Raw genomic sequence first — 251,537 nt, forward strand, 5'->3', positions numbered from 1 at the left:
TATTTGAAAATGGCTATTTTTATAACAACAGATGCTCTTAATTTTCTGGTTCTGTCAGAATTCACAAGTACTGTCACATCAGCAAATCTGGGAGAATGCCAATTTACTTGTTGGTAATTCTGTTTTTTAATATTAATTGGTTTAGTTGGAGGAAAGATTCATAGGTTATGGGCAAACTTCATAAAATAAAAAGCAATATTTTGAATGAATGGCTGATAGTACCTGTCAGTATAACCTTTGCTTTCTTATGGGTTCCCCCTTTCTTTGTAATCAGTTTAATGAAGTCCTTTAGCCCCTTGATTATTAAGTTAACATGCCTGTTATTTTAGACTCAAAATATATTTATAACAGTAATTTTGTGCATATTATATAATAGCTATTTGCCAGAGGTAGCAATGTATTTTTTACTGGAGAGAAATCCCTAATATTTTATTGTCCTAATAAATTGTAGTTACTTATAGCAGTTGTGTTCTTCCAAAAGTGTAATTCCCCTGAGGGCAAGATATCTTTGTATTCTTGTTAACCATAAGAGTATGTTGTTTGTAGCTCCTGTTAAGTAAATGAGTTGGCTGAATGAGTGAATTCAACCATGCTGATAAGAATGAATAGCTACTAATGTCATTTTTCATTTCTGTTTATAGGTATTACCATTTAATGAAACCTTCTTGCCAGCAAATCTATGATAAAAATTATAAGAGGACACTATAACTGTTACTTGTCAAGTGACAAACTTTTAATGTCAGAATGACTCAACTAAAGCGACTAGTGAAATTCCATCTTAAAAGACATTACCATAAAAAGTTCTGGAAATTTGGTGCAGTAATTTTTTTCTTTGTAATATTTTTGATTTTAATGCAAAGAGAAGTAAATGTTCAATATTCCAAAGATGAATCAAGGATGGAAAAGAACATGAAAAACAAACACAAGATGCTTGATTTAATGCTTGAAGCTGTACACAATATTAAAGATGCAATGCCAAAAATGCAAATAGGAGCACCTGTCAGGCAAAACATTGATGCTGGTGAGAGGCCCTGTTTGCAAGGATATTACACAGCAGCAGAACTAAAACCCCTTCTTGACCGCCCACCTCAGGATTCTAATGCACCTGGTGCTTCTGGTAAAGCATTCAAGACGATCAACCTAAGTACTGAGGAGCAGAAGGAAAAGGAACGTGGGGAAGCAAAACACTGTTTTAATGCTTTTGCAAGTGACAGGATTTCTTTACACCGAGATCTTGGACCAGACACTCGACCCCCTGAGTATGTTGAAGAATATTCATTGTCTCCTGTTTATCAGCAGGGTTTGCAGGGAAGGGCCTTTAACTAAGGAAGTTGCTTGTTCTTTAGCCACTCCGAAGGGAATAAATAAAAGCACCAATTACCATTTATTTAATCAGTTTTAATTATTTTCCGCTTATTGTTTTTGAGGCCAGATATTCAGATCTATTCCTGGTGAGGCATTGCAGATGTGAAAAGTTATTGTCTTAGAAATTAGAAAATTGAATTCTAGATCTGACATCTATAGAACCACAAATAAATCTTTATTCTGAAATGCTTTAGTTTTCTCATCTATTAAGGAAGAAATATGGGTCAGTTTTTATGGGAAATGTGGAAGTTGTCTCCATTTCTCTGTGTATTACAGTATAATAGAAGGGATTAAAAAATATGCCAAGACTTTGGAGCTGTTAGATAACAATATTTTATGAATTAAGTCACAGACTTTGTGGTTACTCTCCATGCTATAATTATAGTTCAGAATGCCCTGTGTTTCACAACCTTCCTTTTAAGGGGTAATATTGTTATAGTTACTAATTCAACTATGATTCTTTCTCTAGAGTTTTGTTGAATAAGTCCTGGTCTTATAGACTTGTTTCCCTTTAGCTTCTGAGAGATTGAGATTGCTTCTTATTGTCGCTTTGTTTACATTTTTATTTCAAGTATATAGTATTTTGATTAAGATTTCCTCCAGCCTCTACTGTGCTGTTCCCCCTTAGTTAATTAACCATTTTGTTATCTTTGAGGAAGTGTTCAGATGCTCTGTTTGAACTGAAATAGCTAAAATGAATTTCCAGCACTTTCAAACCATATGTGGATTTGTTAAAAGTTAAAGACAGACAAACTGTAAGCAAATAATGCCTACATATTTTTCTTTCTGGTTATAATAAAATTACATTTGGGAAGGGAACCGGAAGAAAAAAACTTTGGTAGACTTAGGTCTATTGCTTCATTCATATTTTTCTAGATTTATGATCTGATTATAAATACCTGCTCCAACCGAGTCCCTCAATGTTGAAGCTGTGTAGATTAAATTTCTGTCGCTATATTATTTAAAAAAAATTTTTTTCTTCCTCACCGGAGGATATGTTTTTATTGGTTTGAGAGAGAAGGGAGGAAGAGAGGGAGGGAGGGAGAGACAGAGAGAGAGAGAGAGAGAGAGAGAAAGAGAGAGAGAAAGAAAGAGAGAAACATTGATGTGAGAGAGAAACATCAGCTGGTTGCCTCCCGAACTTGCCCTGACTTGGATTGAACACACAACCTGGGTATGTGCCCTGACCAGGAATCGAAGTCGCCACCTTTTGATGCACATGACGATGCCCAACCAACTGAGCCACACCGGCCAGGGGTGTTGCTATATTGTAATTGGTGTGATTCAAGGTTGAGTTGCTCATCATTTTTAAATGAATGTGTAAAGAAACAAATGAATGTCTATCAAATATGTTAGCTGTTATAACAGGGCACAGTTTTTTTATGTTAATAGGTTAAAACGCAATATTGCACTTATTTGGGGAGAGGTCTTGACTGAAAATCAATTCAGATCACAAAGGAAGAAGCATGATTTTCATTCTTTAACATGACGATCAATGTCAGCTCAAGATAAGCTTTTTTCTCCCAACATAACATTTAAAAACTACAATAATATTCAATAATGTTAATCATTAAGTATGTGAGAAATAACTAAGCACCTAAAGAACCTTTTTTTTTGGATAGGCATAGATACCTATAACCGTGAAGTGTTGGTGAATATTTAATACTTTGTTACTTTAAATTTAACCTATATCTGCAAGGAACACATTTTCTGAAGAATTCCTAGTCTTTTCCTTGCTCATTAGAAATATAGATCCAGTTTCTCCCAAAGCCTTATGGTCATGGGATTGATTAAGCACTATTCTATACGCCAAATTTTTAAAATGGTTTGACTGGGAATATGCAGTCACTTTGGCAAGTTATTTTAATTTCACTACTTTAAATGACATGTGAAACAGGTTTTAAAGCATAAGTTTAACAGGGCTAATTGTTTTGAAATAAATGAGGTTTATAAAGTCATATTGTGAAATTTTATTACCACTTGCATGAATGATATAACATGATGCTTTTATTTTATATTAGTGGTTATCATTTAAGCAAATACAACCTAGCTTAAACTGAGAGAAAGTGTTGTAAGATTCAAATAACATGTTATTAGTGTTTCTGTAAAGTTTTATACTTTAAATCTTTAAAACCTTTTTGTAATTCTTGATTAATATTATATTAGTCACATGGCAAATGTAGGAAAATAATTTTTAAATCCTGAGAATCCCCGAAATGCTTATAAGACAAGAAATCATAGGGTTATTTTTTTTTCCTTAAAAAAAAGAAAATATTATAATATGGAGTTTTTCATAATTTTTGCTTATAGTTTATGTTGGTTTATAAACCTTTATGTCTGAAAATATGAGCTTATAATTTAGTCATCGGTTTCTGTGTAATTAAGAGTACATATGAAGAGGTAGTTTATGTTTGGACATTATTTTTAATTGGTAGTTTCTCCAAAATTCAGTTTAGAATAAATCCTTTGCTTTCATCTACCAGTGAGGACGAATGTGCTTTTTTGCTTCTGACTATGTATGTATGTTATGCTTTGCCAAAACAAAGGCACTAGAAAGCAAAATCACGTTCACTCAGCCAGTTCCTCTATTTTTTCTATTCAGTTGTGTTGACACCCTCTCAATACTTTATTCCCAGCCTAATTTCTTTTTTATCACTACAAATATTCCACCTTAAAGACCTCCTCTCAAGAAGTAATCTAAGACATACGTGTTGAGGCCTGGATATAAAAGTAGTTAACCAGAGTTAGTAGGATATCTTTTTCTGGGGTGGCAGTCCCGGGCCTGTAGTAGCATACCGCAGGCTCTGGTTTCCCCATTGGCCCTGGCCAAGCAACTGAAGTGTTCTGGGCTCTTATCTCCATGAGTGAATGATTTACTCCCTTCTCTTTGTGTTTGACCAGCACTTGTTCACACACTGTACTTATAGTGCCTTTGGACTGTATGGGAGAATTTTGTAATCTGTTGTCTAAAATTATACAACCATTTATGGTTTTTGAGTGAACTTAAACTTATTTTATGCATTTATCTTTATGTTAGACCGCACAACTTTTATGTTCCGGGTTCACTTTGTTTGCTTTTACAGTGTTTTGAAGCCCTCTCCTATATGTTGTTTCATTTGACCTTCACCTCAGTGCAGTAGGCTGGGGGCTGGAGGCTATACAGGTCCACCCACACCCCAATGCCTCATTATTTTCACTGAGGAAGGCATTGTTATAAAAATGAATTCAAGATAAATGTATAACTAATGTTTATAGCTAAGATAGCTATAAACATTAATCAGTCAAAAACTACTAAGGTCCCTCTCCTTGTGCCTATCAATATTTCATGTGGCAACAGGAGCACAGGACTTTTAACATGGATTTAGGACTTTTATTTTGAATTTCTAATTTTTTCTCTTAAATATTTAAAATGCCCAGGCTCATTTAATTAAACAATAGATTGGCTTATTGGAGCAAAATCTTTAACAGCAGGGATATGGCATATGGTAGGAACTTAAGTTTTGCTGAATGATGAAAATTATAAAAAAACAGGTTTATAGTAAGCTATTTTTTCTCTTTTGGTTCAAATATAGATTGATTAAATTCATTAAATAAGCTTGGAAAATATTAACATGCTTATGAAAATACCTAATTTAAGATAATCTGCACAAAGATGACTATTTAATAAAATTGCAGTTAAAAAAATTACAAATAAGAAATATGTATGATTTCTACAAGGAAAGAGAAAAGCTTGGTTTTTATTTGACCAGTTACAAGTATTTGCCGTTTTTACAGGGTCGTCTCACTTGTAGGTTATTTTCCTTATTTAAAATGTTATTTGTATTTAAAATTATATTGTTGAGAAAGTTTACAGTCGCATGTTCTCATCCTTGACACGTAAGCCTTATCAGTGGACGTGATCTCTGGGTGAGTGGTCTGCTTGTGAAAAATTTTGTTTTGATCTACTTATGTTTACGTAGCATTAAGATCATCTTACATAGTAAAAAACAACAAAACAAAACACAACAAAACTATTCACTATCATTTCTATAATGATAAAAGTTAAATAATTTTGGTAATAGTATAGCTGTGAAATAAAGTAATAAAATTCATAATTTTTCTTCTACTTTGACTTTTTCTAGATGTATTGAACAAAAATTTAAGCGCTGTCCTCCCCTGCCTACCACCAGTGTCATAATAGTTTTTCATAATGAAGCGTGGTCCACGCTACTTAGAACTGTCCACAGTGTGCTCTATTCTACACCTGCCATACTGCTGAAGGAAATCATTTTGGTGGATGATGCTAGTGTAGATGGTAAGAAAGCACTTGCAAATTAGATTGTTTCCCAAGTAAATCCATGTGGTGTTTTCCAAAGTCTACTGAGTTATATTGTACTCTCTGTATGCCATTTGAGAGCTTGAATAGAATAGCTTGGATGGTATATATAGTGGGTGAAAGTAGAATCCAAGGGTCTTCATATTTAAATATTTTACAGCTCAGGAATGTATAAAACACCATTATTCATAACTTTGTAGTCCCAATGTAACACCTTTACTGTAAGGCATAGTTGTTAAGCACACAGATTTGAGCCTGGAGTCAGGTTGCCTTGTTGTGAATCCCAGTTCTCGTCCTAACCAGCAATGTAACTTGGGTAAGTTATTTAACCTCCCTATGCCTCAGTTTCACTATCTGTAAAATGGAAAAAAATGCTATATTTCATCAAATTTATTGTACGGTACATAATTAGTTTATATACCTCTAGTATACCCCCTCACAGCCAGTTAAACTTAGATGCCATTGATTATAAGAAGTATTCAATTGTGCAGTTTAGAATTGAGGAAATACATAAATAGTACATAATTCTTAGGGTTGTTTTGAAAATTAGATGAGTTAATATAAAAATATGTAATTAATAACTAGTTAAAAATCACTGAATCACCACATCCTGTTTTATTTTGGCTCTTAAATTTTCCAATATTGTTTGCAGTTAGCCAATTTCTTTAATACATAGCTACTTAAAATTACAAGTCAAGAAGCACTTACTAAATTACACATTTTAAATTGGAATCACAACGCTAATTTGACAAATACTCTAATGTGCTAAATTTTCAAACATTACAAGCATTTTAAATACCAAACAGATATAGATTGTTTCAGTGATTACAAAATGTATTCCTGAATGAGCCATAGTTTGGAGCCAGATTCCTTGAGGACAGATTTCAGCTCCAAGACTAATTAGCTGCTTACTCATCTGTAAAATGGGGTAGATATTCTTTCACAAATTCAAAGCAACATCTGTGATAAGATAAACCATTACTTTATGTACCATGAGAAAAAAAAAAAAAAAAGGTATTGTGGATTAAGTGACACGTCATCAATTGCAAGATGTGTTGAGACCTCAGAAATGGTAATAAGTGAATAAAGCATAAAATTATTAACCTGTTTATTTTTAATATACAATTATTTAATTATTTCTATATATAATTCTAAACACTCCTACGGTTTCAAAATAAAATCTCAGTGAATTGAGGTTATGTTCTCAAGTTACATTAACATCTAGGTGGAATAAGATTGCTTATCACCAGGAGGTTTTTGACTTGGATGTGAGACGTGTTTACCAAGTGGGAAAGGTTTATACTTCAAGTCCTCTACATACAGTCACACACTTTATGCAGATCTCTGAGTGGAGTCTTGAACCCTGTCACCTGGGCTAATTTACCACTCAGTTGAAACCAACTACTTTACTTACTGCCTCATCTATTCTGAACTTTTTCTTCTTCTTTCTGTTTGGACCGCAGCCCATAGCGTGTAAAGTGCCATCTGATTAACTTCTGCATACATCTCATATATTTTACCTTTAAAAAAACCACAACCACTTTATCTTGGAGATCGTTCCCTCTTTGGTTTCTCTAAGGTCATTCTCAGATGATTTTATTTTGCTTGACTTTTCAAGTAGTGAGACAACAAGAACACAGCAAGGCTACTTCTAAGCCTTCAGTTGAAGGTAACGTTATTCTTCAATTGCACCAGAAAAGGAAGTGAGTTAAAGAAAGCCAAAATGAAAAGTGACATTCCTTCACAATCCTTCCGTTTCAATCATTTTAAACTTTTCCTTTTAAAATCACTGTCTAAGTAAGTACAGAATGTTTATCTAATTAGACCCATGTCAGAAATCCAGTTTTGAAATCTGGCATGTCACATAACATTGTTATTAGCTCATTTATTTTACCTTCAAAACTTTATTTTATCTTTTTAAAATATATCTTTATTGATTTCAGAGAGAGGAAAGGAGAGGGAGAGAGATAGAAACATCAATGATGAGAGAGTCATTGATCGAGCCCGCAACCCGGGCATGTGCCCTGACCGGGAATCGAACCCCGATTGCCTGGATCCTAGGTCGACACTCAACCGCTGAACCACGCCTGGCCAGGCCAAAACTTTATTTTAATGACAGTTGTGGACTAGATGCGTTTTATGTAACCATTCACCTTTATTCACCTTACATTGTTACTCTACATTACATGCAATGAATATCCTTATGCTTCTGTTATTTTTCTTCTTTTGTATTATATATTTGGATAAGTTAGAAGTAGGACTGCTTGCTCAAAACAATCTGAATATTTTTATTATTCTTTATAGCAATTAACAATAGATTTGGAACAGTTTTCTTGGTGAGGGCTACCTTTGCATACTAGCGTAATGTGTATAACTGAATCAAATAGCTGTCTAGTGAATAATATCCGCTGTGGGAAATGTGTCCCTACTTGCTTTAAGTAGCTTATGAAGTAGAAACCACAGTCCCTGATTTCAACTGGCTTAGGGAAAAGCAGCATAAATATGTGGATAATTAAGTAACAGTTCAGACGTAGTTAAATACCAACGATAGCAAAACAAAAGATAACCAGCAGTTACAGAGCACAGGCCAGGTGTAGACCCTGTCTTAAGTGCATTAGTTGTATAATAACCTCTCATTTTACCCTCCCAACAATCTGTGAGGGTAAATCCTATCATCCCCATCTTATAGGTAAAGAAACTGAGTAACAAAACGGTGAAATAACTTGACCTTAGTCACACAGCTAAAAGTAGTGGTGCTATAAATTGAACCCAGGAGGTCTGACTTCATATCTTTGTGCTCTTAACCTCACAAAAATTGGGCTGTAGATGGGGGCTAAATTTAGGGGGCAGATAAGAACTTATAGGAAGTTTGGAAAGTGTAGGTAAATAAAAACATTTTTAAATTCAAACAATATATTGGGACTTTTTTATTTTGTGAAATCTGTAGTGACTCTGATTTTTAAAAATCCACATTAATACCTTTGAAATGTTTTTATTTTATGTTTCTATTTTACAAGTCTATGATTAAAGCAGAAATATCCATAATTATATTTTTAAGACAGATTACAGTCCTGCTTGTCTTCCAGAAAATTCACTCTGAGGTACTTAGAAGGTGTTTAAAAAGTTAATCTTATTACTCTGAGACAATAATGTTTAGATTTGTATTCCACTAAAATTGTTCCTAGACTCTCATTTCCTTTATGAATGTTTAAGTTTTAAATAAGCAGCTCTCGTATCTGCACCACTGGAGGACAGAAAAGACATACATAATCACAGATGAAGCCATCTACATTTATTTCTGAAATCTGACAGAAGCAAACATCTACCATAGGACATTATTTACATTCTCAATATTCCCTAATATTTTTGAGGTTACCCTAGGGGCCCAAGAAGCCCACTGGAAGAATTGCATTATATACTCAACAAGAAATCAAAATTTTGGAAAGCGGGCTTAAGAAATTGTTTAAAAATATGAACAACGACTGACCTGATGAATGTGTTTTCTTTTACCTACTGTCTTGACTCCTGCTTATAATGTGTCTCATTCTCATCCACATTGGAATACTGAATATCTTAAATTATGCATCTATTACTAAAATTTTGCCTGTTTTTAGCTTCATTCCTGATTCACATGCTCCCTTATTCTTTCGTATTTTTACTGGAAAAAATTCTGTGTCAGGAGACTCGAAAGCTTTAGAAAATGTTCTGCTGACTGTAGAAATATTCCCAAACTGCTGTTGTTCTGGACTTCCTTCCTCGCTTTTGCCCAACATTTTGGTCTTAAATCATTTTGGTCACTGCCTAAGTATCAGAGAATCCTTTTGATACTTGGCATTTTTCCTCAAATTTCCAAATTTAATAATAATTTTTAAAAGTGTCCAATATCTTTTTGGCCAAACTTAGTTTCTTTACTCCCTTAGTTAACTTTCTCAGACCTCTAAATGAGTTTTCCTAACTCCTGGGGTCCACTCCATTTGAAGTCTCTCATTTTGCCCCAAAGTATTGATATGGCATATACAGAATATGTGTTAAAATGTTATATGTTACAGTAGTTCAGAAGTTAAGGTTTGCATATATAGCTTTTTTTTTTTTTCCATTAAGAGTTAAAGATATAATTTTCATCTTAACGGAAGAATGTGTGTGTAACTGTTAAGGTTATGAATGTGGAGGTCTGATTGCCCTGCGGTTTCTTTATTAGCTTTCATATGTCATGTGTGAAAATAAACTTAAGAAGAGTTAATCCTGATTTGTTTTTCTTACAGAGCACTTACATGACAAACTAGAGGAATACGTAAAACAATTTTCTATAGTAAAAATAGTCAGACAAAGAGAGAGAAAAGGCCTGATCACTGCGCGGTTGCTAGGAGCAACGGTAGCAACAGCTGAAACGCTCACATTTTTAGATGCTCACTGTAAGTATATATGTGTAGACATAGTTGTAACATTTTTCCTTCCCCTAACCCCTAATTTAAAAGGTAAGGAAGCCTTTTCTTTAAACACCTAATTGCGTTTTCTTTAACATCATTTTCAACTGGTGATTATAGCAATGACAGCCCAAGCCGATTACAGCTCTGCATGGGAACTTCCTTTCACTTACGCAGATTTCTTACCTTGGCGATTAAGGCTCCTCAACTTGAATGCCTTCCATTGACCAGCTTCCCCAGCAAGTTATCCTTGCTTGGGATTTTTTTCTGTTACAAAAAAACAAAAAAGTGTGGTGTGTGTTTTCTTATTATTCTTGATTCCTACAATTTAAAATGAGTGAATGTTTTATTTGCTTAAATGTAGTCAACCCTCTCATTAAACTTTGTCCCTGTACTAGCACTTTTAAGTTGTGTGTTTCAGTTTTGTTTTTTCCCCACCAAAGATTCACACACTCCTTCTTGTGCCGAGTTAGGGGTTCCCCCTCCCAACTTCTGGTATCTCTCCCATGAACGTTGTCAGGTTTTGTTGCTGCTGGGTCTTTTTCCTATGTCTTTTAATGTTGTTGTTGTTTTCAGTGTCAATGATTTTAAATAAAGTATTTGAAAGGTATTTTTAGAGTCGATATTTAATGTACACATTAGGTATTACTAAAATGTCCCTTCGTCCCTTCAGCTCTAAGTTTAGTGGGTGTTACTTTTTGTATGAGTGTGTAGTTTTGAATTTGCCAGCCCTTGGTTGTGTTTGACCCAGCAAATGGTATCAAGCTTACGCTAATTTTCACAGGCGTTCTTGTGGATTTGCTGGAGTCTCTTTAGAACTAACACATCCTGTATTCTCTCAACACCAGCTACTTAAACAATGAAGAGAGATGTAAGGTAATCTAAGAGAGGTGATTTTAAAAGGAAAGGGTCCATTCTCCAATCTTCCCTCTCTTGGTCCAAAATTACTATAATGTCAGACTGGGCATTCTTCACCTCCAGGCGAATGTGTTTGGTGTCCTCCTGGACCATGACTGCGGAACTGCCCTGGATGGGAGCCCCGAGGAGGACTGCACAGGCTGGCATCTCCTGAACTCTGTGTGTTTTGTGAGACAGCCTGGCCTGTGACCGGGGCCCCCAACTTTCAGAGCATTCCTTTGCCCCACCTTCCATTAAGGCTGGGAGAGGTTTGAATGTGCCGTCTTCTCCAACTGCTAAAAGGAGACTATTCTGACTTCTTGACTTACTTTCTCCTAAGATCCAGTCAGAGAAATGAAAGTTTTGATGACTGTGTTTTACTCAGGGAGACAAGTTTAAGTAAATCAGAAGCCATCTGGGCCTAGGTGGTATGAATCAGCAAAAAGTTATCTTAGGTTCATGGCCCATTAGAAAGAGAAAGACCTCATCTGGAACTTAAGTACACCAGTATCATTTTGCTCCCTTTCTAAGGTGAAAAACAGATCATCGCCTGTAGGAAAGTTTCCCTAACAATGCTGAATCTTGCTTCACTTTTTAAATCCCACCCTAATCTCTTTTTCACAAGAGACCTTGAGAAATGCCCCCCCCCGTGTAAATGTTCAAAACACAAATGACGTTGTCCTCATTTCTCTGTAAACCCACTTCCCCAAAACAAAAGAAAAAGTTCTGTTTTCATTGAATTAATTAAAATCGTGTTCCTTCCAGGTGAGTGTTTTTATGGTTGGTTAGAACCTTTGTTGGCCAGAATAGCTGAGAACTACACTGCCGTTGTGAGTCCAGACATCGCATCCATAGATATGAACACATTTGAATTCAACAAACCTTCTCCTTACGGAGGTAACCATAACCGCGGAAATTTTGACTGGAGCCTTTCGTTCGGCTGGGAAGCACTCCCTGATCATGAGAAGCAAAGAAGGAAAGATGAAACCTACCCAATTAAGTAAGATGATTGCTCACAAAGTCATATATGTATATGTATATATAGAGATATATTTCAATTATTTGAAGATGTATACAGGCCTTGCTTTTTACAGTAATTGCCTCCAAGGTAATTCACCCTAACAAAATAAAGAATACACACATACTAGATGTAGCGAATAGAGAATTCATTTATTTATGTACTTACACATGATGCTACTAAGTAAGAGCTAGAATTAAGTGAGCTATTACGCCTTCTTCATAATTATTACTTAAGAATCTTTAAGCTCGGTTAGAAGATACTTAATAATTTTACTCTGTTGAGGAAGGTTACTTAAAGTACCCCCTCCCCAACTTGACTTTGAAGGTAGAATTTTTAGTTTTTACTAATCTATGTAAGAGCTTTGAAATTCAAAATCTCTCTTTAATATGCTTGCGAATTTGATTCAGTTCTTTAAATATGTTCTTTTTTCTTACTTGGGTTTTATTATATATAATAAAGTGTGACAATGGATTATTTTTCAGAACACCCACTTTTGCAGGAGGTCTTTTTTCCATATCAAAAGAATACTTTGAATATATTGGAACTTATGATGAAGAAATGGAAATCTGGGGAGGTGAAAACATAGAAATGTCTTTCAGAGTAAGTTAAGTTTATAAACATAGCATATATATAAAACAATGAAATATATATTTAGTTCTAATGGGGTGATATAGATTACCATGGATGTGTGCAGTCTTTACTTTTTGTGCTTTCTAAAATTTAATTGCTAGAAATTTTAGAATGGGATATTTCCCTTTAAAATGTAACTTAATGTATTTATTCGTTGCTGCCAATGTAACAAGAGGAATCAGTTAAATGCCTGTGTCCAGGCAATAACACCAATTAATGCACTTGTAGCTACTGAATTCCAGCCAAGATAAATATAATTAAATCTAGTGCTTCAGGAAATAAGTTGATTATCAAGGGAGTCAGAATGGAAAAACATTTATGTATAATTTTAAAGGACATTGAACTTAACTCTTTGGATTAAATGAGGTTCCCCCTGCTCCCATACATATGAAAAGTTAATATGAGAAACAAAGGCTTTGAATGGTCTCCACATGTACTTATTTGATTTCATGAATTCATTTTCTGCAATGACTTTGTCATTCATTTTTATCCCCTAGGCTGGAATATAGTGGAAAAATAACTGAACTAGGAGTTAGAAGATTTAAGTTTTGGCTCTGACTCCATCACATAATGGCAGTGACGATCTTAGCCAAGTTTGAACTGCTTAAGGGCAGGGGTCTTGTTTTGTTCATTTCAGTATTCCCAACCCCAAACACATGTTAGATCTCAAGCACAGTTTGTGGAATTGAACATATCTCTGAGTTTTCTCACTTGTTTTAAAGAGGGAAAAAAAATAAAAGAGAATTTGATCACTTGCCCTAATACTAGCACATACTATTAAACTTTATTTTAGATTTTTTGCTTAGTGATTAATTATTGCAGAACTGATTGTCAAGATAGTGATATAATGATTTGCCATTTTATTTAGAATTAATGCAAGGAAGTTGTTTGTTTGTTTTTACTACCTCTAAATAAGTATGAGTTTTTTATAATGATCAATTACTTTATAAGTTTAGTAGATTTTACTCTGGTAAAAATGACTATCCGGAATTGTTGTCTTCACCAAAAATTGAATATGCAGGGAATTATACAGTGTGGGTTCATTTATCCGAGACTGCTAGTTCATGCCACAGAAGAGAGACTATTCAGGAGAAGTAACCATATAAGTTATATAAGAAGACAGAGTGAAATGCAGAAGAGCCTTTGGTCTTCTGTGTATTTTAGAGAGCTTGCATAATTGTTTGCAAAAAAGAAGTTTGAGGATTCATTTTTATGAATTTCTAAGATCATTATTTTGTTAAATTTCTGAAAATATGCTTTTATTGACTTTAGTATACCATTTAATAAAATTGTTCTTTATATGTAAGAACTTAAGCTGAGAGGACAGGGGCAGAGAGTATCTGTGAAGTTGTGCTAAACCTCTTTTCTATATTTTGCTTTTATTACTATCTTAAAGGTGAACTTAAAAGCAACACTTTGATTTTCCTAAAATACTGTAAATTTAAACAAATATCATTAATTATCAGGTATGGCAATGTGGTGGGCAGTTGGAGATTATGCCTTGCTCTGTTGTTGGACATGTTTTTCGCAGCAAAAGCCCTCATAGCTTTCCAAAAGGCACTCAGGTGATTGCTCGCAACCAAGTTCGCCTTGCAGAAGTCTGGATGGATGACTACAAGGAAATATTTTATAGGAGAAACACAGATGCAGCAAAAATCGTCAAAGAAGTAAGTTAGAGCTAAGTAATTAAATTACAATAAAAATCCACTCCCAAGTTCTCATGTTCTTTTACTTATTTGAGTCAACTCAAGTAGGAAATATTTTAAAAAGCTGTTTTCGAAGCTTGCTTTTTTAACTCTTAAAATATATACGATGCCAGTTTAATCTTTTTAAAGTAAAATTCAGTAAACTGCTTTTTAAAGATTTAAGCATTCTCCTTGATGGTATTCTTTTTAGTTTTGGAAGCCATTTAGTTTTGTAACTGCCTTGGTTCAATATTTTTCTCAAACAAAATAAGGTTAAGTGGAACTGTTTTTAACTGGTCTTAGGTGATATGATTAACATTTAAATCAAGGTGTGCTAAGTGACTTTTGGAACTAGAGATAGAGACGTGCCAGAATGTGGCTGGAGAATAAACCAGGAATATCAAGGCTTTTTTTTTTTTTTTTTTTCAAGTTCTGGTTCCACTACACACTGGAGGGGCCACCTTGGCAAAGCCCCTTTGAGACTGTTCATTAGGGACGGCACTTCCTTCATAAGGCGGTTGAGAGTTTGGCTGGATGTGGGGTGTAGTAATTCTCTTCTCTGTCCTTCCCCTTCTTAAGAGAGGAAATACTTGCTTATCTCCCAGAGTGGCCGTGAAATAAGGAAATACGTGCTAACAAATGTGTGGTGGTTCTGTTGTTATTGACCTGCCATAGATAAAAGCTCTGCAGAATCATGGTGCCTAATACATGAGAACTGAGTTCCAATCGTTTTCATATTGGATGTGGTAAATGAACCTGACCATTTAAGAACATGCTTTAGTGAATGGCACCTAACCCTCCAGAAGAAACAGTGCCGATTTGTGGGGAGGGGGTAGTATATTGGGTTTAAAGGGCATCAACATATTGACTATCATAAGATCTAGTTACCTCTTTTTTTCAACTTTTTTTTGGCCTCCAGTGTCTCCATGTAACGTGTCAGAAGGATGCAAAGTCAGAGCACTGCTGGGTTAGATTGCTGTCTTTTTACCCAAGGCCACCAAGACAAATTGGGCAGACTGTATACAGTACAAGGGTGCTTGGCTAAGATGCAAGTAGGTGCTACATACGGCTTATGCTCTCTTGTCATCCACAAAGAGGAGAGTCAGCAAGCAAACCCCTGTTTTTACCACAGGACAAACAGATCTACATTGTAAAATGCGTTAGCTAGCAAAAAGTCCTTTATAAAGCTTTACACTTTTTGCTAAAACACCTGGGTTCAAGACTTTGAAGTTGGCAGGGAAAATACTTTCTGTAGTTGAATTGAAAAGCTCGAGAACTTACCTTTTCATATATTTAGGTACCAAATATAATTTTCTTTAAAATTTTTCCTACAGACTAAATTCCTTTACAGTTTAATAGTGCTTTTTAAAAAAAAGTTGTTTGCTTAGTCCCTTAACATAAAGGAAAATAAAATGCAGTTGATTAAAAACTTGCCTTTTTCTACCAATACGTTGTTATTGCTAGGATATTACTAGGGATTTTGTTAGGAATAAGCTACACCCATAAAGTTAGAAAAAATTATTACCAACTATGTTGTTTTTTGTGACCTTGACTGGAGGAAAGGTATAAATTATGTAACGTGGGGGCACTTTCTCTGTACCTGCTTTCTCACACCTCACTTTACAGATCATTTTTGGGGTCAGTTTTGAATGCTCCCACTACCATTTCTTTGCTCATAGCATTTTGCTAGAGATCTTTGTCCCATGGGGGAGGTTGTGGTCATAGGAAGAATAAAACAGAACTTTGTCAGCACTGTGGTTGTACCTGATTCTCTTTGAAGCCAGAAATAAGCAGGCCGGCATACTTGCCTGAATGAATGGTGAGTAACAGTTAAATGTCATCTTGCATTTAGCCCAGAAATTTTTCTAAGACCTAAAGATAAATACTAATAGTAGCATTTGAAGCTCTTTACCAGTGCTGATTTGGTTAAGCCTTCCCTTCACTTGTCAATTTTCTCCAGAAATCATTTGGCGATCTTTCAAAAAGATTGGAAATAAAGCACCGTCTTCAATGTAAAAATTTTACATGGTATCTGCACAATATTTATCCAGAAGTATATGTGCCAGACCTTAATCCTGTTATATCTGGATATGTGAGTATTTTCCTGTTCCTTTTTACTTGGTATACTCCTTGCCACCAACATTTATGTGGTTCAGGGGAAATTGCTGAAATACTTTCTAGTTGTTTGCTTTTGAGATTTTTACACTATTATTGTTTACACTACTTCTTGAAATCAATTGAAGAAATATAGAAACCACATGGAGTTAAAAGAAATTTATAACTCGAAAATTTTCCTTTAGATTAAAAGTGTTGGTCGGCCTTTATGTCTGGATGTTGGAGAAAATAACCAAGGAGGCAAGCCATTAATTTTGTATACGTGTCATGGACTTGGGGGAAACCAGGTGAGTCCTGCATTACAAATCCTCCTTTCTCATTAGTCCTTACAAACACAAGGAAGTTGTTGCATATTTTTCAGAAGTCCTAAATCATTTTTATATTTATGTAACTGGTGTGTGAAATGTTTTTAGATTAAGTTTGGCAATTTATATTGAAGTTGTATAGTGCTTTATTTTGATTTTCACTCTGGCTCTGAAAATAATTAGAAGTTGCTTACCTATTCAGTAGAAAGGCAAATGAGAAAATAATGGAATAATGCCTTTTGAAATAAAGAATGAGATCTTTTATGTGGAATTTTGATACTGTGTGACGATTGGCATGGTGATTTTGCAAAATTGTACATAAAGGCTATATTTAACTGGATTCAATAGTGAACTGCATCATGTTAATCCCCAAAGAGCAGCATTTTAAGTTATTTTGGTGGGCCATAATGAAAGTTCTAAAAAAAAAAGATATGTTCTTGATTCTTTTTGATTGATGACATCTCTGCGTGTTACCACTTTTTGACTGTTTTTACCAATTTAGGCTCAGGTCAAATGTCACGATTTGGCCTACTATGGGTAGAGAACATACTAAAATATAATTTCCAGTTTTCACTTTTCTTTCCTTGCCTTTTACAAATGAACTCCTGGAATGATTAGACTCTCTCTTCCATTTATTAATCTAACAAATTCATGAAGTGACCCCTCCTTCAGGAAATCTATATTTCAAAACCAGCGGTTGCAGTCAGGATGACGAGGTCTGGGATAAAGTGTTCAGAGTGCTCGGGGGGTGTGGAGAAGGGCATCTGTATGACTAGGTGTCTGTACATTTTTTGGGGAAAGATGACATTTGGAAACATGTTTTGAAAGATACATAGGAGTTAGTGAGTTGGCTATTGGGAATGAGAATAGAACAAGAAGTCTGTGAAGAAAGGGATACTAAGGACAGGAGCTGGTATTTCTTTTTTCTGGGAATTGTAGGTATTTTGGTGTAGAGTTGAAGATGTTTATGGAGGATTTTCATAGTATTAAATACGATGTCCTGTTTTAACAGGATGGGACCTTGATGATGTCAGTTTTAAGAAGAAAGAGTCTGTGTTCTTCCATGTTTTCCCCTACTCATTAGCCTCATCTAATTTATTTCCAATTGTTACTCATCTGAACCAATCAATCCACTGAGAGCAGATGATTCAGTTGCCCGGAAGCCATAGCTAGTGAACAGGGTTTATGGCTGGATGGTTAATATGTAATTCTGAAATGGGATGGAGATACACACAAACACACGTATATGTGTATATGTGTATACATATATATGCATATTTTTCTGTCTATTAGAAGAAAAATAATTGTATAATAATTCCATTCTTTTGGCAATAACACTGGATTATGCTAGTAAAAATTAAGGGCAATGAATATTTCCTCATTTGTAAAAATCTTATCACTAAATGTAAACACTTAATAAATTTCCCTTATGCTTTCTCTAGCATTACATTTATTTTTATCATAAGACTTGAAGATATATTTTATACATTGTTTTATCAGTTTTTCTCATCATTACCATAAAGATGTTTTTATAGTTTGTCTCTGGAGAAATAATTCACATATTCTTCCAATGAATATTTGTTTAGAGACTATAATGTAACTTGCAGTTATAATAGTGAAAAAGACAAAGTCCCTGATCTGGTGGAGCTAGTGTTCTAGAAGGAAAGGAAAATAAGAAATATGTGATTTTGTGTATGAAGGAAAATAAAGCAGGGTAAGGGGAAAAGCATGCGTGTGTGTGTGTTGGGGGGTGATTTTCAAGATTCAGGAAGACCTGTTTGAGAAGGTGAACTAGAGTGGAGGCCTGAAGGAGTTAAGAGAGGAACCATTTTCCAGGGGAAGAGCATCCTGTCAAAGGGAGTGCAAGGTCAAAGGCCCAGTGGCAGGTAGATGGAGCACCCAGAATGCCGTGCGACTGGAGCAGAGTGGTCCCAAAAGAGAAGTGTGGAAAATGAGGGCAGAGGCATCATTGAGGGTCCTGGTCATGCAGGCTTCACAGGCCTTCTTAACTGGACTTAATTCTGACTGTGGTAGAAGCCATCTGAGGGTTTTGAGCAAGAGGATATTATTTTCTGGTTTATGTTTAAGAAGAAAACTCTGGTTTCTATCACCATAACCTAGCCATTGATTTTATTTTGGTTTGTTTCCTTTAAATTTATTTTCAATCAAGCCTCCCATTTAAACTACTTTGCAGATTTTAGTTTCAAGGGCTAAACATTTCTGAGATATTATCTAACCATTTCTTCATGCTCTTTCCTACTGTTTTGACCATATAATATTTTAATAACATAAAAGTTCATTGTAACAGTATTTGTATACGCCAAGTAAAAATATTTTGATAATGTGACTAAATTGACAAATAAACTGTGCAGTGCAGTCTAGGCCATTATGGCTTTTGAACACAATGTTTTGCTTCTTCCACTTTCTTTTCCAGGGTATTTCATCCTGGTCCTAAGTTACAAGTTTAGCCAATATTCTCAGCTAGCTAATTATGTACTCTTTATTGCCTAAGTATCTTCAACTATTATCCATTCCTTATAACATGCCTTTTAATGATTAAAAAAATATATATATGAGTGAAGTGAAATACTCTACAGCCTTTCTTACCATCTTTGAAATCCTAAGATTTATTTTTCATAAAGATGTATAGCCAGAGTGCTGTTTTCTTGATCTAAACCTATTTTCTTTCAATGTCTCCTTCTGAAGAACTCAGTTATAAAAATGACTGACATTATATTTGTGGAAGGAGGTAATTTAAGCATGAGACTAAAACCAAGGGAACTCAAGATTAATTCAACTAATGTTTGTAGAGTGTCTGCAGCAATACACATAAAGGGTTTAGAATAGTCTCTGCCTAGAACATAATAAGGGCTCAATAAATATTCGTGCTAAGATGAATTATTTCATTACTGAAAATCAATTGTATTCAGTTATTTTATCTTTGGTATGTCAACATTATGAAATCTTTGATTTGTAATGAATGTTATTACTAGTTACACTGCCTGACTTTGGTCTGTGGGGAAGCCAGCTAGCTACACACACAATTCCAATAGAGTGCAATAAAAGTTATCTCTGATAGACTACGGGAACACTGAAAAGGGTGTAATTTTGTGCAGGAGGACAATATCATGGACACATAAAAATGGAATGTAATATTTGAATTGGCCTTTTGAAGAATAAAAAGAAGTTAGCTAGGCATGGAAGGATCCAGAAGGATATTCTAGGCAAAGCACAATAGAGCAAAGTCTTAGAGTTATGGATCCACATGTTCTGCATTGGTAGAACTGTGTGAAGGGAGCATAGGATATAATTGGGGCAGTGGCTGATAAAAGATTGAAAATGGAAGTTTCATGTACCAATTAAGGGGTGTGGACTTTATCTTAGCAACAGCAGTGACTCACTTTAGCAAGGGAGGTAGCAAATCAAATATATATTATAAAAGGCTAACAGTGAATTGAAGCTGTGTGAGTTTCCATTTACTCAGGCCGCAGAGTGAGTTGAAGTTTAGGAGCAGAAATTGGACATAACTGGAGGTGTTGCAGCAGAGGCTTTGAGTGCCTGAACAAGAGAAGTGAGGATATGGAAGTCAGGATGGGTGAGATGATAACATCTGAGAGAAAAGTGCAGTGGGACGGAGGGACGAATTAATTAGACGTAGGGGGAGAAAGAAGCATCCATATAGTACGTAACAATAGCTAAAGTGTATTGAATGCTTACCATAAGCCAGTCATTGTTGTGGCTTGCATGTATTATCCCATTTCTCTTTATAACCCTAAGGGGTAGGAGCTATTATATTACCCATCTTATAGACAAGGAAAGGAGATTTGCCCCTTTTAAATGTTCCTAGTTTAAGTAAAAATGCCAGAGATTGAGGTGACTCAGAGAGAAGGATCATTTGTAGAGAGGAAAAGGCAGTTAAGGTGCTTGTTCTTGCTCTGTAGGCCCTTTTCTATGGAGTACCTGCCCTAGCTTCCATCCTGCTTGATAACTTCCAATTTCTGATATAGGGAGGAAGACAATAACTTCTTAATTAAGTAACCACCTGTTGGTAATAGGCTGGAGAAGGGTTATAGTATCTTCTAGCATAAAAACTCAGCTTATGTTTCTGATATCAATTTTACTGTATTATTTTGTTGATGTGGACATGACTTCATTATTCAGTAAGTTGCTGATTTTTTTTTTTATTGGACTATTATTTTGCAACAGAGCATATAGGGTGCTTTTGTCAGTAACAGCAGTTTTTCTTTCACAGTATTTTGAATACTCTACTCGACAAGAAATTCGGCATAACATCCAGAAGGAATTATGTCTCCACGCTGATTCAGGCCCTGTTCAGCTGAAGGAATGTACCTACAAAGGACACAAGACAGTTGTCACTGGAGAACAGATATGGGAGATTCAAAAGGTACCTCAGTGCAGTTAACTCACCCCTTTATGCAATTCCTGTTTTGAATAGCTCTAATTGCTTATCTGGGAAAATACATAAAACATATTATATTAATGTTATTCATCAGAATTTCTCAGCTTTTCTTAATTTTGTTATTGTCTGTCTACCCATGTGATAAAAGAGACTATATCTATGAGTTAAATGCTCTTAGGAGCAAAATAATTGGAAAGTTGCTTAGTTAACGCATGGTTTATGCAGATCAACACTCCTGTGAATTATTAATAATGGTTGCCGATATTTGTCTTTTTAAAGTTTCTTATAATGCGTCTTGTAATAGGTATACCTTTTTTCTTGGCAGAGAGAAAAGAAAATCATTATTTGTTCTTACCTAAAGTGCTTGATTCTTTCCTTCCCTGTTTGAGTACTTTTTGTGAATCTAGAACTGAGAGAATACATAAAAGATTGTTTCTGTTTTTAAAAACGTATTTTAGGCCTTAGCTGGAACCTGGTAATTCTTACCTGAAAGTTGTTTTGTGCAATACAAGAACATTATAAGACTGACTATTATGACATATATTTTTTAAAGAGCTTGTCACTTATGGATATGTATAAATGGAATGTTTCTTGTTTGAAAACTTGATCAAGACCTTGCTCTGTGTACCTCTCTTCATTTATGCAATACCTTCTGTAATGGCTTCACTGGTGTTGTTTACCCCAGAAACCAACAAGATTTTATCAGACATAGTTGATCTTAGAAAGATAACAAGTTGAGAATGGTGTGTATTTGGTGGGCAGGTACAGGTATCCCTTTAGCTTCGAAGAGAACATAAAGTAGTTTTTGTGTTCATCAGTTAACTAAGAGTCTTGAAACTTAATGTCTCTTGTGTTTCCTTTTATTCTAGGACCTACTTCTATATAATCCATTCTTAAAGATGTGCCTTTCAGCAAATGGAGAGCATCCAAGCTTAGTGTCATGCGATCCATCAGATCTACTCCAAAAATGGATTTTTAGCAAAAATGATTAAGTGTTCCTTAAAATTAAGGAGTTGAAAAAGGAGATATTTTTTCTCATAAAACTGTGACTAGGCATACACTGTAGTTTTTGAAAATTATGCAAAAGCAGCTAATTGTAACTTATTCCAAGTGCATTTTTCTTATTTATATCTTACAATGCCTCTGTAGCATTGCTACAGAAATCCCTTGTTTCCATTTGAAAGCACAATAATTAATAATACCAAAGACTCTTTTGCAATGTCCAGACGTAGGGGAAGCGATGTTTACATTATGATGAAGATAATTTCCTCAGTGAAGGGATGTTTGTGTGTTTTGTACACTCGAGGATATGCACAGCGACATTCACACGCTCACAACTTAAAATATTTCCTCTGGTTTTTTGGGGGAAGGGAGAAAGATTTGATACTGTATTTTTTTAACTACATACAAATGGATCAACGAAGGTCAAAAATTGACCTTTGTATACAATGCAGGAAATTTTTATAGATCTAGAATTTATTACATGAAAATGCCAGTAAACTTTTTTTTTTTTTCCTTTTGTTTACTTATATGTCAAATGTTTCCTTAAACATGGAATTCAATGAATAAGCAGAAAACTATTTTTAACACTTTAATTTCTCGGTAAATTTTAAAATATTTTCTAGTCTGAAGCCCACTTGACTTGAAGCACTTAGGTCTTTCTGAAAAGGCTTTTCTTAAGTAACAATACTGTGTTTTCCCAACGCAATTTTAAGAAACTTCATAACTTACTATCTGTTGAAAAGATGTCTTTTTCCTTTGTTCTAGTCTTTTTTTCTTACCAAAATTCACTAATCTTGAGTGTTTGTGAAAATGAATTTTAAATGCAGAATACTTGACTCATTTAAAGCTAAATTTTATTGTCACTGATTTAGTTCAATTTGTTACTGTTCAATTAACAGATTGTCCTTGTCATGAATATTTTTTCACCAAAACCCCTTATTTCTCTTTATGTGGAAAACACAATAAAACAAATCCTTACTATTATAACATTGGATGTAAGTATTTTTCTCTTTTGGATAAAATATAGAATGGATAATAGGTGCAGAAGCATGGGTTCTGTATCCTGAATTTCTAGGCACTGATTGTAGAGCCATCAGATATTTCTTAAGGAAAACTCAAACGTTTGATACTCATGGCATAAAAAATTGGGAATAGAGAAGGTCTCATGTTAGATGTTAGAAAAATTTGTATGAAGTTCTGATAACTTTCCTTGAGCGTCTGATAGAGTCATTTTTTTTAGTGTGGTGCTTATTTAGGAGATTTAAAACTTTTTTCTTTTTGGCCATTTTATATATAGATCTCTTGTATTCTTATTTAAGAGGTAAAGTATGATTGGCTTCATATTTTAAACCCAGCAGAGCCTCAGTTGTACAAAAGGAAAATTTTAAATTATTGGTCCCATCTTCTCATTACTTATAACTTTTAAATTGCATTTTAAAAACCCTGCATTCTTTAATTTATTACAATGCCAATTTTTATTTCAATTCAAGTACCATTTATTGTGTGTCTAACTTTGTGACAAGTTATGATAGGCAGAGTAAGGCTTACATTGCCTTTGAGCTTAGGTCTTATGGAACAGAAAGACAAATAATTTTGAAACAGTATAATGAGTGACATGATGTTATATTTTATGATGCAAATGATAGCTCATTCATATTTTATTTTTTTAATAAGTAAAGATATTTCTTTATTACTATGACATACTAATATGTATCGTGAAATATACACTAGTACCCACCTAACATGTGCAACTTCTGTTTCACAGTTTGTTACTCTAGAGCAGCAATTTGCAACCAGCGTGCTGCAAGAATTTTTTAAACATGCAGTACTTGACTATTTAATCAGGGGCACTGATGCCTTTTTCCTTGGATTGTCAAATAAAAAAATAACAACAGCCAAAACAATAGCTGTCCAGTGTGAATGAATCAAAATTATACCTATTTTCTTTGGTCAGATTGGTAAAAAATAGTTTTTGGTGTGCTGCGGATTTTTAGTAATTAGTTTACATGTGCCATGAGATGAAAAATTGCTGCTCTAGAATGAACATTGAGGAGCAAATATTGCTCTTAGAATTTTTTATATCTCATAATACAAAACAAAATTAAGAAAACAAATTCTCAAAGATTTTTTATAAATGAATGTAAGTAAAGCATATTCAAAACAAAACAAATCTGAGTGCCCTCTGTGTGTTAGTCACATGTTGTCATATCAAGAGCCAACCAAAACCTGTTTAGATTAACTAGGTTGATTGTTTTATGGCTGTGTTAAATATGTTCAAAGGGAGAGTTCTTCTTACCTGATTTGGGAGCCCTAGGCTGTTGCTTAAGTGACATTTCACTAGGAATTTATCCTTCTGGGTTGGGTAGTATCTTTTAAAAGTCTGAGTTCTGAAACAATGCTAATAGGAAGTTATTTATGAAGCCCTGTTGACATCCACTTGAGATATTTGCATGTACTCAAGTGTGAAATTGTGGAACTCTTGCTCAGTTTGAAACTAATGTGGCAAATGCTGCAGAAGACCTGACATGTTGCCTTCCTTCCAGAGGACCAAGTCCCAAGAACTCTAGAGTGGGTAGCTATCCTGCCAAACCTGTTGGAGTCAACCTGATGGGTGGGATCACTGAAAACCGGGATATGACCACACAACCATAGGAGAAAATAAGCAATACACTAAAATTGCCTATAACTACAACCAATCATGGTAACTTTTAAGTTGCTGTATTACCAGACAATTGGCCTTGATATTGACAATTAGTTAAATACTATGTAAACCATAAGTATATCAGAGCAAAAGGTAGGGAGCTGCTATTTCTGAGAAAACAAAGTTGAATGCTTTGGGAGAACGAGAAAAATATCAACTTATTTTTTTAAATTTGGCTAAGTTATATGTGGATGAGAATTGTAAAATATAGGAAAAACAAAAATCTAGGAAAATTCTGTTCTCAAATTCTTCACAATAGGCTTTAAAGAAAGCAAAACAAAGTATCTTCAGATGATGCGTTTTAGTGTTGTTTGTGCAGGAAAGATGTTGCACAATTCTCATAAACTAAATCATAGTCGAATAAAAGGCCTTGGCCTTACAATGAAGCATTCATGAGGAATTAATATTCAATGTGTGCGTGTATTTTAAGTTAAAATATTTGATATGTATCTTCATTTTTTATGGCTATTTTAAATAATCTTTTTAAATCATCATGCAACTATCAGCCCAATTGTGTTGAAGAAAAGCTTTCTCCTCCACACATATACAGTCACCATTGCTCTCTAATCTTCAACAACTATAGTTTTCAACAATATTTAGGAAATATATTTTTTGTTTCTGTGATTGTAGTAGGCATCAGGAACTAATGATACACAAAACAGTCCCTATCTTCAAGAATTTTAGAGTCTAGTAATGTGATACATCAGTGAAGTATCACAATGATGCTGTTTTGGAGAGAAACAGTCCATGGTGGAGTCAACACCTTCAGCCTCTGGTGAGTCCATAGCCAGGAGCTAGAGGAGAAAGCCAAGGAGTCCCATAACTAGAGTAATGCTTCTCAAACTTTATTGTGCACACCTGGGGAATCTTATTGAAATGCAGATTCTGATTCATTAAGTCTGGAGTAGAATCTATGATTCTGTATTTCTAATAAGTTCTTAGATGATGCCAAGGCTGCTGGTCCTGGAACAACACTTTGAGTAGAGAGACTGCCCATTGAACCAATGCCTGGGGTTCTTTGAGACGACCATGACAATTCCCATAATGCTTCACATCTCTGATTACTTCAGGAATGGCCATGAGTCAATGTTCTCTCTTGCCCATTATTGCCATTATGGTTCCCTGGAAACTCCTACATCCTTTGTATATCCCTAACTTGATCAATTCCTCTACCCAACCCCCAATCACCTTTTACTCTGCCAGCTTCTACTGTACTTTGATCAGAAAATTTCCTTCTATCAGCAACCTGGTCTCTGAAAGTCCTATTCATCACAGTGTGTTAGTTGAAACTGGACATCTAAGGACACCCCTTTCTATTCCATTGAGGGTTATTGGTTTTGTCCTTTTATTCCACCCACCCGCTCCCCCCAGATCTCCAGTCCTGTGGATTTTTTGTCTTGCTCTTTTGCTCTGCTTGGTGTACTTTCTCTTTTGGAGTACACTATCCAGTAACTTTTTGGGGGAAGGGTCCAGGATTCATACATCTTTTGAGACCTTTATATCTAAAACTATCTTTCTTTTACCCTCGCAATAGGTTAGCTGAGTATAGATGTCTTGGTTGGAAATAATTTTTATCAGTATTTTGGAAGTGATTATCCATTTTCTTCTAAATTCCAGTGTTGAAAAGTCCAATGCATTTTTAAATTTTTTTTTAAAGGCAAATCTTTTTTCTTTAAATATAATTTTTATTGATTTCAGAGAGAGGAAGGGAGAGGGAGAGAGAGAGATAGAAACATCAGTGATGAGAGAGAGTCATTGATCGGCTGCCTTCTGCACGCCCCTGACTGGGGATCAAGTCGGCAACCTGGGCATGTGCCCTGACTGGGAACTGAACTGTGATCTTCTAGATCCTAGGTCAATGCTCAACTGCTGAGCCACGCCCTGCAGGGCCATTTTTTAATTCTTTGTTCTTTGTTAGTAATCATTTTTTTTTTTCTCTGAAAACATAAATATCCTGTTTGCCCTAGTGTTCTGATATTTTCTAAATATTTCTTAATTTTATTTCATATTCTCACTTTCTTCCTAGAATTGGTATTATATCAGACCTCCAATATATTGATACTCTAATATATTTGGAAGGGCACTTTTCTTACCTACATTCTACATCTTTGCCTATTCTATTTTATAGCAGCTAGTCTTCTAAGAGGAATTCAAGGATGTATTATTCTAAGCCTTCTATTGAGTTTTTATTTATTTATTTCTGTCTATAATTTCCAAGAGCACATTCTCTGAACGCTTCTTGTATGCACTTCTGTTAATTTATGAATGTGATTTTTTTTTTTAATCTTTCTAAGGATATTAATGGTAGTTTTTAAATGAGGTTTTTATCTACTTGTATAGACTCCTATTTGTTTTAGTCTGCATTTCATAATAGATTCTTTCCTCTAATGCCTGGTGATTCTTAATGCTTGTCTTCAACAGAGGAGCACTGAATGCTTATTGGAAAGCTCTGTAGTGTGGGGAAGGCTTGTTGACTGTGGTCTTTCCTGTAGGGTGACCTGATTGGGGCCCTTGTACTGGGAAACAAAATCACTGCTTAGATCCCCAGAGAAGAACCTTCCTGCCACCTTCCTTGAGGGTATGAGCCTGATTGCCATTGGGAGAAAGGGGCTAAGGATATATTTTCAGAATAAGACTCTTGTCTTCAACTATTCTTGGTGTTCCTTGTTCTGTTTCATCCTTTCCAGAGAGTGAGTCTCTAGGCATCTTGGGTGCGGTAGAGGATCTAGGGGTCAGTTGGGTAAACAGACTTTCAGCCAGTCCTCTCCCCACTCCACTTTCCCCCTCAATCCAGAGGTGCCTGGTACCACCATCTCTTGATCCTTCCAGTGCCAGGTGGATAACTACTCTGCTCTCTTCACTGTGAGTTTTGGATTAACTTTTTTCCATTCTGCTGACACTCATTACTAACTGATTTACTTTCCAAATTCCAAAATTTTGTCATTGAGTCTCTCCTACTTTTTCTCCCTGTGTATTTATGACTTTTCCTCTATACTTTTACTGTCATTTATATGGGATTTTGGAAGATACCAGAAGAAAATGAGAGTAAAATCTGGTATTCTTAGTAGAAAACCTCCATTCATTCTTCAATGACCTCCAATCTATCTTCTATCCCTAACAGCTTCCACTTTGCCAAATCCAACATCCCTTTTTCTGCCCTCTCATATCTAAGCTCTGCAGCATATGAAATAATTAACTGCAACCTCATTTAAAACTTTTTTGAAGCTTTTTCCTCTCTGGGCTTCTATGACATTACAAGTTTCTATCTCTAGTTCCACTAATCTACAAACCATCATATCTCACATGGACTAAGATGATCTCTAATTTCCCTATTTTGGGTCATTTAGCTGACTCCCCCCCCCCCCAACAACTAAAGGTAGATTTATAAATAAAAAACACATTGCTCTCTTGCTTTTGTCATCTTTCATAGGCTTCCAGTTGTTTTCAGAATAAAATCCATGCTCCTTGCTACAGCGTGGAAGACCCTAGGTGACCCAGTCTTGGTCTTTTTTCTCCTGCCTCATCTCTGACCACTTTTTTTCTAGCTCAGAGTGCTCCATACGCAGCAGTTGCCTTTTCTATTTGTCTCATGTGAAGCTTCTTCTTGCTTTAGAGCCTATGCTTTCTTTGTCTGGATGTTCTTCATAATTGAGACATGTTTCAGATCTCACCTCAGCGTTCTCAGAAGAGACCACACTTTGCAAAGTAACTCAATCCCTACTGCATCACTCTGTTTATCGCCTTTGTTACATTTACCTGAAAGTATTCTTTTTAAGTGTGAAATTGGGTTTGCCTCCACTAAAATGTCAGCTTCATAGGGTAAGGTAAGAAACAATGAAATCCATGTCACATTACAATATTGGCAATTCAGTACATCTACATAAAACAACTCTATTTTTTTGAAGAATACATATAGTAAACAGAATGGGGACAACTGGGAAGGGCAATGAGCATAGGAATGGAAGATAAAGAAGAAAACGCCACAAAAAACAAAAACAACCCCCCCACAAAAACCCAAAAAGAGGGATTTTTCTTAGACTGATGAACATAAATCCAAATTTAAAAAAAAATTTTGATCGGAAAAATTATCTAAGTCTATACATTATTTCTTCAAAATATATTTTACAGAGAGCATAGATTTATTATAAAATCCTGTAGTACAAAAATAATGGAACCAAAAAATACACACTAATTCACATACCAAAGAGCAAATCTCTGAAACTCATTACTTAAAGAATTTATGTACACGGAAATCTTGAGTATATACAAAGTAGACTCAACAAAATGGCTGGCTGATTACTTCACAGCTGATAAAGGAAAGTAGGATGTTTATCATGTCCCAAAGCTTTTCAAGGGACAGAAGATGACAGCATCTTGAGTACTACATCAATCAAGACAGAATACTTTCTTGAATGTTAGCTATGAGAGTATTCCTTTCCACAGTATATTCCATATGAAGACACACTCCCACATAATATCAATACAACCACCCCAAACCAAATAATCGATATTGACACAACACTACCATTCAATTCATTCCAAAGACCTCATTCAAATATCTCTAACTGTTCCAATATCTCTTTTTCCTTTCTGGTCCAGGACCTAATCCGGGATCATGCATCACATTTAGTTCTTGTATTTCTTTAGTTTCCTTTCATATGGAGCAGCTTCAAAGTTTTTCCCTGACTTTCATGTAGCTTACAGTTTTAGAGTATAAAGAACGTCAGTCGACATAGGGCCGTGTGATATTTCCCTATGTCCACACTAAAGCCATTTACTCTTATCAGAAACAGCACAGAAATGATATTGCACTCATAGCATTCAGCAAGAGTCCTTCAGTGTTACTCCTCCTTACCACTAGAGATGTTAACCTTGATAAACTGTTCAAGTTGGTGCCTGCCAGATTCCTGAACCATAAGGCCACCCCTTCCCCCTTTGTAGGTGGTATTTTGTTAAGAGGTACTCCAAGACTTCGCAAACATGTAATTCTTCAGCAAACTCCTACCCACTAGCTTTAGCATCCACTGATGGCTCCTACCTAATTCAACTCCCACTCTGACATACGTCATCATTCCTCCTACATTAAGTTGTTGACATTATACTACCAGTAAAAGCTTTTCTTTCTTATTTACTTATTTATGTATTTACTCATCCATTTATTCATGTATTCATTCATTTATTTATTCATGCCTGATGGATTCCTGCTTCATCTAGTGAGTTATAATCTGGTTACTATCATCATTTCTGATGCTTCAGTCATCCTAGAATTGGACATTTAAGCCTCTTAAAGTAAATTCCTTTGAGGTTGTTTTTTTGTTTGTTTGTTTGCTTAGCATGTCCCCATAATTCTTTGAACATTTCTGTACTTTCTGACTCATTTTGTACTTTTCCCACCTCAGCCTTGGAATCAAGTATTTCTTCATGAAACCTGGCTTCTTTTTTGTGGAGGGATTTAGAAATCAAGATATGGGTGCTCATGTGCTCTTTGCTGCTAGGGTATCATTGCTTCTAGACTCTCTTGGCAGACAAATATATAATATAAAATCTAATTATATATCTGTACACATCTTTATCTATTACTGGATCTATCTCTCTCAATTGCAATCCCATACGGAAACCTTCTCTATTTCTATCTCTATAAACCCCTAATTGTGAGAAACCTGGTTCCCATCATCTTCGCTCTGTTTGCTTATTTACTCAATCCCCCTATGTAAGTAACCTCCTGACTCTGGACACTTCTTGGCCTCTAGTCTCACCATCTCCTCACCCCCAGCAATGCCAGTTCCTCATTGTCTTTCTCACCTCTTCAGTCCCCACCCACCCCCAAGAGAAGGAATAGAAAAAGGAGAGGAGAGAGGAGAAAAAAAGGAAACAACTTCTTATTGTTTATAAACACTTCTTAAAACAGAAAAAAATATTTGAAACTAAGCTAGACGCTTGTGTTTTTGACCACATTGCATCTGTTTCACTGTAGTTGAGAATAGAAGAAATATAGTGAACCCATTTTTAAAAGCCCAAATCATAAGGGGAATTTTGATAACTTTGTAAAGATTCTATATATATAAAAAAAATGGAAAAACATTTGCAACATATGTATTTGTTTTTTATTGCAGCTGTAACAAATGACCACAAACTTGGTGGCTTTAAACAGCACAAATGTATTACCTTGCAGTTGTGGCGGTCAGAGGTCCTAAGTGAGTCTTTCTGGGCAAAAATCAAGCAGTTAGCAGCATGGTGTTCCTTCTGGAAACTCTGGGAGAGAATCTATTTCCTTGCCCTTTCCAGCCTCTAGAGGCACCCACATTTTTCAGTTTGTGGCTCCCTTCCTCCGTCACTAAAATCGGAAATCTAGCATCCTTAGATCTCCCTCTGACTCTGACCCCTCCTCATCTCTTTTCCATGTCTAAGAATCCTTATAATTACACTGAGTCCACTGGATAATCCAGGATCATCTCCCTATTTTAAGGTCAGTTGATTAGCTACCTTAGTTCCATCTGCAACCTTAATTTTTATTTCCATGTAACATAATAGATTCAGAGGTTCTCGGGATTAGGATGTGAACCTTTTTGAGAGGCCATTATTCTACCTACCAGGATTTACAAAAAGGATTTACCTACAAGACACACAAAAAGGTTGACATCTTTAATCATATAAATAACTCTTAGAAATCAAGATGAGTAATAACACTCGAATAAGCAAAAAGTATCCACAAGTAATTAATAACAGAAAAACTAGAAATGGCTCAAAACTTAAAAGGCTTTCTTACACTAGTAATTAAAGACTACGAATTAGAAAAAAAATAGAAGACAAGTTTTTACTAGTCAAATTGGCAGCAATTTTTGTTTTCATAATCATATTTAGCGTTGTTGAAGACTGAGAGAAAAAGACACTCCCACTTTGCTGGTGGAATAGAAATTGGCATACTCTTTCTGGATGGCAGGTCAGCAATATATATTAATGGCCTTAAAATTGTGCCAATGATTTGATTCAGCAATTCAGTTTCTAGACATTTATCCTAGAATAAAAAGAAAGGTGTTCATACCATTTTAATTATAAGAATATTCAAGTTTTGTGAAAGATTAAAAAAAATGCTTATGGAAAAAAATTGCTTTAATACATTTTGATATATCTATATTTTATGAAATAGTATAATATTTATGCATAAGCTTTTAGATATAAAATATATATGGTATAAAATAATGAAAAATATTAATGTCTTTAAAATCATGGCTAGACCCTTCACAAATCCAATTCTCCCCATAAAACACTCACTTTTAAAAATTTTGTGTTTATTTTCCTTCTTTTTTAAATTACAATTTTACTATACATGTATAGATTCATATACAGACATTAAACATTATTGCTTTAGAAGTGTATTTATTGATACAGAAAGACATCCAGCATATACTGAATGAAAAATATTTCATTAAAAATATCATATTAGGTTGATCCCATTTTTGGGGAAAACATTTATTAAATCTGAGAGGGTGTATAGCAGTGTAACATGGTTAATTCTGGATGGTAGTCTGATAATCTTGATATCTTCTTTTTTACTAATTTTTATTTTATAGCTTAATTAAAACAGTAAAGGCACTTATCTTTATAGAAATCTATAGTTAGAAAAGATTCTTTAAGAGGCGGTAGCATTCTTAATACTTGTTCACCTGCTGTTCACCTTCTAAATATAAAAGTAAAAGCAATTTCTAGTTGTGTTATAAAAAGCAGAAGGAGATGATTAAGTCATATTTTTATTTATTTAGTACAAAACACATATGTTTGGTTTTAGGAACAAATGAAGGTGGAAAATCTTTTTTGTAAAACCCTGATTTTATGTCAATCACTCTGGAACGGTCTCCTAACCCATACAAGTGACACAGTATCTGTAACATGCGCATGAGATTTAACGCCGGAAGCCAGCAGAGTGCAAGGAGAACTTGCAGAAGCACTTTATCAGAAGAGATTCTCAAAACTCCTCATTCCTAATCAGTTCAGGGTAGCAAGACCACATTTTCTACATTATGGTGTTTAAATCTTAGTTTTTAATTTTAAGAAGTTTTGTACGCACACATTTAAAAGTTCAACAAATATTGGATGACGTTAAGTGAAAAGATATGATCTATTCCCTCAAGGAGCTTCCAGTTCATTGAGGAAGTGGGACAACTGAATAGATGATTACAGTTGGGGTAAGAGAAGGGGTTAGAGGTTAGCACCGAATGCCAAGGGAGTTAAAGGGGTGACCCTGAACTCATCAGCAGGACTGTGGGTGAGTGTCAGGCAAGTTTTATTAGAAGACATGACCGTGAGCTGTACTTTGAAGGACAACTTAGCGTTAGCCAGGTTGACTGCCCTTTAGCTTCCCACCAGCAATCTGGAGTTTATTCTTTGGATGGGGTAAGAGAGGGTGACCTTTCATCTGCTCCCGAGAGCAGGAGGTGGCCATCGTGAGCTTAGAAGCAGAGGAGGCAGATCTGGCCCCTTTCCTGATCCTATCGATGCCAGACCTGCAGCTCCAGCTGCATATCTCAGATGCCCTGGCTTCTGCAGCCCCACCTTCCTGCTCTATTTCCCTCTTCTTCCCTGTTAATGACTTTTGTAAACTCCCAGGGAAACTGGAGTCATGCTCTGATGGGAAACCTGCCAGCTGATTTTATTCTGGAAAATGCCCTCTATCGCTGGAGATGTTGATCTATTTCTTACACAGACAGGCTTATGATGGCTGCTGAGCTGTAAAAAATGAAATGATGTATTATTAGAGATAAGTCAAAGGTAGTAAAAATAAAGAAGAGCAAAAATCTGGATTAACTAAAAATTCAGTTATTAACACAAAAGTTGAGATAATGGTTACCTCAGAATGTGGGAGGGCAGAAATATGACCGGAAGGGGACACATAAAGACTGTCTAAGGTACATTTTATTAAGGTCGCTGCTCAGGTGTTAATTTTATTATTCTTAAAAACAAAGATTTTCTTTTTATATAGATTTATATTTCATATACCTGTACATATGAATAATATTTTTAAAAAGAAGACATGAAGGGATGGGAGCATAAGGATATGAAATGAGGGGTGTAGAGGTGGGCATATATATCACAAAGATGGTTTGCTTTGTTTACCATTATTTTACCGTATTTTCTCTACATAGCCCTGTTGTCTCTAATTTGTATAAAGAATTAATGATAGATATTTGTTTAACCTTGTAAGAGGCTCTGCTAAGCGAAGTGCTTTGTGAATTAGGAGTGGAATTTATAATCCGTTAGAAGGACCTACAGGATATGAAAGCTGTACAGCCCAAGCTATGAGCACTGAACAAATGCAGCAGAAAAGGATTTGCATTATGTTCCAACCAGAGAGCAAGTGCGTTTAATGGAGTTATAAGGGAACCATGGGAATTCTGTGTTTCTATAGAGTTCAAAGGGAGTTGCCACTGTTTCAGTTAGGAAGGGCTTTGTGGAGGAGGCAGGATGGTTGGAGCCATTTGATAGAAGCAGGAGAGTTTGAACTGGAGGGAAGAAAATGGTTCAGGATTAGAAAGATTCACGGTTGTGTTGCTATTTTGACGACTATGGAGCAGGAGCCGCCTGCGTGGTGACCTCCCCAGGCCTGCGGTGGGTTGTTCAGGAATGCTCCACTGTGGCTTCCACCTCCTCTCTGGCAGCCCTTCTCCCAAACCACAAAACCCAAATGAATGTGTTTTTCTTCTAAATGGGCATAGCTTTAAATATGAAACCAACATTTTTAGTCTGAGAAGAGTCAAGCTTTTGATGGCATTTTTATTTCTGGCCTTTATTTTTCAAGTGTAGCGGTCAAGATACACCCGTCTCACCTCCTCCATCTGTGTTTACATCTTTCTAGGGCTAACCCGAAGGTGGACACCAGGTGCTCATCCCATTTACCACCCATTCTTGTCTGCTTGTTAAGTACTTTTAGACTTTTTCTCAACCATGGAAGTATGCCAGCCCCTTGGCATTCAGATTCACTTTGTGATGGGAGAAGAGAGAGAGTTACCAAAGGCCTATGGGTCAATGTTCTGAAAAAATAATTTCAGCATCCTCTAGCCTGGTTCCCGCTTCCTTTTTGAATGCTCTTGTTCCTTGCCATTGTCCTTCCTAACCTCTCACGTCCCAGAGTTCCTCTACCCTCACTCTAGCAAAAGGCTCCACATCTGGAAAGACTCACGAGTTCTTCCAAGAGAAGACTTGACGTGATATATCACACCCACCCTGCAGCCCATCACAGGAAACTTCGACCTGCACCATCTAGAGAGTGAAGGACATGATTATAAGGAGGAATTTAAACCATTGCTTAAATTGGCCCAAATGCAGAAGTTGGTTTGTTTATTTTTCATACAAATTTTATCCACTTGGAGTAGAGGTAAAACAGAATTCTTTTTATATTCTCTACGTAGAAAATGATATTACAAAATCATTATAGGAACAGCACATGCAGCTAAAACAAATACAGAGGAAAAGTATTACAGAGGCATGCTAGTCAATTAACAAAACTATTATGTCATTTTAGATTTTGTGACATTTGATATTTTTTAGCTTTTCAAAATGTATCTTATAAGCTTAAAATTCTCAATATAGATATTTACCTTTGTACCCTATGTTTGTAATTTTATGATTTATTTTCATCAATAAGAAACCTCCAAGCTAGAAAAGCTTCAGCCTCCACAACACTTGGATCTGCCTTTAGAGCCCAAGAAAATGAACAACTGCAAATGTGAACGATGAACCATAAATGAAAGAAGCTTATGCTCATAGCCACATAGGAAGACGAAATGTAGTTTCTCTCCCGCTCCTTTTACTATGTTTCTGCTTTTTAATCCATCTTTTTATATTTCCTGCTATCATGTAGAACCATTTTTCCAAATAGTCAAGTTCACGTTACACTTACTCTTTTCAGAGCGTTCGCCACCCTCCTAATTCAGAACTGTGCTTGCTGATCGCTGGAAACCTGCCCGGTGAGCACTGACCTTGTGCCCCATTTGATATAGAGCTGCCATGCGCTGATGTTTAATAAATATTTAATAGGATGCGTTCAGCTAAATTGGGTCAGCAGCTAAGGTGGGAGAGGAACTGTAGTTTTTTAAATACTGGAACAGCTTCGGATGTCGAAGCCCATTAGGAAGCAGAGGCCCTGACAGGGAGGACAATAGTTGCTGCCCTCTTTTGCCAGGGACTCCAGAAGCTGCTCCAGATCCCTAAGGAGATGCCCCTCAACAGCGGCCTGGGCCGAATGCCGAGCCGAGCGCCCCAGCCCATGAGCTTCGGAGGGTCTGGGGACTCGCCCGGCCAGGCCAGCGGCGCGGGTCCGAGTCACTGCGGAACACTGGAGAACGCAGTTGCAAAGGGGCGTCATTTCTGGGACTTACACTCAAATGATACAGGAGGAAAAAATGAGAGATAAGGCGAAGATGGTAAATTTAACATTTGGGGGATGCGGGGAAAAGTACATGAGCCCTGACCAGGTGGCCCGGTTGGTTGGAGCATCGTTCCAGAGGCCGGGCACAAACCTAGGTTGCAGGTTGGATGCCTGGTGGTGGAAGATAGAGGAGGCAACTGACCAATTTTTTTCTCTCTCTAAAATCAAATAAAACATATCCTCAGGTGAGGATTAAGGGAAGAAAAAGCACATGGAAATTTTCTCTACCACTCTTTTTTAATTTAAATTTTATTTTTCAATTACAGTTTACATTCAATATTATTTTGTATTAGTTTCAGGTGTACAGCCTAGTGGTTAGGCAATCATATGCTCTACAAAGTGACCTCCCCAATATTTCAAGTACCCACCAGGCACCGTACATAGTTACTATGATATTGTTGACTATATTCCCTATACTGTACTTTGCATTCCCATCTGAACCACTCTGCAAACTTTTTTTTGTGTGTGTGTGTGTTTATTTTTGTTTAAAATATTACGGATGTCCCTTTTTCTCCCCAATGACCCATTCCACCCTTTCCCACCTCCCTCCCCAGCCCCTCTCCACACCATTGTTCGTGTCCTTGGGTTGTGCATATATGCGTATAAATTCTTTGGTTAATCTCTGGAAACTTTTATATAAATCTGAAATGATGTAAAAATAAAAAGTTAACGGAGGACAACTACAACAAATAAACACAGAACAAAATCACAAAATAACTGTGGATCCATTTCAATCCTACTTTTTCTCTTAATATAATGAAAACGTGGACACAAAAAATTTAAAGGATTGGTTCCATCTCTCTTGACCTGCAGTATCACTGAAAGTTAGGCATTATTGGATTGTTGCGGGTGGGGTTTTTTGTAATTTACATTATTTTAAATGCTGCCCATTTAAGAGAATTGGGACTGTCTGGGAATGAAAGGAATTTGAGTCTTCTAAGACATGATAGACAATTTCACATTTCAAACAACATAGGTAATGCAAGCAGTAGTGCCCTTCAAGTTTTTTTGAAAAGTGGGCTAAAGTTAGAGGTCCTGGCATTCCTGCCAGTAACCGGATTTTATTGTTATTGCTCTTCTGTACTTTCTAAATATTGCCTAAAAACAAGGTAGGTGTGTTGAGAGGGTAAAAGGTTTATGAAGGAGGTGAAGGTGTTCCTCCTGAAAGGAGCTTTTTGCGCTGTGCTGGAGGAACGAGGCACCGGGCTGCGTGGAGGAGCTGCGAGAGGGCTGCGGCCTCTGACGGCGGCGAGGGCACTGCGGGCAGGGGGCGCGGAGAGGCAAGGAAACGGGCCAAACCATCTTCCTTACGGTAGTCCCGCCTTAGGCAGGAAGAGAAAACACGCTTTCCCTTTGTTTCCCCCCTCTCTCCTCTTGGTGCCCTGTCTCCCTTTTCCGCAGGCCCTTCTATTTCCAGAACTTAAGATAGATCTGTCTGAACTGCTCTTCTGCTGTTTAATAGGACACATACACCTAAACGCGTATTAACCGCTGACTACACTTTGTACCATATCCTAAAAGATATCTATGTAGTTCTAAGCAACTAATTCAATGGTAACTTTAGAAACAAAGACTGTAAACTAAGAAATGCATTTAGCATGTTTACTTTTGAATCAAAACAATTTTCAGTCTTGCACATACTCAATTGGGTACAGTTGTAGAGGAGGGAAACTGACCTTGGCTGGGAAATTGGGAGTCTTAATTTCATGTCCCATAAACAACAGCATCTGACTGTGTCCCCAGCAAATCTTTGCCTTCCCTGTGCTTGATACAATAGGTCTCTAGCTACCCATTCTTATAGTCCTGACAAAAGTTTCTATTAAATTATTTAGCATCATTTCTACCCCAGTAGTCAAGCCGGCTGCATTCTCATTATCTTTAATGTTTGACTTTGAGGTTTTTCAGTCTTTCTGGGAAGGAAATAAAAGCTATAGCATTGATTTTCTATACTTGGCCAATCACTAGGATCATAGAGGAGCTTGTTAAGACATAGATTCCCCAGGTTGCTACCTGGTGGTCTGAGGCAAATTCCAGAATCTGTATTCTCAAGTAATATCTCCTCATCTAGCTAAGTCTGAAACAATGCCAATGGAAAGGGGAAATTGGAAAGTTTCCCAAATGCTACTAAATATGCAAGTTACTCATGCCATGAAATGGCTTAATTAACTGGTACTCAAATAAGTGAGGAGCCTTATTTTTTTTCCCCCAATGTCCTTTCTTTGGGTAATCTTTTAACCTAATTAAGCAGTTAACATTTACTAGTCACCTACTGTAGGAAATGCAGTGCTAGATACAGTATTGTTTTGAATCCTCAAAACACTCTATAAGATCTGTATTATCCCATATTACTAATGCTGGGAGAGGGACTCGGATGAGTTCAACATCTTGGCCAAGGTTCTCCTGATGATGGTGGCAGAGCTGGAATTTGAATTCAGATGTGTGATGATTAGGTAAGTGCTGCCAAAATGCTGTTTTCTGGGGAGCAGTATACCTTCAGAGCCTATCTTTTCTGTCTGTGGTAGCAATAAGGCTAGTATGCAAAGGATAAGCTTGAGACTATGCAAGAACTGAGCATGTAATATTTACTATGGGTTATTTACTATGGCAGGAAGAAGGAAGACATCTCATATTTTGTTTTGTTTTTCTGATTGAACCTAAATTAGTTTACCACATTCATTGGATTAAATTAGTTTCTAGAGTCTAGAATTACTTCTGATAGCTACTATTGAATATGAGTATGCTTGTATTTTGCCAGATTTTCTTAAAAACACAAAACAAAAATAAATTAAAAAGCTACCCAGGGCTTTTGATACTGGAGGACCTAGCAATCCCTCTAAAACATTCTTACCTATGTGCTTACCTAGATAAAAGCTTTCCTTTTTCCTTTGACCCATGCCACTTCCTGAGGAGCAAGACCTCTGGAAATTGAACCTCAGCTGCAGCTTACTGTGTGACAGGCCCTGTGTCAGCATTTGTCATACAACCATAAAAGGCAATGTCTTGGACTAATGAAATTTACACTTCTAAAGGGAAGAAATAATCAACAAGCAAACAGAGGAGAAATATCAGATTATGAGTATCTTGGAAAATATGAAACAAATTAACAGGATAATGCGATTAGAAAGTAACTGAGTGTCACAGAATTGGATTGTCAGGCAAGGACTCTCAGAGCTCTGAGTGGCAAAAAGGAGGCAGACATTCAGCCATCTCTCTAAACTTCTTTGAAACTAGGAGGATGGTCTCTCCCCCTACTTCCTTTTGAAGTTCTAAGTTTGATTGCTGTGAGGGAAGAGATGCTATAGTGGGACTGGTGACCTGAAATACACAAATAAATCTATGAAAATCTATGAAATCTAGTACCTGGAAAGTGTGCACTAATTACTGGATTCCTACATTAATTTAAGAGGCTGTGTTCTCTATAATAAAAAGACAAATAACCCAACTAAAAAACTGGTAAAGGATTTGAATACATGGTTCTCCAAAAATGGTCAATAAAGCATAAGAAAAAATATTCAAAATCATTATTCATTAGGGAAATGCAAATCAAGACCACAACGAGATATCACTGCAGGCCTACTAGGATGGTTATAATTAAAATTAAAAAGGAAAATAACAAGTATTGGCAAGGATGTGGAGAAATTGGAATCCTTATATATTGCTGGTGGGATTGTAAAATTGTGTTATTGAAACAGTGGGAAACAGTTTGGCAGTACTTCAAAAAGTTATACATATGATCCAAAGATTCTACTCCTAAGCATAGACCAAACAGAATCAAAAACATACTTACACACACACACACACACACACACACAAATTGGTGCACAAATGTTCATAGCACCATTATTTGTATTAACTAAAAAGTGAAAACAACCCAAATAGCTATCAACTGATGAATGAATAAATAATGTGGTATATCCATACAATTATTCAACCATAAAAAGAAATAAGGTTCTGATATATTCTACAACATGGATGAACCTTGAATACATTAAGTTTAGTAAAAGAAACCAGCCACAGAAGACTAGTTATTGGATGATTTAATTTACATGAAATAGACAAATCCATAGAGAAAGAAAATTGATTACTGGTTTCCAGGGGCTGGTTTGGTGGGGGTAAGAAGGGGGAATTGGGAGTGTACTAAAGGTTAAAGAGTTTCTTTTGGGGATAAAAAAAAATGTTCTGGAATTAGATAGTGGTGATGGTGGCACAACTTTGTGAATACAATGAAAACAACCTTAAAATGGTTAATTTTATGGTGCATGAATTATATCTCAATAAGAAATATGTTGAATAAGGCTGTGTTTCTCCACTGAGATGTAAATATTGAGGTTGTCCTTCATAAATCAAGTAACTGAAAACATCTTAATTGTTGAACAAGGAAGATATCTATCTACACCAACACAACAAGTAACTAAAGTTCATATTATTTATTATTAAAAAGGTGTTGAAAAAAGTTAAAAGTAAATGATAAAGAAGTAGAATTTGAAAATCTAAGCCCTTGACTTGGATTAAAGATCTTATCCATTCCTGCCTTGGTATCACTTTACAGAATTCAACAAGCTATGGAGCTGATCAGATAATCACACAGGAATAAATAGACTTCCTGGGGATTCTTCATCCTGATCTCTAAAGAGCAGCTGGGTAGCTCAGGAAGAGTCAGGACTTGACCGTGAATGAACGTTAACATTCAAGAATGTAGGGACTTAAGGAAGAGGTAAGTGCCAAGGTAGTAAGACAGAAATGATGGGGCTTATTCAGGGGGAAAGAATGTGTGGACTAGTTTTCTGGGGAGTAAGGAAATAGGAGTAATAGGGTGATGTGGGCAGGATTGGACTAGACCGAAGAACAAAGCTTGAGTGCCGGGATAGAGAGAGAAGGAAACTACGAGAATTCCACTTTTGTCCAGTACTTTCCCTAAGTCCCTGAGTGAATTTGGATAATTTATTTTTCATTCTTTGTTCAAAGTTCCTTTTCTATAATGGGAGGTACTGAAGTTGGTTTCTACAGACAGAAAGTGTTTTATTTGTGTTAATGCTGTATTTCATGGTTCACTGTATTAGTTTCATGTCATTGCTATAACAAATTAAACCACAAACTCAGTGGCTTAAAACAACATACATTTATTATTTTACAGCTCTAGAGATCAGAAGTCTAAAATCACGATGTAGCAGAGCAGCGTTCCTTCGGGAGATTTCAGGAGACAATCTGAGAATCAGTTTCCTTGCCTTTTCCAGCGCCCAGAGGCCGGCTGTACTCCTTGGCTCAGGGCTCCTTCCTGCATCTTCCGAGCACATCGCTCCAACCACTGGACCCGTTATCACATCTGCTTTTTTTTACTTTGATCCTCTTGCCTCCCTCTTATAGGGGCCCTGTGATTATACTGGCCTACCTGCACAACCAGGAAAATCTTCCCATCTCAAGAGCCTTAACTTAATCACACTTGCCAAGTCCCTTTTGTCATTTAAGGTAATTTATTCACAGGTTCTGAGGATTACAACTGTGGACATCTTTGGGAGACCATTGTTCAGCCTATCACAATCACCTGCTGTAAATTTACTGGAATCCTTAAAATATACAGATTCAAATGGGTTCCATTCTAGACCTCCAGGCGTGGAGTCCAGGAAGATGCATTTAAATAAACTTCTCCAAGTTTGAGAATCACTGCTGTGAGAAAAAGCACATCACTCAAGATTTCTGAGGATGAGTAGAGGAGTGAAATTAGTAGAACTATTTTAACATAAACTGTGAGCTCTTTAAAATCACGTGAGAGTTAAGCTGTGTTGAGGGCTACTGAAGTTTTGGTCTATAATTGCCCTTTTTTTTTTTTTGTAAGAGAAAATTCTGCATAGAATTTGGGTCCAATAAAAAGGGCAGTTTTATAGGTGTGAGAATTTAAGCAAGCCTGCTGTTCTAGCCCAAGAATCATCCTTGTCACTAAACTCCTTTGCTCCTTGGGGGAATCCTGCTCCAGAATCCCTGCTTTCCTGTGGAATTACCTGCCAGCAGGCAAGCCCTTTAAAAACCCTGTTGCAACCTGACCTGTGGACATGCACCGCTGCGGCACCCATGCGCATGGAATGAAATTCAAAATGAGGTTGGCAAGTCCTTCCTTCTCCCGTCAGATAATTGCCTTTCCTTGTAGTTTCACATATGACAGGTTTCTGAGCCCTAAGGCTCAGAATGAAAAATTCCTCTTGCATCCTGGTGAGTCAGTCTTCAGGAGAGGATTGTTTGTGTAAGACAGCTTCCTCAGCTCAGCTTGGCAGTTTCCCTCAGCACAAAATGAAGCGCATCAGCCAAGATGCCAAAGGGTTTCTCCAGGAGGCAGCGTCGTGAAGTTCTGGCAGATGGCTCCGCAGAGCCAGGCCTCTGCAGCTTCCACATCTGGCGCATCAGTGCTCGGCCCACCTGCCCACTGGAACCAAATGAGGGGCCTGAAACAAACTGTCCCTCTGTCCTATAGAGTCTGCTGTGATTGGTTCGAGAAAGATCTCTGCCATCAGTATTTAAAAACTCTCTCCAAATAATTCCAACGTGACGCCAAGGTTGATGGCCACTGAAATCGGACATCTGAGATGGGCTGAGGGTAGCGAGTGTCTAATTACAGTCATTACCATGTTTTTAGAAATAGAGTACAGTTAAGGATTGTATTTTTGATTATATGCAAAACTCATTCAATATGTTTAAATACATGGCATTCACTTTAGTGATAATTAAGGGTTGGAAGGAATTTTAGAAACATTCTCATGAGATTTAGTAAAAGAAAAACAACCAACTTGGGCTTCGGAGAAAGGCAGACTTGGGTCTGAACGACTTTCCTCTTCCAGTTACCAGCCGGGAAACCTTGACCACGTAACCCTCCGAAGCTTCAGTTTCCTCATCTGTATAATGCGTATAATTATAATTTGTAGCTTTGTTAAAAGGAATAAATATAACATATAAAATCCCTGTCATATTAGTAAATATACAGTAAATATTATAATCCCCCTTTTCATACAGAGGAGGAAGTTTAGGTAAAAACAAAAAAAATAATTCCTGCTGAGGGCCTTCCCTAAGCAATACTGTTTACTAGCATACCACCTGAGACTAGGACTGATCATTTGTAGCGCTGGTTCCTTTGCAGAATCCCAGTAACGTGGCCAATGCATTATTTAGAAACAGCAACATGTTGCCCCTAGAAGATTATTAACTGCAATGGCCCAAGTCATCATGCCTCCTTTCCATCTTCTTTCTTTAGCTGCAAAATTAAATTCACAAGAGGCAGTTTGTCCAGGCCAAGCATACCTTATGTGGAAATAACAACAACAGGCTTTAGTGCAGATAATAATCATGCCACTGCCAATGAGAGGGAGGTGTTGAGGGTGGTCCCCCCTGGCCAGCTGACGGTGATACACTCCCTGGGCTTAAATCTGATTCTAGAGCCATGCTGTTCAATACAACAGTCCTAGCCCCGTGCAGCTATTTAAGTTAAAATCAAAATAAACTAAAATGAAATACATTTTAAAATTTAGTCACTCAGTTGTACTTGCCTCACTTCAAGTGCAGAGTAGGCACATGAGGCACGTGGCTCCTGTATTGAACAGCCAGGTAAGGGGCATGTCATCGTCGCGGATGTTCTACTGGGCAGTGCTGAGTTAGAAAATGTATTTGTTTCTTTGGATTTTTCATTATCTCTAAATTTGTGAATTGCGGTTGTTCCATTAATGACTGTTCATTATATAACTATAAGGTGGGGAAAATCACAGGGTGTTATATGAAAATTAATAGAAGAAAGAATATAGAAAGAAAGAGAAAATAGAGTTTGTCTGCCTGAACGGCCATCTGGCAACTGACACTTCAAGCAAGAATAAACTGCCTCTTAGGTTAGCAAGTAGAAACACCCTGGCTAAAGAGCTCTCTATGCTGGTATCTGAAAGGCTGGGGATGGTACATGGTCTGATACAAAGGTCTGGCAGGCAGTGTGCCTACTGGGCTCCCAGTGGGTTCCCACTGGCAGCTGTCACCATAGCAACGCTCAAGATCGAGGCTGGAGCCCTAAAAGCAGCGGCTTTCACACCATTGCCCACTCCTCACATCCACCCTGAATGGCCCTAACCACAGTCGAATCAATCAATCGCTGGGAAATCCCCAGAAAGCCCAATTTAAACACTATTTTGTTTGCAGTGAAAAGAAGACTTGGAAAGAGGTGCAGACATTAAACTGATTCAGCAAATATAATGTTAGGCCTCTTTCTGTTAAAATAATGAAATCAAAATATAAATTTCACCGTATCCTATTGCTGTATCTGATTCTCTGCTAAGAAACACTGTCCCCTTTCCCTGCGTCAATATACTTACTCATTTAGTGTGAGTGGGATTGTTATTGGTGCTGTTTTCTAATGTTTCTGTTCTCCTTCTAAGCACATAGTAGGACAGCATTAACCAACCAACCCCCCTTTTTTTCTATGAGAAATTAAAGTATCTTTGTTGAGACTCAATTAAGACAGCAGCAGTAAAATGAAATTCTATTTCTGTCCACATAATTTATTTATTTATTTCGGCCAATGCAATGGTGGTGAAAGTGAAGCGTGTCACTTCCAGCTACAACCTCTAAGAAGCAGTGACAATTAGCCCATTTCCTCCCCTGCCTGCAATGTTTCAGGTGGCAGAGGCCCCACCAGTCTCAGTACCTGAGTGAGGACCACTTAGAGCAGACTACCTCTCTCATTTGATGAACCCGAAGGGAAACGATGTTTTTTTAAACCATTGGGTTTGGAGGCTTGTGTGCTGCTAAACAGCACAATTTAGCGTCTCTTGACTGACACAGTCAAAATACTAAAATAAAAATAAAACTGAAAGATTGAAAAATCTGATGAGAACAAACAGTTTTAATGTAAACTGTTAATTTCAAGAGTATCCTGTCTATTGCAGGATCCGCTTTAATGGTGTGATTATTTTTCCATACCAATATCACTTGTCTTCCAAGCAAGATTTGTTAGTCTTGATTTAGATGAAAGCAAAAAATTAGCTTGTACTAGTGACTGAATGGCCTCCGATTTCTTGATGTCAAGTGCATATAAAAATATTTGATGACACCTCTAAATAGATATTAAAAAGCATTTCAAAATAAAATATTTCAGTTCTTATATTTAAAAAGCCACATACATGAAGCCTGTGGGAGAGGTGGGTGATATATACTTAGAACATTATTTCACATTTTAAAGATTATTTGCGAAGAATCCTAGAGAACAATTTGAAAGACATCTGTTTTACTTTTATTATTTAAATACAATTGTTTAACTTTACCATTAGTTCATTATTGTTTCAGCATAGTTGATTTTGAATGATTTATGGAGGTTACAAAATGCCAAATATTAGAGTACTACTATTTGCCACAATTAAAGGCATATTCCAAACAATAAAGCAAAAACAAAAACAAAAAACAAGAAACATTGAATATTGCTTCGAACAATAATAACCTTCTTATTGTAAGCATGTATTCTCCCCCCAAATGTAGCTCATTTAGACAATATCAATCCTGATGTGTGTGTATATATCTTATCCATCACTTCACACAGTTTTTAAAATTATATGTGATATAAAAGTTTAAAAAGTTACAAAGCTTAAAGCAGTCACATTATTTTATAATCACAAATCTTAACACCAGACTCTTCAAACATCTACTAAGGAGAAATAAATATAAAAACCAAAAAATAATTCCAGGCTGAGGTTTCCTTTCTTTTACTTTGATACGCAGAAAGTGAAATCACTTTAACAGCTTTTTTATTTTTTATTTTTTTAAAGCAGGAAACTTAGAAGTTAAGTAGAATGCCCCTGCAGTATGTCTTCCCACTTCTCTTCGGGGTCCAGGACATTCTGCCAGTTGGCCAGTAAGGGGAGCCATCACAAAGTAATTACAGACATATTTACATGACAAGTTTTCCTCATAGAAATAAAGTTTGTGAGGATTTTTCTGATGTACACCTTGCTCTTGAGTGAATTTTCTAGGTCATCACTGACCATAGTCTGCACCTGCCCAGGCTGTCACAGCCTCAGGCCACCAGCTAGTAACTGCTGTATGAGAGCTCAGCTGCTGCGCTGTTTCTTTGGAACCCCCCCCCCCCCCCATGCTGTTACGGAAAGAGCTTCTATCGCACAGGATCGGGCCAAAGGCTCGGATCTGAGTCACGCTGCTGCTTTCACGTCTACCCCGATGCCCGTCTCTCTATGAACCGCTCTCACCTCTCCAATAATAAATGTAAATTACATGTTTCTGTCAAGTCCACCTGCCCACTTCTTTCAGGAAAAGCCATTTGTTCCCATGCACCTGGAGCTAATTCTCACTGCCTGCATCCTTCCCCCGCGCCAGCTTCCTGCTTGCCACCTCCTCGCAGGCTCCCCTCGAGGCCGTTTTCCCTCCTCTGGAGGCCTGAGCTGATGTGTTTTCAGGCTGGCCCCAAATGAAAGAATTCGAGCACTGAGTTTTCCCAGGTATGGTAATTCTCGGCGCTGTTTCAGATACCTAAAGAGATGAGGGCAAGCGTTTTGAGTGTGGCGCCTAGCCAAGCATAGTTGTTTCATGAAAAATCAATAATGCATATTATAAACATGTTTTGGTGACCAAACACAGCCTCCCAACTATAGGTCTCTCCTAGAAAAGTGAGGCAATTATCTCAATCAGTCAAGTGAAAAGGTCCATTTATGCTTCAATTCTCTGGCTAATTCAGGCAAAAATAAAATTTTCATCTGAATGATCTCAGTAATTGGCTTGCTGCTTTGCTTTACCAGTGAAAAGTTGACAAAGAAGCAGAGGCTGTTCCATACTGACAGGGTCGGGGTAACCACAGGGAACTTCTGCACAGAAAACATCTATGCGAAAGCAAATTAGTGGAGACTTCGTTGAGAAATTTCAATAAAGATAGCTCCTAATCATAGATTGTTAGGTAAACATTAGAATTCAGTCTTTCTTTCCTTGCCTTTCCCTTCCCCTGCCCACCAGCTACACTTCCTTCAGTGTTTCCAATCCAGAGCCAGTGTACCACTAGATGCAAATCAAGAAGTCCATCCTCCTTGACTCTCTCGCTCTTGATCTTTCATGAACCGATTGTCCCCTCGATGTTTCCAGAGCCATTGTCTTCATTCAGGAAACCAATGGTGCTTTGCTTGAGCCTGTTCCTTGTGCAGATACAGTGCCAGGTACTACAAATGCAGTGATGAGCAGAGCAAGATAGACATGGTTCCACTGGTCATGGCTGCTCCTCCCTGGTTTCTCTGCTTCCTATCTCATGCACCATCATTAATCCATGCTATCCTGCTGTCAGACTTACCTTTTCCAAACACCACGTTTGTAGCCACTCTTCAATAGCCAGTCTTACGTAGGACATGCAAGAATCTCGATGATGTTGCTTTGAGTTTTGTTCACTCTCCCTTTTTGCCAGTCTCACGGTCTTACATTTGGCAAATCTGATCTTTACACAGTTGCCTAGGAGAGCTACTGTGATCAGAAACGCCGCCTCCTCGCTTCATCTGGCTTACATCTGCACTGATTTTTTACGTGGTTTTAATTATTGAAATGACGCTCCCAATATTATGACAACTTCTGGCTTCTTAGATTTTTGGCTATTCATTCCACAGGGAGTAATTTCAGCCTCTTTAGGTATCTGGAGAAAACCTCTATTCAGTGTAAACATTAACTATTTTAACTAGCCCTCTTCTGTTGTTGTTCATAACTCCTTTACAATTCTGATGGTTCTCCTCTGAACATACTCCAGAAAGCAGATGTTCCTCTTAAACTGCAGGAATCAGAATTAAACTCAGCACTCCATCTGGGGCCTATCATGAAGGACAAATCTTGTACTAGTGGATATATGTGTGTTTTTTTAAACCTAAGTTAAAGACTTCACATTCATCTCTTTGTGTTTACTTCTCTTTTGATGTGATGGACACAGAGATGTACTACCCAAAGTCTTCTCAGTGCTGTTCTTTCTTTCAGAGGTGACCTCAGCTTCAGAGAGAGGCCTTGCTCAAAAAAGTGACCTACATGGGGTATTTGCATCCAATGACTGATCATGGCAGGGCTACAAAGACCTGATATTTTTGCTCACTAAGGGATAACTGCAAAGGACCACATTGTCTCTGGGGCTCCCTGTGGGTTGGGCCGAGGCTTAGTCAGACCTGCATCACAGTTCAACTTATCCCTCTGTTCAATTGCCTTCTCATTGTTGTTTCCACCAGGTATTGATAACTAATAAATATCCTGTATGTCAAACTCTATTTCAGTCTGCTTCTATAAAACCCAATCTGACAATTGTTATCAAGCATGGTCCAAAAAAGCATTTAATAAGGTGAAATTTTATAGCTGCACTTGCCACTTGGCTAGTAATGTGAACCTCATCACTGATGGCATGTGGAGCACAGAATTTCCTCACCCAAGGTGGCAATCCAATGGGGATGACAGAACTCTGAAACAATAGAGGATGGGTGGTGGCACAAAACTACTAAAAGCCAAATAGATGTAATTATCATAATGAGCAGCATAGTGGCAGCCAGGCGTCCTAACCCACAGAGAGTTATGAAAATAATTAATAGAAAGGGGTATATCTAGAGACAAAATAGATGGGCAGCCAACAAGAGTATTTCCCACTTTATACCATCACAAGAAATTAGGATGGATGACCAGGCACCTGAAGGTAATCACTCCAATAAAATATCTCTTACCCACTTTCCGACTTGACTTAGTTTTCATTAACCCAAGAAGTTAGGTCCCTGGAAGGAAAGACTCAGCTACATCATACAAGTATACATGGTAGTGATTGCATAGCGCTTCCAAGAAGGGACCTACAGTCATTTATTTGGATGACTGTGCACCAGAAAAAGAGGAATGCCCAAACATTTAGAAGATGTCTTACATGGTATTAGACTTGACAATAACCTGGAAAACTGAAACCTCCCCATGAGCCCCCTGTTCAAGAACCAGGTAATAAACAGAGAGTTGGTCTGTAGACCCACCCAGCAGTCATTTCTCCTATTTCCAAGTACATAGTTGGGGTAACATATTTGGCATATATGAGTGTAATCCCCACAAGGGACCCTTGGCCTATGGGATAAAGACTATAATAATGGGGAAGGCCAATAGGAAGTCTCTGAAACTGTTCCTGCCCCGGGACCCAATCAAGGTAAAATAAAAAAAAGTTTGCGTTCAAGGGACGGTAGTTGAAATTAGTGATACCCTTAAAGACCTAAAGGATGCAGAAATGGTGGTCCCCAATATATTCCCATTTAGGCCACCTCAATGCAGTGAGTAGTCCCTGCAGAACACAGATGGATCCTGGAGAATGGGTATATTATTGCCAATTCAACCAAGTGGTAGTTTAGGGTGCAATTGCTGTGCCAGATATAGTATCTTTGCTAGAGAAGGCTAACCAACCTCAGGGACATGGATGAGGCTATTGATCTGGCAGATGTATTCTTTTCTATTCCAGTTAGAAAAAGAGATCTGGTGGTATGTGGAGCACAGAATTTCCTTGCCCAACCAAGGTGGCAATCCAGTGCATTGACATGAATCTTCGTTATAATACATTACAAAGAGATCCAGACTCTCTAGACTTCCCGCAGGATACCACTCCATTTATATTATCTAATCAGGGCAGATGAGCAATAAGTTGTCAGCATGCTGGAGCTTTGGTAAAACACATTCACTCTCGAGGGTAGGAGATAAATCCTTTGAAGATTCAGGGCCTGCTATATCAGTAGACTCTTTAGGGATCCTGTGGTCTGGGGCATTCCAGGACATCTTCACAGTAAAGATAAATTACTGCATATTGCACCTCCCACCATGAGGAAGGAAGCACAATGCCTGGTAAGCCTCTTCAAGTTCGGATTCAGCACATTCCACATCTGACTGTAAACTGGGCAATGTGAAAGCTGCCAGCTTTGAGTGTGACATAGAGCAGACAAGGTCTGTGCAGCAGGTCTTGGTTGCAGTGTTCAAAGACCTTCTGCTTGGGCCACATGACCCACAGACACTATAGCATTAAGGTGTCAGTGGTGACAAAAGATGCTGTGTGGAGCTTATGGCAAGTGTCAGTTGTAGGATCCCAGCGGAGGCCCTAAGATTGAGGCATTGCCATTTGTTTCAGTAATTTATATGTCTTTTGATTTTTATTTATTTAAGAGAGAGGAAGGGAAAGAGAAAGGGACAGAGAGAGAGAAACATAGATGTGAGGGAGAAACATCCATTGGCCACCTCACACATTCCTTGACTGGAGATTGAACCCACAACCTGGACATGTGACCCAACTGGGAATCAAACCACCTTCTGGCTATGGGAAGACACTCCAACCAAATGAACCACACCAGCCAGGGTTATATGCCTTTAGAAAAATGACTCCTCATATATTACCGAGGCCTTGTAGAGACTAAGTTTCTGACTGTGGGACACCAAGTGGCCATGCCTCTGGAAGCATATATCATGAGCTGGGTTCTAATAAAGCCACTAAATCAAAAAAGAAGACAAGGTTAGCAGATTCTGTTGTAAGACAGAAGTAGATAAACTGTGATTGAGCACAAACAGGACTGGACATCACAGGAAGCTGCCCGAATAGGTAGCCCTCTCGTCCATGTCACCCACCATCGCTGGACTAGCATCTTTCCCTCGGCTTGTCCTTCACTCCACATGAAGCATTCTTATGGCCAACTAATGGGGGAAGAAAAAGACATCAGTTTTCTTTGGTAAGTGGATGCAATGCAAGCCAAAAATCAGTGGCTGCTGCTCTGTAGCCACACTTAGGGTAGCTTTGAAAGACAGTGGCTAGGGAAAACCTTTGAAATGTGCAGAGTGTCGGCTATCCATCTAGTCTTTCTCTTTGTGTGGCTCTGTTAGAATATATCTGGACTTGTGCATGGCCTGTGCCGGTGAATGACCCGGCTGACTAGTCAGGGGCCTGAAAGGTGAGAGATTGGAAGGTTAGGGAAACGGAGGTCTGGGGTCTGATGATGTGGATGGACATGTGGGGTGGGCACGCAATGTGAAGATCTTAGGGTCACATGTTAACACCTACCAGAGAGCATCCACCACAGAAGAGAGACAGAAGAACAGTATGACCTTTGCTGTCCAATACTGTATTCACTAGCCACATGTGGCTAGTCCAAATTGAAGCATGCTGTAAGTGTGAAATACACATGGGTTTCAAAGACTTAATGGTTCAATAAATAATGGAAAATAATGATTTTTATATTGATTACATGCTAAAATAGTAATATTTTTATATTAGTTTAAACAAAAATATATTGACATTAATTTCATCTTTTATTCTTTTTTTCCTACTATTTTTAATGTGTCTACTAGAAAATGCAGCTCACCCTTGTGGCTCACACTGTATTTGGTTCGGAAAGTACTGACACAGACAGAATAACTTGGCCAGGTGACAGAAGCCAGTCCTAGCCATTGGCTACTCCAGTGCTGCCATGATAGGCACGTGGATTGGGTGGCAGTGGGAGACATGGGCATGGCCTCCCACTAACCAAGGTTAATAAAGCTACTGCTGCTGCCAAATGCACAGACTGCCAGCAACAAAGACCAATGCCGAGCCCTCAATATGGCACTGCTCTTCTGGAGTCTAACCAGACACTTACAGATTGATTACAGTATGGAAAATAATACAATAGTTTAAATAATAATACAAGAATAAACCCTGTGTTTTGCATACTCACACTGTAAATCGCCCTATCTATATATTTCCAAGTCTAATTTTGTCTTTCTTTCTTAGGTGCAGGGCTTATAGTGTATTGGACTTACCCACATGGGATCTCACATAACATCACATCGGAGCAGGTGAACTAACCTACAGGAAAAAAGGTGTGGGATTGAGCCCGTGACCATGAGAGCCACTGGTCACATCATGGACTCAGAAGCTGGTAGCTTGACAGTGTTGACTGGCCTGCTGAAAACGCAGTTAAGGTGCAAGTTTGGAGGTGGCACTCTGCAGGATGGGGTACCATGTTTCAGGATGCAGTATATATATTGGATCAAAAACCTTCATATAGTATTATGTTTCCAATAGGAACCCATGTGTTCCTTCCATGGGGTGAAAGCAGGAGTGGCTCATTTAACATCACCCCCTGGGGAAAATTGTGCTTTCTATCCCACAACAGTACAGGCTCTGCTGGATTAAACGCCCTACTTCCCAAAGCGGGGACACTGCTATCAGGGGTCTAAAGATCCCCATAGCACTTAAGGTACTACTGCTGCCTGGGCATTTTAGGCAGGGAGAAGGGTCTCCATTTGGGTAGAAAAAATTGACCTTGATCATCAGGAAGAGATGGGTCTACTGTTGGACAATGGGAACGGGAAGGGATATCCACGTAGATGCCTCTTGGGTCTGGGTCATACCCATAACATAAGCCACTGGGAAGAGCAGAAGTGGTTGCTGAAGCTAAGAATGTAGAATTTATAGTGAAAGATGGAGATGGTGAGTACCCGTTGTTCTAAGATCGGCTGGAGTGGCAGAGGCCACAGTGTGTTCTGCTAACCAAGAATCCTGGAGGGCCTGCTCCCTGAAATTTAGATGAAGCAGCGGATCTGAGGGATGGACTGTGGAAGATACAGAGCTGTGTCACCTTCAAGGAAGGATTTCTTGGCTTCCAAGAGTGCTGTCAGCAAACAGCTTTCAGCTTTTTTTTTCAGGTGTTTCCTCTACAGAGCACTGACTCACCCCAGAGCACTGCCTTCCTGGGGTGATTATGTCTAATGGCTGATTGTGGGGCAGCTATTAAGGCCCAGCCACTCTCAGCCCACCAGGCTCTGAAGAGCCCTTTCTACTCCAGAGCGCCCAGGTGGGGATGGCCTGGCATGGCTTTGTTGGGTGTCTCCCCCAGCTTCCACAGTATTGATCCCTAATAAAAATCCTGCTTGCTAAACTCCATCTCAGCATCTGCTTCTGGAGAGAACAGGTGTCAAAGATTCAGTTCTCTCCATTGTGCCCTGTCTCTATATCCTCCTCTTAAAACACTCATTCATTGCAAATCTTACATCTTCATCTAAGCTCTAGACTCACATTTCCGTCTGTCCATTATTTTGAGTATTCCAGCATCAATTCCAATGATATATCTATGATGTTAACTCCTTCCCCATACTCCTACCATATTTTAAATTCATAATCTTGTCACTCTTAATCTCTCAGGCAGAAGCAGGCCTTCAGATAACTGACCTTTTCTTTGCCATAATCACCTAAACCCCTACACTTGCTTGTCTGGAGGGACCCTGCCTGTCTTGTTCACCGCAGCCCTCTGGTTCTCTAGCACAGGGTACTAAACAGAGTAGCTTCTGGACAGTTATTTTCTTAATGAATAGTGATTGCAGCAGGAAGACTTTTACTTTGCCATTCCCATTGTCCCAAAGCCGTGTCCTGCAGCCACATTCCCTATGACTGAACATGCAGCCTTATTTGGCCAAACGTCGTCTCCTAATACCTTCAGGGTATTCATAGTTCTCTAAGGATACAGGCAGGCTCTTTGGACTGGTTCTTCAGGGCTCTGCACTATTTAAGTAGATTCTCCTCATCCGCTTGCTCATTTGTTCCCGAAGGTAAGTCACCTGCTCTTAGCAACCTCCTTGTGCCCTGCACAGAAGGGGGTCACTGAGTCGTGACTCAGCCTTTCCTCAAGACGTCCCATCACGTGGAAGATGGAATGTCCCCTCCCGGCTGAAATGCTCCCTCCGTGGGAATCTGACACCTCCTCCCTTTCGGCCGGCCACCTGCCCCTCAGCCGCACCCCTGTAAACGCACCCCTCGTTTCTGTCCTGCGCATGTATCAGGGCACAGATTTGAAACACGGGCCGTGTCCCAGGCGCTCACTGGAGGACAAGGGCCTGGGGAGTAACAGCCGCCTTTTCTGTTCTCAGGGATCCTGCAGAGGGGTAAACACATACGTAAGAGAATGCGGTGAGGCTCAGAGAGGCCTTAGAAATGTCTTCAGATCGGGCATCAACAAGCAGGTAATCAATTCTCAGGAGAATCGGAAAATAAGCAGATGGTCATCAGAACTGTGCTGTCAGAACGGAGCTGTGTGGTCTGTATTCCGGGCAGGGGGGCGGCTGGACAGAGGCAGGAAAAACGGAGCCGCAGGCAAAGGCCACGCTCTTTCCTGCGGGCACAAGAGGCCACGGGGGCAATGAGTTTGATGAGCAAAACTGGGCAGAGGCTTGCTGTACCCAGATCTCGTGGGGCATTCCAAAGGGTTTGGGTTTTATCTTGTTGGCAAGGAGGAAAGAACATCACAGAAGATTTTTTAAGTAAGTGATCAACACAACCAAATTTGGGTTTTGGGATAATCACACAGTCACATATTGCTCTTTAACTGTCAAAAATATAGATCCACTGTCCAGATGTAAGACAGCAAGTTGTTTCAGGACAGTGACTTCCATATAATAGATTAGGAAGTATCCATTTTCTTTTCTCTTCATTCTCTTTCCAATAAAAGTAAGTTTGGTGGCCTTAAGTCAGCATTATTAAACAAATAGAAACATGTGTGTCCCTGCGTCTACACATATATTCTAAACACCAATCACACAGATCCTGCTTCAAGCGAAGCAAAATACAAGTACTACTGAACAGGTGACTAACAGGATGCTACTTAAAAGAGGTTGGATTTGTCTTTGTAAAAATATCCTCCTCAATTTCATTTGAATAGGGGTTCCTCTCTGGCCCTCATATTTGTTTATCTATCATTACTTGATGAAGGAGTTGAATAGTTGAGGAAGAAAAATGTCATTAAGCATCTCCACTTCGAGATCAAACATCGTAAAGTTAACACGTCTTGGAGATGAGAATATAATGAGTCATTTCACAGGAAGTGGCTTCACACATAACTTTGCAAGAATGTCGCTGTTGCACAGGAGGAGGGAGATATTCTTGAGTGTGTTTGTGACAGCTCAGGATGTAAGAACACAGGGTTTACGCAAAAGGCAACAAAAATGCAACAGTAGATACAACTTAGAAACCAGTTTTACTCTGCTGCAAACAAATGGACAAGATATTGTACAATATATAATAAAAAGTACAGCATAGTACAAGTGCCACTAATAAAAGAAACTTAAGGATAAGACTTAAAAATGCTTATTTGTAATATATGTATATATATGTACACACTGCAATAAAAAGCCACAATAAATACACAAATTTCCATGTCATTCATAATAAATACTGGAAATATAAATACAGAAGATTACAGCTAATATGAATAAATTATCACAACATAAGGTCCAGGTTAAGTTCTGTTGAATATCATTGTAGCTTATTTTATATACCCTTTGGCATCTTTGATGTTATAACTTATACACAAGAGAAATCAGTCTAGAAACTGCGTGACATACAATAAGACATCTTAGTGTAGAGTGATTGTGTGTGTGAATTGTAGTTTATTTTCCCCCCTTCCGACTTCTCTATGTGATTAGACTACTACTGAAATTGAGTAAAAATAATAACAGAAATCAACTAAAAGATAAAACCAATCCCAATGTCAAAAAATGCTACGGGTGAGTTTAGCTCACTGAGTTTTTAAATTATCCCCTCCCAGTAAAAACAAACAAAAACGAAACATAACGAAGTACTCTCCAAAGACTTCCCTTGTGTAAAGCCCATTCCCAGTGTCCGAATGGCTCCACCTCGACGGAAGGATGACACCCGGCGCGCCGGGCCCTTGGACCCACCATCACATTCAGCTCACTGGATTTCTCCAGAATTCGCGGCGGTACCACATTTCTATGGCAGCTGGAAAGTGGAGACACAGTTGATGTCTAAGACTGTGATCGAGATAAAGACACTGCAAAAGGGGACGTCTGTCTATGCAACGGATTATACATACGTATTTTAAACGGGGAAAAAGCATTTTTGACCAATGTCAAATGATCTTTTCCTATCAAATTTATATACCCTGTGACACTGAGGGAAACACATTGAAATAACAAAGTGCCATTTTCTGCATTTACAGGCATTAACCAGTACATAAGTATTAATAGTTCTATCTTAAGAGGCTATTATTACACCAGAAATGCAATAAACGAAAATAAAAAGCAGATCAACTTTACTAAGACACAATAAAGGCTGAGGTTCTCAGGAACAGAGTCGTCATCTACAGGTTTTTAATTTTTTAAAACTAATTTTGTACTGTAAATGTCTAGCGTTTATTTTACATCAAACACTTTTGAAACATGTTTCACAAACTACGCCTCAGACTTATTTCCATAGAGGTGCCTAACGTCAATGAAAACATGGGCCAAATGAGTCAACATTCTTTACATAAGATTCTATCGATTTTTTTGTTTGTTTTTAAGCAAAAAACTGTTTATTTCCCCTCCTGTTGTTTGTGGGGAAACCACACTGATGTGGCTGTCATTTCACAAGAGCATCCGAGTTGGGGAGATAAGCAGCTGCACCTGGATTTAAAAATCCCATGGAGAAAGGAAACTGATTTTGGAGGTGCTTCTTATCTTCAGGTTAGTTCTGACTTGGAGTTGGAAGCAACTACGCAAACAGGAAAAAACAAAATTCTGGAAGATGCGGGGGGTGCTTGGGTCAAGTGATAGAATCAGAAAAAAATCACTACCCTCCCAGACTCCTCCCTCGGTTTTCAGGCCTTGTCAGGATGATACATTTTAAATCATTTTGCTGATCCCTGGGAAGGCAAGCAGCTATTGTTTAAATAGCATGGGGACAAAGGCTGAGATCAAATGGTGGGTAATTCTTTGGAGTAATTTTATTCCACATCTGACTTTCCACAGCTAGTCTCAACTTTCCCGGGAGAAGTGGAAAAACGTGAGATTCTCACTTGTCATTTTAGGGTAAAGAAAGATTAATGAGAAGGTATTTATTTAGAAGCAAGAAGGTATAAAAAATGCTCACTTTCTGTAATTATAACTTCTCAAAAACAGTCACTTTTCCTGAAATTGTCTCCTGACATCACAGCAATGATAAGACAAAATAAAATAAAATAAAATAACCCAACTAAAGCCATTATTTGTCGAGAGGTCATGATTTTTGACCTGATATAATTGTCTCAATACCCACATCTTTATTTTTAAAAATCTAGTTTCTTAGGAGACTTGTGGAATCATCAAATATAATAATTATCAAAGGCAGGGGAAATCCAACTTTCTTTAAGTCTCCCAGTACAATGGCCCAAATCACCACAACTGTTGCCAGGTGCCCAGCTTACAACGACTGGCCAAGATATTTTCTCATTGTGAGAAAAACCTGAGAGATCTGGATTGTGTTGCCAAGGAAACCACCTTCCCTAGAGATGTGAAGAATAGATGGGTATCTCTCCTATTGGGCATGCCTGAGTGACAGTCCTCCCTGGAGGTAGATGGATGAGCCAGATGAACTCTGGAGATCTCCTCTAGTCTCAGGACTATAAAATTTAAAGAATACAGAAGAATCTCAAATTTTCTATTGTTCACACACAGTTGGCCATTGTGAGCATCTCTGAAAAGATTAAACTATTCTGAGATACCCCTTTGACATGACTTGTGCCTAATGAATAAAGACCCAGACCATAACCTTTGACAGTGGACCCCATTTGACTACGGTACAAAAGAAATGCCTTTGCCAACTGCTAAAATTGAAAGTCTATCAAGTTCAGACATCATTTCAGTACTATTAAGTCACCCAAGGATCAACACTAAATAAGTAAAAATAAACCAAACCAAAAACAAGCAAAAAACTAACCTCAGGCAATTTAGACATTTAGATATTTAGGCTTTTCCTGTATAGGAGAATTCAGATTTGGATTTTATTCCACTTCTTCCTTCTCTTCACAGTTAAGTAAAATTTCAAAGTAATATATAGATCTTTGAATTTGCTTTAAAGATGGTTGGCCTTATTTATGGCTAAGGAGACAACCTTAGTCGCCAACATAAAAAAGAGCAAAACAAAATTGGATACATTATGCTATAAAGTTAGACGCTTTAATCTCATTTTTCTTTGTCAGGAAGCCAGGCCTCTGAGAAGGGGGTTTCTGGTCTTACCTAGAGTGGCGCCAGGACTTGATGAGAATCTCTGGTGATAGAAGCTCCTAGCTAATTTTTAAAGACATATTTTCATATTCGATTTTCTTACAAATACTCATTAATGAATAACTTTTAAGATACTCCTAAGCCAGATAAAAATATTGGGAGAAAGCCAAAAGAAAAAAGAGAGGGAAACCTAACAAAGAAGCCGTTCCAAAATTACAACGGAAACCATTCAACTAGGTCAGGTCAGATAAATTAACTTAAACAAAGGCAAGGCTAATTTCTACTATAAGTTTGTCTTCTCCTAAATCCTTCTAATCAATATACGTTATCTTCAAAATATTTAATGGGCTTCACACATCACTAACATGAGACTTTCTGAACTGACCTATCACCATGGTAATGGGTAACGCAAAGAAAGGAATGGCATCATTAGCATGTTGAATATTGTCCAAAATAAATAATATTTCTTTGAAACTTCAGTTCTGCCAGAAACTTTTATGAGATATAATGATACACTAGAGTTGACTTGTCTTGAATTATAAATGTAAAATATCAAATAAAAAATTACCCTGTATAATGATATTTATCACAAGTGAATGTAGTCAACAATGTGATTTAATCTTTGAAATTACCTCATTTTCCATGAATGGAACAAGCACCTGTATTTACTAAAATCCCAGGCTACATGTTAATTAGATCACAAAAATTGCATGTAATGAACTGGCTTAGGCTTTGAATCTGGTTGTAGATACGCTCCTGCTTCCATCATTCTGTCTGAGCCACCGCTATCCGGACACAAAACTCAAGGCAAGACATTTACTATCCAGAAGGTTCAGAGTTGGACTAACCCCAGGACTGCTCACCGGGTAAAACCCAGCTTGTACCAAGCTTTTGAGTTTGAATTTCTGATAAGAAAGAAAAGCAAAACAAAGCAACTGCATTGGTTAGGAAAGGGGATTTCATGGTCTAGGATGAAAGATAGGAAAAGAGTCAAAGTAAAACTTAGAAGTGACTGTTTAAAGGAGTCACACTGAGTAGGCAGATGGGCAGGTAACATATTAAAGAGCTCCTTTATTTCCATATTTATTACTTCTGATGACAGTCTATCAGTCAAAATATAAAATGTGTTTAAGTCTTAAAAACAGTTTATTTAGCAAGTTATAGCTGTTTTTACTTTTGAAAGCATCAAATGATTTTTAGATAGTAAGATGAAATTGGTATGAACAGTGGGCAGCAGATTGTGAGCACCACCAGGGCTGTGAGAGTCCACACTGTAACTGCTCCTTCTTGAATTTGGGCTGTCATTTGTGAATCTACTTTTTCCTATTATAATAAAATTTTAGTTTTTCATCTCTGCTGAAACTTATGGTTTCAAGGAGACGCCATCACTTAAGTTTATATTCCATCTTCACCCCACCCTGACACTTCCATAATTCTACTGAGGTTTCAAATTACAGATTATTCAGTTTAGTCAGTTAAATTCTTTAATGCTACAGAAAGCGTCCGATGAGCTGTGCTATGTATGCCAAGCTGGAGCATTTGGCTTAGGCGTGTAAGTTACTCTAGCACAAGCCGGCAGATCGCAGAAAGAATGGTGTGATCAGTAGTCACAATTTCTGAGACAATTTGTTAGAACCAGGAGTGTTTAAGGCTTTAAACGTTCGTGGTAAGGATCTATAGAGAGCTCCAGTTTCAAATGAGAGTAAAATCTTGCCTTTGAAAGCATGCGGGTACTTCCCATTGAAGGGGGGTATTTCATACACTGACTACAATAATGACACTCTCGGCTCTCTGGGAGAGAAAGGGAGCAGATGCCATTTGAAAGAGAAAGATTAAGTCATATCCGGAGAAACGGAAGGTTTTGTGGCACCTTTTAAACAGGCAGTCTCCTGTTGACTTCTAAGGATGTCAATTTTCCACCTGCGAACTTGATGGTTTGTGACCCCAGTTACAGGTGAGAGGGCAGAATGACTTCTTTTTCTAGGGGCTGCAAGGCAATGCCTTTGAAATTTGGAACTAGGGTTTTGCTATTTTGATAGGCTGTTTATAAACAGAAGAGTGATTGTATCCCACACTGTAGTTTCAAAGGTTTCCTGAAATGCTTCCTGAGTTATGCATGAGTCAACCGGCCTTTGAAACTGTCTAGTAGGAGCTTGATGGTATAAATTTAGCATCACTTACATAGGTCTCACACTGGAAAAGCAATTAGCTGAAAAATCGTTTTCATTCAATTCAGTTATTCTGCTGGGTCCAGATTTAATTCATAAATTTCAGATAAGGGCAGAGGAAAGAAGGGGGATTCAGGAAGTCTCATTAATTTAGAAAAAAAGGAGTATCCTTTTGGCTGCAGTTTGCATATAATGAGACAAGAAGAACTGATGTCACATTTTCTTCTATCACTTTATAAAATCAAAAATTAAAAAGATTATAACGAGGCTTTATTATTTCCCGCCACTCTTCAGTATCATAATCCCTTAGGAATCATAGTGGTTTTCCCCCCCTTTTTACCACCTAGGACAGTTCCTCTAACACACTAGGTGTTAAATAAATATTTGTTGAAAGAAAGAATTGTTACTTAATAAATTCTAAATATCACGACCAAAGGGTTATATAAACTTGTACAACAATATCAGAAGTTTAATCAAATAACCAGTGATATATCAATTTATAGGAAAAAAATCATGATATATTTTTCTGTTTAATAGTAACCAAACCAGATTTTTGCCCAGAAAATCTGAGTGTAAAATTTTAAAGAACATAATCACTTATAATCTCTTTGCTTCTTCATTAATTTGTGGCCTGTGTGTTTGTAACACATAGTTGTGTTTTTTGGGGGGTGGAGGGTGGCTATTGCTGACCTATATATGATTCTGAAGATTTTATAACTTTAATAAATATTAATTTCACATTTTCTATTGTGAAATTAATTCATGTGGGCTGGCACAATAGGAAAAATATAGTTTCATGACAAAAAAAGATTTCCTTCAAAAAGTAACTATATTATTCAATTAACCAAAAGACATGAGACAAACAGATTTTACTTATGTCTTAATAATCAGTGTTCAGGAGACGTGGGGTTGGGGGGCGGCCTTAAGTGAATCTCTTTCGTTGCTCCTTTCTCCCAAAGGAAAACTAGAATGACAAAGAAAATGCAAGCTGCTCCAGCCACTTAACTTGCAAATCAATTGGCCTGGATTCTAACTGGGAATTAAGCTCCAATAAAAGGTAGAGGGCTGGTGCTAAAACAACAGGGACCAAAGCAGGAAGCTTTGCCTTTGACAGTGAATGACTAAAGAGCAGTGTGTCAAAAAAGACTATAATTTGGTTGGATATACTGTGTGGGCAATGCAAGCGCTGACGGTCAGGTTATTGTGGCTTGGTATAAAGTTCTTAAGTAGCCAGACTGGCTGTGTCTAGCTTGATCCCCGTTTTAAAAAGCTTAGAATAACTAGCGATTTCCTGGCATGTGGGCAGTATTTGTTGAATAGAAGGGCTATTAATGGGGGGAAAAGTCAGATGGAACACTGTGCTCTCAGTTTTTCTGGGAAAGGAAGTAACAATGAAATGATTCCATCATTAGCATTATTTGCAACTTTGACCCAATATTTTCAAACTATAGCTTTAAAAATTATAGTCTTTTTCAAACCACATTTTTTGGGAAAACTAACCAGATTCTAGGGTAGGGAAAATTCAGTACTCATTATTGGCCATTGCCTAAAATCTGCCGTTCTCCAGTGAGTGAGTGGTATACATCTATTTGTGTGTGAGAAAAAAAGAGAGGGAGAGAGAGATGGGGGTGTTTTAATAGGTAATCTGTGTATGTAGTTTGTGGGAGATATTTAGGGGTTAGGTTATGTATATGAAAATTTGGAATGGAAGCTGTCATGGTCAGAAGGTTAATCCTTTTATCCCCAGTTGGACAGGTAGGGAGATAAGCTCTGGGGTGATTTTTTTGTTTGTTTGCCTGTTTCTTGGTTAAGCATCCTTTTGGAAATGAAGCTACAAAACAGAGAACAGAGAAACAGAACCAAGTAGGCATCAGCCATCTTGGGAAAAACGAGGCTGAAGTGAATGAAATATCTATCCTTCCTTCAACCCTGCCCCAGCCAGAGTCACCTCTTCTCTACCATACTCTGTGTTCCAAGAATAAGCTGAGTGCTGCACATATAAATACTGTGAGGGCTTGTAACGGTCCAGCAAATATGGCACACATGATTCTTTCACGTGCTTGAATAAAGAACAATAGCCTTTCATCATTATCTCTTTGGGTCTGTGCTCTTTCGATTGTATTGGTAGGGGGAAAAATTTGGAGATCAAGCACTAAAAACTGTAACTTTGTAGACATCACCGGATATACTACCGATTGAGCAAAACCCCAATCTGATTAGCCCAACAGGCTTATCATTCAAAAGGAATATCCCTGCCCTCCTTACTGTTACCCCCATCAGGACAAACCCAAAGATCCTTTAATGTTAATATTAATAGTTATAAATTTGGCCCAGTGGTGGGGTAGGGAAGGGGCAGGAACCAACCGCACAGTGGAAGAGCTGCCAAGTAAACACATTTTCCTCAAGTCAAGTTTTAGTAGAAACTTTTCCATTGGAGGACTTTCTTTAGATCAAACATTTCCAAGTTCGATTAAATAAAATAGTTTTTTTTAAGGAACTGAGATCTATGATATATTTATATCCATATTTCTAAACATCTGAGTCTAAAAGACATAAAAATTAAGCAGCGATGCAGTCACTGAATAGCAAGGCATGTCCACATTTCAAAGAGGCATAAAATGTGAAATGATATAACAATAGGTCAAAAATATGAAACAGATTTAGCATAGTCATATCGTATTAAAAAAAAGGTAAAACACACTATTTAGTTACCTAAATTAATTTACAGGAAAACGGGATCTTAGAAGTCCTCCGATGAGCCAAGTGCAGATAATCTAAAGGTGTGAAGTGCATGTTTTATTTCTAACTGTCCCCTTGAACAAGAGAACGTGAGGTAATTAGAAAGTATTCAATGCATTCTGGACTGTTCTGTTAAATGTCCCAGGCAAGATAAATCAAAATGCTTCAGAAAAGTAAGGCCTAGTTGAGTATTTGGGAAGAGGCCCCCCTTCAATCAGCTAGTCACTAAATGGAAAGCTCACTGTACACTCGTTTTGTAGAGATGGATTGATCACGCTGTAGAAAAGGCTGGTTGCTGAGGATGTGTCTCTTCCATGCTCCTCAGGCTCCTCTGCTTTTACCGAGTTAGGTCTTCAGAGTGGCGAAGGAAAACAGGTCGTTTTTCCTTCATAGAGTATCGTTGGATGATTCCTCTATATTAATTATATGAACCTTATAATAATTACAGATTTAAAAATTAAAAAAAAATTTTTTTTTTAATCTCAAAGAGTTCTCAGTCCCCACCCCTCACAAGTTACCATGAAGGGGCACTAAAGTGCATTTTGATGTAGGGGAGTAGAGTTTAAAGGTGCTGTCCAAGCTAAGAACCAAGATGATGCTGTTTAAAAAAGAAAGGCAATTCCTTCTACCTCCATCTCTGGAGTCAACTGAGGGAGGGCAATGAAGTAGACCCTCACCAAAGGATTGTCCTAACTCTTAACTTCAGAGAAAACTGTGTAAGGACCTGCACATATAGACTCATTTATTTGTCCAAAATAGCAAAAATAGGCCTATTTCACCCTTAAGAAAGTATTTGCAAATTTGATCAGTTATGATAGTAAAAATGTGAATGGATTCCAGATGCAATCCATGTGGGCATGCTCGGTGGTCCTAACTATGCATCGTCAGCTTAAAAGAACATGCTGCTGTTCATTTTCATCAAAACGTGACTTCTAACTACCATAAATAAAATACACATGGAACGATTAAATCTTTTTCTTACAATAATTACTTTTACATTAAAAAGTCACCATCATCTTCAGATAATATCGAAAAGTAGGACTCTAAATCTTATTATTTCCCAGTCTTAGTTAACAATTTTGCACAGGCCCGATAATCCAAAACTTGGAGCTCTGGTCTACACAACTTGGCAGGTTTCACACAGTTTGACAGGTAGGCAATTGTGAGATATGCTTTTTAAAAATTAGCATTTTCTATCAAAACAGTCTGACATCTTTTTAAAATCCTCATAGAGACTGTATTTGTGCAATGCCACAGACACATAGCTAGAAAGGAGGAAACAAAATACAGTCTGGGAGATTCACCACAGTCCAAGTTTTCTTGGTCCTCAGTTTAAACAGCCGGGAGCCCGGGGAAATCCAATTAAATACAGTGCTTTAAATAGAAGAGCTGGTCCTGGAATAACTTCAGCTCCTAGACGGGGACGGTCTCAACCACGGGCGACTTGATGCACTCTTCATGCAGTCGGCTCTTTTCCGCCAGGCTCAGAGGGTTTTCAGCAGAACGCTCTGGGATGTGACCGTCGCCGTTCAACGCAGGGACAAACCCATCCTGGGAGGGGCCTTTCAAGTACGAGTGAAATTCCATCGGGGGATGGCTGGGCCTGTGCTCGGGATATAGGCCAGCGCAGGGCACGCCGCCGTCACCTTCCGAAGAGGAGCAGCAGACGATGACGGACGGGTTGGCCGCCGGGTAGTGGGCCGCGCCGTAGGCCTCTTCTGCCTGCCGGGCGTAGTCCACGAACTGCTCGGGGGTCATGGTGTAAGGCACCAGCGACAGGGGACCGTTCTTGACAGCGTCTCTTTCGGCATAGCTCTCGGCGAGGGGGCTGGGAGCCCCGGGGATGTGGCTGTCTATCTGGTAATAGAGGGTGGACGAGCTGGCATAGAAGGGGGCGTTCTTCGCGTGGCCGTCGTGAACAGCGGTGCCGTCGGAATAGCAGAGCACGGAGGGAAGGGGGACCACCTCGGCGTGGGGGCCCAGGCCGTCCCCGAAGCCATCCCCTTTCCCATCATCTTCCTCCTCCTCCTCCTCCTCCTCCTCCTCCTCGGACTCGCTGGGCGCCAGGCTCTGCGTGCTGGAGTCGGTGGCCCCGCTGCAGAAGCTGCTGCCGTCCTCCTCCTCTTCCTCCTCCTCCTCCTCCTCGCCCGGGCAGTCCAGCTCCTCGGCCGACGGCAGGTGCAGCACCGCAGCCTGGGGGTCGCCTTCGATCTCGAAATTGTCTGCGAGAGAATATTCCACCGAGTGGGCCACGGGGCCCACGGAGCTGCTGGGAGCGCCCAGCTCGCCGTGGCAGCCGTTCAGCGTGGGGACCTGCTGCTCCCGGTTCTTCTCCAGCTCGAGCTTCATGATCGTGTGCAGAAAGTGAGTCCGGACACGGATGGGGTTGAACTCAATTCTGCCTGCCGTGTTGCTGCAGCCTTCTTTAGAGCAGCCGCACGGGAAGGACATTCGGTCCACCTTGGAAGGAAGGACACGGGTTAGGCCCGCGGAGCTCTTGCAAAGCAAATGGAAACGCGGTCCCTCTCCAGCCCCTTTTGGGTCTGGGATTGCTTCGTTCCGCTTTTGCCAGAACAAATGGCAACCAAATTACAAATAGAAGCGAAGAGGGAAAGCGAAGGCAACACGAGTCAACCTAGTTTTAACACATATATTCAAAATCAAAAGGGGTTACAGTATTACACTAAAACTATGGTGTGTACTTTTAGTTCGCTGACCCCTCCTGTGCTTTCTTTACGTCTTACCTTTCCTTCTGATGCTGTTTTTCATCTAAATTATATGCCATCCCCATACTGGTTCATCTCCTTTTTTCTTGGCTTATTATAAAATGAACTTTTCTACCCAAGGGGTCCAGATTGACCTCATGCAGGATCGGGTAGCCTGATAATTTGCTCTCCTGGGCTTGCCTTCCCATTCTTTTGGATCTTTGTACATGCATGTACTTGAGGCCTCGTGTGTTTAGGTCCTGGCTCCTTCCTTCCCCTCCCCACTCCATTAGACTGCAAGCTTCTCAAGTAAAGGGGGTGCTCATTTAATCAGTATCTTAAAATTAGTTGAGTGACTGGATTCTGTAGACAGAGGAATGGTTTTCAGCAAGTGTTGTTGAACTGAACGCGTGAATCAAGCGATATGTGGAATTCTGGGAAACCCAAGGGCACTCCTAAAACATTTGCTAACTGTCCCCGATTCCTCCACTTAACCTGTATGCAGAGCAGAGCACAGGCCACCAGAAAGAACTTGCCCTGTTGGCCACCTTATCCAAACGCGGGGAATTTCCTAACTACAGAGGAGAAGGCAGACTCTCACATGGTCATCCTGGGCCCAATAAAAATTAGTAGCAGATGTCAGAGTCAGAATCGATAGCTGGTTTTTTTACTCATTAATCCCTCTTCTGTGAATCTACCTCGAACCACTGTTCAGCTGATGAGAACAGTCTTTTTCTTCTGCCTGCCCAAAGGGCCCTCCTTATTAAAACAGCCCAGTTTCTACCTAAAATAATGACACCTCACTAATTATGGAGCACCAATGGTATTATATGGATGAATGGGGACCTGAGAATCAAGAATTGGCAAACTTTTTTTTGTAAAAAAGTTTACATGTTTCATTACATGTAGGGGTCAGAGAGTAAGTATTTTAGACTTTGTGGGTCATAGGTCTCTGTGGGAACAACTCGGCTCTGCGTAGAGGTGTGAAAACTGTCTTGGACAACACATAAACGAACAAGCAAACAAAAACATGCCTGTGCTTCCACAAAGTTTTATTTACAAAAAACCGGTGACAGGCCTGTGAGTTATACAGTTCGCCAACCCCTGATCAAGTTCAGCCTTTTCACGTTAGCGATGTGGAGACAGAGCCCAGGAAGCTGACACTGCCAATTTCACACAGCTGGCAAAAAGCAGAGCCAGGAGTAGAGCCCCGTTTTCTCAGTCTCAGTCTAGTAAATTTTCTACTAGTCTATACCACCTCTAACCAACCCCTGGATGGGTCAGAAAACAGAAACTCAAACGTTAGGGATGCCATGATCTGCCTGAATGCTTGCAAAAAACCAAAATCAGCTAGTGTAAGAAATGAACCCAAGAGCAAATAATGCCGGTTGACATAGCTGCAGCTTGGGTTGCCTTTCACCTTACACCTGATATGCATGAGCATATTACATATACCCATAAATGTTCTCAAATGAGTATTTTTCCTTTCTTAAATCATGTGTCTTGCCTTGCATTAAGTTTTCTTCTACACGTGGGAAGCTTCATTACATGCAACATGACTGCCTCTTTAGGGGGCGGTGTATTATCTCCTATCCTTGGATTCCCTGAAATGCAAATCCTTACCTGACACTTAATGCCTGCCAGGCTGCAGGTACATGTTTCCGGATCACAGAACACACGGCAGTCACAGCCACAGTCCTCTCGTGACAGGCGGATGGCTCGCAGCTCATGCTTTTCTTCCACATCAATTTTTTTCACTCCGGACGCCCGCAGCAGTGCTCTCCGTTTTTTTGTTGGCAGGGGTTGTAGGAAGAAGTACTCATCTACCTCTGTGTTGTCCAAATCAATATCATCATCAGAAATGTCATCCACTGTAAGGGTGCTGGCTTCTTCAGACTCCACTGTGCCGTTCTTAGTCATCTAGAAACACAAAGCGGCAAATGAGAGACTTCGCGTGCGCAGGGGCTAAAATCCCAACTTTTATACTCGGTAACAGTGAAACTATTACATAACACCACGTCCCCATAATCAATAAGTTGTTGTGGGTCAAATCAATTCCATTTATTTTGTTCTTTAGAGAAGTCACGGGGAGGAAAATGAAGGCATCAAAATGACAGGCTTTTAAAAGCACTGGCAGCAGAGGCTGCTAATTGGGCCTCTTAACCTCCTAACGTTAGAGCCAGAGTCAGAGCTTTCAGCCAGTGCACCGCGAAAGGGACCAAGGGTTACAGACGCCCATCAGTGAAAGCTGTCTTTAGACTTGGTTCGTGACGGGCAGCTCTGATGTTGGAATAAACGTGTCCTTGTTCAGAGCTGATAGCATCTTAGTGGGAGCCATTGCCACCCAAATCAGCAAACACACTGTCCTTGAAAATGACCACCCCGTTGTTGGGAATCCAGCAAAACCCCGTACTAGGAGATAAAGCTGTGCTGCACTGTGCTTTTGGGATTACAAACACGGTTGCCCTACAGAACATTCCAAGAACGAGCACTTGATATGAAGCAATCAGTCAGGTCAGTGCGCTCTCACTAAGACAAGGAGCAGAGGGCAGTGCTGGCAGGAGCTCGCCAGTGGGCACTGAGTCAATAAACTTGGCCCTCAGAGGAGTTCTCAAGAGCCTGTGCCCACAGCAATACCTTCCTCCTTACAGCTCATAGCTATTCTGCTTCTATTTATATTTATTTTCTAAATTAATTTCATCCATCAGTAAACCCTGAGTCAGTATTTCACTTCTTGCAGTTCTACCACCATATATTGTTTCCTTATAAAAAAGCATTTAGAAAGAGATGTTTTCTCTTAATATGAGCAAAAAATGAACTGTGAGGAGTAGCACAGGAATAAGTGCCAAAGCTCTATAATGGATTATTTTTAAAAAGTTCTAAACACAGAAGCATTTTTGATTCTCTAATTTTTAAATTTATTCATAAATGTCACTAATTGTAATTACTACAGTTCTTTTTTATCTTAATAATGGCTCAGTCATTACACAGCTAAAATATTCCCGTGACATCAGACATCATTCCCTTTACTTCATAGAAAAGTCCGACATTTAGCCTGGCCGGGCGTGGCTCAGTGGTTAAGCGTCAACCTAGGATCCAGGAGATCGGGGTTCGATTCCCACTCAGGGCACATGCCCGGGTTGTGGGCTCGATCGATGACTCTCTCATCATTGATGTTTCTCTCTCTCTCTCTCCTTTCTCCTCTCTGAGATCAATAAAGATATATTTTAAAAAAATAAAAAAATAAAATAAAAATAGAAAAGTCCGACATTTAGATAATAATATTAATTATTGAATCCCAAATCCCAAACTGGATTACTCTGAATGTATTGAAAGATGAATAGAGGATTGCTCTTTGCCCTCAAGTAGAGGAAACAACACAATAGCAAGTTTGTATTTTAAAATATACTCCAAAGGGTCCCTGAAATGCATTTTCAAATACTATTGAATTTCATCTTTTTAATATTTCAGAGCTTAAATCTACGTTCTTACAAAGGTGTGCATTCCCCTTTGCTAGGTTTTGCTTCTTGGCGTGATCTGCAATATATTTCCTTCCTTGGCATTTCTTTATAAAGGTATTGGTTAAGCTCTTTTCATGTTTCCGGGATGTCCACTATTAGGATGTTATTTTGATTGGCTGCCTTTACCATTTGTGTTAATTCTTATTTGCAAACAGAAGCATCTTTTTATCTGTAAAGATCTGATTTGCTAAGGAATTCAAGTGTGTAATTGCCTAACAGCTACTCAATTCTCTGTGACAGGAAAAGCTGCATTAACAAACAGGAAGAGTTACCTTTCCTATCTTGTCACCTCTGTGGCATTTAGATTTGTTTTCATTGATTCCTGGCTTGCCTATGGGACCCTCATCAAGCTTCTGACTCCACAACCAATGCAGAACACCCAGGACTTGGTTAGCATGATTCATTTCAATACCTCCTTGCTATTTAATCTCCATAATATTTCTATAATATTTATGCTCCCTTGTGTAACTAGTAACATCACAAAACAACAATAGGGTTTGATCTATAAAAAGTAATGATTGCGCCCTGGTTGGTGTTGCTCAGTTGGTTGGGGGTTGTCCCGTGCACCAAATGGTTGCTGGTTCCATCCCCAGTCAGGGCACTTGCCCGAGTTTTGTGCTCAGTCCCCAGTAGGGGGTGTGCAGGAGGGAGCCGATCAATGTTATGCTCTCATATTGATGTTTCTCTCTTCTTTTGTCTTCTCTCTCTCTAAAAATAAATAAATTGCTCTTAAAAAAAAAAAAAGGTTGCTATCATATAATGCATGAAATCTGAAAGGTAATAAAAACCAAGGTTTTAGCAAACATTTAAAAGCATAAAAAATTTAGGGTATTATGAATAACCAACTGGCACTTAAAAATTTTTTAAAGTTTGCATCTCAAACATAGATGATTCTTATTCCAAATACAAATGCTCCTTGGAACAAAATCTGCATCTCTTATTCTCACATACTTAAATTAGAATAAATAATTTCCTTTCAAAATAAAAACTCAATTAAGAAGCTAAAAGTCTTTCCCACAAAATTACATACTGTTATTATTGTTGCTCTAGAACTCACAAGGGGTCCTAATCTAGATTTTCAAAATCTCACATTAGCATTGAAGTGATCTGGCCAGATTTCCCCCTCACCTCTTCAATACCATCTCTGTCTTTTCTAATAAAGACTGGAAATATTCTAATTCAATCTGGCCAATTGGCTTATCTTCCCCTCTTCACAGTTTCTGGTTTGGAACGTAGCCATCGAGAGATATTACTCTCTTCTGTCCCCTTGGAAGTCCTTCCCCAGTCCTCTCCTCCTGTCTGTACACATTTGCTCCTTTAAAACCCAGGCCAAACCTAATGAGTTTAAATGCTTTTTAAAATCAGCGTATTGCAAAGGTTATTTTTAAATGTGTTTACTCATATTAGAACGATAGGGGGAAAAGTCAGTTAGCTCCCTATTTCCCTCATGCCCATCATGCTCTCAAGATCTAGTGCAAAGAAACCAAGGAGTCCTCCAAGACGTCCTAATCTACTGTTGCTGACTCCTTTACTCCATGGCCCATCTTCAGAATATTCTTTTTTTTTTTTACATTTTTCCTCTTTTTCCCCCTCCAACTTTATTGAGATATAATTGACATATAACACTGTGTAAATTTTAGGTGTACAGCCTGTTGATTTGATACACTTATATATTGCATGAGGATTAGCACTATAAGTAAAATGTCACAGTTGCCATTTCTTTTTTGTGTGGTGAGAACAGTTAAGATCTCTCTTAGCAACTTCAGAGTATATAATACTATAACCACCCTGCTGTACATTAGATCTCCAGAACTCATTCATCTCTTGACTGAAAATTTGTACCTCTGACAACATTTTCCCATCCCCCTCTTCCAGCCCCTGGTAAGCACCATTCTACCCTCCATCTCTATGAGTTCTGCTTTTTTAGAAGCCTCATGTGAGATCATACAGTATTTGCCTTTTCCTGCTTGACATATTTCACTAAACATAATTCCCTCAAGGTCTATCCATTTTGCAAATGGTAGGATAGTCGTCCTTTTCATGGCTGAGTAACATTCCATCATATATAACAATTTCCCTCTTGACATGAATGTTGCTTTTAAATGTCTTTACCTTATCTCAAAATACATTCATTGAATTTTCAGACTTTAGCTCATCAGACGGAGCTTCCTTTTATGCATTAATGAGGCTCAGATTAATTGTGACCTCTCCAAAACATGCTTAGAGAACATAATTCTCGGACCCCTATTTTAGTAGCTTTTCCCTGTATCTTCCAGATAGATTCCAATTTCTGACAGCACCTAATACAGTGCTGTCACTCTAACATGACACCGAATACAATGTGTCTAAAAATTTCTTCTGCTTATAAAATGAATGCATACAGAGTAACCAGCACATGCAAAGGAATGTTCTCTTTTGAGACAGATACCTTGGAAGGCAACCTGGCACTCAGACCATTTCTAGTTCAGTACCCTTCCCCTCAAATAATGTTGCCTTCCCCATAGCTCAAAGAAAGATTGCCAAAAATGGGGTTTAAGGAGATCACCAAGCAATCCTGGCCCTCAAACCTACTTTTATTCTTGTGTACGTGTGTGTGGAAAAAGAGAGGTTGGAGGTAGGGGTGAAAGAGGTAGGAGAAACGGATATGACACAAGTACAATATTAACAACAGTTTTGGAATCTGTGTGCTAGGCACTGCTCGGAGCACTTTACCTGCATTAACTCATTTAGTATCACAAAAATCTCATGAGATACCTATTATTGTATCTACTTAACTGATGAGGACACTGAGGCACAGATATGCTAAATAACTTGCCTAAGATCGCAAGCAGTGAGGACGTGCGCTAAATCACAACGTGGATATCTGACTCTATAGCTTATGCCTTTAGCTACCATGATAATTACAAATATACACTGTTTTTCTATATTTAATATATACTAAATGGTCTGTTGTGCTTATTTTGTATTAGGTATTAGGTGTATCAGTGCACAAGACACAAACCTTGATCTTAAGGGATTGGAGTAGAGATGAGAAATCTAGTAATTTCAATCTAGTTCCTAGCTGAGGGTGAACACAGGGCATTAGAGAGTATGTAGGAGGGATGCCTAGAGGTGGGGTGAGGAGGGAAGACGTTCACGTCTAGGCTTAACTCTGAAGGTGGAGCAGCAGTTGGATGAGCTGCTGGAGGCAGAAGCATTCCACACTGAGCAACAGCAGTTTCAAAGGCCTCAGGTGAGGCACAGGAGGAGGCATTCACTGGCCTCCGATTTATCCAGACGGCTGGACTTGTACGGGATCCCTACCTGTCTTGGTCCATAAGCAAAGAATAAAAAGCAGATAAAGAGCAGGCTTCAAAGAGTAGCTCCTGTGCTCTCCTGCCGTTGCCACCTGATGGGTGGTAAGTGATAACTTAATTCATGATTTCATTTAATGATCTTTACCTCATTATATACTTATCCTATATATGTGTATATTCATTTATATTGTATTGGAAGGATCTCAAGGTCAAGGACTCTGGTGTGTGTATGTGCTTATTTTGTTCCAGTGATGATACTTAACATGGGACTTAGTTTTTGAGTAGCTGGGTAAATTTGTCCAGACTTACTCAACAAAAGAAAAGACTGTAACTTTTTAAACAGAAAAGAAACATCTTAATTTTTCAAATCTGTCTGATATGTACTGACAAGTATGAATAAACAGTCTCCAAAGCCCAATAAAGTAAAACCCTTGCCCATCTCGATACACTCAAGGGATGGGACACATCACTGTCAGGATCAGTGAAGTGATTCAGAAACTGTTCTGGGTCAAGTACAAGAGGGGCTCAAAATGAAAATAAACTTTCAATCTCTCTTTTTTTCTTCTTATATCACCTAGTCGGCGAATTCCACTATAAATTTCAATGAGGTGCAACTTTTGGTGAATTAAGTGCCTGAAAAAAAATGCCAAAATGATTGTGAGAGAGAAACAACACTGAAAATATTGATTAAAATGCTAAAAATAAAACAAAGCCCCACAAAAATAAAAATGCATTTTCAGTGGTTAAAAAGTGCTCTTAGTAATAAAGTCTTCTAGTTATAAAGTTATTAACATATGTAAAAATTACAGTGAAAATAAGAATGTGAAGCTTTGGCCAGTTTGGCTCACTGGTTAGAGTGCCAGGTCTTGGGTTCGATTTCCTGTCAAGGGCACCTACCTGTGTTGCAGGTTTGGTCCCCTGCCCAGTCGGAGCACATGTGGGAGGCAACCAATGGATGTGTCTCTCACATCTGTCTCTCTCCCCTCCCCCTCCCTCCTTTTCACTTTTTGAAAAGTATCCTCAGGTGAGACTTAACAACAACAAAAATTAAGAAAATAAGAACGTGAAAAATAATTCAGTTTCACAAACACTAATTAGTATCTATTGTGATGATAATGACGTTGAGAGTGACCCAAGCTACCATGTACTGAAAACCAGGCACTGAGCTCCATATTTTATAATAATTTTCAAATAATCTTATGAAGTATTTTTTTTTTTAATAGTTGAGGAAATTGGAACCTTGAGAAGATAATTTGCCAAAGAAGACAGGAAGCAAGCTGAAGATATGACCTCACCAGCTAGCATTTCTTTTGGGTACTTATTTTGTGGGCATGTGGAGGTGACCTTTCTAATAGAGAGGCCAGAAGAACTTGGTCCAAGTGACAGCTACCATTGTCGAACTAATGTGTTACTTTTGATTTTCTCAGCTGACTTTTAGCACATATGCTCTGGCCTGCATTTAATCAGCATAGTATGCTGCCTACTTTTGTAATAATATATTAGTTTTGGTGATTTGTTTCATGTATATCTTCCCCATTGTACTGTGAACACATTGAGAACAGAGGCCACATCTGTCTTGCTCACCACTGCATCCTTAGCACCTTGCTAATTGTAACCCCACAGTAATTGATTAGTCAATATTTTTGAATGAGTGGATATCCTTACCACCATGCTATACTGCCAGTCACTGTATGCTAGGTGTCAGGGTTTACATACGCATGACAGTTCTGCCATCTAAGGAGCTTCCAGTCCTCTGGGGAGATGACCAGTTAATAAATATGATTTAGTGTGGTTAAGTGCAACAAAATATATGTGCAAGTTAGAGAATTAACAAGGAGGAGGGAATGAAAGACAAATAAAATGGAAGGGTAGATACAAAGGCACAAAGCAGAATTACCTCCTTCCTATTCTGATTCTATAGCTTCTATCAAGGATGAAACCGTCAATCCAGTAATGGGTGAATAGATATGTTAGGAAGGATTTTATGTGAAACAGAGATGGGATGCATTGAAAGAGTACTCAATTATTTTATGTCAGAGTCCCTGGGCTCAGGAAATTTGCTGTCAGCCGTGAAAAAGCTTGAAGTTATGATTGCTCAGTCTGGTATCTGTTAAGAGTCACGGGGAAAGGAATTAAAAGATAATCACAATGAGAGTGAATTGTTTTTAAAAGAGAGCTAATTTTAGGTACTATTCTAGAAGAGATTATTTAAACAGATGGTCTCCCTACACATGAAAAAGAGAACAGTGACTCTAAGAGTACTGCTTGGGCTCACTAGAGAAAGAATGTCCATTTGTCAAGTTACAGTCCATGTAGAACCTTAACATATAAATATGAGACATAAAAATAACATAAAAGCAAGATAAAAGATAAAAGTGAGAGTGTGGTGCACAGAACCCTGACCTCATGGAACACAACTGAAAACCACTGACCTAGCGATGAGATTCTCAGACAAAATCTCTCATGTTCTGTACGCGGAAGAATGGAATGCGAGCTGAATGATAAGGGTATGGTAGGATACACGGATTTTCAGTCAGCTGAACAGTTGAAAAAGTCTCTAGGAACAGTGACTCTCAGATCTTTTGCACCACCAGTGAGGCCAGGGATGAGGGATGTGGCATGTGTACACCTTATCAGCTGCAGTGCCTGCCCTGACGACGAGTCTCAGGGGAGATCACGGGTATGTGTGTGTGTGTGTGTGTGTGTGTGTGTCTGTGTGTGTGAGTGAAGGGGAAGCTCTCCCTTCTCCTCCTGAAGATCACTGCTCTGAGAGAATACCCTGAACTTGATCGTGTCTTGGATGAATACCTAAAAGGCGCACTTATTGCATCTTCAAATGACAAGATTAGGTTTATTCAAATTAACAAAATAACTTTGATTGCTCTCCGTATGACATGTCCAGCACTAAAGAGGACTTTTGCCCTGGAGATACTATAAAGATTTATAAAATGATGCAAATCTGACTTATCTGGGTTTTGTTTGGCTGCATGTTTTTTAACTTACCACCAGCTTAACATGAACAAACAAAATGATCAAGTTCCTAAAATCTATAGTAACTTTAGGGTATATTCGTGCATAGGACATCCACAACTTGGGACAGGATAACGGAACATTCCTATATGCCGGACAGACTCTGGAGTACCATGTCTAGATCAAGTACCATATTTTGAGATGGACATAAATAAACAGCATTATATCCCACAGGAGGGTAACCAGGGCAATAAACTGTCTGAAAACCATGCTCTAGGAGGGTTAGTGAAAAGATTTGGGGATGTTTAATCCTATAGAACAGAAACACATGGAGCCCATATAACCTACTGTCGAACACTTTTGCATGTCCATCAACACTGCCGTTTTGTTTTTTTCTGAATTCACATATTATTTCCTTTAATTTTGCTGATATTTGAACTAGAGATGTAGTGAAGTCACACAGCAAAGACGAGGCCATACTGAGGTTTTGGATATGGGCATTCTAATGCAGAGATCGGGATACTTACAATAAAAAAGATGCCCATTTTATAAACTTACACTGATTAAAATGTACTGTAGGCTTAAGAACAGACAGATCACAGACACAGAAAAGATAGCTTAATCACATGCTACTGGATAAAAGAAATAAATATATAATAAAGCACATCAAAGAACAATAAAATATATGAGGCATAATTTTTAAAAAAGTGGATTAGCAAAACAAAGACAAAAAAGGATTAGCTATCAATAAATAACAAAATCAGGGTCTCACCTCATGCCACATGTTAAAATAAATTCTAGATTAAAAAAAAAAAATCTTTATTGATTTCAGAGAGAGGAAGGGAGAGGGAGAGAGAGAGATAGAAACATTAATGGTGAGAAAGAGTCATTGATCGGCTGCCTCCTGCACAGCCCCCATCGGGGATCGAGCCTGCAACCCGGGCATGTGCCCTGACCAGCAATCGAACCTTGATCTCCTGGATCCTAGGTCGATGCTCAACTGCTGAGCCACACCCGGCTGGGCTAAATTCTAGATTTGAATTAAAGAGTTGGCTATAAGTAATAAAACCACAAAGTAAAGGAAAGCACAAGCTGAAGCACTGATAACACTACATTTAAACCCTTGGGAGTTTGAAGAATAGGGGCAAGATTTATTCTGTGTGCCTAGCGGGCAGAATTAGTGTCACAAGGTATAATTAGATGGTAGCTGGTTGGTCAAGGTAAAGAACAGCTTTCTAACAATTAAAGCCGCATAGATGGAATGGGCTACCTCAAAAAGCAATGCTCTCTCAGTCACCGGATATGTGCAATAAGAGGCTGAATAGACAAATATGTGTTTGTCTATCCAAATACATATAGGGTATGTATTTGACCAAAGGAATTCCTGGTTTCATGGTATGAGTTGGATGGATGACCTAGTCACTAAGGTCTCTGGCAAAGGGAAAGAAATCGTTCATATCATTTGGATATTCAGTCAAATATTACAATATTATTCTTCAGCTCATTAGATGCTAATTGCAGGTGGTGAACTGGAACCAATTTAATTATGCCCTTGAAGAACCAGGAATGTTTGGTTGTTCTGTCACCTTATAATAATTTTAATAACCAGAATTTTCAATGAGTCTTTGGCTTACATATCACCACGAACGTCACCAGAAAGAATAATAATATCAACATATAAGACACATAAACTTTTCATACATTCTTTTATCTTCCCTTCTGGTTTAAACAAACAGTGCTTCCTTTAGCAGGGGCTAATAAGCCATATAAATCCAACAGTGTGCTGGTAAATACTTAGCAGCTGGATCTTTCTCTTAAAAAATGGTTCTAACTTGTGTTTGTCAAGTCCCATGGTATAAATACTCCCCATCACGGCAGATTTTAGGCTACCACCGAGGAGAGACGTGATATGCTCAATCCACTTTAGAGACCATCTTTTGCAAGTTGGCTCTAGCACACCACAGGATGCACCCAACATTTTAGTGTGGAGAATCAGTTCAATTGATTTTGAACTAGAAGATCAATCTTTATTGCCTAGGGAGCATATAAAGATTTGATTACATATGCTTAATTGTGCCATTTAAATTAAAATACCAGAAATATTTTGAAATAACATATTCTTTAATGTATTGCATATGCCCAGTTCTGAAGGCCAATCTCTCGGTCTCTATCACTTTGGTTAGGCATATTTTCTCTGTACTTGTTAAAATAGGTTCTACATATACAAGTATTTGGGGCATTAAAGTTTTCCATTTAGTGTTGAGGCAGGCCTCCATTTGGGGATGTATTTGGGAAGCAAAGGCAGTAAGTGTGCTCTTGAGTAATCTCTATGGTGTTTAACAGAGAAGTTCTGTAGGGATAAGTGGAGTTAAAATGACCATGACCAGTAGACTCCGACTCATCTAATAAATAACTATAGCATGAGGAAATAGTCTAAAAAACACACCCAAAAGTTTGGTAACTATAGGTTTAAGATAACGACCCGTGTCTACCATTTCTTACAAATCCCTAGTCTTTTCTATCTCCTGGGGCATTTAGGATCTTTACCTGAAGGTAAGTTAAATCACAGGACTGTTGTAGGGATACAGGGGGCAGAGCTGGGGTGGTGGTGAATTGTAATGTTGCACGGATCAGTCATAAATAAAACACAGTCATAAATGTAAGATTTGGGGTGAAGACTTAGAGATTTTTAAAAGGTGGATGATTAAAGGGAGAGTTACCATCTGTCAACTCTTTTTGTGAGGAAAGAGAGCAAACAACCAAACATTCTTCAAGGAAGAGAGACCGGGAAAGTGAGAAAAGTGTGTAACCCTGGGAAGCTATTGGAGATGGTGCCAGAGTGGAGACAGCCTTGATCTCAGAAAGGAGAGGACGAACAGTCAGGGTTGAAGAACCACTGAGAAAGAGGCCAGTCAAAGCTGTGGAAGCTGAATTAAATTTCCTAGAACAAGGCAGTAGAATCCAGTAAGATAAACCCAGAGGCAACTGGGATGCCAAGGCTCTCTGAAATGTTCAAATGGCTGCCTAATGTATTTTACAGAAACATGTGAAATGGGAATAAAGGCTAATGTAACTGTTCAAGTGTGGTACAGATGATGAAATCTAAGCACTTAATTTGGAAAAGAGTGTAGTGTTAAAATGACTGCATTGATTGCTGTGAAGAGTATGACATGTTTGAATGGGCTTGACAGAGAAAAAGAACTGTGCTCCGTAATTTAGAAACCTAAAGGTAGTTATTTCTTCTAGGAACACACATTTTATTCAATCAGCTTTCTCTATTAATTGTTTTTAGACAATGTTTGGAACACCAACATCAGGAACAAAAATGACACACTTGAACCCCCAAAATAAAATTGGGTTTGTTCTACAAATCTAATTGTGCATATTATTTCTCTCTCTCTCTCTCTCTCTCTCTCTATATATATATATATATATATATATAATCTCATAATTTGATTAAGAGATGAATTACTAAATAAGAAGAAATTTTACAATGAAAAACTAATTTCTATCCTTACTTTGTCCTCAAAATATTTATTATAAGGAAACATTAAGGAGTATCTATGTTTCTTTTTACTAATTTTCCACTATTTAGGCCCCACTGGAAAAGGTGCCATGGTATACATTGGGTTCTCTATTTGGAACCTAGAGAGACATCCTGGAAAGACACGGAGGCACAGTGGAAAGAAAAACTTCTCTTTACTGCTTTGGGGCTGTTGGTTCTCAAACAAGTAGGAGGCAGGAGGGAAACTACCCAGTTCCCAGTCCAGTGAGTTCCCGTGGTGTTTCATCTGGTCTCCACAGTGAGGGCTCGGGACCGTGTCAGATGCTGCCATCTCTCTGCTTACTCTACAGGCGGTTTGCTGCCTCTCACAGGGGACCGCCTCCGGGCAAAACCAAAGTGGCAAAGTTTGTTTTCAGCAATCCTGGCTTTCTTCTTTGGACCCCTTTCTGTGCCAGTGACCTTTCTGCTGCCCCAATGAAAATAATAACATCAATTAAACTACATTTGTTTTGCTGCTTACCTTGGAGGGATTTATATTTCAAAACAAATGTTATTAATATTAAAAGTAGAATTTCAAGTATCAGAGTCAAATTTTTGGACAGTTAATGATTTTGGATAGCTAACTTTAGATTTTGGATAGCTAAACCTTATACCAGTAGAGTCAGTGATATTTCTTTTTTTTCAAATATTAATGGCACACTTAAATTTTCATTTATTTTTTTAATTCTCACCCAAGGATATTTTTTCCATTGCTTTTCGGAGAGAGAGAGAAACAGCGATGTAAGAGAGACACATCGATTGGTTGCCTCCAGCACCAGCTCCGACCAGGGCCAGGGATGGAGCCTGCAACCGAGGTATGTGCCCTTGGCTGGAATTGAACCTGGGACCCTTCCGTCTGTGGGCTGAAGCTCTAACCACTGAGTCAAACTGGCTAGGGCGAGTCAGTGATATTTTTAAAACCATAAACATTAATATGCTAGGGGAATTACAATTAAAATATACAAGCTTTCCTCCATTAATTTTCAATTGTTTTTGTTTGTTTTTAGCAAACTGGTCCCCAGTGCTGTGGTCTTTTATTAAGTTCACGGGTTGTGTGTTTCTGAATTTCTGAATACTTTCAGTGCAGTGAGGCTAAGATCAGATCACCTCAGAATCCCATTATCTGTTTTGCTTGGCGTTCGTTTGGAAGAAGCTATGACATCCAAATGATTTTTGTTTGCATCTTCGCCAAAGAGAAAGCTGCATGTTTTCACGTCTCCACTTATCAATGACAAACCAAGACGTGACACCCACTCATGTGACAGCCTCTCTCACTTCTAACAGGAAGCACAATGGAAACAATGAATCAATAATAGAATGTTCTTTTTGCTTCTTTTCTTCTTCAGCTTGTTAAAAAACAACAACAAGGCAGAGAAATAGCTGAATACAAATTATAGTATCACTATATCACTGCCTGCTGTGGAAGCAGGCTCCTGTAGTTGTGTGGCTCTCCCCAGTATCCATCATCTATATGATGTGCTTCAAAGTTCACAATAAATCTTGGTTTTCAGATAGAATTATAGTTCCCCAGCTGTTAAAAACCACTGCACACAGTACTAAACCTCAGAAAGGGACGACTCCCTATAGGTACGCAGATTGTCTTTCCCAGTGCCTATAGGGGATAATCAATTAATTTTAGAAGAGGAAGGAATAGGATACTATAATGTTTTCTCTTGCGTGAGCCAGCTATGTCACATCTTTGCGCTTCTTTTTCTGTAGTTGTACACACGGTCTCATAATTTATCTATTCCACCGGGTCTTTGTTAGGATTAAATTAAATAATGTTCATAAAATGCCTGACAAAAATCACTGAATGAATGGCAACAATTACTATTGTTCCATCAATATTTGCGTTTGGAGAGTGACATCACTCTTTAGGCAGGGGGCAGAGTTGGTTGGCAGTGGGTTTGATAGGCAGAGGGTGGATTTCAGCAGCAAATCTGAAAATTATTATTAAATTAAGCTACATGCTAAGCAATCATTAACAACAATAATAGTGGATTGCTACCAAAAAATCTTAAGGAACTTTCAATGAAATCTGTCAAAGAATACCTCCAAAGGAAATATGAGACATGCTCTATGCTGACTGTGTCCAGTTTAATTTAAATGACTGCCTTCTTGTGTAATTGGGGACAAGGCACATATGTAAATTGCAAAACACATAAAACCAAGGTGTTCTGAAACACACATCACACCTTTGCCAGCTGACTTTATATGGAAAGGAAAGGTACAGGTGACAAAGTACCTTATGGTTCTTCAGCTAGTTAATGAGTAACCCTTTATGTTAAGTACTCTGGATTACCTGGAGGGATTTTTTTGCCATTCGATAATGATGGGAGAGCATTTTTCTAAATACTGATAGGTTGCTAGATCAATGCAAATATAAAAAGTGCCTTTAGGTCAATGAAAAATGTTTTCTGAGCTATGTTTCTCTTCATTTAATTTCTAATGTGGCAGAACAGTAGGTATCTCCACCTGGACACCTCCTGACATCTCTTTGAAACCTCAAAAGCCTCTGAAAATCAGTATGTCCGAAAACTCTCTCATTGTCTACCCTTCCCGCACATGCCCAGCCCCAACCCGCACCTCTGCCTGGATTCCTTGTCACATCCTTGTCATAGAGGAAGGTACTATCATCCAAAACCCATTCCCTTTTGTAAGCCAGAAACTTAGGAGTCATTCTTTTCCTTCCAAATCCTCCCATCATCAAGGCCTGTTGATTTTACTCTTGAAATTTCTTCCTCTGCCCGTCTGTTTTCATTCCCCCTACCATCAAGCGAATCTAACTCACCATCATCTTTCTCCTGGACTGTTGCAATAGCCTTTTACCTGGTCTAATTCCACATGCCACCCTACCTCCACAGCATGGCTGTCCCTACCCCCAAAATATTCTCACACCATGGCATGAACCAGATCAATTATCCTGCCACCCCAACCCCATGCTGAAAACTGTTGGTTTCTGTTGGCCTTAGGATGAAGAGGAAAAAAAGCTCTATCAAGATCTACACAGCCCTGTGCCCACTCCTTGATGTCACTCCGCTCTTTCTGTCTCTGCTGCGGCCACGGCCAACTCGGTGCGCTCACCTTACTCCTGCACAGAGCATCTCCAGGCCTTCCTGCTGCCTGAACCAATCTTGCCAACCCTTTCCACCTAGTGACACGTTCAGGTTCCAGTTTAGTTGTCATTCCCTTGAGGAAACCTTCTTTGACCTTCGGATTATATCAATTCCCTCTAATGCACTTTTACAGCACCTTGCAACTCTCCTTCACAGTACTTAATGAAGCTGTGATTTTATTTTGTCTACGTAATATTTTTCTTTCCTATTAATATGTAAATTCCAGGAAAAAAAGACCATATCCACTTTTTAAAAAATTGATCTTAGACAGAGGAAGGGATCTACTTTTGATATCAGTTAGCCCCAGCCCAACCGCAGGGTCTTCAACCTAGCATTACTCAATACTACACATTTATAGAATCAATTATGAATAAACAGCCTCAGGTACATTTCCCACATTACTTTCAGCAAAGATGCTATATTGTTTTTGCTTTAAAAAAACAAACAGCCCGGCCGGGCGTGGCTCAGCGGTTGAGCGTCGACCTAGGATCCAGGCGCTCAGGGTTCGATTCCCGGTCAGGGCACATGCCCGGGTTGCGGGCTCGATCAGTGACTCTCTCATCATTGATGTTTCTGTCTCTCTCTCTCCCTCTCCTTTCCTCTCTCTGAAATCAATAAAGATATATTTAAAAAAAACCCAAAACCAAAACAAACAAAGCCACCTGGGGAGGCCTCTGCTTGTGACCTGGCCGGTTTGGCCTGTGAATAGAAATGTGAAAATGGTTAGCGCGACCAAGCTGCAGGAAGGACGCGGGCCTTCGCAGGCAGCGGGGCTCGGGGTTTACCTTCAGCTTCAGGGAGTTCAGCTTCTCCTCCCGGAGGTGCTCCCTGAGCATCTCGCGGTGCAGCCGCTCCTGCTCCCTGGCGAACTCGCCCAGGGTGTACTGGCGCACGCTGTTGTGGCGGCTGGACATGCCCAGCGTGCTGCCGCCCTGGCTGGGCACGCTCGTGAAGCCCTGCCTCCTGGTGAAGTAGTACACGGTGACACAGCTGAAATGCACATTCTTCGTCCGCAGCCGCTTCTCCCGCTTGAGGATGGACGAGGCTGAAAGAGGAAGAGGCCACACCGTGAGCGCCCGGGCAGCGGGGCTGGATGGCGCGGAGAGCTGCGCGGGCCACCCGCACCTCTCTCCGGCCGGTCCCTTTGGGCAGGGGGGCACAGAAAGGGTCGTAGCTCAGAGGTCGCACGGATTTCTAGTTCCCTTCTTAACTCTTTCTGTAGCTGTGCTGGAGTAGACTTTTAAGTTCCTATAAATAGCGGATGTCTAAACAGACCTTTAGGAAAGTTGCCAGCAGTCTATGAATCAGCAGCAGAATTTAATTTCTCATTTCCCCAAACCTCTGAAGTTTCGGTTTTATGGTTTTCACCTGAGTTGCATCATACTATAATCAGAAAAGACACATACTACAAACCTTCACTTTGGATCTTATTTCGATATTGAGGCCGCTTGGCATTAAAAAAAATGTGTCTGTTTAAAATTTGTAGAATATTCCAAAAAGCAATAAAAATTCACAAAAAGTTAACTGGTGCTATTTAGATATTTTTACAATCTAAATCTAACAAAGCTTTTATTTGGTATGAATCTCACTAAATAGCATTACGGACAGTGGCATTTTAATCTAAGTGTCTTTTGAGACCATTGAAAATGCCATGAGATGCACAGAGCACCATGGAGGGTTGACATCAAGATGCACAGAGCACCATGGAGGGTTGAGATATGCACTGTGGTTGACAGAAAGAAAGTCACATTATAACCAGGACCTTTTAGAGTTGAAAGACATGCTGGACATCACCTAGCCCAGTCCTTTTATTTTATAGTGAAGTGACCCAGGCTTGCAGAATTTGAGTGATTTCTTTCAGTGAAGATAGATAGTGGCAAAGCTAATCTTTAAATCTAAAAGCTCTCGGTCTGGTGCTATATTACATGATGCCTCTCCGTTGGGTAAGGAAAGGTACAATGAATTGAAGAGGGAGATATAGAATCATGCTGTTATGGGTTGAATTGTGCCTCCTACTCCCAAAATATATTGAAGTTCTAACCCTCAACACCCCAGAATGTAACCTTATTAGGAAATAGGATCATTACAGAGGTGATCAAATCAGGGTAAGGTCTTCAGGGTGGGTATTAATCCAATATGACTAGTGTTCATATAAAAAAGGGAACATCTGAACACAGACATGCACAGAGGGATGATGTAAGATCCAGGGAGAAGTCATGTGAAGATGGATAGAGACGGGGAATATGTGCCAAAGTCAAGGAATGTCTGGGCTACCAGAAACTGGAAAGGGCCAGGAAAGGTCCTTCCCCTATAGCTTTCAGAAGGAGCATGGCCCTGACAACACCTTGACTTTGATCTTCTAGTCTCCAGAACCGCGAGACAAGAAATTTCTGTTGTTCTAAGCCACTGAGTTGGTGGCATTTTGTTACAGCAGCCCTAAGACACTAATACACACACTCAAGTAGAAAAGCAGACAGGAAGAAACAATGAACTGAGAAGAAATCCTTAGATAGTAAAAAAATATATAAACTAACATTTATGGAATGCTTCCCAAGTTCTTATGCAAAGAACCTTACTGAATCATCTCATTTTATCTTTACAGATCCTTGGGTTGACATCACCTATGTCTCCATTTTGAGGAAACCAAGTCATCAAAGGTTAAATAACATGGCCAAGGTCGTATAAGCAGTGGTGAAGCTGGGATTCCTTATTCCTGAGCCCAGGATTTTAAACATCATGTCACAGTGAGAGCTGAAGCCACTCAGGGAGTTACACATGGCTGAGAGATGTGAACTGTTACTGTCTTCAAAGATGACTTTGATTTGGAAGGTTGCATAACCAATGGGGGAAAAATACTATAATATCACTTTGGACTTATATAAGAATCTTCTTCCAAGTGGGTTCAAGTTTTTTTGTCTCATTCTCCTACCTCTCCCCATAAAACATTTAAGCCAAATACAGAGAGGCTGCTATGATTAATCTCATTTCATGGATTTATTTATTCAATAATAAGGGCCTATTGTGTGCCAAGCACTTTGTAGATGATTGGTTATATTTGGTGAGTCGACCAGATGGTGATCCTTGCCCATGAAACTTTCATTTCCAGTGATGAGCTCAGACAGAATGAACAGATTCAGAAGACTATAGAGTAAGAGAAATAGGACATTTGGGCGAGAATGTAGCTTTCCCGACTTCCTCTCCTCCTTACTGTTATACTTCTCTAGGGGAGATTGCCAGAAAGCAAATGCTTTCAAATGCGTACATAATTTTCCCATTTATTTATGTGTATGTTCACTACGACATATACTCCTGGAGGCAGAGACCATTTTCAACTTTGATTTAAAAGCTCTGATCTGCTTCATAACTGTATGCTTAAATCACCTCGAAAAAGAGGAGAATTTGTAAAAACGTAAAAGATCACCGTAGAAAGCAAAATTCAACAATCTGCCTGGTAATCTGACAGCCTCATCTGTCAACCCTTATAGCAGACTAGAGCTTCTGATTTTTGGGTGATAACCTTTAACCTTTTTCACCGTCGATATCATAAAAATGATGCCCTTAAGCCATTATCTTTTAAGGCCATACATGTACAGATAAGAAAAAATAATAATGTACTAATTTAAGATACTATTACAAGCACCTCTGGCAATTGTATTACTTATTTCTTCTAAGACAATTCATGGTACTCTAGACAAATTTCCTTCTTAAAAATTTATTTAGATTTTGTACCTATATTTTTAGATTATAAGAAGAATGCTTCAACTTTCTGCATGAATGTATTATACCACCATTTCCTAAAAAACAGATTACCCTTTCCCAAAAAGTCAATTTAGAGAAGTTTTTCTAATAGAGAGCAGGGGCCCTTCACCTGGGCTCTTGGCACAGCTAACATCGTCAAATTGTGCCAGGATTAGTGCTGTTTCCTGTTCCACAGGCATTTACCAGTCAAATCTGCACTTATGCTTGTTTCATCGTTTGCATATTAAAAATAACACTGAAAAAAGAATGATTGAAAAGTCTACAAAATATATTTAAAAGGAAGGCTTTGAAATACTATAAGATGAGCTTTATGAGGGATGTTTTAAGTGTGGGTTTTCTGAACTTAGAAACCACCCACGTCTCTCTTAGGATTGTGAATTGGAGCACTAGCATGGTCTTTTATGGGCTATCTCCTGCCTCCAGGCCTCAATTTGACTAGCATCACAAAACGAAGTCGTAAAAAGAGAGTCTCTGTTCTTCAAGCCTGGGAAAAACAGACAAATTCACTCAACACATCAGCCTTAGGGAATCTGAAACCTCCCTGATATGCCTACCTAGTAATTTGTACCCTTTGCAGAATGATTGAACTCAGCTTTGTGTCTACAGAGTTTAATGTTCCGTTTACTACTGTGAGGTCAAGAGCAAGAAAAAGGCAGGAGAAGTTATCTTTCATTGCTGCTTTAAAAATAATTCGTCTGTTTTCATGTACAATACTAATTTTTTGGTGTCTTTCGACTCCTTTTCTTTTATCCTATTCAGTTACCCTCTGAAGCAGAAGTGTCCAAATGCAACAATACTGTACATACTGCCTAGGACCAGCTCTTGGGAACCTCATTATGGCTACCACATCAGGGCATACTGGTGTTACTGTAAAATGATCACATACTATGTAGATAATGTTGGTCTTTATACATTAAAGAAATAAACAGCACAGAGTGACTGATATTAGCTATCAACAGAAGTTATTCTTCCTAAAAAGTGCTTTAGAAATGAATGGAAAAGAAAATTAGGAAATTGATTGATTCACAATGCCAAGGTAAGAACTTAATTAGATAAAATAAAATCCGTATCATAAATATACAACAAGTTCATGGGCAGAGTGGATTAAAAATGGAAGTCAAAACTAAAATTGGGACAGTGTGTTTCCAGGGCCATCTCGGTGAGCCAATATTCTGCTCCCACAGAGAAGATGAATATATCAGGGTATCAGAGTTGAATCACATCAGTCTCTAAGAAAATTCAACTGACTTTGCTCCATTTCCACACTCACAAACCAGCCTGTTCATATAAATTCGAAGACACCTTCAGGTCAATAAGATGAATGAGTTGACCCATCAATTTTATTTCTTACTGAAAACAATTTCTTTTGAATTTATACTCTAGCCATTAGGAATGTGGTTAGGGTGTATCATGCCATCTGAAATGGCCTTCTCCGCATGCACCCAGACCATCATGGATCTGGGCCTGGAAAGTGGAAGACCAGGTTCCAGACCATTGATTCCACCATAGTGCAGCCACCCTGGAGCTCATGCTGGCACAGCAAGCTAGTCACCTTCTCAACCCAGACTTGTCCCTTTTTGTGCCAACAACTACCAGCAAAGCCCTGGTATAGCTGGAAAGGCAGAAAGCAATAAACAGAGCTAAGTATTTTGTCTCTAAATCTGGGAAAAGCAAGTTGAGAGTTCATGGTCCAGTCTGATGTTAAACAAGGGGTAAATCATGGAAAATATTAATTCTACTATTTGGGTCCAAAGGCAATAGTACACTTTTCTCTCCTATGCTCTATGGTCAAAAGAACAATATCAGATGATTTGTAAGTTTATATTCTGAGCTTATTCCTCATTTATCTGGGGGAAATTTAGTAGAAGCAAAGCGAGATTGCTGAAATTAACTTGTTATCTTGGTAAATCCTGGGCAATCAAAACGCATGTTTTTAAAACATACAGACCAAATTAATAGGGGCTCTGGCAGTGTGCATGTTGCTTCTTACCTTTGAAGAACAAATCAAGAGGAAATCAGACATAGGAAACCAGGAAGCCTCGCTTAACCCAAAACTCTGGAAATAGTTCATATAGAAACTAGCCTAACAGCTTAGATACAAAATCAGTTTTCAATGGTTAAAGTTATTAAGATTTTTTTAAAAGTCCTAATCTTTACAAGTGACTTCTGCATATTTTCTGTGATCACATTCTCACATTTTTATCCATCTTGACATGTTGGTCAAGGCTGGCTCTCTTGATGAGGGTGCCGCCCACATGGTCTTGAATTGTAACCGTAAGTAAGGAGTGAAAATCGATCTAGCAACCAAGAAATATAGGAAGAGTTCCTCTGCAAATAAAATCTAGTTTGCTATCAAAAGCAATTCATCCTTGTTTTAATTGTTCTCCTTTATCCTTTACATTTATATCTTCAAGTTTCCTGAATGTAGTTGCCCCAGTTGTGTTTTTTGTTAGTTTGCTCAAGTAAGGCATTTAGGGCAGTTGTAAATCATTCAAGTGGGAGCAAGTCCAAAAGACATACTCTTGGGCCTGGGTGAATGAGGCAAAATGAAAGTAAAGACTAATTAGAACTATGTTCTTTCCCACTATGAACAAAATCCAAATTATCTAAACTATGTAATGTAAAGTGGTCTATTACAAATATTACATTATTTTATACTCAGTGTGGTATTTTATACTCAGTTATGAAGGCTATAAAACACACACAAACAATCACAAACAAAAGAGACTCTCCCAAATGCTGGACATGTGATAGGCAATATTGCGTATACCCAATATTTTGGAATTAAAGTGCTTTGCATTTCCAAAAAGGGACTGAGACAGAGTCAGCAAATGTAAGAAAATGTCGGAATCCACCAAACAGACAACAAATCAGGAACTATTTTTTTCTTTTTCTTCTACTGTTCCTATTACTATGAAAGTAGCATTAAAAAAACAAAAGATCAAAGAAAAACAGGTCCCACCTACAGGGATACTCGAGATGCCAAGTCCACATTTGTATCTGGTTCCCTATAGTGAGAATGATAGCTCCAAATGCTTTGCAAATTGTACCACATCTCGCTCCTCAGCCCCTAAATGCCACTCTTCCCCATCTCAAATCAACCAGCCAACTCATGTACTAGTCAGTAAAGCAGCAAATAGCTGGAACCATATAAAATACGATAAACATTCGTAAGAACTAGTCATCATTCTGAATTCAGTCCTTCTATAGAGGAGGAATAGTTTTATAATTCATAGACAAAATTAGGTAGTTTAAACATTTAGCTGTACTTTCCACTCTAATAGTAAGTTCAAAATATTCACAATGAATTTGCCCTCAGGGCTAATAACATCTTTCGAGCACTGCAGCTTCTGAGTGAAATAATTTAAGAGGAGACCCTTTTGTTTAAGTTATTAGGGTATAAAAACAAAACCAAAAATAAAACCCTCTCATATAAGACTGAGAAATAATAAGTATTCTATCAAGAGATGTACAAATACTGCATATGCATTTAAACAAAAAAATATTAGCAAGAATAGAAATAACATAAAAAGATGACCCTCGAGGCTGGCTGACTAAAGCTTTGTTTTGCATCATAAACATGCATGTCACGCCCTCACCCATTCAGTCTGTCAGCTACAGTCACACAAGCAAGCGAGAGATCTGTACCGAGGAAACCGGCTCTCCTGAGTCTCCCCAGACAGCTACAGCCCAGGCTGCCAGCACACTGCAAAGCTGAATTTGACATTAGAGGGGTAGTTTAATAACCGAAGCATTGACTTGTAATTCTCAGCTTGGAAAAAAGTAAGGTTTACCACCCAGGATTCTGATGTACATTCAGAAAGCTGCACATAAAAATTAAGTGTAAACTTTGACTTCCAGCTTTGATGTCATAAATAATTAAAATGATTAACTCACAAAGATTAATCATTTTTCAGAACTAGCTATTTTTCATCCACACATTTCTACTTATTACAGATGCTCCCTGCATGTTCTAATTCTTGTGAGTAATCTTTAAAAAAAAAAAGGTGAGGGAAGGGGGTCGTTTTGTTCTCATACTTGTTAGGACACAAGGAATAAATACTATATTTTATTGTTATAAAACTGAAATTGAAAAATTGAAAATGCAAAAAATTGAAAAAAGAAAACAAGTTCTCTTTCACATATAATCTTAACATATAATTGACTTAGCACTGAGCCTTGTCCCTCTTACATTAAATTGACATTCTCATAAAAATGTGATGTGACTGCAGAATGTCCCAGCCACCAACATAAAATGCAATTAACATTGGGGATGGAGGATTGTTACACTAAAACAAAATTTAGATTAAACTAGAGATTAAAATAGTACCGCTAACAAAGTGATCTACTGATTTTCATTCTAATGTTCCTTTTGCATCAATTCATCTATCAAATTTATAGTACTAGGCATTATGAATTTTGGTGTTCTAATTCTAGTTTGACATGCAGTCTTCCTTCTGGCTCAATTTTGTCTTTAGATGGTACATTACTTAAATAAAATCTGTACATTAAGATCCTTGAGCAAAATATCTGAAACACAATGTAATATTAAAATATTTTGCTAAATTTAGGCCCTGCATTCTGATCAGTTCGCCCAAAGAAGACTGGAAGTTGGGATTTTTTTTCTCCTGTTCCATATACTCGCTACCCATCTAACTTTATTACTAGTAAGACCATTTTACAGAATTTTGATCAATGTTACCAGCTCTTTTCTCTTTTCACACTATGTACATTTCTTTAGATAACATTAAACTTTTCCAAAGAATCATTAAGGTTTCTAAAGAGTGATTATTAAGATTTATATATGGAAGATATGTAATTATTGAGATATTTAACTGTCTTTTCACTTTTTAAATAACACTTTTTTATTATAAGCATGTCATGAGTTAGAGAAAATATTGTTCTGTCCTGATACTGGAAAAATAATAAATTGTGAAATATTATAATCAATTAAACACCTGAATTCTAACACTTGCTAAGACCCATTATAGTGAATACATTAATGAGCATCTGCATTTCTTAGCTCCTGCACTAATATTTTCAGAATTATGTTTATCTGCCTCTTAAGAATATTACCAGAAATAATTACCTTTGTAAAATGCCTTAAGAAACACAGATGGAAAGCATTACATATGCACAATACTATCTCGCTGATGCTGTTAAACCAAATAAAAAGCGTGAGAAAATCAAGTACCACCTACTTCCCAGCTTGTTTCCTTAGTCTCTCATATGTGCAATTAAACCCTAAAAACTTCATGCTAAAGAAACACATTTCACTGCTACTAAAGTAACAGCTATTTCCAAAATATATAAACCTATACTCTCCTTTTATTAAAATCTCAACATGGATATCATCTTAAGACCATACCGTTTCTTATTGTGGAAAAAGGTAGTCGTTACTAAACATGAATAGTCCCAGTTCTGGCTGCAGTCCAAGGTGTAAGCACTTTCCTCTGCTGTCTCAGCAATTCTCCTGATGTCAAAGACACATTAAAATAAATGGGAACCATATGGCTCTGCAGCAGAATGCCTGCGCTCTTACAACCGAGAGGGCAATGCAATTCATTACCACCATCGGAGAAATATTTGAGGGACATGGAATATCTCACTGCAAAATAAAGCCGCATGAGGCAGGCCATTTGATTAAAAGTCTCACACAATGACAGAAGGAGACATTTGCTATTCTTCAGCTCTACCAACCTGTTTTGCTGCTTTTTACATTTTCTCAACACCACCAGGAGCCTTTCCTGTTGGAAGGATTAAACAGCACTTTCCACCTGCTCAATGACTTTCCCACACAGTATTTCATCTGGTGCAACAATATAGCCCCATCAAGCCTAATATATCATAATAATGCAGGTCAGAACATCACTTAACAACAATAGCAACAAACACAAAATCCTCAACAATAAGAGCAGCAAAACTCTTCTAAGATCAAGTCATCCTGGAGAGCAACTCCAGGTGAAAGACTATACAATTGAACTTTGAACTCTGCCAGGAAGAACGAAATCTGGAAGCTTGACTTCTCTTTTTATCCTTAAGCTTAAAATACCTTTACTATATTTATCCCAAATAAAAATACAAATCATTGAAAAAAGATAAAAGGGAGAAATTAATTAATGTTGTATTGCTGGCTCCATGTCAGAAATTGTAAATTTTAAAAAGGGATCCAGGGCTGCAGAGCTGCGATTAAAGCAGAGGTTAGGAAGGCAGGTGAGAGAGGGACAACTAGGGTTACTGAGGTGCCTTCTGTTTGCCGGCTGTCAATGAACAATTTGGGAATTATTCATTGAATAATCAAAACCAAAAAGACATACTTTTTTCTATGATTTTTCTATAAACATACCTATTTTTTGGTTGACCATATGCTTAGTTTTTATTGTATTTTTTATTGTCTCTTAATAGTTGTTAAAACTATGAATAAAGAAATTGCTTACACACAATGTCTAGTGTCGAATTGTTACTCAATATCTACTAGAAAAATAAAATTGAGACTCAGCTCAAATGTTAACTCCAGAAAGCCTTTCATAGCACCCTTAGGGTAAGGTGAGTGCTCTATCTTCACATTTCCAGAGCATCACTGCCTCGATATTGATAACATTAGTGTGTGTCTCTCCTCCACTAGTGTTCAATTAAGACCTAGGGTGAGGACTGCACTCCCTGGGGAGCCCTCAGCAGACAGCATACTGCTGGGCACCTAGGACTCACTTGATAAGAGTTTAATTAAGTTCCATGAATGAATATATGAACAATGGGCTAAATAAACAATTACATTTCCTAAACATGTTTTTCTTAATTTTAAACGATAAGATGACATTTGACAGCTTTCCCCTGAAGCCTCATGGTCACCATGTCTTCCTTCCTCACTAATTTCTAGACATTTTATTTTCCTGGGGTACTTTTCAATTAAAAAGAATGTATTGAAGAGAGCACACATCACCTTCATGGCTAGAGGGTATTAGAGGGCATAACTTCTGTATTAGAAACCATCAGAAATATGCTATATTTTACATACCAGAATATCTAAGATAACAAACCAACCATGGTATCGTAATAAACCTCTAAACAGTCCATCAATGATGAGCTTGTAAAACCACCTCTAAAAACCAAGTAGTTGCTCAGAGGAACAGTTACCTGAATATTATAAAATGATTTTGAAAGAGAAATTCTGCTGATAAAATATCACTAATTGGTATTGACTGACAGCAAAAACACGACTGAAATTCCTGCCTTTAGCAATCCATAGATGATAGATCTGCAAAATCATTCTGTCTCTTAGTATTTAAATTGTCATCTTTGCCTTAGAACAGTGACTGTCCTGTAAAATAAAATCATATTGCTCAAGATTTATGAATTTCCTATGAAATGTAATACACAGACCTGCTCTATGACAGACGACTTTCTCCTTTTGGTGGTAGTGGTGATGAGACATAAGAAAAAGGCCCAGTTGATGACACCCTGAGACAAAGCGCAGAAATAAGCAAGGGGGATGTTAAATTTTTATGGAAATATGAAAGCAGGATAGAACTGAAACAATGTGGGCTGGAATGAAAATTGAATGAGGGCAGAGATTTGTCATGTCTGGGACTGAACTGACCCTAAAGCAAAAAAGTTGTCCTGTTAATGTTTCCTGAATGAGGGCAAAAGACTTGAGATTTCTGGGGTCAGAACAAACTGCTTTATTATTCCCAATATATCAAGTGTCATGAACATCATGTGTGTGTCAGTATTTCTGGTCCCCCAGATTCTACAGGGGCAATGTGTGTGGGGGCAGGGCAAATAGGAATTACACACACAGTAGGTTTGCATTGTACCAAAGACATAATGAGTGTGGGAAACCACTGCTTTTCAGTGAGCATGTAAGCAAGCCTGCTTTTTGTCCCAGAAGGAGACATTACCTCATCGCTCAAGGTTGACTGCTACAAACACAACTCTGAAAACCAGCTCAGGTAAAAAGGGGTCAGGTCAGTGGATTCTTGGCATCCTCAGAAAGACACGTAGGAATGCGAAAACCCATGGAGGAGTGTCTCCCAACAGAATTTTTATTTATTTTTTACATTCATATATCCCAGGAACCTGGAATAGTATGTCACAGAGTAGATATTCAATACATAATTGTTTAATAAGTGAGTGGGGTTTATTGATATGTTTCTACTCTTATTAAACACTGTAATTCTTATAAAATGTTAATTTCATAAGCACATATGCATAACTATCATTTAATATGTGAAAGCAATATTCAAAAAACATGTAAAGAAACCATCTTTTCCTACAAAGAGTCTACTAACTAAGACAGTTCCTAAAGAATGCTTAATGAGTTATTTTTATTACTGTGAGAGAAAATCAATCCAAAGACCTTTGGAATGATTTCAGCAGTTCCAGGAGTGGTATCAGCTACAGCTCTCCTATCACATCTGTGATCTATGTATATTTTTTACTCTTAGGTACCCCCTGGATACATAGAAACAGTCCCAAAGGATCTATGCTTGCCCTTTTCTATGCTACTCTTATGATATATGCGTTATCTGTTACAAAAAATAATTTTCCCAAAGCCAAAGTAACCCCAGGTTTGGACTTTGTAAAGGAGAAAGGCTTCTTCCCCCTCCCCCTCCGCCTATGTTTGAGGAGCCTATATTCCTTGGGATAGAAGAGGAAAACAAGCAGAATCATGAGTATACGATATTTTGCAAAAGCAGAATTCAGTTTCTTTCATCTTTAAGAGCATCACTTCTCAAGATTTCTGTTTCTTTTATCATCTGGAGCACACTCGATTTCTAAATTCTGGCTCAAGCAGTCCCCATTAACCACTTCCCCTGACCTCCCTCTCATGTACAACAATCTTCAATGCGTCAAAATTTGATTTTTAAGTGACTTACACAAGCAAAATATTCAACTCTGACCCTTGACAGAGATCAATTTAATCACCAAAGAGGCTCTTGGACTTTAGAATCAGAAAAAGGAAAACAGTGAGAAGTAGATTCACTTTAAGGTAGACTTGGCCTTGGCCCCCAGACTTCTGGCCTTTGATAGGGATTCAGTAGAGATAACACAGAATGTTGAGAATGTGAATAATTTTGGGAGAGTTAAGGGACTATTATTGTTCTCAGGTGGTATTGGATATAACTACTTTCCTTCAGCAGAAGTTATCTTTTTTCTTTAGTATGTCACTGGAATTAAGAAAGACTGGAGGAGGCCACAGGTACCTTTGAGCAAAGAACTCCTCAGGCAAGGAAGATAAAATAATCTGAGGTGTCCAGGGAAGCTCCAGAGTATTGGGGAAAGATAACCTAGGACTTCGTGAACCATTTCTGCGGTCTCGTTTAACACTGCATGGAATACATGGAATACTAGAGCAATACAGTTCCATAATTTATACATAAAATAAGGATATTGGTATGATGCTAGTTTTAATGATAGAAGTGTGTGACCACAAAAGTTTGGAAAGCTACTAGTACACAAGAGGTGAGACTGAGTAAAGGACAAATTTGGATAACTTTAAAGTATTGCTTTTATTAGTGAAGTTTTGCTTGTAGGTTTACTATGTGCCAACGACCTTCCTTAGTGCTTTTTAGGTATTATTTGAATCCTCACATCAATACAATCATAGTTTGAATAGGTAGAATTGTACCAATTTTATAAATGAAACTGAGGTCCAGGGAGGTGAAGTAATTTAACAAAACCTCACATCTGGTAACAGAGAGGCCTGATTTGAATGCAGACAGTGTCAGTCCATAGCTCAAGTTCTGGAATGGTCTAACATTCTCTCTGCTTCCTTCTTATATTCTATGAGCACCTGCTCCCAGGACCCCAACAAAATCTAGAGTTATGGCAATGATAATCCAGCTGCACTGTTAAAACAGGAAGAGAAAGCAAGCTGCCTGATTCTTAGCAGCAGTCAGAAGCAGCATGAGAAACCATTGTAAACCTCTGCTGTTTTATTAGCAGACCGCTTGTGGCCTGGAGCTGTAAATCCTAATGACACAGGCTTTGGAGTCGGACACACCAGTAGGTTCATTGCCACCTTAGGTCAGTTACTTAAACCCTGTTTCTTTACCTGAAATCTCCTAGGGATGTTGTGACAAAATAGAGGTTATAAACATGAACTCTGCAGCCAAAGCACTTAGTTCAAATCCTGACCCTACCATTTACTTGCTGTGTGACCTTGGACAATTCACTTTCTCTATGTCTCATATATAAAATGCTTTTAATAATAATACCTATTACATAGGGTTGTTACAAGGATTAAACAAATTAGTATTTGTAAAGCATTAAACAATGCTTGGAGCATAATAAGTATTAGATAAGTGTTAAGTAAAAATGAAGAAATCAATAACTTATTCATATAATTTGAATTCACATAAATCATTTATGTAAAGCAGTGGGGTGCTTGAAATAGAGCAATCGATTGGTGTTAACTATTTATTGGCAGTGTCTAGCCCCATATGACAAGGGTTTTACAATTAAAATACTTTATTCTGTACTTTAAATGTACAGTATTCTATACTTTTGTTTGTTATTACATTTATTTTTGGTACATCTTGGGCATTGACTATCTGACATATATATATGAGAGATAACTGACATTCATACTGGGGACTACGCAAAGTCCTAGGGCTATAACCGTAAGAGACAAAATGTAACTGTAAGAAACAACTGTCTAGGGAAGATATCTTAACTTTGATTTTGTGGAGGAGAAATCGGAGGCTCACAGTCATTCTCACCCAAGGTCACAAGACGGTAAATGAGACCCCCATTCACCTCTGTCCCGTCCCGTGGGTGGCCTTGCCATTTCCTGCCTGCTCTCCCTCCCCAGGTGTCAGCATGTGGGCTTCGTCATTCTCAGTTTTGCTCTTTCCTTGCTGTGGGTGTGGCAACTCCTATCTGTATTTCAAAATTATAGGTTTTAAAGAACATTTTTCTTTCTCTGGTTTTCTTTAAGATGAACTAATTTACATGAATCTGTCTAGTCATCCCTTGAGTCACCCATATTTATCACCATTCGCCTGTGGCCAGATTGCTAAAATAGGAAGATACGGTCAATCTTCACCATTCATGGGTTCGCCTCCTCATGTAAACTAATTGGGGACCCCAGATCCACGCTGGTGGCACTTTCCCAGCCACGCACAGTGGGGAAGCCTTCGGGCCACCTCCCACTCCCGGCGCAGGCTGAACGAGGTGACCGTGGGCCCTCTGGTTTTAGCTCTCCCACCGTAAACAAGCACCCTCAGTGTGGAAGGGTTAGTGCCATATTATTTGCTCTTTTGTGCCTTGTGTAGGTCATTTTGCTGTTTAAAATGGCCCCGAAGTGCAGTGCTGCAGGGCACAGGAAGGCTGCGAAGGCCGGAGAACATTCCTGCGTTAGGCCTGCTGGGCTCAGGCCTGAGTCTCAGTGCCGCTGGCCATGAGCTTAACCTTAATCAATCAGCAGTGTATATTAAATAAGGTGTCTTTCAACAGAAACACACTAAACGAGGTATGTATTGATTGGTGAATGAAAATGTTATGACCAGAGGCTCCCAGAAACCTAGCCCTGCATTTCTCTAGGAACAACGGCCCTGTATCTGCTGATTTCGTCTTCACTGAGACCTTATGGAAAATAACCCCCATGAATAATGAGAATCAGCTGTACTTTCTCTCTGTTCATGGGACAGTTTTCTAACAATTAATAGAAGATCAAACTGCAAAAATAGAAAGCTAACAAAAAATTATATTCAAATGTTTAAAGTGTGTAAAAAAGTGTTCAACTTCATTAATAATCAGAGGAATAAAAATGAAAACAAAAGCAAAATACAACTTTCTCACATTTAATTAGCAAATAATATAAAATTATAATAAACTTACATTGTAATAACAGTACAAAGAGATGAGTACTTTTCTGTACTACTGGTTGGTATGTAAATTATAACATTTTCAGGAAGTAATTTCTTAATGTATACCAAGAACCTTAAAAAAAATCTTCATCTTTTTTGAATAAAAATAATTCTGAATCTAGGAATCAACCTTAAAGATATAATCAGAAATGTAGAAAATTATTGATGTCCAAACACATTCCTCATTAGGTTATGTGTAACAATAACAAATTGACAATTACTTAAGTGCTCAACATTGTAAAAATGGGTGAGTAAAGTGAGGCTCTGTCTATATGAAGGGATATTTTTGTAATCAACAAAATAAGATTTTGTAGATGTTTTAACAGTACTAGGAAATGCTTGAAAGGTCTTCCTTTCAAGGCAGGCTCAAATCCACCAGACAATGTTCAGTGAAAAAAAGAACAGATTAGAAAAAAAACGTTTAAAGATATGTAGCAACTATATAATAATACATACAAAAATACTGGGACAAAAACCACAATGCTAATATTGGTTGTCTTGGTGGTGATAGCATTAACAATAAAAAATATATATTTTTTATACTCTTTTGAACTTTCCAACTTTTATGCAAGGAACATTATAGAAAGCAAAACACAAAGATGGTAAATCCTCTATTTTGTACTTTACAAAACACTCCTATAGTTTTCTGAACATAAGACAATAAAAATGTTTAATACATCATAAAGTGGCATTACTATAAATGAGTCATCTTATACCCTAGCACTTATGACCATATGTTTCACATTTTCAAAAGTCCATTAAACATAAGCACAAGTACTTATTCATAGAATTCCATAAAGTAGGTTTAAGAGCATAAACCACTCCATAGTGGTTATGAATGTGCCGTTCCTTGCTGGTCCCATCACAACCAGCTGTGAGTACTAATCCCACCTAATTCTAAGCCAATGAGAATGAGCCTGGAAAGATATTAATAGCACCATCTCCATTAGCATGCCAGGTATACACTTAGTTTGGTCTTCCTTTCAAGGCAGACTCAAATCCACCAGATAGTAGCATTTCTGCCAAATCTCCATGTAAAGACCCAGACAGTGTGCAGCAGCCTGAATCTCAGTTCTAGATTTGATTCCATTTCCCTGTTGGAATTCAATATTTCCTAGCAGAGCCCTAGTCTGATTTAGGTCTTTCATCCTACTCAGGACTTGGTCTTGTTCCTTTAGTTCCAAGCTATTGTATGAGTTCCTGCTATAGGCTTGTTTAGTTAACCTAGAATCATAGCCTGTGACCTGCCTGTTTATCTGATCCAGCAATGTTTTCTGCCACACTTCTTTCCACTATACCACATATTTTAGCTAAAAACAAAACAAAACAAAAACAAGACTGACTTAGATCAGAGCTGCATATTCTACAATAGCTGCAGTATTGTGAGTAGGACTGCTGATCATCTGACATAAGGGTCCACCCTACTTCCCAGTGACTGCCCTTAGTCTCAGTCAACCAGTCACAAACCAAACCTCAGTGTGCTCTCTCCAGCACTGGTAAAAAACAAAACAAATGAATTTAAAACCAATGAGCCAACCAAGGCTTCATACTCTAGTTATTTAAAAAATAATAAAAAGTGTAGCAGCATTAGCATGATGGAACTTTGGAATGGGTAGAAAAATATCCATAGAATGTAAGTTTTGCTAGAATTTAAGTAAGTGTGTGATTTACATATACAGGTATCACATATGTGTGTTTTTACAGGCATATACCCACTCATTATAAGTATGGTATCTGGTTGATTTGCCAGTTTGGTTTCAGTGATGCCAAGGTCATACACGGTAATAGTGATCGGTGCTGTAAGATGAAAACTAAACAGGAGAGATGTGTTTGAATTACACAAATACATCAACATCGCCAGGAAAGCTTCTCAAGACAGGTCTTACTGATGAAGTTAGAACTGTTATCTTCATTCCCAGATCTCTAAAAACACATAATCTTCCTGCGTCATTCACTCCTTCAAAGAGTTCCTCACCTAGCCACTCCTAATTTATCCATTGATTCATGCATCAAATTATGCATGCATGCATTCATGTTTATTCATTCACTGAATAAATATATTAAGCACTTGAAACCCAGGCAATTTCTAAGCAGCTTCTGCATAAAATGTTAATCTGCTTACATTGAGTTTGTCACCAGCTATAGCTGAAAAGAACAAAGTTTATTTGACTCAGTGAAAGGCACTGTTCCTCTAAGGTTGGTAGGAATAGTATTAAAACACAAGGCCATGTGTTTATATAGATTCAGAAAACGGGGTTTCAACAAAAACCAGGTTTCCTTACCCTCAGGTCTGCTTGCTACTCCCTGAGCTGTGTTTGGATATGTGAGTTTAGGAGTAGAAGCTGGAGGGAGCTAAAGGGCTTTGCATAATGGAAGGAGATGACTTACAGCTCTCAGGGGAGCAATTCAGGAGAAAAGGAGAGACTGTGCAGGAGAGAGTCAGAGTGGAGCCAGGGGGATGGAGGGAGGTTTGCATTTTGTCATGTAATGACTACCTATGACTCTGAACTAGATTTTCAATTCTAAAGAATCCTGTAATTCCGGCCTGTGACCCTGGTGAGCTGCACTGGATGATGACCACAACATCTAGATGCAGACTGTCATCTAACAAAATCCAGACCAGTCCAGGCTAATCTTACCATTAGATAAGATACTGTGTGTAGACAACACAATATTGTCTCCTATGGAAATAATAAAATTAAGGATTTAAAATAGGTATTTGTCCTGCGTTTGAAACATTTTATGATGCCATGCATGTTCCTCCAGGAGCACACATTACCTTGTTTCTCTCTCACCTGCTCTTCCTTTCTGCCTCACTGAATGCCAATGCCCTTATCAAAACAGCTGATTATCCCAGAGTCAAGGCTCAAATGTGCCTCTGAGAATGAGAATAAAGGTTTCTGAAGACTTTGGAATTTAAACTTTCAATTTAAAAATGCCTTCTTGCCTGGCCGGGCGTGGCTCAGCGGTTGAGCATCGACCTAGGATCCAGGCGATCGGGGTTCGATTCCCGGTCAGGGCACATGCCCGGGGTGCAGGCTAGGCAGCCGATCAATGACTCTCTCATCATTGATGTTTCTCTCTCTCTCTCTCTCCTTCTTCTTTCCTCTCTCTAAAATCAATAAAGATATATTTTTTAAAAAAATGCCTTCTTTTCCTGGGAGGAAAACAAGGACAGGCTTTTGTTAACCAAGATGAATCAAGCTGCCCTGTGTGGTATTGGGATACATTTTTGATAGATAGAAAGAAAATAAAAGTTTTTCCAGGTTCCACCTAGTTATCTCCACTATGATCACAGTAGACTTCTCAAACAGAAGGGAAAGGATGACCTCACAGGAGCCCCAGGGGACCAGCCTGGCTGCACTGCTTTGGCAGCTCTCCCACTCATCAGATAGGCCCCCAGGGGCTCTCAGTGTGTACAGTAATTCACAGGGGGAGAGCAATCAGCCCCCTCTGCTGAGAACCCAGACGGAAGCTCCAGGCGGGCTCCCTCCCCAGCTCTAGCTGGGATGCCCCTCCTCAGGACTGCACTGGCTGCACCCGGTGGCCTGCTGGGTCTAGAACACGCTGGGCACTCTGGAGCATCCCAAGAGGAACACATGTTCCTTCCTGGGTGAGATGACAATACAGTAAGACACACAGAAGCACAAAACATAGCAAGGCAACCATGCCAGTGTTAAAATGGCTAATCCCACAGCTTGTATCAGTGTACTTTCCACACCCTAGGGTGCAATTACTGTCACCTGACAGGCAGGTCTCTTCATGATGTGAATGAGCAAGGAGCATGCTTCATGGGTCTTTATATTCTCAGCCCCTAGCCCAAGGCCTAGCATATTTCTCTGAGTAATCCAGGTCTCTGCTCGCATGTCCCTTTCTCTAACTGCCCATCATTCTCCATTTCCTTTTCCCCCTTTGTTTTTGTCAGAGTCTCTATCACTGCCTGATGTTATGTATTGTCTGTAATATCCGTTTTGACCGTCCGAATATAAACTTTGTAAGAACAGGACCTTTATCAGCCTTGTTCACCAATGTATCCCCGGTGCCTAGAACACAGCAGAATAGGTGCTTAATATATATTTTACAAATGATATCTTACAACAATAAATATTTGTTGAATGAATGAATTGCCTTAATACTGTAACAGATGTAAGGAGTGCTATGAAAATTTAATAAAGAAATTAATCTTGGTTACCAAAGGATCAGGGAAGTTTCACAGAGCAGGGCTTTGAAAGTATGGGTAGCATTTCAGTAGTTCTGAAAAGCACCCCCAAGTTGTAAGGCGCAGAACACATTCCGGGAAGCAATAGTGGGTGGTTGTGGAGGAGGTTCTGTTCATACTTCAGTTACTTATTTAATTTAACAGATATTTTTTGAATATCTACTACATGCCAGGCACTATTTTTAGCACACAGGAAATGAACAAAAGAATAAGACCTAGCATTGAACAAGAAATAGGGGAATAGGCTAGCTTAATTTTAAGCTTAAATCTTGTGATCAGGAAATGGAATTTTATTCTGTACTCAGTGGGGAGTCCTGGAAAGCTTGTAAGCTGGGGGATTCAAGTTATTATGTAGAAAACAAAGGAAGGCATTAGAATGTTGAATAAAACAAGACTAAAGAAGCTGCAGTTTCTCAGAAATTATTGCTTTCTTTTTGTAATTAAAAAATATCTAAATATTTCCATGCAGGTTCATAAGAAATCCTAGAAAAATAAGATAAATATATTATTGATGCCAGAATGTGAAGTCTTTCTTAAAGATAGAGACTCAAAATCTGCAGACTCCAGGAGGTTAATGTTCCACATTCTAACATAGCTACAGGTGATGTAAGTGATAGAAGAATAAAAGACAGCTCTGGCGGCCTTCCTATAACAATATTATTGCATTATCCTCCGGAGTAGAGCATCCCTAGGTTTAAAATACTTAAAATGGTATTATCAGGTAATGATTGGGATGGATGCTTTAAGAGCCATTAAACAAGCTTAACCACACAATCAGTGTCTGCTTCACTCAGGCAGGCCTTTTGCTAAGTTGAAGGTGACAGGATCACTTGCATTAAGTATGGCATGAAAAAGTTCAGATGTTACTGAATGTATCAAAAAGGGAAGAAAACTAACATTATTCACACGTGTACCACAGTGCTAAATGTTTTTCAGGTTTTATCTCGTTCATTCTTGGCACAGCCCTACAATGGAGATAAAGGGCTTCTGTTCTGCAGATAGGAAACGGAAACTGACAGCTGGTAAGTGGCTTAGTCCACGTAGTTCAACCAAATTTGAGAGTGCAAAGTTCTGATAAAAACAGTAGCAAAATAAGATATGGGTAAACCATGGTGTATGCCATGATTATACTCATTGGAAATATCCTATGAAAAAATATTTATTTAATCCAAGTTATTTTCTATGAATTTACCTAAAATATGAATGGACTTAGATTTTTTTATTTCTAGACTTAGCTTTTTAAAATGTAAATGTTAGGCTCTAAAGTCTCAATACAGAGACAGACTGTTAATGGAGAGAGAGAGAACATTTGGTTTCTCTTATTTCACTTTTTTTTTTCCACAATAGGATGACAGATTTGTGGCACTGATAAGAAAATAAAAACAGTAGCAAAATAACACTTTCTCACTAAATTCAGGATTAATACCTAGGCTATATTCTAAGCACTTATAAAATGCTTAATGGTTTTCTATTATCAGTAGTGTGATGGTGGTCATATTTCATTATCATTTCTAGGCCTGGCCACGCAGTGCAGATATTGTGAAAATACTACAAGCAAGTCTCGAGTCGGTGCTTTAAATGCCAATAGTATTTGAGTTCATCCCTTTGATACAGATTAATACATATTTATTGCAGGGGTCAACCAACCTTTTCTGTCAAGAGCCAGATAGTAAACATCCTGGCTGTGTGGGCTATTTGGTCTCTTGCAACTACTTAACTGTCACAGTGGGAAAGCAACCACAGACAACGTGCAGTATGTGAAAGAATGAGAGTGATTCTGTTCCAATAAAACTTATAAAAACGGGTGACCGGGTGGGCAGGATGGGTTTGGCCTACAAAGGCTGTAGGTTGCTGAACTCTGATATGTTAAAATACATTACTGTTATAAAACCATTTAAACACAATGATGTAGTCTGATTGTCTAATTACTGAGTTGTGTAATTTACCTGTCTCCACTTCTGCCTCATCTGCTAGATTGAGGTCTTCTGGGGCATGGTATGCATCTTGCTTTTCCTTAATATCTCTTAATACAGTAGGGGCAGGATAGCTGGGCAATTGCTAAGGACTCCTCTAAGTAACTCCATAATGGGTTACTTAATATCCCTGGAATAAATAAAAGATGTGTGCCAGTAAAGCTGGATTTCCACAGGAGACAGGCAGCTTGTAAATTGGTCTTGTTCCCACCAAAGTAAACAGCTCCCATGAATGAGAATATAAAAAAGCCTTCACTGACACCACTCATCTGTTGAGGAAATGCATGGCGTGCACACAAGCTGCTCTTTCCAAGGGCAGGAACTTGCCTGCACAGATGCTGCCCCAAGCCCTGAGTCAGTTGCTTGAAGTTGCAGTCACTGGGAGCTGAAATTCTGCAAGTCTGTGATGCACGGCATAGCTGCTGTTTACTGGGAACCCGTGATTTATTTTATCATTTAAATTTAAAACCCTCTTATATGCCTCCTCAGAAGTTATCTGGTTCGGAAAATTGCAACAGTGAGGCAATTATGATTAAGTTATCATGTTACATGATATTTAGTGCAGGTAATAAATCTCTCATTTTGAACTTAATGAAAAAGGTATGCAGTAATTGAAAACCCTGGCCCTAATAAGAAAACATTGAGCAAATAATCAGCCTCCCTGGGGTATCCACAAGTCTCTGTGTATCCCTAGGTGCACTTTTAATAAATGTTGAATGAATAAGGACAATAGGCCTTTGCTCCACTAGTTCTGAAGAATCAAAGAGCTGACTTTGAACATGTTGACTACTGTATTAGCAATTTTGTGATATGAGAAATAAAATCATTTCTGATAAAATTACCAATAGAGGATAGCTGTACAAGGTCAATGTTTCCTAAAATGGTGTTGAGATTCACAATGAGTGAGTTATATCCATGCACAGGGTAAATATAAAATGTCTACTTTGTCTTTCACCTACCATCTGGGCAAGAAAGAGATGCACTGTGAGAGCAGTTTTGGAGGAGACCCTGGATACCCAGCCAGGGAAGTTGCTGGTATCTAGCTGAAGGGACACAGCTTCACGGCAGCCCCTCATGAGCACCTAAAATGTGTCCACCACTCATGGCAGTTAATGCCCTGGGGAGCTCGGGGGCTAACAAACAGGAGAAACTATGGTGGATTTCAAAGTGATCAAGAAGGCATTACAAACAAGTAAAGCAGGAAAGGCAATAAAGCAGGGGGATCAACAGTCAGAGAAAAGGGAGTCAGATCTAGGTATAGAAGAAATAAAACTCACAATTCTAAATGCTGTCTCAGTAGAAAATGAAAAGTCCATTTCAAAATACACAGGCATGATTTTAGAATTCATTTATTGTTCACCAAGAACACCAGTTTAATTTGTCAGACCGAAAAGGAGACAAAAGGAGCTTTTATTTCTTCAAAAATCAAAGAACAGGCACCCTTGTATGGTACACCGTAGGTCTTATTTTAGTCTACACATAGATACAATGATTAAGCTTTTGTATAGTCGGTGAGATTCTTTGAAAGAAAGCTTGTTTTAAACAATCAAATCCACCTGACTACAAAAGAAATAGCTGCAACCTTTCTCTCAAGTGGTTGAGCACAGAACCACAGGAAATCAGCTTGGAGTCGTCTAGATCTGAGAGAAGAAATAGCTTGCTGAATGCAGCAGGCAGGGCATCATGAAATTAAAGAGGGAATCGATGAAAGGTAGAGTGCAAAATGAAGATAAATATAGATAAAAACTTTTAAAGGGGAGAAAAGAGGGTGATTGAATAGGATCAATGCTAAGCTGCTAGATTTTCACGGACACAGTCATTTGATGATTCTGGAGTTTAATGTTTACTAATTTGATTTCTGAATCACACATGTCAAGAGGTATCTTCATTTCTCACTTGGTAGACTATTTTACAAGTGAACCTGGAGGAAGAAGATGACACTTTGCCTCTAATTTAGTCTCTCTCCTGACTTTGCAAATAACCAAATGACCCTGGACATGTCACATACCTGTGATGTTTCACCCACTTCACAGATAGAGGGATCATAAGTACAATTCTAAAATCATAGCATTTTGGAGAAAAATCATGGTCACTTTACCTGTGTGAATAAAATGCATGGGCCAGGAAATGAAAAAGTATGGCTATTACAAGTGAAATGGATGTGGGAGTGTTTCAGGGCTGTAGAATTTGCTTTTGTTGCATATTATTTACAGGGACAAGAAGAGGAAATAGCACACATGGTAGTCCTTTATCTGTCCCTGGAAACTGAAACATGAAGGAGAAACGCATGTCAGGAGAACAACTTGGTAACAACTTGCTCTGAAGAAGCAGAGCACAGACTAATTCTCCTGTGGTGGGTATAAAATACAATCTATGAAAATGTTCTCAAACTTTAGTGTGCATCAGAATCACCTACAGGCAGCAATGAGCTGAGAAATGTTTAACAAATAGCTGTTAGGATAAAAAGCTCTGACTTGTAGTGTTTGCCAATTTCCATGGTGTAAATATTCCCAACATGGCCAATTTCGAGCTATGAAGGTAGCATCATTAAACACAGATGCAGGAAGAGATGCTAAGGTGCCTGTACCAGCTCCCACTGGCTCTCATAAGCTCAAACCCCTATAGGGTTTGTTAAAACACAGCTTGCTAGGCCTTACCCCCAGTGTTTCTGATTCGGTAGTTCCCCCATGATAGTGATGCTTCTATCTCAGGGACCACACTCTGAGAGCCACTGGCCTATGAAGAGAAACACTGCAGAAAGTAAGCACAGAAAGAAACTGAAAAGCAGTAGCACATGGGTAAGCAAGGAGGACAAGAGAAGTAGAATGGGGGTGGGGGGTAAGGGCATAAAACGATGTATTAAGAACAGAGCAGATCTGCCCAGCCAGCTCAGTTGTTGAATGTCGACCTATGAACCAAGAGGTTACAGTTCGATTCCTAGTCAGGGCACAGGCCCAGGTTGCCGGCTCAATCCCCAGTAGGGGGCGTGCAGGAGGCAGCCGATCAATGACTCTCTCTCATCACTGATGTTTCTCTCTCTTTATCCCTCTCCCTTTCTCTCTCTGAAATCAATAAAAAATATATTTTTTAAAAAAGACAGTAGATCTGAAAGAATAGTCTGTTTGTGCTTGGGGGTAGGGAAGAACCTCAGGGTTATGATTTGGAGATGTGAATCTACTGAACAAGAACAGGAGAAATCACCCAGAAATGAAGTGTAAGGCTTATTTATAAAATGACACCAAAGCACTGTTGCTGGAAACCATTTTGAGGCAACTCCACTGAACAGGTCAAGGCTAAAAACTACCCATTCATTCTCTTCAGAAATTCAACAAAGGCTCCAAGAGTATAATATGTTTGTTTCATCAAGCATTGCAAGGCATTAACAGCTCCAGTACAATTCGCTAGGCTATGTGTTGTAGTGCCCTAGAGAGATAAAGGGTCTACAGAAGAAAGGGTCCAAGTGGCAACTCTCTGCTCATTGGCTGTGGGCTGGAGGTGGGGTGTGTGTGTTGCACAACCTCTCTGATGATAGTTTTTCAACTATGAAAGAAAAAAAGTCACGCCCTTATCATGTCTCTGGGTGAAGGATCACATAAAGGCATTTGTTCAATCGCATATACTAATATTGGGTGAGGCAGCATTTGTGAAAAGTATGGTACAAAGTCATGTGTCAAGAGGAAGAAAGTGTTACTTAACAGTTTTATTCTAGGTAGAGAGTGTTTAAGACTAATAGAGGTTTGCATGTGGTTCAAGCAATCAGTGTAAGGGAAAGAAGAAGAGGGGTCTCAAGGAGGAGAGACTATCAGTGTGCTCTTTCAAAAGAGGTAGAAAAGGCAGTTTCGAGGAGATGGTCACAAATAATTTCTCAGTAAAGATAAGCCACGCCCACTTCAAGGTCCCAGAAGGAAGGAGAAAAGAACTTGGGAAAGCTGCATGTGGCTCTAATAGATAGAGCAGCTATTGCAAAAATCCTCGCAGGGAAAATGGCAAAGGATTTCAGGTGACAGAAAGAAAACAAACTGGCCCAGAATGGACAATAGAGAAATCAAGAAAACGGCAGTAAAATTACTGCACCTGCTGAAGAGAGGAGATGGGTGACTTGTGTCCGAGGTAACTGCCTTCCAGGCCAGGAGTAGGAGGGGAATACTGAGGGGAAGTATCAAGCCCATTAAATGGCCCCCGCAAGGGCTCTATGTAGTCAGGTATTGGGCAGGAAGAAGACTCATTCACAGAAGATCTGACATAACCAGCAGCGGCTATAAGAGAGCAATGGAATTAGAGGTGAAGGAGTTCACAAGAAGCCAGGAAGATGTAACCTCTAAATTGCATAAAAGCATAAAGCCAGAAAAAACAACATGTATCACATGAGATGGAGCCAGCAGCACAGGTTACACAACCGTGAAGGGAAGTGCGATAGAAAAAGGAAAGAATTTTTTGTTTTGTTTATGGGGAAATGGAATGTAATTGAGGACGTGGAAACTAGAGGCAGGAGTGGGGATTTTCTTGGGGTTGGTAAGGAATATAAGTAATTTTATCATTTTGTTAAAAAGTGTGGATCAAGAGCTTTCACCTGTGGGAGAGATTGGTCCACCCTGAGGGGAAGCCACTTGGCCCCTGGGTACAAAGGGGAGAGAGCAGTGGCAGTGAAAGGTGGCAGAGCAGGAAGGAGGGGGCAGCAGGCTCTCTGGGCTGACTTATTCGGAAGGTGGTGAAAGAAACCACGTCATACCAAGTTTTTAGATGTGTTCAGCTCTCAAGTATGCTTTACACAGGGAAATACTGAGTGTTAGCAATGCATGGAAATTTTAAAGGGAGAAAGAGACATTTATGTGCCAGAAATATACCAATATATATGTGAGGATTCAATTAATCATTACAAGCTTTTGAATTAGTTACTATTAAATCCAGCTTTGCACTTTCTTTTTGCCTGGAACATTCTTTTTTTTTTAATCCTCACCTAAGGAGTGCGAATAATTTTTCTATTGATTTTTAGAGAGTGGAAGGGGGGGGGAGAAAGGAAGAGAGAGAGAGAGAGAAATTTCGATGTGAGAGAGACACATAGATTGGTTGCCCCAATCCGGGGCAAGATCAAACCTGTAACCCAGGTGCCCTTGACTGGAAATCGAACCTGTGACCCTCCAGCGTGCAGGCTGAAGTACTAACCACTGAGAAATGCATTCTAGGGCTTGCCTGGAATATTTTTATCCAGGATATCCATGCAGCTCCTTCCCTTACTCTGGATCTCTGCTTAAATTTCACCTTCTTGGAAAAGCCTTTTCTTGTGTGTGTGTTTTTTTAGCACTTACAACTACATGATATGTATATTTATTATCTGCTTCCCCACTAAACTGTTGATTCCCCAAGAGCAGGGTCATACAAGTCTTATTCACTGTCATAACCTCAATGCCTAGCCTGTGGCTGACACATAGAAGCTGCTTAGGAAATATTTAGTGAATGAAAGAATGAATCACTGGCCCCATTTTCCAGGTGAGGAAATTAACTAGGAAGTTTAGTGACTCGCCTCCATACAACCGAAAAGGTGGAACCAGAATCTGAAACTGGATCCTGTGGACTGTCACACTGTTTCAGTTATTCTGCATGACTTCTCTAAAAACCACCAACGTCCCTGAAAGGCAGTGTGACAGAGTGCTGGCTTCAGAGTCAGGATGGGATTTCGATCCTGGCTCAGCCACTATTTAGCTTCCCATCTTCGCCAGGCTTCCTAACCTCTCTCGGCCTGTTTCCTCTTTGTAAAATGAGACTGTCTACCTTGCTGGGCTGTGGCGATTAACAAGCACAACGTCTGGCACCTAAGCGGATCCCAGTGAATGGTAGGTGAGACTACCGGGTTGGACAGAATAAATAAAGGAACGAGGTGTCAGGAAGGAGGAGGAAATGAAGAGAGGCAAGGGAAGGGGAGGCGAGAGCTCTGGCTTTCCTCGAGGGCTGCGGGTTAACAGAGGGCTTCTTGGCGAAGGGAAGGAACTCGGGCAGCTCTGGTGGGGAGGGAGGACCTCTATGCGGAAATTTAGGAGGTGCCAGGTTAACAATGGGTGAGGGCAGCCGGCCAGCAAGGGATCTGTAGGCACCACGCGCCTCGAAGTGGATGAACCCTCACAAAGTTGAAATTATGCAGGATGAATAGGCCTAGAGAGGTACCGTAGAGCACGATGACCCCGGTTCAGCCACATCCAACCTGTGTGCCGTGGCACGCTGAGGAGCTGCAAGAATTTTGAAAACATGCACTATCTGGTTATATAGTCAGGGGCACTGACCTCTTTTCCCTTAGATTGTCAAATAAAATATGACAACGGCCAACACAACAATAGCTGTCTGGTGTAACTGAATCAAAATTATACCTATTTTTTTGCGAGATTGGTGTGTCACAGAATTTTAATAATTAGTTTATGTGTGCCATGAGATGAAAAGGGTTGAAAATCACTGCTCTGGTAATAATGCTGTATTTTAGAAGGAAAATTTACTGAGAGAGTGGATTTCTGGTTTTCTCTCTCTCTCTGTCACACACACAAATAGCAACTATTGAGGAGATGGATACATTTGTTAGCTTGATGGCAGTAATCATTTCACTACGTGTATGTATATCAAACATCATGTTTTATACCCTAAATATATACATGTTTATTAAAAAAAATAAAACATGTATCTTGATCTTTATCTTGAACCCTTCATGGTAAAATGAAGAAAATTAAAGTTAAATTTCAAAAATATATCTTGTATCTTACATTGAATTAAACACTTTAAGAATGTTGATTTTTATTTTATGTGAATTTTACCTCAATGAAAAAAACACAAGGAGAAAATAATGGGTAAACCACAGACATCTGTAGTAATTTAACTCTGTAAAACGAGGAAACCGTGAGCTTACATCAAAGAGAAAAAAAGACTGACTTTGGAGAACATTTTGGGAAGAAGGCAGGACTGGCCTCATGCAGCCCTCCCCTCCATGGTGATTCGACAGAGCAGGCACGAGGGCATTTGTTCATTCCCACCACGGCTCCCACGGAACCAGGGGGGCATATATTCAGAATCCCAAAGCTTGACCTGTGTTTTGATAAAGATTATTTTACCCTCTAGCTCCTGAATATATATAGAAAAGCTTAAAATAAGCAAAAAGATTTAATAAAATTCCTCTGTTGAAGTCCAAGAATTATGTAAAATAAGAACTATTATCCCCCCCCCCCCAAAAAAAATTCCAGAATGGTTTTCCTGAATCTTCTTTAGGGCACAGAATGACAGAAGACACAAGGTCCCCGAGCTGCAGCAGTAATGCAGGGTAGCTGGGCCCTTTCCTTACAGTTTGTAGGGTTTGGGGGTGGCAAGAGGAAGCTCCAGAGGATGGAAAGAAGAACTTTCTGTGATACAGGACCAGAGAGGTCAGGGAAAGCCAGACAAGACAGTTGCTTTTGTGGAGAGGAGACAAGCAAGAGTCACCTCAGTTGAGGTTGCTCTAAAGTGGGAGGTAAATGCTAGAAAATGTAATGGCAGGAGACAAAACAAATTAGACAACAGCCACTTAGAAATGGAATCCAAGTCACAAAAGTGGGAATGCAGGAGGGAGGGAAAGAGACCATCAGTGGCTGCACACCATCGGAATACAGTATCAGATGGCTGAGGACCCTGCTGCACAGGGACATCAAAGAACCAATAAATATAATGTAATACAAAAGCCTGATCATATCAAAAGGCCTGGGGATGGAGACTCTTCAGGAAGGTGAACTGCAAATGGATTTAAAGACAGGAGGTCAGGGTGGGTGGAGAAGTAGATGTATGAGTGTAGATTGGTATAGAGACTGATAGCTCTATTTCCAAAATCTTGATGTTATTTTAAGCTAGTCGCCCAGCCTCTATGTCAGGTAAGTGGGGTCATGAATTGACTAGATTCTGACCAATAAGTATGAGTAAAAATAGCATGTGCAACTTCTGGGTCTTGTTTTTAAAAGTGCCTTTTCCCCTGGTTCTTTCTCTCACCCTCTACCCACCCGCGGGAATGGTGGCAGATACCAAAGAGCCAACCTTACACACAAGACAGAAATTGTGGGTTAAGTGCGGAGATCAACAGGATAGAATTAGCCAAGTTTCCCAAACCAGGGACCCGCCATCTCAGAAGCGGGCTGCTTATGGTTAGACCCTCATGTTTAAAGGGAAATAAACTTCTGCTCTGGTTAAGCTACATAATGAGCTGAAGTATAAGCTCTATTCTATACTGTAGCTAAGGCTACTATTATTTTGTTACAGCAGTCAAACTAATACATAGATACCAAAGAAAGAGCTATTTAAATATATGCTTCTCTTTAATATATTATTTATAAAAAGTGCATATTTTGACTCTTACAAAAACGTACAGACCCAGAACTAACCCATGTGGATATCTATAAAGCCAAAGGAGACTAGGAAGGCTTAGCTGGGTAATAATATGGTGGGAAATACAGGTATAAAAGAAAGGAAATGGGCTGCTAGAATTAAAAAATGTTTATCTATTTGCAAAGAAGAACTTTTTGTATTCAATTTGAGACATCCTTTTCTGACTATCACAGTAACTTCAGAAATTATTTTTTAATGTGGAAACTATGGTAGAAGTATAGTGACATGGCGATTAGAAAGGAGACATTTCAAAATAGAATAGAAAGAGCAGTGCAGAGAAGTTCTGCCTGCCTTTCAAGATTTGTAAGAGTGGGGGAATGTGTTAAATGATCTGAAGAAAATTATTTAAGTGGAAAAGCTAAAGGCTCTGAAGAGCAAAATAAACATTCTCCTCTGTAGAAACATTTAATAGCACAAATAGAAATATCAATTGGGAAGTCACAATAAACAGGAGCAAAGAGTAAATGAGGCCAAGGCAGTAGGAGAAGCAGGATCGGGTACGAAGTCTAAAATGTGACTTTAAAAGAGATTATTTTCTTCAATGGTACAGACTGTACAAGAACAAGAAAAGATAGAAAATATTGAGAACTTGTTCTAAATTCTCTTTAATAAAGAAATACTATTTGCAATTAAATAAAAACCAAACTGCTCAAACATCCTTCATCTGTTAAGACCTTCTTTGTCCAAACCCCTTTTAAACAGTAATGTTCTGCCTCTGTGCTGCTTCATACATTTTTCCTTACTTCTACAGACTCATTTTATGCTCTACTAAAAACTGTTTGCACCTTCCTTTCCCATCAGTAAAACTGGGAGTTCCTTGAGGGCCAGGCCATGTTTTATTTTTTGTGTGTATTCCATTTTTAGCATATTAAATGGAAGAATACTTGAAGAAAATTGTGCCTGCTGGGAGGAAAGTGAGATGAAAAGCCAGAAAAGAAAGCCAGAGTTGGCATCAATGGTATTTCAGTGAAAAGATTGAAGGAGGCAGGCAGAGCACAAAAATAATATTTTGGTGGGATGCCTGCAGTAAAAGCTGCCAGGAACAGCTGTGGTCAGACAAGACTCAGCCCAGTACCCAGGACTACAATGATCCAAGACTGCTTACCAAGAACTGATAGTCGTTTAGCGTGGCTTCTGATTTCCAGCTTAAGACGTATCATAGTGTGACCATACTCTTAAGCTGTTTCATAATGGAGAAAGAAATGAAATAAGGTAAGAGAAATGAGGTTATTTTATGGTGGTAATTTCTCCTCTGAAGTGTAAATCTGAAGAAAAGCAGACTAGAAAGAGGTCAGTTAAAGAACTGATAATCATGTATATAATTATATATATATGTAATTATATATATTATATATATGTTATCATATATCACACACACACCCGAGTGGATAAACTGCAGGATGGTAAACAAAGCTTGAGGCCATTTAATCCATAGACAACATTGGCATTTGGTTGTAGAAGATGAATTATAATCTAATATAAATTCCTTCTATGAAAATATGTGAGTATTCTATGAATGAGGAGTCACCTTAAAAATAGCAAATGTGCCGGCCGGGCATGGCTCAGCGGTTAAGCATCGAGCTAGGATCCAGGCGATCGGGGTTCGATTCCCGGTCAGGGCACATGCCCGAGCTGCGGGCTTGATCAATGACTCTCTCATCGTTGATGTTTCTGTCTGTCTCTCTCCCTCTCCTTTCCTCTCTGAGATCAATAAAGATATATTTTAAAAAAAAAAAGCAAATGTAAGATATCAGCCATTGCATTTACGGGATACCAATACTATCCTATCCACCGTGGGCTTACATCAAATATAATAATGGAAAATTATAGGATGTGCTTACGATATTTCATGAATTTTATGGTAATATTTAAATAAGATCTTTCCTGCTTTATTAACATGCTGAACAATTCTTAAACAATATAAATGTTTACGTAGTTTTGATTTGAATACAGAAATCTATTTGGAAGTGACAGAGTTATCTATGAGATACTAAGTGCTGAATGGTCTACCTTATTAAACCCGTTGGACATAGCCTTAGTTCTGATAAATCATATCTTAGTATTTAGAGCAATGTTTTGTTGTTTTTTTAATCTTCACCTGAGGATATTTTTTCCATTGATTTTTTAGAGAGAGTGGAAGGGACGGGGGAAGAGAGAAACATTGATGTGAGAGAGACATATATCAATTGGTTGCCTCCTACACGTGACTGGACTGGAGCTGGGGATCAAACCTGCAACCAGGTATGTGCCCTTGACTGGGAATCTAACCCAAGACTCTTAGGTTTGCGGCCCAGTGCTCAAACCACTGAACCACACCAGCCAGGGCTAGTGCAATGGGTTTTCAATGTTAAGACTGACGTTCTCTTTTAATATCATTTTTACCATTTCTCACATGATCTTTTAATTGGGTAATACATGGAACAAAGCCACTTTGGACTTGTAATTATTTTAAGTAAATATATTTTATTTAATTATAATAGCATCTGCATAATTTTCCAAAAAAATAAAAAATATTTATTCACTCTACAATGTGTCATTATTTTTTTTTTCTACTTTTGAACAGTAGATGACCAGATACTTTAGATCATTTTTGGAAGGTTTATACAGGCATAAGCCCTGGCTGGATCAAATTGATCAAAAAGAAAAACTAAAAATTATAAAGTGCTTATATGTTTTATTCTGTAACATTTCTAGAAAACCATGTAACAAGTAATTATTAACTATCAAGCTGCCTTTAATTCTACTTTTTAAAAATTTTGCAATTAAATATTTTTGCTTATGTGATTTATAAAACCCAGAAAAACAAGAGGGAAAAAAAGGTTGCATTTCTTTGGGTGCTCATTTCATATATATACACCTTCACCTGAGAATTTTTCTTTGATTTCCAAGCCTTACTCTGATTAAGAGTTTATTCTTCCAAACAGAGTAACAAGCCTACTTAACAAGCATAGCCTAATAAGTAATTTAATGAATGACTTCTCTAGTAAGTTTGAAAGAATTCTTTAAACTCTTTAGCCTTAGAATTTCTAAGTCCTTTTGACTTAGGTGGTTGTATAATATCTAAGTCAATATCTTTTATTAGATTGAGCTACTAAGGAAATAACCCACGTCAAAATTGCCTATAGTAGGATATTTGCCAGTGAACAAACTCTAGGATATAAGACAAGAATTTCTGGGCGTCCAACTCTTCCCTTTTTGATAGTCCTTTACATTGTGTGTGTAGAGCTTCATAATTGATTCAAAAAGATATGTTCTCTCTTTATATTTCTGCCATCTTCTTGATTTTGCCAGCAGCTATAAGGTACAATGTGGGGATGGAAATCACATGTGGCCCCCAACAACCCAACTCACCAAGTAGCACTGTTTGCTTCCTACGCTCACAACAAATGTAATGAAATATTTTGTGGTTCAGTGTGATTCCATAGTTGTAATCTTTGGATTGTGTAAATTTGACACAAAGGGAATTTAGGTAAGAAGAAAAAAATACCTTGTGATTTTTAATTTCACAATTCAATAAATAAAAATTTAGGACACAGAATAGGAGATTTTCCTATAAGAAATCCCTCATTTACTCTGTATCTTTCTAGGAACAATATTAGATAATATTGTAAATTAGAAGAGATTTGGCTTTAATTCTCTTTTTTGTTGCTCTTTTTCTTGACTTTATTATAACAGTTCTTCTATAATTCAGATAATGCAGAACACTACTGGGGCCCCATGCCCCTTCTGTTAGAGACAAAGTCACTCACACTGTCTTGGGTGTGATTGATAGGTTTATGACTGTAAAGCCCTAATATTAATCATCCCAAAAGAAGAAATGGGGAGGGTAGGCCTAAATGAAGAAAAAAAAATATGTTCCAAACATGTTACAGTGTTTTTTAACAGCCTCCCAAACTCACACCACATAAACAACATTCATAAGGATAATCCAGCATAACTCTGCTATATACTTATTTTTCCAACTTCTAATGTAACAATTTTCAACCTTTTTAATCTCATGGCAAATGCAAACAAATTACTAAAACTCTGCAGCACACCAAAAATATATATTTTTTGCCAATCTGACCAAAAAAAGGTATAATTTTGATTCATTCACATGCAATGGCTATTGTTGTTTGGGCTGTTGTTACCTTTTTATTTGGCAATCTAAGGGAAAAGGGGCCAGTGCCCCCAGCTAAAGTCAGGTAATGCATGTTTTAAAAATTCTTGTGGCACACTGGTTGAAAATTGCTGCTCTAACACATTACCAAATCATTCTTTATGCCCAACTCAGAATTTGGTTCTCTGAATAAACATTATAATTAACCTCAGAGCACTTCCCATCTCTGTGAAGGTTATTATTTCTAGTACTCCCTAGTCGTTCAACATATATAATTTGCTCTGTGTGGAATCTGGATAGGAGGAAGAGGTGAAGGGATAGCACAATTGCTGGCTACACAATTATATGAAATAGCGTAATCTGCGCAAATATCGGTTTGTTTAGTTCTTGGTTCATACTATCTTTGTACTGCTATTGTCCCTCAACAACTTTGTGAATTTCATAGAGTTCAACTAAATGACAGTCTTATTTGGCTGTTAAATATTAGCTAATGTTGATGACAGTTACAGCTACGTTAATGAGATAATACACTTCCATTTCCAAGAGGTAAAAAAAAAAAAGATACTCAGTTTCTCAAGCAACTATTTGAAGACAACACAGCAAAAATTCCTGCCACCACTGTGTTGAAAAATCACAGATGGAATATTTTTGTTGGTATATCACATGTGACTATGGTCTGTGTACAAAGATCACTGAGCACCACACACTTGGAATTGTTTTTCTGTTGCTGTGCTATGTTTTCATTTACTTACTTATCCCCTAGTCGGTTCTTGTATTATCGAAGAATAGACATTGCAACTATCTGTTCAGAATTAGGGCTAGCCAGTGTCAATGGGAGAGAATGACACTGATCCAGTGGTCAGTCTGGGACTGAGCCTGATATTCACACTCAAATTCTAACTGAGCTAAATGTCGCAAATCAAATTAAAGCATGTGGCAAAAGAAGGCTGGAAACAGTTGTCAAATGTAAGAAAAAAGCTGGATTATAAAAAAATAGTTAAATAAAAAATACCTACAAATTAGAAACTAAGTTCTTTCTAAATTTCATTATAATGTACAGTGGCACCTCAGTTTTCGAGCATCTCCGTTGAGGAACATTTCGGGTTACGACGCTGTAAACCTGGAAGGAAATGCTTCGGTTTTCGAACAGGCCTCGGAAGTCAAACCTGCAACATGGCTTCTGCTGAGGGCAAGACTCTGAGGCCCAGCTGTTGGCTGTGATCCCTTTGTTTTCAAACATTTCAGAGCTCCAAAGATCTTCCAGAACGGATCACATTAGAAAACCGAGGCACCACTGTAATTTCTTTTTTCCCAAATTCCTAACAATTTTCATAATTTGTAATGAGTTAATATTTATGAAAATTCACATATCATTTTATCAGTTAACACTAACATTTTATAAATGAATAAGGTGCAGAAAATGATAAAAAACACAAAAAAAGATGGGTTTAAAAGTAATCATAAAGTTAACCCAACAGTATTCTGGTAAATGTTTAACAACTGGCTCCTCACAAAGATGCATACATTTAATTTGAATTTTACTGATTTAAAGAATTCATAGCCCACAATTTACCGATAATGTTAAAAATATAAATGCTCTTTATTATAATTCTTTTTAATCAATTGATTCTCAAAGAATCGAATGATTTCTTTGCTAAGTAGGATAACAATTTGACTACTAGAAGAATACGTATTCAGCTCTTTGGTGCCATGCACAATGTATAAGCTACTGACATAATTTTAAGTCTAATTTGCATTATCCACATTTTTCCTATTGCTTTCATAAGTCTATACAATATAAACACACACGCAAATGCAAAAGAGCTATTTGATATGTGTAAAACAATATATTCACAGTTTTGATGTTTATAACTGATATTTTCACCCACATGTCCCTAAACATTTGGAAAATTAATGCAGATCATATAGTATTCCTATAAAAATTCTTTTACACATGCATAGTTCTATTATTCAGCAATCCTAAAGTAACTGGTTTTGCTACTCTATACAAAACACAATTTTGAAAACTGGAGAACTAATCGATTACCAAGAATAACCACAAAAATGTTTTAAAAAATCTTTGTGTATAGAAAATAGCATGTAATATTTTGGCAAGCATCTTGCGATTTTGTAAATATCACCTAGACAATATAAAGGTAATCTTTATAAAAAATAAAGAACAAATATGTTTTTACTTTTTAGGCAATACAAATAAAAGCTGTACAATGAAAACTTTAATTAAATCATTTGACCATGATTTGATTTTATACTTAGAAAATGAAATCATACCCACAAAAATTTCTGCAAGTATTAAAATCAAGCCCAGACTAAAAACTGCATATCAGAGAAGGAAAAGAAGGTTTCATTGAGCAGGTCCTTCGAGACTTCTATAGAAAGGTGTGTGGTTAAGAGTTCAAAAGCTGGGGTGAGGATTGCCTGAGTTTAAACCTGGTTCTGCCACTTACAGGACCCTGAAAAAGTCAGTAAGCTTCTCGGAAATCCAGTTTCATTGCCTGTAAAATTAAGATTAAAAGTAATACCCATTTCCTAGGATTCCTGTGAGAACTGTGTGTTAATACATGTAAATTGTAATAGTAAACAATTTTTTAAATCTCACATTTTTTTACCGTTTGAAAAGAAACCCACTCTTTTTATGAGGTTGCAATAGATTCCATCGCTTAACTGGAAACTTTCCAAGATGCTAACTGGAACACTAGCAATTGATTTTATAATGCATATTTTTATCACTCGTGTGCTATCTGTGCTGTGTGCCTGAGCCAACCACAGGCCTCCACCCTGCAATGCTTTCCCTGCTTGCTACCCTTTTTTCTTTCCTAATCCCATATTCTGAGTATATCCGTATATACTCTCAGTCTGATCGACTGCATTATCTTCTCTTCACCCCCTCCTTCCCTCCCTCTCTTAGACTTTTAAGCTTCAAGTTGTTATCTATGTCTTCTAGTAAATTGTCCTTGATAAATGTTATAGAAAAATTTCCAGAAATACCTGTGCCAACATTTATTCCTCTGTCCTGCTATTTACATAAAAGTCATGCTTTATTGATGTTCTGATAATGCCTAGAGTTCAGGAGAATGAGTCCAAAAGACATCAAACACTTGCTGTGACTATTTCCCATAAATCTTATCTTGGAGCGCACTCCTAAAAGCTCTCCCATGTTTCCATTAAGATGGTCTACAAGACAGCTCCCCTGCAAATGGCTGATGCTAATGAGCCCATGGATATTTTTAAAGCCCGATGTGGTCAGTCAAAGCGGTGGCAGCTGCCAAGACACCCCCTTCTCCGCAGCTCTGAAGCTCTTCCTGCAGGGACGTGGGCCTGGCTGAGAGGTGCCACAAGACCCAGTCTTACCTCCTAAGTCATAACAATGTCAGCATCTCTTCTTACCTGCTCCTTTTACTCTAACAAGAAAATACCACTCAGGAAAAGACTAAGTGGTTCAGCTTTAGAAAAAAGTCTAAGAGGACCAGTTCTGACTATCAGCCATATCATTTGAATACAAAGGTTTATGACTCCCACCACAAAAAGCCATATGCATGAAAGAGTCAGTGACCAAATACAGCTTAGTCACTTTGAGCCCAAGGCATTTAAAGTTTATCAAGCTTCTCTCCTTTAAAACGGAATCTATGTGTTTTTATTTTTTTAATTAGCAGTAGACGTCACTATATTTTCCAAACGGGATGCAAACTGTTAGGGGATGTTTTCAAGAGTCTGAAAAGTGATACCAGAATGAAAAAGGTTGATGATGCTGTTTTTAACAATAATTACAGGAAACAAGATAATATTGTAAAAATACAGGATCCAGGGTCAGACTGATACAAGGATCAAAAGTGGCCCCACTACTTATTAGCTTTGTGAGTCTGGGCGGCGAGTTAAAATCAGCATCAGATGCTTCCTCGGTCATGCTAAGATAACACATAAGCTGTAAGTGCAGAACCTACCATTGAATGTTTAATGAAAGACCGATAAATGACAGTTGTAACTGCTATGATTATTATTCTGAACCCTTATGATTTTTTTAAAGAATAATTCTGGCAAGAATGGAGAGTATACTCTGAGAAGTTTTATTTCCATAGCAACTGTGATTGAACCTCAGAATGTCCCCGGAATAATGTCCCACTACCTAGACTGGCAGTAACAAAGAGGCAAATTGAGTACAGGCTCAAAAAGAGCTCTGTTAGGTAGCGGGCTTGTTGTTAGTGCTATGCCTAGTGCGTAGGGCACCTTGGGAAGGTGTGCTGGGCCTGCCAGGCCTTCTCCTGCGCCTCGCAGCTTTCTCCCAGGTATGACTTGCCTGGACCTGAGCGTACTTGAACTTGCATCCCTAATCTACGTCTTTCCCAGGTTTCTCTCCCACTTTACCAAAAGCAGGCCTACTCTCTGTCTAGGTAGTTTTCCAGAATAACTATTAAGAAAATTTGTGTTGGCTCTCATTGAAAACATCATCATCATCACAGCTAACACTTCTTGAGCTTTTACTAAAATATCCAGTACAATGGAAAGTATTTTGCCTGTATTCACTCTTTGAAGCCAACATCACACTTACAAGTAGGTACTATTTTTTTTTACCCTCACCCAAGGATACTTTTCCATTGACTTTTAGTGAGAGTGGAAGGGAGGGAGGGAGGGAGGGATCCGGAGAGAAGAAAAACATCGATGTGAGAGAGGCACATCAATTGGTTGCCTCCCCCACATGCCCCAACCTGGCCAGGGACCAAACCTGAAATGCAGGTACATGCCTTTGGCCGGGTACACAGGCTGATGCTCTAACCACTGAGCAACGCCGGCCAAGGCAGTACTATTTTTAATCAATATTTATAGCTGAGGAAACCAAATGTGAGATATATTACTTGCCTCTGAGTTGACAATTTTGATGAGAATTTGAGAAATTAGGCATTGTGAGTCCACACATTACATTTTTAACTACTAGAGAGAACTAGATAGGCCACCGATATGTGGATTTTTAATAGTCACCCCAAAGGTATTATGTTAATGGTGGGAATTTCAGCCATGTGGTTGCAAAGATATTTTAGGACAAAAAAAGCCTCTTAAAATATACAGCGGAAAAGCCTGCACATTCTGTTGACAAGTAGGGTTGACCTCACCAATATTAAAATACAATCAGTACATAAATGAGACAAATGTAGACATTTAGTTTTACAACATTTCATGATATCAAATGACTGTGCATTTAAAAAATGTTTCAGATAAATCATTCCTTCTAATTCTTCATTCTTTTGTGACTTTCCTTTGAAAGTTTGAGTTAGAATGTTCCTTTGTAGTAATGAGATATTCCAGAGTGCTCACATACACATTTTAGCTAAAGACAGCTTTGAATATAATTTTTGAAAATCACTGAGTAAATGAATATTTTATTTATTTTTCCAATATCTCAGTCAACGAACCAACATACACAACTCCTTCCTCTAACCATCATCACTTATTTTTACTCAGCCCAACATAAACTGTATTTTTTATAGTCCTAATGTACTATACTTTGAGTGTATTATCTGTTTAATCAAGACATCCCCAAACAAAATTAATTAAAATAATTCACGTGATTTTTGTTATTTTAAAATATTTTTTATTGATTTTAGAGAGAGAAAAAGAGAGAGGGGGAGAGAAAGAAACATCGTTGTGAGAGAAACATCGATCAGCTGCTTCCCACATGCCTCCTACTGGGGATCGAGCCTGAAACCCGGGAATGTGCCCTGAAAAGGAGTCAAACTGATGACCTCTCAGTGCACAGGATGACACTCAATCAACTGTGCCACACTTGCCAGGGCTTCTACTGGACTTTATATGTAGGTACACTAATTGTACATAAGCATAAACATTAAAAACACAAAGATATTCTCAAATATAAAACTATAAATAACTCAAGCAAAATAGGATTAACAGAGGCATATTATGTTTGGAAGGAAGAAGGATAATTTACTTAATCTTATGCGAATTATAATACCTATTCTCACATTTTCCAAATGAAGAAACAGGTTAAATGATTTAACCATTGTCAGAGCTATTTATAACAGAACTAAACTAGATCGAGGATCTTCTGACTCCTTGGTGATGGCTTCTGCAGTTATTGCAAATGGAAGAAATTTGCAGTAGAGTCCCATTCTCAGAAATTCAGCCAATGCACTTGGGAAAGAAAACTCATAGCAAATCTAAATATTTTTCTTTCACAGTGGCACCTAAACACAGGCAACTACTTCACTGATGATCAACTGAAAAATCAATATTCTCTTTTAACACCACTGTGAGAGGGGAAATGGTTTTGTGGTACTTGCTGTATATTGTCTTTTATAAGCACAAGAAGCAATCTGCAATGCTGATTTTTCTAAATGTCATTGTGCAGCCTAGAGCCTAATACAGGGGAAGATACGGCGCTCTATATTTTAGGACTTAGATAATGAATTTGTGTGAAAGGATTTGAGGAAAACATTTGACAGTGTCACTTGGTTATCACTGTGGACAAGATGAAGGCTCTGAATGACTAGATCAAATTTTGTTCTACAAAATAACCAAAATTGGCTTGGGAGTTTCTAACGTGCTACAGGCCTCTTCTGCCTTTCTCTATTAGGAATACAGTGTAAACAAAACGGACACAGAAACATGAACAAATATACTACAAAATAGTTGTAAATTGTGGCATGTACTATGGAAGAAAATATAATAATGGGATGGAGCTGGTGGGGTGACACACAAGACTTTTATCCCAAGTGAAAGGTATGTGAAACTTGTTAAAAAAATTATAAAACATTTCAAACCTCCAGACAAAACATGTACTTACTACCCATAAATAATGGTTATTAATATTTTGCCATATTTACTTCTGATTGCTCCTTTTAAAATAGAAATAAAAGTGAGGAAGTACAGCTAAAGCACCCACCACCCTTTCTTACGCCCTTCATCTCTAGCGGTACCAATCTTCAAAAAGCTCCTGCATAGAGAAGAGCCTGAGACTCCAGAGAAAGGAAGCAGAGAGTGCAGCTGGGCAGCTCCTGCAGCAGGGCAGGAGAGAGGAAAGTTATATGTACTTGGGTGGTGCAAAACAAATGCAGAGAAGGGGAAAGACTAGAGACATATTTAGATAACACGTGACTGTGGGAGAAAGAGCAAATACATAAAAGACACAAAGAACTTAAAAAAAATCTAAGCAGGCTGAAATAAAGAGATAAATCTAGTAAGTTCTCTTTTATAAAAGCTAAATGTGAGATCCTGATTATGAATTTAAACCAAACCAAATAACCAAATAAGCTGCATTTATATGTTAGCGATCTCACTCGGTAATGCCTTTTTTCATAGCTGATTCAAAGGGTGGTGAAGGTGAAAGCAACCTGGATTCCCTCAAGTGTGTTATACAGTTACTGCATACAGAGTTGCACAACATCCAATTAAACTGTGATGTTTCTGCCTGGGAAAGTTATATATAAGCAAATGAAACCCGAAAGGAACATGTTAGGAATACGTAATTACAGTGGGGCCCTATTTAAAACACAGTTCAGCATTACATGCATTCAAATGTAATAATCAATAAATGAGGATTCTGATATATCACAATCATAAGTTACAGAGTTAGCTTCTAAATTGGTATTTATTTCCACTAATGTTCATGCCATTATGAAGTCCTATAATAAATGTGTCTTTTCTTTCACTTATATGGTTTAGTTGTACTGAGAAAAAAAGGACAACGCTTTACATAGCTAAGTGTTATTTATCACGTATTTAATAGTAATTGGAACAGGCCAGTTTAAGTACTGAGAAGAACATGAGTTTAAGCTCTATAAATCTCTAGAAAAGATAAGGTGGGGTGCAAATAACAATGTAAAACAGAATACAGTAAACATTGGAAAATTGCTGAAGTATTATTAGGCTATGAGTTTCTACAGAAACTGAATCATGTCTTATTTATTTTTGTAGTTCTAGCTCCTAGTACTAGTACAGTGAAAGGCGCATACTAAATGCTTAATAAGTGGCCTATTCATTTATTTATACGAATATTGATTAAGTGCTTACTAGATGCTAAGCATACAAAGACGCAGAGCTTATCTTTGATGAGCTTACACTCATTCCTTTCAAATTCATTTTGAGTGCCCTGCTTAAAGGTAGGAGGTAAGGACATGCAGAGAAGAACAAATAGGAAGGCAGGGTCGGCGATGATGAGAAGGCAAGGCGATGTGCTGTGTATGAGGTAGGAGGTGGAGTGCCTGGAGGAGTCTGTGCTTTTCAATAGAAGAGAAAATCAACTGTGGGCACCCAGTAACATCGTGTGTGACAATAATGAGTGGCTGAGTTTTGAAATACAGTTTTGGATTTGGGAGAAAAATGATTAAGAGTCTGGCCTTCAAAAAAAACCACAACAAACAAAAAACAAAAACCCTGAAATAATGGAGCAAATGGTGAAGGGTAGAAAAATATGTAAAGACAAGAGGTGAGTGCTATGTTGAGGAAAACAAGAGGATGAGGTAAAAAAATAAAAATAAAAAAGCGCGTAGGGGAAGAAAGTGGAAGGAGAAGGGTGTGGCCTGAGTTTGGAATCAGTGATATTTTGGAGGAGCTGCAGAGCTCTAGTCTATGAAGAGTCTGGAGGTGGCTGTGGACACACACAGCTCAGTGAAGTGGAGGTAAAGGGTATGAATGGGACATATAGAGGTGATCAAGGAAATATGAGACAGATGGTCCAACGAGCCATCACATGACTGCTGACATCATGGTTTGGTGGGGAATACCAGGATGGAAAGGACAGAAAATCATCGCCAAAGTATTTGAATGTTGGTGCAATACCGGGAAATTCTGAGGAAATGGCAGAGAGAGAGTAAATGGGAGACTTGGTAAATGTTTCATAGGGCAAGAAATTCTTGATATGAAGCTTGTAGTAGGTGTAGAAGTTCACAGTCAGAGAGACTGGGAGGCGGGGAAGAATACATTTAAGCCTGGAGTATGGTCCGAGGAAGGTCAGAGAAGGCAGCAACGATTAGCTTTCTGATTCATCGTGACTGGATCTCTCAGATGAAATGATCTGAAACCATTCTATTGTGCCAGTCAATGGGCTTTCTAAATGGACCACTAGCTCGTATGTATCTTCCTGCACTCATAATTATCTGAACTTAATTCCCTTATCTCCATCAAACTAAACTTAACACCTAATGATTCAATTGGTCCATGTCTGTTGTTTAGATACGTGACCTAGTAGTTCAACTGGTTCCCTCTGATCTGACAAGGCCTGGCTAATTGGTTCTTTTCAACACAGGGGCTGCAGAGAGTCTGGGGATTTCTTAATAGTAGCTTTTCTGAGGTTTCTTGAACTTGCTTATTTTTTCCTATTTGGACATGTCTCTAACTTATGATGTTATTTGATCTTTGTTCTTAGAATCATATTTTCACAGAGCAGAAAAGAGCTTTTGAGGGCCATGTGGTCCCACCTCCTGCTTAAAGACTTCCCCTAAAAAAACTGTGTTTTCTGCCTGAACACTCCTCATATATTGAAAAATTGCTGATTCAGGGGTAGATCACTACATTTGTCTTTGCTGTAGTAAATTCTCAAATTAATACCACAGTGCTGGGTAGACATGATCTGTCACTGCTATCTCCAAGTGTATTTACTACTTGTAGTTAATCATTTTGACCTGTCTGAGAGCACCCAGCACTGAGCCTGTAACAGATACACTATATTTGTTGAAACTGAATCTAAATCTTCAAAGGATCTTAACTGCTTGGTAGAGAAGAGATATATCTCAGTCACACTTCCAGTATAGTAGAGTTTCACGTCAAAATCTGTTTTCTATTGATTATTTATTTCTAAATCCATTATGAAATGTGCAGTCAACGGAAGACTCTGACTTGGGTGCACATGGTAGTGTATTTATGCCTTGTGTATTTTAGAGAGAAAAGGAAGAAAGGAAGGAGGGAAGGAGAGAGGGAGTGAGGTAAAAATACATTATAATCTCAGCTTTTGGGTATATTATAAATACCTCTGAATGTCAATTTCTACTTTTATAAAATGGGTACAATAATATCTCCTAATACACAACAATTTTTGGATATCAAGTGAACTCAAGTGAATGAAAATGTTTATAAATTAGAAAATTGTATTCCTTTGTTAGACATCCACTACCTGCTTTTATGTGCAATTTAGAATATCTGTCCTTTTACCTCTTGATATTCTCACTTCCTAAACACTATACATTTATTTGTAGAAGCACTCTGTTTCAGAAAAATAATGGGTTCCTTTTGGGAGGATGTTTCATCACACAGCTTCTCATTATTCATGTGAAGTGCCAGGAACCTTGAGAAGACAGAAAAAAAATCAGTCCTCTCTAGCTTCTCTGCAGCTCTCCTTGTGACAGCGCTCGAGTACATGCTGGTTGGCTGTGGAGCCACAGGGATTTGATGAAGCAAAGCGCTCCGCAGCAATACTGAATCCAGCTGCTTCTGTCTCAAGGGAAGGCTAAGATATGACCTTGGTTGATTGCTCTTAGGTATGCTAGCTGCCTAGCAAACCTCAGAAGTCCAAGGGAAAAGGCATAAGCCTTTACTGATTTACATTTTGAAGCTTTTTAATCATAATGTGATGTACTACAAGTTGAATATCTTTAGAGAAAGCTTAGAACAGCATGGAATTTTCCCCTATCATAGTTTACTGACATGTTCCAAACAATCTTATCAATTCCTATATTTGTAATGGTAAAAAATGTTATGTTACACACTATGTTAGTTCTTAAAAAGCACTAAGTACATAGGATATTTTAAATTTGACAGATGAGATCATGATGAGTGAGATTTAAATAACCATATTTTTAACAATCTCAAGGTGAAACTAAATCTGATTCCCTCATGCTTCATGAATTTGATAGGCATCAAAAATCCTTCTTTACTCTAATGTAATCATTTTTTATTTCTGAAAGCAGGAAAATATATTGAGAGAAGATTCATCAATAATAATATTTCCAAAAGTGTATGTCCATAGATTCACATGCAGATAAGACCACTGCAGGTAAGTACATATTTTAACCTAGATGAAAAAATAAATATTTTCTAAAAATTTGTGCATCAATTGTTGCACTGGCAAATAATCTGAATACATTTCTAGAAACAAAAACCCCATTAATTATTCCTCTCGCATTGGTTAACAGGCTCAGATCTTTATATGGTAAGTATTCTAGGTAAAATTTTTATCTTTTAATTCTTTGTTTTTTTTCCTTTCTCTCAATAATGTAAATATGATGAACTAAGCAAGCTATTAAATGAAAACAGCACTTTAATTAAATCAGTCATTTAATTATCTTTAAAAATCAGGAAAAATCTCTGCTATATTTTATTTAATACAAACTTAAATCAGCAATTTAGTAAACTAATCATTACCAAAAACCACTGCTAATAAGTAATGAGCTAAAACATTTTAAAAACTTTTGGACATCATAAAATATGCCTATTTTCTTCAATGGAAAAAATAATTTCTGCTGGACATATGCAAAAGCCTTTAGTTAGCTGAAATATTGCATGACTGAGCTGATCATGCCATTTAATCTGCTGTTTGCATACATACATACAATCTGAACTAAAGTTATTTTCGTTTAAATTTAAAACTTATTTGTTATGGTATACATAGAATATTAACAGAAATAAAAATATACCCATCATTCTAATACTTCAACAAATCAAATCAGTTTCAGTTTTTAGGGCACCTTACCATTCTTTGCCCTTATATATATATAAACTTTTCCTGACAGTAGGTAAAATTTTGTGTCCTGCTTTTCTTAACATTGTCTCATAAGCATTTTACATATTGCCATAAAGTCTTCATAAGTATAATGAAAATAAAATAATTGTATATGTTACCATAACTTAATGTATCCTTTCCCCACTCTTAGGCCTGTTACCTTATTTCAACCCACCACCAACCCATGATTTTTGGTACTGCCATCAAGCACCAACATTTTCATTTATGCATCTTTTCCCTTTATTTGCGATACTTCCCTCTTCAGATAAATTATATAAAGTTCAGACTTACATGTATGAATATTATGGCTCTTACATTTCCAAAGTGATAAATTTCACTACCACCAATAACAATGTATGTACTTATGACACAAGCACCTAAGTATTAGCATTTTTCATTGGATAGAGGAGCACTGATTTCATGGAGATGAAATTTCCATGATTTCATACTAATGAAATCTCATGAGTATTGTTTTAATCTGCATTATTATCATTGTTGTAAATGCTTAAAAATATTTGCTAATCATATTTTCTATTATGTAGGTTATCTTCAGGGTGTGTGTCTTTGTATTTATTTTAAAAATGTACATGTGTTCCTTTATACTTTACCTAGAAAATAACCCTATACCATATTAACTGCAAATATTTTTTTTTCCCCAATAGTGATTGTTTTACTTTTCCTTTGGGCTTTTATTGTAGCAGATAAGTTTAATATTTTTAAATTATTAAATATGTTAAGTATATTGGACTGCGAGTTTTTTTCCCTGTTACTTTAAAGTTCATATAATGATTTTACCAAATGTCTGACAAATATACACCTTCCCCCATAATTTGGTTTTTTAAAAAATATTTATCTAATTAATCCATCTGGAATGTGATTTGGCATATGCTGTGAGATCTGTATTCATTTTCAAACTCTAACACCACAACTATTTATTAAACACTCCTTCCTTTTCCCAGTGTTCTAAATGCTCTATCCTTATATATTAAATTCTTTTATGTAACATGATGAGATTTTCCATACTTTCCTAGATCTAGCCAGAACCAAAAAAGTTAAATTATATAATTTTCTACTATGATTTGATGTCTTGAGTGGCTTCTCAACATTTATGGCTTCTTTTTAAAAATATCCTTTTATTCTCATTAGCTTATTTTTCCAAATATATTTTTATCATTCTATCACCTTTAAACAATCCAATTGAGAATTTTATTGAAATCATGCTCTTATATTTATGTTAATGTGAAAAGCTTTAATAGCTTTATCATAATAACCAGAAAGGTAGCCTCTCTTCACTAATTCAAGCATGCTTTTATACTCACAATGAGTAATATTTTAAAGATATGTCTAATGTTATGTAATTAAGGGCATAATGAGATAATGAAAAGTTGAAGACTATGGAGTGGGACAAGTATATGTATCTCTAGGCTCAAATCCTGTGTGATCTTGGGTAAGACTTTTAGCCTCTCTGAGCCTCAGTTGTATCCTCTGTAAATTGAAGGGAGTGGTACTTCCAGGATGGCTGTATATAAAGCTATTAGAGCATAAGTATTTAATAAATGTTTGCTATGATCATAATTTTTATTATAACGTGTTTAGTATTCGACATTTTACAAATTCTTTCATGTGTATTATCCCACCTGCTCTGTTGATCTTCACAAAACCCTGTTAGTTGATAATGTCATTGTTATTATCACTATTAATATTAAGACAGAATTAGTAAAAATATCTCTTTTTTAGAATAAAAAACATAAGATCATACCCTAATGACATATGTAGATGTATTTATAGATCATGTACATCACACAATTACCTTGTCCCTAAATATTTTATGATCTTCCCTGCTATAATAGCTGTAATTGCCCTTTCACTATAATTTCTATTAGTTTTGCTTGCTTAAAGGAATGCTGTTGATTTTAGTACATTTGTTTCATGTTCTAAAACATGTTTATTGAGTTACTTATAGCCTCATAAAAATATGGTTAATTCTTCTGGTTTTCTGGATTGTTATATTTCCAAAATAAATTCTATATTATAGAGTCATATATTAATATAATCAGCTACTTAATTGAAAATGAGAAAAACTAAGACCAGTTATCTATTATGATATCATATGATATAGTACCGTCTTCCTGTTGGAAACATAAATTCAAGATTATTTATCTATTACTAGTAAGTTTCCTTTAGCTTGTAGATTGTATTACTTTACAAGTTTTTCTCACCATTCTTTCAAACCTCACAATACCTTGACTGACAGGAAGGGATGATGTTAGTGTGGCACAAAAGGCATCAAAGAGAAACCACACATTTTTTCTTTCTTCTTTGTGGGCTTTAAATATTATTCTTGGGGATGAGAGAATAAAAGCATGAGTAGGAAAGAGGTCTAAACTGCATGTACTTTCAAACTTGGGAGAGTTTTGCTGTTTCTTAATTCTCTTAAGGCATAGGTGGTTAAGCTCTTTCTCATCCTAACCTAGACCTCCAGCCCCCAAATACATGCCAGAATATTGTTCAGTTATAGGTGGCTAAATATTTTGCACCTTTACTTGTCTTTTCCCATCTATTTCCAGAGTAGGGTGCTTCCTTTGAAAAGCAATAATAATGAAATATCATTTTTTCATTGAATCAGTTGGTTAACACAACCAAATAATTCACTGCCTAAAGCAACCTAAATAAAAGAATCCATTGTTGCCTCCAACATATTTCACTTTTACTTAATCATGATTTGTTTTTAGATCAACTGTAAAAACAAACAAACAAACAAACAAACACTAGTAATAAAGGTTAAAAAAATAAATTGAATAAGATGATACAATTATTTTCACTGTAGAGCCAGACAATCAGCTTCAGGTACGTTTCTGTACTCACGGGGAAAATGATTAGAGGTGGATGGATTGACACTGTCCCCACTGTCAGCACTTTCGCTGCTGGAAACTTCATCATCTGATTCCCGCACGGAGGAGCAGGGCGAGGAGCCGTCAACTTCTTCAAACTTCCTCTTTAAAATTCCACTCATAGCTGCAGCGCTGTCACATGTACCTGTAACAGGAGCGGGAGCAATGAAGCATTGAAATATGTGACCGCTGGATGTGCAGCAAGGTCTCCAGAGTCATTTTTATGTGGCTTTTTATACGTGAGCTGAGCTTACACTGGAAGGATCACTAAATAGGTTTTCTCTGAAAATATTCCCAAATTAACAAAAATTACTTTAAATTAAAGCATTTGACCATTTGGTTACCAAAATGTACCACTTTTTTTTTTTTTTACATAGTTGATTTTATTGTAATGCCTCTATTCCTTTTCGTTGGCAAATTAAGAAAATCCACCCGAGTCCATGGAATTCTGTAATGAAAATGAATGCCAGTGTCCCCCAAAGTCCTAAATGATTACTGCTTATAAAAAATTCTGGAAGAAACACAGAAAAGTATGCAAAGACACCATACTCAAGTTTTAAAATGTAAGAAACCTAATTAGCTGAGCACAGTGAAGCATATGAAATCAGCTCTAAATTTTAGGTAGTTTCCATTTCAATATTGCAATGAGGTGAAATGTGTCCCCGTGATACTCTGTTGCTGAAGCTGTTGTCACTGTTTCAGAAACGACCTAAGGCTGTTTACCTGGGAGATCGCACTAATTGACTGTTGAGGGTGAAGGGTGGGGAGAGGGCATGGTTTCTCCTAAATCCTTTCTCTAGGTGAGTGGGCTTTCCCTTCTCCTTGGGCTTTCTCCACCTTCCCATTTACCTTGATGTATGTACAATCAGCTAAAGGACAGAAACTTTCCTTGCAGTGAAAGGATATTTTGGGGAAAACCTATATACAAATTAGCTTAGACATATGTACTTGGTTTCACATTGCCAACCCAAATGAACTTAGCTGAAAGCATTACTAAGTCGATTCCATGCATTCTATCTCTTTTGTCAGCTCGTTTGAACTCTCATTTGAGCTCCTGAAGCCATTCTCTCCTTTCCCTGCCAGAGCGTAGCCATCAGTCCTTTGAGCAGGAGGAAGCAAGACGCTTAAAACTATTCTGATGTTCACTTAGGTAATGCCCTCAGAAATCTCCAAAATCACCCCTTCTCTGCACAGATCACAGAGCAAGCAGCCTGCCCAGATCCCCCTAGCTGGGCCAGCTCTCCAAGGTCTAATTCAGTAGTTTTCATTCACAGTGGGCTACTTGGAACAGCAGCCTCAACACCACCAGGAGGAAAACTGTTAGAAATGCAAATTCTCAGAGCCCACTCCAGATCACCTGAATCAGAAATTCCCAGTGGGTAGGGCCTAGCGTTCTGGGCTTCTCCAAGTCTTCCAGGTGATTTAAAAAAAAAATATATCTTTATTGATTTCAGAGAGAAGAAGAGAGAGGGAGAGAGAGATAGACACATCAATGAGAGAGTCATTGATTGGCTGCCTCCTGCACACCCCCTACTGGAGATTGAGCCTGCAACCCGGGCTTGTGCCCTGACTGGGGATCGAACCTCAATTTCCTGGATCCTAGGTCAGTGCTCAACTGCTGAGCCACGCTGGCCAGGTCTGGTGATCTTTTTGAGCACTCAAATTGGAGGATCACTTGTCTAATTTCTAGTATGCTCTCCAGTAGCTTCTCCCTGGACTTTTCCTTTCTTGGGTATGTCCACGCAGTCACATAACCCAGCACTCAAAATTCCTAGTGAAAATCTGTCCTTTGGCCATCCCTGGTGATTCCTGGTAAAATTAAGCACAGTATGAGATGTCTCCTAATTTCAATTTACTCCACTCATCTAAGCATGCTCGAGGAGCTGGTATGTACATGCTTGACTCTTTGCGGGGAGTAGGGTATACAAAAGGGAGAACATGTTTCCTGCCCTCAAGGAGCAAACACCCACTATGCTGGGCTCCATCGAACTGAGAACACTCCCAAATTCACATTCTGCCTGGTTTAGTAATCCATGTTTTTTTGCACTTATATTAACAATGGAGAAAACTGATAGCAATAAGAAGATGCTGCATACTGTCCACTCTTGAAAATGAGATCTTTATTCTGCGTCTGATTTTACCACTGTTCGGATTAGCATATTCCTTTCTCCATCTAAAAGAGTGTGAAATGCATAAAGTGTTCATGCATATCTGAGCATGGCGAAGAGAAAGAAAGATATTTTAAGTAAGTTCTTGAAATAAAAGTAGGACAGGATATAAATTTTAAAATGGTTCACTTCAAACAAGATGCAAAGAAATTCATGAGGGAGAAACTCCAAGACACAAAGTAATACAAGATGGAAACCTATTTTTTTAAAAGTACGTTTTTATAATACAGTGTTGCAACGGAAACAGTTAAAAACCATGTCCTTAAGCTCCAATCTCTCATTCTACCTACCCCAGGAGAAAAGGCAAATTTCTCAAGAATTAAGGACACTCAGTTGGGCCACAGGGAACCATGTTCCAATATGATGAGAGGTGGTACTTGGCACTCTTCCTTTTCTCACTTCCTCAAGAATGAGAGGGGAAATCTTTGGAGGGATGACAAGGGAATTAAGTGTCCTTTTTCCCTTTGTTATTCCATCTGGAACTGGCAAGACTTAAAACAATGGAGCTGAAGGTTGGATGTAATTTCTCTCTACATTTTTGGGACAGAAAGAGCCTGAGCTAGACCCAGGTCAAAGAAGAGAAGGAACTGACCACTTAGAGTATAATTAGTATCTATGCCTGAAATTAAAAATTTAAATAGTTACAGGAAGGCATAACTTTAACATATACCCATGAAAACGGTTAAGTGCTGAATTGCTTGTGTGACAACCAAGCATAACACCTGTCTGGTTTTGCTGCCTTTAAAAAAATGTGAGTATGACAAGATGTCATAACAAATCGTGAGGGTCAAATGGCCCACTGCTTACCAGTATGCTACCCTTGATCAAGACCTAACAGTGGAATGGCAGACAGAGCCTGTGGTTTCTCCTACGTCACCTGTATTATCTCACTAGGGAGGAAAAAAAAGAATATAAGAATTCAGAAGATAAAGCTAGGTAGGTATTCATTTATTCCAAATATGAGCAGCTGAAAATCTAAACCTCGATAACAGCCATTTTCACACAGCTACTGTTTTTCAATTCATGAAACACATGGTAGTCAAGGGCATCACCGTTTCTCACTTGGACTAGAATAAAAGCCTCCTAATTATTCTCTCCCATCCACTACTGTTTGCTTTCTATGTGTTTTCCAGGTTGTTGGCAGAACGATAAATTTAAAATGCAAATCTGATCATGCCAGTCTGTAGTTTAAAACTCTTAAGTGGCTTTGGATTGCCTTAGGATAAAGTTCAAAATCCTCAAAGTGGCTTATAAAGTACATAGCAGTCTACTCTGGCTTATAAAGTCCTTAACAGTCTACTCTGGCTAACCTCTTCATTCTCATTTTGAACCACTGGCCTTGTCAATATTTTAGCTCTAATAATCTCTCAGTTTCTCCGCCTTGTCGTATCTCTCTGGTTTCTAAGCTTTTTGGTTTTCCGTTTCTCTTGGTTCATTTTTAAAATTTCTTTTACCACTTTCTAAATCCGTATTATTTATTTATGCATTTCTATATAAAAAAACCAATAAGTTTACTGCTTATTGTTTTCATCTCCAGCTAAAATATTTAAGGGCAAAGATCTTTGTTTTCTTTACTAGTCTTCCAGGGGTCTAGACAAGTGCCTTATACATAATACGTGCTTCATAAATACTTGTTCGACGACTGAATGAAACCTGTCCATTTCCATACTTTAATTTCTTTATCAGTGTCTATTTTCTCTGTTGGACTGAAAGATTCATGAAGCAGAAATCATGTTCATTTCATTCACCACTCTCTCTCTTCTGACTAACAAAATCTCTGGTATATTTGAGTGAGTGAGAATCAAAATGAGAGATGAAATTGACCTCAAAACGTCATACTTTTTTTTTTTTGCTTGCAAGCAACCCAAAAGCCAATTCTAGCTCACTTAAGCACAAAGACATCTGCTGAAAAAAATCTGAACTGCTTCATACAATCTGAAATAGAGCTAAAACTCAAAGTTGAGGAAATGTACGCATAAGGATAGCTTCTAGGAAACGGCTAGAAATTCCTTGATCTTTTCTCTAAAATGCTACTGCTACCACGTTCAAGCCCAGCAACTGCTCTCTATGTTTCTCATTTCAAGTTTAACATTCCAAGGGGTGAGCAACATTTTAGCCCATCTTGGGTCAGGTGCCAGTCCTTTGGTCATTCGACTACATGGCCGGTAGGCAGGGAGCCACCCCATTAGGTAATACTCCAGAGCTTCTCACTCAGAGGCTTCAATCAGTTCAATTGTGTTTCAAAGCCAATATTCTCTCCTTGGCTAACACTGATTTATCTTATTATTTCATTTATTACTATGGCCCATGATTTCACCACTTGGACAGTTTCCTCTTTCCCTGCACCCACATGCCCTTTCTAGTGTCAAATTTAATTAATAACTGCTTTATTTTAAAACTCTACTAAACATCTTGTGATCTTGGACATCTACTGTTCTTGATTAACATATAGATTTATTTCATATTTGTACTAGATGTAACCATTGCTCAGAAGTCTCTCAGCACAGTTAATGAAAAAGCAGTAAAGAAGTATAAATGTTTCCATCTCTCTCCTCAAAAAACAAGTACTGATAGACTAGACTATGTTTTCTATGGTTATAATTACAATTATTTTATATAATATATTTCTGAAAACAAACAAACAAACAAACCAGAAGCCACAGGATGCAGAGTGAAGATAAGTGGGAGGGCTTCTTAAAGAATACCAAATCAGCCCTGGCCCGTGTGGCTCCATGGTTAGAGTGTCCACCCGCACACCAAAGGGTCTTGGGTTCGATTCTTGGTCAAGGGCACGTACCTTGGTTGCGGGTTCACTCCCAGCCTCCGGTAAGAGAGTGAGCAGGAGGCAACCAGTCCATGTGTCTCTCTCACATTAATGTTTCTCTCTCTTTCTCCCTCTCCCTCCGTCCCTTCCACTCTCTGAAAAAGCAATAGAAAAAAAAAATCCTCTGGTGAGGGTTAACAAAAAATAAATCAAATAAAAACTAAAAAAAGACTGCCAGATCAAGAAGTTAGATAAAAATGGACATTTTAATGCCTTTGGAAGAATAGCTGAAGCTCAACTTTGGGTATTTGCTGAAATCTTGTTTATATCCCTCTGCTGACAGTGCAAATATTTCACAGCTTCTATAAGGTAACACATTGAGTTCTTACTACCCCGTTTATAGTCATCTAATGTTTAATCCTTTTTAATTCTTACATCTGCCCCTATTTCCTAATACTTTACTATTGCATTTTAAGAAAATGACCACAAAAAAATGCCTTAAGAATATCACCGATCCCTCGATTCTGAGGAGCAAGTTATCTGATTTGCAGAAGAACCACTTTAGGGCTGCCAGGTTTAGCAAATAAAAATAGAGAACACCCAGTTAAATTTGAGTTTTAGGTAAAAAAAAAAAAAAAATACCATTTGGGATATATTTTTTACATATTTGTTGTTTATCTGAAATTCACTCAGATTTAACTGGGCATCCTGCATTTCCTCTGGCAACCCTAACTGGTGCTCTTGGCTCTTGGTGAGAAAACAGAGTAACTATGAAATCGACAAACACATCTACACAAGAAATGCCACCCACCATGAATATTTCTGTCCTTAACCAATCAGATAAAATGCAGTAAATAAAACATATAAGATAATTAGGGTAAATCATGAATTTATCAAACAATTGGGAAAAAAAGCTGAGGGTGGGTGGTGATTAATAGCTGAAAGGCAGGCTTGGCCTATCACTGATGCAGGAAATATATATTTAAAAGGAGGTAATTTTGGCATGGCAAGAATTTCTTTCTGTAGTAATGGGGATGTCTTTTTAGTAAGATGCTCTCTCTTCCCTGGCTTGATGGGGAAAAAAGGTTGTGAGCTGTGAGTTTCTGGGTCATTTGACACGGTAGGTCCTGATTCCACGGAGGCTGCCTAGTTCTGTGCTACTCAGGAACAAAGGGAGGCGGAGCCCTCGGTTCACCTTTACCTGGGAGCTGGGGTTTATCCTTTGCATTGCTTCCTTGCAAGTTTTGTAGTTAATCAAAGTGAGAGTGACCTTTAGCTTCAAGGTCATTAACAAAGCCCCTTCCACCTGGTGAGGTGGCCTACAACAAGGTGGCATGTTAAACAATCTGAACTACAATTGACATAAGGGTTATTTTTTCCTGATTTGTCAAAGAATATATTTTGTTTTCATCCGATTCTTCCAGCAAGCACAAAAAGCTAACCAACTATTCCAAAGACTTTGATAAGGAGAGGCTGCTTGCTTCAATCAGCAGCGGGTTGGGGCTTCACCAAATTCAGATGATGAGATGGAAGGCACTGCAAACAGGCTGATGAAAATACTGGCGTGTGGCTCATCTGTGGTAGCAGGTGGGCAAAGCTTAGCTGGCAAAAGCAAGGTTACTCACAGTGTCACACTTCATCAACCAGATTGTCTACTGGGCCAGACAGAGGATGAACAGGACAGTTGCTCAATGGATGGTGTGCAGGTTTTATTCGATATTTAAGAAAGGGGAGCTCAGCTAAAAAATAAATAAATGTGCTATTTTTATTCTTTGGTGATATCGTTAGTTATCCAAATGTGTTCCTAACTATCAGGATGCAATTTTACCTGTTAGTTTACGTTAAGTCTTTTCAACCTTAATTTATTTAAACCATGATTTTGAGTAATCTGTGATGTCCTGCCCTAATACTGACACTACCACTGCCCTTACGCTATTATCAAACACTGGCTATAGGATATAGCCTCTGCTAAATAAGATACTCATTATGTTAAAAAGGTGGCCCCAGATTTTAATGCCTTGAACACTTATGACTCCACACATTCTCTAAACAACAAAAAAGATAAATATATATTTCCCAAATACTAGGGCCATTTTTACCTTAACCCATTTGACCAGGAATTAACATAATTGCCACTAAGAGGACAGGGATTTGGCAATAATTTCACAAAGTAAAATCCCGCAAGGTGTTTCCATGGGGCACCACCAATGTGAAAAACGCTGCTGGTTGCTTGCCAATGTGAGAAGCAAAGCACAAGTTGGCCAAATACAACTCTCTTGTCCTGTTGTCTGCTGAAGCCAAGAACCCTAGGAGCACTCCTGCCTAATGAATATTTTTGTTCAAGAAATAATTGTAGGGTTCCTCAATTATGTGTGTGTTCCTTGTGTCAGAATTGCCTGTGACCTTGAGTTACTTTATGTGCTTAGGATTTCAACATTTTGCAGCTTGATGATTTGCAGTTGGAGAATTAGATGGAAGAAATGAATGCCTTCTCCAGAAAAAAAGTGCAGAGAAACAAATGCATTGCCATCTATGCATGGACTCTCAGTTAAGAACCTCTGCTCTGGTGATTGGTACCTTTGCCCCAGCTTGGGTGGATATCCAGAACTTGGGAAAATGATTCATTATGAACACATTAGTTCAGAGCACCAAAGAAGTTTGGGCATCTGTCGCCTCCTATTCCCTTTACCACCAGGGTTATTCATTCCCTGGGGAAGGTTTCTTTCTGGCTCCCTCACTTTCTTCTGCCATATGTGCCAAAGGGGCATTTTCTATCAAGGGTTTCTTTCTTCAGTGCTCTCTTGGTTGTCCAAACTGGCCTTGTCTGGCCAGTTTTGTGGCTTGATGAAGAATTGACTAGAATGGTTCTAGGTTAAGTATAGTTTCCTCAAAACAGTGTTTGTCTTTCCTAAAACATAAATTGCCTCCTTCCATTTATAATAATACCAGTCATCTTTTTAGTTAGTACCTAACAGAACCAGATACTTTGTACCTATTCTCTAATCTTTTCCCAAACCTGGTAAGATAGTTTTAACAAAGGAAATGAAGGTTTCAGAAATCTAGATCATTTGCCCAAGAGACCTGACCCAAACTTCCTCCAAGAAATATTCTCTGGCCAGCACCACACTGGGTTGTGACACCTCCACATTCACAGCACCTGCCTGATGCGTTTAGCAGTGCTTCTTACACTGTACCACAATTGCTGATTTACCTGACATTGCCTAACCCTTGACTGTAAGGTTCTTCATGGACTGAATATAAACTCCAGTGCCTGCTCAGTGAATGAATGGTCATCAATTTGGAGTCTAATTCTGAATCAGCTCCTAACAAATGGCCTCATTCTAAGTAAGAGGAATACCTCTCTCTTTTTCCACTCCTCAGTTCTCACTTCTATCAAAATAAGGGGCAGGGCATAACTAGTGAAGATAGGCTCTGAAGCAACGCAGTTCCCAGTACCTGGAGTAAATAATAAAAGCCATGGCCTCCTGGTGCCTAAAATGTCCATACCCTCTTCTCTCACTGTGTACAAATTGCAACAGCTAAACTAATTTATGCTCTGCTGATATAGGGATGGATGGCTACTCTACTTACTAATGGTAAAGGGGTTATTTATGACTCTGGCTGGGGAGACCCCAAGAAATCTTCTGTTAGTTGCCATTAGGATTATTCTCCATTACAAATAGCCAGAACTCTCAGTTTGTTAGAACATCATCCCGTACACTGGAAGGTGGTGGGTTCGATTCTCAGTCAGGGCACATACCAGGTTGCGGGTTTGATCCCCTGTTGGAGACAGTTGATCAATGTTTCTTCCTCCCTCCCTCCCCCTCCCCCTCCCTCTCTCTCTCTCTCTCTCTCTCCCTTCCTCTTGCTAAAATCAAATAAATAAATATGTACTTGTAAAGAAAAATATCCAGAACTGGGTTTTTAATGCTTCTTAATCCTAAACATTGATCACTACATTGTATTTGGCAACATGGTATAATAAAATATATATGAACTGGGAGCCCAAAGTCCTTCCCTAAAGTTAACTTACAGGATGCTCTTTTAGTTAGCAAGAGCAGAGAAAATCAACTGGGAACATAATAAGGCTTTTAAAACTGTTGAAAATTGACCAAGTGCCTGCTGTAAGCCTATATTTCCCACTCTAACAACAAAAGTACCAATGAAAAATTTATTTTATATGCTTGCTATTAAGACTAAAGGACAGTACTTAGCCTAATTCCTTAGACGACTGGCAAGACTTAACCACATTAAGGGGAAAAAAGACCACAGACGTGAAGAATTTAGAATTATTACTGCAGCACTGGAAGATAACTTTTTTTCCTCCTTATCTCTTAATAAGTTTCACTTCAGTCTTTCAGGAAGTTTCTGATTGAATAATAAAGTGGAATAGCCAGTGTAGATAGAGGGATATTTAAGAGATATAATATCCTTTCCATTCAGAAGAATCATCAGAATAGTCTAAAGGGAAAGGAACATTTAAAAACATTTGCCTCATAAAGTATTCTAAAGTGGACATCAGAATAAAATATGGCCAAACTTTAGGACCATTCCCATACAAGGACTGGGATCCTGCCAAAAATACTGTGTAAAAAATAAAGGAGATTTTAAAATTAGAATAAGTAGAAAAAAGTACTTTGGACATTCTTTAAAATAAATCACCTCCTTGAGCAAGATACAGTACAGTTTTTAACTACTTAAGGCAGAGAGCAATACATAGTTATTCAACCTGCCGCTGACATTGCATTAAGCAGCAATTAGTAAAAATAATAAAGAGTGTAAGATTAAATAACTAGATTTTCAAGTCTCAGTGAAGCTTCTGCTCACACAGACTAAAATGGGTTTACAATAGAAATAAATAATACCAAACTCATACAATCTTTCATACAATGTTTTAAAAGTTGGAGCCCCACTATTTAGAGAAGTCTCTCCATTTGAATTAAGTTTCCCAAAAGCAGAAAGTCATGATGTTCCTCCTCACCAGTTATACCCAACACTTGTTACCAATGTCAATTAATCAAAAGCACCCCTAAGTATGCTACTGTTCAAATAATTTTTAAATAAAAAATTGTAGATACATCTTCTAAATTTCTTTTGAAAAACTTTGGGACCAAATTAATGCAGTATTTCTAAACATTATGATACAGAGGAAGTTTAACATAGCAATAAGTCTGTGACATATTGTTTCATGATTCACGCAAATGAGCACTTTTAGGTCATTAGGTAGAATTATACTCAATATGCTCCATAATAGCATTGGCTCAGCAAACAGTTCTTGGGCCAGGCTTTCCCTATAATTGAAAAGTCCATAGTCTATGGATGAGACCGGAACTCTAAATAGAGTAGAGATGAATGACTAATACCTTAATTATACAAAGTCAACATGGAAATAGAAAATAGTAAAACAAAAGCACAAAGTTGAAAAATTTAGAAGCAATAAAGGATAAAAAATAAGAGAGCTCAGAAAAGTACATTTTACCATGTATGTGAGGACTTTGTGGATGTTGTTCTTCCAGCTGGAAAGATTAAAGGTATCTATGAAGCCACATACAGTTTGATCCTTGATGACTATATGGTGACTGCCTTCTCTAAGTGCCCTATCTGAAAAGAAGGTATCAGCTGCTCAGTACTACCAAGGCATGACCTCCAATAAATTCCTCATGGGTTTCTGTTTTTGGAAAGCATGTTTCTTTCTCATCCATTGAAATCTACGATGTTTCATCAAGATTCTCTAACTCTAGGCTTTAGCTGAACTTGCTTATCAACACAAGGGAATCAATTCCTGTGGTTTAAAAAATATTAGCTATTGTTTATAATGCTATTATGTGCCAGGCATGCATTATGCCATTTCATTTTCATTAAAAAAATGTTGATAGAGACAAAATTATGCCCACTTTGCAGATGAAAAAAGTTGAGGCTTAGAGATTTCAAGTACCATGTCCAAGGCCACATGGATTGTTCAGAAGCAGAACATATTTCGAAGTGACACCAGGTTTGCAACTTGAACTTGAACCTAAGCTTCTAACCACTATCCTATTAAGCCTCTTCACACTCCATTACATAGCGTGAACTCACATACCCAACACATAATAAAAGCACATACCTATCCAGAAAACAATATGCAATATTTTCCTGGTTTTTTAGTTGTTCATAAATTGCCCTAACTTTACAAGGTTTTATTGCATCTCACAACATAACCCAGGTCTATTAAAGTAGTTCTCAGGCCTTTTAAAATGCTATTGGACAAAGAAGCCCAGGATAGGAAGCTTTTCTCCAATACTGTGGACAAGTTCTCATTCTTACACAGTATATTTTGACACTAAGTTCATGGATCAACATTCCTACAGATCTTCCAAGTTCTTCAGAGTGAATGAGAACACTTATTAGTGGGTATGGTATTAGCTACCTTGTGTATCTTAACACATAGTTGAATTAGTAAATTTTCAAAGAAATAAAGATTGATAGCTCAGTTGTGTTACTTTTCTTGTATGTGATTTGGGGAAAATTTAAAGTGTGTGCATGTGCACGCATACACACACACACACACAATTAATGCATTTTTAAATGAATATATGGATTCATAAGCTTGCATGGAGCTGAAGGTTTGTGCAAGTAATAGCTCTTCCTAGCTAGTATGGTGGTGAGAAGTGATGAATCTCAAAGGCCCAGGATTTGACAATGAAATAGACCACAACCCTAAAATTGAGAAGAATAAGTATATGACATCAATGATTCATCAATTACCACAAATAAAAAATTGGTCTGTATGTTTTCTTTTGTATAACTGTTAGCACTTCTTTACTTCCTATTAGACAAAATAATTTCAAATTCCTGTTGATGGTTTAATATGACAGATTCTCATTGTAGCAACAAGAACAACTTCTAATTTATGTAGAGTTCAAACATGATTTTCAAAATTATGAACATAAGAAAAAACTAAGATAAATTTTATCTCCTATGTTCCTATGCTCAATATACTAGTTATGTGCATGTCATAAGTTCAGTACATAGCAGTATAAAGGGATGTTTATTTCTCTCCCTTTGCCCATCAAAGTCTAAATGATTTAGAATTTAATGTACAAGAAAGTGCATAAACTTGGTTCTCAGGTTGCTCTCAGATAAGGAGTAATTGTTAACTGTAATAAAAATAAATATTAGCATGAGAAAACAGAGTAAAATTATAAAAAGCATATAAATATATAAAAAGCATATAAAATTACATACAGAAAAACATATACTAGCATCACCACTGCTTGTTAGAGAACAGTTTATCTTTTGCACTAAGTTAAGGTAATGGTGGGAATAATAGTTATTGTACCGTGAAGAAAAGCCCAAACTGATGTCCACTGTGTTATATTATGCTTCCATGAAAGCAATCAACATTTTAAAAAACTGGACATTAAAATTATAAATTTTACCTATTTGGAAAATTGGCTTATTTAGCACTGATTATTTTCCAACTGTTCTAGACAAAGTATTATTATAGCATCACTATGTGTCTAATAATATGGAATAAAAATAAAATTTAAAAAATAATTTTACAATTTTATTGTACTTACACTTTTCAATAAAATAGATACAATTCTATATTAATTCCAAATAAATTATTTTAAAAAAGGCAATCAGTGTTTTGATTGTTTCTTAAGAAATGCCAGGTTAAAATAAACAAATGTGATTGTTTTGAATACTCAATTATTTTGAGCATTTTCTTTCTATCTACATAATTTTTTTTTCTTTCTATTCATAAGCACCAGGAGTTCAAGAGAAGGGCACATATAATGATAACACAACTTAAAACATACACTTGCAATTTTGAGATGACAACAGTTATTTGCAGAGTTTAAACTCTCTTCCATACTGCTAGACTGGGTACAACATATTTGCCCTAAACTCTTTTCCAAGCTTACAATATGGTCTCTAGTTTCAAGTGATGAAAAAGACAGACTGGTAATCAGAATGCAGGAAATTAATTTTTGAAAAGCCCTTAAAGATTCCTTTGAAGTCTGATATAACACCATTTCTTGGTACACTAACTGCATATCCTTCAGTGATTTGTTTTTACATCACTCTATTTACTCTTTACTTTCCAAATTTGATTTGATTTGTGTATTTGCACAAAATCATTTTTATATACATTTAAATATTCAGACCATGAACTTAGTATGTACATGCTGCTGAGATTTGTATGGCTCAAGCAAATGCAAAAAAGACTTCCCAGTTTTGAGTGAATTTGCATAGAGATATAAATTATCCAGGATAGTCAAAGCCATAAATTTGCTGTAGGACATATAAAACTCTCTCCTGCCTCACGGAAGCACACAAATTTTCTTTATTTCACATTTGTCTAATACCATGTTTTCTCTAAGAATCTTCCCAGGCTCTTCTCCTTTGTCCACACTATTTTTAAGTCTATGTTCAGAATGTGCTTACTGGTAGTGGTTGCATTTACAAAGTTAATAATATTGTACTGCCTAAAATGAATTTTAAACTGTGTTCCTTTCTCCTTCCTGTGCTCTTCCTAGAATACACACAGAGGTTAATACTGTATATACAAACTATGGGCATTACCCAAGTTAAAAGTAAAATTAAAAAAATTTGTTTTCCTAAGTTGTTGAATTAAATAGGATTGACCATTAGACAGATTTTATTTGGCTGTTTGAAAAAAATATATATATGTATGCATGTATAGATAGCAAAATATATTATATATAATGTAATATACATATAAAATGTATATATATTTCATAATAAATTATATATACACACATATATAAGACAAACATTTACAAATGTTATTTGAAATAGAGGACAGTGTATTCCATTCAACATAAGGAAAAAACAATTTATTTGAAATACACCCCATTTAGCTGCAGTCATTATTGAAAGTTTCAAAAGAGAAAGAATTTAGAAAAAATTAGCAGTTTTTGCAATTTTAAAAACCACACAAAACATGAATTCCTTTTCCTAAATTAATCTCAGAATCCTGGATGTCATATTGTCCCCATAGTGATAAAGGATGAGAATCTGGACCTGAATGACTACAACAAAGTGATTTCATAAACAGTTAAAATAATTGTCCTTTACTGTTTCATTGGTCAACCTCCTGTTTTGGTCTACTCCTCACCCCCCAATTTAAAATAAAAGATATGATTGTCAAACTACTAAGTCTTAATCATGATAAATAAATTAACATCCTCTCTTCAGTTCAAAGAAAGTAATTAAGTTTACCTAAACATGTGTTAGCTCTTTGTATGTAAGCTTCATAAAATTCATTTTAAAATATCTTATGCAAATATAAAAGCATAAAGCAGTAATTTCATGACTAAACATTATTTTGCCTCTTCATCTTTCCAAAATATTTTCATACACATACAACCTGTGATGTAGACAGATGCTGCCTTGATGCAATACTTCTCATCAACATTTTAACTGCTGAATTGATGTATTTAAAATTTTTTAACGAGGTGGATAAACATAATTTAATCATGCTTTACATTTATTTAAAATATGTTTTAGAAATTAAAAAATCAGTATGAACAATAAAAGAGAGTACACATTTGTTTGGCACAGGTAAGGGTCTACTATGATGTAATCGCACATTTTACAAAAGTGGGATATTTAGTGCATAGAAAAAACAGACTTTTGTCCTGCCTGTGACATTTATGGGGATCGCTTTACTATGCAAGTTAACTAAAAGGAAATGGCATAGGAAGTTGAACATGTTCAAAATAGCATAGTCTAAAAAGTCCCAATGAAAATTAATAACAACGAGGAAGATTAAAGAAGCACTTAAAGGATGCAACACCAAAATAATAAATTATTTCTCTGATAAGGTGCTTAGCAATAAAATATAAAGACTCTGAAAGCTGACACCCTCTCTTAAAATAAAATGAAAACACAACTTATTAAACCTGTCACGATGTCGTGTGGGATATGAACAAAAGAACACTGTTATTTAATTCCAGATACCTCCCAAGAACCGTAGGCTAAGAACCCAGTTCTTACTTAAAATACATTTCTTAAAAACTTGAAAATCCTCTAAAAAGTTCCAAGTCCTGACATTTATCTTGCTGTTTCAACCCAGGTGTCTCTCTGCCATCAAAAACTTTCCCCCCAAATGTCACTATTGAAAGCCCAAGCGCAGGATTTTCTCCCATGACATTATTCCATGTGAACAGAACACCCGTGTTTCAATCCAGAAAACAAGGAGATTTAAATAAACGAGAGAAGGGAAGCCTGGAGCCGGGGACGCCCTGCTTAACTTCCGCAGTGAACTGAACAGCCCATCTCCTCCCACTGTCCTTTCTAGAAAGAAAAGCGGGCGCGCGGGGAGAGGTCACCGACCTGCGTGCGCTCGAAGCGGCTGCGGCGCGCCCGCGACGCCCTCCCCCGGGGACAGCGCCTCCCCCGCGGGCCGCACGGCGCCGCCGCCGAGCGGCCCGGGCCTGTTCCCCCGCAGCCCGGCAGCTTCCCGCAGCCCCGTGACCTTTGAACTCCCTCCGCCCCCTCCCCCGCGGCCGCCGCCGCAGCCCCCGCGCCGCTCATTTGCATAGGGCTCGGCGGCCCCCCAGCGGCGGGAGCGGAATGCTGGGAAAGGGCCGGGGGCTGCGGCTCGGCCGCGGCACCGCGACCGCCGGGGTGTGCGGCGGGCGCGGGGCGGGCACCGGCTCCCGGGCGGGCGGCGGCGCAGCCCCCGCGTCTATTAAAGGCCAAGTGCTTCTTAACTCTGCCTTCCCGTCCTGCTCTCCCCGCGCGCCCCAAAAGGAGCTGTCACATCGGCTCCGGTAACTAAGGAAACCCAGAGTCAGCTACTCCGTTGAAATACATGTGGAAGGCCAATTTAAATTTTTCATTAACTTCCCTTGTTTTCGAAACATAGCTGATTTTTCTTCCCCACTGGAATACATAGCATTGCACACATAATCAAGGGACATAGGGGATTTCTTTTTGTTGTGGTTTAAACAGCATTTTACGGGCAGACATTTATTTTAGCCACTCTACATAAAGTCGCTATAATAATTCCATAAAATATTAAATGTGCCCTAGTGTCTTAAAGGCAATCGTCCTAAATGGTGTCCAAGAAAGTAATTATAAAGGATTTAGCTCCCGGGTTGTCTTGAAAACAATATAGCAGTAAAAATGCAGAGCAAAGTTAAACTATGTATTTAAATCTAAAGATTCATGCAGCAGCAATGCTTGTCTGTCTTTGGAAAAGGTGTTCAGCCTTGTGCTATTATTTGTTAGAGTCATTTCTTCCCTTGTCTTCCTACACACAGCAATCTATTTAAAACACAAACTTCTCTATTGCTCATAAATCTAAGAAGTGGTTATTTTCACGATATAGAAGGTCATGCATGTACATATTTTTATGAATACACATGAAGGCACATATTCTTCTTTTCTAAATGGTGAGTCAATGGAAATATGCATCATCACATAATTAATCCATTCTTTTTACAATTGAGCTAATTTTTTTTCATTAGTGAGTGAATAATATCTACGAAATAAAAGGTTTTTTGCAATAGCATTTTCCATCTATCAAAGGACATACAACATAAAAAATAAAAAGCACACAACAGAATAATATAGATATATAATATTACTATATTTGAATATAAAATACATTGTTCTAATAGATAGCATTACTAACATTTCAAAATTCTTATTTAAAATATTTTTATTGAAATAATTAAATGTTCCAAACCTTCCTCTTGCAGTATATTGAAAGGCATTAATAAATTCTGAATGATATTTAATCCAATTTATAAGATGTGCAAAGTATTGAAATACAATACATTTTAATGCTGGAAAAATAAATTAGAAGCTTTTTATTTGAGCTATTTATTAGTAGTATTCAGTTTTATATTATTTCTGTATATATAGAAGATTAGAAACTACCGGAGGAATTTTTCTCTTACCCATTAATTTTTAAATAGGATAAATAAGTTTTCAGTTCACTATAATCATATAAACATTTCTCTATTGCATCTGACTACATCAACAATTTCATCACATTGGGTCAATTCAAGTGCATCCTTCATATTACACACTGCAAATATCTTGCAAAGTTTTTGTTTAAGGCAAAACACACATCAGCCCATTCTAATTTAAATCCAATCAAATGCAAGGAAGTGTTGGAGTAATTTATAAAATCACTGACCTGTTCAAATAGCGGCAGTCTCAGTCCTCGCAGTCTTTATTCATTAGAATCCAAAATAAATTGCTTATCATTTTATAATATGTGTCAGCATCACCAAAGGCACTGCTCTTCCTGGTTCAGCGGAATCTTCTTAAATTTGCCAGCCCTGTGTTTTATTGCTGGTACCGTATGCTTTATTGTTCAGCGACAAGAGCTTCACTCTGCACAAAGACTCATTACCTACTGCTAGCTGCACGGCATCAGCCTCACTGAGGCTGCCTATATGTGATCACATGGGAGTTTTGTCTGAGAAAGCCAGGCATGCCACTGACTTCACTGTGTCTGTGGATATTTTTATCAGCTGAGGTCTGCTAGGAGGAAGGAATAACAGACTATGAAGCTGCTCTAAGTCATTAATGCAACACAACTTATGGAAATCCCTTCACAAGATTTTTTAAAAATTATTATTAGAGAAAAACGTTTGAGCCAGCATTCAAAGGATGTTAGCTCGATTTTATTTTAATAAGACGCTGAATAATTATCTAAGGAAGGGGAACTAGCAAAAAGCCATTTCCTACCTTCTGCTTTCTGAAAGTACTTTTGTACAAATGTTATTAAAGAGCCTTTGCTCAACTGAATGATTTGACAGTATGTTTTAACTGTTAGATTGCTGGTGTTTCTTTTTCTTGGCAGAGAAAGGCTAAGTGGCTGTTTCCCTCAAAATCTCCTCTATGAAAATCTCAATCACTGGTAGATACTATATGTGAATAAAAACAGAGATCTTCTAATTACTTTTGACAAAATAGATAAGAGGGGGGAATCTCTTTTATTGATGTATATAAATGAGGCAGATGATTAATTTATCTTCTCAAAAGATGACACATTCTTAGAACAGCTGACTTAAAAGAACAATGAAGATTTCAATTTAAAGATCTAAAGAACATGTGGTTTATATTAATTCTTAAAATCGCAGTAACTTATTTTAGACAGCTTACCTCAATAAAGCATATGGTTTACCTTATCTGATTTCAGTGTTAACAAGTAGTTTCAGAGCTGACTATTCAACATAAACAGGAATTTTCTGCTGTATAGATATTAAATTAATATATAGGTACACACATGTGTATGTATGTGCATGTCTATAGTCTGATTATCTTTCTAAAAATATTTTAAAAATAAACACCTAAAATGACTTCTCAGAATTTGAAAATAGATTGTGGATTTCCAAATAAAAAAAGCCAAAACATTTAGCTATTGGAATTTGATTTTAAAAAAATTTATTTCTTATATTTTTAATCATCTGTCTAAATTGAATTGGTAATTGAAAGCTTGTTGCCTGTTAATCTCAATGGAAATCTTATGACAAATAATGCAAAATGCAACAAAGAACACAGAAAGAAAAGTCAGAAGCACCATAGCTGAAGATCAGAAAACAAATTTTCTGTATAGTTAGATATACAGTCCATTTTAATAGTGGTTGTAAGTAACTCAGTAATTTAAAAAATAGCAAATTTACATAACTGCTTAAGCCTCCCATTAATAAATTACTTTTTGGAAATACTTATCACAAAATTTTTTGTGTCAATTGAAGTTTTTAAAAATAATTTTAAGCTAGAATAGGCAAGCGTGGCTAAAATGCCCCATCTCTGAATACAATGACTTAATATCATTCTTTACAATATTTTTTGTAGGGTTAGTATTGATTTAGAATGTTTCGAGACTTAAGTAAATGCCTTTTGGTGAGTTCTTTTGAATACTGAAACATATTCTGATATGTTTTAAGTGCCACAATTTTAACGTATTTGGTCCCAAATGCTCATGTTCATTTTCCCCTCTGCATCAAGAGCTACGCTAAAGCTACAAAACCTTGGGGCATTGGAAGGAGAGAAAAAAAAAAGACCAGGCTGTTCCTGACTTATCCTGCACCTCTGGGTTTTTAAAGATATGTACATTCTAGCTAATATCTTTGATGATGTCATCATGTTAATGTACAAGAAATAAACAAAAGGCAGCCATTTTTCTCTTACTGCATCACTTCAAAAACAGTGAAATAAAATGGTTGCCAAATGGAAGAAAAGAACCAGCAGAAAACTAAATTATTTCCAAATTCTAGGGAGGAGGGGCCAAGGGTATAAAATTGGAAATAAAAACCACATATATTTGGAGTTTGTACGAATGCATGTAAAAAATAATTTACAGTAAGAAAAAATGATAAATACAAGGAATATAGAAATAGCTGGCAATTAAAACACATTATCAGTAAAACAGTGAGTCTCCAATGAAAAGATTACAAACTCAATGTATTAATTGTAAGAGCCTATTTAATTCATTAATATTGAAAAAGGTATTTAAAGGTGGACAATAGAGCTAGAGAGATCTAGAAAGAGACAGAATGATCATGAAATAGTAATAATCTTCCCAGGTCTACTATTATCTTAAATGACCTTGAGTTATTCTAGCATCTTATGCCTTAGTTTTCAAGACTGCAAAACAGGAACAGAAAAGTCTTTGGAAAGCATGTTATGGAAATATATAGGAATAATTTTTTACTTCAGTTCCCTAAATTGGCTTTAACCAAGCATTGTCAACTAATATTAGTAAAAGAAGAAGAAATGATGTAAATCTTAATGATTGTTTAAAATAATTTTAAAGGCATTATCCTAATAGCAGAGACAAATTGATATAATAAGTAGATAAGACTTTTGGAAACAAGAATTGATTTTTTTTTCTAATCCATGCAGCAAAAAATAGAAATAAATTTAGTAATTTAAAACAAATCTCATAAAACTGCTTCAAGATTAAAGTAAATTACAAAATATACCCATCCTTCCACGAGAACTGCAGCAGAGTTTCTGATTCTCACATTACACAATGAACCTGCGCTTATATAACAGTTTCATCAGCCAAGGTTCTTTAAATTTGAAATTAACAGAGAAACACAAGATCATAGCTTAAATAAGCAAATTTCATCCAAGATTAAAAAGATGTTTTCATTTACTTTGTTATATTAAAAGCTGTGAATTGAAAAAAAGATATTTTGATTCTTACTACTGATTCTATTAGCTTATTTTTTTCTAATGATAAAGATTGATAATAGAATCATTTGGTTTGCTATCCTTTTTTACAAAATAAAGTTTTTCAGAAGTAACCTAAATGTTTGCTATTTAGCTCATGCAGTAATTTGCGCACAGACATGCTAAGTGGATAATGCCTTGGACATTCTACTACATGAAAGAAGATGGAGATTTACCGGTACCATGACCTGTGTTCCCTGGAACTGTATTAATTGGCATATGTGCCAGTACCTCCTATTGGATTTACACTTGATCAGGCTGGATTTTCTCTCTACATATCATTCTATCTTACAGCACATTCACAGAAGTCAATAAGTTGGCCATGACAGCTTCAAAATCCAGGACTAATTCGATTCAATTCAATAAATATTTACTGAGAGGTTGCCATGTACCAAGCTCTGAGATAGTTGTTAGGGATATAAAAGTGAAATATATACTGTTTCCAAGAAGATTACAGTCTATCTAGCTAAAAAAAAAAAAATTGTTGAGCATGTTATGGGAAAGTGGTAAATTAGGGACATGTTTTATAAACTTTGAATATTTTATTGACTTAACATGCATTTTATGTACAATCAATACAATTTATTTTCAATAGTTTCTTAAAATCAGGAAATTATATTATAATAAAAAATCATTTACGCATGTCAAAATGTAAAATATATATATAATGATGACTGCTAATTTTATGCTATCTTTCTCATGAAGACGTTGAGTCTAATTTTCCTCACCTTTATTCGAACCTACTCTTAATCATTTGCTTAACCAATAGAGGCTGCAGAAGTAATGTTCTGGAAATTCCAAGGCTAGGTCCTAAGAAACCTTGGAGCTTCTACTTGAGCCTCTGGTAGCACTCTCTCCAGGAGCTCTGAGCTGCCACATGAGAGCATCAAGCACCCTGAGGCTGCCACGGTGCGGCCACATAGAGGCGATCTGGTCAACAGTCCCAGCCCGGCCGTGTCGGAGCCGCTGCTGTTGCATCACAGGTGGGTAAAGCCACCTTGGACACTCCAAACCTACCCACCCACCAGGGGGCACCATGAAGTAATCCCAGCTGTCGCTATGTGAAGAATCACCTAGCTGAGCTTGTCTCAAATTCTCACCTAGTAGAATTTTTAAGATAATAAAATGGTTGCTGTTTTAAGCCACTAATTGCTGTGGTAGTTACTGAGCAATTGATAACTGGAAAATATTTACATGTGTATGACAAAGACAACCTAAAAGTACACGAAAGGACAGTCTGATAGGCGTATTCAGCGAAATTACTGAATATTATTCAATGAAATGGATGCGTTTAATGAGTGCATTAAAAGAAAATACAACTTAGGAGGGTGGAAACGAAAAGCAAAATAATTTAGGCAGTGTCCAAAGCGGAGAAGCATTGAATGATCTGAGGAGAATGTATTGTAAGAATGGAGCCTCTGAATGAACGGTTAAGAGGTTACATTAGTAGCTGGGAGAAAGGGGGATTCCCAGTGGCAAAATGATGCTTTGGGGAAAGCTCAGAATCAAGGGCAAGAGCTTTAGTAACTCATGAGAGGAACTCTGAGGAAATTGGGGTGACTGGAGGTTTAGGCGTGTGTTGGGAGGGTGGCAGAGAAAAGGGAAGCCTGGTTCTCCTTGAAGTGCTCGGAAGCTTGAGGTGAGGAGATTTCTGCAATGCGTACGATGTTGGGAAGTCACCAAGGAATGAGAAAAGAGGAATGGTCAAAGTGATGAGCCAAGAAGACAATTATGACAGCTGAGGAGTGACAAAACGGGTGGAGCCTCTAGTCAGCAGCAGAGTCTGATGAAGAGGAGGTGGGAAGAAATATGAGGGTCTGAACCAAAGGTAGAGACTGAGGATTGAAGAGAAAGGAATCTGTCATAAAGAAAGAAATAATTTAAGTTTGGTTGGATAAACTGTTCTCCGATCTCATTTATAACCTTAAAAGTCAACGGTTCTATGATTCACTTACCAATTACATATGACAAGTAGAGAACATTAAACTAGTTTTATTAGACAGATTTAGCAAGTTCACAGGTATTGTGATTTGTATTGTCCTAGGTTTGTCAACTTTCAAATACCGTGAAAAATTATTGCTATCAAATATTGTGAATGCTGTGTTTGGGAGGCGATGAAAGACTGTAATCATAGGACCTCCCTTAAATGAAGTACATAAAGGAGAGTATTTCTATTTCTTTCTGTTATCTTATTTCTAAGTTAGACAAACAGGTCCTAATTCTACTACAAAGATTAAAAAACACACAGATCATTTTGGCTAATGCAAACTAAGGCTTAAGCCACCCCCCTCCCAGCCCCCAGATACACACACTATTTACCTACGAAAATAAACAAGCCTATTGGAGTTCTATCTGGATATTTGACTACCCAAGTAGCAGGTGTTAAGCAGCCAGTGAATGGCTACTCAGAATGATACAAGTTAAGCGGTAGGAATAGTTCTATAATTGCTGCTACTGGGTACACAATATGTACATAAATCATCTGCACATGGCTGTAAAGAAGTCTTTATCCAAAGTGACCCAGAGATGAAAGTATCCAGATTTTCCCTCCACCCTCCAGCCTCTTTATCACCACAAAGGCGTTAGAAAACAGCATTGATCAAGAGAAAAGAGTAAATGAAGCAAACCTCCTCTCTGAGAACACAAAGGAAACATTTATTTCTCAGTGACCATCAAAGTTGATTATAATGATTTCTTTTTATGCTGAATTAGATGTCTAATCTGAGACAAAAAATATGGAGTCAAGCAGAATATGTGAAAATCAAACATGAATGGAGCGGGCAATAATAATAATAATTATTATTATTATTTAATAAGACCAGTGGCTTTTCTGTGTCAATGGGAACTTTGCACCATAACTAAAAAGCCTATGCGATAGCTTTTGGGGTCAAGGCACAAGATAAAGAGTTTCTTATATTTTATTTTACCAGCAAAAGTCTACAAATACTTGAATAATATATTGAATCTACTTTGATTTGTATTACAGAGACATACAATAACAGTCTAAGTTTATGAATTAATTAATTTATTCATTCTCTCATACATTTATTCATTTTATTTTTTACTTAAAATTTTTTTAAAAATAAGTTTTTATTGATTTTTAAGAGAGAGAGGAATGGAGAGGGAGAGATAGAGACGTTAATGAGAGAGAACACTGATTAGCTGCCTCCTGCATGCCCCTCACCAGGAATCGAACCGGCAACCTCTTGGTGCACTGTCGATGTTCAACCACTGAGCAACACCGGCTGGGCACATTTATTCATTTTGCATTCACTGAGCACTCTATGTTCAGAATCTGGTTCAGTGCTCTTAAAATTTAAACAAATGAATAAGTCAGTTTGCAAGCAAGCTATGTGGTTCTCCACCAAGAAGTAGAGACAGATATAAGGAGATAGTTACAACATATTGGGATAAGTTCTATAATAGAAAAATATACAGGAACATAAAAACAGGAGTGAATATTGCTATGTAAAAATAGAAAATAATTATCAAGCACTAAGAGTGAAGTGCTTTACACATATTAACTCATATAACCATTTTGACAAGTGTATGAGGTAGCTACTTTTACCACCTCCATTTCATAGATGAGACAACTGAGGGACAAATTGGTTAAGTGAGTTGCCAATGTGACAGACTCGGCATCCAAACCTAGGTACTTACTATGGCTTTGATGCAGGGTGGCTCTGCTGAAAGCACGTTACGTAAGGTAGTCACGGTGGACCTCACAGAAGAGGTGATGTACAAAATAAATCTTAAGGGATGAATAGGAGTTCTTTTGTAGGAAAGGAGAAAAATATTCTAGCAGAAGGGCTAGAATATATACAGATTCTGAGGCATGGCTAATGTATGTCTGAAGGAAACTGAAATTTTCACTGTGAAAATGGGGAGGTTATTTAATCTTGATGAGATTTGGGTTTGTACTCATAGCAGGTGTTTAGGTGGTTTGTTTACAACGGTGTTTTATTAGGTAACTCTGGAGAATGAACTGGAGAGAAGACCTGGAAGGGAGACCAAATAAAATTGTTGAAATATCCCAGAAAAAAGTTATAAAGATCTGAATGGAGACAGTGGCAGCCCTGGGGATGGCGAGGAAAGATACTGAGGAAGTGAATCAACAAATACTTAGCCTGAGAGTGAGGGAAAACCCTGAATCTAGGATTTTTAATTTGGGAGATAGCATGGATGATACCATTAACCGAGGCTAGAAATATAAGAGGAAGCTTAGATATGGAAGCATTCAGTGGTAAGTGCTGAATGCCCACCATGAGCCAGGCAAGAGTATAGGACTCTAAGGATACAAAGATGCCACCTTGGCGTCTGAATGCTCAATGCCCAGCAGACGAGCACACAGACAAAATCTATTATGCAGATTCGCAATTCCTTTCACCAAAGCTAACTTTTAAGGGTATAGTATTTTCTCTCAGTGACCTGATTGAAGGTCAAGAAAGAACAAAGAGTGACTAAAACTTCAACTGAACTTAATTGTGGTGCTCCTATAAGAAAATTATGTGAAAGTGTTCTACGTGGATTAAAATCACGATCCAGATCACAAAATCCACCTCCATGCCTTACATTAATCATACAACATGAAGAAATACAAGAAATAAATTCGATCTCTCCTTTAGGCAAATGTTTTAATGAGCTTAATCCCATGGCTTGATGTTAATGCTAGCAACTGGCTTCTTTGAAATGAGGCATGCATTTTCTTTCTTTTTCATATAGTCAGCTTCCTATTTAGTATTCATTATTCATGTCTATTTTTATCAAAGAACACTACTACATGAAACCATGATCCAAGCATGTTTGGCTCTAATGCTTACCTATGGAGGGAAGGAAATTACACACCCTTATTATACTGGCATGATCGTTATGTACACATGTGCTCATAGTACATACGTGTCCCTTCATATCAGAATGTGGTGCTATTTCATTCTGGTGGTCAGGTTTTGTTTAGAATATCAACATGCCATTGAAAAAAAGCCACTACTCTTGTAAATCAACTAGTAAAAACTAGTTTGATCACAGTCTCAATAAATTCTATCCAGATATTCTAAGAATTTCTTATGTGAATAGCAAACCATGTGGGATTAAGAATAGGGAGAGGTGTACACACATTTTTATCTGAATATTATGAGACCCGATAACTTGAGCTCACAACTGTGAATACTACAGCAACTGCTACTCTTTGGAGGCTATAGCGTGCTTTGGATCTTTGCCTCTTTAATTACTGATAGTTATCCATGGAAGGTGCAATTATGATGGCTGAGAGAAAAATTTGGCCTTCTATTGCTACTGTTTCCCAGCCATTCACAGTGTGGTGGCTTTAATGTTGTCTACATATGCTTGTTACATTTTTATTTATACAGTATTTTTTTTTTACCTAGGAAGCCATGGCTCCATTGCTCCATTTCCTTGTTACTCTCACTTACTATAGTCTATGGCTACTGTGCAATTAGGTAGCAGCAATAAATTTACGGTTTAATGGACTTCCAGAAGAATGAGGCTTTGAAATACAAAGACATTTCAAGAACCACACTTATAATACTTAAAACTTGAAATCACCTAAATATATTTAATATGTATTTATCAATGTAGTGCACTATCAGACAGCCATTACAATCAGAATCACTGCAAGTATACAAACACAATAAAAATGTTCACAAAATAACCACCAGTGTAAAACTTTGCCAGAAATATAAACAAATATAATTACAATGAATATGTATAAAAGATGACTGGAGAGGAACTAAAGGAATTATGGGATTATGTGTGAGTACAAAGTAACATACACACTGTGATCTCAATATTTCAAATATATATGAATATTAAACAATTGGAAATATAAAATCAAAATTATAAAAATTGTCATCTCTTGGACAGTAAGTAATAGGTAATGTTTATTTTTTATATTTCTACATTTTACAAGGGTTCTGTTTCCTGTTACTAACACATTGTAAAATTTAATAACACTAGAATTATATTGAAATTAATTATGCTAAAATAAATTTAACAAGAAAAGCATTTAAAAATAAGGATATTATTCAAAGAGTTTCAACTGCTGTAAGCTTAAGCTTTTAGATTTCAAGGAAATTGAACTCTGCCTCCACATGCCACCCTTCAGCTGGATTTATTGCTTGACGCCAGGCTCCCTAAAGACATGATTGCTTTTGATTGATGAGCAGACTCCTTTTCGACATTTTCTTCCAGCAACTACACACTATGATGTTCTTCTAAATTCGCTTTTAAGGTACTAAAAGGAGATTCACCTATATATTCTCACTTTCTCTAAGCGGCAAACAGAAGGGGTGACTGGCAGTAGCACAATAAGGTGTCAGTAAGCAACACTGTTTGTCCCCAGCTGTTGAGCCCTACATCACGATTAATTATTTTACTTGCCTGGAGGTGAGAGATTGTATTTTTACAAAAATAAAAAAGAAACAATAGTAGAACACTAGAGGAATGTAATACATGTTAAAATTGGGATGAGAGCTTGAGAATTTTTTTTTTAAATCTGTAGATGGGCATTATATAGTCCCAGCTGAAATTTAACAGCAGAAAAATTAGAAACCCTGAGGTTGAAAGCATCTAATTGGGAACATATTAGTGTCTTCATGCTAAGTCTTGCTTTTGCTTGAAGGGCGCCTGCAGTGCAAACGTCCAGCTGTTGAACTCCTGCTTTCTTGTTATTCCAGAGAGACATGAGGCTGAAGACTTCTGAACCTGAACACACCACAGTGAGTTTTGTTCAGTTATTAATTAGCTGGAGAGCGTTTCTCGGGCAACGATTTAAGGGCAACGTTTAATATGTATTGACCAGTAGATAAATCTCTGACTATAAATAGGAGAGACTGGAATAGAAACCCATTCTCCATCTGTAACACAGTATCAACTATAAGATGGTTCTCTGATTTCTTACACTCACTTCTCTTCGTCAGGAAAATCTTGCTCCCTCTTCAAGTCTCCACTCAGAAGTGCCCTCCCTTTATTTATTTTTAAATATATCTTTATTGATTTCAGAGAGAGGAAAGGAGAGGGAGACAGAGATAGAAACATCAATGATGAGAGAGTCATTGATCGGCCACCTCCTGAACGCCACCCGCTGGGGATCGAGCCCGCAACCCGGGCATGTGCTCTGACCAGGAATAGAACCCCGATCGCCTGGATCCTAGGTCGATGCTCAATGGCTGAGCCATGCCCAGCTGGGAAAGTGCCCTCCCTTTAAAGATTATCTTCATATCCTTTACACGTGGGCAGGAAAAGGTCATTCCTTTCTCTCCCTTCCATGCTTTTTGTTTTTTACTCTACTATACATCATACATCAAACTGTATTAATGTGTTCGCATTTCTAGAAAGATATCAATAAACTGGTATCACAAAGATAAAGGCTCTGTCTTATTCATATTTATATCCTTAGAGGCTACCACAAGCCTTTCCCATTAGAGATGCTCAATGTTGTTGAACAAGTTCCTGAGAAAGAGTTTTTAAAATATAGACACAGAGTGACACAAGCTTTTCCAATAGCTGTCTTTAACATGTTTGGTAGTGCTGGCGACATGCAGATTGTTACTCAGAGGACAGAGTTAGTGTTTAACACTGTCTTCCTGTTTGTGTTTGCTGAGGTGTCTAAACAACACACAGATGAAAAGCTAGAGGCACTGCACACTTCCTCCACCCACCCCTCACAACAGGGTCATGAGAATTGGACCAGACAGGGTATCTTGAAATGTTCTCTGTTCAACAGCTCGTATCATTTTTTCAGTCTTGTTAAAAATTCCTTCAACTTATAAAACTTCTGAGGCCTTTTTCTCAAGTACCAATCATCATTACTACCACTTTTGACAACACTTTCCCCCCTTTCCTCCTTTTCTTTCAAACACAGAAAAGATGTGCCTCAACTGCTTCGCGTTCAAGCGCAGTCCCTGTGATTTTGCGTACGCTCATTTATCTAAGAGTCTCTCTGGTTACAGGTAGGTTTCTTTTAGAGTACAGACCCTGGCACATCCAGGGGAGCTGTATTCAGGCTTCGCCAGTGGGCCTTCACGAGCATTTTCACATTTTGGATCAACACATCTGCTCATATGTAAGCCAGTCTACGAATACTCTAGCAATAGAAGCTTTCTGTCAATTCATGGCATGTGTTAAATAACATTATGTAAACATAGACTAAAATGTTCCTGTGTTAATATTACATATAAAAGAGCTTTTTATTTATATTCATTCAGCATTCATTTCACTGGACCTTAACAATCATTAACATAAGAAATGCTTATTGGGACATTGATTGATAATGAGAACTACCCCCACCCCAACTGATAAACCTACAACAGATGGATCAGAAAGAAAAGGGGTTTACAAAGTAGAAATTCTTTCTTATGTTTTTGTCTGTCACATTTGTCTGTTCTGTCCTCTTGAGGCAAGAGGACATAAGCTGCTGTGGAAAATTGTATGATTTCAGCTTAGTTGGGGAGAATTTCCTAGGACAAAAGAGATGATAATGTGACCTATACTGCAGTAATTTTATAAACATTGGCATTACGTTTATACAAGAGAGAGCAAATGCAATTTTATAATATTTGCAGAGAGAAGAAAACCTAAATGAACAGTTCATTTCTGGATTTAGTGAATATATTGCCAAAACTGAAATGACATTTCGTAGGATATCAAGAACACAGAACCACCAGAAGAATCATTATTGAATTGGAAAAGTAAGTAATTACTACTGAAGAGAAAGAAAAAAGATCTCAACCATTCTCTCTTTATGAGTCCAATTTCATGTGGCCTTTTAAAGGGGGTTTGTGCTGCCTAACTTGAACTTATTCAACCTTTTGATGAACTTGAATTTTCTCTGGAGATGTTTGAAACATTTTCTTTCATCCTTAAATAGCCATGCAAGGTAGAAGGACCACTTGTAACTTTATCCTGTTTTACTGATGGGAAAAGTAAGGCATAAATATTTCAAGTGGCCACTTTCTTAGCTTTAAACTAATGCTCTTTTCACTCAAGTACTCAGACTTTCTATTATTTTACTGCAGAAATGTATTTGACAAGTAGTAGTTCTTAGTAACTAATATAAGGAATTAAAGTATTTCCTTTTATATGTTAAGTAAACAGATAGTGTTTGAAGGAATGTTAAGTGGACAGCTATAACTAAATATAAAAATAACAGCATTTTTAATCTCTTAACTGTTTAAGCTTCAGTGAGCCAAAGCACATCATGAACACTAGTGAAACAAACAGTTTAGAGATTAAAGAGGACTAATGGAGTAGATCTGAAAGCCAAGTACATAAAGGGGAACAGTGTGGTTCAACATTCGGACCTGCATTTCATATCTGATCTAGTAGTTAACCAAATTATACATAGATATTGAGAGCTTTGCTTTTAGGTAGTACTTTATCATCTGGGTACTGTGTTGCTTTTTCCCTGTCAAAAACTGAGTGACTTGATTAAGTCAAGCTCAGCTTGGCGGCAAATGCTGCAACATGGTAGTCAAGCTTCCAGCGGTTTGGGTGACACCCTACAAGATGAGAAGGCTGTGGGCACAGACAGAACCACTGGGCGAGAACCACGTCTTAAGGGTAGAGAGAAAAGACAGCATAAAGCTTGGGTTGGCTCTATAGAGTAACATGATAGAAGAAGATTCAGGAAAAGAGATTGACAGGTAAGGACTGTTTACGGGTGGTTATGAAAAGTGGGGTCAAGGTGAGTGCTAACGAGGGGTTTTAACTACCCAATTCTCTCACTACACAGTCCAGCACCATGGATCATTTCAAAAAGGCTTTACAGAAGTCACTGAGCAATTTCCTCTGCCTCTAGGAGTATATCTATGCTCTTTAAAATGGATATTCTCATTTTCAGAATATTTTCAGGAAAGAAGTTCAATAATTCCACCATTTAACAAGAGGGAAATTTCCAGGTGAAATAATGAAAGGGTTTGTGAGTTTCCTAAGAAAAGTAATAGAGCCTAACTGTAACCTTTTGTCCTTGGATTAAGGATGAATAAAAAATGGTCTGTCAGTTTTTAAAAAGTATTACATACAGAGTATTTTCATAATATGGGACCAATAGGGGACTAAGAAGATGACTTAAAACACTAATTTAATATTTTTCCTATTCATTCTTCTATTCATTCTTACTGATCTCTTAATTTACATTTTTAAACTCTAATGTGTTACAGCTAGATGATGACAATAGGACCTGATTTCCCTCATTAGTACAACTATTAGTTCCATTACACATCCCTTTTCTTTACTCTGTGGATGACTCTGGGACACCTTCCAAAGAATAGTCTGCTAATAAATTATGTTTTGTTCATTTTTTTTTTTTAAAGTCAGCTTCCCAACATTTATCTTGATCTAATGCATTTCAACATTATTCAGTTAGTGTCTAAAATACGATGCTTAGTAAAAAGCATGTTCAACTGTCAACCATATTCTGTTTCTCCCAGCCTTTATCTGTAGAAGTTTAATTCCATTTAGAACAAGGAACCTTAAAGGTACACCTCCATCAGTAGCAACAGTTGACAGACTATTTTTATTGCTACCTTTCTCACCTTCTCAGACCAAGCACGACTATTTTCTGGTACTAGACTGCTTTAGTATGGAAAGGGGCAGAGAATCAACATTTTGTGTCTGTTGAAAAATAATACAATCAGAAGGAAGACTCTAAAACTCCCATATTCCCATATGAGCTAACAGGCAAAATATTTTGCTTTTTTCCCCCTTTGTACATTTTCTTCTTTCTCTCTTTCCATCTCAACAGCTTCTGACACACCACTTTACTGGAAGTTTGGGCTGTGCTACAGCTGAGTTAGACTAGCTTGCAGATCTGAGGTTGGCGAGTTACTGTTATATTGCTTGTATAGCTATATTCTCTGTCACTGGACACTATAACACTATCATCAGTCACTTCAGAGTCTTCCTTTCAGCAATCTACGCCTTACTAGAAGATTAATGATAGGGACGATCATGCCAAGATGAATATCTTTATAGGTCATCATATGTATAGCTCCCTGTGGAGATGCAAAGATTTATTGGGGGGACTAAAGAACATTAGATAACTGAGTGCTTGTAAAATTAATTTTTGCATTCATAAAAGATTGAGTAATAGGCAAAATCACTGATACTTTCACATATTGCTGTTACTTTTTTAAAAATTTGGTGATTATTTGAGATACAATTGACATATAACGATGAGTAACTTTAAGGTGTACAATGTGTTGTTCTGATGTATTTATATATTGCAATACGATTATCCCTGCCATGCTGTTTTATTTATTTATTTACTTATTTTTTAAACAAGATTATGTGTTCTCTTGAGTGTGGTTACAGCTTTCTTTTCTTTAAAATTTTTAAAAAAATGTTTTTATTGATTTCAGAGAGAGGAAGGGAGCGGGAGAGAGAGACAGAAACATCAATGATGAGAGTCATTGATCGGCTGCCTCCTGCACACTTCCTACTGGGGGTACAGCCCACAACCCAGGCTTGTGCCCTGACCGGGAATTGAACCATAATTTCCTGGTTCATGGGTCAATGCTCAACCACTGAGCCATGCTGGACAGGTAATGTTGTTACTTTTTAAGTAAACAAGAAATATTCTGCGATTTGAGCAATGAAGGTGAATATATGTATATTTCTGTAAATCTACATGCCTGTACATGTGTATGCTTCAGCCATGATAAAAGTAAACCTCAAGTTGGTCACCTGGACTGTTCTAATGCTTTCAGATAACCTGTTAGAAATTACAAATTTAAATACTTTTCAGGTCTAAGCTGGCAGTATACTTGTATGAGCAAGTATAAACGGTAGAAATTGTGACAATGGCCATGAAAGAGCAGTGTATATCCAAGGGTGTGAAATTCAAATGCTTAAAGCTCACCATGCTGGCAAAATAAACTAACAGTTGCCGTTTATGCTACCCTATAGTAATTTTTCTTCATTAAATTTTCAATTACTTTGTTCTTATTTTTATTTATATTTTCAGTAGCTTTAAAAAATCTGTATTAATACCTTTTATTTGTATAGTGATTATTTTCAAAACCCCTTAGTGACTTATAGAACGATTCAGGCTGAAAAAAAGAGAGAAAAGCAGACAAATTTTAATAAGAATATTAGCTCTAACTACAGTGACTCCATTTAGTGAACTGGAAATTAACTAAATAAGAAGCCAGTTTCCATTTCCGTTACACCTCTAAACATAACATCAAACTTTAATAAATGTAGGCCCAGTAGTAAGAGAATTAAATGCAAGGCCCTAAGGGCAGAGGTTTCTAGGAATGTGCTTATAATAGAGTTTCACCTGGGATTCAATTAAATATTTAGTGAGAGTGGCTGAAAGAAAGGTGCAGTGCTGAAAGCTGTGGGGGAGACAGAGAGGAGTGCGACACAGTTTTTGTTCTCTAGAATGTCATGATCGATGGCAGCAACACATTTAACTTAGAGTGCAAAATGTACGTGGTGGGGGCAGAGCTCCCTGCTCTTTCTCCCCCAGAGCCTACCAAGCCGTTTATATTCGTACAGTCCCATCGCCCTTTCCGCCAGTTTTACAAGGTGAATTGAAGTATCCTTTCTCCTGTCCGAGGCCAAGGCCTCTGCATGTGCCCTTGGTCCCATATTCTCCTTCTCTCTTCCCAGAAATTGCACTATAAATCAGTGGTCAGCAAGTTTCTTCTGTAATAGACCCGATAGTAAATATTTCAGAATTTTGCAAGACACCTGGTAGCTGTCACAACTACTCAACTCTGTTGCTGTGATGGGGAAGCAGCGGTAGACACTGTGCAAACAAATGGATGTGTCTGTGTTCCAATAAAACTTTACATATAGACCCTGAAATCTGAATTTCATAAAATTGTTATGTGTCATGAAATGTTCTTATTTTATCCCCCCCCCCCCAATTATTTAAAACTGTAAAACCATTCTGTGTTTGAGGGCCATAAAAAAGAGGTAGGAGACCAAATCAGACTCTTGGCCAGTTTGCTGGCCTCTGCCATTCTTCCATGTCTTCTACCATTCCTGTTCTACTTTCTTCCCCTTAGCTTATAATCACACTGAGGATGATATAAAAAATGTCCAGCGATGACTCTGCACTGACTAATGACTCTGGATTCTGACTAATCAGAAGAGATACACCTGCCAGTCAGAGTCGCTACCAGCCATAAACAACTAGTGAATAATGTTGGTATGTACAAGTTAAATATCAGCCCAGATCACATCTTCTCGTCTCATTTGAAACACAAAACAAAGCTATTGTACTGACATCTTGATATTGCTTCTCTTCTCTTTCTATCCATTTTTTGAAAATTATTCTAACTTGTCATCTCTTACCCGTTCTTCAATAAGGCATCTGCTCCCACCATTACTTTCAAACTCACTTTTCCAGAAGAAACTTTCACATTATTTGCAGCCCTTTAAAAAATCTTCTATTTCTGTCATTTGCGTTGAATTCCCCTAATTATCTTCCACATCTCTGCCTTTTGATTCTTGATGGCCTGGGCAGGTTCTTCCTCATCGGGTCCCCTCTCCTGCAAGCCTCCCCACGTGGTATTGCCCCGTGTTCTCGACTCACCGCTTCCCGTCCCCTGTTCTTGCCTTGGCAGTCTGATCCATTCTAAGGGTTTGATTTTGTTATGCAGATGACCTGCATGTCTATGTCTCCACCATGACATCTCTCTAGACCTTCAGACTCATTTCACCGCATGCATTTCCCTGAGGCATCTCAAAGTCAGTGTGTCAAACAATGAGCACTGCAGTCACTCCCACTAGACATGCTTCCCTCGCATCCGATGTCTTAGTCCAGCACCACTGCTCCTGTTGCCAAAGTCAAGAAACTTGTAATCATCCTTAATGCTTTCCTGCCTTCACGCCTTTTTTCTTAATTAGGTGCTAAGAATTAAGAATCACTGACTTTTCCTCCACGTTTCTTTGTTCTGCTTCTTTAGAACATGGCATCCCCACCATGGCTATTTTAGTGAAGGCTTTCTTTGTTTAGCTGGGCTACTGCCCTAGCCTACTTACTGGCCTCCCTCTTCACACGGCCACCAGGTGGGAAATCTAAACATGTAAATGTAGCCCCAAGCCAGTTTTGCTCAGTGGTTAGAGCATCTGCCTGTGGACTGAAGGGTCCCAATTTGATTTTGGCCAAGGGCCATACTGAGGTTGCAGGCTTGATCCCCAACCCCGGTGGGCATGTGTGGAAGGCAACCAATCGATGTGTCTCTCTTGCATCGATGTCTCTTTCTCTCCCTTCCATTCTCTCTGAAAAGCAATGGAAAAATATCCTTGGGTGAGAATTAAAATAATAATAATAATAATAATAATAAAAACACAAATGTAATCAAGGAACTCCCCTGCCAAACTCCTGAACAACTCACTATCAGATACTTAGCACGGCACTAAGACGCTCCACCACCTGCTTCCTGCCTCAGTCTTATCTTCTATCAAATCTGTGGGAGTTTTTTAGTTCCCAGTAATAGAGAACTGAGCATAAAATGCAGCTATACACCTCCATGTCTTCGTACATGCTATTCCTATCACCTAATTAATATATTTCTTCTTTTATTTGGTTAATGCCTACTCACCCACTGAGATTCAGCTTCTCTCCTCTGTAATTATTCCAGGTTCACCATGAATGAGTGCGCAAGGTATTGTTAGCCATTGCCGCTCCAGCGCCTCCTCCAGCGCCTGGTAAACAGGCATAGGAGAAGAGCAGTTGAAGCTGCAGGGGTCAGGCTGCCTGGGTTCCATTCCCAGCAGCACAGCTTGCTTGCTGTGTGGTTCTGGGCTTGTACATTCTACGCCTCATCTTTAAAATGAAAACTCAGTTCATTCCTTAAAAGATACTTAGGCATTCTCCTAGGTACAGAAAAAGATCCTTTTATTCTAGTGGAATTAGGGGAAGGAAGGAACAAAGAAAACAAATAGGTAAGGAAGAAAATAACTAAACAAAGCAGACAGTATATCATATAGCGGTAAGTGCACAGAGGATAGAAGTGGGACATAGGAGTGAAGCAGGCCCTAGGAGGTGGCTGGGAAATTTTAAATAGAGTAGTTAGAGGACTCACTGAAAAATGATACTTGAGCAAAAACACCTGAAAGAGGTGAGAAAGTGAGCCATGAGAATATCTGGGGCGAAAAGAAATTCCAGAAAGAAGAAATAGCAAGTGCAAAAGAACTGGTGTGTTCTAGGAACATGGTTTATTCTGAATGTCTTAAGACTAGAATCAAAAAGGGCTGATGGATGTTGGGGGAGGGAAAAGAAAGGAGACAACCTGGACCCCAAGGAGTCTCACTTCTGCCATTACAAGAAGGCCGTTAGCACTTTGTGATAGGAGAGACTGAGAAAGTTCAGGTAAGGTCAAATCAGCTTTGAGATGCCTGTTTAAGTGGCGATGTCAAAGACGTAGTTCTATCTGCCTATGTGGATGAAGTTCACGGAAGATTTCAAGCTAACAATAAAAGTTTTCCATTAAAAAGAATATTCAAAGCCTCTGGACTGTAGGGAGAGAACGGAAACCGTCTGAGACTGAGTCGTGTGACTCTAGCATCTCTAGACTGGGGCAATGAGAAAGACTAAGGCCCAAAGAACACAGAGGAGAGGCAGCAAACTGGGTAAGAGGTGTGCGAACAAAAAGCAAACGGAGGCCAACCTTGACCATTCCCAGCAGACAAATCCAGTTTAGGCATAAAAGCAAAGCTTAATTTAGCGTACTCTGCAAGGTTAACTCAACCTGGGTCATTTCTTGCTTATGGCTCTGGAAATCATAAGCAAATCTTTTTTTTTTTTTTTAAATATATCTTTCTTGATTTCAGAGAGAGGAAAGGAAAGGGGGAGAGAGAGAGACAGAAACATCAATGATGAGAGAGTCATTGATAGAGCCCGCAACCCGGGCATGTGCCCCGACCGGGAATCGAACCCCGATCGCCTGGATCCCAGGTCGACGCTCAACCGCTGAGACACGCCCGCCCGGGCTCCTAAGCAAATGTTGAGCTGTTTCCAAGGTTAATACGAGGTAACCACTGAAAATTCTCATGTTATAACCAATTGCTGTGAAGAAAACAGTTGCTGTGTTCTCACTATACAAGCTGCTTTATAACAATTTACCCCTGAGCCTCATTCCATTTGGTTTAAGAGCTTCCGGTTTATAAATTGTCCTTTTGATGTGTGTACAATAAGCTTTTACTAATTACACTTCCGTGATTCATTGGTTTTACTTCTGTTATTTCTGAACTTTTGACAGAGGTAAACCAGGAGAATGTGTTTTTTCTGGCAGCAAAGTAAAAAAAACAAAACACACAAATAAGAAAGCACACAGGGGATTGCAATCAACTGTCTCAAAAGCTACTGTTGGGTCAAGTAAGTGGAAGACTGAGAATTTACAATTAGGTTTAGAAACACGGAGGGCACTGTGACCTTGATGAACAGTTCTGGTGAAGTGGTAAGGGCAATGCCTGACCTGAGTGTAGGTAGCTCTTTCAAAGAGTTTTGCTAAGAAGGTGAAAAAAATGGTGTAGTAAATGGAAGGTGATGTGGGAGAAAAGAGACTTTTCATTTTAAAGGGGGAAAAAAGTATACTTATATGCTGATAGAAATGATAGGGTGAAATATTGATAATATAGGAAAGGGATATCTACTGAAGCAATATCTTTGGGTAGGCAACAAGAAATGAGATTAAGCGCATAAGTTTAGTATCTGGCCTTGAATAGGAACATAAATAGTTTATCCGTCATGGCAAATACAAGGAAGAGATATAGTGGGGAGAGCCTATGAAAATTCTCTTCTGCTTTTATTTTCTCAGTGAGTTAGAAAACAAGATCATAAATTGATTATGAAGATGGTGGGGAGAGATGTCGGAGACTTGTTGTAAGAAGCGAGAGAATGTTTTCTGGATTGGGAGAGACTCAATGGACCAGGGAAATAAGACAAGACTAGTGGCTACCATGAAGGCTCAGTTGAAATTAGTAGCTATGAATTCAAACAGATAAAAAGTCTGCAATGTTGTACATTTTTGTCCAGCCATATTCGGCTGGAAATCAGTGTAAAACAGGCAGAGTGTTAGGTTGAACCTGGGCTGGGGTCATGCCAAGCATGTACTATGAAAGCAGGGAAGATGGGCAATGAAAGCTGAGGGTAAACTTAAGGAAGTGATTATAGTGACAAACATGGAATCTAGTTCATTTCAGGAATAAAGGAGGACATGAGTGAAAACGTGATGATATCAATCCACGGTAGGTCCCAGTGGGGTTGAAGAATGACAGGAATCAGATTATTAGAGGGAAGGAGCTAGAAAGATAGAAGGCAGTGGTTGGAGAATGAGATTATGGAAGGGTTACAGTTATTGGTTATAAAAAGTTATATTGTTTGTACACAGAAGGAAAGTGAAAGATAACACCATTGGAGAAGGTAGTCATAAAACTACCACTGGAAGAAGCATCTACATGGACATTCGAGAATTATGAAGATGTGATGTGAGGGAGAGTAACAGTGAGATAAGAGCTAAAACCATCAAGGAAGAAGGGGGTGATATACGGTCTGCAGATGACTGTACAGGAAGAAAATGATAATTTGTACCTTTCTGGTTGCTGAGAATTAAAGGAGAAAGGAATATGAAGTGATTACCAGAGTACCCAGTCCATGGTGAACTCAATAGATATCAACCTTTATTATCCTACCATGTCTATAGCTGCCAACTGTGTTGCCAAACATCAAAGAATAACTCACCTTAATAATGTGACCCAGGATGAGCTTTGTGTTGGAATGGATGGTTGGTTTTGTATCCAGATTACTGATTGAGGTGGCTGCAGGGATCTGAAAGGGGTGGGTTTATGAGCACTGGAAATGTAATCCCTGTGATGAGACTATTTTAATATACAATACACTTATATTAACAATGAATTCCATAAAATTATGATTTACCTATTTGTAGAAAAATGAATAGAAAGCTTTTTCCTTTTTTAAATTTCCAGTTGAACCACCCTGCCCAACATACTTATAAATGAAAGATGTGAGCCAAGGGAAGTGATTTTGTCAGCACACTGGCATTCCCCACAATGTAAGTTCTCCAAACTTCAGAAGATAGTATTCTTCATAAAGTCTTCATAAACCAAGAATATAGGCTCTCTTGTTGACTTATCATCATGTCATGAAAAGTAATGCTAGATTCTTCACTGAAAATAAATTTGCATGCTTTTTTCACACTTTTTATATTTATTGAATTTCTATACTTCTGTAGTGATTCTTAAAATGCTTTGTGAAGATTTCCTTTTATGCGTCTGGCTCATTTGAGAACAGGTTGACATTACATCCTAAACTTACGGAGTTCCGAACTTGTATGTTCTTTTTAAAATAATCTAAAAATTCTTGTTTTGCTATCGGATCCAGAGTTGTAAACCAATATTTTGTGATATAGCCATAGGGTTTGCAAGTCAGCACTTCAGTAAACATAGTTTTTACTTTGTTATAAAGTGCTACTGGTTAGATTCTTCTGGGAATACAGCTTTGTTCTGCTCCCAGCTTTCTACTTTAGCAATGAACAGCTAGAATTAGAAAGGAATAGTTATTATCAAGATCTGAAGGGGCTTTTGACTGCAGGCAATTAGTTGCGATAACTCACTACTTGCGGACCAGCTTGAAGGGGCTTTTGAAACTGACTTCTGTCATTGCTGGAGACACACAAGAGTTTTCAATATTCAACTTCTCCATCTCCACTTGTGATTTAGCAGTGACAACAGAGCAAGGGCAAGATGAGCAGCAGACAGATACTGGGAATTCCGCTACTCACTTGGGTTTGGGGGGAGACTAAAATATTTTGGAGGAAATAAGGCACTGTGGAATTAAGGTGTGAAGGATACTTCGTTTTTTCTTAGTGTGAACTTTTTATATGTCTGATTCTATATTCTTGTACAGAATTCATATTGGGTGGGAAAAACACATAATAGTAGTATATCCAAGACCTCTGAATAGACATGAAATGACTAGGGGTATTAGCTTGATCTAGCAAGTGTAAGACATGAGTTTCAACACAGAGAATGACCTTGGAATTACACGTAAAGCTCAGGTAGAATTGGAATCAAAGAATGATAGCAAAGGGACTGTAAAAGCTATCTAGCTCTGGCAGCAGATGATAGAAAAGAGCAAGAAAAGGTGAATCTGAAAGTGACTTCAGAGTGGAGAAAATAAGCCTTCTTTAGGATGTGAGGAGGAGAGAGCAAGGTTATGTGATAAAACTAAAAATACAGAGGAACTGCGAGGAAAAGCTGACCACTGTCATTTTATCAAACAACTGTTGTTGTCAGAGCCCTAAACCCAGTGTAGAAGACCTGATGAGCAAACATTATTCACCTACACAGAGTGACGGTGGCCTCCTAAAATGCAGCCAGCAATGTGTGCTGGAGAGGCAGGAGAAAGTAGGGCAACAAGGAGTGAGAAACATTCAGAATAGACCGGCCAAATGTCTCCAGTGAACATTTATCTACATTAGCCTAAATATAGAAATTTAAAAGAATTTGTGCCTTGACGGCGTTCTAGAAAACAGTGTTCTAGAAAACTCAGCAAGTGAAGCCCCTTTTGATTTGTCCTGTTGTCAATAGGAACGATGAAAGTGCACATTTATGTGAAGCATAAAGCAAGTTAGACTAGCTAGAATTTATTTGCCCCAAGAAGACAGTAACTTTCAGCTAATTCTGAACTGTTGGTACTTAATTGAGCTGTTAATACCATTGCCAGTCTATTCGAAATAGACTGTCCACTCTCTTCCTCCTTGATTTTCTTTCTCCTACAGGGCCACATCATAATTCATCCACAGGATTATTGACATATTGAAATGCTCTCTAAAATAAGGTCTTATTTACAATAATATTCTATACTATCAAAGTAACCTTTTGCCTTTTCAGTTGGCATCCATTTCTTTTTTTGTTCATGCATTGCCAGTGACACTTGAAAACTCTGATGGGTTTTTACTAACGTTTTTGTTTTTGCCTTCAAATCATTAACAATGATCAGCATGATCTGGGAATAATATTTATTACTTCACTACATCTTGAATTCCTTGCTAAGGCTAGACTTATTTAGCTAGGTCTTAAATTATTCAAGGTCCTATATGTATATATAATGGCAATTTAATTGCTAAAGATTTGATATGCTTCCCACTCTAAAATGTTATGACTCTTCAGTGAAGAGTCACAGATACAGGAAAGACATGGGCTGGCTTGATGGCTTTTTATTTCCTCTGAACATTTCCAAAGTCATTTTGATGATTATCCTAGACATCAATACAAATGTGAAAGGACACATCATCTGTACCATATGGTCTACAGAAAGAATGAAAGCTCCTTCAAGCAACCATAACAATGAATCTCCATTGTGCTCTAGAGCCTGCATGGCCTTGTAGGGGGATTTTAATGGGTAGAAAAAAATACCATCTCCATCTCCTTGTCATAGTAAATTGTGTCATATTTCCTACCCCTTCAATTCTTCCCAATTTAAGTCCTAGTGTTAAGATGTCTTTCAGCAATTCTGTAAAGATTTAAATGGAATAACATAGAAGAAAAATGTAACAGTTCATTGAGAACAATAATTTTATATGTAATTGAGAGATACCACATTTAAACTTAAATTAAGCTTGAGTTAAGTGATGAGGGTGTATTGCTTAAGCAAAGCAAAAATCAGACAGAACCCCAGAACTTGCTATGCTAGAGAGCCCAAGTTATCTATCAGCCTAGTTTCATAAGCAGATATTTGCTATTAACTTGGATTAATTGACTATAGGTATAAACTTTCAAATCAGTCTCTTAAATTTAAATTTACATTTCCTACTGGGACTTTCAACTCTCCCAACTGAATGAGTAGATTTCAGTTGTAAATTTGGTAAAGCTGTATTTTCATACTGAAAAAATGACAACTATTTCTGATCATTACCAGATTTAATAGGGTTCTAAGATGTAGACTTTACAACAATGTAGTCTTTACCAGCACAGATTATAAATAGAATCATCTTCCCAATATGAAACACCAGCTCAAGTTCCTTCAAGGCCTTTTCTTTTGGGCAATCTCAATATATTTAAGAGTGGATTAAGTAGCCAGGTTCAAAGAATTCAAGAATTCAAAAGTGGTTTTCCTTAAGTAAGCCGTAAAAGTCTTTACTACTTAAAATTAAAAAAATTCAGACATTACCTCAGTAAAACAATTTTTTAAAAAGTTAAAAGAATAGAAAAGTAAGCAGTGGAAAATATTTTTAAAAGCTAATTCATTCCCTTTTTATTTAGACTGGAACAGAAATTCTTAAAGGAGTAGTTCTGAAAAATGCCACAAATATGGGTTACATTAATATTTAAAATAATTCTGGCTAAACTTTCTTTTTAAAGACTATCCTATACACAATAGATTTTTTACAGAAGCATTGAGATGCCACGATTAAATATGTCACTCGAATGTTCCTGAAAAAAACAAACAAAAAAACCCAGAGGTGAGTGGTAGGTGTTATGTGCTTGCTCATGTTTATTGTTCCATTAATTTTTAGGACATAATGATTTCCAAACAACTTAGACTCTCTTTGTTTCAAAATAATAAATGTTATGACCTAGTAAAGCTGTTATGTTTTATGTCATAACATTTAAAAAGAAATCTTGTTTGTGATAAGACAAATATTTTTGGTTATAAATGATTAAGGTAAAATGAATATTTTTCCTGTCTAAATCTAGAGTAGTTTGGGTAATTCAAATTCAAATTATATTTATTGGACACTTTCCCATGTGACAGGCAGTATTGTCATTTAATCCTCAGAGTACTTTAGAGAAGTATGTGTGACTAATCCCATTTACAACTGAGGAGGAATGAAGTAGGTTTTAATGCTGGACTATTAGTAAATGGCAGAAACAGGACTCAAATCACATCTTCAAATCCCAAGGCTATGTTTTATCCATGACGCTTCAGGAAAAGCAGTTTCATGTTTAATTATTACTAGCGCATATTTTGAGGGACTTTCTACTTCAATATTACTTATGTAGGCTTTCTATATGGGTCTTAATGCCAAAATAATAAGGTGGTATTTTTAAGAAAGTAAATTTCACAATAAAAACAAAATAAATGTAACAATTTTAAATACTTTCATTTTCAAAACAACCTGTGCAATGCTTGGTCACCTTTGTAAAACAGTATACTACTACACCATGTAGAGTATATATGGACCCAAATATTAATACTGGCTTCACTGTCATTATTGTAAGTGGTTTTAAAGTGTTCTTAATAGTTTTTTAGTTTTTTGCATATGTGGATCTTTTCTTTTCTTACCATTATCATGCTTTACTTTTATAGTCAAGGAAAAATACCCACAAAAAAGAAATAATTTCCTTTGACCAGCACATATACTGCTATTTGCTGGGTGGAGTTCAGATACCCTCTAGAAAATTTCAGTAAAGTTTAAAATACTGTATTGAGAAACTGGGCATATTTTGAATTCTATGCAAATACTTAATTGAAAAAACAAAATTCTAACTGCCAATATACATTTGAAAAGATGCTCAACCTCTGTAATAGTCAGAGAAATGCAAATTAAAACCCAGAGATACAAACAGATCACATGCGTGCGCGGGCGCGCGCGCGCGCACACACACACACACACACACACACCCAGATTGGCAGAATTTAGGACTGATAATATCCAGTGTTGGCAAAGGGCTGTGATGGCAGGCTTTTGCCGACATCACTGGAGAGACAGCCTTTTGCTCAGTGATTTGGCATTATCTGTCAAAATTATCAAATGCCCAAACCTTTTGATTAGTAATTCAATGTCTAGGAACATGGTTCGTGGAAACCCATAGGTTTGTTGGAGCACTGTTTGTGTGAAAATTTGAAAAGAATTTCAAATGTCTTTCCATATGGAACCAGTTAAGTGAGTAATGACACAGGCACACTATGGGATGCGCTGCAGTTGAAACACGAGTGTGATTCATCGGATGTCCCACACCAGGCAGCATCAAGATAATATCTTTTACTGCACACAGACAAAGGCTTGAGAGGAGACTCGCTCAGCATTGACTGTACTTTTCAATTAGGAGGGGAGTAAATAAATCAAAGGCAGATACAGAGAAAACTTCACTCTCTGCTTAATAAATTCAATATTATTTAAAAAGATTTTTACAATGCTCATTAATGTACTTCAGTTTTTAAAAAATCAGAACATAGCTAAAACTGACTTAAATTTTGTACTTTTCTTTAAATCAGTTGGATTTCATTTTTGAAAACGGCACAAGTGATTTAGCTTCTGCTTCGTAATGTTTCCCAGGGTCCCAAATTATGGATGGGTTTCAATATTTTAAGCTCTTACTCTTCCCTCTGGGTTATAAAGCAAGGTACCTATTATAAAAAGTAATCTGGCTACACATTATGTTATTTGAGGAAATTTTTCTAAACTCATTCAAATGTATTTCTACATTTCTTAAAAGGCAACTAATTAAACACACTCTTTGAGCCAAGATAAAACTTTCAGAAAACAGTTTTAAATTTATGTGGTGAAGGAACTGCTTAGGATGCAAATGATGCAAAGAAAACACTGCATTAGGTTTTGAGGTAATATTTTTATGCAGGCTACCAGGATTGCAAAGTAAAGATGTGTGAAGTAGAAAACTGAATGGGAGTGAGGATGGAGAGTCAGACAGACAGCCCCAGGTTGAGTTCGGGTCTTCCATTTCACATTGTGATTTCAGGCAAGATGCTTAACCCCAATTTCCTCATCTATAAAATGGGCTAATCATAATATCTTACTACATAAATGTGAAACCCTACCACATTCCTGCCATCCAATACATACTATTTCATTTTAATTCAGAATTATATAGTATTTGGCAAATCACCCAAGGTAGACTATTTTTCCAATATTGCATTTCATTTGAAATCACCAATTCTAGATTCCTGGATCCATTTATCTCTTTCAGATTAAAAGTTAATAAACACTCATTATGTTAAATTTGAGAAATACAAGTAAAAAAGAAGAAAATAAAATATGCCATTCATCTGATCAGCCAATTAGGAAATACTGATTTTGTACCTATTTAAAATGCTAGGACCCATCCTAGGCACCAGGCACACAGGGTAGATAAGATAGATATGGTCACTATCCTCATGAACTCTGCTTAAGGATTAATAACCTAGAAAGAAGTAACAATAACCTACCCACATGCCCCCCACTTGCACTCTGAATCTTGCACTCCTTGAACCATTTATAATGACCCTACAGTGTCAAGATATAGTAAAATTTCTCCAATGTGCTCCTTTTCTTGTATGCATTTGATGCCATCCCATCTTGATTGCTCAAGGCTGCTGAGCCAGAATTCTTTTCTACTCCCATATCATTAATTTTTCACTCTCCACTGAATCATTTTCATATAAATATGTTATTTCTCCCATTTAAAAAAATACAATCTTCTCCTGACAGTTTTCCCTCCAGTTACTGCTCCCTTTTTTTACTTCCCTTTTTAGCAAAACTTTTTGAAATAAGTATCTACTCATATACACTAAATTTCCACCCATTCACTCTTAAACTCACTTAAATTGGGCTTTAATCCCAGTGGCTCATGTAAACTGTTCTCATCAAGGCCATCAGTGAACTTCATAGTAACAAATGCAATGGGCAATTCTCAACCTGCCTTTTACATGACCCATCAGGAGCAAGTAACACAACCAATCACTTCTCACTGATGTGCATTCATCACTTGGTGCCATGTCTTTTGGGTTTTCTCCTATTTCACTGATTGGCCTTCTCAGTCTCCTTTGCTGGGGACTCCTCCTCGACATCTTAACTAAATCGGAGAGGGTCAGGTCTCAGTTCTTAGCTCTTCTCTATTGACAATGACTGCCTTTGTTATCTCCTGCTCTACCATGGTTTCACATACTATCTATATTCTGAAGCTTCCACAACTTGTATATTTTGTCCAGGCTGTTTTCCTGAACTCCATTCCCCAATATCTAACTGCCTCTTCAATATCTCCATTTGAACGCATAATGAATGGTGTAAATTATCTCCTCGCCTGAACTTCTGATGTTCCACTCAGGCCTGCTGTCCATGGCTTTCTCCATCTCTACTGATCATATTATGATCCGAGTTCCTCCATTTTTCATCTCTTCTCTTTTTGTAGCACTCACAACCTGTCAATAAATCCCATTGGAACTACCTTCAAAACATATCCAAAAATAGACTACTTTTTATACCTCCACTGTTATCAGCCTGGTCCAAGCCACCTAAAAGGTCTCCCTTCTTCCTTTTTTTCTTTTTTCTTTTACAGTCAGTTTTTGGTTTTTTTAAAAATATATCTTTATTGACTTCAGAGAGAGGAAAGGAGAGGGAAAGGGAGAGAGAGAAACATCAATGATGAGAGAGTCATTGATCGGCTGCAGCCTGCAACCCGGGCATGTGCCCTGACCGGGAATCGAACCCCAATCGCCTGGATCCTAGGTCGACGCTCAACCGCTGAGCCATGCCCAGCCGGGCTACAGTCAATTTTTAACACAGTAGCTTGGAAGATCTTTTTAAATATATAAGTCAGATGTCACCCTCTTAGCAGTCATGAGAAGCTTGCTTCTCTATTTACTTAGAGTAATAAAGTCTTTTATTAGCCAAAAGGGCCTATATGAACAGCCCCCTTCACTTCTCTGAGTTTATCTCTGACAACTCTTTCCTTAGACATTCTTCCTAATCATTCCAGACTCCCATGGCTTCACTGCTGAGCTTTGATGCCAGGAGCTTGCTGCGCTTGAGGGCTTCTATTCTGCTCCTTCCCTCCGCCTGGAACACTATTAACTCAAGTAACCCTTGGCTACCTCTTCTACTTCTTTCAATTCTTCCCTCCTCTTAGTAAAGCATGAACTGTCTACTTTATTTAATACCACAATCCGTCTCCTACTCTGTACTGCAGATCATACTTCTCAGTTCTATTTTTCTTTTTTCCATATCACTTTCTAAACTACTATAAGATATCCTGTGTATTCTAAGTATATAGAATATGGATACATGATATTTATGATATACAAGCATAACACAGTATTACTTTAATTGTTAATAGTTTATCTTCCTTCACTAGAAAGTAAGCTCCAGGAGGGCAGGTATTTTGAACTCTTTTGTTTATTGAAGTGTACTAAAATAGTAATTTGCACATAATAGAAGCTCAATAAATATTTATTGAATTAATGTTTTAAAACCACTGATATTTATTGCAACTTCAAAATAAGATAAATGTCTATTTAAATCAACTTCTACTTTCATCAGGAGAACATCAACAGAATTCTGAATAGAAAGAAAATAATTGAGTTTGATGACTGAGAAGTCTCTCCCCATTTTCCTGAGTAAATCAGCTTTTTAAAAATATTTAGGAAATAATATATTTGACCTTTTCAAGATATAACTAAATGATATTGAAGATGTTGTAATAATCACACATCCAATTTCAAATTCTGATTAAAATACAACTTAAATGTTCACAAGATCTTAGGTAAATTATTTCAACAAATTTTATTTCTATCTCTACTAGTTGAGCATACTTTTAACTTGCATGTCATTTGTTATAAGCATTGTCTTCTATTAACAAGCAGACCAATTAAATAAAAATTCTAATAATGAAAATAACAAATGTAAGAATCTAGGATGATCTTAGAGATAAAGGCAGCTATAGCTCTGTGGTCTAGGTGGATGCCTGGCATAGTTAAGGAAGATGGATGAAACAAATTGGTCTAGTAAAGGTAGGTGGAAATCCCAAGGCCTCAAATTAAATGTGAGCCAACTGATGTTTCAGCTATCCCAGGAAGCCAGATAACTGTACCCTCAGCCTCTTCAGAAGACAAAGCCACATGACATATTTCAACTACTAATAAGAACTGACTTTTGTTTGATCTGTTTCAGTGGAGTTTGAGGGTCCACTGCTGCTTAACTAAAGCACAGATTCTTAGTAAATTCAGAAAAATGTCATTCAGATTTATTCTTGAATACTCCATAAAAATTTGTCACCAGAGATCTTAAAGGGTATTAATATTCCTAAATAATCATGTCCATTCCAATGTAAAAATCAATTACTGAGAGAGAATACTACAATTCTTTGTAACTGGAATATGCAAGGTAAATGTCCATTGATTTGGCATTTCTTGTCACAAGTCTTAAAATTCATTTCTAGGTATTTATGCAGAGACAATAATCTTATATATATTTAACCTTCATCGGACGAAAGGGAACTTTAGTTCCCGGCAAAATGTAATTTAAATTGTAAATGTAATTTTTATATTTTTAAACATCAGTAACATATATTAAAAGATAACTTTAATAATAAACAATACATTTTCTTTATAAATGTTTTTACTTTTCATAAGTAACTCAAAAAATAGATAAGACAGAGGCAAAAAAGTAAATGCCTGTAGAGCTGAATTTAAATGCCGTCTTTTAAAGGTTAAAATTTTAACTCCAGGGATCTTTATAGTGGAAAAATATAAACAATCTCACTGTTTAAAATAGGAGATTTATCATATAATTTGATACATCCATACAATGTAGACTCATATTATTATGAAGTTATTCAGTATTTGATGACATGAAAAGAGGTTCACAATATACTGACAACTGAAAAAAAAGCAGCTAATGTTATTTATGAATATTGGACTTCTTTTAAATATTGTGTTTTTATACACATACATACTTATATACACATATACACATATTTCATAGTATCTATCTCACACATAATATATATGTGTGTGTATATGTATATATATATATCTATCTATATATGTATATATATATGTATATATATATATACACTGACAGGATCAACACTCATTGACAATAGTGACTTTTAAGAGATTTATGAGTCCAAAATAATTATATGCAAAATTTTGTGTGTATGGGCTCCCTCCCTCCTCAGAAAGCTTCATCTAATTCTCAGAGGGCTTGTCCTGAACACTTTTACTTTCACTTATACAGAAAAATCCCTCAGTGATCTTCTGCACTGGGCAAACCAATTCTCCAGAGGACGGACTAGTATGCCCGGGGTGTTAGGGTGATGTAACAAAAGTTCTGGAAAGGAATGGGTCATTTGAAATATAGTCTTTACAAGTTCTAATCACTGCTCCAGGCTGTGATAGCTAGATTTAGAAACTCTCAGCAAGAACACTGCAGTAGTGAACAGATTTTCAAGTTCTAGACCTGGCCAAGACTTAGGACAAATCACTTCGCCACACAAAGTCTGAGTTTCGTACTTGGTAAGAAGGCGATTTTGCCTTCTTCCTAGTGACCTTGCTTTTATGACACTATGTAAAGTCTTTGAAAAATATAAAATCTGTAGACGAGACTAATTGACTCTATACTCCACCACCTTGGCAAATATAAGCACCTGGGATGACCGGAGACCTGTGCCTTCACTGAGTGTGCTGGGGGCAGAGATGTTGATCATGCTCTGTTAACTGTGACTGTGAAAGTGGGGAGGGCACCTAATAGGAACAGGACCATAGCTGTTTAGTGATTATTCACCTTACTAACTATAGATAAGGAGTTTTCCTACAGGACCTGGGAAACTGGAAGATGTGCTACAAGAAGAAAAACAGAGCTTTAAAAAGTTGAGACAGCCCGGCCGGGCGTGGCTCAGTGGTTAAGCATTGACCTGGGATCCAGGCGATCGGGGTTCGATTCTCGGTCAGGGCACATGCCCGGGTTGCGGGCTGCAGCGGATCAATGACTTTCTCATCATTGATGTTTCTATCTCTCTCTCCCTCTCTTTTCCTTTCTCTGAAATCAATAAAGATATATTAAAAAAAAAAAAAAAAGTTGAGACACCTTGGGGCCTGGATGGGTTTATTGCTCAGAAAAGTGCATTTCAAGAACAAAGGACAAGATGCACTTTGATTTGGTTGTTGTGCCCAGACCCTGCCCCTGCCCTCTCAGGAATGCTGACCATTCTCAGGTCCTAGGAACTGGTGGATGTGGATTTTAACACCATTAAAAATTAACTACCTTGTTATCAGACTTCAAGATTTTGAAAGGAGACACAGGGACCACAGACCCTGCAGCCATCCTCCCATCACCCTCCCTTCCCCCTTGCACACAGCCTTATATAACCAGTCAGGTAATAAGGGAAGGGCAGAGCAGATTTTATGTGGACAAATCCCACTGCTCTCCCATTTTTCCGGCAACAGTGGAATAAATGCTCATATTTGATTCAAACTTGTCTCTGTTGAATTGGCTGAAGTAATGACAGGCAACCTGGACCCATTGTGTCCAGTTTCAAGAGCACAATGGAGGGATGGGTATAACTGCTCAGGTTATGACCCACATACTTGGAGCAGAAAAGAAGGCTGAGGGGTATGAGATTCATATTGCCAACAAGAGAGTTCAGACATTGCATCTGGATTTGTGGTCTCTATAGGCATAGGAGGTCTGATTCATCTTTGTATCCCATGGTGGGTGTCACCTGGGTTGGATTCCCCACAGTGCTCTAGATGGGTGGGGAGAAGAATCTGTGCCATAAAATGCACAGAAAACTTTGGTGGTAGGCAGACCTCCAACTTCAGGATATCCTGAAATAGCTAAAGACAGAGGAGAGAAGGCTTAGGACAATGAGTGTCTTACTGGACAACCTCTATAGTGCTCATGAGTATGGAGAGCCCAAATGCTAGAAGTGATGTGAAAAGCCATCACATAGAGAATAAGGCAAAGGGGCTTTTGTCTATTTCTCTGAAAAGTATGCCTTTCCAAAGAAAATGTTCCATTATAATATCTTGTGTAATCCTGACGGCTAGAATTTAAAGTCAATATTTTATATTCCATCAAGCAATCAACTTCTTTTAGTCTCTCATCAAGATTATAAATGTTGATAATCTCCAGTATGTGAGTTTCACAATAAGTAAATGAACCTGACAGGCCTTCCTCACTGTCTGAAACATCCAGTTGGTAGAGAGGATGTGATAACTTGGCAGGTGATGACATAGAGCCCAGAAGCTCTAGATACTGATTGAACCAGAATTTCAACTCTGAAAAGCAACTAACCCTTTGTATGAATATTCAAGTAAAGGAAGTCGATTGGTTGATGGAATATAAAATACTGACTTTGAATTCAAGCAGTCAGGGCAATGCAAGATGTTATAATGAAACATTTTCTTTGGAAAGGCATACTTTTCAGAGAAAACTCTGCCATACAAAAATATTTGATTTTTTTTCAAGTATATGCAAAATGTTCCTGTGATGTTATTTCTAGATGCATAAATTACACAAATTATCCAGGGACTACCAAACTACCAACCAAAGAAAATAGATTGTCCCTTCCAGGCAGAGCCAGGCAGCTTTCTCCTCTACATTACTTGAATCCAGACTTCAGGCTTCAGAGATTTAGACTAAGGGGGTAATTGGGAATGCAGCCAGAATACTGTAGGGAAAAGCCAGCAGGGATTCTTGTGGAAAACAATGAACTGGTGCAATAAAACTGGAAAGATCAATGAGGTGTCTTATGGAAGAGAGGAGGAAAGTCTGCATGTGTCTCCAGGGCTTAGCAAGCAGAGAATGGTGAGAAAGCTGACTTTGCAGTTAAGCATTTCAAGAAGATAAGGAAGGGAATGCCTTGCCCAGAAGAAGAGCAAAGGAGAATATAGGTATTAATTATGCTTCCCATAGAATTAAGATCACTTTAAATGCAAAAATAAAGTTTTCTAAGTAAAAGACTTCTAAATAGAGGACGAGATGAGTATTATAAGCTTCTGTCTCAGAGAGAATATCAACTTCTCCAATACTGTTTACACTAATGGAAATGTTAAACACTAGGCTACAAACTAAAATTAAAACACTACTAGTACACTGAATTTAACAATAAAGACAGGGAGTAATTTGCCAGGGCAAGCCACCGAAGCAAATAATATAAACAAGTTCAACAGCTTATTCAATGCATTTTAGAACAAAAAAGAGAAGGAGAACTGGTTGCCAGCCAACACCTTGCCTCAGTGAAACAATGCACTGTGCGCTCCAGGAACAGTGATAGGATGGAGGTTTGGACAGGAGAGTATTGTAATTTCATGTTGTTTTATTGGAGGATGGTCTACAGGTCAATTACTTCTGGCATTTCATCCTTTGGGTTTACTGGCATGTTACCAGCAACTCTGATCTCTTAAGTTTAAGAGTGAGGCTTTCCCTGTGGACTTGGTTTGATTTCCAGCACCTCTAGTTTTAAGTCAAGAAAGTTTTTTACAATTTTCTTCAGCATAATCTCTAACAGACACTCCTAACCAAGAATGAGTCTCACATAAAAACAAAAAGAGCCCAGGTACATATTAAATTCATTTAAAAATTTTATGCCATTTTTATACCAACCATTATGATAGTAACTGCCTACTTTCTTACTGTTACCCAAATCGTTAGGAGGCAACCACATTTGTATGTGCCATTAGTTCAAGCAAGAAGGTGATATAGAGAAAGTTGTCAAAAATCTTAAAAATCATCATAGAAATGCAGTTATTAAACATATTATTATACATTAACTGTGTAAGTTACACTGTAAATTGTACTGTAGAACAAAGTCTCTGTCTTCTTGGAGTTCTCAGTGAAAGACAAGCTATGAAAAAATATTCAGAATACACAAGCATTAGGGGAAAATAAATCCTGAACAAACAGGTGAGGTTTTTATGTAATGTCAGGTGAAATGTCAGCTTACTTAGGAGTGAGAGAAAAATGGGTGTGTATATGATGAGGGGAAAAAACGAAGTAGGTTAGCTGTGAAGATTCAGTGTCCTAGCTGAGCAGGGTGAAGGAAAAAGCGAAATCTTGTCTCTTCCTGATTCTCTATCAGGGGAGGCATGTTGGACTTAACAGAAACCAGGGTAAAAACTGCATATTGATCTGTCCATTCTACTGAAAATACTTGGAGAAAATGCTTTGAGTAATCAAAACATTCTATCATATTATGATAAATGTAAATATACTATGGAATTGAATGCAAAGAATTGCATGAATTTTTATTTCATTTTTTCCTCTATTTTTTACATTTATCTTTAGTGTTGAAAGTATTACAGATGTCCCTTTTTTCTCCCCACTGACCTCCTTCACCTGGTCCTGCACCCCCCAACCTTCACTGCACTATTATGTGTCCATGGGTTCTGCATATATGCATATAAATTCTTTGGTTAATCTCTTCCAGTCCCCTCCTCCCTCTTCCCTCTCGCATTCGTCGGTCTGTTCCATGTTTCCATGTCTGACAAAGGACAAAACTCCAAGGAAATTGAAGCCTGTTGTGGTTGCTTAAATAACACCTCACCTTCTCAACTGCTACCCCATAATCATGTTTGCTACGCTCCATCATTAAGAATATTTCTTCACCAAATTTGGGAAAAACTCTACATATATTTGGGGTGATTATAAATAAGGAGTGATAAAAATGCTATACATTGCAGTTTCTGCTATTTGATAAGCTGGTAAGGCAGGTACCTAGCAATGGTGACAGATACTAGATCCTTCATAAGTGAGGAGTGTGTCCCTAAAATAGTATTCACAATTGTATTGTCACATTCCAGAAAATGTGTCAAGAATCGATGCAAAGGAAAGCCATTTCATTATTCTTTAATTAAGGGAGGGGACACTCCAACTGAAGCAAAGGAATGGAATGTCTGTTTCTATCCATGGAGATCATTATTTAAAAAAATGAGAGAAACGTCAAGGCAAGAGGCTAAGAGGATGCCACTGAAAATGTCAACGATCCATTTCAAAAGCAATGCCACAAACTGGCTCTTTAAGACTGTATGGGTTCTTGAGTTCTTTCTCTTGTTTTTTTTCTCTTTTGCTCAACCTCCCTCCCCCACGAACAATAGTGTGGTGATTGCAGGGGGAGGGAGGGAAGGGGAAGTGGAAGAGGGTATGGGGGATAAATGGGGATGGAAAAAATAAAGAGAACAAAGAAGAAGAAGAAAAAAAAAGACTATATGGAAATAATGAATGACTAGGGATGTCCCCTCACCCTTAAGAGTCATGAAAGAAGAGACAGAGTGGAAATGGGGGCCGTGGGCAAGGTGGCAGAGATCTGTTTTATGAAGAACTTGGGAAAGCAGAGGCAGCTAATATTCAAAGAAGCGAGAATACTAGTGAGAGAAATGGAGGTATCACTGGAAATTGGAATCCCAGAGCCTAGAAATAGCCTGTCCCACTTTTCTTCTACTGGTTTTTGGGGGAAATTGCACAATTAGAGGCAGGATGGTATATCATGATAATAATAATAAAAGAAATTAAACAATGCACCATGGGACTCCCAAATAGGAAGAGCTTAATTAACTAGATTTCTCTCAGGGGTGTTTGTATTTATAGACGTTCCTCTAGTATCGAAAGAAAGTTTTTGCTTTTTGAAGGAATTGTAGCCATTCCCAGGACTGCTGGGAATAATGCTAGAGCAGTGGGTCCTTGCTAATAATTCTAAAGGTCAGCTCCGTCTTTTCCTTTATCCTCAAACATTCTAGTTCTGCTTTTCTACTCCTTTTCAGGAGCCAAAGGGAAAAAAATATATATCTGTAGTTTCCTCGAGGCAGAAGCTATTTCTTCTTCACTCTGAATTCTCAGTGCCTGTGCCCATGGGAGGTAATAAGTGCTTTCTGAATTGAACAAATCGAAAATAAGAATGGAAGGCAAACAGCAGTTCTAGGTCATAAATTTAATTAAGGTGAGGGAAGGAAACTCTAAGATCAATCAGAAGAGAAAAAAACAGAAAGGGGAGGGTGGAGAAAAGGAAAAGCAAAAGAAAGCAGCGAGGAAACATTAAAGGAAACAGAAAAGGGAGTTCTGAGTAACATCATGATTATTGCTTCGCAGTACCATAAATGAAATGTAAAAGAAAAAAGCATGAGCTCCCTAAGAGGAAGTGTTGGGTGCTGAATAATTGCAAATAATTAATAACAAATTAGTTTAAAATTAGTAATAATCGTTTTTCTCACATTTACATTTATAATACTGACAGAAGGTATTAAATGTTGATAATAAAAGTCTTTCAGCTGCTCATAATACAACATTGATGTGAAAGAGCAGATAAATATCATTCATTATAAATCTGGGATCCAGGGATATTCTCATTTGGAAAATGCAAGGTGAGGTTTCTGGCATTAGGGCCTTTGGGTCCCCTGTTCAGTCTCTGAATATATTTACCACGTGGCCAACAAAGCCCCAGAGCTCAGTATTCCTGAGGTCAGGACCTGCAGACCCACCGGCACGCAGTGAGTAGCTTCTTTCCCCTTGCTCTTCCCCTGCGCCACAAACATGAGAAGGCAGCATGGCCTTCCCTGGGCCGCAGCAGCCGAGTTTGTTACCCACCGCTCTTCTCTCCCGACATCTGAAGAAGTTGATTTACCTCCTGCCCTGGGTGGCAGAGAAATATAGAGTGCCACGTGAAAAATAGAGATAGGGGCCGCTGTGGGAGTCCTCCTGGGGAGTCCACTGAGACAGAGGAAAGGGAAGGCAGAGTCCCCCATTTGATTGTTTGTGTTATATGCCCTTTCCAGTTTCCCTTTGGGGACCATACATCTGATACGATATGGAAACAAAAGCAATGGCTATAGCCAGTGTAACAACATATAGTCTTACAGCAGATCTGAATTAATACAGGTTAACTAATAGTAAGCCATGCTCCCTATTAGTGATTTCTCTGTAATTGACACTGTTTATTCACTATTTGAAATCCTGTTCTCCTGTGACACAGCATTTAACATGCCTGTCCAATCACTGACACACACGAGAGCACTACATGTAGTGGGTCGCGGTTAGACAGAGCTTTCCGAAGGATGAGCTGACTCGCGAGAATCTGAGTCTGCGCCTGTGTCTCTGTGGCCTTGGCCGAGCTCAAATAATCTCACACACATTTCTGTTCACTGCACTGAACTGCAGGGCTTAACACATGTTTAACATTAGACGCTCCAGAAATTCTAAGTGTAATTTCATAAAGGTGAGGTCAAAGCACACCTAGAAAAAATACAGAAATAGAAGTCTTAAAGACAGTATCTATTTGTCACCTGATGGAGCTAATACTTTAAGTAATAGTGTGGTATTCATGTGTTCGTTGGATATTGGCAGGCGTGTTGACAAACAGATCATGCGAAAACCATATTCAGCTGAAATTTAGGGAAACATTGTGGAAATCTTTGTCAATTGATTCTTGGGGAAGAGATAAAAGCATATATTCAATGCACTTGGAAGGAAACTGTTTAAGCGTGATTACTAATAAACATGAGTCATTTGAAGTCAAATGATCTTGCATTTTAAAACTTTGAGGCTGTCTGTCCTAAACTAACATTAGAACAACAACAATAGTACCATTTCACAAGCAACCAGAATATAGGACACTTTGTGTTTAAACTGACAGATGCTCAGAAAGGTTGACGTATCTGGTTAAGATTTAATTAGAATAAATTTTGGAAGCATACTATTGGCACACACATGTGCAGATACCCTGGAGTTCCAAACCAGATTGTCTTTTTCATCTCTAGTGTTAACCTGAGAAAATCAATTTAAAGTAAAACCAGGGACCTATGGATGATTGAACCTCTGATTTAACATGCAAACTTTTGTGTGCCTGTTTTTGAGGAGTCGTTGTTTCTCAGGAAATAGAAACTTTCAAATGTTACCAATTCTGGTGATGTCTAGGATGACTAAATATATCATTAAATCAACTGCATACATACACATCATTCCGTCAGCTTCTCATGTGGGTTTTATGACATCAGCCTCACCACACTTAATTCAATGCCTTTCATCTGCTGGGTGCTCTGTATATGTTTGCTGTTGATAATGATGACAGTAGTCCAAGCCATGATCTCATCTTCCAGACTCTAATCCCCCTTTCATTGTCAAGTTCCTCTCTAGGCCAGCAAGGTTTTAATTCTCTCTCATCACGGCAATAAACCTGTCACTGTGATCAGGTCAGACATAAAATTTTCCAAGGCTAGCACACAAATGTCTTCTGCTTCATGGGAGCTTGCCTCATTCTTGAGTCTCTCCTTGATGACAAAAAGCCCATCTTGTATATCATCTGTCCATTTGTAGACCAAATGGTCTACAAGGACAAGGCATCTAAATTTTGCCGAGTTTATTTTGCAACCCAGTGTCTGGTTCATGATAAAGGCAGAGATAACAGTTTTCTTCTCAACAGCAGGAGGAATACACTTTTTCTTACCTTTCGAAACAGATTATTATAGAATTTAAAAATGTGAGTCAGGAAAATATATATTTAAAACATTTAGGATAGACCTGGTCCCCAGCACAAAACTTTGCATGAAGCGCCAAACACGCTTCTCCGCTTATATCAATAAAAAGTATGTACCTAAATATTTAATTTTCTTCTTCCTAAGAATGAGTTAGATTTTAACAATTTTACTTATACTTTTAAGAATGCATTTTAGTCATTTAATTTTAAAAAGTACCAAAAAGCCTTTAAACATAATCTTACGAGTGTTTACAATTTGAACCATATTATATACCATTATTCTTACTGTATCAATAGCCAAACCATTCCTCAGGTATAACTATAGAAAAATGGTGTCTTATCCAATATTTTTTATAGAAAATTTTAGTGCTTTGGGTGTCTCCAGTTTAGCTTTTTATTGTGTATCATATATGCTTGCTCTAATAATTAAAATGTTATGGAAATGTGGGTTTAGAATATGAGAAGCATAACGTAACCCTACCCCATCAAGGACGGCTACATTACCAGCGTGGTATATATTAGGAATATACTAATGTCTTATTATTTTAATAATATGAGATAATTATTTCCAGAAAAATAAAACTATTTTGCCACTTTCTTTTTCACTTAATATTTATTTGGTGTCTTTTTATGTCAGTGTACATTAGAGCTATTTCATTCTTTTCCTGAAGAGCTATATGATATCCCATTATATGGATTTACTATAACTTAGTAAACTAACACCTTATTGACAGGTATTTGGAAGGTTTCTGATTTTTTTTTTACTCTTTATCAATTTATCAATGAACATCCTTTATGCAACTATATCAGTGTTTCTGTAGAGCAGCTTCAGAGAGCTAGAATATTCAAAGGAATTAATATTTAAATATTGTCAAATACTATCCTCAAAAGCATTGTAAAGAATTTACATGTCTACAGTGTATAAGACAATCCGCCCTACACACTTGCCATTGTTTTTAAAATCATGCAATAACAACTTTTTAAAGCTGGGATAACAAACTCAGATGACTGCAGGGCCAGACAGATACAAAATAAGTGAAATAGCACAGAGTAAGAAAGTGAGTAATAGAGAAATTCAGCAAATGTAATTTAAAAAACAAAACAAAAAACCTATGATGGTCAAATATAATATAGCTTCAATTTCAGGCAGCCAGTTCTCAGGCCTTGCCTAAATGTAACACACCTTTAATTTTAAAGCACAGATGTTCCTTTACTAGGAAAAGCAGTACAACCTTTGATGAGATAATTAATCTTATTACATACATCTTATTATCACCTTATTTCCTTTCTTTATATAGTTTTCAAGTTTTACAGTTATGGGAAGAATCATTCTCTCCTACATTTAGGACTCATTGTATGTTGTGTTGAATTTATCAGCACAAATCTCCTATAGTAGGTATGTTGAAAACAACAAAAAATATTCTTATATTTTGCATATTTATAAACACAGTTTACTAACTGGTCAAGTTAGTATAAAGCCTTTAACTTTAAACATAAGATTATTTAACACTCATTATTCACATCTCCATAGCAGAGAAAAAGAAATGGAAATACACTACTTGTTCTGAATAAAAGCAAGATCCTGCTAAGATTTATATTTAAGCCAATAGATTGATATTTAACTTTTATTTGAGAAGAAAAAAGAAAATGCCATTATTTGAGCTTGACAAAAAAACAGAAGAGGCAAATTCTATTTTCCTTTTGACAACAGTGGTCATTGTGTAGTTTGTGAGAAAGGATGAAGGCCATGGAGAAAATTGGTGCTGCTCTCATTTTTCTAGTCCCACCACACTGATGACCCTCTGGAAGTTTCAACATGCAGTGCACAATGTGAGTGTGAGGCAGGCTGGCCCGTTAGCACTGGTGCCCTTTACCCTGATGAGACTGTCAAGCAGAGACGGCTAAGTAAGGATTCCATCGCTAGGGGCTGCACTGAAAATGGATTCCAGAGAACAGTTTCTTACTCAGGCTGAGATGAGGGTGGTGACGACCAAGAGCGAAATGAGTCAGTTATGCTATTCTAATGGTACTTTTATGTTGCTGACTCTTATTGATGCCATAGTTCTGTCTTTAAAGACCCAAAAAAATATCTAGAAATAAAATAGAGCATAAAATTGCAACCAATTTTTCATCACTTAATAATTTATGTTGTATTTATCAAAAAGTCACCACCTCTGCTGGATATAGAAGAAATATGATACTGACAACTGGAAATCAAACCTATGTTAAAGACAATTCTTTACGTGTTTGTGTTCAAAACACATCATGTTGTCCTGTTTTGGAAAATAATTTTGATGAATAAAGTAACTTTAATACTAAGAGATTTTTTAAGGTGTTCTGAAATAGGCTCCACCTGTTAGTTTTATTTTTCCTTGATATATAAGGCCATATGATAAATATCTCATACCATATATTCATTTCTTTAGATTCTTAAAGGTAATCATGATTGAAATAAAAATAATATTGTTCAGGAAATGTAGGCTTTAGAGTAGGCCAGAATTATCCAAGAGTAACACAAATTTTTAGATGCTTATATTTGGCTTGATATTAAAAGTCTAACAAAAGAACTAAAGTAAAATCTGCTCTGCTTAAAAAAAAAAGGCAGGAAAACATAGAGCTATAATAATTTATAAGCAAAGAAATCCAAGAAAGCCTCTTAATTCATCATGTTCATAACATTTAAAAAAAAAACTAATTAGAAGAGAAACATTTCCCCATCACCCGGTGATATTTTTAGATATATACTTTCAACTTTACCCTGAAAACACTACCAAACAGCTTGTAAATATTTTACTTATTCATTTATATATCTATTTGTCCTTATAAAAGTCATAAAGATGACCTTTCTTTACATTTTTCCTACATTCTTTGTCTGGAATTATAGATAACTGGAACTATAATTTTATTAAAATTAGGAGAGTCATTCACTATAAGATTATCAAACTTATCTGAATGGAATTCTCCCGGTTTAGACTTCTAGTCCTTCTATCAGATTAGTAGTGGAACTAATTGACATATACCTCACTGCTATATAACTTGGGCAGATCCTTGTAAAGGGAATTTTTAAAGGACTTTCAAGTTGCAAGCTTTTAGAATTGAGGTCAACAAACATATTCTATCTTCAAAATGTCATTAGTTTGAAAATGTATACTCCCTTTTATAAATCCTCATAGATCTAGTCTATGACAATGCTGCATTTTTAGCTACCTTTGGGAAACTATGAGCATGCATCTGTTTTTATTCCTCACCATTTAAAACCGTTACTTTATAGGTTTCATATACCTATAAATCATGAAAATTACTTTATAGACTTTATCTTTATTGCTTTTTCTCTCTCTTGAATTCCCCCTAACTCTCTTACACATCAAGTTTAGTCAATGAGAGAAAGAGAATTTTCCACCTTAATCCAAATTTTAAATCACTTCATGACTAACTTCATAAACGTGGCTAGGACTTGAATAAAATTTAGCCTCAGTCAAGTTCAGCAAAGCCCCTGTGTGTCCAACAGGGTACGGATCTGGGTATGTAAGCCGTATTCCTTGCCCTTCCAAAGCCTCAGTGTGAAAGTCTCCGCACATTTTAAATTATATGTTCTCACCAGTAAAAAAAACGTTTCTGCATGCATTCCACTACTATACATGCATGTATTTGTCTATAATGTAACATACTGCTGTACAAATTTATTATCAAAATTAGAAGAATGCTTAAATACAGAAGTTAGAAATGATGAAGAAACATAAATATAAATACTATGCTTCTCAAAAGATATTCTTGCTCACCCCATAGGCTACGTGCATTATACTTTGGAGGTTTCTGGTCCTAAGGGGAGGGTAACATGCAAATAGATAATTTGAATAAAGTGATCAATTACGTCATATACAGTAAACATAAGATGCTGAAACATGGGAAGGGCTCCGAAGAGACTCTACGGAGGGGGTTCTAAGCCTTTCCATATAAAGAGAGATCTGACTTTGGGTGGGGAACACAATGCAATATACAGATGAGGTATTACAGAGCTGTACACTTGAAACCTATATAATTTTATTAATCAATGTCACCCCAATAAATTTAAAAATTTTTTAAATAAAGAAGATTTAATCAAGAAAAGGGAGGGAGGGATGAAAAGAAGAGCATTTCAACCAGGAAAAGCATCTATGTAAAGGCACGAACGTGTGAAACCAAGGGGGTGCCGGTAACAGTTCGGGACTGATGAAATGTAGAATCAAGGTTGAGCATGGTGAGCGAAGACCATGAAGAATGCAGGAGGCGTGCCATTGAGACAAGTAGCTTGGGTCTGATTAATGTACGGGAAATCTTCGAAGAAAGTTAAGAGAGTCAATGAAGGTCATGGTCAGACATTTGTTTTAGATTGAACCTCCAGGCAGCTGCATTGAGAATGGATTTGAAGGCAAACAAACAGCATCAGGCAAAGCCATCAGTAGGTTATCACTTTGTCCAGGGGAGAGATGAAGAGCAGCAGAATCAAACTGGTGGTAGTGACAATACAGCTCCCAGGAGGGAATGACAAGTAGCATGAGGAAAAAACTAAGGAGAATTTGGTCATGATTTTCTAGAAGCAACTGTGAGTAAGAAAAAATAATTGTACTCACAGCAGCATCCTGACTTAAATGATTGTCTACCCTTTTTTTTTTTTTTTTTTTTTTTACTGGTTTCTTTTAACTGAGATGGTGAATAAAGTAACAGGAAAAGACTTGGGGCAGGGAAGAGATAAGCAAATTTTTTTTTTAAATATATCTTTATTGATTTCAGAGAGAGGAAAGGAGAGAGTGAGAGAGAGAGATAGAAACATCAATGATGAGAGAGTCATTGCTCGGCTGCCTCCTGCACGCCCCTGACGGGATCGAGCCCGCAACCCGGGCATGTGCCCTGACTGGGACTCGAACCCCAATCGCCTGGATCCTAGGTTGATGCTCAACCACTGAGCCATGCCCGGCCGGGCAAATAAGCAAATTTTTTAAAATTAAGAGTTACATGAGGATTAAAAAAATTTAGAAAAAAGAAAAAAAAGAACAAATCACTTGTCATTCTACTTTTGAAAGGACATCTTTTTATTTCAAATATTTACAATAATTACATTATTATAAAATATTTTTAAGAATTTTGGTAATTTCTCCCAGTCTTTTATTCACTTAATGCTTCCTTTATATATCTAATTTATATTATTTCCACTTTTCCATGTCTATTTTTGTTCTCTAACATATTTTAAGTATTTTTTTATATTAAAATTTCTTGAAAACAAGCTTTTACTGCCTGTGCAATATTATGTCTTCTGGATGTACCAAAATTTTTCAAACAATTCTCTTAATATTGAACATATATGTTATTTTCAATGACTCAAACAATTGTATATAATGCTATGATAGATTTCTTTTGTCTGGAAAACTATTGTTTGTTTAAGATAAGAAAGCAGAAGCACGTGAGTTTCTTGACATATTTTGCTACTAACGTATTTCCATCAACAGAATATGACAGTGCAACAGATATGCAATAAAAAAATCTTTGCTAATCTGACAGATATTAAGTTACAAAATTTTATTCCCATGTCTCTGAGTACCGTTGAAGATGTTTTTATATATTTATTAGATATTTATATTTCTTTTTTATGCAAGTTGTTCTTTCATTTCTTGTAGCCAATTTTTCTACCGGAGTCTTATTGTTATTAATTTGTGGATGTCCTTAAATAATAAGGCTACCTTCACTGTCATGTATGAAATAATGTTTTAAGCAGTTGGCTAACTATCTTTTTATATAGTTTATGACTTTCTATTTCTTCATATTTTGTATTTTAAATTATCTTTATTTTATAATAAGAAAATGTGTTTTCAGAAAATTTGGAGATTACTGAAAAATACCAAGAAGGCAATAAATTAAATCTACACCTAACCACCCAGGCATAACCACTTTTATTATATATATGTGTGTACACATACACATATGCACTTACATAAACACCCCTTTCTTCCATATCTATCCATCATTTAAGACCACAAGTAGTATCATACTGTGAAAGCTGTTTCTTTAAGTAAAAAAGGAGGCCATAGAACAGCTGTTAAAGTATGCTGTTGGAAATACCTTTATTTTAACTATTTCAAAATATTACTTTGAAAAGATTTTTAATAATTTAATTATCTCATTATTTTACAGTCATGCAGATGTTTCCCATTTTCATTGCTTTCTATTTCAAATAAACATCTTTGTGTACATAGCTTTGTGTCATTAACTGATTATTTCATTAAGATTTTAAAGAATTTGGAATCCTTAGGTCAAAGAGTATGCAAAGAGTAAGGTTATTTGATACATACTGACAAATGGCTTTCTAGAAAAGCTGAACCAATTTACCTGCTCATTCTTGTAGTATGCTTCATTTCACCACATCTTTATCAACACTGAATATATTTATGATAATAATCCACATCTGAGTGTTGACAATGGGCCAGACTCTGTATCTACTTTATTGATTAAGTATCTCAACATTAGAAAGTTTAAACAGTTTGCCTAAATCCTCATAGAGAAGTGGAGAATGAACTAAAAAGTTCAATCCAACCTTAAAAATGATGCACTCTGTCAGTATGCTATATTATTTCCCTGAGTTTTATATGTTTATGTGACTATTACATATCAAATATCTTTGATTACTAGTTATGTTGAACAATTTCTTTCAAGTTTAGAGGTCACCAGAAACTCTTTCATAAAAAGCTCCCACAAGGCCTAGCCAATGAGGTATGTATTTTCTTAGTGATATCTAACAACTCTCTATATTTTAATAATATTGATCACTTGTATCTTACATATGCAGTATCTTACATATGCATTCAAGTGTCTTTTCTTATTTAAGTTGAATTTGGAGCATTTTATAATATACATCAATTTTCCAATCAAAATCCCAGGAAGATTTTTTGGAGATATCAACAAGCTGATTCTAAAATTTATAGGGCAAGGAAAAGGAATTAGAATACTAAAGCAATTTTTAAAAAGAAGAGGAGCCCTAGCCAGCTTTGCTCAATGGTTAGAGTGTGGGTCTGTGGACTGAAGGGTCCAAGGTTCAATTCCTGCCAAGGGCATGTACATACCTTGGTTGAAGGCTCAATCCCTGGCCCCCGTGGGGGTGCATGCTGGAGGCAACCAATCGATGTGTCTCTCTCACATGGATGTTTCTCTCTCTCTCCCTTTCTCTCTCTCTCTCTCTCCCTTTCTTTCTTTCTCTCTCTCTCCCCCTTCCACTCTCCCTAAAAAACAATGAAAAAAATATTCTCAGGTGAGCATTAAAAAAAGAGAAGAAGAAGAAGATGCACGCTGTCTGATCTCAAGACTTACTATAAAGCTATAGTAATCAAGACAGGTAATAATGCGAAGAAGTATAAATACATACATCAATGGGACAGAATAGAGGCCAGAAACAGACCCACATAAACATGGTTCATTTTAGTCAAAGGTGCAGATGCAATTTAATGAAGAAAAGATAACCTTTTAATAATAGTGATGGAACAGTTGGATGTCTGTATGCAAAATATTAAACTTCATTCTCTTACCTTTTACAAAAATTTACTCAAAATTAATCATATGTCTGAATGCAAAATATAAAATTATACAACATTTAAAAGAAAACTAGGTGAAAATTTTTGTGACCTTGAAGAGTTAAGCAAAGAGCTGTTAAATACAACAGGAAAACCAATATCCGTAAGAGAAATAATTTTATAAATATGACTTCATCTTACTGTGTGCAAAACAGCCAAGAGGAAAAAAAACAAGCCACAGATGGGGAAAAACAAACAAAACAAAAACGTTTCAAATTGCATATCTCCCAAAGAAGTTTTATCCTGAGTATTCATAAAGAACTCACAAAACTCAATGATATAAAACAGCTCAATAAAAAATTAGGCAAAATAAAATACACAAAGAATAGCTCTTAAAACTCAACAAAAATAAAAATTTTAAAAAATGGGTGAAAGACACCCCATCAAATAACATATACAGATGGAAAATAAGCGTAAGAGAAGATGCTCCACATCCTATGTCATCAGGAGAATGCAAATTGAACAATGAGATGCTACTATGCACCTATTTCAAAGGCCCAAATCCGAAACACTGACAACACCAAATGCTGGTGAGTATGTGGAGCAAGAGGAACTCTCATTCGTTGTCAGTGGGAATGCAAAATGATACAGGCACTTTGGAAGACGTTTGGTGATTCCTTACAAAACTAAAGATACTCTTCCCATGCGACTTACCAATGGCACTCTTTGCTACTCACCCAGAGGACTTGAAAAACTTATGTCCATGTAAAAATCTGCACATGAATGTTTCTAGAAGCTTTATTCATAATTGCCAAAACTTAAATAACCAAGCTGTTCTTCAGTAGGTGAATGGATAAATAAAGTGTGGTACATCCAAACAATGAAATCGTTTTCATCACTAAAAATAATGGGCTATGAAGCCACAAAAAGATATGAAGCAACCAATGCATATAACTAAGTGAAAGAAGCCAATCTGAGAAGGCTATATACTACTATGATTCCAAGTATATGACATTCTGGAAAAGGCAACACTATGGAGACAGTAAAAAGAGCAGCGGTTGCCAGGGGTTAGGGTATATGAAGGACAGATGAATAAGTAGAGCACAAAGGATTTTTATGGCAGTGAAATACTCTGTATAATATACTACCAATGATGGATACATGTCTTTATACATTTGTCTAAACCAGGGGTGGGGAATGTCCTGGTCTGGCCCTGCCAAGGCAACCCCAGGCAGGACTTGAAATTCAATAAATCTAGGAGATATTTCATAGCTAATTTTTGTTGATAATTTTTTGTGGCCTGTGAATAATGTTATAAATATCCAAATGGTTCTTGGCAGAAAATAGGTTCCCCACCCCTGGTCAGAATGTACATCAAAAGTGAACTCTAAGGAAAACTATGATGAAAACTATGATGTGTCAATGCAGGTTCAATTGTAGCAAATGTACACCTCTGGTGGGATATATTGATAATGAGAGAATCTATGCATGTATGTGGATGGGGAATATATGGGAAATATCTGTATTTTCTTCTCAGTTTTGTACTGTAATATGTAAATCTGTGGCATAATTGAAGGAGAGGGTTAGAGTCATTTCCTCTACGTTAATAATAAAGTCATAAGAGTGGCTCTGCTTGATCAGAAAGAGCAGGGAAAATAGATGAGCCATAAACTTAGGGTAGATCTCTAGGGAGTCATTTGAGCAAAAGTAAAACATCAAGAACTTTTGTGGGCATGTTTTTGGCCTATAGAGTGCTTGTTGTTTTCAATTAGCTGACTCCACTAATTTATATTACCTACCGCCACCTAGCCATATTTGAGTTTGTGATTCGTGACTTTCTGAAAAAAACAGAGAAAGAAGAGCCTGTGAAAGGGCCTTTACAGAAGGGTGTGCAAGGTGTGAAGCAAATCAAGAGGGAGGGGTGTCACAACAGCCTGGGGAACGAAATAAGAAAAGCGAAGTTAACAGTGTCAAATACCCCTGAGAGAGCCAGTCAAGATAAGGACTGCGGGTCATCTGTGCCTTTAGAGAGAGCGTGCTCTGTTAAATGGGGTTGGAAATCAGATCGCACTGTGCTGAGGAGTGGCTGAGTCTCGGAAAGTGGAGATAATGCTTGCACACTGCTGCTATGGAGAGTGTGAATGAGTTGTGGGGAGAGAAACTGAACGGCAGCAGCAGTGAAATCTAGTGAAGAGAGAGGTCAGTTCGTTTTTGTTTGTTGATTTACTTTTTTTGGATAGAAGTCTGAAGAATGTGTACAGGTTGAAGGAAAGGGGCCAGCAAAGAAGACAAAGTTGAAGATCAAGGACAAAAAGAAAAATAACTAATGGCAAAAGCCTCGGCATCAGTGAGAGGGAACAAAATCAAACACAGCCTCTGCCTTCAATAGCAGGAAGGCCTCCTGATCCTTTTAGATTGGAGGAAAGAAAGAGTGTTGTTAGATGTAGCTGTCTGATACTGGGGAGGACTGCAAGGATGCACAAGTAGTTTCCACACAATGACCTCAATTTTCTTTTAAAATAGCAAGTGCACAGAGAGCAAAGGGGAGAGACTGTATGGCTTGAGTGGAGTGATAAACTTTTGAAATAGTGGCTGACCACAGTCAGAGGGAAAGGATTAGTGAATGCTACTGAGGGGCTAACTCAGATTAGAAAACCATAAATCGGCAGAGTGGTGTATTTTGCTCCCGTAGCACTCAATGTGCCTGGGTATAAGAAAGGAGAAGATTCACTACAGTTTGGATTCAAGGTAAACGTATAACATAAGAAGGGGCAGGCTGCAGAAATGTAAAGGCTCACTCACGTCCAGGCTAAATTTCAAGCAAGACTTGGAGAACGTGGAAAGGTCCAAGTTTCACTGAACTCAAAGAAAATGTGAGAAAAAAAGATTTAATTTCATTTGTAACCTAAGCTCATTCTTGACTTAATCTTATGTTTTAGATACAAGATCATCTATAAGCAAATAAAAGAAAACTAAAAACACACAGATGGTCAAACAGAAGTGAGTTTCAATTTAACAAGGGAGGCTAGAAATTGAAGTGTCTCAGTTGTGTTTCAATTGAGAGCAAGATGCTGCAGGTGGTTAGGAGGATTAGTGGCTGATATGGAGTGGACATTTATTGAGGTTGTGTAAATTAGGGTCTAACAGTGGTTCTCATCTTGAGATAATTTTGTCCTGAAGGGACACTGGGCAAGATCTGGAAACATTTTCAGTTTTCACAACCCGAGAGTGGAGTAGCACTGGCGTGTAGTGCCAGGGATGCAGCTCAACACCCTACAACACACTGGGCAGCCCCTACAACAAAGGATTATCTGATCAAAATATCAATAGTGCTCAAGCTGAGGAATCTGGATTAGATAAATCATAAAAACAATGGAAGAATAAGAATGGCTGGAAATCATCTGGAGAACCACTGAAAAAGGCAGAGAAGGAAGAGCTTCCCCGAGCACCACCAGCACGCCAGGTGATGTGAGATTCAAAGATGTATGCTTGCGGGTGATGATCTGAGAGAGAATGGAAGAGTCAGTGTTTGGAAGAGTTTGTGGAGCTGTGGTACAAATTTGCAAAAGGTTCCTGGGGTTAGCTTTTTGTAAAGCAAATACACGGAGGGTGAAAGCGTGTATTTACAACATTCACCTTAACAAATGATGATGCAGAAAACTTACCAATAGGTATTATATTCCATCACACTTGTTTTTAGTCGGCACTATGTGGAAAGTAGTATCTATTTCTTTTGTGTAAATTATGCAGTACTAAATCACTAGGCTTATTTTAAAATTCCACCTCTCCTTACACTCTATATTCCCTTTCCTGTTTCTATTTCTTCATAGCACTATCACCATCTAACATAATACATAATTAACTGGGGTTTTTTTATGTTTTTTTTTCTTTTTGCTTATGTGTTTCCACCCCCTAGAATGTAATTTCCTCTAAGGCAAGGATATTGGTATATTTTATTCAATGCTGTTGCTCTCGGGCACATAGCAGGCCCTTGCTAAATACCTGTTGAATGACTGTGGTTATATAAATTAATGCAACCCTTTGTCTAATGGCATAGTTCAAGCAAGGGGTGCCTTCACTGACTTTTCAAAACAGAACTTTACTATTTTTAATTACTTGGCTTGCTTTAACTTCTTAAGATATTACCCTTTTAAAAGTTTTTCATGAGAAGCACAGTGCAGTGTATTCCGTTTCAGGTAGAGTCTGGACTCCCACTCCATTGAAAATCTCTCTACTCATCCATCCATCTGCTTTGTGCTTATGGATCACTTAGGGGTTTATAGCATTCAGCCCCTTTCAAATTCACATGTCTTTCTAGGTCACTGGGGAAATAATTTAATTCTCTGGTGAGCTTAATAAAGAAGTCAAATGTACTGTAATAATAATAATAAAACACTAAGTAGGCAGTCCTCACTTTCGTTCTTTTCATAGGTGTTTGCATACTATTTTCGACAACATTAGATTTGCAGTTGTGGCAAAAAAGAAACTTTTCTTTCTTAGAATATCATATTACTTACTTGCGCTGTACTTAAAGATTGTTACTTTCAGAGGGGAGGGGGGTGGGAGGGATGAGAAGAGATTAACCAAAGAATTTATATGCATAACCCAAGGACACAGACAATAGTGTGGTGAAGGCCTGGGGGGGTGGGGACTGGGTGGAGAGGGGCAAAGGTGGGAAGGGACATCTGTAATACTGCCAAAAATAAAAAGTAAATTGAAAAGGAAAAGTCAGTTGGATGTGGGTTGTACTGAGAGCAACACTCCCATTGTATATACTCAGTATTCTGGGCTAATAAAAGTAAAAAATGAATAATACTTCAATCATTCCCACTGGGCTTTAGAATTCATAGCATGCTCTTTTAAATCTAGCTTGTCCTTTTAATTATGTGTTTCCTGTGTTAATGATAAAATTAATATCTGAGTAACATATGGTTGGACAATTCTTGAGAACAAAAACCATATCTTACTCATTTTGAAACAACCAAAGCACTTAGCTTTGCATATGGTAAGTTCCAAACAAATGTGAATGAACGCATCTTTGGATCAGTGATGAAAAGATGCAGAAACTGAAGAGAAGCTTGATCAATGCAATCAAAATAAAAGGTCATCAATATGTTTTCATTTCAAATTTTGAATATTTTGATTTTGGCGCCACAATAAGTCAGAAATCATCCACTTTCCCAAGCTATTCCATTAGAATGAATCATTTTAGCCTAAATTGTAATTTAAACTTGCAAATGAATATTTTTCATTAGTGTATTATTATAATAAGCTGTTTAAAGGGTGGGCTTCTTTTGCTTTTCTTTTTCAAACTTATGACTCCAAACAACTTAAACAGGTCTTTAAATAGTCTTTTTACTCATTCATATTGTCATTTTATTGTAGGCACATTTCCAACAAAAGCAGTTTCTTTGTACAGAGGGAAAGTCAGGGACTCTGATTCAAAGAATTTTAGAAGGATCGATGATTAGCTATTTTTTTAAACTGTGTTGTAGCCAAAGATACAAAACGAAGAGTAAACTGTGTTGTAGCCAAAGGTACAAAAGGAAGGGTAGAATTTAATAACATTTTATACAGATGTCTAATATTTATTTTAATGTAAACAGTGCTACCCTTTAAAAAAGTGAAGCAAATTATAATTTGGTTCTCTATTAAAACAATATTATCTTTTAATCACCCCCAACTGAACTAAATAATACACTTATAGTACAAAGGAAGTGTTTTTAAATCTTGAAGAGATTTTGTTGAAAATATGTATTTTAAATAAGAACATTTTCCTTACTATATAATTATACATTAGCGATAACAACTTGGAACAGTTACACAGTTATACCTCAGATCTGTAAAAGCATGGAAATAATAATGTATGAACTACTAACCTTGAGATCTCATGTACTCCAGTATCTTCCTGAAGATTCTATGCCTCTGAAAACATCTTTTTAGTCTGTTGGTATCTCCTTATTTTTTCCTTAAAAAAAGAGATTTGTTTCAATATGTTACATAATGTTATATTTTCTAAGAGTAAAGCTGACTACAAAGTGTAAATATAACCCAGAGGAAATTAACAGAAATCTTAGAATATAAATAAGGCATTAAACATAGAACTGAATATTGCACTATATATAATTTAGTGCAGAAAAATATCCATTCTAGAAGCAAGTAGTAAATTTCTAATATTTATAACCAATTTCATTCATTTATTTACCTGTTATTTATTCAAATATTTCTATGGACAAAAGGTTAAAGTCCTTCCATATTATTAATCAGCATTACACTGGAGTTAACTGACTTTCTAGTCCCTAGAAGATTAGTATCTTCAAGACACACAAAAATCAAGGAAAATTAATCAAAATGTTATAGCTACATAGTTCGTGACAATCACAATGAATATCTATTTCTTTTTATTTGGTTTACTTAAAGGAAATAATTTAATTCTAAAATAAAATATTTGTATCATCAGGTTTTAAGATAACTTAAATTTCAAGAAAATAATTTTAAAAGGTTCTTTAACATAAACATGATTTAAGAAATATCTTGTTTTTAAAATCACAGTGCCATAAATCAAAATGATTAGTGCAATATTTAATGAGGTTACGATATCCTGCTAGTAACTACACTTCTACTTTCCCAGACTAAAATGTACATAATCACTTTTTTTAAAGAATTAATAAACTTTTCATTCCAATATGTTAGGTTATATCCATATACAGCATAAAAATTCTTCCTTAAAAATGACATAGAGAACCTTGGAAAGTGTGGTTCATTTATTGTATTTCTACAATAGCCAGAAATGAACTATCACTGACAATATAGCCAATAACAATAGCTGGTATAGAAATACTATAAATGGGTTACTTGAGTGAAGAAATAACCTGAGCAAGTAACCTATGCTGATGTCGTGCAAGTATGATTAAATATCAAAAATCTTTAAGAAAAATAATTGTTTCAGGAAGATTGTGCTTCCAGGAGCCTCTTTTCCCCTTTAAACTTTATTAAACTTTATATGTATTCACATAAAGTTTAAATACATGGATTTAGAACAAGCTAGAACATCTGTGGTTCAACAGAATATTTTTTTGTTAATCCTCACCAGAAGGTATTTTTTCCATTGATTTTTTAGACAGTGGAGGGGAGGGAGTAAGGCGGGGGAGAGGGAGAGAGAGACGCACACACACATATTGATTGGTTGCCTCCTGCACGCACCCCAACCAGGGACAGGGTTCGAACCTGCAACCCAGGTACATGCCCTTGACTGGGAATCAAACCTGGGACCCTTCAGTGCAAGAGCCCACACTCTAACCACTGAACGACACCAGCCAGGGGGCTGCCTTTTCTGTTAATGATACATATCATGAGATTTCAAGTCAAGCAATTAAAAATCAACAAGCAAGCATGCTAACAGATCTCTCTACCTGCTCATAATGTGTCCATTAAATACAAACTTTAAAATATTCTTTGTAATTGCAACAAAATACTAAAAATAAATTAGATGCTGCATTGTCTGTAAATGCCATTTATAATCTGAAGTCAAATTTTTTGTTAATGAAAATTAATTCCATATTATTTAAAAGTCATTTTACTTATTGAAGTATCATTTAAGATTTTATCCCCCCAAAATAAGTTTTTGCTACTATAAAAATGTAGAAAAATTCCTATCTAGTTCAGTCTCCCTATGGTACAAATAAGAAAGCTGACTACTATATATTTGTGACATATATTTAAACCTAAAGAAAGAAATTAAGATTTTTTTGACTACCTACTGTTAAAATTAAAATAAAAAACATAATTGTATTACAACCAAATAAATAAAATACCTTATTTAGGCATTTAAGGTAGTCTATCAAGGGAAGCAGAAGTATTGAGAAATCTAGTGATCTAAACTTAAATACCTCTACTTAACCTGACATTTAGACAGAGGCCAAGGGACTCTTGGTGTTGGAAAAAAAGGGACTCAGACTCTCACCTGCTGGAAGGTCACGGATATAAAAATATATTTGCTGGACAGAACTGACCCTGAGGCCAATCAAGCCCCTAGGAAGACATCCATCACAAAGGAATAAGAATTCTGAAAGAACAAGTCATAGTCAATGCAAAGTTCCAAGTATTGGGGATATGAGGGCTGATGCTAGTTCTTAGTACAGTGTGCAGTAATTGATGCTCAAAACCTCTCCAATCCAGCACCGTGGTTCTGTGAATGTGACTTGGGGATGCTGGTTGTGTGAAACTGTGTGAGGAAGGTGTGTGCACACATGTGTGAGAGATAATTAAAAGACTTGTGGTACTAAGAGCTCTAGGTCAATAGCACTTGCTCTGAGACCTAGGCAACTCTATAGAGGAATAATCCCTAGATAATGTACCTCAGGAAGATCTAGGGGCTGCTACTCTTCCTTTACAAGCCTTCTGGGCACATCAGTGGTGAATTACACAGGACTGGTGGAAACTGTCATTTTCCTGGAAACCTATGTTTATGAGGTGATCACATTCTGCATTGGATATCCCCAGTATAACCTATTATACCGCTACTTGAGTGGGATCCTGGTCCTATGGTTTCATCAGTGATAAGTGACATCTGGGACAGATTTGTGGATAAATATAACCATCCCAGATACTATGAAAAATATTCAGGAAGGGTGAAATTTATAGAATACTAAGAACACACACTAACAGAAATGTAATGCTATTCATCCTCACAAATATTTTTGTGCTCACCAAAAGAACCCCCCAGTTTCTGATTATGATTTCTTTGAAAAAGAAAATAGACATAAACCTGTATTATTTAGAAATGTGCTCCTAACTCTCATGGTTCATATCTGGTCTTTTCTACTATATCGGTTCAATCGAGAAATTCCCTAAGACCAGCTTTTCGCTTTTAGAAATTCCTGCAATTTTGCAGGGCTAGAGACAAAGGTGAACATCATCTCCCCTTGTTCCAGGGCCCTGGGCTTCCTGGTTGCCCTTGAACATTACTGCAAATCATCCTGCAAGTCCCAGCAGCCATGCAGAATGGCAAGGGTCAAGTAACTCTCCCATGTTTGTCAACATTTTCTCTAAAGGTCACCTTCGGTAGGTCGGTGAGACACAAAGCTTTTGTTGGCGTAATTTAATCAATAGTTATGCTAGACTTCACTGAGGTTGCTAAAGGCCACATCTCAATGGTAGCCATGACTGAGCTATAGGATCAGCTTGTGCTATTTTTAATATGGGTGATTCAATGATTAATTCTAAGAAAATATAACTTGTTTAAAACACTCTTATCTTGTTCCTGTCTTTAATTTTTTTTTATGGCAAGCAATGGGGTTTTGAGAATATACTTGTTCCAGAATCACAGTACTGAGACACCACCCCAATCCCAGCCGGTCATGTCTACATGGCTGGAAGTGTGGCTCATACCAATCTATGAACACAACTGAAGGAATGTGAAATTGCTGTTCATTGATTCTAAGGTGATGATAAGACTTTTAAGTTCAGTACAATAGTTTAATTGTATTTGTAACTACATCTCAAAATACAGTATTGCATAATTAATATGCCTGCAACCAGCAAAAGTATCTTTCACTCTAGAGGACAGCTACCTGACTACAGCAAAGAGCCTAGAGCAAACAAATCTATTAGGAAAGGTGAATCTGACATGTAAAATTTGACCCTATTTAAGAAAATAAAACCCTACTGACAGTCACATTGATTCTATTTAGAATGATTTCATTAATAACAGTTCCACTCCAATTTTGTACCTTCACACATGCTGAAGTAGTTATCAAAATATATGTAGCCATCAATTCATTCATTTAACAAACAAAAAATGAATTTCCATTTTTTCTTAACATGTGTTGGACTATAATAAAGCAGTATCACACGACCAAAACATTTCTAAAATGATTATAGTAGTTAGCCATCCTGTTAAATAAAGTGGACAAGAGTCACTGAAACAAATTCAATCCAGCCCTGCTTGGGCTATTTATTTATCAGGTAGTCACCGTGGTGGTTCTTCCACTCAATCAGCTGTGCTTGAAAGTGCAAAAAATTCTCGAAAATTGTTCAGATATATCTTTGTAAAGGCATAGGAAAAGACTTAATTGGAAATTTGTAAGAATTATAAAAGAACCTGGGTGAAAATTTAGGTAAAAATTTAAAAACCCAAAGAAGTAGATAATTTCCCAAAAAATGTAAATTAGCAAGACTGAACCAAAAAGAAATGTAAACTTGACTCAACAGAGTATCATAAAAGAGATTGAAAAGGTGTTTCAGGTTCTACCATCACAAGGGCAAATAGGATCAGCAAGGTACAGGGAAGCCTTAAAGAATCTTTACAATGGTCTCCAAATTGTTTAGATCATTCACTTCACCAACAGAAAAGCTTCTTGACCTCTACACATTTTTCACTCACTCCATTCATGTTCACACTTCCCCACTTACGCAATTTAGGGTTCATCATTCATCATGGTAGTCTCTCCCTTACACATACACTCGCCTCCAAGGCCTCTCTTTCTCTTTAAATCAGTGTGAAAAAAATAAAATCACCTAGTTAAGTTCAGCTGTCTTCCTTCTATGAACCTGCCCCTAGTACTGAACAGATTATTATAACTAGAGAAAATGTAGGATATTGCATTACTGGCATAACTATTGAGATATGATAAAGACCTTCAAGTGAGTTCCCTGATTATATCATATTTCCTTTGTTAATTCACGCTTTAACTCTATACTACTACTAAAAGGGGCACTTTGCTTCTATTCAACTCTTGAACATTTCTTCAAGAAATGGAGCTCACTCCCCAACCCCCACCTTAAGTGTGAACTGTACTTAGTAAGTTGCTTCCAGAGAATAGATTATGAAAAAAGGAAACTAGCAATGTTACAATGGAGAAATCTGGCAGATACCATCTTAATTAAATGACTAACATTATTATCACCAGTGATACATCATGCTGATGTCATCTACTCCCTGATATGATTTAATACAAAAAAGCTTTTCACTTCTGTGGTATTCTTCTGTTAGATCCATAACTCAAGTCTAATCATGAGAAAAATATCAGAGAAAAATAAATTTGAGGAACATTCTAACTATGCTTTCCAAAGAAAAGCAAGGAAAGACTGAGAAACTGCCACAGATCAGAGGAAACTAAGGAGCCATGACTAAACTTGATGTGCTACCCTTAAGTTGATCTGAGGATCGAAAAGAACATCTGTGGGTAAACTATGAAATCTGGAGTCTGTAGTTTGGTTAATAGCACTACAATACCAATGTTAAATTATTTGGGCAAGTGTACCATGGTTATGTAAGATGTTAACATTGGGGGAAGCTGAGCAAAGGGTCTATTGGAATTAACTCTGTGCTATTTTTGCAACTTTTCCATTAATCTAAAATTCTTGCAAAATAAAAGCTTAGTTTAAAAAGCCTATGAATTATTTATGTTTATCTCTTTGTCTTAAACCTCACATCCAAACAATCAGCACCTTCTGTCAGCTCTGCCTTTAAGACGTACCCTGTATCTGACCACTTCTCATCAAGTCCCCACATCTCTTACTTCTTTCTACTATGGAACAACAGCCTCCCACTCTTCCTTCTCCATAGACTCCCCTTTGCCTGTTTACAGAGTCAAGCTCCTTGCTGACATCTCACTCCAGATACTACACAGCCCACTTCCTCACCTCAAGTCTTTGTCAAAATAGCATCTCCTTGGAGGGCCGCTTATGACCATTTACTTAAAATAGGCACCCCCATTCCTATATCCTAACACTACTTTATCTTCGCAGTATATTTAGGAACATTTATGACATAATATTATTTACATATTTGCTTAGTATCCTTCTTGATGACTAGTGTAAACATCATGAGGGCAGAGATTTTACCTTGTTGAATGAGGAAATAAATACCTTTTGCTTGGTACTTATGGGGAAAACTGAAATTGTACCCAAAGCCGGCAGAAGTATGAGTTTTGCTGCCTTTTTAAAAAAGCAATATAACAATATCTAGTAAGTCAATTCTCCCACTCTTAGAAATCCATCCCATAAAAAGTAAAGCACCAGTTTGTAAGGACATTTTCAAAAAAACATATTACAGCCTTGTTCTACAGTATCATAAAAACTAAGCTGAAACTTGCTTGGCCTGTGTGGCTCAGTAGTTGAGCATCAGCCCATGACCAAGAGGGCACAGGTTCGATTCCAGGTGAGGGCACATGCCCAGGTTGTGGGCTCAGTTTCCAGTAGGGGGCATGCAGGAGGTGGTCAATCAATTTTTCTCTCTCTTCAATGCTTCTATCTCCCTCTCCCTCTCCCTTTCTCTCTCTCTCAAAGACAATGAAAATATATTTTTAAAAAACAACAAATAAATAAATAAAAAATAAGCTGAAACAAATGAACACTTAAAGAGTAAAGATTAATTAAAATGTGATATATCAATACCTTGGAATATTGTGCAGTGATTAAAAATAAAACAGAGCTATAACATAACGTGGGTAATTTCCATCAGGTATTGTTCAATAAAAAAATCAAGATGAAAATGTATATAATAAATTTTTGATTAAAATTTTGTGGGAATATGTATATCTGTTTATCTATGATTATATAATATTGAAAAAATATCAAGGAATATAAATTAAGTCAATAAGAATTCCCTACCAGAGCAAGAGATGTGAATGAAGGACAAAGGGAAAAAAGAGGGAAAAGCCCAGCAAAATAAAAAGATAAAAAGAGGGAGAGAGAGAGAACATTAAACAAATTCTGTGATATGATATTTATGACTTCACATAAAAATTCATGTGTGTCTGCATGAAAGAGAATTATTCAGGGAAATCAATTTTGAAGCACAGAATGGTTTTTGGACACTGGGCCCACAATTTTTTCAGGCAGAAACCAACTTTTAAATATAAAATTGACTGCAGGTCTCCTTAATCTCACAGAGAAAATAGAGAATTGCTGCTAGAATTGATCAGATTCCCAAGAAATGCATAAATTCTTACAGATGGTCCTAAGAACACAGCTAAATTGCAGACTATGTTAGTCAGTGAACTTTTACGCTCAGCTGCAGAAAATAGAAATCAAACCTAGAAAAAGAAAAAGCAATATTCACTTGGGAATGAAAGAAGATCCTTTCAGCATTTGTTCCTTCAATTTTTAATAAAGCAGCCTACGGCATCTACCTTAATTGTTACGATGGGCATTTTTTCTCTTGAAAACCAGTTACTGTCTCGCAGGGTAGAAATACCCAAACAATGTCTTGAATAGTTGTTGGGGCTACAATGAAAATTTTCATCTCCTAAAAAGAGGAACAAATCAGACTTTCTGTTATGTCAAAATATGTCTTTATCTCCTCTGCCACGATACGATGTAAGAAGCCCCACAAATATCCCCTTGGAGAGAGTGCCCGTTACCTAGCATTTAATAAGTGTTTCCATACTTTCTCCACATTTCAGAAACATTGCATGTTGTGGAAATGTTTCATGGTTACATATAACCACGTAATTAGTCTGGCCCCAAGTTGGTCTGCTTGTAACACCACAGAGCACATGGTGCCAATGCCAAGTATTAAAATGTGGATAAAGGAAAGAGGGATCCATTCTAGATATTATATGATGGAATTTCATTATAAAAGTCTATCTGGATATAGACTTCATGAGAGATGACTTTATAATCAAGTGATTTTGCCAAATGTGAATTCTAAATGAACCTTGACTGTAGATATTTAAAAATATGAGTAGAGACATGTAGATTCAATCCAGTTCGAAAAAGAAATATTAGTGGCATAATAAAGTAATAAGTCTTAGACTCTAGACCACCAAAACCACTGTTTGACATCTTTCTCATGTTTTTCATCTTTCTTACCTCTGTGACTTTAGGCAAATTGCTTAATATCAGTTTCTTCATCTGTTGAATGGGCATGTGAATTCTGGTTTTATATTTTGTAGGGAAAATAAGTAAGGCATTTAAGACAACATGTGACTGATAGTAGATCTTTAATGTACTAGTTCTCTCTATCAACCAGAAAAAGAAAAAAGTACAGAATATGATAGAATATTTATAAATTTTAAAAGCAACTGGCTTGAGATATTTCCACTATTTATTTATAAAGAATTTTATTGTGCAGTGATATTTAAAAATAATAATAATTTGGATCTTCATGTTGATTAACTATGATTGAAATAAATTACTAATATGGTAGCCATTACTATTGGTCACCCATTGTTTTTCTTCCTCCCATGTTTTTCTGGCAAAACACTCTACATCTCCTTTTTAATTACAAGAAATTGGTAAGTGAATGAGATCTAGCCAATCAAAGGACCTTATCCCTTGGCCTCAGTGATTGGTTCAGTGAAGGGCATGTGACCCATTCTAAGGTTATCAGTAAGGGCTCAGTTTAAAAAACAGAGTCAATGTTAGGTGGTCCAATGGGATAAATTTCATTTAGTGGACTAGTTATAAGGGCTTTTTAAGAGCTAAAATGCCAAACGAAACAGAGAAAACAAAGGAACTCCAAGATTAGCAACAGTAGGAAGATGCTGACACCCTTCCAGCTGGAGGCACAAAGGAAGGAGTGGTGTCACCAGAGCTCAAGCCCTGGTGCTTCCTGGTGGGAACCAGATCTGTGAGGAGGCTGCTACATGTGGGTTGGGGCCACAAAAGCAGGGTTCTTACAGCAAGGGCTGGAACCATGGAGAAGATGCAGTGGCCACCTGAAGCATGAATGAGTGGGTTGGAATATTATGGTTTATCTTTTCATCCTGCCCTCCAGTGCCTCTTATTGGCTGAATCCATATGAAATTCAGTAGGCACAGCAGTCAAGAAATGCAGTTTTTAGAGGAAGGGCAAACACTGGATCTGAAGACAGGTGGGCACACACCTGACACATTAAGACAATTCTCACAAAAGCAGGAGATATTTCACCATGTAAACTGTTGGAGCCAGGGGTGGAAGAGACTGCTCTTTAACTTCAAGAACATAGTGCTAGAACAATGTGTATGTCTACATGGAGGCAGGTATCTCCCACAGATCTTAGGAAAAGTCATAACTCCAAGAGCACCAAGAGAAGAAAATGAGGCCCTCCCAAGTGAGAGAAGAGCCAAGTCTGGGGGCAGGAAGAGCACTGAACTCATCAATTGAAACTCAGATCCATTTTTGCCTGATAAGACCTCACCACTGTCTTTCTCAGTTACATAAACTAAGATATCTCTTTTGTTAAGCTACACTGTGTAGGGCTTTTTTCACTTGAAATAAAATGTCTTTACTAATATAACCATGATCAATAACTGAATATTTTAAAGAAGTGTCAGGACAAATGCCTAGTGTTACCAGTAAAAGAAATGAAACAATAGGGATAGTCATATATTGCCAGTAAAAAAAAAAAAATTAGGTGAATGTGGTTATGTTGACAGGTCTTGGTTGACCATAATACTGAATGAATTCTCTCTCTCTTTTTTATTAAATTTATTGGGGTGACATTGGTTAACAAGATCATATAGATTTCAACTATATGTTTCATAGTAATGTATCATGGAAATGTAAACTCTCTTTTATCTTAAATAAGAAATTTAAATAACAAAATACAAATATAAAGGTAATTTCTCCCAGCCTTTTAAAATAGAGGAGCCAATTGATTTCTTTGATTCCTGCCTGGTAATCAGACTACAAAAAGAGTGCAGATCAATGCCAGATGGAGGCTATCACAATAAAAACTGGCCACAAAGAAACAAAAAAATGTATTTAAAGTGAAGCTGCAGCTACAATACGTGGTATGTAAACAGAGCAGTTTTATTCTCTTTTATTCTACCTCAAGAATCTAGGAGAGTTTTGCCCTGCCGGGCGTGGCTCAGCGGTTGAGCATCGACCTAGGATCCAGGTGATCAGGGTTTGATTCCCGGTCAGGGCACATGCCCGGTTGCGGGCTTGATCAATGACTCTCTCATCATTGATGTTTCTGTCTGTCTCTCTCCCTCTCCTTTCCTCTCTCTGAAATCAATAAAGATATATTTAAAAAAAAAAAAAAAAAAAAGAATCTAGGAGAGTTTTGTTGTTGTTTTTTTAATAAAGTAGATGATTATCCTTTAACCCAATTGCAAAAAAGCTAAAGGAGACCCAATCAACACTTATTTATTTGTACTGAACACTAATGTTTCTAGCTTCTCCTTCTTTCACACTAACCAATATCTAAAAAAATGTTTCCCTTTCTCCACATCTTTACAAACATTTGTTATCTCTTGTCTTTTTTTATGTTTGGGAGCAGAGAAGGTCTGCCAAAGCATTCCCTAATGGCCAAATACATGATATATTTGACCACATAAACATACTTCTATGGCAAACATAGGAAGATTTAAAAGACAAATTTAAAAAATAAAAAATATATTATTGCATTTGTGTGAATCAAATAATCCTTAATATTATATTATAAAGCAATGAAAGAGAAAATCCTTTTAATAAAAAAGATACAAAATAGACAATTTATACAAAAAATATATAAAGAAATAATTAGCTTCTTACTGTTCAGAAAAATTCAAGTTAAAATGCCAATGAAATATCAGTTTTTCCCTACCAATTGACCAAAGTGTGTGCATATGTTACACACACACACACACACACACACACACACACACACACACACACACACACACACGGAGGGAGGGAGGGAGGGAGGGAGGGAGGGAGGGAGGGAGGGAGGGAGGGAGGGAGGGAGGGAGAGAGCGCGAGGGAGGGAGGGAGGGGGAGAGAGAATAATCTGGCAAGATGTTGGAGAAATAGGTACTCAACTGCTAGCAGTGGGCATATAAATTGGTCAAGCTTTCTAGAGGGCAATTAAAAGGATACCCTTTAAACTATGATCTCCATCTTTAGGGATTTATTCTAAGATTTATTTACAAATATTTCATAACAGCAGGAATTGTATTAGTGAAAAATTCTAGGAAGCTATTATAATGAATGAATACAATAAAGTCTTCTTAGGCTAAAATACACAAAAACAAACTGAGAAGACATAGATATTAGACATATTTAAGGACATAAATATAACAAAAATTACTCATTTCACTATCCAAGGGAAATTTTTCACTTTCTATGTTTCTATAGAAAATATGTTTCTCTTTTTACTTCTGAATCTTATTACATTCATACCTCATACATAAGAGTTTAAAAATGGGATGATACTGTAATATAATTTTGCAAACTTCTTTTATTAATGTGAATATATTTTTGTCATAACAGATACATTAGTTCAACTGTTTTTATTGGCCACCTACTAATCCATTGTATGGGTTTTCATAGAATTTTTCATCATAAGAAAAAAATATTGCAAAATACTCATCCTTACAGTTAAGTTTTTTGATACATTTGGCTTTCTAAAGTAATAAATAAGTGTTAATATATTGATTCAAAATATCTCAATGATCTATTCTTAAAATATTGAATTTTAACTTAATAAATTTAAAGACTGATAAAAGTATGTAGGGAGTTTAAAGAGTGGTTTTATTTATACTGGCAATATTATATGTACAAATTGGGAACTTCATGAACATCTGACATGAAAACATTTTTTCTTGGGTCTGTACCTACTGAAGACCCTAATTGTATTCAACAACCTTCATTTCTATACAATTAGCTTATTTCAGCTCACTCATGTCATTTTTTAAGATGACAAAAATCATTTGATTAATTAAGTCAAATCATTTCTGAAAAAAAGTCATGAACAGGTCAATCAAAATAACCTTATTTAGTACCTAATGTTGTGAGAATCAAATGAAATGATTCGTTTAAAGCATCTAGCACAATGCCTGGCAGATGAAAAAATCATTGCATATAATAAAGCTTGCTATTATAATTATTACCATCAAATACAGTCCTTGACATCAAGAAGCTTAAAGTAATTGTAATTATAAATTTCAACCATTTTCATGTTCTAGCTGCAAAGCTAGTGAATGCTTAAAAAGCGAGAGCTATTCTGTTGAAGATAACAATATTTATGCTGTGCTTATCATTTTTGGATTCCATTATATTCTTTAATTTTTCATCAAACCATTTGCTTATCTCATATTGAGGGGAATTTAAAAATATATATGCTTCTTTACTAATGTCCATAAATTATTTATTCAAGTCTACTCCCTGCGAATAATTTTGCAGTCTCTCCAAACTTATGCAGTTTTTAAAAAAGCTAGGCCTAATGTATGATATGTAGGTCTTATGTAGCCATGATCTTAGCATAACATTTAATTTTAGCATTGGGGTGTCACCATAATTGTCAACCTAATCATCAATTCTTTTGGTAGTATAACACCCTTAAAAAGTGTGTATGTCTGTATATATATATTATATTTAATACATATTATATTGTATAATTTTGTCTTGGAGAGAGTAGTACAAATTTCAGACTTAAAAACAATACATATAAAATATGTACTAGCCAAATGGTGGTGTCACAGAAACAGCAAACAGCAGAAAGTCAGATATGACATAGCAAGATAATGGATGACATCTTTGGAAAAATCATGAAATAGGACAGGTTATGTTAGAAGAATTAACTATGTTTAAAATTAATAGCCATTATTTCTCCAAAATGGAATTAAATAATCCCAACTCTGTCATTGTTAAGATTTAGACCATATACATTTTTTATAATGTAGAGGTCACAGGTATTAGAGCAAATTTAAAGATGAATTATGTTAAGTACTCTTTATTGTGAACACTTAAAAGTAATTTTATTAATATGATTTGAAACTAAAATATGTACATTTTCATGTTACAATATTTCCACTAACATTATCGTCCAATCATGGCATAAAGATATATAGCATTGCATTCATTTCAGGTTTCCACAGTGTCACAATTAATGAGACCCACTACTGTATTTCAGTCAGAAATATCTAGTTCTTTTATTATTTTTTTAAATCCTCACACGAGGACACGTTTTGTTTTTTTTAATTGATTTTAGAGAGAGAGGGGGAGAGAAAGAAACACTCAGTCGCATCCTGCATGCACCTGACCAGGGATCAAACCCGAAACCTGTGTATGTGCCCTGATCGAGAATTGAACCTGCCACCTTTCAGGGTGCTGGATGATGCTCCAGTGCTTTTAGCACTTTGGTGAGCAATCTTCACCAGCTTTCACAGCGCTTTGGAAATTGTTTTCACAGAGTTTGGGGTATTTTTTGGAGGGGAGGGTAGTCATGCTAATCTAGACCACTGCACATATCCATTAAGAATTTTAAAGTGATTTAATAGTTCCTTATATCAAACAAGTTTCATAACATTTCATTCAAATTCCTAGAATCGTAAATTATATAAATCAATCTTTACTACTGCTCCATTATTATATTTGTGAGATAAGATAAAACCAAATGCAACAAATTGAGTGTCCATTTAAAGTTTAATTCCTACATGAAAATTAAATGCCATTTAGAGAAAATGACTTTCTAGTTTTTACATGTAGGCTGTGATAGAAACTCAAATATTTATCTTTTGTTATATTTATTATGATTGCTCTTTCTTCATTACATTTAAAAACTACACTTTTAACCTGAACCCAACTCTCACTGGAACTCAGTAAATTTGAGACATTTCATTAGTCTATTTTATGCCAGATCATCACTATAGCTGAACATATAAATGTATGGTACAACAGACCTATAGCCCTAAAACATTCCAGCTTATTCCCAAATTTCTCAGGCAAAGAAGTAACAGTTTCAGAGTACAAACATGTACTTTCCAGAGTGAAATGGTTAAATATTGCAGTCAATTCAAAAATAGCACTAACTGGCTCCTTTCCTTTTCTCTCTCTTTTTTAAAAGCAGAACCACGTTTAATTCTTTTCTGCAGTCACATGCTCACAAATATACTTCCCTTGAGCTGTCAGAAAGCATCAGATTGCCTGATCTGCATGACGAATTTTAAAATCTTTTCAGAAACACAAGGACATTTGCTTCGGGCATTATGGTTTCATCACCACCATCATAAACAAGTATAAAACCAACCAATCACTGATATTCAAACCAAAGCCAAATGGTGCTTTGAAAATGGTTAGTAGAATTGCAATCATCTAAATTCCCTTGGATCCATTTTTCAAGTCATGATATCTGCAGCCGAGCATTCATTTATTTATTGCCATCACGACTCCTAGTTGACCCCAAAATAAAAATGTGATTCTTATAGAGAGGTTTATAAAATGCAAATACTGTTAGAAATATTTGTGAACAAATTACACTGTCAGATGAAAATATTCTAGTGACTAAAGTAACAATGGTATCTTTAATATTTAATAGCCACTTTAATTCTTGTGCTGTTTATGAAATACAGTTACAATATCAATTCCACCTATGAACATCCTGAGTAAATAATAGATGTGGGAAATTGGAAGATTTTCTATGATGTATTTCAGATCTCGTAATAATAGAGCCTTATCCCTTGAATGATGTGCAGAACAGTATCATTAACACCACCAAGAATACTTTTATATTTAGTTTTTATGAAGCTAACTGAGAGCTAAATCCACAAGCGATAAACGTTTTTCTAGATTCACTATGATATTGATATATAAAATCTTATTTGAAATTTGATCCAATTATGCTTTTAAGTTTAAAGCCAAAGTTAAGTTTTCCAAGGTTTAAAACAAATAAGCAAATACAAAAGCCAATTCTGTACCTAGTCAGCAAATGGAATATAATTACTCCATTCAATCAGAAGCTGTGACTAAGTGACTCTAATCGAAATGCAAGGTAAGTGGGTTTCTGAGGTCTTGAATTATTGAACAAGTAAAGTAGGGTCCTGGAGTTCAGAGAATGGAAAGATATCATTATCTTTTTTTCCGGGGAGTCCAGGCTGCCCATTCACCTCTCTGGCAAAAGTGGAATGTACAAAAGGTTTTACTTTTAAAGTAAATTAAATAACCTCCTATTTGTTAGCTGCTATTAAAGATTCACGCTGCATACTTCATCTCACCTTCTCTTCACTGTAATATTTTCACATTATCGCAAGTAGCATTATGTCACTAAGACAAACCAATTTCCTTTATGTAAATGTAAAACAACATGTTTGCTGTAAGATATCTCCATCAATGTCAGTGACATACAAGGAAAGTCTTAACAGTCTGCCCTGTCTCTTAAGGAAAGGGAAAAGCAAATTGTTTATTCACACTCAATTTCTCTGTCCACTGTTTCTTTAGCTCATTGAATTTATTCATAAACTTATCACTGGCACTCTATTACATCCAAGAGATATCAGCACATTCACCAGAAACCAACTAAAAAAAAAAAGGCAAAAAAAGATAAGATGTCAATTCCCTTTTCCAAAAGACAGACTCATCATTCTATTTCTAAGAGGAGCTGGCACAAAGATACAGGCATGTCTTTTGCTTGATGACTAGGGTCCTACACTGAGTAGTCAGTGGTGTAATAGCCCCATCGGAGAAAATAAGGATCTATAATCAAGTCCTCTGCCGCTAGCTCACGCTTGGATTCTTGTCAAGTTACTCTCTCTGGACCTCTGTCTCCACATTTGTAAAATAAGAGAGTCAGCCTAGATTTTGTCAAAGGCCCTACTAGTTCTAACATTCTTTGATTTCAAAATGAGGGTTGATGCTTTACTATTGTTTGTCTTACTTTGTTAGACACAGAGCATTGGATCCTCTCAAAAAATATAACTAAATGGATTTTCATTCTCAACTTGTCCAACTTTATAAAATAATTAATAAGGTTTTATATTGGAGATCAGGCCACAGTAACAGGAACCCCCCATCGATCACATTTTTCATCTACCCTTCCTACTCTTCCTCCCTACTGTTTATCGCAAATCATGGTTCAGATCACACATTAAATTACAAGTTGTTCAATAATGCCCATCTCCATTTCCTTACAGAGAAGTATCAGAAAATGGTTTTCTCAAAACCCTGAAAATTCACAGTGTACATTAACAACAGTCATGGAAAGAGCTAATCAAACTTCTCAACTGTTTTCTTTGCTAGCCTGACTTTTCCTCTGTGCACAGTAGGTGTCTCCTCCTCCAGACTCTGATAATGGTGATAAACCAAAAAAGTTATGACCAGATATCAAATAGTTTATTTTATCAAAATAAAACCTCTCTTCACTCCAACTTTTGCACTTCCAGGAAACTGTTCAGGCGCTTATTACAAGCACCTGACCTATACTTTTTTAAACCACCACTTTCATCTGCAAAGAATCTTGAGCCACAATTGTAAGACCTGATGGTGTTTAAATGAACATTACAGCTACTTTGTGAACTCACAGCTATAGAAATCAATAGGCATCTTGCATAGAGAAGTCTTGCAATTGATTTTTCCAGGAGAGTCAATTTGTAACTTTAGGAGAGGCATAGACTTGCCAGAGGTTAAAAAAAAAAAAAATCATAGGTATGTGGAAAATGCTGCGCTGCATTAGATGAGGTGGTGTCTCAAAGAAGTAGGGTCTAGAACAATAATGTTTTTCAAAAGTGACTAAAAGGAAATACTTGGAAAATACTAGACAGCTCCTGCAATGTTCCTGGGCTTGGAGAAGGGAGCTTTTCAAGGTACACAGAAAATGCATTTAATGGAGTGTTCCGTATGATCTTGATTTAAACGTATACTGTTGCTTTTCTAAGGATAAAAACAGCCAGTGGACTTGTTCTCTCCAGTTTTTAAAAATTGTCTGAAAGTATAGAAATAATCACCACCGCTACCATAAATAAAAGTAACTGTGAGGTGATGAATGTGGTCATTATTTCATAATGCATGTGTATATCAAAACATCATGTTGAACACCTTAAATATGTATAACTTTTATTTGTCAATAAAAGTGTAAACAAAGAGAATTGCCGAAAATTAATTTATTCACTCGATAAAGAAGTCTAGGCATCATTCAATGCTCAGTGCTCTTCTAAGCACCCAGGTGACAGCAAGGTGTGTGCCCCCTGCAAGGCTACAGTCACTTAGAGGAAGGAGCCAAAAGGCTACAGACACATCTCAAACAAAACTTACGCCCTCCCGCAAACATCACTGACTGAAAATAGCCTTTTTATGTAGCTAGAGAATCTTGTTCTCAAAACAGCTATTATTTTCTCCCTTCTCCCAAGTGTTCCTTTATCTCCTTATTTTTTATACTTTCTATAAGTTCATAAAAAATAAGTTCTACATTAGTCAAAAGATAAATAATACAAATTACACCTGTTTGTATTCTTAATCTGTCTAGGAGCAATGAGGGAGAGCCCATGAATGCTGGGCGATCTTTCGAATCTACTGGGGGGAAGAAGAGGGTTGAAAATGGGGATGAATAGAGACACACTGTATAAACTTTAGTGTCAATTTTAAAAGTTTGCTTTGATGAGTTAAAAAACCCCAAACACAAATGTGCCAGAAAAATAATGCTAAGAAAAAACAACTATGACGCGGGGGGTGGGGAAAAAACACAGCTTCAAAAGGAAGTTTATACCCATCATCCTATGCGGGCGATGTTATGGGGCTTTCATTAACCTTGTTTAGTTTTGCTTTGCATGATGTTAACTCTTCTAAAGTTGATTTGGAGACCCCCCTTCCCTTAATGACTGGGGATGAATGGATACGGAGATGTTGGAAAAGATTCGCCTTTTTCAAAATCTTCATATGTAGGATACAGTTTGAAATGGCTAGAATTTTAAGTCAGAATATTTCACATTAAGCTAAATTATGTTCACATTAACTGCTTAGGGGAAGTATACACACATAGAAAGCTGCACGTACTGTAGAGCATCAGCCTGGCCTTGAGTCTGAGGTTCACCAGTATCCAAACATCTATAGAATCTCAGGGATTTCAAGGCTTTAATTTCAGTGCAGCATTTTTTTAAAAACCACACAAAACACACAAACATCTCTCGTGCTCAGTACTGCAAGAATTCCACAGCTCATTAACCAGTATTAGAAGTTCAAAAGATCTCAATTGATTAGGTTTCCAAAAGATGGATCTATTTCAGGAAGCTGAAGACACATATGAAATCATTTTCTATTGCTATCTGGTTACCTTCGATTGAACTCATTTCTGCCTCTCATACTCACTCCATAGAGATGAACAGAAGTATAGTACTGAGAATTAACCAAGATGACATCATGTTTTGCAAATAAGTTTGGTATGATGAAAAACTCTGGAGCAGATAAGAGCCAGTGGATAAATACATAAACTTCAAGAATCGACCATACACCACAGTTTAGAGTACAACCTGAAATACAGCTTCAGATACTCACCGGTGAAATGATTAGAAGTGGATGGACTGATACTATCAACACTGTCAGCACTGTCACAGCGAAAAACTTCATCATCTGATTCCTGCACAGAGGAACAGGGCGAGGAGCTGTCAATTTCTTCACACTTCCCCCTTAAAATTCCACTCATAACTGCAGCACTGTCACATGTACCTGTAACAGGAACAGGACAACAGGGCATGGAAATATCTGACCACTGATTCACAATCAAGGTTTCCAAATTGTTTGGGGGGGGCTGTGATTATTTTTTATTGAACTTGTTGAGGTAACATTGGTTAATAAATTATATAGGTTTCAAGTGTGCAGTTCTACAACAGGTCATTTGTATATTATATTGTGTCTTTACCACCCCAAGTCAAGTCTCCTTCCATCACCATTTATCCCCCCTTGACCTTCTTCCCCCTGACAATCACCACACTGTTGTCTGGCCCATGAGTTTTTCTTTTGGGGCTGTGATTTTTTGAACTACATCTACCACATTATCACATCCATGTGGAAATGATCCTTTCCATAACGTTCGAAAGTACTGAAAACAACTCTACCCTGATTGTTATCTGTATCCTCATCTGACAACAATATTTTATGAGAAAAAGTCAAAATTAGAAATACGGAATCAGAGAGCTACATAAGGAAATATGTTTCAGTGCTTTCAAACGTCAAAACAGGAGTCAAATACATTTATTTGATTTGTTCTCGTAAACTGTGTACTGTCTTTGACGGAGCCAGAGTTCAGAACAAAACAGATCACTCACTTGCATGCTCTCATACCCACAGCATACTGATTAGGGCATGTCTATCTTGCTTGGAATTTCTTTTTTCTCAGGTACAAAGGCATCTACTTTTCTGGGCCTCTTTGTCCATCAAAAATCAAATTGGTTGTTAGGAATGGCTATACCTGCAGAATTTAGATGCCTTATCACGTTTCCAGCAGAGCTACAGGGAATACTTGAGTCCTATGCCAAGGAGGCTGGCTCAATACATTTTATATAGGATAAATCCAGTCCCTAAATCTTTTACTGGGTAAAATATTCATTTAAGTCTCTTCACTCTCTGTATCAACACAGTCAGTGAAAGCCAATTAGAGGTAGCCTGATGCATTTAAAAAAAAATTGTTAATGTCAATTTAGATGAGTCATTAAACCCCTGAGAGTAATAATTTCTTCATAGCTACAGAGTAATTGTTAAGGTGATCAGAAGTTACAAACACAAATTCCTACAAATGCAGGTAACCTCAATGAATAAAGAGGATCAGATGTAATAAAACCATGCAGTCATCTTAGTTTTATCTTTCATATACTGTTATTTGTAACAAAGGTCTAAAGAACTACTTCTCTACCCTAAGGGAAATGATAGCACAGGCACAATAAAGAACGGCCTCACAACCAAGGAGACGGTTGTAGTAGTGTGAACCGTAGTGAACAAGAGATGATGCCTAGACCAAAGGGAGAACCTGCTGCTCAAGTCCCGGTCATTTCAGCTCCGTGCTTTCCCAATTTAATCTACTCTAAAATCTGACCAATGCCCCATTCACATTCAAAAACAGTCTTTACATCGTTAGGTTGCGCATTCACCATCTTCCTTTCCCTTATTAATTTTGTTTATAAAATTAAAGGAGCAATTTTTAGATTACATTATATATTTTTCTTTTTTATTGAATTCATTGGGGTGACACTGGTTAATAGTTATATAGGTTTCAGGCATACAGTTCTATAATACATCATCTGTATATTATATTGTGTGTTCACCACCCAAGTCAAGTCTCCTTCCATCACCATTTATACTCCCTATTCCCTCTTCTACCGCCCCCACCTCCCTTTCCCTCTGGTAATCACTGTATTGTCTGTATCGATGAAGTTTTTTTTTCTTTTCTCTTTTTAAATATGTTTTCATTGATTTCAGAGAGAGGAAGGGAGAGGGAAAGAGAGATAGAAACACCAATGAGGAGAAACATCAATGATTGATCGGCTGCCTCCTGCACAAGAGATCGAGCCCGCAACCTGGGCATGTGCTCTGACTGGGAATCGAACCATGATCTCCTGGTTCATGGGTCGACACTCGACCACTCAGCCACGCTGTCCGGGCTGTGTTGTTTTTTTCTTAATCCCTTCACCTTTTCCACCCAGCCCCGCCACACCCCTCCCCTCTGACAGCTGTGAGTCTGTTCTATATAAAGCCCAACTTGGACTGGCTCTACAACATAGACAAAGAATGGTTCAGATCTGTGACTTGGAAGGGGCAACAGACTAAGGTTCTAAAACATTCTTTTAGCCCAGTACAACACCTGGAACTCCTCTGCTAAAGATACATCAGCTTGGGGGGCAAACTTATTTTACAAAAGATACCCGCACAATATATGCTAGCAAGGACAGGTGACAACTTAAGCCATCAAATTTCATGGCAGTCCTGTCTATGTCTTTCTGGTGACTTACTTTAAAAAGCAGCAGCAACCTTGGGAGCGGCCACTGTTTTTATGCCCCTCACTGACCTCATCATCTCCTTCAATAGGAAGGAGCTACGTTTCCTTGGGACATATTTGTTCCAGGTCCTTCTGCTGCCTGGCTTCCTCTGCTTCTGTACTTTCTGCTTTCTCATACCCCCAACTGGCATATGGCTTTGGCCTCTGACAGACTTGCTTCTACCTCAATGTATTCTGAAAGTCTCAACTCTGAACACCAACTGACTGGTTCTTTCAGTCTATCTCAGTTCAGATTGCTGAACAAAGGAATCCAAATACTGGCATAATCCAAATACTATGCCATTCAATAGAAAAAAAGATTTGTTTATCTCCTGCCCTTTGTTTAGGAGCCATTTATTATTTATTCAGTAAACATCTATTGAGCTTTCATCATGTACCAGTGACTATTTTGGATGTTGGAGAATAAAGTAACAACACAGAAAACCCCCCACAAAAAACCTTTCTCTAATGGCGCTTACATACTGGGTATTGTTGGGTGAAGGGGTAAACAAATAATAAATAGGTAAGTAAATTAAACACATAACATGCCATATGTAGATCAATGCCGTGGAGAAAAATAAGTAATTAAGTGGTATAGTGAGTACAATTTTGGCTGATAAAGAACATTCCACTTTTAATTAATTAATGAGCTAACGTCGCAGTGAGAAAGTAGCATAAAGGCATGGAGAGGGTGAGGGAGCTGGCAATTTTGACATCTGGGAGAAAAGCCATCCTGGCCAAAGCAATGGTGTGTACCAAGGCCCTGGGCTGGGCACAGTAGGCAATGAGGCTAGACAGGCACTGGGGGCTATATTGTGGAGAGCTTGCGACGGCTTTGGCTATTACTCTAGGTGAGATGGAGGCCACGATAGGGCTTAAGTAGCAGAGTTACAGACCTGGTTTATATTGTAAAAGGACCACTCATTAGCCTGTCATTTCATAAGAAAACAGAGGGCCTATGGTAAAGGGAAAGGTAGACTTGACAGGAGAAGGAAAAGGATTCATAATTAGGAAAGATACTTAGAACTTAGTGACTTAGATGAGCAGTTGAAGTCAGAAAACCTGATGAGTCAGAGGCTGGAGAGGTCACTCGTTTCTTTTGAGGAGAAAGAAGTTAGAAGGGGAGGGAAGGTCAAAGTACTTCCCAAAACAATGTAGTTACTTAATTTTACATAGAACCACCTCTTTCCCCAGACTTATCCATTATTTTATGATGGTGAAGGTCACCTTATAAGCTAGGCTTCAAATAGGACCAGTTCAGATACATTGTACCTCTCTGTGATGCTGGTTTGGCAAATAAAATTAACAATGAAAAAGTAAGTTTTCCTTTATCATGTTAAAGGAATAGTTTTTAAATTTGGTAGATAAGAAGGAATATATGGATGGAGACCACTATCAAGGACTTATTTGTGGGAAAATGGAGGCAAAGAGTTAATAACTATTTTACCCACCATCCCCTTAAAGTTTCTTATTCAAGGGTTTTTAATAAGTCAAAGACACAACCACTACCTGCTACTGCTGGGATTACAGGACCCTGGCTCTGGGTTGACCCTGTTTGAAAGCCAGATAGTTTCCAACTTAAAAAAGTCACTTGGTGACCTAGTGTGACCATTATTTGGTTGAAAAGACTCTTATTTTTAACTGACTTAAGAACATTTTAGAAGAACTGCTTATAAAGACAGAGCTATTGATAGATTTTTAAAAATGTTGATATGCCTTAAGTTTATTACTTATAGGAAACTATTCAGAAATTCTTTCTTAACTGTTATGAAATCCATGTAAATACTTTGTGTGTGAATTTGCTCTCATTTATGCTTTTAGTCTCTGGTGGCCTTGAAGAATCTTGCACTAAGTCATTAGAGAGAGATCGAACTGTAGAATTAGATATCTGAGTAAACACAAAGACAGGGTAGAAAAAAAAATCCCAAAGCATAACAGACACTTGTGGGAAGAGAGAGACTCATCCTCCTTTGTGTTTGCCAATCTGATTCCACTCTACTATACTCTGGTTGTAGTACTAAAATTGTGATGTTACAATTATTTCCATGGCAACAGACAGTGAGATCATGCAGGAGAAGTGAAATTGAGAGAGATTAAGAGGCTACCCCTATTCAGATGTTTGCAGTGATAGCTGGGAAGGAAGAGCGACAGAGGGAGAAAACGGTTACTACAAATGTCCTTGATTGAGACTGTCCCATCCATGTATCAAGTGAAATCAATCCTAAGCACCCTATAACACAGATTGTTGTTTTGAGAGTACATGGCTGGAAGAAATTGTTAGCAAACAGAGGAAAATACATATGACTTATTTACATTTTCTGGCATCTAAGACTGCAATATCTGTTGTGCATTTGTTAGAAATCAATGTTTTAGAATTCTATTTCAGGATGCCTTAACAGGGTTCTGTGTTTTCCAGGTCCTCCCCTCACCCTCAAAGTAGTGGGTCCTTAGATTTTCTTAATCTATCTAATGAGAATGCTGTATTATTACTAATCCTATATCCAATAATTTCTTTTGAGATGTATATAAAATAATACTGCTCCTAACATGAAGAGTGAGTTACCCATGGGTGTGGGTTGATTACTAGATGTTAATAAATAAAAATTAGAACAAGACTGGGGACAGATGGTTGAAGCTAGAGATGGTTACAGAATAAAGGTGAATAAAAGTGAAAGTAGACTGATGGTCCTGGGGATTTGGAGGGGAAAATAGGACATGGGGGAGAGTCAGAGAGAGAGATGAAGGGAAATCCCCAAAGTAAAAATGGACAATTTGGTGACTTGAGAGATCTGGCATTGATTTTTGACAAGAATTATGTCACAGAAGAGTAAAACGTAGAAGAAATTAGCCTGGGTTATAGTATCTATGAAAAAATGCTACTTCCAAAGATTAGGGAACTTGATACATCTTCCTTTGTGTTGAGAGGAAAATGGGAAGAATTGCCTTAATATGAATTTGTGTTGATATCTGGATCCCCCAATTAAAAACACATCCATTAATTTGAAATTTAAGACCTGAGAGGCTGGAGCTAGAAAAAGCTTAGGAGAAAAAAGCAATCTGCACTGTTACCATTCATTTGCCTTTGGGTATAGGAAAGCGGTGATGCATAATGCCGTAAGACTGAGACTAAGCTAATCATTATAATTTCTTAGGGAGCTTTAAAAAAAATAGTGAGAGTCCCACAAACCACAAGGAATCACTGGAATGTTGAAGAGGGTGAAGCCAGTTGCTTGAAAACCTGGTTTTACCATTTCTTAAATAGTTCTTCAGCAAGTTAATTAATTTCTGAGCCAAAGTTTTCTCACCTGTAAAATGGAATTAATAGTAGCTGTTTTATAGTGTTAGATATATGCACTATAGGTGCTTTCCTAATAATTGTTAACTTCTACATTCTCCATTGGTACCTAGTGTGTACTCCAGATACCTTGCATTATAGCAAAAACAAAACAAAACAGTTCTCCAAAATCTTGGCTGAGAGTGTAATTTAGCCAGTTTAGTATATAGGAGGGCTATGAATTAGGAGTAAGCAACCAGATCACGCCATTTGCACTTTGAGGCATTGAATGGATGGCGACTGCACAGAAAACTAGGGGAGATGAAACAAGGTCTTCTTCTGAGGATGCCCTTGTTGAATGGGTATGACCAGACAGACAGAGTCAGGGTGACCTTGTTAAGTGACCCTGTCTTGCTAAAAGCCCACTTCAAATTCCATGTGGATGCTGGGGCTCCCCAAGAAGTCTCTAGAAGCCTAGTCTTACCTACAGCAATCTGAGAAGACGTGTCAGGGTGTGTGCCTTCTCTTGTCAAGTGACAGCGTCTTGCCAAAAGGTCACTTCACAGTACGGGAAGAAGTGTGAATTGATTAACACTGTATATGCAATTTTGTAACCTATAATTTTTCTACTTATAACAGTATGTTCCCTTCTCATTAAATAATTTTCAGAACCATATGTTTTTCTTCTATTTGATTTTTATTTTTGTTCTTAAGGCTACATAGCATTTCATTGAATAGCCATTCCATAATATCAACTAAAACTCTAAAGAGGATGTGTGATTTTTTAAGTATTTATTATTATAAGTCACCATATAATTAACATTTTTTCATGTGTATTTGTGTATATCTCTGATTATATCTTTAAGATGAATTCTTAGAAGTGGAATTACTAGGATTTCAATACACATTGCCAATTACCTGGCAGGAATGGTCTGCCAATTTACATATTTAATGGTGCCTTGGGATATCACTTTATCATATATTACCATTACTGTGACATTGCTATTTTTAAAAATTTCTGTGAATTTTTCAGATACTCATTTAAGAGCTAACACACATATAGTACATACTATGTGCCAGGCACTTTCTAGCATTTTACATGTGTGTTAGTCTGGATTCTAAGGTAGAATACAAGATTCCCCACTCTCTAGTGTGCAGGTGTTTTATAATCCCAGGATTACACATATGGTAAGATATTACTCCTGTGATTATGTACACCTTATATGGCAAAGGGAATTTTCATACGTAATTAAGGTCCCAAATCAATGACTTGGCAGATTATCCAGGTGGGGCTGACCTAATCATACGAACACTTTAAATCTAGGGGTCAGATATTAAGAGTGGGTAGGATTCAATGCAAGAGAGACTCTGTGGCTCACTCTGAAGACGGAAGGGGCCATATGAAAAGAAATGTGTGTGTTCTCTAGAAGCTGAGCAGGGCTCCAGTTACAGCAAGGAGGAAACAGGGGCCTTAGTTCTATGACCACAATAACTAAATTTTGTTACCAAGAGCTTGGAAATAGATTTTCCCCAGAGTGACCCTGATTTCACCCTTATGAAACTCTGAGCAAAGAATTGAGCCACACTGTGCAGGACTTCTGACCTACAGCACTGTACACTAAGAAGTGGGCATTGTTTTAAGTTGCTAAGTTTGTGGCAATTTGTTACACAGCAATAGGAAACTAATACAACATATATTAATTCATTTAATTTTCATCATGCTCATATGAGGTAAGCATTATTATTAATATTATTTTCAATTAAAACTGAAGCACAGAGAAGTTAGCTAATGAGGCCAAGGCCATAGAGCTAGTAACTACAGACAGCATTCGAATCCAGGCATTTGGGCATTTGATCAGCATACTTTCAATCATCACACTCTTCCTTGATTCTGGATGATACTTCACTTCTAGAATTGTCTTCACAATTCTAATATCTCATACAATGCTAACTTAACCAGTAGATGTCCAATGATTTAATCACAGAAATATGGAAAACAGAAACACTAGCGAATATAGAATTTTTGTTGTGTTTTTTTTTTTTTGTAGTTCCCTACTGAGAAACAACATTTAGGAAGCTATTAAAAACCCTCAAGATTATTTTGCTCCTCCCATTCTTGGCTTATAACCAAAAAGAATGACTAGTGACAACAACTAAAATGGCACGCCATTCCTATGTCCCAAATTCTGTGGTAAAAAATGTACCACATAGACCTATCAATCTTTACAATATCACAAGGTTAAATAGCTGAATTTTACAGAAAGGGAAACTGGCTCAGATAGTTTAAATAACTTGTCCAAATTTACCCAGGCAGTAAGATGCCATGTCTGGAGCTGAATTACAGTCTGTATGATTGCAAAGTCCATTACACATGCCATCAATCATCACGCTGCACTACCTAAAGAACTAATAGGTAAGCCAAGTTACAAGACCCCATTAGCTCAGGGAAAGCATTTTTAGAAACAGGCATGCTGACTAGGTGACTGAACCATCCATTTAAGGGATATAAAAGTACACCGCAGTACAGTTTCCATATAAATGAACTGAACACAGTTACGGTGCATCAGCGACCGCTCTTTCTCTTCAGACTCCCAGATATCACATCAGGGCATAACATTCACTTTTATTTTATTACTATTACTTTTTGGTCAGTTCTACCTGGCGGTGGTAAACACCTCCTTCACTCCCACATTATTTGCTTACCTTTACCTTCTGACATATTAAACTCCAGTAAAATAGCTATACTAACTCTCAGTATGCACCCTTGGCTTCTGTGTACCTGATTCAGCATTGTCCCTGGCCAGGCTTTACAGCGTGGAATTGTTCACAGAACACAATATAAATGGCAGAAGACCAGACGAACAACCTTGCTGAACAATTTTAACTTTAATCAAATGTTGTAGGGATTTGCTGAATAAGAGTATATATATGTATGAGGGCAGTCAGAGGTTGGTAAACTACAAATTACTATATTTTCTTACACTAACACTATTTAACATTTACAGTATAAGTTAATATAAAATTATCATTAATTTAGAATTAATCCATGGATGTACTATATGATGCCCCGTGTGTATGTGTATATCAGGAACAGAAGAGCGGAATTACGAAACAGCACAGCGCGGAGAGCCACAAAATAGGCAATGCCTACAGATAAAATTCCCTGTTCAAGTAGGAGAGCTCAAATGGAGTTCACACAATAAAAAGTCTGCAATACAAAATTTTACACGGCTTAATGACATTTATGTGACATGGAAGTTGTCACTTTGAAGAGCATTAACAGAGAAGCACATGAAAGGAAGGGACTGTCTTAGAATGTAATGAGCGTCTGCCATTGGCAGGATACAAGAAAGGGCCAGATGACAGTCTGACAAGATTATCCACTTATTTATTCAGTCAGCAAAACAATTCGGGGGCACATAATATGTATCAGGCATTATATTAGGTGCTGGTGATGCAGAGAAAAAGAAACCCCTTAGTGCTGAGAATTAAAATTGAGATAGTTGGATAAAGTGACCACACAAAAGAGCCAAGGGAGGGAGCAGAGAACAGCCTTAGGCGGCCCGAGGCCGCCTTCGTTGGCCCTGCCCACAGGATGTGTGAAGACCTCTGAACAGACAAGCTTAGAGCGGGGTCCTCAAGCTCACAGCTACCCATTGGACGCTCAGTCCTAGGGGACACCAGTGACCAGCAGGAGAGAGTCCACTCATGGCCCTTTACTGATTCAGATATCGTAGTGGCCAAATAATATAAAATTTTAAGTATGAGTTTTATGAGTTACAAGAGAGGAATTTTGAGAAAGCAAAGCAAGAATTTCTTTTGATAACTTTCGAAAGCCTTTCCCACTATCCTTCGGCTTTAATATTCTGACAGCATTACAACCAGTATTACCTGGTAAGGATGGATGACAAATATTGATTTTCCGTGGCCAGCCTAAGTGGGATAGAAAAGAAATGAAAATCTGTGTAAATAGATTCAGGAGTCTTGTTTAGGAAATTATTTGTGTCATTTATTAAATGTAATGTGATATATCCACAACATGACAACAACTAACTATATCAGCACTTACTAGAAAACAGAACTAAAATGTATCTTTGACATTGACAGAATAGTCACAAAAGTCAAGGGCACTGTGACAGTAAGCCAAAGTGACCACAGAATACCAAGGGCGGGTCTAAGGGGAGAGTTCTGTGCAGCTCGAAAATTCCTGTGCTGTTAGGCATCGGGAAACACCTGGCCAAGCCATGGTTTTTTACTTTTCAGAGTCCTCCAAAACTCTGCTTTTCTTTCTGCCAGTATTTAATGCATTATATCTAAATATTTAATACAAACACCAAACACATAGTGTTTGGCTGTTGTTATTTTGCCTAAACAAATGATCCAGTACCCCACCGAAAAATCCCTGTGGGACACTTACTCCCTGTGCCTCACTTTCTCCACAGGAAAATGAGCAATCCAGGAAGGAATTATATCTACAGACCTGTGCTTTTAGGGTAATGAAAGACTAATATATTCAAAGGGAATTCATAAAAATCAAATGAGCATTTGCTATATAACGTTATAGTCAATATTATTTAAAGATACAAAAATTTACATAAGAACTACTTTTCCCTGGCAGTAGTTGCTTTTGTTGAAAATAATATTGTTGCAAACGTGCACTTAAGTCAGGAGAAATATAGAAATGTGTTGTATGCACCACCCTTTGTTGTTGTGTTGAAAGATAATGTGTTAAGCTCTTGATCTAACTAATGTGCAAAGACTCTTCGGAAATAAATCACATGGCTACCATTTACCTTTTCAGCCAGTAGACTAAAAAATGAATGGCAAATTTGATCTCATGTCAACTGGTTTTCTTGCTAAAGTAGGATCCCTAGAATTAGTACTGACATTTATCAAGGTCATCAAATCTTGAACTAAACGCTTCAAAAGGTACATTGATCAAGCCTGTATTCTCAGAGTCTTCACACATTCAACACTTTTCAAGTCAAACTATTTAGTCTGTTATAACTGAGATCAAACCAATGGACAGAAATCCAATGACCTGTCAACTGATTTCAAGGAGATATGTGAAACATCCAAATGTGATCACTAGATTGATAATTAAATCCATTACTTGCTCCTTGATTTACAAAATGGTAATTAAGAGCAATAATGCTGCTTTGAACCCCCTTTCTACACTTATATAAGCTATATATTATACTATTAGGTATTAAATATGTACTAAGTCAAAAATAGCATCTGATCAATATTTTTCAGTTATGACCTACCATAGTACAATTGTGAATGTAATTTTTCGTTTGAATTATCTTAAGTATAGAGCATAATTTGAACATTGTGAAATCTGACCCAAGCTTTCTTACCTTAGTATAATTTCTATTTCTTTTAAGTCTCACCCTTCCATATCCGGCAATGTAGGGCTGTTTCCCAAACTAGCCTATTTTCAAGTTGTTTAGCTATGTTACGGAAGAAGCTATTAATAATTCATTTTCTTGAATACATTTTGTGAGACTTAAGAGACCCTTGTAAATTCACCTATGAATCTGGCAAGCTACTTCTAGCAAATAAAGGAGCATAAACCAGTAAAAAGACACTACGAACACACAGTATTTAAAAAATTATCTGCAGTAGAGAGTAAGACTATACAATGCATGATTTCCAGGAACTTGAAATATACTTGATAATTTTGATTGTGCCTGAAATAAGGATTCTTTGCTTAGGTTGCATAATCCATTTACTATTCTAATTTGTTGTTAGCATGCTCTTTAATGTCATCTGTGTTTATGCTGAAAGTGCTGCCACTGAAGTGTTTTGCTCCTGTTAATTGATAAAAATTAAATACTTCCCATTATACTATTTTTGAAATATAACATACTTACATACTAAATTCATTTAACTTTAAAAAATGTACTGGCTAAATACTAAACATATTAAAACATGGTTTAACCATGTGGTACTTTATTTGCTACATCGCTAACAGTAAATCAAAGAGACTAAGGTTAATATTACGAAAATAAAGTATTATGTCAAAAACAAGTGACAAAAGAGAAAATAAAGTTAGAAATCTCATCTAAATTTCAATAAAATAGGAAAAATGTAATAGTTTTATGATGATTTTCTTTTCTCACCAAATAACTGAGAGAGAAAATTATAACGAAAGTGTTTTAATTTAAGAAATTGCCTAGGGTAAAATATGATGATAGTTGTAATTTTTATTTCTTATAAAGAAAAATTACAGCCAAGCCAACATGGTTCAGCGGTTGAGCATCAAACTATGATCCAGGAGATTGTGGTTCGATTCTCAGACAGGGCACATGCCCGGTTTCGGGCTCAATCCCCAGCAGGGGATTTCAGGAGGCAGCCGATCAATGACTCTCACCATTGATGCTTCTGTTTCTCTTTCTCCCTCTCCCTTCCTCTCTCTGAAACCAATAAAAAATATATTTAAAAAAAAAGAAAATTTACATAAAATAAATTTTTATTTCCAAAATAGTAAAAGACTTTTAATAAAACAAAAAGTACATATATGATACAAATTTACAATAATTCCTATTAAGTTTCAAATATATTACCTTAATAACATAAAATGGTTTTTAGGTGATGTTTAATAATATTAAACCACTTTTAGGTTGTTGCAGTGTGTAATTTTTTATATATTAGATAGATTACAAAGGTAAAGAAATGACTACATTAATGAAACATGACCTGAAGTTAAAAAAATTCTCAATCTAATATGCCTCCACTCCAGCTCTCTCGCTCTCTCTCTCTTTCCTGTAGTCTCTGCAGTAAAAAACTACCATAGCTATCTCAGGGAGACAGCTCATGCAGGCGTCTGCCAGTGGATGATAGCAAATGCTGATTGAGAAAGGGTTTATCTACATTTCATCCAAAATATGTGAACCATTAAGGAAATTATAAAAAAGCAACAACAATACACTCTGGTTTTATTCAGAACCTTTCCCTTAGAGATTATTAAAAGGATGATATTTTTAGCCAAAGAAAGCAAAATGCATCTGCAGCAGCTGGTTTCCAAGGAAACAGAATAATTTAAAACCATGTGGAACTCTGCTCTCTAATTTTCATCAATTCCCCTTCATTCCTGGAGGTAGCTTTACTTGGAATTTATAATTTCCAAAAAATATAACTGCCTTGGCTTATTTTCTCTAACACATATCAGGCAATGAATATCTACCTAGTCTTATATGTCACCTTAAATTTCAACCTAGGGGCAGATTAATTTTTACCATCATTTTGTTTTAAAAGCCAAGATCAAAAGAATCAATAATGAGAAACATGGCAATATCTCAGTAGCATACAATAATTTTTGAAATCCAGAAATAGTTCAACATAAACCATGCAAGAATATTTGCATGGGTCAAAATGACACTTAAGCATGTAAACATATTACTCTCTATATTTAGTACATTTAGGAAATTTAAGATAGTTCTCCATTCATTTAGGTAATTCTTACCCAATATTCAGTAGTTTTTTCTCCCTCTCCCTCCTATTTTAAATTCTGCAAGAAATGTTATGTTTTTGTCCGCTGCTTAAAGACAAAACCCATCTCTCAAATTACAGAAAGGCAAAATAGGAACCCCTCCCCCAAAACTTAGAAATGATTTATTTTCATTTCTATTAGTTTGTGATTCATTCAAAAGAAGTACTTAAAAAACTATATGAACAAAGCAATTACATCATTGAAGGACTGTTATTTTGTTGTTATATTCAACAAGTATTAATTGCCAATGTGCCCATGCCAGTAATAATCTTTCTTAAAAGAAGCTCAGTTTTAAAAAGGTTACCCCACCTTATAGACCTATATTTATGAATTAAGAATAAAATAAAATGACTTGGAGTAAAATTTTTCAATGTCTTTACTGTGTGTCAGTCTATATATTTAGAACTCTTCTATTTTTCCTAAGTGGAAAAGAAATTTTTTTAAAAAAAGGCAACATTAACAGATATAAGCCACTGGTAAAGTAAAATCTTAACTTTTGAGCTTTAAAAAAAAAAAAATTGTCTAGAAATATTCCCAACAATATAAATGTTGTGATGAAATTCTTATCTAGGTATATTTGATTGATAAATGAAACTAGCAATGAAACTGGCCTATTAAGGTGCAGTTTTTGCGGCAATGTTTAATCTTCCACAAATAGGTTTCTGTGCTTTTAAAATGAAAACAGTGCCATGCATGCTGAACAAATATAGACAGTTGTACATGTATCATATAAGCTTACAATTTACTAAATAAAATGATGCAAGGACTCCATAGCATAAGATTTATCAAAAAAGAAGGTTAAAAGGGTTTCAATGCACATAAATCACTGGTCTACAACCAGCAAAAAATTATTTTCCTAAACCACCTACTGCAGTGTAAGCATCAGAAGACACCACATGAACGTGCACCCTGCAGATCTGGGGAAAGCTCCATTTTCCCAGGACCTGTGGAATTTACCGAGCTCTCCTTCGATTCCCAATAGCAGAAGCCGAGTAAAAGCCCAGAAGGCACGGGGCTCGTCGGATCGATTCATTTCGCCGCGGTCAGCCCCGCTCAGAAGCCCCGGGCTGAGACCCGCCCCTGGAGTCGCGCCCGCGCCGGTCCGCAGGGGAGAGGCACGGCGCGGGCCGGGCTTCCCGAGGCCGAGGACGACGGGCTCTCAGGGCCGCCGCCGAACGACTTTCACACCGTAAAACCGTCCCAGCGGGAGCTGAGAGCACCCTCCCCGGAATAAAAAGGCTTTTCCCCCGGGTCTGCCCTTACCTGCACGCACGGTCTCCGCGCCCCGCTCCGCCGGCTCCGACTGACGGCTTCCCCCTCGCCTGCCCTCGGCCGCCGCCAGCCAATGGCGGAGGCCGCGGCCCGGGGAGCCCCGCCCCCGCCCCGCCCCCAGCCCGCCCCGCTCGCATCCCCGCGGCCGGGCGAGGGGCCGGGCGTGGAGCCGGGGGCCGCGGGAGAGAGGAGGGCGAGGGGGCGCTTCGAGCACCGCGCCTACGGCGAAAACACCCGCCGGGACCTCGGCGGGACGCGCCGCCTGCTCTGGGTTAGGAAAAGCAGGGTCGACCGACGCCTCCCCGGCTGAAATCAAAGCAAAACACAGTAGAACCCAGGTAAACTGCCTCTTAATTCAGCTCCCACTGATTTTTCTCATTGCAAAAAAAGGACCCCCTCATTGTGCATGTTGATATGCAGAGGGACGGGGTTGAGGCTGAACCTCAGGATAATCTGATGCATATACAGGCCGCAAAGAGAGAAAATTAAAATGAGCCGAGACCCTGTGCGTTGATGTAGCATGCTATTTTGCATTTCAACCTGTGTTTGGCACTGTTTCCTTTTAAAAACAGCGTCAGAGCTTAATCAGTATGAAAAAGATATTTCATCCTGAATATGAGAATATCAAAATATTTCAAAGTTACGTGGTTTGTATTACTTCATTCAGATTTTTGAAATGTTGGCATCAACCTGCCTATGTAAATAATGGAGCTTGTTAAAGATTAAAAAAGAATCAGCACTTAGTTGCTGTGTCTCAAAGTGACTAATTAAACTCCAGTTTTATTCTAATAACCTTGGGCAAAATCATTTCACTTCTGAACTAAAAGGCATAACATCAAGTTAGAATTCTTTATAGCAACAAAGCAGATTCCTCCACCGCTTAAAGGGTGTTAGGTTGAGACTACTAAAGATTTCAAACTATCTGTATCCATATCATCTATATCTATATCACCTATATCTATATCATCTATATTTATCTCTATATCTCTATATATCTATATCTATTTTATCTATATCTATCTCTGTATCTGTATATCTATACCTATCTATATCTACATCTATGTCTATCTACACACTGTATTCTTAATATTAAAAATATAATACAAACCACGACTCTATGATAAAAGGTGTTATTAATGGAGACCACTGCTCATCAAGGTGGTCTGAAAACATTTTCTTGGGGAGATGTAAATTAAACAATGGATGTTATCTTTATCTTAGAGGTATGCACTGCCCACTTGAGATATTTATAGGCTTTGCAGTTCAATTTCTTAAATCAGTAATGTGGAAATAAGACCAAAGGGAAAACAAATGGCAAGAAAATGTTCTTTATTTCCAAGAGTAACTGTCATAAGGGCAAATATTGGTAGTCTAGAAATAACTGTATGAAAGGGTTTAGGGTTGTTAATCTTATAAGGAAGGGGGTGGCTGATAACTTGACCTGAAACTGACTGTACATAGAAGTACACCGATTTTACAGAGTGTGTGCTGTTGCTTGGAGCAACTTGGGAGGCTCTTCTTAAGATAAGGGGAAGGGCCCAGCTGGTGTGGCTCAGTGGTTGAGAATTGACCCATGAACCAGGGGATCATGGTTCAATTTCTGGGCTCAATCCCCAGTAGGGGGCCTGCAGAAGGCAGCTGGTCATGACTCTCATCACTGATGTTTCTATCTCCCTCCCCCTTACCCTTCCTCTCTCTGAAATCAATAAAATAAAATAAAAAGATAAGGGGAAGGTTAAACCATCCCTTATTTCCATCCCAAGCCCTCTGCCTTGGAAAATGTTTTTAAACGCCCTGTGGTCCTATAGCCAGGAATAGCTGAAAATGTCCTTAGGGCAGCATTTCTGAGAGTGGGTGTTGAGGGTCGTCTGCATCAGAATCATTTCTGGGAGGTGTGTGAAACATGCAGATCTGTGGGCCTTGCTCCCGACTTAAGGAATTAGCATTTGATGAGTTTATGAATCAGCACTGGGTGATTTAAATGCCAACTATGCTGTAGGTCAACGACTCAGTAGACAAGTGTTCCTTGGACACAAACACTAACCAGATTTATTCTGGTTTGATTATAGCACCATTATCTCAATTAGAGGAAGAAAAAGAGGTGGTGGGGGTGGAGAGAGATAAATTTAGTTGGGACCTTTGAATTTTTTGAATATCCAGATTGCAATATTACATAGTCAGGCGAAATCATGGATAGGTCTGGGGACTAGCTACAGTTCGGAAATTATCTATCGTATGGTTAAAGCAGATCTTCTTGTCTCCATGTTTCTCTCTCCCTCTTCCTCTCTAAAAAATCAATAAAAAACATATATATATATATATTTTTCTTTTAAATATATCTTTATTGATTTCAAAGAGAGGAAAGGAGAGGGAGAGAGACAGACAGAAACATCAATGATGAGAGAGTCATTGATCAAGCCCGCAACCGGGCATGTGCCCTGACCGGGAATCGAACCCTGATCGCCTGGATCCTAGGTCGATGCTCAACTGCTGAGCCACGCCTGGCTGGGCAATAAAAAACATATTTTTTTAAAAAAAGAGCAGAGGAAGTGATATGAAGAAAAGATACTTAAGAGGAACGGTTAGCAAGGAAGAGAGCCCCAAAAAAAGTGGTGTAGCAAAATCCAAAGGAGTAGAGAATTTCAAGAAAAAGCCCTGTCAAACGCTATGGCAAGTTTCTAGTGCCTGGCTATAGGAAGTGTAGCTGAAGTCAAGCTTCCCCTAGAGCTTTTATGATGTAGAATCTGGTGCCCTGTGCCGGCAAACTGAATCACAGTCTGCATTTTAACAACATCCATAAGTGAGTCTAATGCACATTTAAGTTTTATTTTTATATTGAAATATATTTGACATACAATATTGTGTAAATTTAAAGTGCACAACATGTTAATTTAATACCCTGATATATTGTAATATGATAGCCATTGTAGCGCTAATTAGCATCTCTTTCATGTTACATAATTGTCCCCTTTTTTTGTATAGAAGTGAATTTTTAAAATATTTTTATTGATTTTTTAGAGAGAGAGGAAGGGAGAGGGAGAGCGAGAGATAGAAACATCAATGATGAGAGAGAGTCATGGATCGGCTGCCTCCTGCACGCTCCCTGCTGGGGACAGAGCCTGCAACCTGGGCATGTGCCCTGATCAGGAATCGAACCCGGACCTCCTGGTGCGTAGGTCAGTGCTCAGCTGCTGAGGACACTGGCCAAGCCTGTCCTTTCCTGTCAGTGGTTGGAACAATTAAACTCTAATCTTAGCAGTTTGATGATTATAGTACACTACTGTTGTCTATATTCACTGTACTGTGCCTTAGATCTCCAGGGCTTGCTTACTACTCGTAAGTTTGTACCTTTAAAAATTACCTGGCCTCACCCTCCAATACCCATCCCCTGGTAACCACCACTTTATTCTCTGATTTTACAAGTTTGGCTTCTTAAAATTCCGCATATAAATGATACTGAGACAGTACATGGACTTGGGCCCAGGAATGGAAAAACACCAGGTGGCCAGGAAGCCAAGTTAAGACCAGGTGGCCAGAAGATGTCAAAACCACTGTTCTGCATGTACAGTTACTCAAAGTTGGCCACTACTTGACCTTCCTGGGTGGAGGAAATGAGCAATACCAGAATTATCACAAAACGTGGCATGTAAGTTAGAAGAAGATTGTGGGAAATGATGTATCAAAAATGAAAGATTTTCTTAGGAATGAGATACTCAGGATGAAAAGAAAATTGGTTACATGGTTTTCTTAGGGATTCGTGCTGAAAACAGCTGCAGATAGGGTTGTCAATTTTATAACAATTAAGTGACATTAACAAAATATCCTTGAGCCTGGCCTGCGTGGTTCAGTGGATTGAGCATTGTCCCAGTCAGGGCACATGCCTGGGTTGCCTGCTCCATCCCCAGTGGGGGGCATTAGGAAGGCAGCGAGTCCATGCTTCTCTCTCATCAATGTTTCTCTCTGTCCCTTCCTCTCTCTCTAAAAATCAATAAAAGCATAGATAAAAAAAATACTATTGAGAAACATAAACTATATCTAAGTGTCCTGCTTCTATTCACATTTCCTTGGGAGTGCCATAATAAACAACTGAGGATAAACTATAGAAAACTTTACAGGTTAGCATGAATAAACAGTAAAGTAGTAGATGATTTTCATTAGGGGTAGGTATAAATTTATAATTTAAGAACAAGTAATTTAAACCTTAAACTATGATGATGTGTGAACATCAGTTGTAACTCATGAAAAGACTGATATCACTTTGGTTCCTAAAGACATTATTTCATGTTGCCAAAAATGCTCACAAACCTACCTGTCTTCTGGAAGCATAGTGAGAATTTTTTTTAAGGTGTGCTTTATTTTATATAAAAGTACAGAACATCTGAACTGGAAATGACATCGTAATGACTGCTTATCACAGATCAAGAAAGACATAAAATAACCAGAAAATATCTGGAGAAAGAGGAGTCCAGTGATCATTGGAATTGAGGGGTTTCAAATGAGTCTGACCATGACATTTGGATAAGTTGATACTCGTAAGGCAAAAATGGAGAAAGGACATAACCCACGTCTTTAAAACGTTGCCTGTTGATAATATAAACAGACATTTCTATCCCGAGTTGTAGGCAGCTTCAGCTGAGAGGGTGATCATTTTATGATCAATAAAAACAAGTAGTTGTTCCCACCCCCTCTTCTCCCAGTCGTTCCACATCTTAATTACCAAAATCGATGGGAAGTGCAATGATTTAGACTCTACTGGTTTCAAAATAATTCAAGGTTTATCTTTATGATATGGAAAATTTGGAAGAATTATATTGTATTTAATACTTAAATGTGTAGAGCATACACAGTGACTGACAAATAATAAGTTCAATAAATGTGGAAAAATATAAATCCAAAACAAGAGTGGGAGTGGAACTGGGAGAAAAAAGAAGAAAGCAAAAGGAATGAGAGAGAGTGTGTGTGCACAGATGAAAACTGTACAGATAAACTGATCTCGTCTTCAATCCCACCACCCTTCAGAATTATGTGGAATAAGAATTTCAAACTATGAGCAGTGCCAACTTCTGGAATAAGGAGGTGAGATAGAGGCACTAGAAATCAAAAAGAAGTAACAGCCTTGTGAACCAGAGCCTGAAACTGCTGCACTCCTTTGGTATTCATCTGTCTAATGAGTCTCTGTCCAGAATATTCTGAGATGAAAGTAGACAAAAGCAAAATAGTGCCAAGCTCCTTAATAGGAAACGATTTGGCAGGTGACAGTGAGAGAGAGCCCAGCTAACACAGAAACATGCAAAGCATCTCTAAGATCCCTGCTGATTTTTTGGTTAGGTATCAGAGCCAAGAAGTTGAAAGGATGCTTGCATTTACGGCTGGTGAAGACTACAGAGAAAGCCTTTACTAAAGTGTGAGTTGGCTTCCCCCCAAACATTACATTACCCTTGAATGGAAAATTGATCGGATGACATATGGTGATAACATCTGCCACCCATGGATTGAGCCGGAGTGCCATGTGGGTGGTAATGGAAGCTGTAATAGTGAGGGTGGAGAATTTAATGACGGTGTGTAACACTGAGGAAAGTAGCAGCAATCTGAGAGAAAGGAACGATTTGTGTAAATCTTTACAATGGGCACTGCAGGACTATCCACCCTCTTCTTCTGTAGTCATCTCAGAGGGAATGGTAGACATGCAAGATGCTTCGTCATTTCATTGCCTCCAAGTTGATCCCAGCCATCACCCACAGGGAGGCATTTCTTCCAGATATTACTGTAGGTAGGCACTCATTCCTTATCAGTAAATAGATATTTGTTACAAATCTGGAATGATCCTAGCAAGAAATCATAGCAATCCAAGGGCTATTTATGTTAAATATAAAAATGAGGATAGCACATCACTTATAAAAATTTCTAAAAAATATTTAAATATGAATTTTCAGAAAGTAAAAGAAAACAAATAGCAAAGTAATAATGTTTTATAAATGAAGTATTTAAGTTCATTTGTTTTGTCCTACTCATACAGAAAGAAAATAAGAGATTTATTTGCAAAACAACAAAAAGGACAAGGAAAGTCTTGCCATGAGTACACAATAATATGAGTCTGGGCCAATGTTTCCTATGGAATTCAAATATTTGAAATGGCAGCAGGCATCCTGACAGACTTGGGCATAACATGTTTTCAGGTGAATTTTCTCTTTCTCAAAATAGCCTTAAAAATTAAAAATCTGAATACAGTTTTTAGAAGTGTTTTTAATTATTTTAAAGTTAGTTCTGTGTTTCATTAAGTAGCAAAGAATAACTTTGGGTTTTCCTCTTTCCTAAAGTACAGGAAAGCCTCAGCTGGTTCACAGTGCAGCTCTGATATTCTGTGGCCCTGACTCCTTAAAGCAATCCATGGGGGGTAATAGGATGCCTGGGCCAGTTTTTAAATCTAGTTTAATTTTCTATCCAGTTTAAACCAGTCCAGTTTAAATCACTGCCTTTCCTTATACTCCCACACACATAATTCTGAAGTTATTTCTTTCTCCCAGTTTGAGGGAACAAAATGACATCAAGATTTTAAGTTTGGATCCTGCCAAAGCAGATGCTGTGAGGTGCTTATTATGATGATTATTATTAGATAAAAATCATCTGCAGCTGTGAACTTACTTAAGGCAAAGGATTGAGAATGCACTTATTTATTTCATTTCAGAAGGATGGGAGAAAATTGGAAACTTTAGTTTGGATAATGATAGCCAGATATTTAAGAAAATTAAATGAATTCAGGATCTAGTTCAACTTACAGGTAGATAGCAAAATCTCAAATGCAATGCACTGGGCTAGACTCTGATATCCACAGGGGCATGCAATAATTTACCATTAAAACGTATTTTTCTATCTACAGTCACCCTCATTTCTAACAAAGATAATCACAATAAGACTAATTTGTTTACAAAATAAATTTAGTCTCATTAAACTTGTCTGATTACTTATACAAATGCAGCAAGGACAGTGATGACTATATATGCTCTTTTTAAGTCTTTTTTGCCAGAATTTTTTATAAGAAATCTCAGATTGGATGGACTTTTAAAATCTCTTAGAGTTCGTCCTGCGTGGCTCAGTTGGTTGAGCATCGGCCCATGCACCAAGAGGTCACTGTTTCAACTCCTGGTCAGGGCACATGCCCGGGCTGCAAGCTTGATCCCCAGTAGGGGGCGTGCAGGAGGCAGCTGACTGATGTTTCTCTTTCATGGATATTTCTACCTCTCTCTCCTTTTCCTTCCTCTCTCTCTAAAAAATTAATAATTAAGTGTAAAAAAATAAATACATCCCTATAAAAAATAAAATAAAAGTTTCTTGAGGCTAGGAAGCCAAACCAAGGACTTGCCATCAGAGGTCACCTATAACACAAATAGATTTGGGTGAATTCCTCTCTTTTCAAGGTCCTCCAAATGTCCTGCGGTTCCTGGGCCTACCAGGAAGTGACCTTCCATACTCACCTCCAAGAGTTCTGGAAAACCTGACAGCAAGAGACCAGGAAGCTTTTTTGAAGAAGGCTTTATTGACTCAAACTTAGTTCTTTAAAATCTGATCACATGATTCTATGAACATCATTCCTAACTATGACATTGCAATCAAAACCTTGGTAACATAACCAACATTTCTAATTGTGTCCTGTTACAAGGAGAAGAGATTCTTATTGAATTTATGCAAATAACTATATTGCCATAAAAATGAGAATACGCAATAAGAGTTTCCAGTTTTGCTGATTGCACCCCCATGGTGTGATTTAACATGTTGTTGTTTTTTTACTTAGACCTAAAAGTTTAATCACCTTCAGGTTTTTACTTCCTAGGTTGTGTGTACATTTCTATCAGTATAAGTTTAGGTTGGCTTTATTTTGTGATACTATGTATTCATAACTTTTTAAAAAAATAATACAACAGGTCCAAAATAGAGACACTTATGCTAAACACATCACCAAAACAAGACTTAATCTTAATTACTGTTTCAGTGCTCCCAGAAACAGAATCTTAAAGCAGTCAACAAGAAATTGCCTAATCAGCACTAGTTAGGTAATCTGCCTGACAGACCCCTGCCATCCCCCAAAGGAAGGTGAGCTTTCCTTAATCAATCCATTTTTTGGTCTAGTATAATTTCCTTGTTCATGCTCTCTTCTGCCTATAAAATAAGTCTTTCATTTTTTGCAGCTCCTTGGAGTGTCTTTCCATCTGCTGGATTGGATGCTGCCTGATTCATGAATCATTGAAGAAAGCCAACAAAATCTTTAAAATTTACTCAGTTGAATTTTGTTTTGTTTTTTAACAACTTATATTTATTGTTTTATTAGTGACAATTTAATCTTATAATTCCCTATAAATTTAATGATTGGAATTGAGAAACTTACTTATTCAATATTTATTCCAAATTTACAGTTCATATAGGGAAGATAATAAATCTTATTTTACTCTTTACCATTTTTTCAAAATAGTGAGATATTATATTTTAAGATTATATGAATATGCAATTTCTCCAAAATTTAACAAATTTCTTTACATAGAAGCCTGTGCCATTTTGTATGACCACCAGTAGCCGTATTTAGAGCATTTGTTTTGCCTCAGCTTTGCCAACAGAGTATTCTGCCAAACTTTTGCATTTTTGTCAATTAGATAGATGATCAATAAAATATTTAATATTCAAATATAAAATTTACAATACATGATTAGATCTAGTATATTGTGGTTATTTTCCTGAAAGAGGTGAGGTATATGCTGGGATTCTAAGAAGAACTGGATGGAGGATGGCTTTGGTTTCTGTGATGGAGTTCAGGAGTTATGTTCAAAGGCAGAAACTGGAAGAACTAATTGTCATAAACATCAAGAGCTAAGCTTAGCAAAATCTAAAGATCAAATTCCATTTCCTTTTATGTAAATTGGAGGGGTTTTTTCCTCCTTAAAGGAGTATCAATTTCCTTAGGGAGAAAAAATGGAGGAGAGTGGATCTTGGGTTTTGGGGTGAAGCTATAGAAATAAGGGAGCAGAGGTGAAGGGAGCCAGGGGAGCTTCTGAACCGCTGAGGGCATGTTTGGGGCCCCTTTGAACTGAGCTCATGGCTGGTGCTGAGACTGGACAACCAGGTGTATGTAAGCCACGTCCTAGATCATCATTGGTGTCCTGGACCTCCACCCGATATGGATCCAAGACGAACTTCTTGTCCTCTCTGATTTTGACAGTCTCATCTGACCCACATAACTTAAAAAGAGACTTTTATCCTGCCTTTAACTTCTAGGTCCTTCCTTAAGTTTATCTAAATAACTTGTCATGTTATGAATGGGCATTTTAGTTGATCCTTAGTTCTAGATCCTTTAACCATTCCCTTCACGTTAGCCATTTCCTTCACGACTACTAGGAGGAACCTGATAGAACAAATCTGCCAAAGTTGCATAACAGACAACAGTCCTCATTTTTGTCTTTATTAATGATTCTATCTTTGTAACCTCTTTCAACCAAAATGGGATCTTGGATTGGAAATTCTGAGAGTTCCTCTGGAAAACCTCATTTAATTTTTTTTTTTCTTCTTGAGCCTGCCAAAGCACACATTTCATGAGCTTTCTAGATAATTGGGCCTGAGAAATAACTTTTTGGCATCGAGAGTAAATTGGTCTCCGGCCAACACTGGGTCTCTAGGAAAGATTGCTTAAAAAGGAAATTCCAAGATAGTTATGAGGTGGGAGTGGTCAGTGACCAAATAGGCATGTTTCCCTTTTAAATGCCATTAGTTGCATAGAAAAATATGTATTTTTCCACAGATAAAACATCATTATGTCATGGTTTATACTTGTTTTAAGGCTTCTGGCTCAAATTATGGAGGCAGGAAGAAAACCCCACTCCATTTTCATGAGATGCTGCCCAGTGTATTCCACCCTCTACTTTAAATTCTGACGTGTGAAACAAACATTCATAGCCAGCTAGCTCCCTAGTTACCAGGCAGGTGCAGCTGCTGAACATAGCGCTGTTGCAACTAGTTTTGACACTAGACATTTGTGCTTGAAGAAATGTCTAATTTTTTGCTTCCCTCAGATGGTTTCACACTCCTGTATAGCAAGCGGGTTTTTTTTTTATAATAACACTTATTTTGGGTCAGACTACACCATTTTTGGGAACCCACCAACACAAATGTTAATGATATGCAGATCTGGCCTTTCCTAAGATGGCATTGCATCAGCCAAACTTCATTTTCAGGGAAGGTTGCTAAGACAATTCATAAATCTTGCCAAATTTTACTAATGTGCTGAGTAGACCCGATGTTATCATATGGGTGTTTACCGGGAGCCAAATCTCTATACATACATATTGATCATCTCTTTTTTGTGTGTTTTTCCTGACGACTAATTTTCATAAAAATAGAAAGTTTGATGAGTCTCGACAATGTGTATTCCCTTTTAACAATATCAATAGCAAGATTTTTATGTAATGTCTCACATGAAAGTCAAATAACTTACCATTCTCAAGAAATAGTCTCATAATCGAATGCGGACTCTGGTTCCTTTGCTGGTTGTAGGTGCTCTGTTGTTACAGGTCATAAAACCCACCTCTATGAAAAGTTGATTTCAAAAGTCAGCAATGACACACTTCCGTCTCGAAGTCTCACAAGCTGCTTACCTGTCCTGTCTTATCATCTGCCCTGGCTTTGCTAATTTTCTGAAATTCTAAGTTCATCATAACTTTGTAATGATGTGATGCTGTCTCACTTCCATGCATTCCCACATTTTATTCCCTCTCCTCTTATCCATTAAAAAACCTGAAGACAGGGACTTTTATTTCTTTTCATACCTCCGTTGCTTATCACAGTGCTAGATGTGTAAAAAGATGTTCCAAAATATAATTGAATATATAACATGTCAATTTACATTTGAATCTAAGACCAAATATATAGTTTGATTTCTATCAGTTTATCTCCATTTATAGGAAATGGGAACTTGTTCAATGAGGGTAGGTAGGCGAAAGGCGCAATTATGTTGACTACTTCAATAAACTTAAAATAAATCCTTCCTAAGTTTTAAAATGATGGACAACTGCGTAGGCCTGTGTGGCTCAGTTGGTTGAGTGTTGTCCCATGCACTGAAAGGTCACCAGTTTGATTCCCGGCCTGGTCAGTGGTGAGTGCAATGTTTTTCTCTCCCCCTCTCCCTTCCTCTCTCTTTAAAAAACAATAAAAAATCTTTAAAACATTGGCAATTTATGAAAACAAATATAAAATTAATTAATCAATTAATTAAATGAAATGATGGAAAACCATCTACATGCTTACACCCTTTTCTGTCAAAAGTTCACAGAAAGGCAGAAACTAGTATGTTCCATGAACCAGAAACCTCATGAAACAGATACGATGAGCAGCAATTGAATTCAAGTATATATTGAATGTAATACTACACTCTAAATAAATATTTTCTTTTTCAAAAAGGGAGAGTAAACACATCTATAGAAACAATTAAACAACAGAAGTGAGCCCTTAATAACACAAATAGTGTCTGGTGCATATTAAGCACTCCATAAATGCCCATTGAGTAAGGGAACAAACAGTGTTTATTTTGACCTCGCTTTTAAATGTTTAGGTCTTGATGTTACAGCCATAGTCAACAGTAAAACAGCTTGAGCCAGAGCAGCCTGAACTAGTAAAACAGCTTGAGCACCACAATTTGTGCAGTACCCAAGGTGAAAGCAGACATGTGTAGCACAGAAAGTATAGATAAAAGTTGCCACCTACTAACTTCAGGAAACATTCGGACAAGCCAACCTAGAGAAAAGAAAGAAAAAAGAAAGAGAATGCCTGGTATTAGAGTAATGCTTACAAATAGGTATTAACTTATTCCCATCTAGCTGGGGTTTCTTTTCTTATTATTTTTATAGGGTGGAGAAATTTTGAAAAACAAAGAACTAAATTTTATGTGTATAGAATTATGTACATGTACACACACACAGAGCACACACATTTGCTCCCATGCTAAGTCTAGAACAGCGGTGTTTTCTATTTAGTAATATGACTGAGGAAAACACATTTCTGATAAAAGTAATACAAAGGATCAGTATAGCATTCCTTGGGCACAATATCCCCTTGGGGAAAGTGTTAACAAGGGGTGTGTGTGTGTGTGTTCACTCATGCTAGAGAGGAGGGATAGAAGGAGGCCTCCTGCTTTGTTCTTTCACTTTCTGGGTGGCTGCAAACATGGCTGTGATGCTTGACCAGGTTAGATAATGAAAAGCTTTGTCAAAGAACAACTTCTTTCCTATTATTTCTGAAGTTATTATGGAAGGGTGTGGAGGATGAGCTGCCAGAGTATTAGATCATTATTTTCTTTCAAAACCCAGCATATTCTCTAAGCACATGGCGAATATCAACAGAACTGAAATGGGACATTCCTAAGCAGACAGGCCTTATTTCATGATGACCTGAATGACTTCATTCACTTGCCAGGTAGGGAAAGATTAAATGTGAGGAGAAAAAAAATATCAGAGGGAGACAAAAATTGTAAGGATGTATAGTCCTTAAAGTTAACAGATCAAAAGCATATTGATAGAACAGCAACAAAGATGGTTTAACTTGTAATCGTGCGGTAAAAAAAATATGTTTAAATATTTTACAAAGTCAAACATGCATTATTCACTCATACACTCAACCGATGTGAGGAATCATAGATTCTATTTCTGAGAAGAGAAAGATCCATTTAAGTAAATAGGAAATAGACTTCTGGTACTTTTATGAATGTCTAAGCTTTAAAAGCATGATCTCATTTAATTTCAATGAGACTTTAAGGAAGGTGTTATGACTCTAATTTACAGGTAGGAAAATGAGAATAAAATTAAATAAATTGCCTGAACTACCCAGTAAGGAATTTAAACACAGAAACATCTGGCTCTTCGAAATATATCACTAACATCTTTGAAAAACCTAGAAATCTGTGGAGTCTTTTGCCAGTTAAAGACATGCACACACACAAAGTATGGTCCACAGATCTTCCCTGCCCCACTCATCATCAGATAGGAAACCTGTGCCATATCTGGCTTCCTCAAACACACCAAGCAAGTCATCATTTTTCTTCCTCAGAATTGAAAACTTATTGGTAAACACATTTCTATATTGAGTACTTGGATAAAAAGGTGGCTTACTATCAAAACATGTTATAAGTCTGAACAATTACTTCAAAGGGAAATGTTCAAATAGTTTAAGTAAGATTTGATGATGTTATATACATTGAAAAAAATACATTAAGGCTTTTCCCCAACATATTAGGATCTCAAACAAATAGTATCAATGTTTGATTATATGGAACTAGTTAATAAATAATAGAATACTAATATGTCATTTAAGTTATATTTTTTGGTCACAGTAAAAATGTACTTATTGACAAGTAAATAATTCATAACATGTACTTTATGATCAAACATTTTATTTTACGTGCATAGAAAGAATTCTAGAAGAATGTATCAATATGTTTATAATTTCATTTCTGAAGGTAAGGTCATATCATATAGATTTTTTTCCCCATTTTCTTTTGCTTGTTTGCATTTCAAATTTCTATATAATAAATATGTACTATATAAAATGACATAATGAGATAGCATAGTACATCATTGCTCAATGTCAAAACATCATGGACATTAAAAACCCTTTGGTTAAAGCCAAAAGTTACTTTTATGACTTGAAATCATTCTCAACACACAGATATTTTACCAATTTAGGTTGGGGAAAATAAGAGGTTTTTGTTTTTTTTTTCCAGGAAACAGAAGGCACCTTTCCTGCTAGTGTGTTCTGTTAGAAAACCATTAATCCTGACTCAAGTGTGGGTGACAGCGAGTGAACTGTTCCTGCAGACAGCTGCCGGTTTTATTCTCTGTGGCTCCCTCTCCTTCCCCTTTTCTTTCAGTGCACAGTCTCCCCTATCTGTTCTTTCATAAAGCAAGCCTGTTTCCCCAACGCAGAGAAGGCAAACTTTGAGTCATACTTATGCCTATAAGCATCTCCTCAGTTTGTTCACCTTGGCAAGAGAGCCCTTTTCATTTTGCCATGTGAGTAACACACCCTTTTTCTTCTGGAAAACAATAGCAGAGCTTCAGATTTTGGATTATGATTCACCTAGTTTTACATCTGTTAGTAGTTAAAAAAAAAAAATAGCTCCATATTTGCTTAGGACAGGCAGGGAGTGAATGTCCACAGTCAGTCTACAGGTCACAGACCAACTCTCCCCACGTCAATAAGCTCGAGTTTTGGGGAACAGACAACGATCCCTATGGGGTGCCAATAGAGGCAAAATCAAGGCAGTACCTAATCCTTGGATTCAAGACATAAATTAGCTGTTAGTACTTAGTGCAAGACATAGACTGAACTACCAGGATCTATAACTTAATGCTAAGTGATATAGTTATGGAGATGGAACCTGTTGTCTAAAGTTAGGATTGGTCCTGAGGAGCAGGGTAGAAAGTCACCAAGTCACCTTGGCAATGGAAAAAAATACTGGAGGCACAGCTTGATAGTATGTGAAATAGTCCTCTAATTATTTTACATAATTTAGCTAGTCCTCCAAATTAATATAAAAATTACCAAGATCTCATTTAAAGTCTTGCTCATAAAAATTACTGATACAAGTTTGAGATCAAGGCTCTTCAGGGTTTTTTTTTTTCAATAGTCACCTGAGGATATGTTTTTTATTGATCCTAGACAGGAAGGGAGAGGGAGAGAGAGACAGAAACACTTATGTGAGAGAGAAACCAACTGGTTGCCTCCCACATGTGCACCAACTGGGGATCTCCCAGGGATTGAACCTGAAACCTGGGTATGTGCCGTGACCAGGAATTGGATCTGTGACCAGGAATAGAATCCGTGACCCTTCGATGCACAGGACAAGGCTCCAACCAACTGAGCCACACCAGCCAGGGCTTCAAAAGAACCTTTGACATCACAAATACCCTTGGCCAACCATATGTAGAGATTTAAACACTGAATATTTTGTGATACCATTCTTGTACTAAAAATATTTCAGATTCACTAAGCTCTATCAACTTCAGAGGGTAGGATGAGAAAAGGGAAGTTGTGGGGGAGCAAAAGGTTGGAGTCACATGACAAAACTTGCTAGTCATCCTAAAATATGAGGTTGGCTGGAGTTCCTATAACCTGGATATTCAGATTCTAGTGAATACCAAAGAAGTCGAATAATCAGCCTGCACATTTGCATAAAAATAAAGGCAGTAAACCAGCACACTAAAAAATCCACAGCATTCTGGAGATTAAATAAAATTGCCTTAAAGCAAATATAAGGTACCAGTATGTACCCATCAAACTAGCAAAAGCAATATAAATCCATTGGTGACAGGTTAGGGTAAAAAAGTATGCTTATATATTTTAAGTGGCATTATAAATTGGTTCAAATTTTCTGCAGAGCTACTTGTGACAAAAGCTATATAACGGTTTCTTTCCTTTGACCTAGTAATTTCACTTTGGGGAATATACTCCTAGAAAATAATTTAAAAGCAAATAAGTAATTTGTTCCAAGCTGTTCATACAAAGCTGTTTATGAAAAGGAAAATTTGAAAATAACTCGAATGTCCGACAATAAATGATTGTCCAAAGGAATTAGTGTTTAATACCATGCAATAATAGTTGACCTGTTAAGTTATATGTACTATGTTAACACAGGCCCCATTTATAGTAAATAATTAAGTGAAGTAAGAAAAAGATCCATACGTGAAACTCGATAAGAGTCATATAAATACATATGCATGTACACGAAGGGCCGTCAGAAGAGACTCTGAAGTCAAGGGAAGGAGTAAATTCAGAGTTATTGATATATTGAGGACCTCTGTGTCCAAAGGTCTTTACATAATTCATCTCTTTTAATCTCAGATCAGTCTTGTGAGACAGATATTATTTATCCAATGACAGAGCTGAAATTCCAACCCTGTCTGGGATTCCAAAATCAATGGCTTTGCAGTTCATCATGTTGAACACATTCTCTGAAAATCTCTCTTTTTTTAAAAAATTCTCACCCCAGGGCATACTGAGAGAGAGAGAAACATCGATCAGGTTGCCTTCCACACAATCCTTGACTGGGGGTCAAACCCGCAATCCAGGTATGTACCCTGACCGGGAATCAAACTGGCAACCTTTCGGCATATGGGATGGTGCTGAACCAACTGTGCCGCTCTGACGGGGCTAAATTTCTCTTTTAAAAACACTACTCTCATCATGTGATTCTCTCAAATGGATTGGTTGGTTGAATAATTTTGAAAATGTATTCAAATCTATTCTCCTGATGTTTATTATTGATGTTTTGAGCGTAAAAAATCTAGCTATCAGAGTGAACATTGAGGAGGAACATTGAGTAGAAGATGAGGTTTGTGAGTCCATGATGTGGCACATACTGGAAATAAGACTGATCCTGCACCCTGGAAAGTGATTGTGATAAGTTTAAAGAAATGCACACTAAGAATTTTAACCTGTTGTGGTTAAATATAGCCAGGAACCTCTGAGCGTGACTCAGAAGACTTTTGGGAAAAGCATCATTTCAAGGCCTGTGGCAGCAGCCATCCAAGAGGATTCAGCCTTCCTTTCTTTGTGTTTAAGAATTGCTTTTGTTATTGGCAGGGAGCTCTCCTTGTCCCTACTTGTTCCTGGAGGAAGTGGGCTTCTTGCAATATCACAAGAAAAAGAATTTTCTGAGAATCACACTGTTGGATGAGATATTGTAGAAAGCTTATTTCTGTGGAATTAAATCCCTAAGTTTCCAAGGTCCCATTTCCTTTTGTCCCTCCAAGGAAAAAGTCTCATTTTGTTTTTAGCAGTGCTAAGATCAAAGCCAGTGTCCAGAGTTTCTGCTCCATATTTGCACACTCCAGTCCAGCATCAGGCTAGCTTAGTTTGTGTTCCCAGCTGCAGTCTATCAGTCCATTGCTTGTGGAGGGCCACATGGCTATGGAGGGAACATGGGTAGGAGCAAAGCCAGAGGAACTAAAGAGCCAAGAGCCAAGAGAGAGAACACCTTTGTCTAGGGGATTATGTATTCCCAAATTTTCACAGGCTTGCATTGGCTCCACCCCCTCTAGTCAATTATCTTTGTTCACAGGCTTGACTGACAAGCACTTTCCCTATGTCACCTCATCTTCACTACCCATGAGCCCATCTCCCCTTTGTTTATTCTCTTCTCTCAGTAATCTCCAGGGAATGGACCAGTGGTCCCTTTTGCTCCTTTCCTATTATTAATAACTAGCTTATTACAATAGGATCACTTTTTGCCCTGGCTGGTATGGTTCAGTTGGTTGAAGCATTGTCTCATACACCAGAAGGTGGAGAGTTTGATTCCTTGTCTGGGGTGTGAGGTGTTTCTCTCTCACATCAGTGTTTTTTATCTCTCTCTCCCTCTCCCTTCCTTTTTCTAAAGTCAAAAAAACAAAAAGACAAAAAACCCACAAACCTAAGCCTATGACCCAGAAAATCTGATTTAATTAGTCTGGGGTGGTCCTACGGTATCTGTATTTTAAAAAAAAATTGCTTTGCTTTGTCAACTGGCCAGTTCTTAAACCATCACCACTGTCACAAATAAATGGCCTGGGTATGTGGTTAATCCTATAATCTCCATCAGCCTCTCAAAACTCCATAACCTCTTGTATTGCAAATAAACATAGGGTTAGGTAAAACTAATGTGTTTGTTATGCAAATGTAACTTTAAGACAGGTTTCAAAGAGCTA

At 37.5% G+C, this 251,537-nt stretch overlaps 2 protein-coding genes across 5 annotated transcripts; one reads left to right on the forward strand and one right to left on the reverse strand.

Annotated features, from left to right (window-relative positions):
• The first annotated feature begins 655 nt into the window (after positions 1-655).
• GALNT3 (polypeptide N-acetylgalactosaminyltransferase 3) lies at positions 656-24,336 on the forward strand. Its single transcript, XM_081143206.1, has 10 exons — positions 656-1,259; positions 5,487-5,659; positions 9,943-10,092; positions 11,767-12,001; positions 12,505-12,622; positions 14,119-14,319; positions 16,298-16,429; positions 16,638-16,739; positions 21,010-21,162; positions 22,047-24,336. Exons 1-10 carry the CDS (start codon positions 745-747, stop codon positions 22,167-22,169), a joined length of 1,902 nt encoding a protein of 633 aa, XP_080999332.1. The 5' UTR covers positions 656-744; the 3' UTR covers positions 22,170-24,336.
• A 38,050-nt stretch (positions 24,337-62,386) lies between these two features.
• CSRNP3 (cysteine and serine rich nuclear protein 3) lies at positions 62,387-233,886 on the reverse strand. Of its 4 annotated transcripts, XM_081142804.1 has the most exons (8): positions 233,818-233,886; positions 219,313-219,483; positions 203,102-203,203; positions 201,018-201,106; positions 131,259-131,429; positions 83,137-83,396; positions 67,528-67,824; positions 62,387-65,659 (listed from the first exon to the last, which is right to left on the reverse strand). In XM_081142804.1, exons 4-8 carry the CDS (start codon positions 201,028-201,030, stop codon positions 64,613-64,615), a joined length of 1,788 nt encoding a protein of 595 aa, XP_080998930.1. In that variant the 5' UTR covers positions 201,031-201,106; positions 203,102-203,203; positions 219,313-219,483; positions 233,818-233,886; the 3' UTR covers positions 62,387-64,612. The 4 variants fall into 4 exon arrangements, with proteins under 4 accessions (XP_080998930.1, XP_080998929.1, XP_080998931.1 ...); XM_081142803.1 differs by lacking the exon at positions 203,102-203,203; XM_081142805.1 differs by lacking the exons at positions 201,018-201,106; positions 203,102-203,203; positions 219,313-219,483; positions 233,818-233,886 and adding an exon at positions 148,377-148,632.
• Between the last annotated feature and the right edge of the window lie 17,651 nt (positions 233,887-251,537).

This window comes from Miniopterus schreibersii (assembly GCF_964146895.1).
Source record: "Miniopterus schreibersii genome assembly, chromosome: 7".
Taxonomy (NCBI): Eukaryota; Metazoa; Chordata; class Mammalia; order Chiroptera; family Miniopteridae; genus Miniopterus; species Miniopterus schreibersii.

Bases quoted from the DNA above. Each gene is read 5' to 3' on its own strand.
- GALNT3 (XM_081143206.1), top strand. From the start codon at position 745: ATGACTCAACTAAAGCGACTAGTGAAATTCCATCTTAAAAGACATTAC. The intron at 14,320-16,297 runs GTAAGTTAGAGC...AATTTTCTCCAG, and splicing joins CAGCAAAAATCGTCAAAGAA to AAATCATTTGGCGATCTTTC. The intron at 16,430-16,637 runs GTGAGTATTTTC...ATTTTCCTTTAG, and splicing joins ATCCTGTTATATCTGGATAT to ATTAAAAGTGTTGGTCGGCC.
- CSRNP3 (XM_081142803.1), bottom strand. The intron at 83,397-131,258 runs GTGAGTACAGAA...TTCCTCTTTCAG, and splicing joins CACCTCTAATCATTTTCCCC to CCTCGTCCATCCTCAAGCGG. The intron at 65,660-67,527 runs GTAAGGATTTGC...CTTCCTTCCAAG, and splicing joins TGGCAGGCATTAAGTGTCAG to GTGGACCGAATGTCCTTCCC.